This window comes from Ochotona princeps, chromosome 1 (genome assembly GCF_030435755.1).
Source record: "Ochotona princeps isolate mOchPri1 chromosome 1, mOchPri1.hap1, whole genome shotgun sequence".
NCBI classification, from domain to species: domain Eukaryota; kingdom Metazoa; phylum Chordata; class Mammalia; order Lagomorpha; family Ochotonidae; genus Ochotona; species Ochotona princeps.
In genome coordinates this window covers 96,534,348-96,810,734 of record NC_080832.1, presented here as the reverse complement: position 1 = coordinate 96,810,734, position 276,387 = coordinate 96,534,348, and the positions used below count along the sequence as shown (strand labels likewise).

The 276,387-nt window shown below is 43.9% G+C and overlaps 1 protein-coding gene and 1 non-coding gene across 3 annotated transcripts; both read right to left on the bottom strand.

Moving 5' to 3' along the window:
* Positions 1-34,521: 34,521 nt before the first annotated feature.
* ELOVL5 (ELOVL fatty acid elongase 5) lies at positions 34,522-151,954 on the bottom strand. Of its 2 annotated transcripts, XR_009245176.1 has the most exons (9): positions 151,727-151,954; positions 98,935-99,000; positions 96,476-96,663; positions 77,362-77,439; positions 76,326-76,497; positions 73,475-73,599; positions 71,436-71,570; positions 69,274-69,468; positions 34,522-34,585 (listed from the first exon to the last, which is right to left on the bottom strand). XR_009245176.1 is itself a non-coding variant. In XM_058662106.1 (8 exons), exons 2-8 carry the CDS (start codon positions 98,990-98,992, stop codon positions 69,325-69,327), a joined length of 900 nt encoding a protein of 299 aa, XP_058518089.1. In that variant the 5' UTR covers positions 98,993-99,000; positions 151,727-151,948; the 3' UTR covers positions 67,572-69,324. The 2 variants fall into 2 exon arrangements, 1 of the variants encoding a protein (XP_058518089.1); XM_058662106.1 differs by lacking the exon at positions 34,522-34,585 and having other exon boundaries at positions 67,572-69,468; positions 151,727-151,948.
* Positions 151,955-259,600: 107,646 nt separating this feature from the next.
* On the bottom strand, positions 259,601-259,707 carry LOC118758406 (U6 spliceosomal RNA). The gene has a single exon (XR_004995699.2). It is a non-coding gene; the product is annotated as a U6 spliceosomal RNA (small nuclear RNA).
* Positions 259,708-276,387: the final 16,680 nt, after the last annotated feature.

The window sequence follows — 276,387 nt, the reverse complement described above, 5'->3', positions numbered from 1 at the left end:
AAACAGCATCTTAACAGGTGCATCTTATGCCTATCCCCCACTAACTTTTTGAAGACTCACATAAGCATAGATTGCAAAAGTTCCTTGCAGCAAAATAAGCGTATCATTTAATTCCACTTTCCATGAATGTCTTAAAATACAGTTTTGTTTTTGCTGAATGTGGAAACCCTACAATCATCTTAATTGCTCTCATATACTCATATTAACTCTATTTCCTCAGCCTCCTCTGCTTCAAAATCCCCTTGACCAAACCGCAGCTGAGGCTGCAGCCCAACTCTGATAGCTCTGGCCTGCTCTGAGCAGCTGACAGTGGTTGAAGAGCGCCCTCCACTGGACAGGTCTCCTGTTAACTCCTGACTGCAGTCAGCGGAGGGGTCTTGGCCTGGTGATATGCCCCACTTCCATTTCCCTCAGTAACTCACACTCACCCGGTATGCCTGTGCTTCTCCCTTTCGATTTCTTTATTATGTATTTTATTTTGTTTTACTCCGTCTAGAGCTAGGGCTGGACCAGGCTGAAGCTAACTGCTAATCTCCCAGGAGCACTAGCAGGAACTGGAGAAGAAGCTGAGCAGTCAGGACCAGAACCAGCATCCTGATTTGAGATGTGGCACTGCAAGCAGTGGCAGTTTAGCCCTGTGTGCCACCATGCTGGATCTCTTCACATTTTCTTAACCTTCTCCTTCAGGTTTGGCCTCGGGTTCCTCCTCCACTGCGGACACTGGAATCCTCGGGAGAATTTCCACTCCCCTCCCTACCACACATATCCAACTTATTCATCCCATCCACGTTAACTTTCTGTCTCTCACAGGGAATGACTTACCATGACCCTGGACCAAATCCAGTCCCTGCCCACTTTTGCATCAAAAGAAAATATTTTATAAAATTCTATCACTGGGTGCTGCTAATTCGAACTGTTGTGACCCACAGCCTCACCCGTTCCTTTGTGTGCCATTGCCGGCTGCTGCAGTCACGACAGTGTCATTGCTATGGAAACCATGTGACCTGCATCCACCAAGACAGGTGCCGCAGGGCCTATTGCTGTTCAGCCCACAGAGTATCTATGCTCCACTCCAAGGCCACAGAATCCTACCCCCTTCCCTCTCCGCTAAGATACTGCCCTCCCTGCACAGTCTCAACAGATCAATCCTCTGAGCATACCATCATAACTCCAGTGGAGGGCGCCAGTGCGGATGCCATATCTAGGGTCCATCCCAGTCCTGACTGCTCTGCTTCTGACCCAGCGTACTGCTAATATGCCTGGGAAAGCAGAGGAAGACGGCCCGAGCGCTTGGGTCCCCGTCATGTACTTGGGACACCTGGTTGGAGTTCCCTACTCCTGGCTTCTGCTTATTCTAGGCATGGCTATGGCAGCCATTTGGGAAGTAAACCAGCAGACCGAAGGTCTTTCTTCATCCCACTTGCTCTGCCTTTCAGACATATAAATTTCTTTTTTTATGATGTGAATTGTAATGTAATTATTTATTTGTTTTAAAGATGCATTCGTTCGTTCATTTAATTTGAAAGGTAGGTGTACAGAAAGAAGGAAAAACAGAAAGACCTTCCATCTACTGGTTTATATCCCAAGCAGCCACATTAACTAGAGCTGAGCTGATCCGAAGCCAGGAGCCAGAAGCTTCTTCTGGGTCTCCCACATGTGTGCAGGGTCCCGAGGACATGGGCCGTCCTCCACTGTTTCCCAGGCCACAAGCAGGAAGATGGATGGGAACTGGAGCAGCTGGGACATGAACCAACACCCATATAGATGCTGGCCTTTACAAGTGGAGGATTAACCTATTGAGCCACAGCACTGGCCCACAAATAAATAAATCTTAAATAAATGAAGCCTTTTATTTTAGCTCTCTTTAGCCACTATTCATCAGTACTCTTCTTTGCAGCAAAAATCCCCCAATCCCTCCAAGTCTCTCCTTCACCATCTCCTACAAGTCTAAGAAATCGTGCACATCCAATTCACTAACTCCCTATTTCCTCTCTTTATTTCGCCTAGTCTCCTGGCTTTGTTCTACTTTTCCTGCTTTTATCACCAGAGCACCCCAGGCTTATTCTCACAGACTGTCTCCCCGCTCTTGCACTGCACCCTCCAAGCCCATCTCTCAAAACCTGAATCCAAGCTCTTCTCCATCCCTGTGTCCCTAGCCAATTGTACCAAGCAACCTCATCCTTCATTTCAAGTCCAAGTCCTTGCAGTCATCTTTGCCACTTGCTTTCTCCCCGCGGCACTACCTGGAGTCTCCTGGGAAATCCTATGGGTTGTCTGTCCACACTTTCTGCAGGCAGTGGCCATTTCTCACCAGGCCTCACTCCCCTGCACGCCCACCTAACACACCTTGTCTCCTCTGTACCAGCAGCCAGAGAAATCCTTTCACATAGAAGTCAGAGCACAGGACCACACAATGGCTGCCTTATTGCTTCCAGAAGGAGGAAGTCTGCCCCCTCCTAGGGGCCTGGCTGCTTGTACTTGGATCCCCTCAACTTGATGGCCATGTGACTGACCTTGCTGTTGTCCTTGAGTGTCTGCCCAGATGTGACCTTCTCACCCCCTACCCTCTGGGGCCTCTGGGCCGCTTTGACATGGCTTCTGCTTGCCATCGCTCTATCAACTCCTGACCCATGCTTGCTGTACACTTAGATATGCAGTTATAAGAGATTGCCACCATCAGGCAATTTATTTTCTTCTGTTTTGTTCACCCAGATGATTTTGACCCAAGAGCTCAAAACTAAACAGTCCCCGAGAAATATCTGTTGAGTGAGTGAGCAAATGACTTGGCCTTGGTGCTGTAATTTCTCAGTTGCCTTCAGTATTATGTGGAATCTTCATTTTACCTAGAAAGACAGCAACCTTTACAAAGCCTAAGGAAACTGCATAAGTCACACAGACCATTCAGCTGGCAAATGACATGGGCATTCTGGGTGTCCAGAGATTAGCTCGTTTATTCATTTGCTGATTGATCAACTCTGCTGTTAGCCAACACTTTGATCTCCTGAAAATGATAACTCAGCAAAGAATGTGGAAGCATAATTTAGGACAAAAGAAACAGGCTGGGCTTGTCCCCATGTGGGGACACAGTGGAAATCTGGGTGCTGGCCTGGGGATCCCAGGCTTTCCACTCAATGCTGGCAGGATGTTTTCCCTGCTGTTCCTACCAGACTACTGCTGGCGACCATCCACCCAGGTGTCCATTAGCTTAGATCCATAGGGGCTGACTCCTCACCACCAACCTCAGCTCACTGCGTGTCCTGTTTCCGCAGCACGTGCTCTAGTGAAACTGAGTTGAGAGTAAACTGTCCTTCAGCCTCAGCTCAGTCCCCAGCCAATGGTTTACAAGAGCAATGAAAGCCAAGGACGGGGAGCAGCCCAGGAAACAGGTGTCACAGGAGACACACATGAAAGAAAAGAGAAGCTGCCTTGGAGTTACTGTTCTTCTCTTTGAGGCTGTGGAGACAGATATGAAAGTGGGGGCTCCCAGGGTGGTGTAGGGGTTCACCCCGGTCAGGATGCGCTTGGTCTCCAGCTTAAGCTGCTCTGCTCTGTGGACAGTCTCATTCCTGCCTCTTGCTCCAGCTTCCGCCTTTTCTGTTTTCCTCTTGATTTCATTCTGGTTTTCCAATGTTGCTAAAATTCGGTTTATTAAAAGGTCACACGGAGTAAAATGTATCTTTCCCAGGTGTGAAGGTCTAAGGATTTTGACAAATGTATACAGTCCAATAACCACCCAAATACAGAACCTTTCTGTCACCACCAAATGCCTAAGCCTCTTTGGGGCCAAGCCCATTGGACAGCCTGGGTTCAAATCCTTGCCACTACTTTTGATAATGTGCTGCAGGAAAATGACGTGACTCTGCTGCCTACCAGCTTCTGCTTCTTTTTTTTTTTTTTAAAGATTTATTCATTTTATTACAAAGTCAGATATACAGAGAGGAGAAGAGACAGAGAGGAAGATCTTCCGTCCGATGATTCACTCCCCAAGTGAGCCGCAACGGTCGATGCTGCGCCGATCTGAAGCCGGAAACCTGGGTGCAGGGTCCCAAAGCTTTGGGCTGTCCTCGACTGCTTTCCCAGGCCACAAGCAGGGAGCTGGATGGGAAGTGGAGCTGCTAGGATTAGACCCAGCGCCATATGGGATCCCGGGGCGTTCAAGGCGAGGACTTTAGCTGCTATGCCACGCCGCAGGGGCCCCAGCTTCTGCTTCTTAACAGTGGAACTGAGCATCGACACTAACACGTGGGGCTGCTGTGAAGTGTCATCACCAGCATCATCTTCACTGTGTACAGCTGGTGGTCTGTACAGCACAAGCTGTCAGATTGGCTGCCACTGGCTCCAACACTGGAGCAGTTGAGGCTTGCTTCAAGTCTAGAAAAGGCAGGCGTCAGTGGACAGTGGTTTTCTGTAGTTGATAGGATTTTGGCGTACCAAAAATGGACTGGTCCAGATCCCTGCCTTCCAGGAGGTAATAAAGTACTCTCATCTTATGAAAGAGCTAACAATGCCCCTCTGGGGCTGGTCCACATAAGAGAGGTTAAGTTCATATGCGGGGTGGGGGTGGAAGACGTAATGGGAAATGACAAATGCTAGAGGATGACATACCACAGCTAAAAAGTACTGAACAAAAAAAATAACAGGTGTCCTGCTACCAAATATGGAGCCCTTCCCTTTGCATCCATCTTCCACTGGAATTAGTGATGGCAGCTGTAGCAATCCATAAAGACTAACTTAAAAAGGAAAAGCAAGATTTTCCAGGCACCTGCTCATGCAGAAGCTTTGTTTTTTCTGTCAGCTGGTCTCTGATAAACTTTTCCAATAAAAGAAAGGGGAAATAATGCATGCTTTTCCCTACATCGCTATCCCTACGAGTAGGAGTGGGACTGTAGTCGGACCATTCTACAGTCAAGTGATCCAAGCTTGGACTTGGTCCCTCTCTGTGGGGCCAGAGTTGTTAGGATGCCCTAATATTGTCTTCAGGAAGACACCTGCTCATCCAAATATACACCACCCCCTGCAAAGGTTTGCGCAAACAATCTCCCACCCACACCATCCCTGAACTTGCAGTACAACTTGGAATCAGCAAAGTGATTATCTCTAGGACCACTTCATCAAAGTGCAAATGACTTGCCAAGAAGTATGACTCACTGCCTTCAATCACTGTGATTAAAACTAGGGAGGAAAGGTGCTTAACACTTGCTAATCATTCTTTTAGCAGAAGATCCCACCCCTTAACAAGTGACAGTCTCAAACTCTGACTAAAGATACAGTGTTATGTTTGTTGCTTTATTCGTAGTTAGTTTCTATTTGTGGTAAATGCCTTTTCATTTTATGGAGCCACAAAAATTTTCCTTTCACAACGCCTTCAACTTCTTAAAGGGCACACATTTTACAAAAAGTATAAGTCAATAATAACACAGTGATACAATCAGCCTCCACCTCCACATCTGTGGGTTATACATTTGCAAGTTCAATCAGCCTTCAAAAACTTTCCAGAAAGTTTCAAAAAGCAAAACTTTAATGTCTCTGTGGCCAAGAATGACACTGAATCTACGCAGATGGAGTGATGTGTAGACACACCCTGATGTAACGGCCTGCCCTTTCACATGCCCTCAACCTCTTAGAACCCCTGTCAGGGGAAGGGTTATTAGCAAAACTTTGTGGATTCTTTCCTCAGTTTAGTATAGAATTAAAACAGCTGGGAATTGATTGCAGACAGAGAAGTTTTATTGGTGCAGTAACCAGGTGAACGTGGAAAGGGAAAGGAAAAGGAAGGGGAAAGCTCCTCCTGGGAGACAGCGGGAGGTGGGGTGTCTCCTAAGAGAGAGACACCAAAGGTTTTACAAGGATTTTTTATTTTTATTTTTAAGATTTATTTATTCACTTTTATTGCAAAGACATATTTACAGAGAGAAGGAGAGATGGTAGGAAAGATCTTTCATCTGTTGGTTCACACTCCAAATGGCCACAACGGCTGAAGCTGAGCTGATCTGAAGTCAGGAGCCAGGAGCTTCTTCCGGGTCTTCCATGTGGATGTTGGGTCCCAAGGACTTGGGCCATCCTCTGCTGTCTTTCCAGGATCGCAAGTGGAGAAGCCGGGTCATGAACTGGCACCCCTATGGGATGCTGGTGTTTGCAGGCAGAGGATTAGTCAGTTGAGTCATTTCATGGGTCCCAGTATCTCGTGTTTTTAAAGATTCCCTGGGCTCCTCCTTATCTGGGTAGCAACCTGCAGAAGACCTTCCACACTGGTAACCTCTAATCAATTAGGAAATGGCTGGGCAATTTCTGTGTTGCCCACTTGCAGGTGTTATTGGGTTACTAACAAGTGACAGGTTTCCCAACAGTTACCTGCAAGCATGAATCAGTGAGATGGTGGCCCAAGGAGAAGGTTTGCCCCTGGAACTCACACAAGATTTTAGCAGGCCTGGATGGTCTTAGAAATTACTAGGCAATGGCTAAAATTGGGAAGGTTATTTATAAGCAATTGAACTAGCAACAGCTTGGGTTAACTTGTAAAACTAACTTTGGGTGGAAAGCATTGTAGCACAGCAAGGTAAATCCACTGCTTAGGAGGACTATATACTGCATCCGAGTGCCTGGACTCAAGGCTTGACTCTACTTCTAATCCGGCTTCCTGCTGATGTGCATGGGTGGTAGCAAATAATGGTCCAAATACTTGGACTCCTGCTGCTTTGTGCAAGACCTAAATGAGTTCCTGGGTTTTGGCTTTAGGCTGTGAAACATAAACCAAAAAATCCTCCACCTCTTGCTTAGCAAGTATCCCATGGCTGCCTGACATATTAACAATCAAGTCATAATAGTTCTTTATCTTCCTGTTGCATAGTAACTTGCAGTCCTACATTACTTTTGCATATATATATATATATCATAACTGCTGAGCTGCCTTTCCAGGGTATCTGACCCAACTGCACAGATCTGGCTGAGCCAGCGCTGCAACTGGAATCTGCACAGATCAATTCAGCCTGACCACCAACCAACCAGTTACTTCATGTTTCATGACCATGTCACTGATACACCTCCAATGACATTTCAGTAGCCATCTTTGAATGCAGAATGGATATAAAGAATTTTTTTTAAGATTTATTTTTTATTTGAAAGCCAGATTTACAGAGGAAAAGAGATGCAAAGAGAAAGATCTTCCATCTGCTGGTTCACTCCCCAAGTGGCCACATGGCAGGAGCTTAGTTAATCAGAAGGCAGGAGTCAGGAGTTTTTTCCAGGTCTCCCACATGGGTACAGGGTCCCAAGGCTTTGGGCTGTCCTCTACTGATTTCCCAGGTCACAAGCAGGGAGAAAGTTGGGAAGTGAAGCAGCTGGGACACAAACTGGCACACAAATGGGATTCCAGTGCATGTATGGTGAGGATTTAGCCATTGAGCCATCACACAGGACCCCAAGACCTAATTTGTTAAAGCACTTGCCCAAACGACTCTCTCCTCATCTCTTCATACCTATTACGTTCTGTTGCTTCATTTCATTCAGTTCTACCCTGATTAGTCTAACTCCATAAATTCACAAATTCCTCTATGGGGAGATTGATTTGGACCTCAATGTGACTTGCTCCTTCTTCCTATAGGCCTATATAAATAATAAATGTTCTCAGAAGGTAAGTCCTTTTTTTACAGTAATATGTGTATGTGAACAGGAGGACCTGCCCAATAACCTGGTCCAATCCTTGGGTGTTGTGGTACTTGCAGATTGAATCAACAGATGGAAGATGTCTGTCTCTTGTCTGTCTCTGTCACTATGCCATTTAACTACCTAAGTAAATAAATAAAATAAATTTATTAAATTTAAACTATAAAGCAATGTAACCAATTCAGAGAAAGTTTGGGAAACAAAGAAGGAGAAAAAAGCATAGTCAGATCCTTCCACTCACATATGCTCCATTCACACTGGAAGACAGTGCTGTGGAAAGACTCTAGAAATACGACCCTGGGTGTAAGATAAGGCTGGTGTGTTTAACAGGTAAAAAGGTAATTAATTAGAAGGTGACTGCCAGGGGCTGGTACAATTACTCAATGGCAAAATCCTTAACTTGCAATCTCCCGGATCCCATATGGGTGCCAGTTTGTGTCCCAGCTGCTCCACTTCTCATCCAGCTCCCTGCTTGTGGCCTGGGAAAGCAGTAGAGGATGACTCAAAACCTTGAGACCCTGTACCCGAGTGGGAGACCTGAAAAAGGATATTGGCCTCAGATCAGCTTAACTCCACTGGTTGTGGCCACTTGGGGAGGGAGTGAACCCGTGGACAGCAGATCCTTATCTTTATATCTCCTTTTCTCTGTATATTTGCCTTTCCAATAAAAATTAAACAAATTCTAACAAAAAAGGTGACTGCCCAGCAGTTGAGCCCCTTATCAAGGGTCTGCACCCAAAGATGGAAGGATGTGCAAACTGTGAATGCAGGTAAAAGAACATCAACAGCATCATTTTCTAAATTTGTTAGCTGGCTATTCTCCCCATGCAAGCACCAAGAGATCCCATGGAAGCACTGGTTCATGTCCTGGCTGCCCTGCTTCCCATCCATTTCTCTGCTTATGGCCTGGGAAACCAGTGGAGAATGCCCCAAAACCTTGAAACCCTGCACCCATGTAGGAGACTTGGAAGATGCTCCTGGCTGCTGGCTCTCTTCAGATCAGCTCATCTCTGGCCATCATGGCCATTTGGGGAATGAACAAGTGGATGGAAGATCTTTCTTTCTGTCTCTCCTGGTCTCTGTAAAACTGCCTTTCTGATAAAAATACTTAAAAAAAAACTAAAAAATTAGGACCATGGAAGATGAGGACCAAGCAAAATGCTTAGGAGCCTAGAGAGGACAGCAAAACACTGAATATTCTCTTCCAGGCAAAGGAGCTCCCAGACTGGAAGATTCTTGGGGTAGGATTTGGAGTCCTACACTGTGGTTGATGCCTTTGAAGTCTTAGCATCAGCAGAACAATTGTTGACCTGCTGCAAGAATTCACAGAATCTCATATGACTTGCAAGTGTCTGTTAAAGAGATTGGATTGGAATTTGAAAGTTGCTTAATGAATGTGGAATCAGAACATGGAGTTGTATTGTATATCAGATGTTGTCGAAATAGGACAACATGGTAAAAGACGAACTTGTAATCTAATAGAAGATGCAACAAAATAAGTAAATAAGACTTTTTCAGAAGGTGGCACAGGAGGAACAAGATTGTGTGTGTATGTGTGTGTGAGAGAGAGAGAATGCACACTTGTGGGTGACTGGGAAAGTCCTCTCTGAGGAGATTTGGTCTGATGCTGTGGTGTAAGTATCCCATACAGGTACTGGTTCAAGTCCCAGCTGCTCCACTTCCAATTAAGCTTCCTGCTAAGTCATCTGGGAGGGCAATGTAAGACAGCCTTTGGGGAAGATCTGGAAGGGGTTCCTGGTTCCTGGCTTTGGAATGACCCAGCTCCCACCATTGCAGCAATTTGGTGAGGGAACCAGAGGGTGGAAGAACTCTCTCCCCTTCTCCCTCTGTAATTCTGGCTTTCAAATAACAAATAAATAAATAATAGGAAGATGAAGAAGAGCAAGAGCAAGAAAAGGAAGAGTTAATACCTGAACGGTGTATTGGTTCCAGAAGAGATCTCAAGGAAAGCTTTCACAACACTAGGCAATGTTGAAGCAGGGCCAACTGAAGGGGGCTTTTAGGTAAGGAAGTAGGAGAGACCAGTGGGGTTGAGCCAAGTCGTTTGGCAAGATTTTCCTCCCGTTCTGCCGTCATTTTCTCTTCACTCTGGGCGTCATTACCTTCTCATGGCAGACATACTGCACATGCATTGAAATGTCACACAGTACCCTTTAAATAGTACAGTTATTGTTAATAAAAATATTCTTAATGTTTTAGAAAGTAAATAAATTTAAAATTTAAAAAATCCTACAGCTTAACAAGTGAGGAGCGGAAGAGGAACTACAATGGAATTCACCTGAGTGTTCAACTGAGGATGGTGAGCCATCTTCAGGCTTTGGACACCCTGAACTGAAAGCCCCACTGAACCACACACTGTCCCCGTGGCCTTGGTCAAGCTGTTGAGCATCCCATGCACGTGTAAAGCAGGGGGACTTCTGGGTAACTAATACTGATGGGCTTTTTGTTAAAGATATCTTTTATTTATTTGAAAGGTAGAGTTGCAGGTAAAGGTCCTCTGGTTTACTCCCCAAGGGTTCACAATGATCAGGGCTGGCCAAGAGCCTAGAACTCTACCTGGGACCCAAGCACTTGGGCCATCTTCTGCTTCTTTCCCACACACATTAGTAAGGAGCTGGATTGGAAGTGGAACCATTGAAACTGGAACCAGTAGAGCACTTGTGGGATGCTGGAGTTTCAGGCAGCCTAAACTGTTAAACCCCAGCTCACAGAGTTTTTATGAAGGTGACATGATAGGGTGTGGGTAAAGCACAGGGCGGAGGTATATGGTCATTTCTCCGTAAGTATTAGATGTTGGCACCACTGTGTCCATCTTCATGACAGCCCTTGTCCACTGAATGAGTTTCCCTCTCCCAAACTGCCCTTGGATAAACACTGCCAATCTGGGGGCTTGGATGACTTTCTCCACGTTAAGAAATAACCAATTACAAATTCGCAAACTATGGCTCCTGAGCCTAACTTCTCCAGACGTCCTTTTTGTAAACTTAATGGTGTTACTAATTTACAAATGATTGGGGAAAAAACAAAATAACAAAAACTGAAATAAGAATATTTCTTAGCACATAAAAAAATAGAAGAAATGCACATTTCAGTGTCTGTAAAAAAAGTTTCCCTGGCTCACAGCCATGTCTCCTTTGTGTGTTGCTACTCCGCCTTCTTTCTCACTCCAGAAACACGGCCAGAGAGTTTCAATGAAAACCATATGACCCACAAAGCATAAAATATTTACTTCTTGCCCCTTCACCAAAAAAAAGTTCTACTGCTTTAATATATCATATTTGTTTGGAATGTGGTTTGGAGACAACTAAGTTAATGAGCGCTTGAATTTCTTTCTAAGTAAAAGGATATAACTCCCTTAAACAGGTTATTAAAAGAATTAAAAATTCTTGTTCTGGGGGTAGGCAATTGTTCTAATGGTTAAGATGCTTGTGTCCCATATCAGAGTTAACGAGTTTAATACACAGGTCTGACTCTTGACTCCAAGTCCAATTAAGGCAGAGTCTGAAAAATAGTAGTGGTGGCTTAATTAAATGGGTTTCTGTCACCCGTGTGGGAGACGTGGGTACAGTTCTCTGTTCCTGGATTTGGCTTGGCCCAGCCCCTGCTGCTACAGGCATTTGGAGCATGAGCTAATAGATGGAAGATCTCTCTCACTTTCACTCTTTGGCTCTCTCTGCTTCCCAAATAGATTATATATTCACATTTATTTGTTCTACAGCCTGAGTATCCATTGTTTTGAAAATGACGAAGGACCCAACAATAGCTCAGTCCTGGCTTGTACCCACCAGGATCCTATATTGGCACTGGTTTGAATGCGCCTGCCTCACTTCCCATTCAGCTCCCTGTCTGTGGCCTGGGAAAGTAGTGGAGGATGGTCCAAAGCCTTGGGACCCTGCACCTGTGTGGGAGACCTTAAGATTGGCTCAGCTCCAGCTATTGTAGCCATTTAAGGAGTGAACAAGCGGACAGGAGATCTTTCTCTCTCTCTCCTTCTCTCTGTAAATCTGCCTTTCCAGCAATTTAAGAAAAGAATAATCTTTAGAAAATGATGGTGTTTTTCTGAGTGTACTGATTTCTTATTTTAAAAGATTGTGTATTTATTTAAAAGGCAAATACACGGGGAGAGAAAGAGAAAGAGATATCGATCTTCCATCTGCTGGTTTAGTCGCCACAATGGATGCAAAGTGATGAAATGATGAAAGTGTTCTGTATTAGCAAGTTTCGCACTTGTCTCTATTTGCATAGTCTTTGCACTCTAGGCACCAGCCTAGCACCTGAAATAAGCAAGTTGCTGCTTCCTTTTTCCAGGACCAGCCTCCACCCTTCAATGTCTCTCTCTCAACTCTCAATATATTGCTGCGAGTTTGTTTATAAAACGCCTGTCCTCAGTCCCCCACCCTCTCATGGGTGGACAGCTTTTTCCAGGTTTCAGGCCCTTACTGCAGGTGAGCTGGTTGGCTGGGCAGACACCCAGCAAAGCCCAAGGGGCAGAGTACTGCTCTGTGCTTTTGGGAGAATGACCAACTGGCCTTCTTGTTCAGGTGGAGGATAATTATTATTTTTGTTCCATGGACACCTGTTCAATGCCAAATATTTATCTTGGGCTTGCCCATGGCCAGGTGGGTTCATCCCTTCTCCCATTTCCTTCAGGTGGAGTCCTGGGCTGCTGGGTCTGATGACTGCACCATGTGTCTGCTGGTGGATTGTCAGGAATAGGAAGTAGAGTACGTGCTTAGAGTGAGGGAGGCATCAAACACCTAGGGGAGAAAGTTTGGGGTTCGTGACAGGTGAGAACCAGCCAGGACCTGAAAGATAGGGAGTGTGGGGAGCTACACACACACAGTTCTGGAGTGAGCAATGTTACTCCCAATTGAATACCTTCCCACATCATCCCACAGGCCCCGCAATGATCCTAGAAAGGAAGAAGAAAGAAAGGAAGAGGAGTCTGCTCTGTGGATGGGAGAGGCACAGGTGATCAAATGTTCCAGTATGCAGGAGGTTGCTGGAGTCAGAACCAATTACTGCTTCCCTGCTCTCTGTGAGAGGCTGGTGGGCTCTTGTCCTTGACTAACGAGCCTGTGTGCTGGCCTCAGAGGAGCCTGCCAGGGCCCCCTGATTCTCCAGTCATTGTGTGTTCGTCCCCTCCATAGAACCCTGGACACCCTCAACTTGTCCTGTGCCCAGCTGCTGGTTGTTGTCCATGCCTGGGCAAAGACACAAGCATCCTTGTTGCACCGTACACCACAGAAACCCGACAGGCAGGTGCGGAGATACTGGGCAGCTGGTTGATGAGGGTGGGCACCCTCCCCTCCTTACTCTTCCCAACCCCTCCCCTCCTTACCCCTCCCACGGGGATAACTGCCCATCCTCCATGCACCATAGCCTGTAGGTTATTGCTTTCAAATTTTTGCAGGCTTTGAGTCTGGAATATTTTTCCGCTTGAGATTTATTGTTTACTTGAAAGGCAGAGTCAGAGAGAAAGAGAGGGAGAGAGAGAGAGAGAGAGAGAGAGAGAGAGAGAGAGAGAAAGGCAGAAGAAGAGAGAGTACCCATCAAGCTAGGGTTAAGCAAAGCCTAAACCAGAAGCCGGGAACTTCATCTTGGTCTCCCATGTGGGTGGAAGGGACCTAAATACTTGGGCCATCATTTGTTGGCTTTCCAGATAAACAAGCAGCAAGCTAGATTAGAAGTGGAGTGCTCCCATCTTGAGTTAGACACTCTGATGCACAGGATATAGAAACACCATATAGTGGCTAAAGCTGCTGTGCCCCATGCCTGCCTCTTGCTGGCTTTCCAGAATGAAGCCAATAAAGTGAAAAATAGAAATCAGGAAGTCTGGGCCTGGCACAGTAGCCTAGTGGCTTAAGTCCTTGCCTTGCATGCACCAGGATCCAAAATGGTCACTGGTTCATATCCCAGCTGCTCCACTTCCCTTCCAGCTCCCTGTTTGTGGCCTGCGAAAACAGTCAAGGATGGGCCAAAGCCTTGTGAACCTGCACCTGTGTGGGAGACCCAGAAGAAGCTTCTGGCTCCTGGTTCTTGGCTTCTGGCTTCAGATCAGCTCACCTCTGGCCATTGCAGACACTTGGGAAGTGAACCAGTGGATGGAAGATCTTTCTCTCTGTCTCTCTGTCTCTCCTTCTCTCTGTAAATCTGCCTTTCCAATAAAAAACAATAAATACAGGCCCGGCACGGTGGCCTAGTGGCTAAAGTCCTCACCTTGAAAGCATCAGGATCCCATATAGGTGTCGGTTCTAATCCTGGCAGCCCATCCAGCTCCCTGCTTGTGGCCTGGGAAAGCAGTGAAGTTCGGCCCAAAGCATTGGGACCCTGTACCCGTGTGGAACACCTAGAAGTTCCTGGATCCTGGCTTTGGATTGGCATAGCACCGCGCACTCCCCAAGTGCGGTCACTTGGGGAGTGAACCATCGGATGGAAGATCTTCCTGTCTGTCTCTCCTCCTCTCTGTATATCTGACTTTGCGATAAAAATAAAATAAATCTTAAAAATAAAGATCAGGAATTCTGATTGTCTGAAAGTAAATGCTTGAAAATTTGGAAAATAACTATCAAATGAAAGGAGGATGGGCAGCAATTGGCAAGGCCAGGCAATCTAATGATTTTTCTGAGCAGGTTAAATATTGTTAAGTGTTCCATACTAAATACAGAATAGCACAGTGTTGATGAGTGACTGGTTGGCTAGTTCTAACGAAAAACCCCTAGTGTGGGATCATGAGTCAAGTCTCATTTTGGTTTTTTGTTTTGTTTTGTTTTTTTGTTTTTAAGATTTTATTTTTACTGGAAAGTCAGACATACAGAGAGAAGGAAAGACAGAGAGAAAGATCTTCGTCCGCTGATTCACTCCCAATCCAAAGCCAGGAACCAGGAGCCCAGAGCCTCGTCTGCGTCTCCCATGCAGGTGCAGGGTCCCAAGGAGCTGGGCCATCCTTTACCACCCTTCCAGGCCACAAGCATGGAGCTGGTTGGGAAGCGGGGCCGCCGGGACTAGAACCTGCACCCATATGGAATCCTGGCGCGTGCAAGGCGAGGACTTCAGCTGCTAGGCCACCTGCCAGGCCCTTAAGTCTCGTTTTGACTGATATGTTCATTATGGATTCAGTGAAGTCCTGAAAGGGTCACTTTAATTTCCATATATGATGACCTGGAGCATCTCTGATCTGGGTAGTTCAAGTCTCATTCCAGAAAGTTCAGTCAGTGATGAGCACACTTAAACAATTCTAGCAATTAGCTGTCAAAAGGTTTCACAAAGGTCTCTGAGCAAAAAATATAATCATCTAAAAATAAAGATGCACTGCTATCAAGAAAACAAAGCACTTTCTATGCTAAACAACCAAATGTCCATGTCTCATCAAACTCCATGTGTTCATCCCCAATCCCCAACACCATGATGCAATGGTCTAACACACTTCTTGTACAGTTTCACTTTGATCATTTTCGGTTACCACAATTAACTAGGATCTGAAAATATTCAATGAAAACTCCACGCATACATACTTAAGAAGGTTGCTTTTTTTTTTCTTTTTTTATAAGCCAACACGTCAAAGGGCGAAGCACATCTGAGGACCCTCGCTTGGACCCCACCAGTGCCTCCAGGCAACAGAAGGCAGAGAGAGTGGAGATCCAGCCGGCTTCCACACCCCTGGCCTTTCCCACCACACAGAGGCAGGGGAAAGAGGAACCAGGAGCCCGCAATGCCATGAATGGCTGTCCCTTGTCTGTAGCAGCTTAGTCCCAGCCCAGGAGAGCACCACATCACCACATCAGTCAAGACTTTTTTTTTTAAAGACTCATTTCATTTTTATTTGAAAGGCTGAGTTGCAAAGAGAGAAGGAGAGACAGAGCTTTCACTAACCGGGGTACTCCCCAAATGCCACAATAGCTGGAGCTAGGTCAATCCAAAGAAAGAAACCAGGAGCTTCTTCTGGGTCTCCCACATGAATGCAGGGACACAGGGACTTGGGCTATCCTCTGCTGCTCTCCCAGGCATGTTGATAGGAAACAGGATCAGAAGTGGAGCAGTGGGGACTTGAACCATATGGGAAGATGGCCATGGAAATGGAGGCTTAACCCGCTATACCACTGCACTAGCCCCTAAATTTATGTTTCAGATTCTATTTACCATCCTGCTTCATCCTGCCCAGGTCAGGGATCTGTCGTTGGTTCTGTGTATCCATGCTCTATATGCTATCTGCCCATGAGACAGTGGCTGTCTTGGTTATCAGATTGACCGACATGATATATATTCCAGTGCTTGTATATGGAATGCAGAACCACCTGTAGTTTCCTGACTCCCCTGTGTTTCTTGGAGCATATTCCCCCATGGATAAGGGAGGGATGCCTGTATCAGGCATCCCTTTGAGAGCCGAAAAGGTTATGAAGAGTCACAAGGTCACAGCCTTCATGAATGTGGTCAGTACATTCCCTGGAGAGCCCTCCACCCCTTCTACATGTAGGACCACAGCAAGAAGAGGGTCCTCCATGAACCAGGAAACGACCCCTCACCAGACACTAGATATGCCAGTGGTTGCTCTTGAACTTTCCAGATTCCAGAACAGTGCAAGATACATTTCTGTTGTTTGTAAGTCACTGTGTCAGTGGCATTCTGTTATGGCAAACCAAGCAGGCTAAGGCATTTGATAGAATCTTATGTATCACATCGTAGCTATCATATTTGAAAATGCAGCTGAAGTCTATTAGAGGTGAACAGACTCTTCTCATTTTAAAATAACAGAAAGGGGCCAGATATTTAGCCTAGCAGTTAGGATGCCAATTAAGATACATATGTCTCATATAAGAGTGCCTCAGATTGACAACCAGCTCTAGTTTCGGACTCCAGCCTCATGCTAGTGTGGACCCTTGGAGACAGTAGTGACAGCTCAGGTAGCCGGGTCCCTGTTACACACCTGACAAACCTGGATTGAGTGCCTTTGGCTTCGGCCTGGCTCAGTACTGGCCATTGTAAGCAGTGGAAGGGAGCATTCTTTCTGTGCCTCAAATTTTAAAAATAAATAAAAAGAAGGAGGACAGAAATCACATGGGTTACAAAACATGAGAACACTGTGAGGAATGAAGTGCATCTTAGTGAAGCCAAACACAAGGTAGCCTTCTTGAAAGACTTGTGCACACTCTAGCTTGACTCAACAAAGCCTTTCATGTCTCTATTGGGCCCTCTCCCATGTGTCACCCATGTCCCACACATGTCTGCTGATGTGCCTGTCTCCCTTGGCAGAGGGCAATATCAAGGTCTTACATGTGTTACATTTCCTAATCGCTAGCCTCCTGCCTGAAGCCCAGAAGGCATTCAGAACCAGACATTTACCTATGGAAGTAAGTGAGCAATGTTGCAAGTGGCCAGTCGGGGGCCCAGCGCAGTGGCCTGGTGGCTGAGGTCCTTGCCTTGCAAGTGCCAGAATCCCATATGGGCACCGGTTCATGTCCCAGCTGCTCCACTTCCCTTCCAACTCCCTGCTTGTAGCCTGGGAAAGGAGTGGAGAATAGCCTAAAGCCTTGGGAGCCTGCACCTGTGTGGGAGACTCAGAAGAAGCTTCTGGCTCCTGGCTTTGGGTTGGCTTAGCTCCAACCATTGCACCCACTTGGGGAGTGAATCATTGGATGGAAGGTCCTTCTGTCTGTCTCTGCTTCTCTCTGTAACTCTGAATTTCCAATTAAAAAAAAAGAGAGGAAGGGAGGAAGAAAGGAAGGAAAGGAGAGAGGAAGGAAGGAAGGAGGGAAGAAGGAGGGAAGGAGGAAGAAAGAGGGGGAAGGAAGAAAAAAAGAAAGAGGAAGGGAAGGAGGGAAGAAGGGAGGGAGGGAGGGAGGGAGGAAGGAAGAGCGAGAGAGAAAAATGAAAGAAGGATGAGAGAGAAAAAGAAAAGCTAATTGGGACACAGGAGCCTTCAGCTTCTCTCGGCCTTCATCTTCTTATGCCCTAAAAAATGAGAACGATATTTTGTGAGAAAGATACTTCCTCTCATTATGTTTGTGTTTTAGCTGTTTTGGGGGGAGAAGTGTTTCTAGTGTAGGAAAGCTAAACCACTTGAAGTTTTCCAATACCAGGGAAATATAAGACTGCAGGCCAAATGTTTAGTTCATCCCTGCAGTGGTGTTTGCAAAAGGAGCAAAATGGACTCCCACATTTTGGACAGTAAAACTATTGTGAGTCATTTTTGGAGAACCTAATAACTCCTGCAATACATGCTAGGGGCAGGGTAGCAAGAGGAAGCCCAGGGCCTCAGTGATGTACAACCCAGTAGACACACCAATGAAGAAGCTTTCTGGTAACCTGCACAGCCAAGAGAAACGGGAGAAGGTGACCTGGGGGAGGGTTCCCCTCTGGCCTGCCAGGGGAGGTTTCTTCAGCTGAGAGGAGACGTTGGGTAATAACTCATGAAAAGAAGCTTTCTGGAGGACACAGCAGTGCCACCTCCCCCAGGGAATTCGAGGGACAGTTAGCTCCCCAGGTGACTGGACGCTACTGCCCAAATGGAACAAGGAGGGGGTGAGGATTGCACTCACATAGCAAGGACAAACCAAAGGTCATGCTAAGGGTTTGCACGCCACCCAACACAAAGCTGGAAGCTGCTAGAGGGATGGAGGTGTGTAGTCAGTCTGTTTTTCTTTGAAAACTCAAGAGGAGTAGTTTCTAAGGGAAACGAAATTACTATTTTTTAAAGATTTATTTATGTGCTGGAAAGGCAGAGCAACAGAGAGGTAGGGAGAGAGATCTGCTCGCTTATTCAGCCCGACCCAGCTCAATTTGGGGAATGGTCCACCAGCCGGGAGAGTTCTGGCTGGCTGGCTCTGGCTCTCCGATAAATAAATAAGCGTGTAAATCAGAATGCACAGAAGCACATAATCCTAACAGAAGCGCCTTCCCATTCCAAGGTCCTGCTTCAGTCTTTCCCTTTTTATTATGGCTCCGTGGGGTAGCACGGTTGTGCTGCTATTCTTGTGGTGGCCCTACCTCTCCACAATGCTCCACTGCAGGGGGACACCTGTGCCTAAGGCTCCTTCAGTCAGGATAAGAATCCCACCAAATGTCTGACGGTAAAAGAAAACACATAGTCAGTGGGACACTTTATCAGATTGTCTTCTGAATCAGGAACGAATAATCCCTACCCATGCTCATATTCTTGTTGACTCACATCTTCAAAATAGGTGGGTCGGCACCCACCGGCCAGCTCCCTGCCCAGTAGCTCCTGCTAGGCAAGTCTTTGAGCTTTCCAGAGAGCCATATTTATTAGTCTCAACTCTAGCCAGCCCAGGGCATCTCAATGACTATCCCTGAATAAGGATGATCTAGCTTAGCCGACCAAAATCCTGCAATTATGTCCCCTAGCCTTGCTCTCCAGTGGTGGCTAATCTTTAGGCCTTGATGATATGAGTTTAAAATATTTTTATACCTGATAGAATTTCACTTTCTACAGCTCATTGCTCTATTGCTTGCTCCAACTGCAAGAGGTATACCTAGCTTAAAGAAAATGAGTTGCCTGCCAGCAAGCATGGATCTGTGGAGCTGCCTGCATGCAGGCTGGGCTAACTTATTCTCATACCCTCTCTACTCTACTACATCCCTTCATTTCCTATACACTGAAATGCATAGCCACTGCACTTGGGAATATCTTTGGACAAATTCTTGAACAAAGCTCTCTTAAGAAATTCTAACAAAAATGACATAATTTTACCTTCTTTTTCCCTGTACATAGGGGGCTTTCATTCAACATGATGAAAATTGCTCCCTTGCTGGGGCTGGCATTTTAATGTAAGTAGGTAAAGCTCCACTTCTAATCCAGCCCCCTGCTAGTGGCCTGGAAAAAAACAGTGGAAGATGGCCTAATCGCTTGGGTCCCTGTCACTCAACTGGGAGACCTGGATGAAGCTCCCAGCTTCAGCCACACCCAGCCCTGGCAATTACAGCTTTTTGGGGACTACACTAGTAGGTGGAAGCTCTCTTTCTTACTCTGACTGTCTCTCCCTCCTTTTGAAACTCTGCTTTTCAAAACAAATAATTAAATATTTGTTTTTTTAAAATATTTATTTATTTTTATTGGAAAGGCAGATTACAGAGGGGAGGAGAGACAGAAAGATCTTCCATCCTCTGGTTCACTCCCCAAGTAGCCGCAACGCCCGGAGCTGAGCTGGTCTGAAGTCAGAGACCAGGAGCTTCTTCTGGATCTCCCACTTGGGCATAGGATCCCAAGGCTCTGGGCCATCCTTGACTGTTTTCTCAGGCCACAAACAGAGAGCTGTAGCCACTGAGGCACTACACCAGGCCCCAATAATTAAATATCTTAAAATAAATCACTCTCTTGTAAAGTAAAAATTTGGTGCAGCAATTAAATTGCTGCACAGGAAGCTCATATTCTGTATCAGAATGGGTTCAAGTTTTGGCTTCACTCTCAATTCCAACTCTCTGTTATTGTGCACCCTGGATAGTCAGCACATGATGTCTCAGGTACTTGGGTGCCTCTCATCCATGTAGGAAACCTAGATTGATCTTTGGAGTCCCTACTTCAGTTTCACCCAGCTCTGGCTGCTGTGGGAGTTTGGAGAGCGAACTAGTGAATAAGAAATCATTTTCTGTCTTTTTCTGTCTTTCTGTCTCTGCTTTTCAAATGTACAAAATAATTTAAAAGTTACATGCTCCCTTTCCACCAGCCAAGAGACAGTACTACGACAAATGAAAATTGATCTACCATATATGAGCCAACTATCCTACTTCTGGGAATATATCCAAAGGAAATGAAATCTGCATATGTGAAAGCGACCCAAAATCCTATATTTACAGCAGCACAATCTACAATAGCAAATACATGGAAACAATCCAAATGCCCATGAACAGGAATTGATAAAGAAACGGTGGCACATCTCCTGCATGGAATATTACTCAACCATTAAGAAGAATGAAATCCTATCATTTGCAACAAAATGTTCCCAACTAAAGATCATTATGCTCAGTGAAATCAGCCAATCCCACAGCCACTCCCCAGCCTACTTGACCTGCTGCCTGGGGATGTGATTTCTTCTGCATGCCCTTCTGCTCCTGTTGTGTGTCCCCTGTGAGGTCATGGAGCCGAAGAGGCTCCTGCTGGAGCTGGTAATACATAGAGTGAGTTTTCAGCCACCAAAACAGAGCTAACCAAGCTCTTTTTAATTAAGTATGCAGTGTCAGGTGTTTTGTAACAGGACCAAAACAGACTAATACACTCGGATAATTGCAAGAAAGGGACTGAAACTCAGATAGCCAAAGTCCAACCAAAATGTCATTTACCTGTTAGGGTGAAAGGTAAGTATTTGTATACAATCATGGAATCATTGGTTTTCACTCACTTAGAGCACTGAGAACGCTTGCCCAAAAATCACACGGGGATTAGAACAGACATAAATATGTAGAGAAAGACTTGTTTCTCGTTGTCGTGTAGCCTGAAAGATAATGTCAGGGTACCTAAGAAAGTGTAATTAAAACATTAAATAAAGCACCTTGAAGTAGAAAAGACACATCTCATGGGAATTCCTCATGGGCAGTGACACAAAGGACTGAACTGTCTCTAAAACCTAGGAGTTGGAGATGCTGAAAAGACGCGTAAGCCAGAGTTATCTAACATTTTTACTAAGTGGGGCAGAGTGGGCAACTGAAATCCAGCCGATGATCTTATGGCAGGACAATAAGCAATGGGAGAAGCAAGCATTTCTGTAAGGAAAAAGAACTTGCCTTGTACTCACATAACACTAAAAAAATACGTGAATATTTGAAAAAGTAACCAGTAGTGAAACAAAAAATTACAGTAAGTCTTGCAAGTTGTTGAGACAGAAAAAAGAGAATGAAGAGTAACTTATTAAAATCTGAAAAATGGCAAAAGGAAAGGAAAAAAAGGCAATGAATAGCAAATGTAATGATGAAGGAATGGAGTTAGAAGGCCAAATTTTTATACAAGTGAAAGAAATTTTCCTGCTAACAAATTCTAAAGGAGTGTATAAAGAAAATAACCTCTGGATGTATATTACTTATATGAAAGACATTTATAGCAAGTTTTAAGCTAGAATACTAGTAAATGATTTGAAGGAAAGAAAGCAATGTACTAAAGCAATACAAATACAAACAAAAGGAAAACTGTGAAGTTCACAAAGGTGTTATAGTAGCCTAACAGGTGCATACCTAATAGGTGTATGCATCAAAGCACATGACACTACATGTAAGGAAAGGAATTGTTATAAAATCTTATGATCTTAAAAGTTATCATTAGTGAGTGATTTTGTTATATGTAAGATTGAAGTATATGTCTTTCAGAATCAAAGGTCCAAGAATAGGTAAGTACATGGGGAGATGAAATGATGCTGAATAATAACTTGAAGTTAGTATAGATGATCTTTATATCCTTCAAGTAAGGTTTTTTCCTCCCAACATATCCACAGTTATTTATAAAATTGTTTTGGTATGTAATCTATATAATCCCAGAGAAAAATCCTTAACAAAATCTTAAGATCTTGCAATTTTAGGATTATTTTAAATAAGGGCTGATGTCGTGGCACAGTAGGTAAAGCCTTTACCTACAGTGCAGGGAGCCCACTTAGACAGTGGTCCAAATCTGAACTCGCTCCCCGCTAATGCACCTAGGAAAGTAGTAGAGGATGGATGAGCCAGGTCTTTGGACTCCTGCACCCTCATGGAAGAAGATGCTCTTGGCTCCTGGCCTCTGCCTGGCCCATCCTTGGCAGCTATCTGGGTGGCATAACGACAGATGAAGATCTCTTTCTCCCCGCCCCCTGGAACTCTGCCTTTAAAATAAACAATAATTAAATCTTTTTAAAAAATAATTTAACACAAAAATGTTGAAGAAGTTTTGATTATTATACAATAAAAATAGATGTTAAGTAATAAAAAGGTAACTAAATATTGTAAGTATGTGTAAATTCAATCAAAACAAAAGGAGACTTCATGTAAAAGAGAGAGAAAACAGTGACAGCTGCATTACAAGGAAGTTTTACAGCCATGTACACATTAATGTCCAATGAACAAAGTCTAGGAGCTAGCATTGTGACGCAAGGGGCGATGCTGGCATCTGCTTCTGATCCATCTTCCTGCTCATATTCCTGGAAAAACAGCAAAAGATGGTCTAAGCACTTGAGCCTCAACCTGGAGTTCCTAGCTCCTGGCTCTGACCTGACCCCAGTCCCAGCTGTTGCAGCCGTTCCAGGAAATGAGCCAAGGGACTGAAAACTTCTCTGTTTCTCCTTCTCTCTGTGTAGCTCTGCCCTTCAAAATAAATAAATCTTAAAATAAGAACAGAAAGAAAGGGTCCAGGATTTTATAGAAAAGTAAATTAAAAAAACAAGCAGACTACAATGTTACTAATAAAAATTTGACATTCATCTTAATAAATTAGGAAAATATCACAAATATTCTTTTAAAGCGATATGAACAGTGAAGCAATAAAGGCTGGAAGTGATTAAATATAAAGAAAAGGAAATCTGTAGGTTGACTCTTTGAAAAGATAAATAAAAGAGAGAAACTTCTTCTGAGCCATGCTAATGTTTTTTTTTTTTTTTAAACCGGTTGGGGGGCAGGAAACGAAATGACACCCAAAAAGTTAGCATGAGACAGAACATAGAACTCAGTGCAGACGCTGACCCGACGGAGTCACAGCAGCTGTCATGGTCACGGCCATGGAGGCTAGTGAGACCCAGAAGAAGATAAATGTCAAACTCTGCTCCAAGGAGACAGAAAACAAGCTAATCAATTACCAGGAAGGAGACTGGAAAGGAATTTAGACATTTAATATGGAAAAAAAAAACTTCTTTATTACCTTTAAAGCAGCACAGTTCCAGGATTAGCCAAATACTGCAGATCACAAAACCCTTCATCCACTTACCAAGCAGCACGACCTTAGTAGCAAAACCTAACGAAGACACAGAGAACTACAGACCAATCCCAACCTGCAAGTATGAATCCAAGAGCCCAAAGCATTACCACATGCAGGCCAGTTGCAAAAGGCAAACACCATCTGACCATTTAAAGTGTAACCTTGGCCTCTAAGGATGTATGGTGTTAGGAAATTGTCATCAAAAAAACATTATATCAATGACTAAAGGAGACAAATATCTTAACTACAGAACAGATGATAAAAAGCCCTGATAAGCCCAGCTATCAGGCATAATTTTTTTAAATCCAAGTCAATCAGAAAATACTGGGAGAATTTTTCCAATCCCCTCTGGGGCTAGAATACAGCACCAATCCTGTTATATTTCATTCCGCTTGGGTAAGCTATAATTCACAAAAACTGGGTCTCAGGAGGGATTTCCTAATAAGTATTAGGACATGACTTGGGTACATACCAAGGACAACAGTATAGTGATTTTGAAAAAATTAGGGTTTGGAACATGGGCAGAAATTCCAAAGCATTTTTTTCCCCTCTGGGGAAGCTCTTTAGACAGCGAGTTATGCAACCTGTGTAATCACTCAGGGCTACCCAGGGGTGCTTCAAAAAGTCTATGTTAAAAGAAAAATAAACTGCTTGGCTTGCCTGCCTCCCATTTAAGGGCACACGGGTTTGAATGGACATCCTGGAAGGCAGTAGGTGAAGTCAGGTACGTGGGTATCTGGGTAGTGAATCAGCAGGAATAGAAGGTTCTTCTGTCCCTGTTTCTGTTGCTGCTTCTCAAATTGATAAATAAATACAAGCAGTTAATTTAAAAGTCTATGGGGCCCGGCGGCGTGGCCTAGTGGCTAAAGTCCTCGCCTTGAAAGCCCCGGGATCCCATATGGGCGACAGTTCTAATCCCGGCAACTCCACTTCCCATCCAGCTCCCTGCTTGTGGCCTGGGAAAGCAGTTGAGGACGGCCCAAAGCTTTGGGACCCTGCACCCGCATGGGAGACCTGGAAGAGGTCCCTGGTTCCCGGCATCGGATCAGCGTGCACCGGCCGTTGCGGCTCACTTGGGGACTGAATCATTGGACGGATCTTCCTCTTTGTCTCTCCTCCTCTCTGCATAGCTGACTTTGTAATAAAATAAATAAAATCTTTTAAAAAAGAAATTTAAAAGTCTAGAGAGAGCCGGGTGTGATAGCCTAGTGGCTACATCCTTGCCTTGCAGCCACTGGGATCCTATGTGGTCGTCAATTCATATCCCAGCTGCTCCAGTTCCCATCCAGCACCCTGTTATGGCCTGGGAAAGCAATGAAGGATGGCACAGAGCCTTGGGACCCTGCACATGCAAAGGAGACCTGGAAGAACCTCCTGGCTCCTGGCTTCAGACTGGCTCAGCTCTGGCCCTTGTGGCTCACTTGGGGACTGAATCATTGGACGGATCTTCCTCTCTGTCTCTCCTCCTCTCTGTATATCTGACTTTGTAACAAAATAAATAAATCTTTTAAAAAAAGTTTCTTGTTTGGTTGAATGGTTCACTGCTATTATTTTAAAATTTCTAATCATTTTGAGGCAAAGCACTCTGCATTTTTATTCTGTACTGAACTCTGCAAACTACACAATTTGTCCAACAGAGAGTTTAGCATTCAGACATTTTACTGCCTAGAGCAGATGCATTTTGATACATTTTAGGGTTCTTGAGTCAAATAAACAAAGCAATATAGATTTGTTGGTGGTCACACTCAAGAATGAAGTAGGTGAGGGTGGATGTGCAGGTAAGTTCAGTGTCTCTAGGCATTGTTGTACTTGGGTCTGCGTAGAAGCAGGTGCTCCTCAGGCCAGCCCTGCATTGTAGTGAGTGGAGCTGTCATATGCAGCAGCAGAATCCCTTATGTGAGCCCCAGATACTCCATTTTGGATCCAGCTTCCTATGAATGCACGTGGGAAAGCAGTCAAGGATAGCACCAGCCTGTGGACCCTGCATCCACATGGGAGCCCTGGAAGAAGCTCCTGGCTTATTCCTTCAGACTGGCCCTGCTCTGGCCATCATGGTCATTTGGGGCGTGAACCAGCAAATGAAAGACCCCCCGCTCTCTTTCTCTTTCTTATTCTTTCTCTATAACTCTGACTTTCAAATAAGTAAATAAATCTTAAGAAAAAAGAAATAGGTCCCCTTAATTTCACAATGCAAATCAAAACAACAGCTTTTAAATACAGGTACTCCTGAATATTATTCAGCCTTTAAAAGGAAGATAGTCCTGGGGGCAGCATTGTGCCACAGCAAGCTAAGCCGTCAGCTGAGATGCCAGCATCCCATATAGGCACTAGTTTGATTCCCAGCTGTTCTATTTATGAGCCACTTCCCTGTCAGTTTGCCTAGGAAAGAAGCAAAAGATGATATATATATTAATATATAATATATTAATATATAATAATATAATATATAATATATAATATATTAATATATAATATATAATATATAATACATTGTTATATATAATATTATATATTATATAATATTATATATTATATATATTATATATATAAAATATACACACACAATATTGTATCTATACAATATTATATATAATTTTTATAGCCTATATATACACTTGTAAACTCAGACTTTCTGGTACCTGTTCAGGCCCTTGGCACCCATCCCTTCACCTCTGCTTGCCATCTACCTACTCCCAAAGCCCAGCAGCAGTGAGACACCATGTTATATCATGTTATATCAAATGGAATACTTGAACTGCTGCTGCTACTGAATCCCCTGATCAAAACACCTGCTTCCCTTCATAAAGTCACATTTGCTAGCCAGGCCATTTCTCTCCATTCTTCTCAGGACAGGCACTTAACAAGAGAAAATATACAACTTCCATGTTCACAACAACCACTTCTATCTTCTGCACACATACTGTGCCTGGTATCTTATTTTTAATGTCATGACAACTCCACTAGAAAGGAAGTGTTAGCCTTATGTCCCACATGTATAACCTAAGGCTCTGAAAATTTAAGAACTTGACCATTACACATTACCACAAGTGACAGAGCCAGGATGTGCCTCTGGAGAAGAAAGGGAAATCATCATATTCACTCCAAACCATTGAGAAAGGTCTAGGACCCGGCGCGATAGCTTAGCAGCTAAACTCCTCACCTTGAACACCCCGGGATCCCATACGAGCACCGGTTCCAATCCCAGCAGCTCCACTTCCCATTCAGCTCCCTGCTTGAGGCCTGGAAGGGTGGTCAAGGATGACCCAAAGCCTTGGGATTCTGCACCCATGTGGGAGACCCGGAAGAAGCTCCTGGCTCCTGGCTTCGGATCAGTGCAGTTCCAGCAGTTGCAGCCACTTGGGGAGTGAACCAGCAGATGAAGATCTTCCCTGTCTCTCCTCTCTGTAGATCTGCCTTTCCAATAAAAGTAATTTTTTTTTAAAAAAAAAGAAAGGTCTAACTTCTTAGGTCACCTCTGTAGTGGTGGGAAGACATAACAGGCTTTCCTGAAATGAAAAAATCCACTTTTGAATGGAATTCACCTATTTATAAATAGAACATGTTTTGCATAGAGGTCTTCATCATGAGTCAGCAGGTACAAACTCCTGTGGGTACACGCAGTCTACCAGTTAGGCTGGTTAAGACACCTGTGTCCTGCATCAGAGTGCCAAGCTTTCATTTCTGGTGCTAGTCTCCTGCCAGTGGGTGCCCTGGGATGCAGTGATGATGATCCAAGTACCTGGGTTCCTGCCACCCACACTGGACACCTGGATTGAATTCCTGAATCCTGGGTCCAGTTGTTGCAATCATTTTGGAAGTAAACCAGTTGGTAAGAACTGATGAAATTTCTCTGTCTCTCAAATTGAAAAAAGTAAAATAAAAAGTGTGAGTCCTACTTCCAATATGGGTAACAACCTGGGGACAAGTGACTTTGCTATTGACAATTTTAAGTGCTCTTCTTTGTAATACAGGGTTCCAAAATATTTGTTTGAGGAAAAATCTAGAGAAGGAGTGTTTCTTTTGGGGGGGAGGGGTTGGCATGGCATCAGCCATGGAGTGAGCAATAAGATTTAAAACATTTGCAGTGCGTGTTGAAATGGTTTCCTGTTGAACAGAGTGGCAAGCTTCTTAGGAAATGGGATCTTCAGCAAGGGCCTGTTTTGTATAGAGGGCACAGAAAATGGAATTGGTTGCAGACATACATTCCAGCACCTTGGCAATCTTCTGTTCCACTTGTTCCTCCCAGAGCAACTGACACCGCAAAATGGCGAAGGGATGCAGCCAGGGGCAGGCTACGCACGATGACACCCTCGCTGTGTCTGTGTCCTTCTCGTTGTGGACAGCAACGAGAATGCGGAGGTCAGAGGTGCTGCTACCATGACGTGCTTGCCACCAGGCTCACCTGATATTTGTTCTCCAATGTCCTCGATTCTCCCCACATTTGCCGAGCTGGCTCCCATTTTAGGACTGTGCCAGGATTTAAACTGGGAACGTCAGCTGCAGAGGACAAAGCAGCCAGGCTAATAAGCTCTCCAATTCTGCTTCTCGCGGATGGCTTCGGTTGTGAAGGAGAAGGCGTTATTTTTAGAATTCCTTACTGGCTCTTGCCCTGCATGTTTAACTCCTTCTGGTCTCCCGCTCATCCTTAACCCATGTTTCCCCTCAGTCACTCCTGTGGAAGTGGCACACTTGCCACCTGCCACAAGACCTGCCAACCTACCACAAGGCCAGGTATTTTAAAAAAACATATCCAAGAATTTGCCTCCACCTCAGCCCTTGCCCTCCGGTCTGCTGCCATTAACCCACCCACACTCAGTTTCCAGGTTAGCTAGGAGGTGAGAGCACCCTGCAATGAGCCTTAACAAATGCTTAAAGAGCAGTTTAACCCTTCTCTTATCTATAAAGTGTGACTTCGTTGGATCTTCAAACTGAGTGCCAGCATTCCATTTCAACATTCATTTTGTTTTTATTGGAAAGGTAGAGTTACAGAGAGAAGGAGAGACAGAGAAAGAAACCTCCCATCTGGTAGTTCACTTCCCAAATGGCCACAAAGGCCAGAGCTGGGTTGATTCACAGCAGGAGCAAGAAGCTTCCTGTGGGTCTCCCACATTTGTACAGGGACCTAAGGACTTGGGCATCCTCTGTTGCTTTCTCGGGGCACAAGCAGGGATCTGGGTCAGAGGTGGAGCAGCTGGGGTTCAATTGGCACTCTATGTGGGCTGCTGGCACCTCTGGCAGAGTTAAGCCTACTGTGTCACCACCTACTATGTCACCACCTACTATGTCACCACACTCTCATTCCTTTTCTTATATCACAAAGTAACAGTCTGTAGTAAGAGGACAAGGGAAACACACAGCCAAGCGTTTGGGGTTTTTAAGATCTTCCTGGGCTTTTTGTTTTTTTAAGATTTATTTTTCTTATTGGAAGTCAGATATACAGAGAGGAAGAGAGACAGAGAGGAAGATCTTCCATCTGATGATTTACTTCCCAAGCGGCCGTAATAGCCGGAAGCCAGGAGCCAGGAACTCTTCCGGGTCTCCCATGTGGGTGTAGGTTCCCAAGGCTTTGGACTGTCTTCAACTGCTTTCCCAGGCCACAGGCAGGGAGCTGGATGGGAAGTGGGGCTGCTGGGATTAGAACCAGTGCCCATATGGCATCCTGGCAGGTGCAAGGTGAGGAGTTTAGCCGCTAGGCTACTGCTCTGGGCCCCTTTCTGGACTTTAACAGAATGAAGAGAGACACTGCTAACTCACAAATCTACAAGTAGAGATGTTAACTTCATCCTGGGGCTTATTAAAGGAAATTATTCTTGACTAATCTTAAAATTAGAGGGGGCTCAAGGTAGATTGGATGAAAGTATTAAAATGCAATCTCAGGGGCCAGTGTCATGGTACCATGGGTTAAGCCACAGCTGCAGGGCTAGATTTCCATAGGAGTACCGCTGTGGATGCGGGAGGCAGCAGGTGATTGCCTCGGGACTTGGGACCTGGATGGAGTTCCAGCTCCTGGATTTGGGTCTGGCACAGCGCTGGAAGTTGTGGCAGTTTGAGGAAGGTCCCGTGGTTGGAAGATCTCTGTCTCTCCCCGCTCTCTCTGTCACTCTGCCTTCAAACAAATCTTTAAAAATGTGTACAGTTGTACAGGAGGAATCAATTCTAATGTCTGTAGCACACTAGGGAGGCCATGGTTCACAACCACTTGTAACATATTTCATAAAGCTCTGAAAGAGAAGGGTTTGAAGCTCCTCAACACAAATAAACAATAAATGCTTAAGAAGACAGAAATGCTAATCACCCTGATTTGATCAGTATACATTGCATACTTAATGTTGAATTATCACATGGTACCCCATAAATATGTATACCTATTATATAAAATTTTTAAGTAAAAAAAACCACACGGGGAACAAATTATTTTCTTCACTGAGTTTAAAACCTGTGAACATTTTTCTGATAAATTATCTTAAAAGAGAAATACACAGAAATATTTAGAGAATTTTGAGCCTAAAAAAATAGAGCCTATTTTATGGGGTCTGTAAATAGCTCCCAATGTTAACCTACCTGATTCAATGTATCATTTCTGTGTTTAAGAATGTTAAATATGGAGACCTGCACAATATCCTAGTGGCTAAAGAATCCTTGCCTTGTGCGCGCAAGGATCCCATATGGGTGCCGGTTCCAATCCCGGTAGCCCTGCTTCCCATCCAGCTGCCTGCTTGAGCCCTGGGAAAGCAGACGAGGATGGCCCAAAGTCTTGGGAACCTGCACCTGAGTGGGAGATCTGGAAGAAGCTCCTGGCTTCAGATCAGCTCAGTTCCAGCTGTTGCAGCCACTTGGGAAATGAATCATTGGGTGGAAGATCTTTCTCTCTGTCTCTCCTCCTCTCTGTATATCTGCCTTTCCAACAAAAATAAATAAATCTTTTTTTTTTTTAAGAAAAAAATGTTGAGTATGGTGCAGACATTATCTTAGCGCATGAATATGAGTTGCAGCTTGAGATTCCTGTATCCAATCTTGAGGAGTAATGTTCTAATCCCAGTTGCTCTGCTTATGATCCAGCTTCTTACTGATGTGTTGGGAGGCAGCAGCGAATGGCTCATGTAAGTGAGGCTCTTCTTGGATCTCGGCTTCAGCCTGGTTTGGCTCTGACTGTTGTAATCATTTGAGGAAAACCCTGAGATTGAAGATCTCTGTCTCTCTGCCTTAAGCATAGAATGAAAATCAGTTAAAACTGAAAGAAGATGTGAGTATGGTGGCCAATAAAGGAGAGATGAAAGATTTGATAATGAATACAAGACCTTAATAACCACAGGACTGCATTGGGGTATGGTAGGTTAAGGTGCTGCCTGCAGTGCTGGCATCCCATGTGGGATTAACTGCTGGCTGTTCCACTTGCTTTCTTTTTTTTTTTAAAGATTGATTTCTTGTTATTGGAAAGTCAGATTGACAGAGAGGAGGAACAACAGAGAGGAAGACCTTCCACCCTATGATTCACTCCCCAAGAGGAAGCAACAGCTAGAGCTGAGACGATCTAAAGCCAGGAGCCAGGAGCCAGGAGGTTCTTCCAGGTCTCCCACACAGGTGCAGGATCCCAATGCTTTGGACCATCGTCTACTGCTTTCCTAGGCCACAAACAAGGAGCTTTAAGGGAAGCAGAGCAGCCCGGATACAAACCAGCGTCCATATGGGATTCCAGCAGATGCAAGGTGAGGACTTTAGCTACTAAGCCATTGTGCCAGGTCCTGGCTGTTCCACTTCCAATCCAGTTCCACTTCCAATCCAGTTCCAGTTTATATATAAACTCAGTGGATCTGAAATTCTAATGAAAAATGCATATATTTGGTGGAAATGCCTTAATTGTGTGGTGTTTTTAATGCTGGATTGAGTTTTGCTATGAAAATTTATGAGATGATAGTAATTAAAATTTTAGATGTGAATATCTTAAATTCTCTAGAGCTATTTTTAAATTTTCATGTAGTTTACTTGAAAGGCAGAGAGGGAATTTCCCATGTGCTAGTTCACCCTCTTCATGCCCGCAACACCCACAGCTGGGCCAGCCTGAAACCAGGAGCCATGCATTCCATCTGGCTCTTCCCTGCAGGTGGCAGCAACCCAACCACACAAGCCATTATCTGCTGTTGCCTAGGATGAGCACTAGCAGGAAGCTGGGGTTGGGAGTGGAGCTGGGTTCAAATCCAAGCACTTGCTTATGTGGTATGAGCACCCCAGAGGACATTTTAAATTTTGTGCCAAACACTTGTCTTGTAAAGCGGTTTGAGACAAAATATGCATCTGACAAAGAATCTTACTGTTTATTTGCTTCAACATTCCAAGTATCTCAGGAGGAATTTCTGAGTTTCTCTGGTATGGGGTTCATGCAAATGATTGGCACCTAAAAGATAAAAAGCATAATTTCCGGGCCCAGCATGACAGCATTGCAATTAAGGTCCTCACCTTGAACGCGCCAGGATCCCATATGGGCGCCAGTTCTAATCCCGGCATCCCCGCTTCCCATCCAGCTCCCTGCTTGTGACCTGGGAAAGCAGTCGAGGACAGCCCAAAGCCTTGGGACCCTGCATGCGCGTGGGAGACCCAGAAGAAGCTCCTGACTCCTGGTTTCGGATCGGCTCAGCTCCAGCTGTTGCAGCCACTTGGGGAGTGAACCATTGAATGGAAGATCTTCCTCTCTGTCTCTCCTCTCTATATATCTGCCTTTCCAACAAAAACAAATAAATCTTAAAAAAAGAAAAAGAACATAGTTTCCAACTCTGAAGCACAGATGACTTTAGGTAGAGGCAGAAATGTTTGGAAGATAGGGGCAAAGGGCATGACTGATTCCCCATGGTCACCAAAATGTTTCTCAGGCTTTTGAAGGTCACATGTTGACATGGTAGTTCTTAAGACTATCATGCAAAAAAAGTTTAAAGAAAGCCAATGTGAAACACCCCAGTGAAGTATCAATCATATTAAAATGGTAATCCACATTTGCCATCTCTTTATTTGCTGTCTTCCCGACTTGGCACTTCAGCTCAGATGCAGAGAAGGAAATGCTCATGGAGGATCTTAATGGGCTATGTGAGAGAGGAGGCTGTTGCAATAAAGAATGACAGTATGCACTGGTTCTTTAGTCTTAAATACTTCCCATAATCTTTTACTAAGCTAAAGGCTTGTCCAAACAAGATTAAATGTACACATGCAGAGGAAGAGCTGCCTCATTCCTCCAGAAAATCCCAAATCAATCCCTGTGCTTGAAATTATTCCTTCGGTCACTCCCACTGCTCTCAAGGTTTAGTCTGATCCTCCAGGCAAACTGATACAGCTGTCTGTGAACTATTCTTCCACTCCGCCCCCAAGTAGCTCCACATTCCACTTTATTCAGAAGGCACCTCCTTCGGAAAACTTTCAAGGGCCATCTCTTTTACCTGAGTCAGGATCCGTGTCTCACCAGAGTCTTGTTGGGCATGCTATTCATGTACCTGGTACCATAGGACACCCAGTGCAAACCCTGTGTCTTTTCCTGGTTTCTGTTTCTTTTATCACAGCACAAAACCTTTCACATAGCAAGTGTTCAGTACATCTTGTGTGAATGGATGGTTTAATCAGCTGTTTTTTAATGGCTTTATTTATTTATATTGGAAAAGCAGATTTACAGAGAGAAGGGGAGAAAGAGAGAAAGATTATCCAGCCGTTGGCTCACTCCACAAGAGGTTGCAACACCTGAAGCTGAGCCGATCCAAAGCCAAGAGCCAGGAGCTTCTTCCAGGTCTCCCATGTAGGCATAGCATTGCAAGGCTTGGGGCCATCCTGTACTGCTTTTCTAGACAACAAGCAGGGAGCTGGATGGGAAGTGGAGCATCCGGAACACAAACTGGAGCCCAGATGAGATCCTAGTGCATGCAGTGCGAGGATTTAGCCACTGAGCCATTGTGCCAGGCCCTCAGGGTTAGTTTTTAATCTTGCTTTTGGACCACTTTAGCTTACTTGTGTGCCAGAGTGGGTTGGAACAAATGACTCTCACATTACTTGCTTGACTAAGCACATTTTCCTGGGCATGATTGATTTACTGAAAATCAATAGGAGAAGAAGATGGTTACTGAACAGATTGCCAGTTTGGATTCTGATCATTTGCCCTAAATCATTTACTTAACTTAGGAGTGCTCAGAATGATTTTTCTGAGTATAACAATAAAGCAGTTGATCAGAAATAGTAAAAATCATATTTGCTGTGGATATATGCTAAATATCTCATTTTCTATTGCAAGTGCTAAACTGCAACTCCCACATTTACCTACTGCCCTGCTCCACACACACACACACACACACACACACACACACACACACACATACACATCTAGAGCTAGCTCACCAGCTTTAGTCTTTGTCACGGTCTTTTGGACACATTCCATCAGTTATCATATTTTCAAAGTTGTCATGAGTTTTGGAAAGGAAAGCTATGGAAAATGGCAACAGAGGCCCACTGAGCACCTGAGGCACCTGAGGCTCCTTTGAGCTCTGCAAAACAAACCTGGAACCTAAGAGCGAAAACCACCCTAGAAGCGAGGCTGCTGGGAAACTGCCCTTGACCAAGTTACGAGGAGCTGTGTTGGGTAAATTCAGTCCTCTGAGTCAGCTGGGAGGGAGAACACATTTATTGTAGAAAGATCCTCTCTGGGAGCTCATTGCACCCCCTTGGAAGCAATGAGTCCAGTGAAATTTTATCCTGGAAAGTAGAAGACCCTAATTTCTGTTGTCAAGGGAAAATAATTACTCTGATAATTTCTTAGGTAATTTATCAGAGAGTAATAAAAGCGGTGAAAATGTTAACTAGAATCCTAGCCTGTTTTAATAATAAAAAAAGTTCTAAGAATGGAGCTTAAAAATCTAATTAGTGTTCAATGGCTCAATATCAAACATAATTAGTAATTTCAGATAGGCATAAGGAACTTTAGAATACATTACCTAAAGTAATTCTGTGATTCAGAAAAGCAGTTCTCAGGTTTGGCATAGAATCTGCTCCCACAAACTGCAATGAGAAAGAGCATGGAGTATGAGTCTTATGACTCGGTTTGAGTCTCCATTTTGTCTTTGTGACTTTACCTGTCACTTCAACATGAACTGCATTTTCCGCCTCTACAAACAATTAGGTAATCCCATAATCAGACCATGGGTTTGAGTCCTGGGTGCTCTGGTTCTGTCCAGCTCCCTGCTAATCTGCTTGGGAAAGCAACAGAGGATGAATCAAGCGCTTGGACTTCTGGCATCCACGTAGACCAGTTGGAGTTCTGGGCTCCTGACTTTGGCCTGGACCAGCCCCTGGCCACTGTGGCCATCTGGAAAGTGAACCAGCAGATAAAACAAATTTCTCTCTCCACCTCTCTGTGTTTGTGTTGTTTTTGTGTGCTACTATCTCATTCAAATAAATAAATACATATTTTTTAAAATGTGTCCTTTACTGGGGACATATTCCAAGATTCGCAATGGATACCTGAAACCAAGGATAACAGAGAACTCTGTATATACTATGATTTTGCCAACATACATAAATTTACAATGTTTAATCTGCAAATTAGACATTGTACCAGAAGAATAGCAACTGCTAATAAAATAAACAATTATAATAATAAGCAGGTGGTAGCAAGTTATTTGAAACATGAATTGGTTTTAGAATTTTCTACTTAGTATTTTTGAACCATGATTACTCATACTTAACTGAAACTATAGAGAAATCACAAATTAAAGGGAAAGTGCTGTAAGCATGAGTGTGTATTATCTTCCCATTTACCTGGGTTGCATACTTGAGAGTGGCTTGTATAGGCAGTTGTGTTTCAGACTATCTCCTCTTGTGACATTGCAAGCAGGTATCTGCCATCATCTGAAGGCTTGGTTAGGACTGGTGGATCTGCTTCCAAAGTAGTTCATGCACATGGCTGACAAATTGAGCCTGGCTGTGGTAGTTCCTCTTTCTCCTTTCCATAGGGGGTTTTACACAAAACTTCTTGAGCATCTTCTGTTTTTTAAAATACAGGTTTTATTATTATTAGTTAGGTGTGGTAGGCCCAACAGATTAAGAGATGACTGCCAATGAAAAGAGTTTTTATACTCAAAGATCCTACTAGGAAGGAGCATGCTACATCATAGGAGACCAAGAGGAAGCAACAGGGAGGGTCAGGAGGCAGATGGCCAGGGGGAAACAAAAGAGCATTTATTGTGGTGTCCGTAGAAAGGCCTGAGTGAGGGAGTGGTAATCAGGCTTACCATTGGCTGGTTTGAACGATCTCAGCAGGCTCAGGGCAAAGGGCTGTCCCCAGTTGTCTAGGACTTGTTCCCAGGGTGCCTAGGGCAGATAGTGTTGGTGAGGAATGCAGCCTCTGGATTGATTGGTTTACATTTGGAAAGTGTATTCGCAGAATTATTGTCCACTATTTCCAGGGACTGGCCAGCCATAAAAGGAGCACTCTCCAGGGTCTACAAGACCTCCAATGTGAGAGCATCAAGTGAAAAATATAAGACGCAACTACTACATCCTAGTGATCTGGTGCTGGCTTTGCTGAGAGTAAGAAATCCAAGAGAGCAGGAAAGGAGCAGCAATTATGACCAGGAGCCAGCACTGTGGTTCCTCCACCTTCAAAGGTTGGCATTCCATATAGGCTCTGGTTCATGTCCTGGCTGCTCCACTTCCCACCCAGCTCCCTGTTTGTGGACTGGAAGAGCAGTCGAGGATGGCCCAAGTCTTTCAGATCCTGTACCACGTGGGAGATCCAGAAGATGCTGCTGGCTTTGGATCAGCTCAGCTCTGCCATTGTGGCCATTTGGGGAGTGAAGCAGTAGAAAGATCTTTCTCTCTGTCTCCCCTTCTCTCTATAAATCTGCTTTTCAAATGAAAATGAATACATGTTTTATAAAAAAAAAAAAGAAGTAGAAAAAGAAGAAGCCACACATCACCCCCTTTGTGTTGCATTATACAAACTAACCCTCATTCAACCTCACAGGAAACTACATAACATGTGGATACCAGGAAGTGAGGTTCACTGGGGGCTGTCCTGGAGGTGGTAAACTCCATTTAGTCAATTCCTTAACCTCCACATACCAGTTTCTTTGCCTGAAAGACGGCAATACTATTGGGATAGGCAGAGACGATATTCTGTTTCAGGCAACAGAAAATGCCTCTGGCCAGCGAGGTAAAGAATAACTTAAGGAGAGAATTTTAGACAGGTCACGCAACAGAGAGGAAGGCATCTAATCAGGTGCATAGGCTGTGCAGAAACCAGGGGAAGTCAGGGAGCAAGGTCAAAGCCACAGGATAGGTCTGGTAGGAAAATTGGTATTGACATTACCTTCACCGGGTAGCAGGTGTTGTTGCCAGAGTTCAACGCTCAGCATCCCCAAGATGGGGTACCTGTCAGCATCTCTGGTTTCTTTTTTTTTTATTATTATTTTTAATTCATTAATTACATTGTATTATGTGACACAGTTTCATAGGTACTTGGGTTCTCCCACCATGGTGGATTCCTCCACTTTGTTGCATAACCACAGCTCAAGTTCAGTTGAGATTCCCCCATTGCAAGCGTATACCAAACATAGAGTCCAGCATCTTATTGTCCAGTCAAGTTCAACGGCTTCTTAGGTATACCCTCTCTGGTCTGAAGACAGAACCAGCAGAGTATCATCCCAGTCAATTGAAAGCTCCAACATACCATCAGCAAAAATTTACATCATTATGGAATTAATTGACATAGTAATGAGTAACCAATATGTTAAAAGTAAATGTGAGTTCCTAGCCACCTTCTGTGACCACCTCACTTACATTTCAATTTTAGTTTGTACACAACATATAACATTCATAACATAACATGTTATACATAACATCATATCATCTTAAATTAAGGCAAACATGTGGTATTTAACCTTTGGGGATTGGCTCATTTCCCTTAGCATTATGGTTTCCAGTTTGGCCCATTTGGCCACAAAGAACTGCATTTTGTTTTTTTTAATAGCTGAGTAGTATTCCATGGAGTAGATGAACCATAGCTTTCTTATCCAATCCTCTGTTGATGGGCATTTTGGCTGCTTCCATGTTTTTGCAATTACTGATTGTGCTGCTATGAACATAGGAGTGCACAACATCTCTGGTTTCTGAGGGTTCCTCAGAACCTAGGAACCTGGGAGGAGGGCCAGGGCCATTATGCTTCCAAGTGGCCAACAAATGTCCAGTTCATGAAGTGGCCTTCTGGGACTCCCAGGAGGTTTAAAGTGTGGGAGCACTTTGGAAAATGGAGCATGCTTATTAACTGCTGGCTAATTCAGAGAAGGGAGAAAAGTCATCTGGGGATGGAATAGTTTGGAGCTTGCATGTATGGAATGAGACCCTCCTACAACCCGAAGCAGCCTCATAACATTGCCAGACAGTGTGGTCATTTGTAATTACATCCTCTCTCCACTGTTCTGTATGCACATACAAACTCCTAGAGTGCCAAGATGTAGTCGTCTTATCTTTACACTGATCTAGTTGCTTTGAAACCAGAATTGGATTTAAGAAAATACTACTCACATGGGATTAACTAAGAGAAACTAAAGGGAAGCCTTCCTATAAACATAACAGTGAAGGTACCCAAACTGAGCGAGGATTAACCATACCCTCTGAGGGTGGCAGTTCGCACTTGTGCCATTATTACCATCACTTCTATGCCAGTCTGAGTTGCAAAGGCACAACAAACCACTTCTTCCATGAGGAACCATACTTTGCTAGCTGTGGCCATGGACCTGGCTGCTCAAACTCAACTACTTTTTTAAAAAAAAACTTTTAAAATTTTCATATTTTTATTTTTACTGGAGAGACAGGGAAGGAGAAATATGGAGATAGCGTTATTTTCCACCTTTTGGTTTTCTCTCCAAGTGTTGGCCACATCTGGGACTAAGACAGACTAAAGCCAGGAGTCTGGAACTTAGGTTTGAAATTATTTATTCATTTGATTATTTGATAGGCAGGAAGAAAAAGAGCTCCCTCTGGCTATTTCACTCCCTGAAATGGCCAGGACTGGACCAGAGTCAAATCTTGGAGAGAGAAACTCTATCTAGGTCTCCAGTGAAGGTGGCAAGGATGCAGTAACGTAAGCCTTCGCACTGCCTTCCAGAGTGCTCATTAGCAGGGAGCTGGAGGCAGGATCTGGTGCAGATGTGAAACTCAGATACTCCAACCTGTGATGCAGGTGTCTTTGCTGGTATCTTAGCAGTTGGGATAAATGCCCACCCCTACCCTGGGTTTAAATTCACTTAAGTTTGACAGGTATGACCTAGGTCCTGAGACTTAAGAGTATATTTGGGGCCCGGCGGCGTGGCCTAGTGGCTAAAGTCCTCGCCTTGAAAGCCCCGGGATCCCATATGGGCGCCGGTTCTAATCCCGGCAGCTCCACTTCCCATTCAGCTCCCTGCTTGTGGCCTGAGAAAGCAGTTGAGGACGGCCCAAAGCTTTGGGACACTGCACCCGCGTGGGAGACCTGGAAGAGGTTCCTGGTTCCCGGCTTCAGATTGGCGCGCACTGGCCCGTTGTGACTCACTTGGGGAGTGAAACATCGGATGGAAGATCTTCCTCTCTGTCTCTCCTCCTCTCTGTATATCCGGCTTTCCAATAATAATAAATCTTTAAAAAAAAATAAATAAAAGAATATATTTGAAGACCATCAAAGGGCCTGGTGAAACATAATTACTGCATTTCATCCCCAGAGTTCAAGTTAAATCAGTCTGGGCCAGAGCCAGTGAGTATGTACTTCCAGTAAGTTCCTAGGTGGTGCTGGGGCTTTTGGTCTGGGGGCCACAGATTGAGATCCACTGTTTTTTGGTGACTTGATACTATTGCTAACCTGCTTTGTAAAATCCTTATACCCGACTCAGTCATTGTCTTCTGTAAAGAAAGCCAAGACAATGCCACAGAGAAAAATTATACAGTGCTCAAAAACAGTGGAACATTATCTCAGAAAGATATTTGGCTATACAAACAAAACCCTGGCCTCAGGAACTTGATTGCAAAACTGCTTATTTTTTTCAAACTTTCAGAAAGCCTAGAAGCTATCCTAAGATGTGCAAATGGTCCCACTTCACCAGGGCCCCCAGCTGTTGCCAACTTTGTGCTCTGCCAATCTTGGTATTTGGCCTTTGCCCTACTGGTCAAAAGAAGGCCTCCGTCCTCTGGGCAGGAAGATGCGAGATGAAGACATGCATGCATAAACTGTTCTGAAAGCTTCTCCACAGACTTCTGCTCCTATCGCATTGGCCAGAGCTACGTCACTTGGCCACACCTAACCTCAAGGGAGCCTGCGAAATGGAGTACTTTTAGCTTCTCAATTCTCTTAAAATTGACAACCTAACTAAATAGGTTCTGTTAATCAGGAAGAGGGAGAAAGAGAGAGAATGACTGATAATGGCTCCATGTCAGCACTCACCTACTCCACTTCCAGAGGATTCCATACTGCATAATCAGTGCTAAACCAACCATACAGCCTTTCTTCTGCCTCTTCATGAGCAAAATCTGGCTTAGTACCTGTTTCATTACTGCAAGATTCTAACATGTTTTATTAAGTGTGAGTATGTAACAATTACCCAAGAGAGGAACAGTCACGCTGCACTCCCCAAGCTTATCTGACCACAGAAACAGATTAACTGTCTTCCTAGAGTTCCTCCCTGGACTATTTCAGGAAGCCTCAGCATAGACCATGTCATCTCAAGGAATATTCTCAGAACACACACATGTGGCGTTCTTCTTGGTTTTTTGCAAAACAGAAGGTGATGAGAAAAGGAGTAGCTGGTGGTGAGGACCTGGATGTGGCACCTGTCTCTGTCCTCTCTCTAGTGACTGTGTGAACTTAACAGGCCAGTTGACTTCTGTGGAATGTCCTATTCTTATTTACAAAATGAAATCTGTAGGCACACACCAAGGCATACAGCAGCAAGCCCAAATCCTACAACTTCTCAGCTCCTAGGAAAATCAAGAAGGGATTCCTGGATAGATACTTGCTAATGGGAGATGAGGGGAATGAGAAAGGTTAAGATGAAACAGGAATCATTTCTAGGGAGAAAATGCCTTCATGAATACAGAGTGAAAAACATGGATTCCATTCATTTCTCCTGTGCTGTAATAAATGCCCACAAATGGGGTGACTTAAAAGGAGACAATGACAAATGAACTATTTCAAGAGATCCAACCCGGGTCTCATTGGTAGCAGATCAGGATGCCACTGTCCTGAGGACGCCAGAGGAAAACTCCAGGCCTCTCCAGCTTCCAAAAATTTCCCACAGTCCCGGGACTGCTTCCTGTCACCACAGCCAGAAATGTTGCATGTCTCTGGCCTGTCTGCGACCATCACATCCAGCTCACTGAGACATCTGGGAGTCAGGGATCCAAGTGAAGGGCATGTAACCAGGATCTCTTGGGCTGGGCTCTTGGGCATCTGGGTCAGCTAATTTGTTGTGCGGGCAATGGAGGAAGGCTAGCCGCATCCTTGGATTCTCCTCATCAGATATCAACAGCAACCCTTCCCCAGGTAGCTACAACTAAACATGTCCCCAGGCACTGTTGGGAGAGGATTGAGAACCACTGGGAAAGCAGCAGAAGGTGGTCCAAGTTCTTGGGTCCCCTGCTGCCCTTGGGGGAGACCTGGGAAAAGCTGTTCTAAGACTTGAAGGACCAGGCAAGGGGAAGCAGCAAACCAGAGAGTGGCGCCTGTGAGCCGGGAGTCTCTGAGCAAGGAAACACGCTTTGTGTGTTGTGTGGCTTTCTGCTAGGGCTGGCAGGCCAGCAAGGAGACACCTGGAGTGTTCCAGCTGGTTTGCATATTGGACTCTCACTTAGCCCAGGCAGGCTCTAGGTCAGGAGAACTCAAGTGTAATTTGTTCAGGATTGCACTCTGGCCATTGTCCATTTGTTATGTAAGCCTTGGTCTTAGAAGGTGATTTGCCAGGCAGGTGACATGCTCATTTGCAATATAAACAGCTTGGGACCTATTATCTTACAGGGCACTTTCAGTCCATTTAGGTTAACTGTCAGTCCTCCTGGCTTTTGATTTGTAGAGGAGGGAGGAAAGAAAGACAGTGGAGACACCTGGGTATAAGCTAGGCCACCTGTAGCAACGCAGATTTTGTGTGTGTGAATTAAAACAGGAGCACCCTTTGGGGAATGAATGAAAAAAGAGTATGCAGGGCTAGAACAGATGATGCCTTCTGCCCAGCCGTGGCAGGGAGCACGGCACTGCATGTTAGCCCCACACTGTCCATTGAGTCCCTGCAGAGTCCCCTGGGGTCTTGTCCACATGCTGTATCTTACATGACACATGAGGCAGAGATTTATAACTCTTGAGAAGCAAGTGCAGAACACGGTAGCCCCAGGGTACGAGAGCTTCCAGTATTTATCTTCAGAAAAAATATTTATTTCAATTTATCTGAAAGGCAGAGGGAAAGACAAGAGACCAACAGAAAAGAGATCTTCCATGTGCTGGTCCATTCCCCAGATGACTGTAACAGCCAGGGCTGCACTGAGCCAAAACGAGGACCCTGAAACTTGATTTGGGTCTCCCCCACATGGGTGACATGGACCCAAGTACTTAAATCATCACCTACTGCCTCCCAGGTGAGCATTAGCAAGTGACTGATATTGGACTCAAACCCAGACACTCTAAATAGCATCTCTACCACTGTACTGGCACTGTACCAAGTTGCAATTGTAATATTTGATGAACACATGATTTTAAAAAATGACAGAAGATTCTGAAGGAATTAATGGAAAGTGAGTGGAGTATATTTTATGGGAAGAAAAAACAAAGAGACAGCCAGGAGAGGCAGGACCTTGTCGCCTCTGTTCAGCTTGTTGGACAAACCTGTTCATTTCTATGTTTAGGATCCAGGCAGTGAGAGCAGGTGCAGAGATGAGAAAGAAGCACGTGCATCTAAGTGACCTCCAAAAGCTCTCCTAAGTCTCAAGCACTGATGCCTCCAGCTGCTCGGTGCCCTCATTCAGAGATGCCATTCCCTAAGGTACCTATACCTGCTGTGTGAATTCTTCTGCCCTGGCCATGGCAGAAAGAACAACTTGGATGACCCCGAATGATTAGAAATGCTAACCTGCTTCCTAGATGGGTCAGATTTCACCTGCCATGGGAAAGAGGAGGAGACCCTAGGGTCAAGAAAACGTTCATTATGCACAACTGTCTGCATGTCACAGATAGGGACCCTGCATCGCACGCAGATTGGGCCCTCCCATTTGCAAAGCTGGTGGGCAAGAGAGGAGAAATGGCAGTCTGGACCTCCACGTCTGATGTTCTAGCTTTGTCCTTGCCTTGCCCTTTGGACACTAAATCTTCCTAGCAATAAAACTGGCCGGAAATGAAATTTGAGTTTATTTGACTTCATATTGGTAAATATAACAAGAAATGATTAGGCTTCATTACTGCACACCTACTGCTCTGCTGCTGGGAATGAGTAATATAATGTAGATACACATAACTTGCAGGATGCATATTTATCCATTACACAAATGCTTCTGGCTTTCACTCCAGGCAAATCACTAATCATCTTGTTATAATCAATATTTTCACATACTTCATGTTCTACTGACAGCCATGGCAAACTAGGTTACCTTTCTTGAATCTTGTTTTCTAAAATTTCAATTTAGGAAAGTAGGTGTTTGGCACAGCAGTTAAGATGTTTCTTAGGTCACCCCTATGTCCACAGTAGACTGCCTGAGATCAAACCCCAACTCTACTCCTGGTTATAGCTTCTTGTAAAAAGAGAGCAGGCAATGAGTCAAGTACTTGGGTTCCTGCTGCCTACATGGGAGAGATAGCATGGATTTAGTTCCTGGCTCCTGGCTTCTGGCTTTGGCCTGGCCCAGCCCCTGTTGTTGGTTGCAGCTGGGGAGTGAACCAATGGAAGACCTCTCTCTCTTTCTCTTTTCCTGCTGCTCTGCACTTCAAATACTTATCTATTTTGAAGTATATTTGAAGCTTTTCTTTTTTAAAAGAGAGTAGCAAGAACCATTTTGAACATTGTGCTAAACCATGAGTAGCCCAGGATCATGAATTAGAGGTTAAGCAGGGAACAGCACCTATTGCATTCAGGTCCCGGCAGGGGACGGCTTGGATTGCTCATTGTCTCTGCTGCTCTGGTGAGCTCCAGCTGCCTCCACCTTCCTCATTCCCCAAAGCAGTGGCTGTGTCTGATATCAGCAAGAGACGATCTATAGACCTCTGCGATGTTCGCTGTGGTTGCCTTATATTTCGAAAACAGTAATAGATGCAGTGGTTGCTGGATTGCTTGTGTGTTATCGTGATAGTCAGGATTACAGGTTACACTGACCCAGAGCTGGGTGCAAGGGCCAGAGACCTTCTAAAGTGAGCAGTCGGAGCCCCTCCTGCCTTGCCCAGGGTCAATATTGCATTACCTGCTAAGTAATTATGCAAGTTTGACATGGTGGGATAAACAATGGTTCCCAAAATTATATATATCCACATCCTAACCCCTGAAGTGTGTGTACAGAGCCTTCCTTTGGATGAAGGGTCATTCAGGTGTCTTAGATTAGGCACCTTTAGAAAGATAATTCTCCATGATCTAGGTGGGTCCTAAATCCCAAGACAAATGTTTGTGAATAGACAGAGGAGAGACAGAGCAGGGAAAGGAGGAGGCTGAGAACAACAGTCGCATGGTGACAGCCATCGCGTACCAGAGAGGTGAGCAAGGAACCCAAGTTTCAAAAGGCCCGTAACTTTCGTCAATGCTTAAATTTTGGACACCTGCCTTCCAGAACTGTGCCTGAAGAGATTTGTTGCTTTAAGTTTGTTTTAATTTGCGATGGTAACCCTTGAAAACCAGGACTCATTAGGGACAATTACTACTAATGACGAACATTAACTAGGTCCGATTCTGAGTCAGGTATTCTGGTAAACTCCCTTTCAAGCATCATCTCATTTAAACATCACAACAGTTTCACAAACAGGTGCCATCATGAACTCCAACTGGCAGGCGAGGAGACCACAGGTACTAATCAGGCTTGCATCATTCTGCCAAGTCCCTGAGAGATGCTGCTTGTGAAGAAAGAGGTTACTCTGACTCTGTTTTGGAAGATCACGATGTAAAAGCAGGTGGTCCCATCTGATGAGAGTGATGGATGGCAACAGTAGTGTGTGTGGCAAGCTGGAAAGCAGGGAGAGGCTGGGCCCCAATCAGGCTGACCCAACCAACCTCCATGAGAGAATTATCTTCTGTGGACACACAACTCAGACACCTAAGGACCTCCCACTAGGCCCACCGGCTAGACACTGTAATTTGATCAAGGTACTGTCTCAATACCACTAATTTATGATTTAAGGATTCAACATCTGCAAGACCTAGGGAGCCAAGCACTGAGGTTGCAGTTTCAAAGTCAGATGGCCAGGAAATGTCCAAGCTATGTCACTGTGGCATAGAAGGTAAAGCCACTGCCTGTGGTGCTGGCAGCCCTTATGGGTGCTGGGTCATGTTCCAGCTGCTCTAGCTTTGATCTAGTTCCCTGATGATGGCCTGGGCAAAGCAGTGGAATATGGGCCACATACTTGGGCTGCTAGTTCCTATTTGCAGCCATCTGGAGAGTGAGACAGAATACAGAAGATCTCTCTGTGTCTGTCTCTCCCTCTAAGCTAACTCTTTCATATAAATAAGTACATCTTTAACAAAGTGTTCAACCAGGAATTTGAACCCAGGTCTGACTCACCCTAAAGCCAGGAAATCAGCAGCTTCTTCTCATGTGGGTGCAAGGGCCCAAGCTATCAGATCATCTTCCTCTGCTCGTTTCCAGGGACATTAGCAAGTAGCTGGATCAGAAGTGGAGCAGCCAGGACTTGAACCAGTGCCCATATTGGATGCTAGCAATGCAGCTTAATGTGCTATGCCACAGCACTGGCCCTCCACCCCTACCAAAGATCAATATTCCACACATATTTCAGCCTCATCCTGCTGTCAGACAAAAACCCTCCATTGCTAGCTCAATAGTACACATTCTTTGCCCTTGTATTTAAAAAGGTGCTTAATTCTTTGAGTGTGCTATACCCAACCCTCAGTTCTTTACAAACGCTTTAGAGGTCAGACTGCTCTCCTGGCTCAGGCAAGCAGGGAGACGACTGGCAATGAAGACATATTTGAGTGCAGCTCAGTCACGCATAGGTCTGTGCAGCTACTCAGTTCCTGGGTCGTTTGGGTTTATTTGTAGATGTGGCCAAGATGAATCAGAAATCTGGGGGAACCATGTGTCCTTGGAGAAGGACAATCATCAGGATGGATTGTTTCTTTTTGCTGACTTCAAATTCGTGTGAAGACTATCTCATTGTCCCAAGAGAAACAAAATTTGCTTTCTTAAGACCTAAAATATGTTCTCTGAACTCACTATCAGGACACCAATCCCAGCCCGGGTGATAGCTTTAGAGTAAGCATTTCTTTCCTGCTCTAATTCAGTTCTGTCTTTTGGGTGCTAGAAGGAATTTTTTCCATTTACAAGTTGAAAGACTCTGTGTGTGTGCGTGTGTGTAAATCTAGATCGGGTGGTTACATTTATTTATTTATTTATTTATTTTACCACATTTTCAAGCAAAACTTGTTCCATTTTACAGGTGGAACCAGTGAGTCTGGATGAAGCTAAAGGAGTATCTCCAAGACGATTCCAACCAGACTAATTACCAGTGCCATGCTTGTCATCACAAGAGACATTCCCTTCAGTGGAAACAAGGGCTGTTATGCAATGAGTTCTGAGGCTAATTTTAAAGCTAATCATGATCCCTCCTGTCGCTCTGACCCAAATACATAGGAGACAGAAACCCAAAGTTGTACACAAACAAAGCAAAATCAGTCCAGAGACCGTACGGTAGTGGTTTGGCTGATTGTGAGAGCAGAGCCCTCATTTTAGCCATGGCCCTGGGAGGCTGGGCAGGAAAGTGCCCAAGTCCCGAGTCAGCCTGGGTCTGCCTGACCATTGGCCTGGTCTTCTTCTATACCCAGATTTGCAGGGCAGTAGGGATGCCAATCTAAGTAAGTACTCTCCCAAAGATGCTTTGCGCTGTGCTCACATACCACAGCCAATAGCATTTTGGTGGCAGCATCAAGAGCACCCCAATGGCAGGGGACACATACTGGATGGCAGGGGACACATACTGGATGGCTGAGGGCCCTTCAGTGTCTCAGGGCTCAGCAGTGTTAGCGCAGACACAGCCAGCCTACACAAAAGGAAGCCCTGCTCCCTGTTTCATTTTTCTGAACCTCTTCATTCTGTCCCAAGACTACTTTTCACTATCACAAGGGCCATCTGGAGCTTTCCTCCTCTCTCATTTCTCCAGACCCAATCCTGTTGCCAAGAAATCATTTGACAAATTCATCACTGTGAATGGACCACATAGAGTTATCTTCTGCAAGCACCTGCCTGGGGAGCCCGAGAACAGATAATGTGGGTTTCTGAGCAAATTTGGGAATCAGGGAAAGCAGGCCCTGCAGTAGGAGGCAGGGAGTCACTGCACTAGGTGTACAGGTGTCTTCCAGAAAGGAAAGCATTACTAAGGGATCCAGCGGCCATGGAAAAAAAATAGCCAAAAGGTTAATAGTAGATCATCTTAGATCAAAAGCTCAAGCTCGGAGTTATCTACCTTGTCCCTCATGTAAGACAGTTAAAAAAAAGTAAGGTGGAGGACAGCATTGTGGTGCAGCAAGGTCAACTGTCATTTACAACACCAGGATCCTCTGTGAGAGCACCAGTTTGAATTCTGGAACTCTGTTTCCCATCCAGCTCTCTGCCTAAACACCTGGGAATGCAGGCAAGGGCAGCTCAAGTGCTTCGGTCCCTGTCATCACATGGGAGATTTGGCTGGAGTTCCATGTTTCCAGCTTCAGTTTGGCCCATTTGGGGAATGAACCAGCAGATGGAAGGTCTATATAAACTCATGTATTTAGACTTGTATTCATTCATAAGCAAACATAATTATTATGCTTTGGATTTCAAAGATATAGCTGGGGACAAGAGACATGGAACTTTCAGGTTTAAGTGAGGCTAACAGTGAGAAAATACTTTCATGGGGCTCTGCGTGCTCTGAAACAACAAACAAGGAGAAAAGAGTGCTGGAGCTGCATGAGGCAGTTAGGAGGCTTCCTTCGGGGGGACACTAGATTTGACAAATTCAAGTACGGGACACGATTAATATGTATTTTGGATACGAGTGCTTTTTCAGCATATGCATGTCCCAAGAAATATTTGGGACATACAAGTACTAGTAAATGCCTCCTTGTTGAGCTGACACTCAATGATATCCAGATGCTCCAAATTTTATGTTATAATTCTAAGGGAGTATACCATGAGAGGAAACAGGGGTGGGGTACCAAGATTCCCAAGTGAAGCTTCTCCATGAACAATTGTTCAGGAAGAAGTCTCACCTCGCTGGCATGAAGAGAGCAGGAGGGACGGGGTGGGATGGCCCAGTGGAGGTAGCAGGAGCCAGATCATATGACCAGTGTTAATGAGTTTGCACCTAGCATAAATCAGAGTGGGTGAGGGTGGGTTGGGCTTTGCCGCAACATCAGCTGGCAGATGCTGACACTTGGGGGCTAATTCTGTCAAGTTAAACTGCAGAACCACCTGGAAAGTACATGATACAGGCGTGGACCCAGGATGGAAATAGTGATCACCTCCCTCTTGGGTTACTACTCCCACTGGAGAGCATGAAAACCAGGACAGGGGAAGAGCATGGCTGGACAGAATGGCACCCACCAGCATGTGCGTGGGCTAGATAGTGGGGCTGGTTGGGCTGAACTAGGCTTCAATGCCCATTGACATGTAGGAGAGCTGAATGGCATGTGGGACAGACTGGACCAGTCTGCTGTACATACTGGCAAGCATGGGAACCAGGGCAGGGGGCAGACCTGATGGGGGTTAATGTGGGTTGCTCTGACTAGGCTGCAGCTCCCACTGGTTTGTGTGAGGGTCAAGTGTGTGGTGGGCAGATTAGGCTGGACTGCAACACCCATTGGTTCGTGTGGAAGACAGGGCTGGAAACAGAACTGACCCAGCAGTTGCAACCACCAGCATATGCATAAGCTGATTGGGGCAACGGACTGTGCTGGACCCTGTACTAGCAAGCACACACAAGAATCTGGTCTGGGATCACCTCACACAAAGTTTCTTTGGGGATCTCCCCAATCAAACTGCTGGACTCAGAACCCCAATCATGAAGAGAAGTATAGGTTCCATGGTCTGACCATGGAGTGCAAGTGTCAAAGCTGAGCCTCCTCAGAGGCTCAGAGTAAGCCGTAGACAGCATATCCAGGTGCACATGGAGGATAAGGCAGTCCTTTGGAACTTGCAGAGGGCACCTGGTACCACAACATAGAATGGAGGACAGAACAAATCAATCAACTACCCCAGTCTTGTGTTGACAGTGAAAATCTGGGCAAACAGAGATTCTAAGGTGGACTATGTCAGCCAGTGGATTCTGAATAATTTCATTATTATTGGAATGGTGAGATTGGTAGCAATTCAGAACTGTTGAATTAACAAAACTACTCGAGCAGGACCCTCAGAGCATGCCCCACATGGGGGACCTAGGATGGGTGGGTGGCTGGGTGGGGATTCTCCCTTTATCTCCCCCTTTATCCCAGATACAGAAAAAGAAAAGTTTGCACCTTATTCAGCTCTTTGGAGAGCTCAATGTTGCAAATTATTCATTTCTATGAATCTTCAGTTTGGTGTTTTATTTTCCAAGGAGACTTCTCTAACACTGCTTATTTAAGACCAGACATTAGGATCCAAGAGGGTAGGCGCACCATGCACTAAGGAAAAGTGCTGACGTTTCTCCTCTCCGTCCACTCCATTTACTATTGTCTTCAGTTCTCCTAACATCATTTCACCAGACCAGACATGCACAGAAACTGCTTCTAGGAGACACCCAGGGACTTACATTCTTAATAGTGGGTTGATGAGATGAGGACATGTTTTGAAATAAGTGGAGAACATGCAGTACAAGGCAAGGAAGGATGAGAAAAGAATAAAACAGGGAACTTTGACAGTTCTATATCAGGCCCTGACAGTGTGGCCAGTTTGTCTATCTGGCATCCTGAGAGTGACAGCGTTTGCAAAGAGGAACTCAAATCAATGCGTTGTGTCAGGATGGCCATCTCTTGGGAGAGAGATTCATTCAGAACCAGGCTGGCTAGGAACTGATGCTGCCAGATGGTGGAACAGTCAAAACACTGAGCTGTAACAGCCACACTATGTTGCAGGAAAGCCCAGGGATGCACACACACACACACACACACACACACACAGTCTTGGTTGTATTTCTGTGAGAATGGTCCTGTTCTAGTTTCCTTGCAATGTGAAATTTTTCAGACCCAACAGTCATCTTGTTAGGTAAACAGAAAAGGGGCCCTGCTCTCCCACTTTGCAGATAAGGACTCTGATGGAGAGTTGACTTGGCCAGGTTGTAAGAACAATAAGAGGCAGAGCATGCACTTGACCTCTGAACTGAGTCTCCTCTGAAACACTGAGGTATCCATTTAGAGGAAGCATATTGAATAATTTGGGTAGCATTGCAGTTGTCGCAACGGCTCCCTGCAAAATTTAAATGTTTTCATCTATAAAGCCAAGATTTTGAAGCCAAGAACAGTATCTATAAAGGGAAAGAGCTTTTGTCCTATTTGAAAAAAAATCCATTTCAGAAAACATTCATCACTAGGTGATGATCTGATTTTTTTTTCAAAATACAACAAAGTAGGACTCCCCATCACACAGAAGATAGCAGAGAAATATTAAAAAAGCTAGAGGCCAGCACTGTGACACGGCAAGGTTAAGCCACTGCCTGTGACACTGTCATCCTCTAACAGAGCACTGGTCTGAGGCTTTGGCTGCTCTGCTTCCAATCCAGCTCTCTGCTAATATGCCCGAGAAAGCAGCAGGTCCAAGCATGTAGGCCCCCGTAACCCACATGGTAGATGGTCGGAGTTGCAGACTCCTAGCTCCTGCTGGTCCAACCCGAGCCACTGTGTGCATTTGTTGAGAAAATCAGCAGACTATTTTGTTCTTCCTTTGCTCTCTATAACACTGCCGCCTTTCAAACAAAACAAAAATCCACTTTGAAATATTTAAAAGGTGGGCCTGGCGGTGTGGCCTAGTGGCTAAAGTCCTCACCTTGAACGCACCAGGTTCCCATATGGGCGCTGGTTCTAATCCCAGCAGCTCCACTTCCCATCCAGCTCCCTGGTTGTGGCCTGGGAAAGCAGTCGAGGATGGCCCAAAGCCTTGGGACCCTGTACCCGTGTGGGAGACCTAGAGGAAGCTCCTGGATCCTGGCTCCAGATCGGCACAACACTGGCCGTTGCGCTCACTTGGGGAGTGAGTTGTCGGATGGAGGATCTTCCTCTCTGTCTCTCCTCCTCTCTATATCTCTGGCTTTGTAATGAAGAATAAATAAATCTTAAAAAAAAAAAAAGAGAAATATTTAAAAGGTTAGAAAAAACACCAAGAGGATTTTAAAAATTTTCCATCACCCTCCCACCTAGGTATGCTTTCTTCCTCTTTTTTCTTTATGCACAGGTAAGGATATTTCAAAAATTCATAGAAATGGAATTAAAAGATAAGTCTATTTTAGTGTAAAACTATGTAAAATCAATGCTAGCTTGTAAACTTGGATAATCAGTTTTATTTTTTAGTTTTTAGTTTTGTAAACATTTACTTATTTTTTTTTATTGGAAAGGCAGATCACACATATGGAGAGAAGAAGACATACAGAAAGATTTTCTCATCCACTGGTTCACTCCCCCACATGGCCAGAGCTGAGCCGATCCAAAGCCAGCAGCCAGGAGCTTCTTCCAGGTCTCCCACATGGGTGCAGGGTCCTAAGGCTTTGGGTCATTCACTACTGCTTTCCAAGCTACATGCAGAGAGAACTAGAAGGGAAGTGGAACAGCTGGGATATGAACGGGCGTCTGTATGGAATCCCAACATTTGCAAAGTAGGAATTTTAACCACTATGCCATTGCACCAGGCCCTAGTTTTTATTTTTAAAGGGTTATTTGAATGACAGAGCAAGAGAGAAGAATGCAGACATATATATTTTTTGAAAGATTTATTTTATTTTTTTTATTGGAAAGTCAGACATACAGATAGGAGAGACAGAGAGGAAGATCTTCTGTCTGTTGATTCACTCCCCAAGCAGCCGCAACGGCTGGAGCTGCACCAATCTGAAGCCAGGAGCCTGGAGCTTCTTCTGGGTTTCCAAGGCTTGGGGCCGTCCTCAACTGCTTTCCCAGGCCACAAGCAGGAAGCTGGATGGGAAGTAGGACTGCTGGGATTAGAACCGGGATCCGAAAGGGAATCAAAATGGCGGAATAGGAGAAACAATGCAGAAACCCAGGAGATCTACCTAACGGGCAAGTGGAAGTTAAGACAGATTTCTCTTTTGGATCACAGATAGAATTCAGCTGTTCAGAAGGATGAGTGTGAGGTAATCTAGATCCAGTCCTTTAAAATTGATTTGTGAAGTAACTGAGATGTCCATATATTTCAGAAATTAAAATGGTGTGGAAAGACAAAAAAAAAAAAAAAAAAAATAGAACCGGGATCCTGGCACGTGCAAGGTGAGGGCTTTAGCCACTAGGCTACCATGCCATGTCGACATACACATTTTTCCAACACAACAATTTGATCAGCAGTAACCAAAAGGTGGAAAGAATTGTATGTCACAGATGATTTTAAACAAATTATCATTTATCCAGTTACAGAAATACCACTCAGCCATAAAACTATTAGTATATCCAACACTGATGAATCCCAAAATCATTATGAATGAAACAAGTCCAAAAAAAAGGAGCTCATAATGCATGATTCTATTTGTTAAAATTCTAGAAAATACAAATGATGCTTTTTGACAGGTGGTGGATCAGTGGCTAGCTGGGGACGGGATTGTGGGATGACAGAATGTTGTAATTCTCAGAGGAGTTAGAAGGAAGCATTAGGAAACCCTTGGAAGCTGCTTTTATTATGTTTTTTTAAGTGTTTTATTAATTTGAAAGGCAGAATTGCAGACAGATTGGGAGAGTGAGACAGAGATCTTTCACCCATTGGTCCACTCCCCTGGGGGCCACACACTGGCCAGCACGGGCCAGGCCAAAGCCAGCAGCTAGATGCTTCATCTGTGTCTGTCTCCCTTGTGGATGGCAGGGACCCAAATATCTGGGCCATTTTCTTTCACTTTTCTGAGGATATTACCAGGGAGCTAGACTGAACTGGTGCCCATATGCAACTCCTGCATCAAAAGGCATTGCCAGCGCATGGCCTTATCAGTTTTGAAAATTAGAAAGGGGTGGGGGACAGCGTGGTACAGAGCAGGCTAACCCTCTACCTTGTGATGCCCAGCATCCACACAAGCACCAGTTCATGTCTCAACTGCTTCATTTCTAATCCAGCTCTCTGCTCGTGGCCTGGGAAAGCAGTGGAGTATGCAGACAAACCAAAGTTCTTGGGTTCTGCACCAACAAGGGAGACTCAGAACAGCTCCAGGCTCAAGGCTTCAGATCAGCCCAGCTCTTGCCACTGCAGTCATTTGGAGAGTGAATGAGCAAATGTAAGACATTCTCCATGCTTCCTCTCTCTCCTGCAATATCAGCATCCAAATGGGCACCAGGTTGGGTCCCTGCTGTTGGCCTGGAAAGAGTGGGAGCCCTGAAACAAGCAGCCACCCGGGGAGTGAACCAGCGGATGGGAAGCCTCTCTGTCCATCATGACCCTTTCAAATAAATGTTTTTTTTTTTTAATTAGGAAAAATATAGTATAAACCGGTAGATAAAACTAGGACTTTCATTTAATTGCTCCAGAACCTTCTCCCATCATTAGCTTTTCTACAAAGCATGTCTGATCATAGCATGCTGCCTAACCTATGAAGGACACAACTGTTTACAAAATCTGCAGATATTTTGATGTTCTTCCTCAAACTCCACAGCAGCTCACAAACCTACAAGTGAATGAGCTGCTCATGCTTGAAGATGGAGGATTAGTCTGCTTAGCCATGGCACCAGCCCCAAGTACTTCCCTTTTTAAAAAAAGAAAAAAATTTGGGCCCGGCATGGCAGTGTGGTGGCTGAAGTCCTCACCTTGCATGCACCAGTATCACACACTGGTGCCAATTTGTATCCCGGCTGCTCTACCTCCCTTACAGCTCCCTGCTTAGGGTTTGGGAAAGCAGAATATAGCCCAAAGCCTTGGGGCTCTGCACCCATGTGCGAGACCCGGAAGAAGCTCCTGGCTCCTGGCTTGGGACCAGCTCAGTTCCAGCCATTGTGGCCACTTGAGGAGTGAACCAGTGGATGGAAGATCTTTCTCTCTGTCTCGTCTCTTTGTAAGTCTGATTTCGCAATAAAAAAAAAAACTTTTAAAAAACTGTATGCAGTGCTACAGTGAGCATCCACAATTTTATAAAATCTAGCAATGTACTCAAGAGATTTGTCTGGGCCTTGGCTTTAGAAAAACTGAAGGTGAGAAAAAAGCATGGAAACTCGATGGGAGCTCAAGGTTTATTCGCCTTTTGGAGAAGGAAAAGAAACGAGGTTGCCGACTTCCACCGTCTCTGGTGAGGGTCATTTCTTCTCCCTGTGCTCTTACTTCTGTTTCCTCTAACTTGGCTCTTGTGTTATGTGTCCTGTGCAGTTCCTTCTCTTTCTCCCACTCTTAACGCCGCCTTCAACAATTCTCTTATCTCAGCCCTCTTCATCACCTTGCAAGCCACCTTACTCATCTTGCCAGAATGTTTTCTGTTTTCTCAGCATCTAGGATGCTACTTCTAAGGGCACCAAATGAGAGCTTTGTCACAGTATTTGAGTTTGTATCCACGAAGTGCTTGTCTTCCCTGTAGAGCCATGCCCACAATCCAGCTATACCAGATCTTAATAAGCGATCATGAACTTGAAGCTCATTAACAGTGATGTGACATACGAATTTATTACTATCTGCTTGTTGATTCTAGAAACAACCAGACAAATAGGGTTGATCAGGATTCCTACATTATAATCCGAGAAACACATAAAGACAGGTGAACACATCAAAGGCCGGAGGGACTCTCCACCTTCCGGGAGGAAAAAAGTCTCATTTGTTGTGTTCTAAAAATAGCTTCCAACATTGGCTTTCACCTTCACAATTATTTCTGTCTTCAGTCTAAAGCTGAATGGCACAGAACAGCAGAATTTATGCAAGTTCACTGGAGAACAGAAGGCTCATTAATTCTGAACACTGGTGGGATCTGACTTTCTTCATCATATGCTCCATTCCAACAGATACTGTGATCTACTTTTCTCAGACGATTAAGCTGTCCTGCTGACAACTGCAGGCCTGTGTGAAACACGATGACCTTCACATGTGACACAAGGACACGGCTCCCAGAGTATGGGTGACCAATCATCCCAGGTTCAATCACTCACTAATTAATTTATTCAAATATGTAGGGGTTTCCTTTTGTGCCAGGCAAAAAAAAAAGGCCCTTTTAGTCCTCTAGGAGGGTGACAAATAGATACATATGTAACACAATGTGTGATAGCCCATACAACAGAAAATAGCGACAGTAAGGGTAGGTCTTCTGAAACACATCTGAGACATGTCTATAACTTGACTTTGCCATGATGTTGGGTTCTTGGCAAGTCCTGGAAGAGGAGTGACCGTGCTTATCACAGATATCTCATTTCAGGATGAGATCCATCCTTCCTTCCTTCCTTCCTTCCTTCCTTCCTTCCTTCCTTCCTTCCTTCCTCTCTCTCTCTCTCTCTCTCTCTCTCTCTCTCTCTTTCTTTCTTTCTTTCTTTCTTTCTTTCTTTCTTTCTTTCTCAGCTCTGACAGTACGCTGATTGTCCCCAACTGGTTTCTGGAAATGGAATTGGGAGGACCTGTTTGCCTGGTTCTATTGTTCGCTACCTGGTGGGATGCAGCTCTTACTGACAGGATAATTTAACATGCATGTTTAAACTGGGTAAATGCTCCATGCTACTACAGTTGATTGGATCATCTGTGTTGCGCCCTGGTGTAGGCTTGGCTGATTCACTGGCCGGTGAATAAAGACTCCTGAGCTTCTAAGAGTATGCCTCTGACTCACTTCTGGGATAGAGTTGGTTGGAAATGAAAATTCTGCAGAGAAAAATAAAACCAAAAGAACAGTATTGGCGGGGGCAGGTTGGAGTGTGCTGTTTTGTATCTGGTGGTTAGCCAGGTGGCCTTAAGGAAGGGATAAGCTTTGCAAATACTGGGAGTAGCTGACCTAACACCTTAAGATAGAAGCAGCTGCTCTGAAGAACCAGCCAAGGTGAGTAGTGCTGGATGTGGTGAGTCAGGGAAAGAGTTCAGACTGGCCAAGGTCAGTTCTCAGAGAGCTGGGACTCCTGTCCTGTCCTGGAATGAGCCTGAGCATTTTAACTCACTGTGATGCAAATACTTGGAGGTGGCCCCAGGTGGAAGGGATCTTACTCCTGCTCTAACGACCTACCCAAGGAATTTACTACCAATTCCCACTGTCCTGACCCCTTAATAATCACCTTGGGTTGCCAGTAAGTGGGAAACATTTAGGGATTCTAGGAAGACCCACTGGGTCCCCACGCCTGAAGGTTTTGCCACCATTCTAGTGAGCAGTTGTGATAGCCTGCATCTAGTGAGAGCTTTTGGGATTTTGAACAAAATCAGACTTCATTCCCATTGTGTCACCAGCAGGTTTTCATGATGCCATGTGGGCTTTAACTTACACATGAAGCATTACTGCTCCCAGGCTGCCCTGCAGAGCACGGGAATATTCATTTACATTTTCTCCAACCCAAGAGAACTATGCTAAGGCTTAGAAGCTAGGTCCCTTGACAAGGTCATGAGGTTATTTAGCCAGCCATGGCAGGACTTGGACACTTAGGTCTAACTGCCTGAAAATCCTGTTCTTCCCATTGCACAACAGGTTAATACTAACCAAATGTAGTCTCCTGTATTTCTAGGTACTGTGTCTGTGGGTTATGAATTCAGGCATGGATTGGCAATATTTTTAAAACATTTTCCTCTGTTCTGAACATGTAGATTGTTTTGTCTTCCCTAAACAATATAGCTTGTCAAGGATTTTCATAGCATTTACATTGTATTATTTCTTACTATAAGCAATGTTTACACAAATTAAAGTATATGGAGGGTATAAGTAGGTTATACGCAAATCTTATGCCCTTATAAGTAAGGGACTTGAGCATTGGTGAGTTTTTGTGTCCGCAGGCATCCTAGAACCAATTCTCAGTGGACACTCAGAGGACACCTGTACTTTTATCTCTTCATAAACATATGCATCGAACCTCTGCTATGTGTATACTGCTGGACAACACCAAAGATGCAGAGACAAAACAGACAGTTCCTGCTCTCAAGTGTCTAGGAATGGAGTGGTTAGCTAGAATCTATACGGTAGCTCCCAGCATGGAGTGAGATTTTTAAGGTGTAGGCACTCCACTCTCCCCACACACGCACTATTTTATGCTTGCTGAAATGGAAGCTTATCTTCTTTTTCTCACTGAATAATTTTTGTCAGCAGCCAAGCAGGACATGATGTGGTTGTCATCATCTGTGTATCTGCCACTGCCACGCGTGGAAACTGTCTGCTGATCCACATGTCTCCAACTGACATTGGTTTCATTGTTCAGTTGGATTTCACAGAAATCCAACTTGGGTCCTTGCTTGCAACTTAAAAAAAAAATCTTCAAAAGAGCTGGCATTGTGCACCAGCGAGTTAAGCCACAGCCTTCAATGCTGGCACCCCACAAAAGCATTGGTTTCAGTCCCAGCTGCTGCACTGCTGATCAAAAGCCTGTCAATGTGTCTGGGAGAGCAGTAGAAGGTGGCCCTAGTTCTTGGGCCTCTGAACCCAAGTGGGATCCCTGGATAGAGTTCCAGGTGTTTTGGCTGGTCCTGTTGTGGCTATCGGAGGAGTGAAGTAGTGGACAGAAGATCACTCTCACTCTTAACTCTACCTTTAAAACAAGTAATAAATAAATCTTTCAAAATCTTCAAAGTATCACACTATGATGCAGGACTTAGAAGAAAGATCATCAGTGTGAAAGACTGCCCATTACGTGGCAGCGAGAAAAATCAAGGCAGCATGAGTGGCCAAGGCTCCACAAGTGTCCGAGCCCAGGACAGGACTGACTCATGCTTCATGAAGATCTAATATTCAGGGGAAGAGAAGACAGCTCTGTCACAGTGTCCAGGAAGCTTTCTGGAGATGCAAAACTTTACTACTTTATAAAGTTCTTGTATTTTGTTTACAAAGAAATGACTGGGACCCAGCGTGGTGATCTAGTGGCTAACGTCCTTGCCTTGAATGCGCTGGGATCCCATACGGGTGCCTGTTCTAATCCCGGCAGCTCCACTTCCCATCCAGCTCACTGCTTGTGGCCTGGGAAAGCAGTCCAGGACGGCCCAAACAATTGGGACCCTGCATCCACGTGGAAGACATGGAGGAAATTCCTGGCTCCTGGCTCAGCTACAGCCTTTGCGATTGCTCAGCTACAGCCTTTGCGATTGCTTGGGGAGTGAATTATCAGATGGAAGATCTTCCTCTCTATCTCTCTTCCTCTCTGTATATCTGACTTTGCAATAAAAAATAAAAAATAAATCTTTAAAAAAACAGATTTATACATAAATACATACATATATTCATAAGATATATCAAGTAAACCTATCTAAATATGAACTATCAATATATAAACATATGGTTTATAATATTATAAACTACCCATTTAAGAATATACATAAAGCTCTCCTTTTTTTTTAAAGATTTATTTATTTTTATTACAAAGTCAGATATACAGAGAGGAGGAGAGACAGAGAGGAAGATCTTCTGTCTGATGATTCACTCCCCAAGTGACCGCAACGGCCAGTGCTGCGCCAATCCGAGGTCAGGAACCAGGAACCTCTTTCAGGTCTCCCACACGGGTGCAGGGTCCCAAAGCATTGGGCCGTCCTCAACTGCTTTCCCAGGCCACAGGCAGGGAGCTGGATGGGAAGTGGAGCTGCCGGGATTAGAACCGGCGCCCATATGGGATCCCGGGGCACTCAAGGCAAGGACTTTTAGCCACTAGGCCATGTCGCCGGGCCCCTTGAAATGTATTTTAAAAAGGGAGTTTTATGGGGCCCAGCGGTGTGGTCTAGCAGCTAAAGTCCTTGCCTTGAACGCCTGGGAAAGCAGCTAAGGACAGCCCAAAGCTTTAGGACCCTGCACCCGTGTGGGAGACCTGGAAGAGGTTCCTGGTTCCTGACTTCAGATCGGTGCAGTACCTGCCGTTGCGACTCACTTGGGGAGTGAGTTGTCAGATGGAGGATCTTCCTCTCTGTCTCTCCTCCTCTCTGTATATCTGACTTTGTAATAAAAATTAATACATCTTTAACAAGAAAAAATACACTTCAAATTCTTTTCTAAAAACTTTGTGGTTTTAGAGCAAAGGGGTGAAAGAGTGATAGAAAGCAAGGAAGAAAAAGCTACCAGCCACTGTTTCACTCCCCAAATGTCCACAACAGCAGGGACTGGGCCAGTGGGCCAATGCCTGAAGCCAGGAACACAATCTGTCTCTCTCATGGATGGTGGGAACCCAATTACTTCAGCCATCACTGCTGTGTCCCAGGGTCTGCACTGAGGAGTCCAGAGCTGCAGGGGAGAACTGAGTCCATTTCTCCAACAGGAGATACAGGGATCTAAGCTGCTGCTGTTAATACCAGATCCTTGAAAATGATTTGTACACGTGCCTAAGGGATTATTCTCAGCATCAGTATCTATTTCCTTCAGAACAGTTGCCATAATTGGAAATGATCTTATTTGTCTGTCTTTGTCTTTCCTCAAAAATGAGATTATCTTTTCATTTATGCTTCTCCAGCAACGGGAAAGACGCCTAGAGCAGAGTGAGCACTTGGTAAACATGGTTGTAAAACTGCAAGCAGAGGTGGGAGGAGACGTCAGGATTCTGAGATGTTACAGACTCATCCATGGCTAAAATGACTTCTGTTTCTCTTTAGTGTCTTGGGTGAGCTTAGACTCAGAAGTTTTATAGAAAGGTTGAAAAAGCAAGCACTTGGTAGTTGTACTAGCAACCAGCCTTTTAAAACGCAGAATCATAGGGGCTGGTGCTGTGGCATAGCAAGGCTAAGCCTCTGCCTGTGATGTTGGTATCCCATATGGGCACTGGTTCCAGTCCCAGCGGCTCCACTTATGGTCCAGGTCCCTGCTTATGGCCTGGAAAGCCAATGGCGGCTGTGCCCCTGCACTCAATGTAGGAGATCTGGATTAAGCTCCTGTCTCCTGGCTTCAGACCAGCCCAGCTCTGGCTGCTGCAATAACTTGAAGAGTGAACCAGTGGATGGAAGATACCTATTTCTCTTTCTCTCTATGTAACTCTGCCTTCCAAATAAAAACAAATAAATCTTTAAAAATAGAGAGAATTATGATAACATGATTTTTATTTTCCTGGAAAACAAAGATGTTCATTTACTCAACAGCATCACAGAGTGAGGGGAATAGTGAGATAAACATGAAAGTCCTTAGATATTTTATAGCTTAATAAAATGAGGAATTTCACAATTGAGGGATTCCTTTAAATTTTCACTCTTGAAATAAAAACCCTCGTTAGAAAATATGGACTTTTCCCATGACATAAGAATCACTGGAATGTCTCTTAAGGCTATGAGAGGATGCATGCAAACACAGCTGTAATCACAAAAGGAGAACCTTGAACCGTGAACTTGAACAGCTGGCATGCACACTGGCATGGGATATCCTGTCTGAACTTGGCCATCGCATTCAACTCGGGCAGTCCTTTATCTTCTCTGGGTTATACCTCACATACAATAGACACACTAGCTCCCTTCTAGAACACTTTCAAAACCCACAGTCGCCCAGGCTGCGAGGTGGACGGCCTCTGAGGGCACTGTTCTATTTAACAGAGCCCTTAAGAAAAAGTTCTGACTCTTGAGTGATACTCCTCCAGGGCTTTTACTATCTGTTTTCAACATCCAGATTCTGTCTTTGCTCTGCCTTCCTCCTCCCCTGCTTCTTCAGGATCCCCATGATAAGTATTTCCATCTCCTTCTAGGATATGATTCATGCTCACTCAGAGCTTGCAACACTGGAGAGGCTGCTGAATCCCCTGACCTCATTTAATACAAGGTCACATATGAATCATCTCCAGCCAACCCTGCCCTGCATTAGGGCATGCAGTAAAAGACAGAAAGTTCTTTCTTAATTTAATAGTCTCCAAATGCAAAGGACTGACCCGAAAGTCAAATAACAGTCAACAGATTAAGTACAGACATGACAGCACTCCCTTGCTTCGGTCTTTTGGTTATTCATGTCCAAGGCCACGTTCCCAAGAAGTTATGAGACACGCGGGAAGACCTTACAGCTCAAAGTCCCACAGAGCCCAACAGGTTTTCTGTGTTCAGGATTTTTGAATTACCTAGTATTCAAAATCTAACCTGACAGGGCCTGGTCTTGTGGCAAATCTGGCTAGGTAAGCTGCCACTTGTGATACCATATCACAGTGTGGGTTTGAGTCCCAGCTGCTCCACTTCTGATCCAGCTCCCTGCTAACACACCTGGGAAAGCAGTGCAGAACAGCCCAAGTGCTTAGGTTTCTGCCAACTATGTGGAAGCTATGGACGGGGTTCCTGGATCCTGGCTTCAGCCTGGCCCAAGCCCAGCCACTGCAGCCCTTTGGGGAGTGAAACAGCAGGTGCAGGATTTCTGCCTCACCTTTACTACCACTCTGAATTTCAAATAAACAAAATAAATTCTTTTAAAGACTTTTTTGTTTGTTTGGAAAGGCATACTTAGAGAGAATGAGAGACAACGATCTTCCAGACACTGGCTCACTCCCCAAATGGCTGCAACGGCTGGAGCTGAGCTGATCTGGAGCCAGGAGCTAGGAGCTTCTTCCAGTCTCCCACATGAGTACAGGATCCCAAGGCTTTGAGCTGTTCTCTACTGCTTTCCCAGACCACAAGTATGAGCTGGAGGGGAAGTAGAGCAGCCAGGACAGACCGGTGCCCACATGAGATCCTGACATGCTCAAGGTGAGGATTTTAGCCACGGAGCCATTGTGTTGAGCCCATAATAATTTTTTTTTAAAGTAAAACCCAACCTGATGCCTGAAAACCCAACCTGATGCCTGAAAAGTCAGAGTTCTGAAAATGAAAAGAGCTAGAAGCACATTGGGGCTATGTTAAGAGTTCTACTCTGGACTCACTTCAAGAAGGGCCTGGGACACACATACAACTCCTTTGTTTGCAACTGGGAAACTCAGAGAGTCACGTGTGCCACAGCTGCATGCCAGGCAGTGCTGCCACAGATAACTCTCAAAAACGATTTATTTGAAAGAGATGGGGCGCAGGGGTAGGACACAGCTTCCAGCTGGGGCGGCGCCAGGCCAAAGGCAGGAGCTTCATCTGGATCTCCCAAGGTGTCAGGGCTTCAAGCACGTGGGTCATCTTCCATCGCTTCCCTAGGTGAATTAACAGGGAGCATAACTCTTAAGTGGAGCAGCTGGAACTTGGACCTGGCGCCCAAATAGGATGCAGGCACTGCAGGCAGTGGTTTACCCTGATGTACCAAAGAGCTGACCCCACAGATGCCTACTGAGTGGCTATTTTTGATCAAGCAATTCTCATATTAACATTTTGTGAGTTAACTAAATTGAAACCATCCAAATTCCCTATTGTTTGAGAAATGTGAGTTCTCTCTTTAAGAGCAAGTATCAGGTTAATACAAGGAAAATACTACGTTGAGCAACACAAGTTTAAATTTGATGCCTTCTTCCTTCTTACCTACTTGGTAATAAACTATTCTTGCTAATAAAGGACAGTAATTGCAAAGCTGAGCTGCAAGCTTGTATTTCGTTTTTATATTTCACCTCGGTCACCTGAGCTTGGCACCAGAAATCTCTCGTACAGTTGAGGAAACTGAGGCTCAGAAAAGCAAGGGAGCCTGCTTCTAAGTCCCCATGGTGGCAAATGGCAAAGCCTTTAATCTTCCGGTACACAGCAAGCATGGATCTCCGCTGGCACAAACAGGCATGCTCTGTGTGCTGCACGGTATGTGCCCTTTAGCACCTAGTTCTAACACAAGGGCACAATTGAGGGCTTAATTTGGAGCTGTCACTGTATCCCTTCCCCCATGCCCTTTAAGAAAGCAGCTCTGTTTGCTTTGCTTTGGCTCCTGGCTATTCCCTAGGAAGGGCAGGGTATAACTCCTGGTCTTGGCTGAAATACATGTAACCCAGCCTTCCTAGGCAGAGAGCCCAAGCTGCCCACAAACGGCAGCACAAGGAGCAGGCAGGTGCAGCCTGCCCAACCCCTGGCTAGGTGGTCATCCCTGAGGACGGAGAACCACAGCTGAGCCTGATTCACAAGGAGGCAGGGGAAGCAGTTGGTGGGAATGTGCTGCTGAGGCTTCACTACAGACAGGCACCTGTTCAACTGGGAACATCAAGTGGAAGGCACAGAACCTGCTCAAAAGCACAAGCTTGCTTGAGTATTGCCAAATCCATCAACCAAACACGATCTGCATCTATGCTCACTGTGTAGGGCCTTATTTATTTCTTGACATAATCGCCTAAGAATGTTTTGTTTAACAGCCAACTTCCACATTCCATATACAATCCATTCTGTCAAGTTCCTGTTTTCAGTTTTCAAATGTCATTGCTTTGAATAGAAAGAATATTTCTGACAAAGGGCTAAGGTCTCCTTTGAATCGGCCCTATCTGGCAGAATGAGTCTCAGTTCTCGTGACCACCACCTCCCCAACCTTCCCCAGCCCTGGCTGGTAGGAGCAGCATGGGAGGGCAGGAGGGCAGCCAGGCAGGCTGCAGTAGACACAGCTCAGTGACTCTGTGTGGCATAATTAGTGCTTTCTCCTGGGAGCTCTGAACAAGCTTCTACACATCTCATCAATGAGAACATGCAAATTCCACTTGCTTCCCACTTTACCTCTATTTTAAAAACAAGCAACTTCACCCACACACTCATTAATTCTGTGAGAGGTGTTGTGTCTGTCTCATCCCTCCACACATTTGCTCGTGTTGCTGATGTGCCCTGGGTAGGGAGTCAGGGAGGGACAAAGGAGCCGATAGCTTTTCCACTTTTTCCCACACACCTGGGGACACTTTCCCACAATGCTGCCTCCCCTCCTGCAGTGCTGTGCCTCAGCCCACCTCCAGCTTCTGCCTCCCAACAGCCAAAGCCTGTGGCCTCACGGAGTGTCTCTTCATGGTCTGAGCTAGAGAATTCTCTCTCCCAGTAGTTAGTCAATGATTATTTCAAGCCCCCCTGCGCTGAATGCATCAATTTGCATGTCTATTTGATCCCAATTTAGCAAGGGCCCTGACCCAGACTAAAGTCATTGTCAGAGATCCCCTCTGTTTCTCAGCCCGAGTTGAGTCTTCTATACAAAGCACTCTTCCAGTACACGTTTTGTGAAGATCTGGTCATCAACACAGTAATATAAACAAGCAGCAGAAGGGCCCTTGAGCAGAGTTCATGTTGTTTGAGAAAGAAAACTTACTGCTAGTCAGAGGATCTGACCTCTGCCACTACTCTCACAATTTCGCCGGATCCCACACTGCTTATTCCTACAATTTGCACCCTGAACTTCTTCTATGACCTTAGAACAAGAATCAAGCCCAGACATCATATGCAAACTATGCCAGCAGTATTTCTTGGCATAATCAATGATGAATGTCTTCTTTACAAGCCAACTTCCATGTTCCACCCATTACCCATTTTCTTCAGGTTCCTGTTTTGAAAATTGACCCACGGGGCTCAGCATAATAGCCTAGAGACTAAATCCTCACCCTGCATCTCTCTCTCTCTTTCTCTCCTTCTCTCTCCGTAAATTTGACTTTCCAATAAAAACAAATAAATCTTTAAAAAAAATTGGCACGCCTGGCGGCGTGGCCTAGCAGCTAAAGTCCTTGCTTTGAACGCGCCCGGGATCCCATATGGATGCCGGTTCTAATCCCAGCAGCTCCACTTCCCATCCAGTTCCCTGCTTGTGGTCTGGGAAAGCAGTCGAGGACGGCCCAATGCTTTGCGATCCTGCACCTGCGTGGGAGACCTGGAGGAAGTTCCTGGATCCTGGCTTCGGATCAGCTCAGCTAAAGCTGTTGCGGTTGCTTGGGGAGTGAATCATCAGACAGGAAGATCTTTGTCTCTGTCTCTCTTCCTCTCTGTATATCTGACTTTGCAATAAAAAATACAAAAAAAATTTTTTTAAAAATTGGCCCAGGAACTTTATCCCTTCAGGCGAATGCCATCAACACACTGGAAAAAGAGATGATGATGCTCATGAAGATGTCTAGGATGACAAACGAACGGGATGAGCAGCCAGACACTGGCACGGTGCTCACGAGCACAGAGCAGACCAAGAAGCCACGGCTTCACTCCTGTATTCTCCACCAAGGTCAGTAATCTCCAAAGTAAATAGAGAAAAATCTCATTAGGTTTGGAGTCTCAGCCTGGGAAAGGGACAGTAGGAGGAGACGATGTACTGCAGGTCCTAATTCCATGCACGGGACTGTCAAACTGCTCAAAGGATGGGGGAGAAATCATGCACAGAGAACCACAATCTTGAGCACTGCTGCCTCATTTTCCAAAAGAGCACACAAAGCAGATTCTAGAAACCCTGAGATGGTGACTTTAACAGAAAACCCTGGAAAAAACTGAGAACAATATGAGAATTCTTCAAAATGTACTTTGGGTCCCCCGCGGCAGCCTAACGGCTAAAGTCCTCACCTTACACATGCCAGGATCCCATTATGGGTGCAGGTTCTAATCCCAGCAGCCCCACTTCCCATCCAGCTCCCTGCTTGTGGCCTAGGAAAGCAGTCAAGGATGGCCCAAACCGTTGGAACCCTGCACGCATGTGGGAGACCCAGAAGAGACTCCGGGCTCCTGGTTTCAGATCAGTGCAGCTCTAGCTGTTCCAGCTGTTTGGGGAGTGAATCATCGGACAGAAGATCTTCTGTCTCCTCCTCCTCTGTATGCCTGACTTTCCAATAAAAAAAATAAAATAAATCTTTAAAAAAAATGTACTTGAAAAATAGTGGAATGAGAAGATGTTTACTTTGGTGTAGCATATTTTCATAGTACACACTTTCCCACAAACTTTTTAAGGTTCCCTCATGTAGATGGCGGACACTTGGACTCCTGAGATCACCAATATCACCTCGGAGTCCAGAACACGCCATACCAACTTCCCTTTTTTGATATGATTACTGGAGCAGCCAACCATGAAAATTAACTGCAAAACAATAGCTTATAATAAAAACACTAGGGTAGGCTGGGATCACTCACTCAGTGCTAGATGTGGCTCCAAAAGCTTATTCCAAACAATGATCTTTTTAATCTTAGTGACAATCCTGTAATAGGAACTAACACCATTCCCATTTGGTAGATGAGAAAACTGGGACAGAGCTAAAGCAGTCTGCCCAAGATTCATACAGGTAGAATTCCAATACAGGCAACGTGATGCCAAGTCCAGCTTCCCTCATTAAAAGCTGGAAATGGCAATCCTTTTTCCCATTCAATTCCGTGAATGCATCTTTCAGCACAGGAAAGGGAAGAGCATTGGAACGCAGCCAGCCTTGCTCTGTGCTCTCACCCACTCACCCCTACGAGGGGAGGAGAGAGACTGTTGAAAACTCAGAGATTCAACTGGGCTAACTTTCTTGGTCTGGGAAGGTCCCTGTTGTAGAAGGTTGCCCTTGCAAGGCAAATCTGTGCTTTAAAGTGGGAAAATCCTGAAGCTGATATTCCATATTATACCAGTCCACTGCCAGGCCAGCAAGCAAAACAATAATGGGTGCAACTGCCAGCCCTACTGGGTTGTTAGTAGATGGATCAGCTAGCATCATCAGACAGCTGGACTGTGGTCTTGGCTTTACCAATTCATTCTTTTCTACAGAAGATATGCTATTTTGATAGTCATTAATGTTATTTTTAATTTGTTCTAGTGTTAGGGGGAAAAGATAGGGATGTTATTAACACTAATCCAGCAATCCACCTGTAATCTTAGTATGATATCAAAATCTGGGACTCTGCACCAGTGCGCGAGACCTCAGAAGAAGCTCCTAGCTCCTGGCTTCAGTTTGGCTCAGCTCTAGCCATTGCGGCCTTTTAGGGAGTAAACCGGCAGACAGAAGGTCTTTCTGTCTCTCCTCTCTCTGTATAGCTGTCTTTCAAATAAAAATAAACAAACACTAAAAAATACTAAATGCAGTTGCAGGGCTCACTTTATTGTAACATTGGCAATTTGAAGGTACCTACAAGCCAAGTACAAGCCTACCCTAGGGATTATACAGCAGGAAAAGAATGGAGGGAAGGCAGGACCATTCAAACCATTCCTCCCCTGTGGACATGGATGGACCTGTGACGTCACGCAGGCGGGGAGGGGGAGGTTGGTAGAGGCCAAGGACCTGGGGTTTGAAACTGTTATTGGCAAAGAAAGCAGTAGAGCTTTGGGGGCAAAGAGAGATTTTATCATTTCAGAAAAATATGGCCAGAGGACTTATGCCTCCAAAATGCTGTGCTGGAATACAACCAAACCCATTCACCTACCTAGGTCCATGGCTGCTTTCACACGCAACAATAACTGTGGCAGAGGCTATATGGTTCGCAAAGCCTGAGATATTTTCTATTTTGCTCTTTAAAAAAATTGCCAGGAAATAACTTTTAACAGCCTAGGGGTTAGGAGGGAGGGCGGGGGTCAATGGAAGGAAGCACACAGTGTGGCTCTGGGGCCAGCTGAAGAAGGCCTAGGGGAAAGAATGGGGGTACAGTTACCACTGAGACTTCTTGCGCAGGTTCCCTGCTATGCCGACGGAGTAACCACCAAAGGGCATGACTCCCTTCTCTGGGTCAGCTGGAGAGGTAGACTTTCCCCTAGTCTTCAAGAACCCACAGCAGATAAAAAACGTGAAACACAAGCACAGGTAATCCAAAATGTTTTAATGATTAAATGTTTAGACATTATTTAACAGTGTGGGTATATCCAGATGAGCTAAGCACACTTTGACAGCACACTAATCGAATGTTACAGTTTCTGTATTGAAATATGTAAAGACACCTGCAAACTAGTACCTAGGAATGGAGACACACTTTTACAAATATACACGTTCTAGATTTGATAAGGTAAATGTAAACAGATGCTGTGACTCCGTCCAAACAGAAAACCCACAAGACTAAGACGGGAACCCATCGGCTCCCTAGAATATGAATGTGCAAAATTAAAGCATGGTAAACTGATATTTACATAAATATCAAACCAACAATTAGTTTTATACATTGTCAATGACCTTCTAAGACATGTCATGAGTGGTTCAGTGGATGGTTTTGTTTTCAATGGAGAAGGTTCTCAGAGGCTAAATTCCAACACTTTAAAATGACACATTAATAGTCCTTATCTGTTCAACCGCTGCCTCCAGTGTGTAAGACATGATTTTACAAGAAGCAGTATATTACTTGAAACAAGCAGTTCTAACAAGTTTTTAGAGTCTAAGCAGAAAAAAAAATTCATAGAGGCTATTAGATTTACAACAAACAAGCTATCGCCATCCAATTTCCCAGTTCTCTCATGCCGTAGCTATCTGTTTCATTTTATATTTTTTCTTTAAGGTCATTTCTTCCTGCTGTGAAAATTTTGGTAAACTAGGCACATTTTAAAAAGAAAGCTTCTGTCAAAACAGATAACAGTACAGAAATCAACCCGAATCTGGACCCTGGCGACCAGTTCCCTACTGCGCGTCTGTGAGACTATGTCAGAGCACACACTCAGTCACCTCTCTCTTGAAAAGAACACATCCTCTCGCACACAGGTGGAAAGCACAACAAACTTGATTTCCCATATAAAAACACCCAGTAATTCAGAAATGAACAACGGCCTACTCATCCTACACACTTCTGACAATCTTGAGGATAAAGAATATATATTTAAGTTTCATCAAGACTGCTTTAGAGCCCCAGGCCCCCAATTTTTGTACATTATTAATAGTGGCACTCAAACTATAAAAAATAAGATCTGTTAGAAAGTTAAACAGACAATAGGCTCCACTAGATTTGAGCCTGCCTTGATTCAAAGCCAATACTACAAAACTGGAGGTGCCGTTACAGACTTCACATCTCTTAAGTCACTTGAAATTACAGGTCACATATTACTTTAATAAATTACGGTCTTTGATTTTTTTTTTCCTAAACAGAGTTATTACAAATACAAACTTAAAACATATCCTAATTTAAACTAATAAGCTTTGGGCCCTGCTTTTCAAATTTTAAGGCATGTGTGTTTTTCTACTGTAACAACATTGTACAAATTTACAATCACATGCATGATCTACAGTTAAAAAAAAAAGTTTGGATTACAGTGTTTTTAAATTGTGAATCACAATTCCAGCACCTATCATGTTATAACTAATAAGGCAACAGCAGTGTCATATACTACAATAATATTCCCTTTTCCACAGTCTAGCGCGGGGGTCAATGAGAGCCCAGAAATGTTAAGAAATCTTACACCTACTTGGATAATTTGTCTAGTTTGTCTAGGGGTTCTGAACTGATGAAAGAGTTCCTACATGAATCACACTATTGTAGGCCGGACTAGTTACAGCAGCTGTTAACAGCAGCGGCACACAACTCACACTGTGTTTACAATCGGGTCACGTGGTCTGCAGTGACTCTGTCGCTCCGTTTCAATCCTTCCGTTGCTTCCGTGGCTTGACACTGTTCTCCAGGGCAGAGAAGCTGCTGGTGTGTCCATTCACAGCAGTTGCAGACCCATTCTGGTGGTCCTTGAGGTGCTCTTTTCTCCGGGATGCCCCCTTCTTATTGTAAGTCTGAAACATATAAGGGTGGGGGCAAAGCCACGTGACCACAGGGCTGTCTTCCATATGGACAACCTTACTGGGAATAGCATTCCTAAGTCAGGCCTGCTTTCCTTTTATGACCAAATGTTGTTGATAACTTATTCCTGGAGCAAAGAACCATGACTTTTTTTTTTTTTTCGCCACTGGCTTCCCTGACTCTTCCATTTACTGAATCACAGGCGGCCAAAAGAAACACTATTCAAAAGGTTACGTTACGGCAGGCAATCAGTGCAGAGATTAATGCATAGTGGCCTGGGACAGCCTCATCCTGTAGTGGCTGAATTCCAGGGTGGGAGTTTGTTCCCCTCCAGCTTCCTGCTAAGGCACATTCTGAGAAACAGCAGTGGTTGGGGTCCCTCTCACCACTGTGGTAGCCCTGGACTGAATTTTTGGTTCTTGGCTTTGGCCTGGCCCAGCCTTGGCTATTCTGGTCATCCGAAGAGTGAACTAGTAAATGAAAGATCTCTTCCTTTCTCTCTTTTTAAAGAAACAACATCTATATCCCTTACCTATCTTCAACGTGTTCGATTTTCTCCAACATCTACTGCAGGTCTCATAGACACAGAGCTATACTGCAATAAGCAGCTAGGATAAATGTGATTTCATCTGTGGGTCTTAGCAGAACACCACTTGTACCTGGTATACATTCCAAAGTAGTATGAAACTACTCCGCTCACCAGGACAAGGAATCAAGTTGAACTCCATCCGTTGCAAAGATGCACAGTGCTCCATACACTGGCCTTCCTGCCTCAGGACCCACGGACCCTGTCCTTGCTCCTGACCTCCTAGATCTCACTCAAATCAGTGGCCAGCATCCCTGCCAGGCACCAGCTACAAACACAGAAACACATGCGGTTCAGGGCAACAAGTGGTAAAGGAAGCCGGAGATACTGAAGAGTGGTTGGGCACTACCAGATTATCTGTCCTAACCAGACTGTTCTGGAAATGAACTCCAATCATCACATCATGTGCTTAGGGATGCAATAAATCTCTAAACCAACAGTGGGTGGATAAGGAGAAGGGGTAAAAAGGCAGATTTCATCTTCTTTTAAATATCCATTTTCAATTTGAAAGGCAGAGAGATCTTCCTGTCTACCAGTTCACTTCTGCAGGGGCCCAGGACTAACACAGAATAATGCTAAGAGCCCGGAATTCAATCCCTTCACGGAGAGAAGGGACTCAAGTACTTGAGCCATGTCCTTGCCTCCCAGCGTGTGCATTACTAGCAAGCTGGATCAGAGGCAGAGCCAGGACTCAACTGGGTACTCCAATATGGGATGTGGGCATCTCAGATGGATCTTTTATTTTTTAAAGATTTATCTATTTTTATTGGAAACACAGATTTACAGAGCAAAAAGCACAGGAAGATCTTCCATTCACTGGTTCTTTCCCCAAATGGCCGCCAACAGCTACAGCTGAGTTAATCTGAAGCCAGGAGCTTCTTCTGGGTCTTCCACGTGGAAGCAGCGGCCCAAGGCTTTGGGCCACCTTCTACTGCTTTCCTAGGTTCAAGCAGGGAGTTAGAAGGGAAATGGAGCAGCCAGGACATGAGTCAGCGCCAATATGGGATCCCGGCCTTGCAGGTACAGCATTACCCAGCTATTGCGCTGGCCGCATCTCAGGTGCATCTTAACCACTGAGCCAAACATCTGCCCCCAGATATACCTGAAGACTGAACTGGAGATTTCTTTTGAAATTTTATTTGGCTGTGATGTTTAGGGTAGCGAGTCTGAGAAAATTCTGATTGGAAAATACCTCTGGCATGGTCAGTAGTAAGCAACATACAAGCCCTACTGCAGAGTTCTCTATCTCCCATGTGTACCTCCACACCCTCACCCAGGACCCACAACAGCACCAAGCACCCAGAGGGGTGCCTCACATCCTTGAAAAATGTGAGGACAAGGGTCTCTGTCAGAAAAGATAAAAGTGAGGCTTACCTGAATGTAGAAATTTGTGAAGAGGGTAATCAGAGAAATCATGTATCCAATCTGGAAATACAACCAACCAAGAGGGAACGTGCACGGCCATATGACTCCACAGCTGGTCTGGATGATTGTCAGCACAAACTGAAGCTGCGCGAGAGAAGGGACCGACCCAGTGGTGACGAGCAAGCTCGCGCCACACTGCTTGCCTGCACCCCCACGTCTCTGCATTCACACCTGCCGGCTTTTCTGTGGGCACCGCAGTCACTTCACAAACACATCCTAAGTGTGTCTCATACACTTGTATATTCTCTATCTCCCACTTGTATATTCTCTATCTCCCCCTTTAACCTACTTAAACCACATTCACTAAAACCCAAGGATATAGCAGAGGTAGATGCAAGAGTCTACTTTAAAAACTGTTTAATGAGAGGAAGGCAGGGTAAGCGGGGTATTTAACAAGCTGTTGACACTGAACTCTCTTCCTCCTCCTCCTCATCGTGTACCCTTTAGCTTGGTAAAGGCTGATGGACAGATTTAGACCTATACTGGCAAACAATACAAAGTCTATAAATGATTTCTGCCAAGTTGTCCTTGAGCAGCATATGAGCTGCTTGCAGAACCACTGAGGTGTCAGGACAAGGTGTGGCTACCGGGGAGTGCATTACTAGTGAGAATGACAGAGCACAGCATTCCACTCCCAGTCTCCAGCAGCTTCCAATGTTTCCATACAGAAAAGGGCACATTTTATTCATTTTATTCCCCTTCTCTTTTTTAAGATGAGCACTCTGGGTTGAGAAAAAAAAAAAAACTAGGAGTGGTGCATACAACGAACCTAGACAAACTGGCAGTCTTCTGCCTCAAAGTACAACCCCTAATGGGCGATCAATTTTCCATGCCTGTTCTTTGAAATCCTCCTTCTGCAGGAGCCACACTGTGTGGCTACCAATTGATCTTCACTTCCTTTCTCTTCAAGTATAACAAGAAAGTTAAAGAACAATTAGCCTTCTTCTTAAGGGGTGAGAGAAACTCAACAAGCTGCAGAGCAGCGCTGGCAGAGGTGATAATAAAACCTCAAACACAGAAGCATCTCAGAAGAGTCTCGCAAGAATTTTTTCCCCTACATTGTCATTTTTAAAAGAAAAAAAATAGCAATTGACTTTTAGGGATGTGAATCAGCTTAATTTGCTAAGGAAAGCACGTTAAAACAAGACAAGGGCTGGGGGTTAATGTCTATATTTCTCAGCTAGCTTTGGCCCAGCACCTCAATGTACTCGACTACAAAACGGGGATAGTAATATGAAATAAGGCAGTTGGAACATTCCACATAAAATCACTTGCTTAGCATGAGGACTTGACATGCAGTAACCATTTAACATAGGCTAGTGTGTGCCACTGGTAATAGTATTAATAATTAGTCTACGAAAGAATTTGTGAGAGAGGAGTGTGGGTCCGTAAGACAGTGACAACTGGGAAGAGCTTAAGCAAGCATGGTGTGAAATAAGCATCAAGTGTTAACAGCTGCTGTCCTGGCCCCAGCAGGGTGAGCCATGGGCTAAGGGCTGTCATCAGAGGCAGAGCAGGCGCTGCTCTCACTGACACCTGCTTCAGCAAATCCCTTTGCTGCATCATCAGCTGCAAGCTCCCGACTCCTATTACTCCACAGCCGCTCCTGAATCCAGAGTGTGGGAACACGGTCACACACACACACACAGTCACACACACAGTCACACACACACACACACACACACACACACACACACACACACACACACACACACACACACACACACACACACACACACACACACAGAGGCAGGAATGAAACCTGCACGTGGGAGTTAATTCCAGTCCTCATGCTATATCCAGCCATGGGCACAGTTGCTTCACCAATGAAAAGCCAGAAAAGTTTCAATCTGCCTACTTCATGCACTTAACTGGATCAAATGAGAACCGGGGCAAAGAGGGTCTCAGATGCACTTAAGCAGTAAAGCCAGGAAGAGGGCTGGGTCCATCAGGGAAGCAGCCCTGGTGAAGCGGGCCCAGTCACTCACCAGCTGCCCCTGAGTGATGTACTTCTTCCACCAGAGATACGGACGCATGGATGGCACGGATGACAGACCATAGTACGAGTACATGAGGACATGGATGAAGCTGTTAAGTGTGGCACCAAAATAAGCTGCAGGAACAGAGAAGATTTGGAAAAGAACATGCATCAGAATTTTACATATAACACACAAAAAAAAATTTTTTGCTTTAAAAAAACACAAATGAGGGCTGGTGCTATGGTATAAAGGACTAACCTTCTGCCTGTGACACAGGCATCCTACATAGATACTGGTCTGAATCTCAGTTATTCCAGATCTGATCCAACTCTCTGCTAAAGGAAAGCAGAGGAAGGCAGCCCAAATGCTTCAGCCCTTGCACCCATTGGGAGAACTGGATGAAGCTCCTGCTTCCTGCCTTTGGACCAACCCAACTCCAGCTGTTGCTGCCATTTTGAGAGTGAACCAGAGAATGGAAGACTCTTCCTCTCTTTCTTTCTCACTCTGTAATTCTGCCTTTCAAATAAAAATTAATCTGTTTTTAAAAAATGTATGGGGCCCGGCAAGGTGGCCTAGTGGCTAAAGTCCTCGCCTTGAAAGCCCCGGGATCCCATATGGGCGCCGGTTCTAATCCCGGCAGCTCCATTTCCCATCCAGCTCCCTGCTTATGGCCTGGGAAAGCAGTCGAGGACGGCCCAATGCATTGGGACCCTGTACCCATGTGGGAGACCCGGAAGAGGTTCCTGGTTCCCGGCTTCGGATCAGCGCGCACCGGCCCATTGCGGCTCACTTGGGGAGTGAATCATCGGATGGAAGATCTTCCTCTCTGTCTCTCCTCCTCTGTGTATATCTGGCTGTAATAAAAAAAAAATCTTAGAAAGTCAGATATATAGAGAGGAAGAGAGACAGAGACAAAGATCTTCTGTCCAATGATTCACTCCCCAAGTGAGCCGCAACGGCCGGTGCTGCGCCAATCCGAAGCCAGGAGCCTACTCCAGGTCTCCCACACGGGTGCAAGGTCCCAATGCATTGGGCCGTCCTCAACTGCTTTCCCAGGCCACAAGCAGGGAGCTGGATGGGAAGTGGAGCTGCCGGGATTAGAACCGGCGCCCATATGGGATCCCGGGGCATTCAAGGCGAGGACTTTAGCCGCTAGGCCACACCGCTGGGCCCTGTATATCTGACTTTCCAATAAAAATAAGTAAATCTTTTTTAAAAAATGTATGTAACTGACATTGCAAGTTGAGCCACTGCTTAGATGCCAGCACCCAGTATCACAGTGCTGGTTTGAGTGCCAGCTGCACTATTTCCAATTTGGCTTCCTGTTAATGTGTCTGGGAAGGCACTGGATGATGACCAAGTACCTGGGCCCCTATTATCCATGTGGAAGGCCTGGATGGAGTTCTGGGCTTCTGGCTTCAGCCTGACCCAACCAGGCCATTATGGTCATTTGGGGAGTAAGCTAAGTAGCTAGAGGGTGTCTTTCTCTCTTTTTCAAATAATGAAATAAACAAATCAATCCCCTGAGATTATTTATTTTTTAATTACAAAGGCAGAGACAGAGATCTTTCATCTGCTGGTTCACCCACCAAATGATGTGACTGAACCAGGCTGAAGTCAGGAGACTGAATCCAATCTAGGTCTCCCATGTGGGTGGCAGTGACCCAAGGACTGGGGCTATTACCACGGCCTCCCAGAGTACTTATCAGCAGGGCGCCTGAGCTGGAAGCAGAGCCACAACTCACACCTAGCAAGGCTGGATGTAGCAGGCAGGCGTCCTGAGTAGTGTCTTCATCACTCTGCCAAATGCCCACCCCAAGGGTCTCTCGGAATCAGAAAAAGATGTTCTGTTTTTGTACAGAGGCTGACAAATACTGCAGCTGCAAGCACTGCATGGCTGCACAAGGAGAAGCCAGCTTCTACTTAGGCAGGCAGCTAGCCACAGGATGCAGTTCAGCATGGAAATCAGCTGGAACTGCCAGGTGGGCATACGGCATGAGCCATGATGCCACCTGCCAGACTCTGAGTAACTCCCAGTGGCAGCTGCTTGTCTTTACATACTCAACTGCCTCAGCTGTGCTCCCCTGCAGGCTGAGGAAGATGGCCAGTGGGCAGCGTGCTCAAAGCTGGCGGTTTCTGCACGTTAGCTGGGGTTGGGAGAGGCCTCTGTAGTCACCTGTTGTTGTTCTCCAGGCCTGCAGTGCTGAGGTCACAGTGTTTTATTAATAGAGCCTAGTCCCTCAAGGATAAAAGATCCATCTTGTCACATGATTTTCAATTTCCCGTAGAACCACACATTCTTTTTTTAGGCTCTGTCTTCCTCCCTGACAGTAATCAACCAAACAAAGCTCTTGCGCCTCTCCCTCTGCAGTTGGAAGTGCACAGGTCTGACGTCAAGGGAACAGGCTTTCATTCTGACAGTTCCTGGCCCCACGCCCTTGGACAAGTTGTATTCAGTTGTGCTAGTTACAGTTTGTCATTCTGTAAGTTCTCTGAAAATTTAAAGCACTCCTCAAAAATTTCTTCTGGAATATTAGGTTACTTCACTCACAGGAGAATTTAGAAAGAATCAGCAATCGTTGCCCCCAGTGGTGGAATATGCAATATCTATTTCTCAGTCCTACCTTGACTGATTTATCTTTCTTAAAATCTTGCTCATCGGGCAAAGCATGCTTACTCAACCAGAGAAAGGTCTTGCCTGCACAGACCACACAAACTCTCATTAAAAGCAATCTAGATATAGAGTTCAAATGCATGACTACATTTGAATCTACAGAGGGCACCTTTTCTGAAAGCCTTGGTGGCAACTTTGCACCTTGGCTCACATCTGTTCCTGAAGCCCCTTTCCTGCAGTACTCACAATGGCCACAGGGAACCCAGTTCATCACAAACCACCAGATGTTCAGCATGGAGGCATGGTGGTAGACATGCAGCACGGTGATCTGGTGGTTGTTCTTGCGCAGGATGAAGAAGAAGGTGTCCATGAACTCTATGAGTTTGGAGAAGTAGTACCACCAGAGGACACGGATAATCTAAGAGGAAAAGGGTCACAGGATTTTAGGCTCACCCCAAGGTCACTGCAGATCATCAGAGCTGCCACACTGGCACCCCAGAATCTAGTGCCAGCTTGCAGAAGCCCAGGTACCTTCCCGCCTTCTAATCCCTGAGCGAGGGTACCTCTGGTCACTCTGTGAGTGTCTCTGACCAAAGCACACTATAGGGTGGGCTAGAACACTTGAAATGACAAAGACCCCATGGTACCTTGAAAGACTAACAAAAATAGGTTTACAACCTTGAAGCTAGCATGGTTTACAACCTTGAAGCTAGCATGCTGCCTCTGCAGGCAGTCTGCAAAGCTACTGGTAACAGAAAAACTACATGAAAGATACACTTGATGCCAGGTGACCTGAAGCACATTAGAAAATTATATTAAAAAAACACAAACTCCCAGTGTCAGGACCCTGCCCAGCTAAATATGCCAAACAGGTACTCTAAGAAAATGACTGTACAGGTGAAGGTGAGACTATTAAAAGGGTTTAAGTAAAAATTGCATCCCATCTTTAACATCACTGTTCAAGAGGGTATTACGTGAATGTCTTAAAAATTCAAATGACTATTCTGAGCCCATTTATAGAAACAAACATCAATATTTGCAAATGCATACTTTTCTTCCCTCTCAATTACTCACATGAATTTATTTTTACAAAGTAGGAAGCTTTAGTTTCCATTTTGTGCATTTCACATTCTTCAAATTTCCCTGCTGCCTTTTCTTATGTTTTTTTAAGTGTCCACAGGAATTGCCTGGGCAGTGAGGTTATGCTCCATTTTGCCTTTTGTACAATTTATTTTACAAACCACATCCATCATAACATTTTCCCCCAAGAGAGAGCCAGTACCTTCATGTCCGATTCTCCTGCACTGCGTGTGCCCTGACAGAAGAAGTTGTATTGGCCTTCCCATACTCCCGTCACTAACTGTAAAAAACAAAAAAAAGGAAGAAGCTGATCATCAACCACACAGCTGTCAGTGACAGCCCAGCTCTGTTCAACTCCCTTCGCCTCAGGACTACAACAATGCACCCAGGGCTCTGCCAGACCAAGCTCGTTTTAAGGAAAAACATACATGCGGGGATGCAGGACCAAAGAAGTCACCACACATAGGGCTTCACGTCCACAAGAAGTAGGCCCATCTGCAGAATGAGCGCAATGCAGGCCTACCGTCACTCCCAGGCTGCTGCCTTCACAGACCCTCCTTTCCCATGCCACCTCCGAGACGTCACAGGTTCATCACTCCCTTGGACCAACCTAATGACATGGCTGCGTCTGGTACCCCTCAGCCTTGCGTCACTCTCCTTATTAGCCCTCCTCAAACTTGAGAGGACAGCAGCAGAATCACTTACAGGGAAAGCTATGGCCAGGCCAACGTGCGGTGGGGGTGGAATCAGCGGACTGGGTTTCCAAGCCAGGGTCACAGGTTCCCCAGGGATGCCCACACTACTGATCTGGGAACTGCACTCTGAGAAATGGCACTATGGGTCAAGAGGTCTTGTGTTTCACCTCCGCCTTCTTCACAAGTTCTTGTGGCCAAGTTGTCCTATGACCTGTGAATTTGGCTTCTGCACATAGGAAATCAAGCACAGTCCTCAGAATTCACCCAGAACACAGGAGGCTCTGTGGTGTCACAGAAAGGACCAGAACTGGGATGCAAGGTCTACATCATAGCTGTACAAGCATCACCAGCTTGTGGGGAGCCTCAGTTTCCTCATCAACACACGAGATGAACGCCCCAAAAGAGACTTCAGGACCTCCTGTAAGAAACCTTCTCTGGATACAGTTTTCCTAGACCACCCTATGCATCTGCACACTGTCCATCCATGGAGTTCTAGACATTTACAAGGTGCTACTTTTCTCCACTAAAACGATGGCTGTGTCCCTTCAACTTCCTCCTGAAACCTGGGCAACCTTGACTTTCCCTGGTGATGAAGTACCAGCAGGGGAGAATTGGAGGTGGCCTGTCTTCTGCCTGATCTCATCCTAGAACCTGGCACAAGAAACCAGACCCTGGTTCTCAAAGCTTCTCCTCCCTCCAGTAGTACTGGCATTGCACAGGAACTGACAAGAAACACCAACTCCTGCAGCCCACACAGCAGCTTTAGAAGCTAAAACAGGGAGGGTAACCAAACTAGGGCCTCACTAACTCACACATCCCTTTGAGAATCTACTGCTGTAGCTTCAGAGTATGATCTCTAACCAGCAGCACATACGGGCACCACCCAGGAACTAGGTAGTAACTCAGTGTTGAGGCCTCGACCCGTAATCTGAATTAAGGGTTCTAGGGCATGAAGACCAGCGGTGTGTTTTAACAGGCGAATGTAATGTGACCCTGGCTTGGAAACCACTACCTAAAGGCCATGGTCCCCATTCAAGCTGCCTAACAAAATCACCTGGAGACTTTAGTTACCAATGCCTGGTCTCACCCCAGACTCCTAAAAACCAGAATCTTGAGGGGAGTCTTACCTTAAGAGAAGTACAATGTGTAACTAGAATTGGTAACCACTGGCTCCACACAGGGGAACTTTGGGAAAGAGATGGTTCCCCCCCAACCTCCGTATCCCGCATAGCTCTTTAGGAAGGTGGATCTAACTCAAAATTTAGAGATGACTGCAACACTTTCTAGTGCCCTTGAAGACAGGCATTTAGCTTGGTGAACAACATGAATTCCCTCCAGGAAATAGCAGGTTCTGAATACATCTTGTGTTTCCATACAGCCTGACCACAAGAATAAACACCAGCAGTGGGTGTAGCCATTGCACTTACACTAAACACTTAAGCCAGCTTAGTAATGGATTTTTCTCTCACTAACTTCCTTTTGTTGTTATCCTTCTGTTTAGCCATCTTCTAATCATAAAAGGGCAGTTAAATCAGGATTGGATTTGAACTGTAATACTGCAACAAGGTGGAGGAATCCACCATGGGGGGAGAGCATGGGGGGAATCCCAGAGCCTGTGAAACTGTGTCATAAAATGAAATGAAATTTAAAAAAGAGACAGTGGTAACATGATTTTATGGGCAAGGAACAGAGTGCTGTGAGAGAGAAGCATCACTGTGCTGGGGACTAGAAGCTCTAAGTGGGAGGCCAAGCTCCTGCTGTGAGCTGGCTGACTCCCTGGGGCTTCTGCTGTTTCTACTGTGAAGACATGAGAATGGACTAAATTATCTCTGATGGTTTGCTCTGATTTTCTAGGTTAACAATTTAAAAACCAGACCACCAACATCTCTACGCAGTCACAGGGTAATCTGTAAGGAGTTCCAGCCTTAACACCATTCTCTAAAGTCATGGCCCATTAATGCAGTCATGAGCACAACTATCAGAAGCTCCTCAAATCAAACTGCAAAGTCTGAGCCCCAAGCACAGCAGGAGCAAGGCAGGGGTGTCCTCAGGAGACCTGAGGTGAAGAGGAAAGCACTGCCTCAGCAAAGTGTTCTTTTACTCTTTCTCCCAAACCCTGGAAGAAATCAATGAACTGACTTTCCACTGGATAAACGACTTTGTGAAATTGTCACATGGGTCCACCACAAATGAGAAATAAAAGACAATGCAGGGCCCGGCAAGGTGGCCTAGCGGCTAAAGTCCTCACCTTGAAAGCCCCGGGATCCCATATGGGCGCTGGTTCTAATCCCGGCAGCTCCACTTCCCATCCAGCTCCCTGCTTGTGGCCTGGGAAAGCAGTCAAGGACGGCCCAAAGCTTTGGGACCCTGAACCCGCATGGGAGACCCGGAAGAGGTTCCTGGTCCCGGCACCGGATTGGCGCACTTGGGGAGTGAAACATCGGATGGAAGATCTTCCTCTCTGTCTCTCCTCCTCTCTGTATATCCGGCTTTTCAATAATAATAAAAAAAAAAATCTTTAAAAAAAAAAGACAATGCAATGAAGTTTTTCAGAAGTTTGCATGATTTTAAAGATATACCTTTTACTTAAACTAATAGGCTTATTTGACAAAGCTATTATTACTTTCATTAAGTATGATTTTTAAATTTTACTGTGTCTTGTATTCCGGGAAGTACTACCATCGCTTTTTTTCCAGCTGCTATTTTAGTTGATGGCATCCAGATCTGCGTTGTTTTCACTTTGCTAATTTAGAAACAGGATGGCTGGTATATGTATACATGTGTAAAGGGCTCTTCAAAATTTCCGTGGAAAATTAGTATTATAAGAAAAAACCCAAACTACACATGATTTAAATTTTTTTCTAAAAAAAATGCTTCACGCTAACTTGAACAGGATCCAGTTTGAGGCACTAAGAAAAAAAAGACATCTTTGGAAAAAAAAGTCCCTACCGGAACAAATTCTGATAAAGCTGAAGCAAGAACAAGCATCAAATCTGTGGTTAAAGCCTGGGGTGGAGGAATAGTAAAATTACCCACGTTTATGAGAAGTTCACGGTGACAAAGAAGGGAGAGAATAATCCTGAAGACAAAACCTGCAATGGTAGGCCATCCATAGGAATTTGTAAAAATAAATAATAAAATATAAAATAAAATAAAAATTAACCTTGATAACACCCTTAATGAAGAACACTAACAAAAAGGACACTAACAAAAGCCTATACCTGGACATGTGCAAAGTGATTGAAAAATTACCCTGGAACAAACTTCCAAAGCTGACAGCAGATGACAAGGGCAGCGTTTCAATGGGAATTTTAAGCAAGTGGGATCAAGCTCCTGAACTGTTACTTTAAAGTGTTACTTTACCAGTATGATCCCGAAGACAAAGCACAATCCAAGCAGTAGCTACCAGATCCAGAGCGTGGAAGCAGGCTGATCCAATCAACAGACAACATGGCATGGCAACAGTTTTAGGGACACTCAATGACTTTTTTGTTATTGATTTTTCTTTTTTGTATTTTAAAGATCTATTTATTTTTATTTCAGAAGCACATTTTTACAGAGAAGGGTCTTCATCCACTGGTTCAGTCCTCAAATGGCTACAATGACCAGAAATGAGCTGATCCAAAGCCAGGAGTTTCTTCCAGCTCTCCTATATGAGTACAGAGGCCCAAGGACCTGAACCATCCTCCGCTGCCTGTCCAGGGCCATAACCTGCATCCATCCAGCATGTCAGTGCTTACAGGTGGTAGATTAGCATACTACACCACTGCATCTGCTTATTGATTTTCTACATCACCAAAGGATGATAATTTCTGCTCATCAGAAAAGTGTGTTGAGGTAGTGAGTCGAACTTTAGTGGGAACATGCACCAGGAAGCTTCACTGCAGTCCTTCTCTAGCACAACAATGCTTTTTCTCATTCCATTTATCAGATAAGCATGACATGGCAAGAAATGCAATGGGAAATCAGTAGGCATTCTTCTTATAGTCCTGATTTAAATACTTCTATTTCTGTTTGTTTCCTGAAGTCTTTAAAGGACAACCATTTTTGTTCAATTCATGTAAAAAGGACTGCATTAAAATGGTTAAATTTCCAATACCTCTAGTTCTTTAAGGAATAGATAACTACTTGGCATCACCACTTAGAAAAGTGTCTGGCACTCCCTGCAGGTGAGTGCAAGAACCACGACAGGCAGCAGCCCAGGCCAGGCCAAGGAATGGTACCCACCAGCATACATTTGGCACAGGTCGAGGGCGAACCAGGCTGAACCAGTTCGCATCACCCACTGGTGAATCTGAGCACAAGAATATAGTGTGGGTCAGGCCAGATTCGGTCACAAAACATACCAGTACACATTACGGCTGGGACTGGGTGTCGACTTGTCTGGGCTAGGCTGTAAAGCCCATCAGCATGAGCTGGAATTGGGGGTGGGCCAGGCCAGGCCAGGCTACAGCATCAAGTGGCAAATGCCGAGGCGAGGAGGGCCATGCCAGACAGAGCTACAGCACCCAACCAGCACATGCTGAGAACTGGGGGTGTGGTGGGGGGAGGTGGGGGTCAAAGCTGGTAGAGGGAATGTGGAGGACTCCCCTGCTGGAACAAAACTCCCACTGGAGAGCGTGAGTTGAGATGGGGCAGACCAGACCAAGCAGGGCTACAAAACTTGAGGGCCTCATGTGAGCTAAGAAAAGCCAGGCTGAGTTGATTGTTCTGACTAGTGCAAGTATTAAGTCAGAGTGGGTGAGAGTTGGTAGAGCTTTGCTGCAGCATAATATGGCAGATGCTGGCACTGTCAAGTTAAACCACAGAACCACCTGGAAAGTGCATGATCTGGGGGTGGAAATAGGCCCAGAAGGGAAACAGTGAGCACCTCCCTCTTGGGTTACTACTCCCACTGGAGAGCATGAAAACCAGGAAAGGAGCAGACCTAGCTGGACAGAATGGCACCCATCAGCAGGTGCCTGGGTTGGATAGTGGGGCTGGTTGGGCTGAACTAGGCTTCAATGCCCACTGACATGTAGGAGAGCTGAATGGCATGTGGGATAGACTGGATCAGTCTGGTACACATACGGCAAGCATGGGAACCAGGGCAAGGGTTAGGCCTGATGGGGGTTAATGTGGGTTGCTCTGACTAGGCTGCAGCTCCCACTGGTTTGTGTGAGGGCAAAGTATGTGGTGGGAAGATTAGGCTGGACTGCAACACCCATTGGTTCATGTGGAAGACAGGACTGGAAACAGAACTGACCCAGCAGTTGCAACCACCAGCATATGCATAAGCTGATTGGGGCAACGGACTGTGCTGGACCCTGTACTGGCAAGCACACACAAGAATCAGGTGTGACACAAAGAGGGACTCCAGTGTGGATGTGGCATCCCAAGAGGGCACTTAGATGAAGTTTCTGGGGATCCCCGCAACTGAATTGCTGGACTCAGAACCCCAACCATGAAGAGAAGTATAGGTTCCATGGTCTGACCATGGAGTGCAAGTGTCAAAGCTGAGCCTCCTCAGAGGCTCAGACAAAGCAGTGGACAGCATATCCAGGTGCACATGGAGGATACGGCAGTCCATTGGAGTCTGCAGAGAACACTTGGTACCACAAGATAGAATGGATGACAGAACAAATCAATCAGCTACAGGGTGAAAAAATGATCTTCATCAATACTCATACCAGGCACGCAAACTCTCAAATATCCTTGGCTTCTAAAGGGTTGGAATAATTGAGTACATGGAGACCAAGGACCTGAGATGAAGCTTCTTCGCCTAGGACCTTCATCAAACATCTATAAAACAGGTTACTTTTAGAGCACTCTGCTCTCTCCACTCCTACCCAAGGAACACAGCTTGTCCAGTAGGCAGTAGACTCACGGGGCAAAGGATTGACCTTCATTCTAGCTCCAATAGGAGTACATCAGACGAGAACATGTTCTACTCCAAGCCACCTGAGTGACTGTGTCTTTTAGAGCTTAGGCTTGGCTTCTCTCCAGAAAGATGCTTTGCTAAACTCCCCAGAAATCCATCAGGCTGCACGTAAGCAGATAGCACGGGCTGAGGCAGAGGAGGCTGGACAGGCCAAAGCACTCAAAGTACAGGCAGTTGACTGCTGTGTGCTTCTGGGAATCAGCTCAAAGAGGGCATGACCGTATGTACTACACACACACACACACACACACACACACACACACACACAATGAGGCTGCAACAAAAAAACAGCTTGCCACTACCCACACAGTTCCCCATACCACCAACTACTCAGGAACAAACAAGGGAACACTATTTACATTGCTTTTTCCAACTAACCAAGATACACTTAGTACCACTGCAAAACCATATGTGCTTTCTCCTTCCTTGGAGTAAAGCAAATCTTATTTAGGCCAGGGCTGTGTGAAGAACTATAATTGAAACATAGCTAGAAGTTTTCCTTCCTCTTTAGGAGACAAATTCAATAACCAATGGTGTTTTCACGCATCTTTTCATTGAAAAAAGAATATATGGGTAGGCCTCACAGCTGGATCCGAATGACGCAATTCACGGGGTGTATCATTTTTAATGGTCAGAGTTGCCTTCTCCCATCTAACAACACATTTTGCCACAAGTGAGGTGTAACCTTTAGCATGATAAGCATTTCCGTAGTACGTTTTGGACTGCTACCAAAGCATCTCTGGAAGCAAGTTCACTTGAAACACAAAAAGCAAGCAGAAAATCGTCCTGGTAGCCTGCATCTGCTTCTCATTCCAAAATGTCCGAGGAGCAGCAAGTTAGCACGTTTCTGAAGGAGATGACTGCTCTCTGCTCTCTGCTCTCTGAACGTGTTTCTTACTCCCCACAAGCATAGACTGAAAGGTAATGAAAACAAAGCCCATCTACACTTCAACTCAAAAGGCTCACAGCACCCAAGGCAATTAAAAAAAAATGCATTTATCTGAGATACAAGAGTGACACAGAGATAGAGCTTAGAGCTTGCTTCCATCTGCTAGCTCACTACTCAACTGGCCCTAACAGAAGGGCTTGGGATTGGAGCCAGGAGCCAGAAATTCCATTCTGGCATCCACATAGCTGGGAAGAACTTAAGTACTTCAGCCATCATCTGCAGCTTCCCGGGTACATAAGCAAAGAACCAGAGAGGAAGCAGAGCAGTTGGAAAAGGAAATGACACCCTAGCGTGGGACCGAGGTGTCACAAGTGGTGGCTTAACACAACATCTGCCTTCTAAGGCACTTCTCAAAGTAACACCACTAAAAGGATACACAATCAACACTTTTCATAGCTTTGTTTTTATCAGAATCCCTAAATGTAAGTATTTTTTTCAGCTCTGGCAGAAGTACATGTTTTTATTTTTTATTTTTTATCAAGAGAGGCACAGAGAGAAAGTGAGAACAAGAGAGCATGCATGTACTCCCCCCACAGCCATTGGTTGGGTCAAGACAGGAGTCAGAAACTGAACCCAATCTCCCACATCAGTGGCAGGAGTCCCTAGTACTTCAGCCATCACTGCTGCCTCCCAGGATCTGCATTTGTACAAAGCTTGCTAGAGTCAGAGCTGGAGACAACCATCAAACTAGGTACTGAAATGGGATGTAAGCACCTTAAGGGCCAAGTCATCTGCCTACTCTGAAATGCATGTTTTTAATAAGGAGACAGAAATGGAGAAGAGGACTTGAGTGCCCTAAGGTCACACAGCTTAATGGGACTAGCACTCAGAAATCTTCATGCAATCCAGACACACCTACAGCATTAAGTGATCAGAAGCTCCTCTGACCTTCCTTGGCTGTTTTTCACCCATTGTTGAGAGCAGAGTGGGATTATTCTGTCCATTAAGAATTCTGTGCAAAAGTGTGGACCTTTGGTTGTATCTTTTATTTTCAGCAGATGTTTGGCTTAAAATTAACTGCGACTATTCCAAAATTATAGCACTTATTTCCTTAGCTGTGCAATTTCGGCAGTGCCATTATGGAACAGAGTTAAGTCAAAGCATGTGGCTTTGAATTTCAAACCTTTCAAGGCCACAGTATAAGGCTGTCCATTACGCAATGTCACACCCATGACCTCCAAAAGCACGTTCCTTCCTCTCCTCATGACCAGGAACACCCTTAGGTTATAGCTCAAGTCTTAAGGACAGATCCTATACACTTGAGAAGTCTTGAGAACAAAACACAAAGAAACAGCTTGTCCTCAGTCCAACCTGAAAGAGGAATGTTTGGCACTTTCCTGGAACTTCAGGTCCCACTCTCCATGCTTAGCAGCCCTTTTCTCTCCCTCCTCAGGCCACCAGAACTTTCCCTTAGCCAAAAGGGAATAGATATAGAGCAATGAACATTGAATAAGTCTGCCCAGAATCTGGCACCATCTTTGCTCTGATTCTAGCCCAATATTTGTTCTTTTGGTTTCCATTACCTGCAGATCAGTAACATGGCTGAAGTGGTGTTTGTCCCCACCCCGCCCCACCCCTGAGCCCCAGTCTCCAAACAGGCTTTGCATTAAGTTAAACAAAGGCCTTCAGTGAAGTGTCCTGGTGTGGCAGCGAAGGGCAGGTCAGCTGGGGCTGCTAGAGGGCCACACACTCTGCTGTACCAGCTGCAAAGCCAAGCGACCCAACGTTGCAAAGCTGGTGTACAGGCGTGAGGCTCGGCTCTGGGCTGAGCCCAGAGCTTCCTCTCTCTTTCCAGGAGTGTGGGTGAGCAGGGCAGACGTGAAAGGTGTTTCAATTGCATCCTTCTCTCTCTTTTGCTCACTTTGAGGCATCATTCCTCTGACCAGACACACTGGGAGTAGCCAAGTAACCCTTTCCTTGTCTCAAGCCCAGAGAATTGAAGGCCAGAAATTTCCCTAGTTAGGGAACTGAGCATGTTTTAGGCAACAGATTCTCCCCTCTTTATTTATGACTTTCAATTGAGATTTCAACTTCTCTGTACCTCTGTTAAATGGGGAAGTGAAGATTAAATGGGGTGGGGGGAAGGCAAGTGTCTTTTTTCAGAGGATTTTGGTAAACAAAGTAATTTTTTAAATAAAACTTAATAATCGATTGCCAGTGAGCCTAAGTGTTTTTCCAAACCTATTTTCCCACAATGACGTATCTATTTTGGGCAAGCCTGAAGGGAAAGAAAAACAAGGAGGCAGTTTAGAATGCAGTGTTTCCAAAGCAACTGCTCTTGTGCCTCCTGTGAGAGGACTTGCAAAGCCAGGGCCTAGGGGGTTTGGGGGGGGGAGGGGTGGCGCAGGGCAGGTGCTGGGCCAGAGGCTCCTACAGCCTCACAATCATTAAGAGGTTAGAAAAGCACAAACACAACAGCCAGCCCGTCAAGTGTTCAAGTCCTTTCATCTTTCCAATAATGAAACATCAGGAACTTTGGTTCAAAAGAGGATTCAGGGAAAAAAATAACTGACTTCTGGTTCTGGTAATGAGGCAGGCTGCACAAAGGCAAAACCAGCTCCCCAACACCAACACAGAAATGCTGCAGAAAACACAGCAGACAACACCACCACTACGGCCACCACCACTGCTGACTATGTAGAAGGGCAACGTCGCTTCCTTCTCCCAGATAGTATTCTTCAGAAAAGAGGAAGCCAGTTTACAAACACATTTGTTCAAAATCTTTAATTTGGGGAAAAGTCATTTACTCCAGCAATACCAGTTTGAGAGGCCTGCATAGGACATTTATCAAACTTTTGCTTTTCTATATTAAAGAAATTTAAATTTAGACCGAATTATTTCACATGCATGACCTTCCCAGTATAGCTGCAGGCACACTTTAAATAAAGTAATTCTGAAAATGTTTGAGATTGTTCGATGTTTTAACTTTATAGAATAATAATAATAATAAAACCACAACAAGAAATGGGGAACCTTTGATAATAAAAGATACGCTGTTATACTAAAACTCAAACAGATGCATGAAATAGCATAATATGCAAATCTGAACAACCACACAGCAGCAAACTACAAGAATGCAAACATCTTTGAGTACTTAGAAAGAGAAAGATTACCTACATATAACAAAAAGGAAACTGCAGCAGACTTATCTCAAATAAATCCTCAAAGTACTGAGGGAAAAAAAATACCTGTTACTCTAGAATTGTATGCCCCACTAAAATATTTTTCAAGCATAAAGGCAAATAAAATGGTGCCCAAAGACTTAGATGTTTACCTCTCAGAGAAAAAAACCATTTTTCAGAAGAAAACAACTGAAACTCCAACTCAACGAATGGATTTCAGAAAACAGTGAGTGTAAAAATTCAATTTTGCAACTGATTGTAATGACGACAATTATTTAGGACCTTGAAAAAAAAAAGTGGAACTAAACACCTGATTATAACAACACAGACGTGAGGGGAACAAACCTGAAAATTAATTACCTAAATCTTGCTTACATTTTGGGAAGAAAGCAGAAATACTCACCAACTTTGGATATATGTTAAAGTTGGCTGGGTATCCAATCAACAGAGTGAATAACTTTTAAATCAAATGAAAAAAATGATAAAGATAAAATGAAAAAATAACTCCACAGAAAGCAGCAAAAAGAGGGAAAAGAGACAAGGAAAACACATACACAAAAAAAGTGAGAAAAGTCACTACAAAGTAATTATCATGTTAGATGAAAATGGATTGAAATACAGAACATTTGAGATGAAATGAATGAAAAGGTGGCTGAAAAAGCTATTTGAAAAAGTATAAATGGTTTGCTATTTATGTGAACTTAAAGTCTCAGGAAATAGTATGTATTGTTAAGTAAACTCATATACATAGAAAACTAAAGAAACATACACAGAAAAAACAGGAACTTCAGAAGAAAACCTGTAAAGAGGTTGTATTTTAGAAACATTTTTGTAATATTTTTGTATCTATGCAAAACAAACTTACTATAAGAGATAAACATTTGTTAGGTACACAAATATAATTTTTATAATTTTTACTTTATATATTTGAAAACAGTTCCAAAATCGCAACTTAAAAACTGCAAAGAGGAAGAAAGTAGTAAGTCTGAACATCTATGCCAAGCCAGATCCATCTAACCCTCAAATTACATTTTGCATGTTTCAAATATGTGAGTCATAATTCTCTCACACTACTCACACCACACAGTTCTGACTTAAGAGGGAGAAAAACACACACACACTAAAAAAAAAAATCTCGTTATCTTGTATAATCGCGTTATCTTGTTAGTGACTTATCTCTTTGATTGCTAAATAACAGACAATCATGGCTCTGGCATTTGCTTTCTTCCTTTCCCAATACTCAGGATACATCTGCTGAAGTCATCAGCCACAATGACAACGACAACAAGAAACCATGTCATGATCTTGTGCTGGACCTCCTGACCTGGAGTCAGGTGGGGTGAGGGACAGGGTATTAAGGAATACGCCCCGGGGGGCATTTCCATCAAAGGGAACCTGTCAGTTTCCTAGGGCACTGTAGAAGCCAAGGAGGTAAAGGGAAAAAAACAAACAAAAAACACTACTAGATCAGACAGTTTCACAGGGCAACTGGCTCCTCTGTGGAGACCCCTGAAGTGGGATGGAGGCTGCCATACCCAGGTGGAGGCCTGGTGCAGGTGGAGAGCCCGGAGAGCTGGTCAGAATTACCAGGCTAACAAGCCCAGCTCTTCTAGCGAAAGCAGCTAGCAGTCCTTTACGGTACAGCGTCCCTGGAAGGGTTCAAAGCCATGAGCACTGGGCAACACTGACCCTGCTCACCCTCCAGCTGCTGCTGAGTCCAAGGATCAGTGTGTGGAGGCACAGGCTGATCAGCAGGGATGTTCCCTTTTGGACTGCTGACAAAAAAGACACAATTAGTCTCTGGCTAGGGTCTGAGAGGGAGAGAGCAAAGGCATCAAAGTGGTTTCACATCAGGACACAGCAGCTGCCTTCGGGGACTACTGTATAATACTCCAATGGACAGCCGAAGTGGCTCTGACGGGTCAGTGGAGATGGGGGTTCAGCTCAGGACGTAGATACCACAGAAAGAGGGAAAGGCGGTCTGGCACCAGGCAGGCAGAGATCTCAACTTAGTCTCAAGGTAAAGAGGGAAGATGTGGGAATAACTGGAAAAAGTGGCTGAGCTTACCATTTGGATAAAATATGCCCATTTAAAATCTCAGGTGTGGGAGGAAAGTACTGGAGCTTGTTCTGCTGCTATGACGGCCCACCTTTTTAAGGCTGAACAAAAATGTGAACAACTTGCAGTTTTACTTTTGAAACTTTGTTTATGAGTGTGATGCTACACAATATCTAATTAATAAAAGCAAACAGGTTTGCCATGAAGTTCTAAACTTTCAAACGAAAATATATCACTATTCAAATACACTTAAAATTGGTAATATCCCATCGTTTTCCAGGAAATACACACTATCTTAATGAACTCTGTCACATGGCGAGCAAGTTTATCACTTACAGGGTGATAAACGGTCAGGGAAAAGCAGCAGCAAATAGCCCTGGTGCTGGGGCCCTGCATCCAGGTGGGAGACCCAGAAGTTGCTCACTTTGGAAATCCAGCCACCGCAACCTTTTGGGGAATGACACAATAGATGAAAGACCTCTGTCTCCATTTGTATAATTGCCTTTCAAATGAATAAATTAAATAAGAGCTTTCAAAAAAAAAAAAAAAAAGTAACATTTCTGGGAGAATCAAGATGGCGGAATAGGGTAAGGACACATTTAAACGGACGGAAAAATATTTAATCAGGATGAAGCAGAGAGGACATATTTCAGGAAATAGGAAAGGACAGAACAACAGCAGAGGGGTACCTGGAGACTGACCGACACAGGAAAGCAGCGGGCACAGCAGTGTGGTGTTGCAGTGACTGATACTCCAGCACGGCAATCTGAACTCCACCAGCAGCCAGAACTCCACCAGCAGCCAGAACTCCACCAGCAACCAGGTGGGAAGGGACTTTCACTGGGAGCTCGGGAGGTAAACCCAGACAAAGACCAGTCCTTCCTGCTGATCCGTTTGATTTGACCAGGAGCAGAGCAGCAGATCTCAGACGGGCAGTGCGAGAACAGAGTGGATTTCACAGCCCAGTCAGCCCCCTAGAGCTAAATTGAGCACCATTTTGTGTAAGGGGGAAAGGAGAAGGGAAAGGACTGAGCATGCGCTGAGCTGGGAGTGATCTCATTTCTGACTTGGTGAACTGCAACGACGTGGTATTCTACAGGTTCCATCCAGAGCAGGGCTGGGTAGCCCTCAGATCTGACGGCCAGCAGATCAAGAACTGTAGTGGTGGGGCGTCAGGCGCCATTTTGTACACTGTGGCAATAGCTTTAGGACTGCAGGGACAACAGTGAACTGTGCATGTGCTGAGCTCGCGAGAACTTGCTGACATCAGTGGATTGCGCCAGAACCGCAGGAAAATAATACCGACAGTGGCATCGTACCGGCCAAAATAGGTCCTTCTGGCACCCAGACCTAGCATCCAACAGGTTCCTTCAAGATCAGTGCCACCAACAACCTAATTATAGAGGACACCTGGAGTCTCTAATCCTGGGACCTGCTCCAACCAGAAGTAGGAGAAAGGTTGCAGAGACAACAGTGGAGCTTCAGCACAGTATCACAGGAGGAGGAGAGTGATGAGCCAAGAGCTGGGGCTGTGGAGATCATGGTGGAAATCTGACATAAGAACCCAGACCTGGAACTCGTTGGAGGTTGTGGCACAAGTGGCTGCAAGGAAAAAGTTGTGTATCAACCGCAATAAGCAACAGCTTAGAAATCTGCCCCAAGGAGAAGACTCTGCTAATCAGAAGTACAATGATCAAGAGCAAAAGAAGAGACAGAGGCACAATGAATATTACTGAAAACTCCCCTGCAAAGGAGCAAAACCCTATGCCAACCTCAGAGTTAACTGAGAAAGACATCGAGAACATGGGGCACACAGAATCCATAAGACTCATTTTAAAGATTCTGATCAACAATGAGAAGCTCATGCAAGAGTTCAAAGAATTTAAGGAAGCAACAAAGCAAATCAAGGCTGGTATATCAGAAATTAAGAACACAGTAGAGCAAATTAAAAGTACAGTGGAGAGTCTCCAAAATAGAATGAAGCAAGCAGAACAAAGAATCTCAGGATTGGAAGATATTTCCTGTCACCAGGGGGAAGCAAACAAAAAGCTAGAAGCAGAGCTGGATCAGGCCAAAAAAATTATTTAAGACTTGAAAGACACTATTAAGAGGCCAAATATAAGAGTTATGGGAGTCCCAGAAGGTGCAGAAAGAGAAGCTGAGTTTGCAAATGTATTTAATGAAATAATAAAGGAAAATTTCTCTAATCTGGAGAAAGAATTGGGAAACAAGATCCAGGAGGGGCACAGAACTCCCAACAGGCTTGATCAAAAGTGATCTTCACCACGACATATGATCATCAAGCTCTCTTCAACTGAACATAAGGAAAAGATCCTTAAATGTGCACGTGAAAAAAAATCAATTGACATATAAAGGAATGCCAATTAAGCTCACAGGAGATCTCACAGGAAACCCTACAGGCAAGAAGAGAATGGAGTGATGTATTCCAGATTCTAAAAGAAAAAAATTGTCGGTCCAGGATAACATATCCAGCAAAGCTTTCCTCTGTCTTTGAAAATGAAATAAAATTCTTCCACAGTAAAGAAAAGCTAAAAGAATTTGCCTCTTCCAAACCTGCCCTACAAATGATACTTCAAGATGTTCTCTTGACAGAAGAGGAAGAGCACCTACCAAAACCAAAGGCAAGCGGGAAGAACATCCCAGTAAAATGACAACAGAAGACTAAACCAATGAACAACCCATTCCTAAAATGATGGGACCAAAGTAACACCCATGTATATTAAACTCTGAATGTAAATGGCTTAAGCCCAATCAAACGCCATAGATTAGTAGACTGGATTAAAAAACAAAACCCATCTGTTTATTGTCTGGAGGAGACACACTTCAACAAAGATCAGTGGAAACTATATCGCAAGGGTGTTGTTGTTTTCTGTTGGTTTCATCTCTTCAAAACAGTTTCTTCTGATTAAATCATTCAATGACTCGTAGATCATGCAGTGGCATCATTTTCTTCAAGAAGGTTCTTGATTTTCATTTCTTCAGCTACACATTGGTCATTTAATAGCATGTTATTTAACTTTTTGGTGTTGTTAATTTCGTTTTTCTCCCGGATGTTGATTTTGTTTTGTGGTTCTTCATTTAAGGGGATGTACAGTAGCTGTGTAATGGAGTCTGTCACATCTAGTAACATGTTATTTAACTTCAGGGCATTGTAAATTTCTATTTTTTTTTCTATTGTTGATTTTGTGTCATGACTTTTCATTTAAGGGGATGTACAGTAGTTGTGTAATGGAGACTGTCATATCTAGTAACATGTCATTTAACTTCAGGACATTGTAAATTTCTATTTTTCTTTCTATTGTTGATTTTGTACCATGACTTTTCATTTAAGGGGATGTACAGTAGCTGTGAAATGGAGACTAACATCCAGATGTGAGGATGCAGTGTGGTATGCATTTCTGTTTCCAGACAAAGATGGACTTACAATGAAACTGTTTACTGTATCTTGACAATAGGATTCTGGACTCTCTGCCATTGTCCATGCCCACAATGATGGATATATGACTGAGTATGAAGAACTATACTTTAGTAATGATATAGAGGAACTAGGTGGGGGGGGAGGGAATTGGGGAGGGGATAAGGGAATATGGAGCTGTATCATAAAATGATAGCGATAATAATAAAATATATTAAAAAAGTAACATTTCCTATTTCCTTTTAGCTTTTTTCCTTCCAACCGTAAAAACTGAATAAATCCATACTGTTTGCATTTTTTATTAAAATTTTACCTTTATTGAAAAGAAGATACACAGAGAGGAGGAGAAACAGAGAGGAAGATCTTCCATCTGTTGATTCACTCGCTAAACAGCAGCAACAGCCTGCGCTGAGCTGATACGAAGCCAGGGGTCAGGAGCCTCTTCAGGTCTCCTACATGGGTGCAAGAATCCAAGGCTTTGGGTTTTCCTCGACTGCTTTCCCAGGCCGCAAGCAGGGAGCTGGATAGGAAGCAGGGCCACTGGGATAACAAGTGGCACCCATATGGGATCCCGGCGCATGTAAGATGAGGACTTTAGCCACTAGGCTACGACACCAGGCCCCTGCTGCTTGCATTTTAAACTTGGCTTCACAGTTTTAAAACTAGAATTTTCTTCTAGCACAAAGTGTCAGCGACTTCTCTTTCATTTCCTCCTTATGTCTTCTTCCAAGAATTCTTGTTTCTTTTAAGTTACATGTATTTTACATATATGAACCCAGAACTTGCCAAGGCAGATGGAAATTGATGCCACAGAACTAAACAAACAAAAACACCAATCACTGCTTCTTTAAAAAGGCTTTGCAGTGCAGATATTACAAATAAGCAGGAAAAGACAGAAAATCCTGAACCTGCAGGATTGGTTGTGGCTACAGGGAATTGCTTCAATACACAGAACATTTCTTAGAATAAAGGGTCCAACTGGGCTGCACAATTTCTTCTGTCCTTTCTGCTGTTAAACTGTGACTGACCTTCTGTTCCTTACTGTTTATTATGGGAGGAATGCTTCCTACAAGAAGAAAAACCTGCAGCTAAAGTGAAACTCAAAACTTGACAAAGGATACACTACAACAGTATTACTGTTGGGATTCTGCAAGCATGGGAAGACAGCAGACAAAAATGTAGCATAAAGAATGTCACCCTCAAATCTAGGGTCTATTTTCAATTCAGGAATATCTAAAGAGGATGTAACTCTTACAGACCAGTTAATTTAAGGAGCCACTGCCTAGCAGTCTCTTGCTCCTCCAGGTATTCTAAATTGTGAGTTTAAAAAGTCTGATTTTCCTCCTACATATCTGTGCTTAAGACACTGTTTCAATTCTTCTATTGTTCTCATCAAGATGTCAGAGGAAAATCGGCACTTGCTATTACAGTATGTTCAGAATCCCCCAGTCCTCTCAGATACACACAGGAGCAATTTCAACAGCAATGATCTTCCCAGGGAAGCCCCCACTGACAAGGTTAAATGATGAAGTTACAGATGTCATCTCTGCTGCTGGAGAAACACATAGGCAGATGCTTGAGCTCACAATGATTTAATCATCTTAAAATATTTTTCTGTGGAATACTGCTGTGTAAAAAAAGAAGCAGTATAAAAACTATTTTAAAGTAAAGGCTCTAGCTCTATTGTCTATCCATTATGAAGAGGAGAGAGTTCGACTGGAAAAACCTGACAGCTGGCTGAGCCCTGAGTGCTGGGTCCAGTGCTGACCCGGCCTAGCAGCCACTCCTGCCACTCTGCTCTGAGCCTCCAGTCCTGCAATCTCTATCCTGGAGGATAACTGCACTGCTTTCATTCTGGAATAAGACGCAAAAAAAAACAAAACAGGGAGTTGTAAGCATTTCCTGGAGTATTAACACAAAACAACGCTACTAGCATTTACGATCCAGCCATAAGAGCTACACCTTGGGCCCGGCGGCGTGGCCTAGCGGCTGAAGTCCTCGCCTTGAACACACCAGGATCCCATATGGGCACCGGTTCTAATCCCGGCAGCTCCACTTCCCAAACAGCTCCCCGCTTGTGGCCTGGGAAAGCAGGTCACAAGCAGGTCCTGCACCCGCGTGGGAGACCTGGAGGAGGCTGCAGGTTCCCAGCTTCGGATAGGCGCAGCACCGGCCATTGTGGTCACTTGGGGAGTGAATCAACAGATGGAAGATCTTCCTCTCTGTCTCTCCTCCTCTATATATATCCACCTTTCCAATTAAAAAAAAACAAAACAATAAAATCTAAAAAAAAAAAAAAAAAGAGCTAGACCTTAGCTTATGATTAGAGGAATCAGCAGAGAAATGATCAAACACAGCATTTCCCCTGCCATCTGCCCACATACCACCATACACAGCCTGAAGCTGATGGGGAACTCAGGGTATCTCTAAACACCACTTTTAAGATTTATACTAGCTCTCATCCCCTAATCCTCCTCTTTGCTACTACTTGGAGAATCAAAGTCATGACTTAATTCTCTCCTTCTGAATCATTTGCTTCTGAGATCAGCAAATCTGACATTCACATTCTAGTAATGTACTAGAAGCAATAGGGTCTACAGAAACACAGACCATTCAGAATCTAATACAGCGCGTACTCTCCATTCACCCTTAGTTCTCAAAAAGTAACTTGTGAGATATGCCAAGTTTTCAGCTCAGGACAAAACAGACTTGCCACAAAATGTACCAAACACAAGTACCCAAGTACCCCTGCCCCCATGTCAAACGAACAGAGAGCCTTGACTAAATGCTTTATGATAAAATGCTCACGCATCTGTTCTCCCCACTCATTTTCCACTCTCTTGCTTGTGTGACAGAATAGTCTGGGCTATTATTCTAATTGTGAACGTCACCCATCACATACATAACAGAAGAATCCATGGCAGAGGTTTCTGTTTTAGATATCTGAGAAAACAGTTGTGCACTCTGCCCTGGCATTTCAAACATTAATTTTAAAAAGAGCACTCAAAATGCACTCACATATTTGCTCACATGCTTGCCCTCCCGCCATAAGCAGCTGCCTTCTCTCACTTAGCAGTACAAAGCAGGGCAGACAGCTGATCCAATGCAGAGCAGCCCTGTCAAGTGTTCACCTACCTCATAGAACATATAGAGAGACAGCAACGTGAGTCCAAGGTTATATACCACTAAGACGCCCCGACAAGAGAAGGGCTGTCTGTTCTTCATGTATTTGGGTCCCAGCCACACAATTAGTAAATATATGATAGAGCAGATCAATGTGGGTAGGTAATTGTCCAGAAGGAACCATCCTTTTACTCTAGTATCTGAAAAGCAATGCAAGAAAAATGCTTAGAGATTAATAAGGTAGAGATGATGATAAGCAAAGTGCATTTTAAACATTTCTCCAACCATGATTTTATAGCCACTTAACATTAATGTCCCAACAAAGCAACATCAGTGAAACTACTTGTCACACAATCTGAATAGCAATATATATTCTTCATGGTTTTTGCTAAGTAAAATAATTATAGCAAAAATATCATTTCCAAAGAGTTAAAAAAAAAATAAAGGAGGGTAGGATTGTGGCATAGCACATTGTCTCCTACAATGCTGGCATTCCTGATGGGTGCCAGTTCAAGTCCCAGCTTCTCCACTTCCAATCCAGCTCCAGGCTAATGCACCTGGGAAAGCAGCAGACAATCCAAGTCCCTGTACCCATGTGGGAGATCTGGAAGACGTTTCTGGCTCCTCGTGTTGGCCTGGCCCAGCTCTGACAATTGAGACCATTTGAGAGAGTAAATTAGCAGGTGTAGGATCTCTTTCTCTCTGTTTTGGTAACTTTACCTTCCTAAATAAATAAAATAAGTAAATATCTTCCAAAAAAGAAAAACAACAAGAAAGCTAAATTTCCCATTAACTGATTTTATTAACTAGATCTGCTGTGTTAGACTCATGGAACTAGAAACCTAAGGAATGCCAGCTGTCAATTTGGATGCCCTAAAGTCTCAGGTACCCATCAGAAGTCTGCCCAGCAGATGCAGACACCAAGAAAAAATGTGCCATTGAACCAAGTCAATGAAACTGCCACCTCACTAGAAAGGTAGCATATGCTGTGTTATCTGGTCAACAGCAGACGGGACAAGGACTAGAAAACAAAGAAGATGAAGCAATTATGCTCAATCACAGAACGGAGTACTTAAGAACTGTGGAACAAGGAGTAGGCCTAAGGCAGAAGACTTGCCCCGACCAAGGGACCTGCCAGTGCAGGACACACGCCCCACCCCTGCCTTGCCCTGCCTTTGGTTCTTTATCCAGCAGGGAAAGGAAGCAGAGGCTCAAATAGCCACCAGCCATTGGGAGCAGACAGTCAACCCCAACTCTTGGATAGAGTCAACTCTGAAAGCCAGATTCCTTGATGCTCTATCTTCCCAGTGAGATTCAGCTTCATCCTTGGATCTGATCCCCCAGGAGCTGCCTTTGCACCACATGTCTCTTTGCGTTCTGTTAGGACCACCTCCCCAAACCTGTGTTTTTTCCACTTCACCTCCCAGCCAAGGCCCTTCCACCACAAAGCCCAGATACTGCATCTCTGAAGGAGCAGCAGTCACTGATAAGGACAATGCTTCCCCTTCTTTGATCCTCCTTGCTATCCACTTTTCTCCCTGATCTCACAATGTGTCTGCTTAGAGACGCAGAAATAAGAGAGAAAGAGAGAGAGAGAGAGATTTGTTGGTTCCCTCCTCCAAAAGTGCTGCAACAGTCAGGGTTGGGCCAGGGGGAAGTCAAGAGCCAGACACACCTCTGAGTCTCCATGTGGGTGCAGGGGCTCAAACACTTGGGTCCTTCTCCACTGCTTTCCCAGGGAAATGGAAAATGGATTTAGCATGGAGATGGATCGCAAGTGGAACAACCAGCACTGTAGGCAGCAGCTTAACTGTGTCAGCCTCCTAGTTTCTTTTCTTACAATTCATTTAAAAATGAGTGAGAGAAACATCCTTTCAACTGTTCAAAAATCATCTGCAGCTTTCCTGTAAGTGTGTGAACCTATTTCTTTATAGGTAGGACATTAAAAGGCATTACAGGTGACATTAAAGAAGCGATATAGAGCTGATTTACTTTCTAAAAGATTATAAAAGATTCAGAGACATGGTAGCTGAGTTCAGATGCAAATATTTCCCCAGTGACATGACACAAAGTGAAACGATGCAAAAACTCCTACAGTTCTAACGGGAAATTTTAACTCCTATGGCAACGGTGCATTTTGAAAACAGATTCTGTTCAGAGATTCACAAGAACTGAGAAAAGCATCAGGCTGGCAATGGCAAGGTAAGTGTCGCAGCATCATCTGACCTCCAGGTGAAGTCAGCAGAGGGCCACACACAGCAGCTGGGTCTCTGCCCCAACAGCCAAGAGACACAGACAACTTCAGTGACTATCAGGACTTTGCCAGGCCCCTTGGAATCTGGGAGACAGTTTGCTTTTACCATAGACAATGCTAACCTTTTCTAGAATCTCCTCATGCAATATTTACAAGTGGCTATAATGAAGATGGGACAGGAGGGCTGCAGAAGGTAATTAAACCAAAACCACCTTACCTCGGGGACCTAGCAATGCCTTGAAATAGGTACTAAGTGATGCATCAAAATGTTCCATTTTTAAACCTATTAGGGGGAAAAAAAAGACATTGATTAGTGTCCACATAAATGGCTTTTTATAAGCAATTTTTCCATAAAAGAACAAAAAGTTCTTTTCAAAAATGCTAAAGTTAAGTTCTTTAGGTCAAAAATTTAACTCCTAAGGAAAAATGCAATGCCAGATTCATTTTATGAATGAAGTGCCAGTTTTCTGTGCTTTTTGAGGGGATCCATAAAAACTCTCTGGGTGAAACTAAAATCTCAGTGAGGTGGAGTGGAGCTACATTGAAAAGTGCAGACTTCCAGGAGGTGGTCTTGTCAGATCAGAACTGAGACCTGTGAGATAACAAGACAGTGAGAGGCGGAGCAGGATACAAGGCAACAACCATTTTTCTCTGCAAGTAACTTTTCTTTCTTGTTTTGAAATACTTAAGTGCTTACAAACTATCAAGTATTAAAAATGCAAAAATAAAGAAAATGTATAAATGTTGTCACTCTCACCCACCCATAATCCATCAACTCCCCAATCAGAAGGAATCCACTGGTTATTGGGTATACTTCCAGAAATGTTCTAACCTCTTTTGAGCACCTAGGAGGTCACACTAAATGGGTGTTCTTACAACTGTGGGCTGTAATCGATTAACAGATACACAAAGTCAGAGTCCTTTGTCCTTAGTTTGAATGAATAAATATCGTTTAATCAAACTCAGTTTTTCTGCATCATATTTATGACTATGATGCACCAATGTTGTGATATAAAATGTATTTTTACTGTGGAGGTCAAGGTAAAATGAAAAACCTAGAAAATATTGTTCTATGTAGAAATTAATTACTACATTTTCATTTCATGAAATGTCCTAGAGAAACTAATCATAAATTTATCCCTATCTGTCCTTTAACATCCCAGCATCCCCCTCTATGTAAAACAGGAATTACAAGAGGAGGTTGGAAACTTTCAAATGCCACAGCCTAGATTTCTATACAGTAAAGTAAGGAGGCATATAACTCCAACTTTTCTGGCTATTTCTCTTACAGAAGTTAACTACCAATACAACAACTTCCAAGAGCAAAGGCAAGGCTGCTTTTATTCACAAAGTAGTCATTTAGCAATGCCTCTCTCTTCCTTGGCTCACCACATTGAGATATACATATTCCTTGGCAATGTCAGGATGAATTACTTTATTCATGAAATTATCTAGTAGCTCTCAGTAGTTACGGTTAAACCAATCCAGCCATGATGTGGGGGAGAGATACTACATCAACAGATCCTTCAAAGCAGGAGCTACCAACATTCTGTCCCCAAAGCGTTGTTGTCCAAGGAGGACCTTGGAAGGGTACTGGCTCCCCTCAGTCCACAGCAGTACCAGGAAGACACCAGTCCCCACATGCTCAAGTGCCAAAAACTACATCAGCTACCTCTGCCCCTTCTCAGTCACAGAACCTCGGCAATGAGAAAAAACAAACGTATTTTACTTGAAAGGCAGATACAGAGCTCTCAAAAAAAGGCCACAAGACCTAGGGCTGGCCCAAGATAAACGTACAAATTAGTAGGGACCCAACTATTAACTTGAGCATTCTCCAGATGACTTTTAGGGTGCACATTAGCAGGAAGCTAGAATCTGAAGGAGAGCTGGGACTTCAATCCAGGCACTCTGATAAGTGATGTTGGTATTCCAGTTGGCTTCTCAACCTCTATACCATGAATACCACCTTCAACACACACAGTTTCCTTAACATATTGAGCTGCTCTCCAGATCAGTCTCCTTCTGAGCCCTTTTCTTCCCCATATTCAACCTTTTCAGGAGACAGAAATCCCTGAAAATTCTAACAGGTTTAGCTTTGAATCCATCAAAGACAAATCCTCTTAATAGGTAAAACGATCTCATATTAAATGAGGGCTCAAGCTGGACATTAGGAAGCCAGTCCCTCACCAATGCCCTCAATCTGCTACCAAAGGTAGCAGCATCCCTATCCAAGCAACTCATTTGTGTTGCTTCTTGGCCTTTTGGCTAAGATCCAGTGTTGACAATTCATTTGCTAAAAGTCATCTAGAAAGGTACTGTGGTGCAGTGAGCTAAGCGGCTGCCTGTGATACCAACATCCCACGAGTGATAGCTCAAGTCTTGGCTATTCCACATCTGATCCAGCTCATTGCTAACACCTAGCAAAGCAGCTGAAGACGGCTGAAGTACTTGGGCCCCTGTCAGTCTTGTGGGAAACTCAGGTAGACTTTCCAGCTCTTGGTTTCAGCCTGGACCATCCCACCCATGCAGCCATCTGGAGAGTGAACCAGTAGATAGAAGGTATCTCCCTTCCTCCCTCTTTGTTTCTCCACCTCTCAGATAGACAAGTAAATCTTAAAAAAAAAAAAAAAAAAAAAAAAAAAAAAATCTAGAAAATTCATGTTAAATCATGAAATACAAATCACAATGACACAATGAAACTTTATGATACATTCTGAGCCATGGATATATGGAAGTCCCAGGATTCCCTGCACCTCCCTGGATGTATCCCTAGAAGCCAATCAAAAGCAAGGGAAGAGAAACAGGTTACAATGGCCATGACTGCTAAACTGAGTAAGAGATAGACAAGCTGCTCACTGGGAATCGATCTACCTTCTTTAAATCTAGATCTTACCACCTGATGAGGGAATTCTAACCTATTAACAGGTTCCATTAAATGTACAATGATCAGATATTAAGCATGAGGAGCTTTTAAAAAAATAGAGAGGCAAAACTTTAGCTGGCCCATAATCAAGCAACTCCATGCTGAATTTGTAAGACAATTACACTCTGAAATCCATTTTCCCTCTCTAGCAGTATGACCTTGCAGAAGTTATGTAACCTGCTATCTGTAAAATGGGGGAAATACCAAAGAAATAGTCTCTAAGTTTAGGAAGATAAATTATTTAAGACACTTAGAGCAGTACCTGGCATACAGCAAGCTCTCAATGACTTTGGTTCCTCATGGCTGCCACAGGATCAACAACATGAATGCTGCAATCACACCTGGCTGTCCACTAAATGCCAACGGTAATCTCCCATTGTGACAATTCACAGGATCCACTTTTAAGTCCTAAAACACCCATGGGAGAGAATAACAAAAGCTGTGCTTTTGTGTGTTTGGGGGGCAGGGGTTATACCATCTTGAGAGGAATCAATATCTCAACAGAAAAGCCAGGGCCAAGTGAATTGACTCATTAAATACACAAATAGCAAGTACATACTGTTGACTAGAGGGAATAAACAAAGTAGCACACTTGGCAACCTGTAACAGGTGACACATTCATCACAGAGATGCACCAGGTACAATAAACCCAAAGTAAAATCCAGGATGGAAACGAGCAGATACCAACACAAGCTACACATACTCAGTTAATACAATGATGTAAAAATAAAATTCAAAGAACAGGATTCTGGGAATTAACTCAAAAACAATAAGGCAATCAGTTATTCCATTCTTTAACTAAGAGGCCTTTCAGAAGGTGGTTACCAGTTTTGGTTTCTCTACAAGGAAAGCTGGAAACAGGAGTGAAGAAATGTTTCAAAATGACAGAATACCCACTGGTGGGGTGGGGGTAAGGCCAGATGGCAGTATAGTAGCAGACATGGAAAGGGGGAAGGAAAAGGGGGAAGAGATCCAGGAATTGCTATAAAGGACCTATTATTACAAGAACAGCCTAGGACAGAATCCAATTAGGGAATCTAGGGTAAAGCAGCTTAGTAAAAATTCCAGTCCAAGAGCAGTGAACCCAGCAGCATGTGGACCCTGTGGAATCTCATATTGGGAGATGTGGAGAACCCTGTTACCTGTCATCTGCACTGGACAATCAAAGTCTACATCCAGCCCGAGGTGAAGCCCGAGGAGGCTGGGAGGCACAGAGACAGCCTCTCATCTTTATACTGCCAGGGCACACACGAGAGCCGACTACTCAAAGCAGGTGCCTGGGTTCTCAGACAGCATTTTCTTCTGAGCTTGAGAACTCTTCTCAATCAAACTCGGGAACATACTGAACTCAGCATTTTCTCTACATGAACAAATTCAGGAAATAGCAACAGGCTCTCATCACAAAGTCCTGACTCTTGGATCCCAAGGCCACTGACAAGCCACTGCTGGCCTGGACACTGACATAGCACCTATTTCCTCCCCTCCCCTACCAAACTCACAGCTGGACACCTGCAACCATCTTCGAAGACAAAGTTTTTCTTTTATCACTTACGTTACTGAAAGACACCTTTCACCTTTGCTAGAGATTTCTCTCTATCGTGTACTCAGGACAAGATCCCAGTTCTGTCTAGCCAGCCACATAGGGAGTATTCCTTAAGGTGGCTTTCACCTTTTATTCCCTTTCAGACAAAGGGAATAAATCAACACTCCAGGCTAGAGATAAAGACCATATGCATATACAGGGTGACTTTAAAAAGTTTACATACAAATGAAATGAAAGGGTAACCTGATTTTGGTGTAAAAAAAAAAAAAAAAAAAAAGAACTGAAATCACACACAGAACTTTTTCATAAGATGTCCATCAGCTTTCCGAATATTCCTAGTATGGTAATCCCTCCTTATCCAGTGTCACTTTATGTAGAATTAGTTATTCACAGTCAACTGCAATTCAAAATAAATGCAAAGTTTCAGAAGTAAACTCCCGTGTTACAAACGGTATGCCCTTCTGATGACCTTGATGAAATCTCCCACCTTCCCCCTTCATCCACCCTGCACATACAAGGTATCTTTGTCCAGTGTATCCATGCTGTACACGCTACCTGCCCAACAGTCGCTCAGCAGCCATCCTGGCTATCCGACTGACTGGCACAGTGAAACCTTAATGCCTGTATTCAAATAACCCTTATCTTTATTTTGACCACGACACATGAGGGTATCGACACTAGCAATTCATATTTACCAAAGAAAAGTTATAGAGTCCTTCTACTAAGTGAAAGCATAAATACGTATAAGGGTCTCTCACAAGGTTTATGACAAATGAAACTTTTATTGATTTTCATTTTATGTGAAAGGGAGAGACCATTTATCTGTAGGCTGTCCTGCTCAAATGCCAGCAACAGCCAGGGCTGGGCCAGAATGAAGCCAGAAGCCCAGAGCACAATCTGAGTTGCAAACATGGGTGACAAGAGACCCAAGTACTTGAGCCATCATGTGCTGCCTCCCAGACTGTATGTTAGCAGGAAGCTAGATCACAAGCAGAGTGTCCAGGACTAAAGCCAGGCTCTCTGATCTGCGCTGAGTGCATCCAAAGTAGTAACTTAACTGCTGCCCCTGGAAAACAAAACTCAAGGATAAAACTTCTGGTGCAAAAATATTTTGAAATCTGTGTATACAAGGGGCCTTCAAAAAGTTCATGGGAGGACTAGGCACTGAACTCGGTGGTTAAGATGCTCATGGCCCACAATGTTCAACACTCAGCTCTTGTGCAGTTTCCTGCAAATGGGCAATCCAGGGAGGCAGCAGGAATGGCCCAAGGGAAGGGTGTACTATCCACATGGAAGACAACCCGGACTGAATCCTTGTGCCTGGCTCTGGGCTTCTGGCCCAGGGCCATTCTGAGGCATCTGGGAGTAAATTAACAGACACAAAATTTCTCTCTCTGCCTCTCAAATAAACAACTTTTTAAAAATTATGGTAAAAAAATACACACAGATAAACTACTTTTACACTTAAGAAGTCTTATGTTTTATTTTCATTTTCCACAAACAATCTGAAGTACTGCCATATGCATAGTAAAACACAGAGTATAAATAGGGTTTGGTGTTATCTGTGAGTTCATACTCCTCTGGGTCATGGATAAGGGGGACTACTGTATTAATTACATACAGAACCATTCCTATTTTATACATGAAATCGCATTAGCAAAAAAAAAAAAGCAAGGAAAAGAAGGTGGAATCATGAAGTGCATGTTGGGGGTGGGGGGGTCATTTCAAAAAACCTCATCAGAGAAAGCTGTCCTGAGAAGGTGACAACACAGCTGAAACATGAGTGATGAGAGCAAGTCACATGTCTGTCAAGACCAGGAGCATTCCGCACACAGGGACAGGTGGACATTGTGGCCCTAAGGAGTACTTAGCCAGGAAATGGAAAGCAATGCAGGGGGCCTTCTCTGCTCCTTTCCTGGCCTAGTGCCCAAGTCTTGCTCAGTGGTGGACAGAGGTCAATCGCATCATAGCACACCTTGCAGTGAGCATGTGGCCCATGAGCTGGGCACAGAAGAGGGTGCCAGTTCTTAACTGCTCACACCGTGTGCCTCCCTCACCTCTTGGTGACAGAATGCTTTGCCAGTAGCGTGCCCTTTTCATTCTTATCTCCCTTGCTGAGTTTCATCTGCTATGCCACATGAACAGTACAAAAGATCCCAGCCAATGATCTCTTCATTGCCAACCTGGGCTAGGCTGCTCCATTGGATAAACTGGGCACTTGCTGAGTTGCCTGTGGGCCGAGCTATATTCTCTTGTACTTATCTAAAGTAAATGGGATGCACATGGCTCTGTAAAACCCTTGACACTTTGCTGGATGATCCAGAATTATGGGAACAGCATGACCCAATATGCACAGATCCCCACTCACCTTGCCAGGACTGCAGCCTGCCTGACTGCTGTCGTTTCCCATTTTGCAAGCTGTGTGGGCCAGAGACATCACTTCTCAATAACCCCAGTCACACTCCAGGCAGCCTGAGTAAGCAGAACCAAGTGTGAACACAGCTTCTCTGTGAAACTGTACCTAGTCCTTGAGTCCTAAATGCAGCATTTAGAATAAGCAACTCTTTGGTCCTGCTGGCTCCCCATACAATACTAGAGAAAGAGACATGGCTAAAGATGGCCAGCACCTCACAGGAATCAGACCACGCTGACCATCAGGCCAAAACATCAGTTCCCAACCTCTGACCCAGAATTATTAACCTTCACTCAATCTACCCAAAGTTACGATTACAACAGGGAGTGTAACAGGATCTGTTAAAATAAATAAATATCAATAACAACAAAACCTCTTACATCTACAATAGTACCCCAAGACTTTTCAATAGCTCAAGAGCCACAGACCAAAAATAACTGACAAAGGACAAGTAAATTAGCAGTTTAAAAATCTCCAGTTTTCATGCATACTTTCCCAAAGATAACCTTAATAGAAAACCAACACTCATTATGGAATGTTGTAGTGTTTTTGACAGCCTTGCAAGTGGTATATATCATTTTCAGTTGTCTCACTGTGCAAAACTGATGGGGCTCTGGTCATTCTCTTTACAAAATGGCTCCTCCTTAAAGAGACAGCTGAAAGGGATGTGCTAGTGCAAGAGAGGCAACTACATCCTGTGCTGAATCACCCTAGCACGCATCAGCTCTGAGACCCCAGACAAATTCTGCCATTTGCGCTAAGTGCTTCACAATTTTAAGGCTTGAATTCCAAAAATCAGGGGTGCCACAGCACAAAACACAGGAACCTGGAAACACCCCCAGGAACAAAACACAAAAGGGCAAAAACCAAATCCCCTAAAAAGGGCCCTGCTATATGGAAAATCTATCTGTGCACTCCTTGGCACAGGAGTGGCGTGTGCTCATGTGAGTCACATGTGGGAGATCAAACAAACACTGAGGCTCGTTTGGAATTAACACCCAACAGTCATTGAAAAGTCTGTCTAGAACACAAGACAGGGAGTTGACCAAAAGCAGTCTCCTCCCAGCCCCTTTCTTTTCTTTTTTTTTTTTTTTAAGATTTTATTATTATTGGAAAGCCGGATATACAGAGAGGAGGAGAGACAGAGAGGAAGATCTTCCATCCAATGTTTCACTCCCCAAGTGAGCCACAACGGGCCAGTGCGCGCCAATCCGATGCCGGGAACCAGGAACCTCTTCCTGGTCTCCCACGCGGGTGCAGGGTCCCAAGACATTGGGCCGTCCTCAACTGCTTTCCCAGGCCACAAGCAGGGAGCTGGATGGGAAGTGGAGCTGCCGGGATTAGAACCGGCGCCCATATGGGATCCCGGGGCGTTCAAGGCGAGGACTTTAGCCACTAGGCCATGCCGCCAGGCCCGAGCCCCTTTCTATTTGGCTCCCATAGAGGACCACGCAGAACACTAGGTACACAGTGGGCATGGCAACCATAGAAAAAGGCTGCCATACCTCTCTCAGTCTGAGTACAAAAAGTATACTCTTGACTATTTCTATCTGGGGCAGGAGAGAGCAGAAAGCTGCCCAGCAAATAAAGCATACTGGATCTTTGGGCAAATGTGTTTTTTTTTTTCCTTTTACCAGCTAGCTAGCTCTTCAGGTGAAAGGCAGAGTCACAGAGAGAGAGAGAAATCATCCATCCACTAGCTCACTCCTGAACTGGCTCTAATCACTGGGGCTGGGCCAAGCCACAGCCAAGGAGCCAGGGAATCCATCCAGGTCTCCCGTGCAGGTGGCATAGGCCCAGGCAAAGGGACCATCACCAGCTGCTCCTCCCAGGTATATCAGCAAGGAGCTGGATCACAAGTGGCTTAAACTGGGCCACTTCAAATATCAGTATGCCATATGGGGGGTGGTTCAAGTTCAGACCGCTCCACTTCTGACAGAGTGCCCTGCTAATGGCCTGGGGAAAGCTGCAGAGGCTGGCCTAAGTGCTTAGGAAACTCTTCTCTCTTGGCTTACGCTTGTCTCAACCCTGGCCAATGTGGTCCCTTGCGGAATGAACAAGCAGATAGAAGCTCTTTCTCCCTCTAACTCTGATTTTCAAATAAACCTTAAAGGGATCAATACATCAAGATTTTAAAAGTATGTACCAAAGAGAGTTGTCCAAAACCACATATCAAAGAGCCCAGAGCTAGCCTACTGGTTGAATAATGGTGTTTTAGAGCTGCAGAATTGAGCTTTAGTTGCTCTGGCTGCTAAAGTGATGCAGTCAGGCAGCAGTCAGCTTGCTTTGAAAACTCCCTTTCACACCGAGTCAGTCAGCCAGATTCCTTTATTAAAAATACGGTCCAAGTTTAACTGCTGCCTGGTACAACCTTCTTACTGTATCCTCTTTCATTGTCAGAGTTCACTTAAAAATGAACTAATTGCGTTGAGCTTACATGCACATAAACATCAACAGGTCAAACTGAAATCCTACCACTTTTCCCTTTTCTCACAGCCATCCTTCCTTTGATCAGTCAATCTGTTCTCAAGCAGGCATAGGAATATTCTTCCAGCTGGCTGCCAACTACCCCAGACCACAACACAATTAAACATTGCTTTAATTTTGTAGTTACAACACCATCTCTTGCATTTCAAAAAAGCTTTTTCTAGACTGGGAAGCTGATTCCCAAATGAAAGGAGAAAATACACTTCGTTCAGAAATGTTAGTACACAAGAGGCCACGAGAGAAAGAATACCAAAGCACTCGCCAGCTTCCATGGGTGGATGTACACTACACTGCAGCTCTGGAGTAAACCTTGGCCTCAGAAGAAACACCTGCCACATCAACCCTGATCGCTCTGACTACATGCTGCCATTTGGGACTGCTTACTCTCTGTTCCAGGGACATAGCAATCTCTTGCTGATATCCCAATAAAGTCATTTTTCCTGATTTACAGCACAGGGAGAAAAAGAACCCAACTCTATTCAAGGTCGCAGGTTAAACAATCACAAAGCCAGAGCAGTGACATGTTGCAGAAAGCACTGATCCAGGCTAGCTCCATCGCTAAGGAAGGCTGAACCATGGCTCATGGAAGAGTAGACAATCTGGGAGAGATTCAACTGCTGCACCAATCAGTATTTCCTCACACATAAATAAGAGAGGCCGGGATGAAGTGGGAGCATCCCTCTGCAGCTCCTTGGGTGCCCCATTAATTAAAAGCACTGTGCCAAACACTGCTGGGGGACATTCCTGTAAGGCAGTGAAAGGTCTCCCTGTGGCTTTCTTCTGAAATGGATCATCTGTGACTCATCTGCTTACTTCCTCTCCCTTGTCTTTCACACCCCTTCCTTTCTCCAAAGCTCAGAACACCCTTAGCAAACCAGCCCCTGAGGCCTCGGGCTAACTACCCCCACTCCCCATGGCCTCCTGCAGGCTTGCTATCTGCATGGCACACAGAGGCTTCTACTTCTAAGGAATTGAAGGTTTCAAAATGATCAGAAGTGCTGCAACCCAAACTCGGTAAGGGCAGGGTACTGCAATGTGTTCTAAGTGCAATCATTACCTCTTAGTACTAATGTAAATGAGGCACTACACCTGCTACTACACAATGAAAAGGAAACATAACAGTTTCCTAAAATCTGGACTGCATCCTAGTCACCAAGGGCACTGCCTCGGGAAATTCCTCAGTGATTGTGACCTGGAATGCTAATATAGCAGTGCAAGGGGAATAAGACATTATCTTGGAATTTTGTTCCAGTAGGACTCTTCAGTCACAGCTAAAGAACAGAATGTACTGTCAAGTTCAAAGTTCTCCCTCCAGCTCTCAGCAGGGATTAGCCATTAGGACAAGGACTCCCCTCACCATTTCACTGAACAAACCTGCACTGGGAGAGGGGTTTGCTAGCAGAGAAAATCCCTCTGGGCAGTCTGACTGTTGTAAAGGTACCTGCTTCATTTTCATTTGAAATCAGAACAAGAACTGGGTTCATTTCTGCTTGGGTAAAGCACAGATTGTTGTTTGGAAAAATAACTCACACGCAAGATGTTCCTTGCTGGTAGGGAAAGCCAAGGTGCTGCCCAAAGCACTTTGCTGACAGGGAACAGTTAAGGCAAGCAGGGAAGCAAGGTAAATGATCCACTGAGTGTGGGGACAGCTTACCTTGTGACTGCTTTTATTTCTGTGTTCCCAATGGTTCTCAAAGTCACCACTCTTCACACTACCACCGATTTGAAAAGCAGTTGACTCCATGAGTTCACAATTACTTAATGAATGTCTACTGCATGCCATGCAGGATACTAAGTTAGGAAAGTCACACACACACACACACACACACACTCTCTCTCTCTCTTTCAGCTCTTTTGAAACAAAACAGTAAACAGCATGCACGAACACTTGTGGGTCCATCTCTCAGTCAGTAGTGCTTAGGAGCACACGCTCAGGGACTAGCCTGCCTTGGTTCAAATCCTTGCTCCAGCATTTACTGTGTAACCTCAGATGTTACCAATTTTGTGCCTGAGTTTTCCAATTTGTAAAAGGAGGGTAATTACAGTACTTTCCTCTTACTATTAATACAGGTAGAATACTCAGAAGAATACATGGTAAACACTTTAGTATTGCAAAATGTATTATCACCCCCACTGCAAAAACATTTGGCACTGATCAATGTCACAATCTATGCTCAGACAGCTTTGCTAAGCTGCCAACTGGAATTCTGGGCAAGGTGCTCAGGCAGTGAAGCCTACCTGCAACAGTATCTCACAGCCCTGTGAGTCTCTGCTTGGGATAGAAACACATGCCACAACACAGTACCTGTGACTTTCTGGATCTGTAGGAGATTCTGGACAAATTCCTTTGGCACGTTAAGAGGATGCTGGAAGAGCAGCCTAGTGTCTATCCCATCCTTAGCACAGAGCAGAAGCAAATCTGGTTTGTCCTTTTTGTACTCCCAGCAATTACCATATAGTAGATGCCCAATAAATTTGTTAACTGAAGAGCAGGCTGAGTGTACAAAGTTTGAGTGGAGCCAAAATTTGGACCTAAGTCTCCTACCTGATGTTTGAGCACTCCTGTAATACCCCAGGTAACCTTTCAAGGTATGTATTGTTAATAGGGTTTCAGGGCCAGCACTGTGGCATAGTGAGTCAGGCCGCTGACTGCACAGTTAGCATCCCATATAGGTACCAGTTCAAGACTCAGTTGCATTCCACTTCACTCCAACTCCCTGATAATGAGCCCAGGAAAGTAGTGGAAGATGGCCCAAGGACTAGAGCTCCTGTATCCATCTGGGAGACCCAGAAGTAGTTCCTGGCTCCTGATTCTGGCCTAGCACAGCCCCAGTTGTTGCAGCCACTTGGGGAGTGAAGCAGCGAAAGCAAGACCCTTTTCTCTTTGTATTTTTCCCCTCTCTGACTCTACCTTTCAAATAAATAAAATAAATCTAATAAAAAAAAAAGATGGTGACTATACTATGTTGCTAGAATTCATACAGATTTATCTAAGAGAACATGATAAAGATTAATTGTCGCCGTCCTGCAGCAACACTAAATGACGAGGAATATTCTTGGAGGTCCGGGAAAAACTGGCAAAAGCGGCTGCGTTTAAAACCCTTCTTCGCTGCTCCTGTCCCCGTCCTAAGCTTTCCTACCCGCTTCTTCGCCACCCTTCTTCCCGTTTTCCACCACCCTTCTTCCCAATTCTTCCCGTTTCTGTATTCCCCCCATTCCCCACGTAAGAGCCTCCAGAATGTCACGAACCAAAAGACTTTATTGCCAAAAGCGAGCTGCTTAAATATAGTTCTTCCGCCAATCACTTCTGCACGTGGTCCACTGGGTGCTATCTGATAGGCCAGCAATCGCAGCGAGGGAGAATTAGCCTATCCTTGTGACTCCCTGCCTGCCCAACTGGCGGGACAAGTCCCGCCTCCTGGCACTCGCCGCCATCTTGAAGCCCCTCATCCATGTGGGGTCGGCCGCTCCCCACAATTAATGTAATTTTAGACAATAGTGTCCAAAGGAGAAAAAAAAAAAAACCCACAAGCTAAATCTAGCTGTGCATCTTAGAATGTTTAGTAATCTAGGTGCTAGAACTCTCTAGTAGGGAAGAAAAATGGAACTCATTTCCAAACACCCATTACCACTTCAACTGTATCTCAATCAGGGATCAAAGGACAGTCTTTTAAAGCACTGTGATTATTAGCTTTAGTGTGTCACCTCTTTCAGCGTCACAACACCTGCCAGGGCCCAAACACATCAGGGGCAGAACCTCTGCAGTCCTAATTTGCATCTCAAAAAAGCACAGACCTGAGCCTGACTGCTGGAGGAAACAGAAGGAATGAATGAAGGAATAAACACCCTTACAGATTTCATATCTGTGGGTTCTCTCTGTTCTAAACTGAGTCACTTTCTGTTCCATGAGCTTCACGACCGGGACTACATGATCTCAAGCTTCACTCCAAAGGCTTTGGGATCCATGGAAGGCAGCTTTGGAGATGGACTAAAGGATCCATATCCCTTTTTCCTGATAGCCACACCTGTATGCAGTGCCCTCTCCCCTCCCCCCAGCCAGGGTCACACGGAAACAGAACACAAAAAGGGATGGTATGTTGCCTCCGAGGAGAGGCTGTGGCCTCCATGTGCGTCAGTGGCCTGTTTCTGCTTCTCAGATCACCTGCTCTGGGGCACGTCCGCTTTCAGGTTGTGAGTGATCCTGCAAGGAGGTCAGCGTGAAAAGACACTAAGGCCCTCTTCCAAAGAGCACCGCCTGAAATTAGCACATCCTGTGGCCTCACTCCTTTTCAATGTCAAGGACCCTGAGCCAGGACCACCCAGCCTTTTGGGGTTCTGATCCTTAGAAACTGAAGTAATAAAGGTCGGTATTCACAACACTAAATTTTGGAGTAATCTGTTACTCAGAAGCTGACAAAAGGATTAGAAATTGTTTTTTAAGATTTATCTATTTTTTTGGGCCCGGCAAGGTGGCCTAGTGGCTAAAGTCCTTACCTTGAACGCCCCGGGATCCCATATGGGCACCGGTTCTAATCCCGGCAGCTCCACTTCCCATCCAGTTCCCTGCTTGTGGCCTGGGAAAGCAGTTGAGGACGGCCCAATGCATTGGGACCCTGCACCCGCGTGGGAGACCCGAAAGAGGTTCCAGGTTCCCTGCATCGGATTGGCGCGCACTGGCCCGTTGTGGCTCACTTGGGGAGTGAATCATCGGACAGAAGATCTTCCTCTCTGTTTCTCCTCCTCTGTGTATATCTGGTTGTAATAAAATGAATAAATCTTTAAAAAAAAAAAGATTTATCTATTTTTTATTGCAAAGTCAGATATACAGAGAGGAGGAGAGACAGAGATGAAGATCTTCCATCCGATGATTCATTCCCCAAGCGGCCACAATGGCCAAAGCTGAGCCAATCCGAAGCCGGGAACCTGGAACCTCTTTCAGGTCTCCCACGTGGGTACAGGGTCTCAAGGCTTTGGGCCACCCTCAACTGCTTTCCCAGGCCACAAACAGGGAGCTGGATGGGAAGTGGAGCTGCCGGGATTAGAACCGGCAACCATATGGGATCCTGGGCGTGCAAGTGAAGACTTTAACCACTACACCATCATACCGGGCCCAGGATAAGGCTATTCACCTGCCATGCAGAATTATCCACTTTTAAAAGTTAGCCCGCTGTTAAAGTACTTAATTTTTAGTTCCTCCTATGGTTCCCTTGTCCAGATCAGAGCAAACGATCTCACCGACTGTTTACAATCCACAGATCAGATATGCTCTATCCCTGTTGGGAAGAGGTTCTGAAAAGTCGGCACTCCTTTCTCCCTTGCTGGCCTTCCTTTGGGTTTCTACAAATAAGAAAGGCAACGATTATAAGCATGGCTTAATGAAAAGAGAAAAGCTATCAATTGATCTAACCTGAACTTGGAAGAGAAACGAAAGGCTTGCTATCTGAAGTATAAAGTTTGGCAATGAAAATGATACATTTTATTAGTGGTCTGAGACAATGGTTTTAACATAACATCTATTGTGCTTTCCAAATATTCAATAAGGAATTAGCCACAGTTTTTACATGAGGAAACTAAAGTTCTAGGCTACAGATCCCACCAGTGTACATGAGGGTAAAGTGTATAGTGAGCAGGGCTGGGCTGGGCCATAGCATCCATTGGTTTATATAAGATACAGAACTGACCCAGTCATTGCAGCTACCAGTGTGTACATAGGTTGATGTGGGTGAAGCACAGAGCCAAATCCCATACTGGCAAACACACGAGTCAGATCTGGGATAACTTCAGATTAGGTTTCTTTGGGGATCCCCTCAACTGACCTGCTGGATGGAAACTCCAACCATGGGGAGACTCACCGGATCTGTGGCTTGATCAGGAAGTGCATAGGTCAGAGCTGGGCCTCCTCAATGGCTTAGACAGAGCAGTAGATGGCATGCCCAGATGTACGTGGAGGATATGGTAGGCCATTGGGGCCTGCAAAAGACATCTAGTACCACAGCAGAGGAAGGAGGGCAGAACAAATCGGTCAACTACCCCAGCCAAGTGTTGACAGCAAATATCTGGGGGAATGGAGACTCTAAGGTTGACTATGGCAGGGTCCGGAGGCTTTGGGGCATTCCCTTCACTGCTTTTCCAGGCCACAAGCAGGGATCTGGATGGGAAGTGGAGCAGCCAGGGCAAAAACCGATGCCCATGTGGGATCCTGGTGCTTGTAAGGTGAGGATTTAGCCATTAAGCCATTGCGCCAGGCCCAGGCTTTATTCTTAATACCCCAAACTGGGAATAATCAAGATGCTCTTCAATGAGGATGTGGCTAAACAATCTATGGTACTTCCATAACACAGGGACTTTTTTTGTATCACTCAGAAAAAAACAAAACAAAACCAAACAAACAAAACCAACCAACCAAGCAAACAGAGCTATTAGGGTGCTAGCATTGTGGTACAGCAGGTCAGTACTGGCACCCGTTGAACGCAGTGTTGAGTCTTAGCTACTCCACTTTTGATCTAGCTTCTTGCTAATGTACCCGAGAAGTTACTAGAAGATGGCCCAAGTGCTTGACCCCCTACCACTCAGATAGCAGACCAGAATGGAATGCCTGACTCCTGGCTTAGACTTGGCTGTTGTGAACCATTCAGAGAGCAAACCAGCACATGGAAAAGCTTTCCTTCTCCCTGTCTCTTCCCCTCAAATAAATAAATAAACCTTAAAAAGAAAGAAAAAAAAAAAAAGGACTATTGCAAGCAAGCGTTTATCCTAATGGTTAAGATACCTGTCACAGATATGTGTTATATATATAATATCTGAGTTTGCTGCCCAGCTCTGGCTTTGACCCCAGCTTCTTGGGAATGCAATCCCGGAGAGGCAGCAGTGATGAATCAAGTTCATTGTGTCCCTGCTATCCACATGAAAGACCTGGATCATATTCCCAGATCCTGTTTTCTGTCTTGGCTAACACCCAGATGTTCACTCCCCAGGCATTTGGAGAATGAACCAGCAGCTGGCAGCTCTTGCCTCTCACAACTTTAAAGAACACGCAACAACCTGGATGAACCCCTAGAGCATTAGGTGAGTAAGAAATGCTTGTTTATTTATACAACATTTTAAAATGATATTTTAAAAATACAGACCAGAAAAGAGTTGCTTCCCAACAGCCAGAAAGATGGTATGAAGGCAGGAGGAAGAAAGGACACAGCTTTAAAGGGACAGAATGCAGTAACAAGAACGTTCTATATCTGCATTCATCAATGTCAGCATCCTGCTTTGGGTGCTGTGCTGCAGTTCTGCAGGATAAACAGTACTCAGGACCTCTATATTTCGTAACAAAATACTTCTAACAATTTGAGAGGCAGAGAGAAGGAGACAAACACGCATCCACACATCCAGAGGGAGAGAAAGAAGAAAGCATCAGAAATTCATTCGGGTCTCTTGCATGGGTGGCAGGGAACCCAGTTACACAACTCATCACTGCAGCCTCCCAGATCCACATTAGCAGGAAGTGGGAGCTGGGAAATCGATGTGGGGTGCAAACCAAGACCCTCTTATATGATACAGGCACCTTAACTGTATCTTAACTACCACCACAACAAAAGCTCATATCGTTACTCTCAACCTACAATTATCTCAGCTTTTATTTTCTAAACCCACAATAAGGAGGAAAACAAATCAACAAGCAAGATTAACCTATTTTTTTCTCATGTCAACCAACCTCCCCCAACCTTATGGTGACTTTTTGGGCATATATGATTACACTGGTTTGTGCAGGAAATGGATAGTGTGCATTCACAGAACCTTGGGCCCTTCCTTAAACACTGGTATTTTAGATTCTTTTTTTTTTTAATTGGAAAGTCAGGTTTACAGAGAAGGAGAGACAGAGAGAAAGATCTTCCATCTGCTGGTTCACTCCCCAAATGGCCACAACAGCAGAGCTGAGCTGATCCAAAGCCAGGAGCCTCTTTATGGTCTTCCACGCAGGTGCAGGGTCCCAAGGCTTTGGGCCATCCTCGACTACTTTTCCAGGACACACAATTAGGGAGCTGGAAGGGAAGTGAAGCAGCCAGGACATTAACAGGTATCCACTTGGGATCGTGGCGCATGAAAGGCAAGGAATGGGCCCGGCGGCATGGCCTAGCGGCTAAAGTCCTCGCCTTGAACGCCCCGGGATCCCATATGGGTGCCAGTTCTAATCCCGGCAGCTCCACTTCCCATCCAGCACCCTGCTTGTGGCCTGGGAAAGCAGTTGAGGACGGCTCAATGCACTGGGACTCTGCACCCACGTGGGAGACCTGGAAGAGGTTCCTGGTTCCCAGCATCGGATTGGCGCGCACTGGCCCGTTGTGGCTCACTTGGGGAGTAGAACATCGGATGGAAGATCTTCCTCTCTGTCTCTCCTCCTCTCTGCATATCTGACTTTGTAATAAAATAAATAAATCTTTAAAAGAAAAAAAAGAAAGGCAAGGACTTTTAGCCATTAGGCGATCATGCTGGGCCCAAACACCAGCTTTTTAATTATTCATTTTCCCAGCAGTTAGACTTTGCTTCCCAGGAAACACTTACTTATTCAGACTGTTGTGGTGATGAAGACAATATTTTAATGAGCCTAATGTTCTGATTCACTTTAAAGGTCACACATCTGATACAGAGGTCAGTTTTCAAAGGGTAAAATCATCATGAAATACTAACTATAACCCCCCTAGATAAAAAAAAGACTGGATAATTCACTGGCATCTTCTTGGTCACCAAGTGCTTCTGAGAAAGAACTGTTAATGCCTTATCCTACTTTACAGTATGTACACAAACAGGCACAGATAACTCAGATAAATCTATTATGACCCTGCAGCTTCACAAAAGTCCCCGCAAACAGTCCCTTCCATACCATCTTCCTTTCTCATATGTAGAATAGACATGAAAGTGTCATCAGTAATTTCAGACTGTCAGATTCTAGAATTTTTGACATTAAAAAAAAAAAACTTACTGCATTACAAAAACTGTCTTCTCCTTTCTGGATCATTTTGTTACTCCACTGAAACACACAAAGGGGGCACAGAGGCACTTTCACCTTGTGCCAGGCCACAGTCCGTGAGTGCAGTGTGGGGTTGAACAAGGTGTTGGAATGCCACTTGCACTGCCCAGGGAGAGCCCTTGGACACCCACAGCACTATTGGAGGAGTCTGAGACGACTTCTATAACCCTCTCTGGAAAGTCTCCAGCAAGATTAGATCTCTTCTTGGCAATGCTTTTCAGCAAGTGCAACTTTGCACAAACATGCCACCGTGTTTAAAACTCCCTTGACAACAATTAACAGTGAAACATTGAGAATGAAGCCCAAAGGTGATGACAGTTTGATGGAACTACAAGGATTTCAGTTGGTCAGAGTAATGTAACTGAATATTCTGACTGGCTAATAAGATTTTTCCTTCATTTCACTTCCCCAACTACCAACATTCAACTCTAAGCTGTAATTAAAGCCATTTTGCTATAACAAAATGAAGAGAAACTAGTGATGGAATTAAAATGAATTCAATAGGTGTCCAACACTGCCAGCACATCAAGAGAATGACACCAACCACTCCAAAAGTGGAAATCAAAGAGCAAATGACTGAAAAATACCTGTTTTGGTAAGGAAGCTATAAAAATTCCTTCACTCATTTCACCCAATCTCCCAACTGTTTCAGCCATTCATTCGCATATCAGTTACCCACTCTTTGGAAAATAATTTTCTACACTAGTAATATTAGTAGTGTAGACTGTCCCAGTTGTGAAAATTTGATTAAAGCAATGGTCCTCTGCCTTATCTTTAAATGACAGTTTGGATAAAACCAACTGCCAAGTCTCCAGCATAAGAATTCCTGCTGTCAGCGGATGACAAATTTCCAAACATAACTACTAGATTCAAAATAAAGTGGCACCAATAGACCTACAGATTCCTAGTGTGTCTACGAGCAAACCTAAACAGTAACATCTACATCTTGTGTTATAGTCAACTGGGTTCTGACACTGTAATGATCTTGAGCAAGCTGCTAAACCTACTTCTTAATCTATGAACATGAGAGTAATAATGGTTACACTGCAGAGGGCTGCTGTGAGGATTAAATGAAGGCACTTGGCACAATGTATAAGCATCTTGATTCATGGCAGCTATTTTTATTATCATCAGCAAACATTCATCAAACATACATACACATACTTAACACCCTGGCATAGTCACAGGGGGACTCAAATCTAGCCCCCTAAGATTATAAATTTGTCTCCAGAGAGATCAGCAGGAGTGTGACACCATGATGTATACTTTTCTGGTTTTCAGCTGCAGTTCCAAGCTCAACTCGTGTTACTCCCTAAATGACAACAACATATTTGGCCTTCTGTCCTTGGTTCCAACAACAGCTTCAGAACAGCACTGGCATAACTAAGGTGACAGACTTTTCCTACATGTTAGAGCACTTCAGCTCCCAGAGGCAGATCTTAAAAAGCGGAATCTCCTCTCTCTGACCTTCTCCTGTCCTTTACTCACCTGCTCCTTCTTTTACCCTAGGAAGGTCACAGAAACTAGTTTTCCAATCCCTCATCTTTCTAACTTGGAGGTGGCTATACGACATCAGAGCAAGGCTCTGCTGTTTAATCACATTTCTAAGTAGTTGTCCAGGCTTTAATCAGGTCTATGCAATGAAGTCGCCATTAAAAAAAAAAAAAAAGAAAAGAAAAAAATGACAAGCAGACAGCTGAACATGTGGACTGTTGCAGGAAGGTGAACAGGAACTCAGCCATGAGCTGCGACGGTGTCATGTCTCAACTCTGCTGGACCCTTCCAGATTCTGTCCCAACCTCTTCATCAGTCTGCTTATTTATCCTCTAAAACATCCTTTTAATGATCCAGTAAATTTTACTTACGTCCCCAAGTTCTGTGAGCCCCAGAAGAAAGTGTCACAATTATGCTGAAATGGAGGGTTCCCTGCTGGTATCCTCTGTAAAAACTGACTGTTCACTGTTAGGGAGAAATGCCCACACCAGGATCACAGAAGTGGCCTCTATTGTGAGTAAATAGGAAGAATTGGGTTTGTTTCTCATAATATTCCCAGAGGAACAGAGAAATGGAGATCCACTCTAATGAAAGAAATGGAGATGCCATGATAAAGTGTGTGCAGGGGAAATGAGGGGGATAAAGAGAGCAGTCAATTCCACATGGGACCAGCAAGTTGAATGAGGCTTTGCAAGGTTAAGATCTGTCAGCAGGGGCATATGGCAGACAGCAAAGTGGGGAGAAGAGCGAAAAACCACACTAGAAGAGGTAATTACAGACCTCAGTGTTTGATTTGCAATGGGGATGGTGGAGGATGGTGGAGGATGGTGGAGGATGGTGGAGGATGGTGGAGGATGGTGGAGGATGGTGGAGGATGGTGGAGGATGGGGGAGGATGGGGGAGGATGGGGGAGGATGGGAGAGGATGGGGGGAGCAAAGGCTAGAGAGAAGATCAGATCAGCATTAGGGCAGTTAGCAAACTACTGAAGAGTGCACAGGAGAGAGAGGGAAACTATCAAGGCCAGGGAGAAAAATGCAGGGACTCACAAAGAGACATGCAAGTACAGAGGTGAGGGAAAGGGAGCCATCCGGGGTCTGGTTTCTTACTCTGTACCCACAGTGGGTGCCAGCAACAGTTCAGGCAATGCAGGGGCAGGTGGGCCTGAGGAAAGGAGCATGTATGGAAAGTGATGCTCATCTAGAAATGGACTGCTTCACCACTAATTTTATTTACTGTAAGTAAACTATACAGTTTCATATTGAGTTAGGAGGCACGCCACATATTTTGAATTAGTGGAGTGCGAATCAGTGAAAACCTTGTACTGACATGTTTTCTAACAGGACAAAACCTAGAAGATGAACTGTGTGCTGAGTACATAATGTTCGATCTCATAGATTCAACCTTGAACAGAGAGAGAAGACACCCGACATCTGTCTAAGGACACACGCACAGAGGCATCGGACCAGGGCTCCCCTCAGAAAACAGGCACTCCATGCACATTTTCCTTAACACTTCAACTTATCTCCAGATTATTTACAATGCCTAACACAATGTAAATGTTGACATATATAGTTGTTATACAATACAAAGTATGGTAAAGAAAAACAAGGTACTGAAGAACCTAGATGTTTTCTGCTTTTGTGATTCTGCCTTGCTTGCTTAGCTGGGGGCTATGTGAACTAAGAGGCCTGACAGTCTACAGGACACCCAGCAGGTCACGTAGGTAGATCACTCCCCAGGAAGGAGGTACCTGGTGTTTGATAAGATCCACCGCCCTATAGCTCATTAGTTTGTACTTTTTGAAAGTTGCTTCCTTCAAACCCATCAATAGAAGCCTGCTAAATCATGACTGTATAATTAATAGCCTGAAATGTATAAGAACCCTGTGCTGTTCAAACTAGGGGCTCGCTCGCTCTCCTTTTTTGTCCTCCCTGCTGATCCTGCAGCAGCTTTGGCTGCAGCTGCCCCTTCCCCTCCAGCCCTGCTGGGCTGGGGTGGGTGGTGGCTGGGAGATCTAGGCTAACCTGAATAAACCACCTTTATGCCTTAGCACCGACTTCAGACTTGATAATTTTCTAGGGATTTCAAAATCTGGCACAACAGTATATGCTCAGTATAGATAATTTTTCAAATATTTTCAACCCAAGGATGTGGAATACAAAGATCTATTTCTTGTCCCGAGAAGACATTAAGCCAGTTATGCTCTACCATGAATTACACACATCAGTGGGGCTGAATTATTTAGCAAATAGCTATTTCCTTCACTAAATGGTCTAATGACTGACTGCTCAAGGAAGCTTTCCGAAGTGTCATCTCTCAACACATTACATTCAAACTTCACCAGCAGAGGCTGATAATCACTTAGAATCTACACCAGCCCACCACTTCAAAGGATGTTTCTTTTATTTTCATGTACTTTTGTTTTGAAGATCATAAACACAATAACAGGAACTAGCACGTGGTTCCCACTGAGAAAAGAGTTAGACTAAGATTTTTCAAAAAGCTGTTTTGTTTTATAATGTATGTTATTCTGGTATTCATGTACATGTTTATGTAGCAAGCTATGTAGTATACTTTAATTGAGTTATAGATGAAAGTGTTCATAAATGAGAACTGCTAAGCTGAATTTTATGATTTAAACAGATCTCTGAGATTGAGTCACAGAAAAACACCTCAGAGCTTCTTAAAATGCTTGAGGAATGACTTTGAGTATATTCCATTAGATTCTATGTAGAAAAGAAATGGAGATATATAGATAACAGATTCTTAACTGCCCTGGACATTAGGAAAGAGTTTTAGAAACTTACAAATGGGACCTGAAAGTGCCCTGATATCCTCTTACAGGGGTCACAATGGTCTTTCACCTCAGGGACGAGGAGGGGATCCCATGGCAGAGCAGGGTAAGAGGTGTGTGCTCCTGGTTCCATTGAGACCCCCGGAGGTCTCCCAACTGCTCTTCATTGCAGAAGTAAACGGACACTTTGCCAAGGATCATCAGAAAGGATGCCCAAGGCCATGTCCCAACTACCAAGGAGGTCATTGGAGATCTGACTGTCCTCGAAGGCCAAGTACTTCAGGTCAGTCATTTCCCATTGGATCTCCCACAGGGGACAGAAGCAGCCCAGGAGCCTGCACAGGCTCAAGGCCATCCACGGACTTCAGTGACACCTCGGAACAGCACCCAAGAGCCCCGGGTGGTTCTCATAGTGGAAGGGAAAACTGTAAGTTTCCATCTGGACACTGCCTTCTCTGTCCTAGCTAGCTTGGGCTTCTTTCCCTCTAACAGTGACCATGAGGGTCTCTCAGGAGCCCCAATTAGTTTAGGTGACAGACTAATCTAGAAGCTCAGAAAAGAAGCTTTTCTAGGAAAAAGTTAACTGCTCAGCCTGTATCACTGACCAGGCTCCCGACAGGGCATGTATGCCTTCTCCCTCTTCAGTTTTTACTAGACATCACTGGTTAGGACACGCTCACTATTCTGAGGCAGGGTTCATGTCTTCCTCATGTACCAAATTACTGGAGATTTCTCTGTTCATCTATTTAAGACTCTTCTGTTCTCCAATTGTCAATATGAGGCTTGTTATAACTATAGGACTAGTTCATTGCTTGCCTTTGCCCCAATGTGTGAAGTTTTGTGAATTCTTACCAGAATGCCATAAACTGCTGGGTTATTGTAACTCACAACTAGTTTAATCTTTTGCTATCTATGCTATGATCCAGATAAGTATGGTAATGAAATGTTTTCAGGGTTGTGCTTTATGTTCTAGGTTCAGTGTCTCCTGACACTCTTAGGTTTTCCAGCAACTGGTAAAGTACAATTGTTATTTTAAAAATCCAACGCACGTATCTTTTCAATCTAGATATAAAACAAATGTAGCCATTTTCAAAAGTCAAGTAAGTTTAAATCTTAATTCAGCATTTTCAATGCTTGACGAAACTGTAACTCCATGGAATCTTAACATTTACATGCTCTGTATGGGTTCATGTCCTAATGCCACATGTTAATCCTTTCACTGGTTCTGTGTCTTCTAATGGACCTAGATAACAATTTCATATAGCTCAAAAGGTTTTATGTGTTCTATTAGTTCATTAAGTTTAACTGTTTCAAAACATGAGCTTTAAAAGAATTAACTCAGTTAAATCTAGTTCATAGCCTTAAACTAAACTGCTCAAGTCCAATGTTTGACAAATCTAAGTTCTAAAACTCAAGTATTCAAATTGGTGTTTCCCGCTGATCCCATTACACACTAGGTTGGGAAAGATTATAACTGTATTTCTTTTGTCATCTAGACTTCAACAAGAAGGAACACTCGGAGCCCAAACAACCTGCCAGGCAACTCTAACGACTTCTGCCAGGCACCTCTGAAGACTTCTGTGCTCTACTGGGGACCCTTAGACCGACCCCAGAGGAATACCCAACTGCTGCCTTTGAACTATGACCCAGTCAGCAGGAAGCCCCTAAGAGCAGCTAGGGTTACTTCTTATGGGGGTGGAATGAGAGAGGAGTTAGGGTAGAAGGCAGTTAGGATATTCTGGGTCCCCAAGTCATCATTTTTTCTCAAATATAAAGGGGTATTTTCCCAGAGCACATCTCTTCCAACAGACAAGGGTGACATTAGCATATCAATTCCCCACCTGAAGTATCAGCCATTATCTCCGGCCACTGTGTGGGAGGGCCTCAGGCTGGTCTCCTTATCATTGAAAAGGGGACTGGAAGTAGTACTCATATTCCCAAGGCCAGGAATGTCCAATGTCTGACACCTGTCTGGTCTTTTGCCCCAAAGCCAGACACCGGCGGGGGGGGGGGGGGGGGGGGGGGGGACGACAGGAAATTCCTTTTGTCCTTGGAAAACCCCTTTTGAAATAAACGTTTTAAAGGTGCTTTCTGGGACCGGCGGCATGGCATTGCAGCTAAAGTCCTCGCCTTGAACGCACCAGGATCCCATATGGGCGCCGGTTCTAATCCCAGCAGCTCCACTTCCCATCCAGCTCCCTGCTTGTGGCCTGGAAAAGCAGTCCAGGACGGCCCAAAGCTTTGGGACCCTGCACCCGCGTGGGAGACCCGGAAGAGGTTCCTGGTTCCCAGCTTCGGATCAGCCGTTGCGGCTCACTTGGGGAGTGAATCATCGGATGGAAGATCTTCCTCTCTGTATATATGACTTTGTAATAAAATAAAATAAATCTTTAAAAACATATTGTGACCTTTAAAAAGAATTAAAAAAAAAAAAAAAAGGTGCTCTCCCCACCATTAATACTGGTCTCTTATTCCACTTTTCCTCCTGCCACTATGGCAGAGGGGAACGGTCCTTTCTATCTCAGAGCCCCCTCCGGTAACTAGGAGGGGAGCCTCGTTTCTCAACTTTCCTAATCTTGCTTTAAAACTAAACTGTGTCGGGCCTGGTGGTGTGGCCCAGCGGCTAAAGTCCTCACCTTGAACGCCCTGGGATCCCATATGGGTGCCGGTTCTAATCCCGGCAGCTCCACTTCCCAATCAGCTCCCTGCTTGTGGCCTGGGAAAGCAATCGAGGATGGCCCAAAGCTTTATGACCCTGCACCAGCATGGGAGACCCGGAGGAGGTTCCTGGCTCCTGGCTTCAGATCGGCGCAGCACCGGCCGTGGCAGTCACTTGGGGAGTGAATCATTGGACGGAGGATCTTCCTCTCTCTCCTCCTCTCTGTATATCTGACTTTGTGATAAAATAAATAAATCTTTAAAAAAAGAAAAAACTAACTAAACTGTGTCCGCACAAAAATTCTTCTTTCCTGCAAGACAAAAATTGAGGATGCTGCCGTATTCGAGGTCGTATTCGGGGTCAAAAACCCTATACCACCACTATATACCAGTCTTTGTGCCAGGTATTTTCAGAGATAATCTTATTTAGTCATCATGCTGGCCTATCACATATGTTCCCTGAGAGATTTGTTTAAGTCGGGTAGCAAGGTGACACGGACAGAGGCTGACTGACTTAGCAGCCTGTTCCTTTAACCACTGCACACACCACTTTCCTCTGTTAACAAGACTTTTTTTAAAAACGAAATCCTTAAAGTAGAGAAAAGATGTTTCAAAAAGTAGAAAAAGCAACCAAGAGTATAGCAAAAGTCATATTATTCCTTCTACTATGCAGCTAATTAAAAAGGCACAGAAAAATGTTATTAAAAGTTAAAAACTTCTGGGCCCAGTGGTGTGGCCTAGTAGCTAAAGCCCTCACCTTGAACGCACCAGGATTCCATATGGGCACCGGTTCTAATCTGGCAGCTCCACTTCCCACCCAGCTCCCTGCCTGTGGCCTGGGAAAGCAGTCGAGGACGGCCCAATGCTTTGGGACCCTGCACCCACGTGGGAGACATGGAAGAGATTCCTGGTTCCCAGCTTCGGATCGGCACAGCACCAGCCGTTGAGGTCACTTGGGGAGTGAATCATCGGGTGGAAGATCTTCCTCTCTGTCTCTTCTCCTCTCTGTATGTCTGACTTTGTAATAAAAATAAATAAATCTTTAAAAAAAAAAAACTTTAAAACTTCTGAGATACATGCATACAAGCAAGAAGACTTCAAAGAAATGATGGAAAATGTGTGATACAAAATTAATCATGGACTTTCAAACTTTTTTGAAACCGAGTCAAACTATCTTTCAAGCCATTTTTTCATGAACTTTCTGAAGTATCAGCATGTTTACAAGTGGAGTGACCTGCTCAAAGAGAACCTCTGAGAGCCTCCATCTCCTCACCCAGACCACTTCCGTCAAATGAGCAGAATACCAATGACTTATGAAATGAGCAGAATATCAATGACTTAATCACATGAGATGGGTCATGTGCAGCATTTAGCAGGGAGCTGTGCTAGTATTACATCATAAATAGGAATAAAACATTTATTTTTAAGAAAGTACATATAATATTAAATTTAACATTAAAATAATTGAGTTTTGAACATTTAAACACTTCTAACTATGATGTAATGTTCCCAAGTTACCGCTATTCTTAATTCTGCCACAAATCTTTGCACATAAAACTTCAGCTGTATATTCAATTATTTCCATAAGTGAAATTTTCAGAAATCGTCAAATAAAGTCAAAGGATTTTAACATACACTGCAAAATTCCTCTCCAAAACATGTGTACCTAGAGACCTATACATCAGCAAAGTTGAGAAGCAGTAGTCTACAGAACTGCACCATGGACAGAGCTGGGTAATTTTTTTTCTAAAGATTATTTTTTTAATTGAAAGATTCAGCGATAAAAGCAGAGACAGAGAAAGAGCTTCCATTCATTGGTTCACTCCTCAGTGACTGGAGCTGAGCCAGTCTGAAGCCAGGAGCTTCTTGCAGATCTCCCACGTGGGTGTAGGGTCCCAAGACTTTGGACCATTCTCTACTGCTTTCCCAGGTCATAAGCAGGGAGCCAGATGGGAAGTGAGGCAGCTAGGACAGGAACCGGTGGCCATACGGGATCCTGGTGCATACAAGGTGAGGACTTTAGCCACTAGGCTACTGTGCTGGGCCCCTAGAGTAGACTAAACTTAATTCATGTCTGCCAGAAAAAAACAACAAGAACCTGTTGACAGCCTTGACCCACCAGTGAGTCCCAAGCAGTAAGCCAAGGTTTTGTGAGAAACACCATCGGACACACCTAACACCAAGATGATGGTAGACAAAACAGAATGTCAACAAGCTAAGGTATACAACTGGTCACAGTGCTTTTGTGGCACACACTTGATTTGTGTTTTTTTTTCCCCATTCAAATGAATCATCAGTTAGACTCTGGTATCCTGGAGACAGCACACATATTTTCAAGCAGAAACGACTTGCAAGCAAACGTTATGAAAACCTGACTCCAGGGAGGCTGTGACAGAAAAAGTCTCAAACAGAAACTTTTGGTTGGGGTGCCCAGCAGGGTAACACAACATGGCATGGGAACTGTGTTTGTTTGTGTGTACATTGCTAGTCACTTTTCTATAGTTCCAAAGGGTGGTACGTTTTTCTCATTGCCCCTTAAAGCATGCAATTTTCGCAGCAAATAAGAAAATAAATGGCAGATCAATTTCTATCTATGGATATTAACTTATTTAAAAAACACAGGTTAGACACAGTTAAAAGAATTGGAGGGGCAAGAATTCAGAGACTATGGCAATGAACTTTCGACAACTACAGAGTCCTAGACCGGAAGCAGAAAAACAAGCAGGCATTCACAAACAAAAATCAGGAGTTCTGCAAAATTAATCACGAGGGAGGCAGAACTCTAGGCAAACACTGGGGTACAGCGCAGAGGAGTCCCTCCTCTCCTTCAGGCACTGGGGTGTAAGTTAGCTACCCAAGAGGCCGCGGAGCTTTTGTTAACACTGAAAACATTGTTCCTGGAAGAAGACACTCGGTGAAAGGTCAGCTAGACTCCCAGGCTCTGCCCCACCCTCAGGCCCGCTCTAATACACACAGCCTGCTTTCCTGGTAAGTCCTTTCAGGAAGATGGTTCACAAATAATCCCCCAACGTGTGCTACACCTCCCAATTAACTTTTTTTTTTTTAAAGAGTTAATATTTTTATTAGAAAGACAGATTTATAGAGAGAAGGACAGAGAGAAAGGTCTTCCATCTGCTGGTGCACTCCCCAAGCATACACAGCAGCCAGAACTGAGCCAATCCGAAGCCAGGCTCCAGGTGCTTGCTCCAGGTGCTTCTTCCGGGGCTTCCATGCACGTGCAGGGTCTCAAGGCTTGGGGCTATCCTCTGCTGCTTTCCCAGTCATAAGCAGGGAGCCAGACAGGAGTGGAGCAGCCATGACCTAAACCAGCACCCCTATGGGATCACAGTACTTGAAGGGGGAGATTAAGCCAAATAAACCATGGCACCACCTCCCCCTCATTAATTTATTACTGGCCAACTTCATATGTGCTGTGTTAAGAGATCTAAACAAGGACAAGACAATTTCTAGAAAAATAAATCAAAGGAAATCACTTAGACATTACTCTTCAGCTCAAAATGCAAAATCCGGGCCCTGCGGCGTGGCCTAGTGGCTAAAGTCCTCGCCTTGAACACACCAGGATCCCATATAGGCACCGGTTCTAATCCCGGCAGCTCCACTTCCCATTCAGCTCCCTGCTTGTGGCCTGGGAAAGCAGTCCAGGACGGCCCAAAGCTTTGGGACTCTGCACCTGCGTGGGAGACCTGGAAGAGATTCCTGGTTCCCGGCTTCGGATCAGCACAGCACCAGCTGTTGCGGTCACTTGGGGAGTGAATCATCGGATGGAAGATCTTCCTCTGTCTCTCCTCCTCTCTGTATATCCCGCTTTCCAATAATAATAAATAAGTCTTTAAAAAAAATAAAATCTAACCTAAGATTCTCATTACTCTATCTTAAGCCAAATGTTTACTTACATCCAAATATCATTTCCTAAAAAGTATGCATTTGGGGCCAGCGTTGCTGTGCAGCAAGTTAAGCCTGTGATACTAGCACCCCATAAGGGTGTTGGTTCACGTGCTGGCTGTTCCACTCCTGATCAGCTTTTGGGTAATAAGCTGGGAAAAGCAGAGGAAGATGGCCCAAGTTCTTGGGGTTCTGCCCACCACTTGGGAGACCTGAATGAATCTCCTGAGAACTTGCTTCAGCCTGGCCCAGCCTGGGTCACAGCATCCATGTTAGAAGAAATAGATGGAAGATCTGGCACTCTCTCTTCCAAATAAATATCAAAAAAGACACTCTAGTGCCCTCATTTTTGTCCCATAGTAATTCATGAAGGTGATGTGCCATCTATAGATATTTACACCTGCCAACTATTAACAGCATGTTTCTGTATGGAGTAGGCCTGAAAGAGTTCACAGATTCCCAGCACAACTGGGACATTAACAAGCACACCAGCACCCATGCAAGCCAAAGGAGGCAGGGCTGTGGTGAGTAGTGAGAGCCAGGGTACTGCTGCTTTAATGCTGGAGAGTGGGCACAGAACAAGGAGTGGGGAAAAGAAGCTGCTCCCCAAGAATGGAGATGGGGGTTGGCTGTATACACACGCCAGGGGATCTGAAACACTGGGGGGACCTGACAAATGGTTTGCCTTCTACTTTCCAACTTCAATTAGCAGCCAAACAATTGGCTGGCATGCATTAACACTCTGCCTCAATAGAAAACCAAGTGAATAAAGAGTTAAAATGCATTAAAACATGTGTGCCTACTATAAATATGTGTCCTATGAATTAATTCTAAAGCAGGGCATCAGGAAGATGTTATACAAGCGGTATCTGGCCAGGCTGTGAAGGATCTGACCTGGTGAACAGGCAAGCAGGCTGAACATTGTTGGGAATCTCAGGAGTTGAAGGCACAGCATCAAGAGACATGAGAGGGAGACACAAACGATATGGTTGTCAGAAGAGCAGGGTAATTCCACTTTGTGGGTCCACTTCTCACTTGCTCCACCACCCTAGCTCATGTTGACTCTAGGCTGGCTCTGAGTCAATCCAATCCACCCTCATAGTACACTAGAAAATTCTTTCTAATCCTCCCAAACTTATGGCTGCCTGAAGCCTTGATCCCATTTCTCTTTGAACACACCATCCCACCCCTCCTCAGAGGGCCAAATTTGCTTTCCCAGCCCTACATCCACACTTGCTCCTGCTCACTGTTCCCCACCACATCTGTTCCCCTCCACTTTCTCCAGTGTTTCCATTACTCAGACAAAAAAATGCCCTTGCCTGCCTACCTTGAAGCCCACTCACTTGCTGCAGGTCTGTACTGGACGCCCATGCTCACAGAGGGCCAGCTCCCAGGATGACCTCCCTTACTCTTCCCCAACAAGCATGGGGGCTGGATCAGGTCTCTCCACCAACATGCTAATCTAACCCAACCACACATTATTCATTATGTGATTACCATCTAAGTCCTTGAGGGCACAGGCCAGGCCTGTCTGGGGGCTCATTACTGATCTGTGGGGTGAGCAGTGTGCCCAATCATGCAGCTAGAAAGCATACAGAATATAAAACCAGGAAGATGCAGAAGTCCTTTACTCTGCAGGCACTGGCAAGAAGACAGCTGGGTTCTGCCTGCTGTGGCCTTGCCCCAGGTATCAGCAAAATGGCTGACTAAGCTTTCACAGGCTTTGTCAGAGAAACAAGCAGCTCAAGGTTGGCTTTCCATTATCCTGCTACCAACTGAGCAGGACCCCTCAGAGCAGGAGTGCTGCACCACTTTCACACAGCAAAGGTTATGTAGCCACAACATCATTTGGCTCCTTAGAAACACAGACTGTCCACCTACTTATTGCACCTGCCTGCTTCAAGAATTCATTCCATTCCTATTCTACCTTTTACCTTCAACTGCCTCTTCTCCATGGGATCCTATTTTCTGTTGACAAATCAGCTCCAGCAACACCAGTCTAAAAATCATTCTCTGAACAATGCTTTCCCCTTGAATTTCATCTAGAATAATCTACAGATCTTATTTAAAAAAAAAAAAACAGCCAGTATCAACAGCTTCCTTTAGAATTTGCTATACACCTCTTGGTTCTATTTCCAGGATTAAGGCTAAGTAAGTGAGAGTCAAATTTACCTGTTATGACACATCCGAGACTGACACAGTATTAAAACAACACTCTCATTAAAATGAATGGATGAGCCTGCAAGAAGCACTGAGGTCAGGAATGTGCCAGGGATGTGTCATTAAAAAGAAGCTGCCAGAGACAACCAGCAAATATTTGCAATCTACTCATCCAACAAGGGATTAATATCAAGAATACATAAGGAACACAAAAAAGTTTAATAGCAAAAAAAAAGTTATGAAAAAGATGGACAAATGATCTGAGCAGATTTTCTCAAAATCGTGGAGTAAGTATATAAAAAACACGTTCAACATCATGAATCACCAGGGAAATGCAGCTCAGAAACACAATGAAGTATCATTTTATCCCACTCACAACAGCTATTATCAAAAAGAAAGGATATTGCAATTGGGGAGAAAGAGATGGCTTTAAACTCTATTGGAGGAAAACAGTATGTATGCCCCCCCCCCAAAAAAAACACCAGAACAATTATCTAGCAATCCCAACACTGGATTAAGTACTCAAAGGAATTAAAATCAGTCGGGAAAAAAAAATCAGTCTGTAGAAGAGACATCTTCAAGTACAAGTTTATTGCAGCACTATTCATGATAGCCACAATAAGGAACAGACCAGAACGTCCAACAACAGACAAATGGATTTAAAAGAGATTCAGTCATCAAAAACAATGAAATCTTGTCATCTGCAGCAATGTGGATGGCACTGGAGGATGCTATTTTATGTGAAATAAGCCTGACACAGGCTATCAGATACGGTATATTCTCTCTCCTATATGGAAGCCAAGGTAAGTTGATCTCACAGAAAGAGCAGGAGCATGGTCACTGGAGACTGGAAAGGGGAGGGGTTGGGGAGAAAAGGAGGGTGGGTAACAGGTACCAGAAAGCAGGAAGAGTAAGTATGGTATAGGAGACTGACTAATTGACAATTTAGTTAGTACACATTACAAAACAACTTGGAGAGAGGCGTTTCAAGCTCTCAGTTTAATGCTAATTACCCTGATCTGATCATCACACATTGGATATGTCTGCCAAATCATCACACCATACTCCATAAACATGTACAACTATCATGGGTCAAAACTTCTAAAGAAGCAGTCAGGTAACTTTGGCGTTACACACAACGACAGACACAGGTCATACCTGACTATTTAACTAATTGAAATTAAAAAAATCGAAAATTCAGTTCCTCAGGTATATCAACCATTTTTAAGTATGCATTAACTACATGTAGCTAGTGACTACCTCAGTGCAAAACATATCCCATACATAAAAATCTCAGCTTAAAATGTTAAAATGCAGCAGCAGCCTGACTACCAGTACTTAATTAAGTAAGCACAGAACCTGGTTATAAGCATCCCAAGAATTCCCTACAACAAAATCAAAAGAGGCTAACGCTCTATGAACCAGTACTCAGAGTACACTTAACAGGATTCAACATTAACAAAAAAGCCAGAGGGATCTTTCTGCAAAACATGGAATTAAAATCAAATGGTTACATAAGACAAGGTGGAGATGTGGGACATGACACAGCAAGTCTTATTTAAACAAGGCTTTAGCCAAAAAATAAAAAAAAAAGACAGTAAACAATACTGAACAAAGCGTAATTTTAAAAAAGAAAGCCTTACTTATTTGAGAGGCAAACAGAGTTCCCATCTGCTGATTCGTACTCCAAATGTCTGTAACCAGGGTTGAGCTTAGAAGAGGAAAGTTCCAGGTCTCCCACGTGGGTGGCAGGGACGCAACTACTTGACCCCTCACTGCTGTCTCCCCAGGTCTGTATGAGAGGAGTCAAGGGTCCAAGATGAGTAGCAAACTTGTATACTATACTATGGGAATGAGTGTCATAACCATCAGGCTAGCCCTCCTCCTTGAAACTAGCTATTTTAACAACTATTCCAAGAGATAGTCAACCTGAAGGCCCAAATATTATAACACATACACAACAATAAGACAATTATCCAAAAAGCTAATGCTACAGACCTCAGCCCATTCATCTACTCTTCTCCACTTTGGGTTTTTATTTTTAATACATTTAATTAGTAACTTAAAATTTTTTAAAAACTAACCACTACAGTGCTCCAAGTAGAGTACACACCCAAGCAACTGGAGTTATGAGGCATGAATTTACTGTTATTATGCCTAAACAGGAAACCCAGAAACATTTATCTGCTAAAGACTAAAGTCAGTTCAGTCAATGACATTCAAATGTTAATGTGATACACATGATCTTGCATCATGAATCAAGAAATTAGGAGGAAATGGCCACCAAAGAAGAGTTTTTAAAAAAAAAAATCACTCAGCAAAGCAAAAGGCTGACCCTTTAAAGACACACAAAAAAGGATAGTTTCATATAGTTAATCTAATAGTCTAGTCACCCCTTCATTGGAAGTTACAGAGAGAAAGAGATACAGAGAGAGAAAAATATTCCATCCACTGGTTGGTTCACCTCCAAATGGTCACAACAGCCAGAGCTGAGCCATCCTAAAGCCAGGAGCCAGGAGCTTCTTCCGGGTCTCCCATGCAGGTGCAGGGTTCCAAGGCTTTGGGCCATCCTGTACTGCTTTCCCTGGCCAAAAGCAGGGAGGTAGATACGAAGTGGAGCAATCAGGACATGAACTGGTACCTATATGGGACCCCAGCACTTGCAACGGAAGGATTAGCTAATTGTGTCATCGTGCAGGGCCTGATAAAAGCTATCTTATTAAGGTATTACTTTATATATATAATCCTATTAAGGTAGTACTTTCTCCTCCTCCTTTTGTGTTACTACCAAGTTTTCCGAGGCTACATAATGTAAGATATTTCAACAGCTTGGCTACAGAGGTGGGTAAGAAGATACAGCTGTATTTATTAGGCCAGAGACCTAAAAGACTGGCAAGAAGGTCAAACGCTACCTATTAGCACTAAATTATTTCATTTTGGAAAGTATACACTTCATAAACAAATAAGTTATGCTATCATATAATAGTTATTATTTAAACAATAATTACTTGGAAATTTTATTTGAAAATAATTTTTAAAATAATTTTAAAATAAAACTCCATTAAGGTAAACATCAGCAAGCATCTCTGAGGTTTTTGTTAACTTTTGAAAGTACAAGTTTCAGACAAATGCTTTGACAGTTGTGCTAGAACTGTGTTCAGAAGTTTTTCCCCTTTCTTTTAGGTTTATTTTTAAAAAGGCATGCATTGAGCTTCTCAGCTTAAAAGCAAATATCCCTTATGTGAGTATTTCAAGAAAACAGAAAATTAAAAGTTAAGTGTATTTTGGTGCAAAAAAAGGTGAAACTTTATGAAGGATCTTTTCAGAAAGTTCACATAAAATATAAACTTTTATTAAAAAGCATGTTTTTCAAACTTCCTATCCTTATATTAATTTTCCCAAAAACTTTTGAAATATCACCTCATCACACCTCAAAATAAAAAACAATTTTTATACTCAATGTCCAGAGTTAATTTAGAGTACACAGATTTTATACAATGAACAAAGCCTTTGTTTTATTAAAATAGGCATTCTGAAACTGTGCTAACACACAATAATTCTCATTAACAGTTACCTGTGAAATAAGTTCTTTCGGGCTCTCTACTAACTTATCAAATTATAGGTAGTGTGGCAATAAGTGAAATTTAACCCAACCAAGAGCTGCTTTTCATGTTATGATATGGGCAAAAAAAATGAGTGTTGGGTTAGCTCAAGAATTATACTAACCTCTGGTCCCAATGAGGAAACTCCTTTTGGTAATTAATTCACTGCAGACCCAAATTTTAAATCACAAATAATAAGAGAAGCCAAATTTCCTGTGACTAAGTCACATTAGACACTAATGTAAGTGACATGTGTTTAATTATTAACCTTCCTTAAGCACTTAAGTATTTGTAGACACACATATGAATACAGGGGCTAGAGTGGTGGTAGAGGCAATGAATGAGAAAAATTACAACACACTGCCTTGAAAGTCAGAATCTGAGAGTGCCATTTTACTTTGCCAAGCAGCTTTCCCTTCATGGTCTGGAAGCGCATTCCTTCACCAACAGACTAACCCCAGTAAGAAAGGAGGTCCCATGTTAGAGTCCATCTTCCCGTGACACCCCCAAGTGTAACCAAGACATCCAATGCCCTTCCACGAAGAGCTCAGAGCAGTCATCACATTACTATCACAAGAGCAGAACACCTTCAGGTTTCTCCAACCACAGGTTTTCTGTTTGCTCTCTTAGTTTGGAAAACATTACCAAGAGAAGCCTGAAAGACGGGGAGATTGCCTCATACAGGAAAACAATCCAAACAGGGGAAAAAAACAACTGACTACAGTGGCCAGCACAGCTCCAAGTCAACACTGAGGAACTGAAGAACATGATGCTGCACTCAGCTGACGCCTTCAGGATCTCTGCATGGCTCTGTGCTCCGTGAACAACAACATGGCAACTTAGCACACATACTTCTGACTTCAGCCAATCAGAGCTCCAACAGAAGGGAGAACAGAAAATTTGACTGGGCAACGTTTAATGAATGGAAGGTCTTACTCCAGTATTACTTCCCCTTTTGGAGAATGAAATATAAGTTAACAGCAACTATAATTAAACTAGCGGTTTATAGAAGTCATTATTTTATTAGCCATGCCTCATATCTTTATGAGATTTCCAATGTTTAGATTACATTCCAGGGCTGGCACTGTAGTACAACGGGTTAAGCCATAGTCTATGACACAAGCGTTCCATGTGGCTATCACTTCTAGTCCCTGCCTGCTTCCTGCTAATGCATGTAGGACTGCAGCGGAGGATGGCCCAAACGCTTGGGCCCCTGCCACACACTTAGGAAACCGCAACTGGACCCCTGGGCTCCTGGTTCTGGCCTCACTCAGTCCTGGTGGCTGCAGCCATTTGGGAATAAACTTGTACATGGGTTCTACATAATTGTTCTAACATGGTCTCTCTCCCATTTCTCAGGAAATGGGCTGTACTTTTAACCACTACAGCCAAGTTGATTCTAAATTTCTGCACCCAGAAGTTTCAGTTTTTTGTTACAATGCGGAGTACTACAGACTCAGAGGCAGGCCTCAGAAAGCAAAACCTCTCCTGCAATCTCTGACCTCCTTCCACTTGCTCCCTCCTCTCCTCCAACAAAGCCACAGAAACTGCAATTTCTCTTGCCCGCTGCAGGCCACGGAAACTAAAACTGGACCCTAATCTCCCGATTTTGTCTCTGTCTCGCAGTCAGTCATAAAGCAATTCTCTGATAGCAGGACTAGGCTTTCCATTTCAGAAGGGGTCTTACCCACATCCTGGAGGAAGCAGTGCTTCCTGGAGTAGGCAAGAAGATTCCAAACAAATAGGCCCTGCTGGGTTCTCACCCCAGCGACTCCTTAGGGCCCATCTTGCCCAATCACATTTCTCCATGGTTGTTCACGCCTCAGTAAGCCTCCCTAAAACCCCTAAAACAAGGTTCAGCCAGTGTCTCGACAACTGAACAGAGGCTCACTGCAAGGTGAACAACAAGCAGACCTCCCGCCATGTATCTCTTCAGATCTGTTCAATGTGTCCTTTAACTCTCCTTTATAATCATCCAGTAAAACTGAATGGCAACACTGACAGAACTCAAGCAAGCAGACTGGCAGCTTACAGTAGGAGCAGGCTCGGAGGCGGAGCCCCTGCGCCACGTGCTCTGACCTGACCTCCAGGCAGAGTGCACAAACTGAGTTGGATTACTGGATGTCCAGCTGGCATCTGCTGCAGAAGTGACTCTTCCCTCATACACCTGCAGTCTGTGTAGTGAGTGCAAGAGGACAGACCGAATTTCGATCTGTTTTTCCTTCTCTATCTGCAGGGAAGGTGACCTGGTGTATCTGTTGTAAGGGTTACTGGGTTTCTCACCAGAGAAATCTATAGGGTATAAGTAAGTCATGTTCAATGACACCCATTGCGCATTCCAATCCCAGCCTCAAGGATCTGTTGCCAACTGTTCTTCTCCCACACACAGGATATATCTGAACTCTAAACTCAACAAGCCAACCACTGAATCCATTCCCATTCTCTCTAATTTCTGATTCTACTCTTTCTGTTGCCAGCCCCAGAACTGCCCAATGAATTCTGCCCTGAGAGCAGGCTGGACTCCCCCACTCTGGAGAGCACACCCCCACCCCTGGGCCCCAGGTCTGCCCGTGAGCCTGCAGTCTTTGTCACCTATTCCTGATACACCATCGTTTTCAATCTTGGCCTGATCACTTCTTATCCAGAACACTTCCATGGCCCCCAGAAACCCCTCCCATTCAATTCACCTAAAAACAAATCAGGGCCCGGTGCGGTAGTCTAGTGGCTAAAGTCCTCGCCTTGCAGGCACCAGGATCCCATATGGTGGCCAGTTCTAATCCCGGCAGCTCCACTTCCCATCCAGCTCCCTGCTTGTGGCCTGGGAAAGCAGTCCAGGACAGCCCAAAGCTTTGGGACCCTGCACCTGCGTGGGAGACCCGGAAGAGGTTCCAGGTTCCCAGCTTCGGATCAGCACAGCTCCAGCTGTTGCGGCTCACTTGGGGAGTGAATCATTGGATGGAAGATCTTCCTCTCTGTCTCTCCTCCTCTCTGTATATCTGACTTTGCAATAAAAATAAAATGAATCTTTTTAAAAAGTCAACCTAGCAGATTAATCTCTTTTTTTTTCAAAGATTTATTTTTATTTGAAAGGTGGATATACGGAGAGGAGGAGAGACAGAGAGAAAGATCCTCCGTCCAATGAATCACTCCCCAAGTGACCGCAATGGCCGGTACTGCGCTGATCCAAAACCGGGAGCCAGGAGCTCTTCCAGGTCTCCCATGTGGGTGCAGACTTCCAAGGCCTTGGGCCATCCTCAACTGCTTTCCCAGGCCACAAGCAGGGAGCTGGATGGGAAGCAGGGCCTCTGGGATTAGAACCGGCACCCATATGGGATCCCGGGCTTGCAAGGCGAGGTACTTTAACCACTACACTATTGCACCGGTCCCGCAGATTAATCTCTTAATGCACAGCTCCACATTCACTCTACAAACAAATACTGACCAACACTGTACTCATTTCCTATGGCTATTAAAGCAAATCAGACCAGTGGCTTAGAACACAAGCTTGTCTTACAGGTCAGAAGGCCAAAAATGGCCTGCACCGCGCTAAATTAACTAAGGTGTCTCCAGGGTTACACTGCTTTCTGGAAGCTCTCACAGAAAATCCTGTTCTTTCCCTTTTTCAGTTTCCAGAGGCTGCAGCATGCACTGCTTGGTCCTCAATGCCTTCCTCATTTTCAAGGTCAGCAGCACTATACTGGGACGAGTCTCCTCCCAGTGTCGTTTTTCTGTTTCTCTTCTACTTCCCAAAGCCATGCAGAAGGATGCTTGTGGTATTCTGGGCCCAACAAGATAAACCAGAGTACTGTCCAGCAACCTGAATTCCCCCTGCCTATTTTCCCAGAGTCATGAGTGCTGAGCAAGAGCACGTGGCTGGAGTGGGAGGAGCAGCACTAAGGACTACTACTTACTTACTGAGACGAAAGTGAAACAAAATGAAGACTTTGCTGTTGAGATCAAGCTAGCCCTTCACCAAATGTTAACTGATTAAATAATTAAAACACACATCATCCTACTGAGAGCCCTCTGTAATTTCAACACACTTCTGAGACATTATAGTGGCTTTTTTTTACAATATCACATACCATACTCCAAACATATAACTAAGGAGCACCAAAAACATCTGGGCTTCTCCCCTACACACCCACTTTCACATATTTTTCCAAATTACTCATCTTCTAAGACCCACATCAAATGTCACCTACCTTCCACCTAATTCTTCCTGACAGAGTAAGGTCGGACTTCTCCAAAATGCTTACAATTCTTCCCTCCCCCCCCCCAAAGGAGCATATTCAACAGCAACAAAAAGGAAACAGTATAGATTCAGGTTCTACAGGCAGCTGTGTGACCCAAGGCAAAGCACTTGAACTCTTAAGCTTGGTTTCATCACTTCTGCTCTACGGACTTCTCCATTTCTGCTGCCTGAAGCTGGGGTCTTACGTACAGTGAGGCAGAAGGAACTTAGAGCGGTTCCATCAGATCTGGATTACCTTTCATGGGCAAGACATTTCTTCTTTGTTTTGAAATCCCCATATTGAAGACATTAATATTTTGGGAACCCATGCAGCTGAATTTTACTTCAGCATAATCATTTGGCACTATCAATAAATTATGTTGGCTCAAGTACATACCTCATCTTTTCTACTGAATTAAAATCTATGCCTCTAACTGGACTGCTCAACGTGTCTCCATAAGATCCATCTTTCACATCAGAACATGATGCACTGGGGCCCGGCGGCATGGCCTAGCGGCTAAAGTCCTCGCCTTGAACGCACCAGGATCCCATATGGGCGCTGGTTCTAATCCCGGCAGCTCCACTTCCCATCCAGCTCCCTGCTTGTGGCCTGGGAAAGCAGTTGAGGACGGCCCAATGCACTGGGACACTGCACCCGCGTGGGAGACCTGGAAGAGGTCCCAGGTTCCCGGCATCGGATTGGCGCGCACTGGCCCGTTGCGGCTCACTTGGGGAGTGAATCATCGGACAGAAGATCTTCCTCTCTGTCTCTCCTCCTCTCTGTATATCTGGCTGTAATAAAATGAATAAATCTTTAAAAAAAAAAAAAAAAAGAACATGATGCACTGAAATGTTCAATGGCGACTATGAGTTATCAAAGAACTAATGACCACAAGGTAGTCAACTAAACAGGCTCTGTCCAACCTGCATGGTCTACTTTAGCCTGAACTCCATGCTACTGCGAAACAAAATCAAGTTTAAAAAGACTGCAATATGGGCCTGGCGGTGTGGCCTAGCTGCTAAAGTCCTCACCTTGAAAGCCCCGGGATCCCATATGGGCGCCGGTTCTAATCCCGGCAGCTACACTTCCCATTCAGCACCCTGCTTGTGGCCTGGGAAAGCAGTTGAGGACGGCCCAATGCACTGGGACACTGCACCTGCGTGGGAGACCAGGAAGAGGTTCCTGGTTCCCAGCTTCAGATCAGTATGCACCGACCGTTGCGGCTCACTTGGGGAGTGAATCATCGGACAGAGGATCTTCCTCTCTGTCTCTTCTCCTCTCCATTTATCTGACTTTGTAATAAAATAAATAAATCTTTGAAAAAAAGAAAGACTGCAATATTATCATGGATCCAGCTCTCTGTTAATGGCCAGTGAAAAACAGCACAGCATGGCTCAAGACCTTGGGCCCTGCACTGACACAGCAGTCCTGGAGGAAGCTCCAGGCGCCTGGCCTTGGGTCAGCACAGCTCTGGCCATTGCAGCCACCTGGAGAGTGAACAAGTGAGTTTTGAAGATCTCTCACTCTGCCTTTCCTTCTCTCTGTAACACTGCCTTTCAAATAAAAACAAAATACATCTTTAAAAAACACGTAATCATAGAAGAGTTAGGTAAACACACTAGAGTCTTATTTCTTTTATGCACATAGTCTCCCTGAAAGTTTAACAAAGTAGCATGCAAATGAGCAAGGCCCTTTAAAATAACAGCACCTGGAAGTCTAGTTTCACAGGTGGAATGTCTGGCAATTTGCACGGTTTGTTGTTTCACTCCCTCGGCCTGGGAAATCCTGTGCCCAGGTGGGCTCCTCACTGCTGAAGTGTTGCCAGCCTTCAGAGGCATGTTCAGCCTCACACAGCCACTACCAGCACAGGTTATAGAACAGTCTAAGTGAAAGGCCCTATGTGTTTAAGATACATTTCTTCAAATAATAACTAGATACACTGCCTGCCCGACAACCACTAAGTACTGGAATACAGAGCGAAGCATGCTGCAGTCATGAAGTTACATAAATCCAGCCCCTGCTGAGTGGAGATGGGAACAGGCGGTGCACATCTGGGTGCTGCAAACCTGGCGTGCTCTGGGTGAAAGGTGCTGGCAAGCAAGAAACACGACATGACACTGGATCAAGGGTATAAACGAAGCTTTCAGACAGGATTATAAAAACCCTGTAAATATTCCAAAACACCACTCTGTTAACAGAGCAGGGACAGGAACACAAAGACAGAAAGGTATGAGGGAGAAGTGACAGTAATCTAGGATGCATGGCAGTATTTCATGGAAAAATTAAAGTGAAAGCTTATTTTGGAACAAAAAATGCAGAATCCTTGCATATGTTCCCAAAGATGCATTCCTGCTAACTTTCTGAAGTATGGACTTGAAAACTTTTTGCACCAAAAGGTATGTTTTTCACTGCTGTTAAAGACTTTTACTTAGCTTATTCCAAAGGCAGAGAAACAGAGAGAAGACGCCAGTCATCTCACACCCACTAGTTCACTCCCTGCATGTTCCCAACAGCCCTGACTAGGTCCAAGTTGAAGACAGGTGGCTAAGATGTAATGTGTCTCCCACTTGGGTGGCAGAGATTCAACCAGCTGAGCCACCAATTGCTCCTTCCAGGGAATGCACAGACAGGAACCAAGAGGCCGGCTGAGATGCACACCAATACACTCTGAAACGGAATGTGAGTATCCCAAATAGTGGCTTAATCCACTATGCCACAATACCCTCTCCCACCAAACATCTTTCAAGTTCAAGTTTTCCAAAAACTTTTTAAAGCAAGAACATCCTACAAAGGCTGGAACACTGGCAGAGTAGTGGCTCAGAAGGACAGAGAAATGTGAACCTGAGAATACATGATGACTGCCAGGAGCAGGGCAGAAGGTGGGTGATAAGAGAAAGGGACCTAGATGGCTTGGACAAACGGATGGATCATGTTGGTCGATAGAACAGGTTAGTAAGGGCATCCATACCAACCGAGCTGATGAGGTGCAGAACAAAGGAGTCGGTTAGAAACATTTGATGGACAATGGATGGACAGGTGGAGTCCATGGGGGCAAGCAACCACCCAGTGAGTAATTATCTTGAACTGTGGGAGGCTCTTGCACATATGCCAGTCACTTTTCTCAAAAAGGATGAAGAATTTTGTACCACTGCTCAATGCAAAGCACCTCCCACACTGTCAGATCAGTCACAGCCAACTTCCTTTCAGGTTACTGAGCCCTTTTCAAACCCTGTCATTCCTTGCAGAGGAAACCAAAGGGAGCTGGTCTGAAAATGAAGTCACCCCAGGATGTACAGCATTTCCTAGGGGCTCCGAGATATCATCTTTCGTGGGCTTCTGGGAGTGCTCCCACCTATTTCACAGAGCAAGCACCTGCTTGCAAGAAGCATACCTGCAGAACAGACAAACAAGGGCCAAGGCAGATACTGCACATAAAGACACTAGGCATGCCATTCACTGCTTCCTTCAAGGTCTGCTTTTTCAGTCCTATTCTAAACATATAAAACAACAGCCTGCGATTACAAATAGCTGGAAGACACATACTCAAGAGGCTCTGAAGTAACATCTTCTGTGGGCAGCCACTTGTAATTCTTATCTGATTGCATTCATTTAACTGAGTTACTTGAGTATTCTAAATAAATTACCATGTTCTCTGAGCTAATTTGTACTAAACACACAAAGGCAATGCTACAGCCCAAGCTGAGCATAAACAACTGATACAGTAACCCTCAAACAGAAAATGTCTTCAAAAATTTTAATTCAAACCCATGTAACATAAATAAGGCATGGAAAATGAAAACATGTTTCTTTTTAAAACCTCAATCTAAACACCCACAATTTATAACTGCTGTTTGAGTGTGGGAGTGAGAGAGAGGGAAAAGGCAGAGTTAAAATGTGTAAAAAGATGGGGAGAAAGCTTCTTATGATGTGCTAATTTTTTATTTATTTATTTATTTTTTTTTTTAAGATTTATTTTTATTGGAAAGGCAGACTTACAGAGAGGAGAGACAGAAAGGAAGATCTTCCATCCATTGATTTACTCCCCAAGTGGCCACAACGGCCAGAGCTAAGCTGATTCGAAGCCAGGAGCCAGGTGCCAGGAACCTCCTCCAAGTCTCCCACATGGGCACAGGGTCGATCCCAAGGCTTTGGGCTATTCTCCACTGCCCTCCCAGGCCAAAGGCAGGGAGCTGGATGGGAAGTAGAGCAGCCAGGACACAAACCAGCACCCATATGGGATCCCGGTGCATACAAGGTGAGGACTTTAGCCACGAGGCTATTGCACCAGGCCCCACGATGTGTTAATTTTTTAAAAAGCAAATACAAGTAATCATAGATTCACCTCCTTTCTGTATGACTGTCTAAAGCAAGCAACTGTCTCATTGCCTAATCAGGTTCCATGTAAGTATACAAGCTATCTTGTGAATTCAATTAGCTACCTCTAGTTATCACATTTAGTGACCCAAGCCGAGCAAGAAAACTCAGTTCCAAAAGGGCCTAAGAACCCTCAGAGAACTGAAGGTGATGCGTGACCTGTCTACACCCTACACAGAGATGCCCAGCACAGGACCTGTACAGAACAGTCTACTTGGGGTCTTCAGAATACACATGATTCCCATCTTCACCCAACAGATCCTAGGCAAATCGGAGGAGGCTCCCTAGAGAATTTAGGTGCCCTTTCTTCCCAGTACATATTTCTCAGGTCCTCCAAACCTTGTACATACAGGTGGTGCTGCAGTCAGGGAAGAATAAAGGCCAGAGGCTCTTCCCCAAGCACAATAGGCCTTTTAAACACCAATTTCTCACCCTGAAGACTTATAGAACACCCCTGTTTATACTTTTGATTACTCTCCCCCCCACAAAAAAAGGAAGCTTTAGTTCAGAACTTCTAAAAAAGAGGTAAGAGCCATCCTTTCAAGACCTGATCATAAATGTCATTTCCTGTGAGTTTTGTCTAACATGCTGCTTAGTTCTGCCTAGAGGAGCCCTACACTGGCTTTACCATCAGCCACCCAGAATGAGATAAATAAGAAATTCAAATTTTCTTTTCCTCTGATTTCTGAATGTCAGGCTGTACATGCAAATGACTATGCAGGTCTGATGAGCCTGCCACACGCAGGGTGGATAAACAGAGACTCAATTTCAGCTTCCCTGGGTGTGGATCCTGGCTGGTCCAGCCACTCAGAGCGGAAGAGCTTCAGACTGTTCAGCTATAAGACTGAGTACCTATCTCAAGAGGCTTCCTGAGGCCAAGATGATTTCATGTCTGTCAAGCACTTCAGCCAAGTGCCTAGGATGTGGTCTGCAGCTACAGTCAGTGTCCACACAACAGCCTTGTCTTTTTCACAACGGGAAGTTTTCTACCACCCAGTTGATGCACAGGTCATTCTTCTCTAGGATATTTGCCCCATGAACTCCCAACCTTCTGATATTAAAAACAATGCCTTCATAAGCAGCCTATGTTACAAAGGGAATCTTCTTACCACATGAACCAAATTAAGTGACCACCCCACTTAACTTTCACTTACACTACTAACGGTCTCTACATCCTTCAGCGCAGACACAGGAACTTTCACCTCCAAGTTCTAAATAGAATCTGAGAGTTGTAAGCAGGTGCTTAAGCCCTGAAGGCCCTAAGCAACATGGCCAAGAACCCACACAGGTGTGCTGTGGCTGCCAAGCCAAAAGGCATCGTCTTCAAACCACTTCCTACAGTCTTCCTCACACAAAAGCAGCAAGGCAGATTCTTTCACTTCGCATCAAATCTGTAACAGACATAGCATTCAGAAATTTTCAGAAGCAATTTCAAATTTTCACAGAGGTGCCTATCAACTACCAAACATGGCAGATGGAGGTGTCAACAACTTCTGCAAACCTGAATGCAATTTATTTCTTCTGCCAAAAACTGAAGCAGAGGGACCCTGAATACCACCCCTAGAGACACACATCACATTGCCAAATTCCCAGGGAAGCAAATGAATAATTATTGAACCTGGTATCATGAGAACCATTCTTTGGGGAAAATAGAAATTCACAACAGGTCACCTTGCCAGAACCTTTGCTGTGCGCCAAGACAAAGGGAAACAAGCAATCTGGGTCCTAGAAACTCAGAAACAGCACATCAGCACCTGCACGCGCAACGCTCCAGCAGGGCTTCCGTGAGGGTTTGTAAGGACGGCTTCTGGGGCCAACACAGCAGCAATGGGACCCACAAGCAAAGAAGGTTAATAGCATTAGCAGGAGGGTTAACAAAGTTGTAAGGGATTTTCAAAAGTTCATGGAAAGTGTAATTAAAAGATCAGTCTATTCGATACAAAAGAAGAAAGAATCCCTGAATTCAGACATAGCTTTCTCATACTACACATTTCTGTGAACTTGAACATCTGTGTATAACTCTAAGAATTATAGCTAACAATCACAAGAAACTGCTTGCTATCCCAATCGGAAAAAGTGTAACAGTCTCAGTATCATCACTAAATCTGTTTTTTAAGTTTTCTTACTTACAGTTCCCGGAAAAAGGGCCACACTGTGCCAAGCAAGGCCACACTGGGGAAGTACTAGGGTCAGTAAGGGGCCAGAAGGAGAGCAGGAGTGAAAGTGGATCGGTCCCTAAGGAACACTTCCAATGCTGGCACTAGACATCATGAGGCCACAGTCACCACCTCTCTCCCCGAGCCCGAAATCTAAAGAACTGAAAGAAAAACTTTTGGAGTGCCTGTCAGCAAGACAGCAACAGATACAGAAGCCTAACTCAAGTCATGAGGAACAGTAAGATGCATTCTTGCCTCAATGCAATTCCAAGTATACCTCAAAAGAACTGGCAAGGGAGGGGGAGAAGAAGAGTGGGAACTTTTTTTTTCCTAAAATTTACCAAAGAGGAATATTTTAAATCCAGACCACACACTTTTAAAAGCCAATGCCCACAAGCTAACTAAAAATGTTCTCATGGAAGAAACACGCCATGGCAGCTCCCAAGGGATCCAGAAGGTTTGGCAGTGACAACATTTATGACTGGAAATGTGGGCTGGAAGCTGGGTGTTCCTCTCAGAGAATATTGGAATTAAATCAGGTTGTGCTTTTGAATTAGATAAGCACATCAGAAAGTTGTATTTATTTTTACTCAAAAGGCAGATTTCAGAGAGAATGAGAAAGAAGGTTTTCTATCTGCTGATTCACTCTCCAAATGGTTGCAACAGCCAGAGCTTAACTGGCTGAAGTCGGAAGCCTGGAGCTTCTTCTGAATCTCTCACGCAGGTGCAGGGTCCCAAGGACTTGAGCCATACACTGCTTCTTTTCCAGGTCATAAGCAGGGAGCTGCACTGAAAGCGGAGTAGCCAGGATACAACTGTCATACACACAGGATGCCGGCGACACATGGCACATTGGCCTGCTGCGACGCTGTACCAGCCCCAGCTTGGTTTTTTCGAACAATTCATTCTGCTAGGACAGAATATCTTAAAAAGAACAGCAGTGGCAGTTTGCTTCGACAATTTTCAATTTCCAACACTGAATTTGACACTGACCTTACTAGGCCCAAACAATTTCAACCTTGTATTTTCTATTACTGGCCAAACAGAAACCAAGAACTTATCCTTGGCAAAAGTGGGGGGAAAAAAAGAAATCTTCCCTTTTAAAAGAGACACAGAAAGAGAGAGAGAGAGAGAGAGACGTCGATGCTCAGATTTGGTTTGCTTATGGTTAGTAGTAAGTTAGTATTAAAAACCACGCAGCCAGGTCCCTTTACAAGAATAGCATCCTCCTGAAGCAGCCGCACCTTCTAGTCTTCTCCCATTACTTTCATTTTTATAAACAGACAATTGCATATGTATTACTGTGATCCAGTAGCATGAGCCTGCGCATATTTAATACCTACTTTGAGAGCCAAGGTATCCTTCCTGATGGAAAGAACCCAGGGGCTTTGGTCATTACTCAAAGCTCTGCGAGCAGCCAGCTTCATGAGCTCTCAAAATACTGGGGTTTTTCTTCTCCCACCAATGAAACTTCACTAAAAGATGTACACACATCCTGATTTCAGTGATAGTAAAATACAGAGAAGTGATTAGCTGTTATGCTACATCTCTACCCAGCTGTTAAAAGTGTGTGTGTGTGTGTGTGTGTGTGTGTATATATATACACTTTTTTTTTTATTACAAAGTCAGATATAGAGAGGAGAGATAGAGGGGAAGATCTTCCATCTGATCATTCACTCCCCAAGTGAGCGCAATGGTCGGTGCTGCGCCGATCCGAAGCTGGGAGCCAGGAACTTCCTTCCGGGTCTCTCACGCGGGTGCAGGGTCCCAAGGGTTTGGGCCATCCTTGACTGCTTTCCCAGGCCACAAGCAGGGAGCTGGATGGGAAGTGGAGCTGCATGTTTATACATATATAAACTTGTTAAAAGTATAAACTTGTTAAAAGTAAACCTGCCTGGACTTGCAGGACAACTAAAGCAACAGCCAAGACAGAGTCAGGCCATGAAGAAGAGAAATTCGGACTAGAGAAAAAGATACAGCTTCTTCTAGGCATCTGCCAGAGCTGTCAGGTGACTTCTATCTAGTTATAAAGCTCCCCCACTCCTTGCAATACTATGTTTCTTCCATCACTTAGTCTTAGAGTATCCTTTCTTTCAATCAGTTCTACAATCTACTGGCTTTCAGGTTCTACTCTGCACATACCCTCCTACGTTTTGCTCTCTCCTGTCCATATGCCTGGTTAGGGCTCCAGGTCTTCCCAAAACACCTCTAATAGCCTCCTAGCCCCTATCCACACCAAGCATCTTACACATTCTGACAAGACTCCGGTTTCCCGAGCACAGCACTCTGTGTCGCACCCTTCCAGTTCAAAGGCTTAGCAGTATTCTGTTACCCAACACCTCAGGAGAGTGAGCAGGCTAGGGTTTCAAGACAATCAGGGCTGGAACGCTCTATGACCTTGGGCAAGTATCTAAGCTTCTTGGAGTTTACATTTCCTCACCTGTAGAAATACTTCAGTAGCAATAATGGAGATGAATTTCCACTATGTTCAATGTAGGTTCTGACACAGAACAACAGCTCCATTAAAAGCTTCCCATTATTAGCACAACTTCCACCCTCTCTATCAGCTTCATTCAACTGGGCTACTTTCTTTCTGCCCAATGATTCTGCCCTTGTTCTCCAAAAACTCCCTCTGATTTTAAATGCGAGTTTTCCTTTAAATGTTGCGCAAACAAAACCCTCCATGAAAAAGAAGGCTGAAGTCAAGTGTTGATTCAATTGTGCCCCATTTGAGCTAGTCATCTGTTCGGTGCTGACATTCTGGAGGTCCATGCAGCAGTCATTGCAGCTGACCTGCTACTGCTCAAGCTCACCCACCCTGAAGGCAATTTTCCACTATCATTGCTTCAGGCAAATAAGGCTGAGTTTAAAAAGTAGTGGAAGGGGGCCCAGCCTCAAAACCTAGCAGCTAAAGTCCTCGCCTTGAATGCACCAGGATCCCATATGGGTGCTGGTTCTAATTCCGGCAGCTCCACTTCCCATCCAGCTCCCTGCTTGTGGCCTGGGAAAGCAGTCAAGAATGGCCCAAAGCTTTGGGACCCTGCACCCACATGGGAGACCTGGAGGAAGTTCCTGGATCCTGGCTTCAGACTGGTGCAGCTCCAGCCATTGTGGTCTCTTGGGGAGTGAATCATCAGATGGAAGATCTTCCTCTCTGTCTCTCCTCCTCTCTGTATATCTGCTTTTCCAATAAAAATAAGATAAATTGGGCCCGGCGGCGTGGCCTAGCGGCTAAAGTCCTTGCCTTGAACACACCGGGATCCCATATGGGCGCCGGTTCTAATCCCAGCAGCTCCACTTCCCATCCAGCTCCCTGCCTGTGGCCTGGGAAAGCAGTCAAGGACGGCCCAAAGCTTTGGGACCCTGCACCCACATGGGAGACCTGGAGGAAGTTCCTGGATCCTGGCTTCAGACTGGTGCAGCTCCAGCCATTGTGGTCTCTTGGGGAGTGAATCATCAGATGGAAGATCTTCCTCTCTGTCTCTCCTCCTCTCTGTATATCTGCTTTTCCAATAAAAATAAGATAAATTGGGCCCGGCGGCGTGGCCTAGCGGCTAAAGTCCTTGCCTTGAACACACCGGGATCCCATATGGGCGCCGGTTCTAATCCCGGCAGCTCCACTTCCCATCCAGCTCCCTGCCTGTGGCCTGGGAAAGCAGTTGAGGACGGCCCAAAGCTTTGGGACCCTGCACCCGCGTGGGAGACCTGGAAGAGGTTCCTGGCTCCCAGCTTCAGATCGGCATAGCATCGACCACTGCGCTCACTTGGGGAGTGAATCATCGGACAGAAGATCTTCCTCTCTGTCTCTCCTCCTCTCTGTATATCTGACTTTCCAATAAAAATAAATAAAATATTTTAAAAATAAAAGTAAAATAAATCTTAAAAGAAAAAGCAGTGGAAAAGAAGGTCTCCACGTGGAAGTATTGGGGACAGGGATGTCCAGACAATTCCTGGCAGTCATCTTGCAAATGCAGCCTAAGGACAATGGACACTGGGAGCACTTCTGAGAAGTGGAATAAAAGCCTTGCCCCTGAGCATTGTTCAAGACAGGTACACACAGATACGCCAATCTGAGTTAGGTTTTCTGTTTCTTGTGCCAAAAGCATGCTTACTCATTCAGCAGTGCCAGGAACTTGCATAAATAGACACCACTGCCATAAAATTTCCCCAGAAGTGGGCAGACAGGTGTCCCAGAAACCTAACTCTGTTTTGATCCAAGATGGAAAATGACTTTGGAATGTCCAGAATGGTATCAATTCATCTTTATACCTAACCTATGACCCATTCACACATTACATACACACCCAAACTGACAAGTCAATGGATTAGTAAAAAGAATGAGTGCATACAAAAAAAAGGGAACAGACTTAAGGCAAACGTGAGATAACAAAGTAAGTTTGTATGGTTGATCAGGGCACAAGGTTAGATTATTAAGTTATGGAGTAAACAGATTAAACATGTAGCACAAACCCACATGAACAAGTGACCTATCCCTATGAGGACAAAGGACCAGGAAATCTGCAATAGGCAGAGCCACGCAGAATCATTTGAAAGCTTGTGGAAGGCACAAATCATCAAAAAGCTATGAAAAAATTTTGGTACCAAACAAATACATCATCTCCTTTTGTTTCTTCATGAGTTTTGTTTTGTTTTGTTTTGTTTTCATGGAATTTGGGCCAGTCACTTCACATCTACAGGTCTTTGTTCCCAAGTCTTCTTTTTTTTTTTTTAAGCAGGGTAGAAAACGTCTCACAAGGATGTTAAAAGGATTATGTATAGACAGCAGCTGTACCTGTAGATTCCCCACCATATGCTGCTGGCTGACAAATGCAAGCAACTTCATGCTTACTCATTGGGAGGATGATGCCACTGATGGCAAACACATGGGAAGGCACAGAGAGGAAACCCCAAAACATCAGAAAACAACTTAAGGGGGTACAGTAAATAAGTAGATGAAAAAGAGACAGAAGTGTCGACGTGTGTGCTCCAGTATCCACAAGGCACCAAAGTTAGCCTAAAGGAAAGTAAACAGTTGTTGTGCCATGAGTTTGTGTAATTCAAGATGGAAATAAGACAACCAAGGTGGGACACTCACCTCTGGAAGCCGGACAAGTCAGAGGTTATGTGGAGAGCAAAAGAGAAGGGAGTGTGAAAAAGACGCTTACCAACCACACACTCAAGGCAGAGGTCTCTAAGCACGAGGGAGCTATGCTGATGGCAGAAAAAGAGAAGGCAGTCCTCATCAAGTCAGGGTTTGGCAGAGCCACGCTGGGCTCTTCCTTCTGTATCATCTCCTGAAACTCTCAGGGGGCAGCCATGTTCACAGAATTGCTGGCAGTCATGTTATGAAACCAGCCCCAGGACCACCAACATCTGGAAGGGCTTCTGAGACAGCAACCTGGAAACCATTTCTAATGCGAGTTCAGGGGATGGCTGATGTTAGGAGATACTTGTAACTATGACCATAGAAATCAAACGGGGTTTCTCCTTGCCCTCCTCAACACAGTTCTGGCTTACGCTGGACAAAACCAAGCTTCTGCAATAATCTACAACGCTTTCCCTTTTGTCTCCAGTACAAACGAAAGAGAAATGAAAATGCAAAAAGAAAAAACAGTATAGTAAAAGTTCCTGACAGTGAGAAGTTGTAATCTGGGGTTAGAAATTTCAAAGGGGAAATGAGCACCATCTCTCTTGCAAGTGTAGAGCTTTCCTGCAGAAACCCAGCTGGACTAGGAAAGCTACTCAACCTGACTCCAACACAGCCGGCAAAGCTCAAGTGTTGGTCCCCAGCCATCTAATGCTGGACAGACAACCGGCTGGCTGGCTGTAGATTCTGCATCAAACTCAGCTGCTTCCTAAGATGTGCAAGCAAAGCAAGTGCAGACCAACAGGTTACCTGCCAAGTGGTTGAGGAAAGGAGTTTCAAAACCTACGAAGTGACGTTAGCTCTTCCGCGCCACTCAAGGAAGCACTTCCTGCCAAGGTCCCGCTATTTTAAATAACTAAATAAGTAATAACGCTGCTCACTCCCCCACAATTCCCCAGCAGCAGCTCTTCGTTTCACAGTCCAGCTAGTAAGTCAAGCACAGGATTCTCCCAAGCCGGATGCGCGTCGCCTCCACCCCTGCTTTCCCTCTCTCTAACTCCCCTCCCTCTCCACAGCCTTTTGCAAAAATCCAGCCAAACACATTCTCCAGACTATCAGTCAAGGAAGAAGGAGGTGGTCTGAACTCAAAATCGTGAGCAAAGATAAGTACTAATTGGGAGAACAAGGAACGGGGTGTAAGGCAGGTCGGAAAGAAAAACTGGTGCTCCGGGCTTTGCCCTCTGCGCCTCGAGGTTGGGGGCAGGGCAGTCTTCCTGGCGCGGAAACACTGAAAGGGCACTTTTTTTTACAACTCAAAAGACAACGCGTCCCGCAGCTCGCCTGGCCCAGGGCCGCCCCTAGCGCCGCACCTCCCTCCGCTCCCGCGCCCAGACTTCCTAAAAGGGCCGCCGGGTCTCCCTCCAGTCCCCGCCCTCTGGGTTTCCCACCGGCCTCAAACCTCCCCGAATACTCAGGGCTGCGGTTATCTGTTTTTAATAAGGGGCTGACCTTGTCCTTCAAGAGGTAGAGACAAGGTCCTGAAGGTTAACGGAGGTGGAGAGAAAGAGGCAAGACCGGGGTGCCGGGTGCCTACCCAACCCACACCCTGCAAAAGGTCCTCAACTCGCCCAGGTCTCGTCCTCCTCGCCCGCTAAAGGGCGGGTTCAGGGCGCTCCCCTGCTAGAACCTCCCACCCCGAGAGTTCATCCCTCAGCTCCGATCTGGAGTACAGCGTCAAGTCCTCGCGGCGTCTGTCGGCTGGCGACAAAGTACCCACGCGCGGCTGGCACCGGCCGAACAGGTGCCACAGCATCGCGGGCAAAGTCCCCAGGCGCCCTCTCCGGCCTCGGCGCCCCTGCGCCCGCTGTCCGCGCCCAGGGACCGGGCTGTCCTCGCGCCCGCTGTCCGCGCCCAGGGACCGGGCTGTCCTCGCGCCCGCTGTTCGCGCCCAGGGACCGGGCTGTCCTCGCGCCCGCTGTCCGCGCCCAGGGACCCGGCAGGCGGCCGCGGGGCGGAGCGCGCACCGGCCACGCCGGCAGCCCTCGGTCCGCAGCCGAGACGGGACCTAACGGCGGCTCTCCTCCCGCGCCCCGGCCGCCAGAACGTGGGTGTCATGGCGAGCGGCGGCCCCGGCCGAAGTTTCCTGGAGCTGCCGGCTTACCTCCTGGCCCCGAGGCAGCGGCGGCGCAGAGAAGCGGCGAGGCGGCGCGGAGCGGAGCGCCCGTGGCCGACGGCAGCCCGACGAGGATGTCGGAGGGAGGCGCCGGGACCGAGGATCCGCCGCGATGGGAAGAGGAAGGCGCCGGGCATCTACAATCGGAGCGTGGGCTGACCGTGACGTCACAATGGCGCGGCCAGCCAATCCGGGCGCGAAGGATTCATCAAGCGCTATGATGTCATGCGGCGCCACAGCCAATCGCGGGGCGGTGGAACTTTCGTGATTGTAAATTCCAGGACCCGATGCTGTGGGGAGCCGAGGCCGGGGTTGGTCCCCGTGGGTTCACGTGTCTCGGGGTGATTTTATCCCGCTTCCTTCCTCACAAGCCTGCGAGGAACGAAGAGCCTGCAAAATGGGGGCGGTGAAGTTCCCCCAGCCCTGAGCTCGGTTGCTTCTGATCCACCGGTGGCAGGTGTCCCTGGCCGCCTCTTGTAGGTCTTCGGTTTTAGCTGAAAGGGTTATAAGTTAATGGAAAACTCTGAAGGGAAGGTCAGCCCCTTGAGAGAGCAACATAAACAACAAAAGCCACTCCAAACTGTATTTGGAACCTCGACTCCCTTGTTACCATGTTGTTTTTCCTGGGAAATTCTCACTACCAACTCCATTTCAGTTCCAGAAATTATTCCATAGACTTGTCAAAGGAGAAAACGTAGTAGAGTGAGCAATGTCTTTTCAAAAAGGCAAATTCTGCGTTTAAGACAAAAGAGGCTCAGGTGGCAAGCACCAGGGTCTCGCTGTTCGTCATTGATGTTTGGATAATGCAAGGCCCTCATCCCACCCTGCTAAGTTTTCCCTGTCTCAAGCTTCAGAAATGTAGCCTTTGTTCTGATGTCCTTCCTGCTCTATTTCTATTACCCAGTGTCCCAACCATTTAGTGTCAGCACATTCTTTCTTGTGTTTGCAATATACTTATCATATACCCATTGTGTCCCTGTCCCGGGGCACTGATAATTTACATTTTCCTATTCTTTCTCCAACCAGAAACTCAGGATTCCTGAGACTTATCTCTCTATCTATCCATCTACATATATATGACATATATGCATATGTCATTGGAAGGAAGTCCCCCGGTCAGCAGTAGCTCCTAGTACACCCTGGAGTACACTAACTATTGGCCACACTAGAAATCAGTCCAGACTTCTGCCTCATTGCGTTCGTGGGCCAAGCAGCAAGGAAACTCATCAAGCTGGCATGACTTCCCAGCTTCACTGTTGGCTTTTTTTTTTTTTTCAAATAAAAGAATGCCTAGGAGTCCATGCCAGATATACTAACAGTTCCAGAAAGATCTTATGCAGCATCAGAGCTAGATTCCTAGCCAGCCAGAATCCAGAAGACATGAAAGCCATTCCCACCCCATTAACTCACCTGATAACGAATCCAAACAAAACCCTGTAACTCTCCCACTTCTCCATATCCTCCATGTGGGATTCCCACAAGACAGGCTTTTTTTGTTACTTTCATTAAAGCTATTTTCTTCTTCTCTCTACCTCCTCCTCTTCATTTATTTCTTAATTCTGTAGCGTTCTACCTTTTGCTTTTAGGTTCCATCATTGGCTCAAATCTCCACATACTCCTAAGTGTGTGAGGAAGTAAGCTGATGTAGTATTGCTTTTGAGAAAACAGTCTTGGGGGCATTCATTTTATTGTGATAACAGCTGCAGTTGAGTTTAGAAATACAATTGGAAGTGTCGTTAGAATGCATTAATTAATGAAACAGTTGATTAGGGGATATTTGCATGACATTTGCTTTGGGTATTTCAAAGTTGATTAAAATATTGATCAAGAATAAACTATTTTACATAGGCAAGACACCATCTCTGTTACTTTTTTTTTCTCCCTCTGTTGTTACTTTTTTCTTTTCTCCCGGTTTTTATTTCCTGTTCCATTGCTGCCCTAAATTTGTTTTGGCTTGGGCTATCTTTACTGGAGGAAGACGGAGATTAACTGCAGTTTCCTTCCCCCCCCAGCAGATCTTGGGCATCAGCTCTCTGTGGCCATTGTTACTTTGCTCCTCCTCCTCTTCCTTCTAGTTCACAATATGTACTGTTGCGTGTCTTTTCTTTTTCTTAAACGCTTATTTTATTTTTATTGGAAAGTCAGATATGCAGAGAGGAGGAGAGACAGAGAGGAAGATCATCTGTCCGATGATTCACTCCCCAAGCGACAGCAACGGCTGGTGCTGCGCCGATCTGAAACCAGGAGCGCAGAGCCTGCTCTGGGTCTCCCACGTGGGTGCAGGGTTCCAAAGGTTTGGGCTGTCCTGGACTGCTTTCCCAGGCCACAAGCAAGGAGCTGGATGGGAAGGGGGAAGTGGGGATGCTGGGATTAGAACCAGCGCCCATATGGGATCCTGGCACATGCAGGGCGAGGACTTTAGCCACTAGGCTAATGTGCTAGGCCCCTGTTGTACATCTTGATTCCTGTCCTTGAGTGTTCATCTTGGTGAATGTGAACTTCTTGTAGGCACTACCCCTGCTTGATGTACCATGTTGTTTTCCCAATGCCTAACAGAATTTCCTGGCATGTCTGATGCTCTTTAATATCTGCTGAAGTAATGAACAGTTGGATTCCTGGGTTATCTAAGCCTTTTCCTTCATACAACTGTTTATGCTCTTCACTGCTCTAAATGGGAGCGAAGGAAGATGAGCAAGATCTTCACTTTCTACCTACATCTTCTTTCACGCCTTTGCATTCTGTGTTTACATTGCTGACTCCCAGTGTATTTCTGGAGGCCATGCTTTCCTCTTGGGACACTAACTGCCTTTTAATGGCTTTCGCTCTTGGGAGTGTATCAAATTAAGCATGATCCAGAACTAACTGACTTGCTCCCAAACTTGATGCTACTATGATCTTTCCCCAGATGTGCAAATGACAAATACACTAATCCAATTTCTTGGGTCAACTGTCTGAGAGATGGATTCGTTTTTGTTTTTGTTTTAGATCACCCCCCTGATTTCCAAAAAATCAGCAAAACCCTAATCTGTGACCTTCAAAATTTATCCAGAATGCTTATTTTTCATCAAATTCACCACAACCACCCACTCAGTGGCTACCAGTTGTTGCCTCAAACTTTGGAATAGCCTCCTCTGTCCATTTTCTGCGATGTGAGAAAATACCTGAGACTAGTTGATTTACAAAGAGCATAGGTTTCTTTAGCTCACAGCTTTGGAGGCTGGAAGTCCAAGACTGGACATATTGTGAGCCAGCTTTTTACTGCATGCATCACAATGTGGCAGAAAAACAGGAGGGCTGACGAGAAAGTGTGGAAGAGAGACAAGGCAAAGGAATTGGACCTACTCTTGCAAGAAAGGCATTAAGGTCCGTCTTCAGATGCTAACCTACCCCTGAAAGGTTCCTCTGGCAACACTAGCAGGATGACAATCAAATTACAACCTGAGTTCTGGAGGGGACAAATTTTCCTAAGATATTTTTAGTAGTGATAGGGCCCGGTGGCGTGGCCTAGCGGCTAAAAGTCCTCGCCTTGAACGCGCCAGGATTCCATATGGGCGCCAGTTCTAATCCCGGCAGCTCCACTTCCCATCCAGCTCCCTGCTTGTGGCCTGGGAAAGCAGTCGAGGACAGCCCAAAGCTTTGGGACCCTGCACCCGCGTGGGAGACCCGGAAGAGGTTCCAGGTTCCCAGCTTCGGATCAGCACAGCTCCAGCCATTGCGGCTCACTTGGGGAGTGAATCATCGGACAGAAGATCTTCCTCTCTGTCTCTCCTCCTCTCTGAATATCTGACTTTGTAATAAAAATAAATAAATCTTAGAAACAAAATAAGAAGTTAGTGATAAGTGAAATTGAAAGTTTATTTTGGTAAAAAAAAAAAATCTTGACACATCTGTACTGAGGGATATTGAAACTATAGCACCTCCTAGCTGAATGTTGGCTTCTGCCTTGCCTCCTACAGCCTAGGCCCACTGGCAGTCAAAGGGATCCTTCTCCCACCAAAGCCAAATCATGGCACGCATCTGCTTAACACCATCTGTCAACTTCACATCCCACAATGGCCTACAAGATCCTTCATAATTTAGCACCTGGCCATTTCTCTGACCTTTTAAAGCTGCCCCCCCCCACACACACAGCAATCTCCCCTTATTTCTTGAACACTGGACTGCCTCAAGGACATTATACTTCCTAGTCCCTCAGACCTGGAGTGACCTAACCCAGAAGCTTTCAGGGTTTCCCCTTGTTTCATGCTGTTCTCTACATAAATACCGTCTTGGAGAGTTTTCTTTGACCATTCTTGAGATACACGCCTCCCTTCCTGTTTTCCACAGAGAGCCCTTTCACTCTGCTTAAGTTTGCTGCTGAGCTGTGACCGTTGCCTAATTTATAAGTCCATGGAAAATTTGTATTATGGAAAAACTGTGGAAGGGTTTCACTATTTTTGCAATAAACCAAACATTGTTACGTTTTCCCACCAACGTTTGAAGTCCTCTTGCATCGCAGATTTTCATTTCTCGTCCCCTGCCCCCAGGAAGCATGCTGAGAGCACAGACTCTGTTCCAATCACTGTCCTTCCAGCCCTGAGAACATGGCCTGGCACTGGTCAAAGTTAAATATTTGTTGAATAGATAGTGAAGAACCTAGGTGTTCTCTGCTTTTGTGATTTCTGCCTTGCTTGCTTGGCTGGAGGCTATGTGAACTCTAGGTATGACAGTCTATGTGACACCCAGCAGGACACCTGGCAGATCACGTAGGCAGACCACTCCCCAGGAAGGAGGTACCTGGTATCAGATAAGACTCACTACTCTATAGCTCATCAGTTTGTATTTTTTGAAAGTTGCATGCTTCAAACCCACCAACTTGCTCTTTTTGAAAGTTAACAGTTAAACTGACCAATCATGACTGTATAATTAATAGCCTGCAATGTATAAGAACCCTGTGCTGTTCAACCTGGACTCTCTTTTTTCCACTCTGCTGTTTCTGCTGCAGCCTTGGCTGCAGCTGCCCCTCCCCCTCCAGCCCTGCTGGGCTGGGGGGTGGGGGTGGCTGGGAGTCCTTGGGAGACCTAGGTTAACCTGAATAAACTGCCGTTTTTGCGTTAGCTCTGACTTCAGACTCAATGATTTTCTGGGGATCTCAAAATCCAGCACAATAATAGCAAATGAGTGAACAGAAAATTCAAGTGCAAATTAGAAAAATATGCTTTTTTAGGAACCATTTGACCAAAACTTATAATGTCAACTATAATAATTTGGAAAGTATTACCTACAGGTATTACTTTTGTGTTTGCCCTTCCATCTTCTTGAAGTGGTAAAAGCCAAAAAATTAACATGTACCAAAAACGTTAAGCTTTTTACAATGCTGTAAGTAAAGACTGTAGCAAGAGTTAATAATGAAAAAGAAACATTAAGTTCTAAGTTGCATGGATTTGAGCTATCTTATTCCATGAGTGTAACAGTTGTCTTGAATACCTAGGGCTTTCTCTTGAAATACAAGCTGTTATGATATTTATTTCGATGACAAATAGAAGTTGGTGCCAATCCTTTCCCTTTGATTTACTACACTTGATCTTAGCCAAAAGGCCCAAGCGATCCCCTTTGATTTACTTACACATTCCTGAGATCTTTCCCAGGAAGCTCTTGTTTTATTCTTTCAACACAAAATAAGATAAGACTGTGGAGCCCCTGAAGACTTAAGTAGCATACCCCAAGGCTACAAAGGCAATTAGTACAGAATGAAGATTTGAATTATAGTCTGCTGTCAACTTGCTCAAATGCTAAGCTATGCTGAAGTTTTTAAAACAGAACAGACTCTCGACATTGCTGTAGTCATCATTTTAATAATTATTCCCTTCTATCACCTATTAACAAGCTAAAGATTTCTAAGACATACACAAAAACAGACAATAACTAAACTCTTAACCAGACACCGTGTACCTCTGGCAAAAAGGAGTGTTGTGCCGGATCTTTAGATCCCCAGAAAATCATCGAGTCTCAAGTCAGCGTCAAGGCATAAAGGGCAGTTTATTCAGGTTAACCTAGGTCTCCCAGCCCCTCTCCACCCCACCCACCCCAGCCCAGCAGGGCTGGAGGGGGAGGGTCCGCTGCAGCCAAGGCTGCTGCAGGAACAGCAGGGCAGAAAAAAGCTAGAGAGCCCAGGTTGAACAACACAGGGTTCTTATACATTTCTGGCTATTAATTATAGAGTCATGATTAAGCAGGCTTCTATTGGTGGGTTTGAAGCAAGCAACTTTCAAAAAGTACAAACTAATGAGCTATAGGGCGATGGATCTTATCAAACACCAGGTACCTCCTTCCTGAGGAGTGGTCTGCCTACATGACCTGCTGGGTGTCCTGTAGACTGTCAGGTCTAGAGTCCACCCAGCCCCCAGCCAAGCAATTAAGGCAGAACCACAAAAGACAGAACATATCTAGGTTCTGCAGGAGCAACATAGTTTGTTTTGCTAAGGAGCATGCTTAGGGTCAGTAGTATGTCTGAACACGTTCTATAAGATGTTGAAAATGATCAGACAATACAGGATATGCTTTGTCCTAATGTTAACATTTGTGAAATCAGTTCTCAAAAAGAAATTAACCCAAAGTGACTCATTCCAGATTATGTGTTATTTATCTGCATGAAATAAACTTTATTTTTGTGTACCTGCGGCATTAGACATGCCTTTACATATCAAAAAATAGGAATACCATTTTTCTTCCAAGAGTAAATGTGACTTCTTAAGGCTCAAATTCCATTATTTTTGAAAATCGTTTTGCATTTGATTGTAAAGTACTAGCCCCCAACAAATCCATGTTTTATCTTTACGTCAGTTAAAATAGTCAGTAGCATTGTCTTGAAATTTGAGAGGTTAAAGGATACGCTGCCTCTTCCTAGGTCTGTGGCTGCACTAAGATGGAGCAACGAGATCTACATTATCTCAGGGCTATTGAAACCACTCAAGTAATACCCTCAGAGTCCTCTTCCCCACATCGGGGTCTCTCAGGCATCATCAAAGGACTATCCCACATCTCTGGGTGCTGATGTAGTTTGATAGCAAGGAGCAAGCCCCTTCTCTGTGGACACAGGAGAAAAAAAAGACTGAAATATGTGTTCCACCCACCTTCCTCCACACCTGGCCCTCTTCCCATAAGAGGCTCACATGGGCATACATCCTTCTCAACCATGTAAACAATATTAAAATTTGAAAAATAGAAATAAAACTTAAAAATTATATGTTGCTCTGTATAAAATTTTTAAAAATATTTATGTAACCTGAAAGAGTTACAGAGAAATAGGGAGAAACCAAGAGAGCTTCCATCCTCTGGTTCACTCTCCAAATGGCAACAGCAGCCAAAGCTGAGCTGATCAGAAGCCAGGAGCTTCTTCCCGGTCTCCCAAATGAGTACAGGGACCCACGGACTTGAGCCAGCCTACACTACGTTCCCAAGCCATAAGCAGGGAGCTGGATCAGAAGAGAAGGAGCCACTACTTGAACCAGGGACCAAAAGGGATGCCAGCGCTGCAGGCAGAGGATTAGCTTGCTATGCCACTACACTGGTACCAAATGTATTTCTATGGCATGAACTCAGTTATAAAAATTTAGAGTTGTCAAACGCATTGTGTATGAATATATTGCAGCAACTCTAGCCTGCTAAACATCTGCAAATGGCAGAGTACCGTATGTTATTATCTTTATTCCTGTTGATACTAAAATGAACTTGACCTACATTGAATCTTTTCTCTTGGTTCTCCTCCCACTTTTTACTTCCTTGCATGTGACCTAGAACAAACTGTTTCTGTCCTCCTGTCTCCTTCGTAAGAACACTCTGTGAAGGCTTTTGTTTCACAGCTTGATACTGATTGCTTATACCCATCTTATATCTCCACCATGGCACTGTGCTGGGGACATGGTAAATATTCCATAAAGTTTATTGAACTGGACTTGCCAAAGGCTATTTACCTTCTGCGTGATAAAGTCTGCTAAGAAAACACTGCATGCTGTTCCAGCATATGCAAGGATTTTGCAAGTCACATATTTAGATCATCAGTACACTGTGTGTGCCATGGTGATCTGGCAATCAACTTTGGACATGTAGCTCAGAAACCCTTGACACCTCATACCCATGCCCATGAGCTGAACATAGTAACTGGCTTCCAAACAAATGGAAGACCACTTTTAGATTAGGTTAGAAAAGATCTTTTTCTATCCATTTGGCATTCTCTCTACAGCTTCTTGTCTAACAAGGTGCCATATTGGAGTTGACCACATGGTAGGTAACATCCTCCTGCCAGTGGGCAGCCAGGAATTGAGGGCCTCAATCCTATAGTCCTGGGAGGAGCTGTATCCTTGGGGCAAACGCAAGCATGACCGCAGAAGTGGACACTTCCCAGCAGAGCCCTGGATGTGTGAAACCCCATGACACCTTGACCATGGTGTGTGTGACACCCTAAAGCACTGAGCCAGCCAAACAATGTTCTTGTCACTTATTAGCAGAAACTCTGAGATTAAAAACAAAAGATAAAATAAGTCAAGCTGATAAGTTTTGGAATAAAATATTATATAGGAATAGATAACATTAAAACTTTGGGGGCTGGTAGCATGGCGCAGTGGATGAAACTGTTCTCCGTGATGCCACAAGTGCCACTGGAGACCTGGCTGCTTTGTTTCTGATTCAACTCTTTGCTAACAGGCCTGCAAAAGCAGCTGAAAATGGCCCAAGTGCTTGGGTCCCTGCCACTTATGTGGGAGACCAGGATGCTGCAGTTCCTGATGCCTCACTTAGGCCTGGCCCAGTCCTGAGTGTTGTGGTTATTTAGGGGATGAACTCGTGAATGGAAAATCTCTGTTTTTCTCCCTGTCTCTAAATCTACCTTTCAAATAAGGAAATTTGCTTAAAAGAACCTTACAAAAAAGAATCAGAGGCAGAAAAATTGAGGTTTATATTACCTGTCAGAACAATCAGCGATATTGATAGTGATGCCAGCATGTGCTTACCTGGAGTATTTTTCTGATATCATAAGATTATCACATTGGTTGCCAAAGTTCATAAGGAAGAGAAATTGAGTAAGGCCATCCACTTTGAAAACTAGTTAATAAGCTCCTTCTTCACTGGTCACAGAACTTGCCGAGAAGGGACCTGCATTTCCCAATCCATGTTTCCCAACACTGGTAAACTTTTTCTTAGCTGTGGGGAATGATCAGGTACCTCAATTTTTCATTTATTAATTTGAATTAAGGCATTTCCAGTTACTGTTATAACACAAACACAAGCATTACAGGGAAAGAATGACTCACTATATACGCATTCACTAATAGGCAGGTACAACTAGTTTATTGGATCAGCCAACTTAGAAGTAGGCTGTAGGAAACCTGGACAACTGGGTTTTGTTTAATAATCCAGAACAGTTCCCCAAGGAGGAAGGATAAAACAAGCCATGGTGAATGTAAGGGACAAGCACAAAAGGAGACGAAGCATTTTCAGGAAACATTCATGAATGCCATTTTCATTTTAAAAATTACCCTCAGTAGCTAGTGGAAATCCGGCAGTAGGATGCTAAGTACTTAGGACTGTTCTCAGGGGACCTGCTTTGTGCCAAGGATTAGGATAATAAAACTACAACACCGTGGTAAAAGTTGACGAGCCTTAGGAAATTTTAAAAAAAAAAGTTCTTTGCAAGTTCAGACGTGGGAGAGAGGAAGCTAAAAGGCTGTCAGGGCCCTCCCTGATGCCTGCAAGTCAGCTCCTTGCCCTCCTCCTCTGGCTGAGCTCAAGCGAGGGCCTCTTCCTGAAGACTCCAGCTCTTAGCTCACAGCAACTGTGCTTTCACTCCCTGCCGTCCCTAAAGGGCTTCTGGCTGGGAGACCCCAGTCTCCCACCCTCGGTAGTTCGGGGGTGGGTGGGGGTCGGGCATACAGGATGGAGCCCACAGGGCCCAGGAAGCAGCTGGGCTTGCGCACACGGAGGTGAACCGCAGCTGCGCCAGGGGTGAACCAGGCCGTCACAGGGAGCGAGTGACTTCCCTTGGCACCCGGGCGCCCTCAGCACCCGAGCCCTCCCCGGCACCCCACCCACGCTCCCACCTCCGCGCCGGGACCGTTACCCGCCCCTCCCCGGCGGTCACCCCATTCATCCCGCGGCCGCACGCACCAATCACCGCGCACCAACGGCGCGGCATCTGGCGATGGGGCGGTGCTCCGCCCGGCGCGCTTGCTCGCCCCTCCGCGGCCCGCGGGTTATTCCCGGGCAGCGACCTGACCGCGTCCCCGCGCTGACCCTGCCGAGAGACGTGGGAGTGAAGGAGCGGTGCGTCCCTCCCGTGCAAGGCTGAGCTCCCCAGGAGGACGCAGGCCTGGAGGGACGCGGGAAGGAGACTGAAACGCGATCATGAGTCCCCGGGGGTCCCAAACGCCTCTTAGACCCGAACCCAGGCCGTCCCCGAGGGAAGCTGGGGCTGCCCGGGAGCGGAGACCCCACTGCGAGGAAGTTAGCGGGGCAGGAGAAAGAGGCCGCAAGAAAAAGAGGGGAAAGGAGGCCCTGTGGGCAGCTGGTGCTCCGGAGGGCGTCTGGAGAGAAGCCTGAAATGGTTACTAGTCTTCACATCCGCTGGAGCCTGGCCGGACGCACTGGATTAACCCTTGCCAGGCTGCCGGCCAGGGGTAGCATGAAACAGTGACTGATAGGGGCTGCTGTTGAAGCTAAATGATAAGTACGTACACATCTGTTTTACGTGTCTGGGACATTGGGACTGTTTCTCCTGATGTCTTTCATAAACGGGCTGTTATTATTTTTCTACTGAGCTATTTTCAGGGAAATCTGACTCACCAGAGAGAATAAGGGAAAAAAAGCCTTATAGCCTTGTGTGTGTGTTTCTGTTGACACCGAGGTCATGCACTTCCCCTCCCCCACTCACGCAATCCTTAGAAACCCTAAAAGCCTTTTCGTCATCCACGTTAGATTTTCGCTGCTGTAGTCAAGCCTCCTGGCCTTTCTGAAGGAGAGATAATTACCGCCAGTGTTTTGATGTGTAAACAGGCTTAGAGATTGCTTGCTGCCAAGGTCACAGTGCCTCTGCTAGGAGCCCACACTCTGAGGCAGATGGTGACCTTCCAATAACTGGGAGAAGGGGAAGAAGGAATCCCCTAGGCGGAGTCGGCACACCTAACAGGCAAGCCTCCTTCAGCATTTCTTGAGAACCCTGTCAGGTCCCCAGTCTGCATGTCAGACCTGTGGAGGGGAGGACAAGCGTACCTTCAGGCCAGCACAACGGCTGAGTGGAGAAATCCTCACCCTGCACATCCCAGGATTCCACGTGGGTTCCCACTGCTCCACTTCCCATCCAGTTCCCTGCTTGTGGCCTGGGAAGGCAGTGGAGAACGGCTCAAAGCTTCGGCACCCTGCACCTGTATGGGAGACCCAGAAGAAGCTCCTGGTTCCTGGCTTGGGATTGGTTCAGCTCCTTTGGTTGCGGCCACTTGGGGAGTGAATCGGTGGACAGAAGCTCTTCATATTTCCTTTGCTCTATAAATCTGATCTGCCTTTTCTGTAAAAATAAATCTGGGGAAAAAAAGTTCCTTCAGGTCCTGAAATTTCACCAATGGGTTGAGGCTTTTGTAATCCTAGCCTGACCTACCTAGAACAAAACCCCCTTGGATGGTTAGTCTTACCAGCCCAGATGATGGAGGGCTTTGTGGGCAAGGAGAGGACAGAACAGTTTGATTAAAGAAGACTTCATGAGGTCACAAGACGCGTGGGGTGGGGGGTGCGGGGAGTAGCCAACTGTGAGTAATACTTTTAATCTAGCTTTCAAAATTTTTTGCAAATTTTTATTAAAGGGAGAGACAGATACCTTCTATCTGCTGGTTTATTCCCCCCGTGCTAGAATTGGAGCAGTTGTAAACTGGGAACCCAACATGCAATCCCAGTCTGCTGCTTGGGTAGCAGGGACCCAGCTACTGCAGCTTTAGCTAACATAGCTCGACAGACTGGCTGAGTGTATCTGCTGCAGGTTCCCCCGCATAAGCACATAAAGGTGAAGGAGAATTTTTCCTGCTCCCTGGGAGAGGACAGCTGGACAAGAGGTGTCTGGGTCATGCTTGTGCTTTTCCAGGCCACAAGCAGGCAGCTGGAAGGGAAGTGGAGCAGCCAGGATATAAACCGGCACGCATATGAAATCCCGGGCATGCAAGGCGAGGATTTTAGCCACTAGACAACTTTACCGGGCCCATCCAAAATCTTTTTTTTTTAAGATGTATTTGTTTTTATTGGGAAGTCAGATATACAGAAAGGATGAGAGACAGAGAGGAAGATCTTCCATTCATTGATTCCACTCCTCAAGCGGCCACAATGGCCAGAGCTTCGCTGATCCAAAGCCAGGAGCCCGGAACCTCCTCCAGTTCTTCCACATGGGTGAGCAGGGTCCTAAGGGCTGACTGCTTCCCCGGGCTGCAAGCAGGAAGCTGGATGAGAAGCAGAGCCACAGGGACTAGAACCAGCGCCCATAAGGGATCCTGGCGAGTGCAAGGCAAGGACCCTAGCCACTAGGCTACCGCACAAGCCCCCCATCCAAATTCTTTATGTGTCCCTCTGTACCACTCTCTACACTTGTGCCACACTGTTCATCTCTGTTCCTCAGAGGGAAAATAGTTTCTTGCCCCAGGCCTATTACACACACAGTCCCCTCTGGTCCCTTCACCACCCTGTGCCTTTCTGGCTCATATGTCTTTTTTGTTAGCTTCAGTTTCAACCCTGGGGAACCTTCCCTTTCACACAAGATCTACCATGATAAGTCACATTTGCTTCTTTACTTGGTTTTCCCCAATGTACCTGTCAACATTTGTAAGATATTGGTCTTTTGTGATGATTAATTGCCTTGTTTACATGTGCTTGCCCTGTCATCATGCCCCTTTCCCCCTTGGGGTTCATCCTATTTTATGGTGTGGAGCATATTTATGCATTTGCCTTTATTTATGTCTGCTAGCTCCACCTGCTTGGGGCTTTAGGCAGGCATGATTTGGTTTCCCACAATATGTAGTGCTTAGCACAGTGATTAACACATAGTCAGTGCGCAATAAATATTCCCCAAATTCATGTTCAGGATCACTTGGCCTAGGGTGTATGCTCAGAAGTAGTGGGAGAAAGGCTGAGCAAGAGGCTAGAGCCACACTGTGAGGCCAAAGAAAGGTGTTTCTGTTCCCTTACACCTGTACTAGCCCATCCAGAAGCCCTAGGCAACGTGGTGAGTGAACACTTACAATGTGGCTGAAGAATTCAATTTAACATTTCATTTAATATTAATTGAGTAAATGTTCTAAGATATGTTTAGAACAATGTAGGTATGGGGATTTTTTTCAACCATACATTTCATGAAATCAAAATATAGATCAAGTTATTTCTGATAAAGATTAAAAAACCTAAATTGAGCTATACTATAAATACATAGGCTTTTTGAGAACTTATAAAAAATGTAAAATATCTCATAATTTTTGTTTCATCCTAAACACGTATTTAAAGGCCAGTGCGCACACACAATATCCACAACACACACACACACACACACACACACACACACTTTCAGAGAAAGGAGAGACTTGATGTAATGTTGGCATCTGAGAGGTAGGTCTGGTGGTATTTAGATCACTGGGATTGTGCTCTAGTTGGTGCATCTCACATGAAGTTTGATAACTCAAGTTCAACTTCTGCCTTGATGCTCTCTCTCTGCTGCCTGGCTCATCATGTGGTCACTGGTCCACACCTACCATGGCGAGCATCCACACTCGCTGACCTACTGTGCTACCTGGCCTTTCCTGCCAGCTGCCGTCAACTTCTTCCTCAAGAAGCTCCTCTCAGGTACAGAAACAAAAGGATGCGTGTTGTATGATTCTGCTTATGTGAAGTGCCCAGAATAAACCAATTAATAGAAAGGGAAAGTAAAGCAGTGGTTTTGATGTGTAGTGGATTAACCTTATACTTAGAACATCCATGTCCTGTGTCTGAGAGCTTGGTCCAAGAGTTTTATCTTTTATGTAAAGCATTTGAAAGATTGGCTATCATGGCTGCCAAATAACTCAGCAATAGAAACTGCTCCAAAATGGCATTATCAAACAATTTAAAATTGTTGCTCTTAAAAAAGAAAAGATGTGAAGCCGGGCAATTATGCCATTCCATATAGATGCTGGGTTGGGCCGCAGGGTACACCACTTCCAATCCAACTCCCTGTTAATGTGTCTGGATAAGCAACAAAAGATGACCCCAAGTCCTTGGGCCTTACATCCATGTGGGAGACCTAGAAGAAATTCTGGAATCCTGGCTGTGACCTGGCCCAGCCCTGTTTAGGGAGTGACCCAGCAGACAGAAGATCTCTCTTTGTGTCTTCTTATTCTCTGTAACTCTGCCTTTAAAGTAAATAAAACAAATCTTAAAAGCACCACCAACAATAAAGTATGTTTTTATTTATTTGGAAGTCAAAATGTCAGGGAGCGACAGAAATATCTTTCGTCAGCTGATTCACTCCACAAATGGCTGTGACAACCAGGGCTGGGTAGCACCAAAGTCAAGAACTTTTATTATTATTATTGTTGTTGTTTATTTGTTTGTTTATATGAAAGGCAGAATTAGAGGTAGAAACAGGCGAACAAAACAGAGATCTTCCATTACTGCTGCATTTCCCAAATACTCAAAACAGCCTGCAGCTGGGCCAGTCCAAAGTCTGTAGCTAAGAACTCTATCCAATTCTCCCATAGAGGTCCTAGGAATCCAGTACTTGGACCATCATTGTCTGCCTCCCAGGAGCATCAGCAGAAAGCTGGATTAGAAGTGCAAAGTTACAGGGCCCGGCGACGTGGCCTAGCGGCTAAAGTCCTCGCCTTGAACGCACCAGGATCCCATATGGGCGCCAGTTCTAACCCCAGCAGCTCCACTTCCCATCCAGCTCCCTGTTTGTGGCCTGGGAAAGCAGTCAAGGACGGCCCAAAGCTTTGGGACCCTGCACCCGCGTGGGAGACCTGGAGGAAGTTCCTGGCTTTGGGTCCGGTGCAGCACCAGCCGTTGCGGCTCACTTGGGGAGTGAATCATCAGACGGAAGATCTTCCTCTCTGTCTCTCCTCCTCTCTTGTATATCTGACTTTGTAATGAAAATAAAATAAATCTTTTTTTTTTTTTTTTAATTATTTATTATTTAACTTCAGTAATTACATTGTATTATGTGACACAGTTACATAGATACTTGGGTTCTCCCCACCCCTCCCCAAACCCTCCCACCATGGTGGATTCCTCCACCTTATTGCATAACCACAGCTCAAGTTCAGTTGAGATTTCCCCATTGCAAGCGTATACCAAACATAGAGTCCAGCATCTTATTGTCCCGTCAAGTTCAACGGTTTCTTAGGTATACCCTCTCTGGTCTGATGACAGAGCCAGCAGAGTATCATCCCAGTCAATTGAAAGCTCCAACATACCATCAGCAAAAATTTACATCATTATGGAATTAATTGACATAGTAATGAGTAACCAATATGTTAAAAGTAAATGCGGGTTCCCAGCCACCTTCTGTGACCACCTCACCTATACTTCAATTTTAGTTTATACACAACATATAACATTCAAAACATAACATGTTATACATAACATCATATCATCTTAAATTAAGGCAAAAAAATAAATCTTAAAAAAAAAAAAAAAGAAGTGCGAAGTTACTCTGCCATCCTGGCATGTGTGGAAGCCCTTTGGGAAAAGAACTAAAAAGCAGATGCTTCTGCAAGGTTGTGGTGCAAGGCAATTTTGCTGCCTGTAAGGGGGACCTGGGAACCAAAGGGAGCACACGGCACTTTTTCAAATGGAACCTGATTACACTTGAGATGAAACTGAATTCTATTTGGATGAGAACTGTGCTTTCATATACAAAGCAAAGAACAACACAGAGATTCCTGGTGGTAATCCCATCCAAACCATAGTGATCTGGGGAAAGCAAGCTTGTGTGGCGTGGTTCATGCTAATTTCAAAGCAACCTGGCCTGCAAAGGTCACTATGCTATATCTCATAGATTTTAACTAGTAAAAGATAAAGTATATTTATTCTCCTGGAAGAAGAGGTCCAAAGTGGCAGTTAATTTGCTGCAGCACAACACTCACCTCAGCTTAGTTTTCTTTTGTTATTTGATTTTGTTTTCGTTTCTTAAGATTCTTGTACAGTTTAAGATTAGGTCCTAATCTGACCATGCTAATATCTTCCAAAAGCTAGTTCCTGCAGCCATCTGTTTACAGAGTTGTTTCGGACCTGGAGTAGGGGAAGCATATATTCAATACCATCCACATTCCTTTATCCATCCCTAGGTAATAGTGCTTCTGATGGGACTATGTAGCTTATTCTGTGTTGCTCTGATCATAGCCAGAAGTGTGTATTATGTTTCTAGATATTACAAGTAATCAAGTTCTCAAGTAAATTGTTCCTTTCTTTCAGTTCTGAGAAGAAAGGTATTTCTATGCCTCACTATATCCAAGGCATTCGGAAGCTTCGTTTGCTCTTGGCAAAAGAGAAATTACAGGTAGCTATTGAAAAACCGAAAAGGTCCACATTGACCTGACTCTCTCAGGTAAAGAGGTTTAACTTAACCGGGTAATGATTTCAGCATCTAATACTTGCCGGTTTATGAAGTTGCCCAGGAAAATGAACAAGGCCTGGGGAAGAAATGCTCACTAGTTTTTGATTGCCCAGATTAACTATTAAGATCTGCCCCCAAAAGGAAACTCTTACAAATAAGTATTTTGCAAATTACAAAGCTTCATAATTCATATTTTTTTAAAGCTTTGGGGGAGCCAGGGAGGAGGCAGATCAGATTTACAGAGAGAAGGAGAAGCAGAGAGAAAGATCTTCTGTCATCTGCTTCACTTCCCAAATGGCTGCAACGGTAGGAGATGAGCTAATCCAAAACTGGGTCTCCCACATGGGTGCAGGATCCCAAAAGTTTGGAACATCTTTTACTGCTTTCCCAGGCCACAAGCAGGAAGCTGGATGTGTAGTGGGGCAGCCAGGACATAAACCGGCACCCATATGGGATCCAGGCATGTGCAAGGTGAGGATTTAGCCACTGAGCTATTGAGCCAGGCACTTGATTAATTTCTTCTTACACATTTTCAAAGAATCCATCTCAGTTAAATGCGCTAAAGAATTAAAAGATAGCAAAGCCTTTTTGTTTAGGAATACCTAGGTCCTACAGATGGCAAATTCTTTAATCCTTTGGATGTTTCTAGAAGAACTACAATGGTATTATGACATGTAATACAATTATACTGTCTATACCCTACATTGACATAGGGTGGACATTTCTGAGTTTTAAATTTGTGGTAGTGGGGCTGGCGGTAGTTGTGCATGCTAAGCTTCTGCCTGCTCATCAGCATCCACTATGGCTGCTGTTTCAAGTCCTGGGTGTTCCACTTCCAATCTGGCACCCTGCTTATGGCCTGGGAAGGCAACAAAGGCTGGCATGATTCCTTGTGGGAGACTAGGAACAAGCTCCTGGCTCCTGGCTCCAGATTGGTTCAACTTCGGCTGTTGAGGTCATTTGGAGAGTCAACCAGTCGATGGAAGATCTCCTCTCTCTCTCTGTGTCTCTCCTCCTCTCTCTGTAACTCTGCCTTTCCAACAGAAAGAAACAGACCTTTAAATTCATAGTATTAATTTTGTAGTTGTTTTTGGATTTTACCTAAGAAATATTAATTATGGTGCTCTATCATGCAGAGTTCCTTGTCTGATTTTCTAAGGTGAAGTTTTACTCACTAACGTGAACTCGAAGCCTTTATGCCAGTGGGGGAAACCACAACCATTGGCTGCTCGATTTGCTCCAGTGATCATAAAATCACAATCCACCAATAGCATAGAGAGAACAAAAACTTGTACAGGGCCCGGCGACGTGGCCTAGCGGCTAAAGTCCTCGCCTTGAACGCACCAGGATCCCATATGGGCGCCAGTTCTAATCCCGGCAGCTCCACTTCCCATCCAGCTCCCTGCTTGTGGCCTGGGAAAGCAGTCAAGGACGGCCCAAAGCTTTGGGACCCTGCACCCGCGTGGGAGACCTGGAAGAGGTTCCTGGTTCCTGGCTTTGGATAGGCGCAGCACCGGCCGTTGTGGCTCACTTGGGGAGTGAATCATCGGACGGAAGATCTTCCTCTCTGTCTCTCCTTCTCTCTGTATATCTGACTTTGTAATAAAATAAAAAAAAAACTTGTACAAATTTTAACTTATGTAAGTAGCATAGATATATAACTCTTGGAACAAAAAGAAGATAGTAATTCTTTGTATTTTAGATTAACAAAGTATTTTATAAAATCTATTTTCTATCTTGAGTGTCTAGTAAAGACACACTCTTTATGCATTTGTGTACTTCTGTTCCCTCTTTTTAAAACTTGAGTTATTTATGGTATTTTCCATTTTGCTTCATCATGTTTTTCAAAATTTATTCATTTATCGTTGATGATTTTTACATAGTTGATTAGGGTGAGTAGGGTTAAGGGCTACAGGAATCATCAATTCCACATTCTCTTTTTTTTCCTTCCCGTAGCTGGAGGAAAGAGAAGAGAAGGAGAGCAGTCACACCTAGCACCTGGGATGGAGGGCAGCCACCTGACACCATCCCAGGGTCCCCCATGTGGGGCATGCTTTGATGGACCTGCTCATGAGCTTTCGATAGTTCCACAGTTCTGAATTCCTGCCTATCTCACCACTCCAAGCATGACAAAATGTCTCTAGAATCCACTGGCTGACACGGTCCACCTCAGAGTTTCCATTTGCCCAGTCATTCACTGCCAACATTTGGCTGGGGTAGTTGATTTGTTCTGTCCTTCATCCTCTGCTGTGGTACCAGCTGTTCTCTGCAGACTCCAATGTACTGCCACAATCCTCCATGTGGACCTGGATATGCTGTCCACTGCTTTGTCTAAGCCACTGAGGAGGCCCAGCTCTGACACATGCACTCCATGGTCAGACCATGGAACCTGCAGTTCTCTCCATGGTTGGGGTTCTGAGTTCAACAATTCAGTTGGGGAGATCCCCATAGAAACTTCATCTGAGGTGATCCCTGACCTAATTCTTGTGTGTGCTTGCCAACACAGGGTCCAGTACAGTCTGTCGCCTCAGTCAGCTTATACACACACTGGTGGTTGCAATTGCTGGGTCAGTTCTATCTCCAGCCCTGTCTTCTATGCAAATCAATGAGTGTTGGAGTACAGCTTGATGCTGCACACTGGACCTTCACGCAAACCAATGGGAGTTGTAGCCTATTCGAAGTGACCCGCAATAAACCCCACCAGACCCACCTCCTGCCCTGGTTTCTGTGCTTCCTTGTATGTACAGCAGACTGGTCTAGTCTGTCCCACATCCCACTCATCTCTTGGACATGTCAATGGGCATTGAAGCCTAGTTCAACCCAACCAGCCCCACTATCCAGCCCTTATACCTGCTGGTGGGTGCCACTCTCTGTCTCGCTATGCCTGCCCCTAGTCCTGATTTTCATGCTCACCAGACTGAGTGGCAACCTAAGAGAGAGGTGCCCACTGTTTCCCTGCTGGGCCTACTCGCACTCCCAGATCTTGTACTTTCCAGGTGATTCTGTAGTTTAACTTGACAAAATTTGCCTTCTGTGCCAGTTGATGAGGCAGCAAAGCCCAACCAACCCACACTCACTCTGACTTATGTATGCACCAGTAGGAATGGTCAACCCAGCTTGGCTTTCCTCTAATCCAGCCCACATAGGGCCAACGGGTGTTGTATCCCTGCCCAGCCTGGTGCTGCCCTCATCCCAACTCATGTTCTCTAGTGGGACTGGTGGTCCAGCAGAAGAGCCCTCCACATCACCGCTACCATCTTCACCTCCTCCTCACTTGGGCCTCACAAGTGCTAGTTAGGTGCTATGGCTCAGTCTGGCATGACCCACCTTGCCTTGGCATTTGCCAGAGGGTGTTGGCAACTGGCCCTACTCAGTCAGCTCCCATCCCTGGCTCAAGCAGACTGGCAGGTGTGATAGCCTAGCCCAGCATGACCTGTGCTCCAGTCTGGTTTCTGCACTTGCCAGTAAACTATGGTTTGCTTGGCCCTGCCTGATCCACCCACTTCCAAACGAACCCACACATTAGCCAACAGTTGGAGCTACCTTTCCCAGCTTACCTGACTCCCAGGCCTGGACCACGTGCTCACCAAATTCCCAAATTCACACACACACACACACACACACACACACACACACTGGAGTCACCCAAGCAGTGGGTGAATCCTGGGTCTGTCCCTACTCAGCCCATTCCCAGACCCAGATGCCAGTGGGTGCTAGGCCCTTGCTAGGGATAGCTGCTCTTCCATCTTGGCCTAGTATAAGCTGGTGAATGTTGCAGCTCAGTCCACTCCACACCCTGTTTTAGGATGCACATGTGGGTGCTGCAGCCTGACCTGCCCAGACTATTCTCGGTCCCTGTAACCATGAATGTTGGCAGGTTCCATGGTCACACCTAGCTCAGCCCATCACCACCCCAACTCTTGAGCTAACCAGCAGGACTTGCATTTCCACAGGGTTTGGCTGTTATATTCCTCACCGAATCTATGCCCGGACCTGGTTCTCTCACATGCTGGTTAGTGTCATTGCCCTGCCTACTGTGACCTGTCACCATTCTGACATTCAGTCAGGTACTGGGATCTAATCCTGGTAGACAAGCCCCAACTCCAACTTTTGTGTGGACTGGCATATGGTGGTCAGCAATGCTCCATGTTAACAAGTCCACTTCCTGATTCCTATTTGGGCTGGTGCATGAGTTTGGCCTGTAAAGATCTTCCAGTCTCTCCCGTCCAAATCACTGGGTCTCAGTCCCCTCACTTACCTGCAAGTACAATTGTCTTGTTTTTTAGTGTCCCTCAGGATTCATTCCTAACCTATACGTATTGTTGCCTTATACATGAATGTCACTAGACAGTAATTCCAAACCCCCAAGACCCAAGAGCTCCGTGCTGGGCAGTCAATGGGCAAGGACTTGCCCACTGCCTGGCAGGTTTGGATGGGGAACTAGGATCCCCGGCAGGAAGCCTGTCTCTGCACGGGTTCTCCCAACCACAGCCAGGTGGCTGAGAGATTCAGTCATCTGCACCTCTGAGCAGACTTACCTGAACTTTACTTACCAACATGGCGGTGGTGGGTGGAGCCACGATCCTGAGCATGCCCAGAGCCGTCCAAATCTACCCGCAGCATTATTATACTGGCAGAGGAAATTCTCAGACCTCGGGCTGGGACAGACCCAGGATTCACCCACTGCTTGGCAGCAGTGGACTGGTAGCTAGGATCCCCAGAAGGAAGCCTAGCTTGGCATGGGTTCTCCCAACCACAGCCACATGGCTGGGAGATTCAGTCACTTGCAACTCTGAGTAGACTGACTTGGACTCCGCCCCTCTACATCATATTTTTAAAATTGTCTGTTAAGTGTTGGTACCACAGATGTTGCTTTGGTCATGAGTACTCACTGAAAATTTCTAGACCTGAACCAAATCTACCAGACACACACACACACACACACTGGAGTCAGACTCAAGAACTACTCTCAAAAATGCTTTCTTTTCCTGTGGGTTTTTTTTTTTTTCCACTCAGCATCAAGGACAGGAGGAACCGTGGGAGCTCCTATAACCTTAAGTTGAAAATCACCATTTTCTGCTTTTGTAGATGATTTTGCAATAAACCCTGCTGTGAGCATGTTTTACCTTCTTAATATAATCACCTTAGGTTTTGCAATGTCAAATACTTTAACAGATTATGTAGAAATGTTTATCTACTTTCCTGACTTTTTAAGAAAAATCTTGATTGGTCAACAGATGTTTTCAACTACAAACGTGATTCTAGTTACCTTATAAGTTGTAAATGTGATACAAGCAACGATTTAAAATATTTAAGTTCAGGAATGTTAATAAAGAAAGAACAGATTCTCCTGTTCTCTACCTGGTGGAGTAGTCGGAGTAGAGCAGGTGGCTGTGGCTTTGCTGTGTAGGTCTGCAGCCATTCTTGAGCAGCTGATTGGTGCGAAGTGTACGAGCTCATGCAGCGAATGCTTTCTCTGCATAGAGGGCCATGACATGGTCATCAACTCTCGAGGTTGTGAGGAAGCCAGGCTCAGGCCTGCCAGACAGTTTGCCCAAAGCAGCTCTTAGCTGTCTGGATGTGGCTTTCTGCTTATGTCATATTCTAGCATTTATTTTTTTAGTGGGGAGATTTTCCAGAGAACTTTCGTTCTTTTAAGAGTTAAACAACTAGAGTCCCATCAGTAAAAAAACAAAACAACAAAGCAGGCTAATTAGCAGCAATTTTTTACAAACTTCTGTGCCAGGTAACATAGGAAATAGAGTTGACAAAGGTATAGGCCCAGGTTTCTGTGCTTTGAAAAACGATATTTATTTGTTTAAAACTCAAAAAGGAGGAGAGAAGGATAGAAACAGAGCTCTTTCATCTACTGGTTCACTCCCCAAATGGCTACAGTGGTCGGCAGGGAAGCCAGATCAAAGCCAGGAACCTGGGACTCCCTCCAGGTCTCTCATATGAGTTCATGGGCCCAAGCAGTTGACTTCCACTGGTTGCTTTCCCAGTTGCATTAGTATGGGGCTGGATTGGAAGCAGTAGGCAGGAATTGAACCAGTGCTCCCTATGGGATGGTGGTCTTGCTAATGGCCATAATGTTGGCCCCTCTGGGCACTTTCACCTGGGAAATGTACACTATGTATTTCAAGCAAGACAAGACTAGGGATTACAGAGGATTTTCTCTGTTCTTTGACAGTTGGGGAAAATGAACCCAGACATCACAGATTCCCCATGAGTTCTTACAAATAATCCTGTTGTGCTGGTTCCCTGCCTGGAGCTTCAAGGGCAGGACATGGCTTCCTGAGCTGTTCTGTGTTTGGCCCCTGTGGCCATGCACTGCCAGGTGCAGAGAGAGCGCATATGAAAACCATCTTAAACTCAATTCTCAATCTCTTCCTAAAGGAATATAGACTTCATGGTATTTTCCTTTACGTAGCAGTATTTATTTAGTTTCTACTATATAACCAGGCATTTTTCCAGACATTGAAGAGATCAGGGAACAAAACACACAGAACTCGCTGTGCTTCCTGGAACTCAAGTACACACTGTAGGAATGATGTTAAGAATGACTTTAGTTGTAGTTTCTGTTCTTCTATACTCATACTGCTGAAGAGACAAAAGACCTCTACCTCCTTTTTATCTCTTTCTGCTAATCTTGATTAGACAAATCTAAGTTGTTTTGTTTTTTTTTAATTGGAGGAAAGGTATTGGCAGAGACAGAATGATTATGAAAGTGGGTCTAGTGTCGGGAGTTAGTCAGTGACCCATGTGGCCGGAGTTCCATTAGCTGAAGACAAGATCTGAGAGTTGGTTTGAAATCAGAGTTGAGGTTTTTAGGAGAAACTCCTTATATCTGGGATTTTTTTTTTTAGACTTTAGATTTTTTTTTTTTTTTTTTTTTGAGAAAGCACAATGACAGAGGTGAGAAAGACGCACCAGACAGAGTAAGACAATTCAGAGAGTCTGATACAGTATTTGTTATGAAGTACCAGGTCAATAGCAGAACAGCAGAGATGAAAGAGGGAAGAGATACTGCAGGTGCAGAAACAGCAGAGCTCAGGGGCTGATGGGATCAAGGAGAAAAGTCTTTTAAGTGCGAATTTATAAGTCTTTTAGAAAATTATGTGAAAGGAAGAGAGGTAAAGGAGAGAGAGAGAATCTTTCAGCAGGGTCCAGATCAAGATGAAACCAGGAGCAGGAAATTCAACCCAGTTCTACGTGATGGCAGAGACCCAACCTTTTGAGCCATCGTCTGTTGCTCTCTAAGATATGCATTAGTTAAAAACTGTATTCAGAAGCAGAGACAGAACTCAAACCTGGGTGCTGCAGTATGGAATGCAGATAACACAAGTGGTAACTAAGCTGCCAAATGCCTTCTCCAAAAAGAAAATTCTTGAACGGAATTAAGAGATGTCTGGGGTGTTAGTGATGACATTAGTCATTACAAATACACTATAATAAGGAAGCTTTTGATTGATGGATGCAAGCGGTATAATGAACACAATCTGGACATTTTGTACTAATTATCTAGGACAACATAATTCACATCATTTATATCTAGTGATCACATTCAATTCAGCTCAACACATTTTCAGCGTTCCTCCCACTTTCTGAGTGTTAGAGATTGTATAAGACAAGTAAGACAAATCCTGTCTTAAATAACTTTTAAATGTTGGAAGAAGTAAATAAAAGGCAAAATAAGATGTTTAATAGGAGGGGTGAAGAAACCATCAGGATCCAAAGAGGATAGTTCTCTAAGTGCAAAGTGTAACGGTTAAAAGAAGATAGGATAGAAAAACAACTTTTTAATTGACAGCATTTTCTTCTAAATATACCTATCAAATGACCGAATTCAGAAACATCTAATAAAAATGAATTCAGTGTACACTCAAGCATGGTGGATATACCAGTGAAATTCCAAGTGAATTCCTTCTAGGGAATAGTACAAGATGTGTGAGTGAAAAATCCAGACCTATAAGCACCTAAGAAAAAGAGATACCAAGAGATAATTCAGCTTACTCTAGACCATACTTACAGATTCAAGCAGGGCACACTTTGACAATCTCTTGGTTCTGTTCCTGAATTGGTTGAAATGCCACAACCTTGTCCTTTAGTGGGCTAGTGACTTCCCAGGCAGCTCAGCTAATAATTGCAACTTCTTGACGTGCGGTAGCAAACCCTGTAAGCACTTGGCCCAACCTCTTTTGAAACTTGTGGGTTTTCCGGTATTATTTTCCTGAGGGTGTTTGGTAAAACAAATAGGGATTTCCTCCCATACCACCAGATAGGAGATAGCCAAGTTGTATCTGCACACTGGTTGGTAGCCTATATACTGGTGATAGCTAGGTTTACCTATACCGTCCATTTGCATGAATGTCTGTCCTAGTTGAATCTGAAATAGTGAGTTTTTGTGCTTTTCCTTAAAAACATCGACTGTTGCCTTAAAGGAGTCAAGCATTCCAGAATGAATGCCAATTATCACATCAGCCCCTGGTCTTTCTGATCAGCAAGGTAAATTTCACTCCACACAGTAGTGCCCTGTTTTCCCATTCTTTTTCTGTAGCTTCCCCGTTTCTTTCAGTAATAATAAATTGTGGCCTACCTTGGAGCTTTCTGTCTTCCACGTCTAGTATCAGAGGTTAGAAATCCTGCTCCTGGTTCCAGGGGCTCTTTGGTTGTGGACCATAAACTTTGTCTTACCTTAGTAACTGTGAAACTATGTTTAATCATTACAAAGTTGCCTTCCAATTTCATATTGATCATTAATTGCAGACTGGAGAGGCTCAGGAGATGTGGGTGTGTGTCCTTTCAGCCCAGCCAGCCAGTCATCTTCAGTGTGAGGACTGTCTGACTACCACACGGGAATGGCCTGTGTTCTCCTGACATTTGTCTCAGGAGCAGAAGGCTTGGTGGAGCTATCCTGGAAGATGTCCCCAGCATGTCAGCCCCAGCCCCAGCCCACACGGAGAAGCCAGAGGCGGATGCAGCAAAGAATTGCACCCTCTTAAGCAGGAAGCTGTGATATTCAGTCTATTTCCAAATCAGCTCAATTTTAGCTATTTTCATTGAAAGCCTGGTCAGTTTAAAAAAAAAAAAAGACCCCTTTGGGGGTTTCTGTTTCATAAAACTAATAGAAATTCACTGTAGAAAATATGTAAATACTAAAGCTTAAAGAGAATAACCAAAGCTGCTCAACATATTGTAACTCAATAGTAAGGACTTATATTATTGCTTCTTTTTCCTTTGTAATTTCTAAAACACAATTTGGACATATATATCTTAACATACCTATATTATTAATTTTTCACATTTACTTTTCTTAACAAACTGTGGGTTTTTTGGCTTTTTTTTGGTATTTGAACAGCAAGTCTTCTGCACTCTGGTTACCTCTGATGCTGCCTTACTTCCCTCCGTTACACATTTACCTGACACAAGACCTTTGTGTCTGGGTGTCTAGGACATTTGACTGTATTTCATTTACATAGCAAGTCTCTGGAGGTTGGGAGGACAATTAGACCATTTTTCCATTTTTAATTAGAATATCATGGGTTTTTTTCTTCGTAAAGATTTATTTTTATTTGAAAGGCAGATTTCTACAGTGAGAAGAAGATACCCAGAGAGAGGTCTTTTTTTCTGCCATTTTTTTTAAGATTTGTTTATTTTTATTGGAAAGTCAGATATACAGACATAAGAAGATACAAAGAGGAAGATCTTCCATTCATTGAATCACTCCCCAAGTGGTCGCAATGGTTGGAGCTGCGCCAATCCGAAGCCACAAGCCCAGAGTCTCTTCCTGGTCTCGCACACAGGTGCGGGGTCTCAAGGCTTCGGACTGTCCTCAACTGCTTTCTCAGGCCACAAGCAGAAAGTTGGATTTGAAGGAGAGCCACCGGGATTAGAACTGGCACCCATATGGGATCCCCAGCATTTAATGTGAGGACTTTAGCCTCTAGGGTACCACGCAGGCCCTTTTCTGCTAGTTTACTCTCCAAATGACCACAACAGCCATAGCTGAGCTGACCCGAAACCAAGAGTCAGAAGCCTCTTCTGGGTCTTCTGTATGGGTGCAGGGGCCCGAGTACTTCAGTTATTCTTTGTTGCTTTCTCAGGCCATAAACAGGTAGCTGGAGTGTAATGTTAGGTCCAAAAAATCCCCAGACTGTGGACAGACTAGTTCCACATGCAACAATGCAAAAGCAAAGAAACTTTATTGCTAGCTTGAGCTAGTGTCCACAGTCTGGAGATCTTTTGGACCTAACAGTAAGTGGAGCCATGGGGACATAGACACCCACATGGTATACGGTGCTTGCAGGCAGAACACACTATGTCACTGTGCCAGCCCTGTAATATCTTACATTTTTGTTTTAACAGCTTAATATATAATCTGGTTACACTTACGCAAGGAAAAGTAGACCAGCAACAATCTTACCTTGTTTCAGGAGTTGCTAGTTTCATTAGAGTCTTGCATATAATATGGGACCATTCAATTAAACATGCTCATGTAATGGTCTTACTGCCCTTGAAAATGACTTTCAGGGAATTACCAGTCGCTGCAACCATACTTGAAAAAGTTGATGACCTTATGGTTTTTATAGTTTATTGTTGGCTGCGACTCTTAATTGAGACTAGTGTGTTTAAGAAGTTGGAAATGAAGAGAGAATACTGGTCTTCATTTCCTCCACATTTTATGGGGAGTGAAGGGGTGATTTTCATCTAGAAACCTCAGTGGAAGTCAGACCTAGAACTTTAATTGTCTACTTTGTTTCCAGAAATCCTAAGTAAGTGAACATTATAATGGGCTCTTAAAAGTTTCAACTCTAAAGAAATAATATTCCCAAACTTCAGTGGAATCTCTGTGGAACTCAGTGGAATTAACTATGCAAGGGGGAGGTGGGTCAATAATAACTATCTTAAGATTCAGATTATGTTGCAATTTTGTTTCTGTCCCTTAAAGAACAGCCTGACTGACAGAACCTGACTGTGGTGTCACCTGCATTGTCAGGTCAATACTCCATTTCAAGTCAATTGTCAATTGCGGGCATCATGTACTTTTATGATCAATTTAGACATAAAAGTTTGCATTTTATAAAATGATTTTTCTTGCTTTAACTTCATTTGTTTGGCTGTGTAGCCTTGGCTCAAAATTACTTATTTTGGACAGAGGAAGATGTTACAACAGACCAAAATAAATATCAATATTCCCTAAATTTGTAAGCATTGTTAGCCCAAATGCTCTGTAGAGGTTGTGATCCACTCCTTGAGATAAGGATAATCATTGTGGGTTAGAGGCTAAGGGCAGAAAGCTTTTCAGTGTGGAAGCACCTAAAGCATGTGGCCTGCAGAGCCTTTTGCCTTAGTTTTGTAATAGAATGGAAAATAACCACCCAGCAATAATAGCCACGTTGATTGAACATGCTCAACACACTGGCCACTGGGTCTACCATTTTGATGTGTCATTTTCATCACAGCCTTATGAGGCAGTTAGTGTGATCATTTCCATTTTGTAGGCCACAGAGAGGTAAATGACTTCCAAGGTCATGGGGCCAGTCACAGCAGAGGCAAAACTTGAACTTGAGTCCACTTGATGACAAGCAGATATTGTAGGAGTTAAGCTTTGTGCATTACTGGTCAGTGACTAGCCCTTATATACTGGCACATCAAGACCAGGCTCTTTCACCCTGGTTAGGTTGATTCATTAAGCAACATTGATGACAAGTTCAAATAAAAGCTATGAGCCTTCTCCTATCTTCACTCTGTTTTCTTCTCAAATCAGGAATTTTCCAGCATAAAATTGCAAAACTGATCTGCCATTTTTGTCGTTAGAAGTACATGTTTTTTTTTCTGGCATTTAAACAATTATATTATAGAAAGTCTCATTTATATTTAACACTCTTTTTTTTTTAAAGATTTTATTATTATTGGAAAGCCGGATATACAGAGGAGGAGAGACAGAGAGGAAGATCTTCTGTCTGATGCTTCACTCCCCAAGTGAGCCGCAACGGGCCGGTGCGCGCCGATCCGAAGCCAGGAACCAAGAACCTCTTCCAGGTCTCCCACGTGGGTGCAGGGTCCCAAATCTTTGGGCCATCCTTGACTGCTTTCCCAGGCCACAAGCAGGGAGCTGGATGGGAAGTGGAGCTGCCGGGATTAGAACCGGCGCCCAAATGGGATCCTGGGGCGTTCAAGGCAAGAACTTGAGCCGCTAGGCCACGCCGCCGGGCCCTATATTTAACACTCTTGTCAAAATATTAGCAAAATAGAATAAGGACTATATGAAAACTCTAATGGGATTTGAAATATTCTTAAGTAGAATCTAGCAGCATATTACACCAGAGGCAGGTTCTTTGCAGAAATGTAAAAAAAATTTTTAAAGAGATTAATATTGTACAGCTAGCCATATGAGTGGATTCAGAAATCTATCATAGTCATCCAAACTTGTGGTAAAAAAATAGATTTCACAAAATTTAATATATATTTCGATAAAAGCTTTTACAGATGTAGATAATATCCTTTGTTGACAAAGACGTGTATAATTTAAAGAAAATTCTATTGTCACATTTAATAATAAAGCACAATAACACCATTTCTTCTATGAGAATTAATACAAAAAAAACCAAGGATGCGTTTCCTTCCACCTGTAGTGAACTTAGTTCCAAATATAGTACTCAAAGTGACCCAGTTCCTAGCACAAAATAAAAGCTCAATTGTTTGAGGGCTTTTTTTAATGACAGAAGAAAAGTATTAGGTATGATGCCACTAGATGACATTGGATAATAATAATCACTACTAATTTTGTTGGCAATTATAATGATATTGTTATAAGCCTTATAGTCAAGTCTATTGTTTTTCTGGAAAACTAAATGGGACATTTAATATATGAAAACTTACACACCTCATTACCAATCTTTTTGTGGGAAAGCAAGTTTTATTTCAAAGTAACCTGAAAAAAGTCCAGCCGGTGGGAGTACATTTATCCTAGTAGGAGGGAACATACAATCGCATGTCCATTTGGGAGGGCTAGAGGTAAGAATCTCACCAATTCCTGCTCATCACCCAACACTCAGCTGAAGTTTCTTAGGCAGAAACAACAATGTGGCTTTGAAGATACTCACTGTATGTTACTCACACATGCTCTCATTTCAGGAGAGGACGCCTGGGTCAGTCCGTGGAGGGGTCTGTTTAATGATTAAAATAAATATTTACATTCAGGTTTTGAGCAGTTGAGTTGGTGAAGATCTGGTCTCCATTTTGTAGCAAGTGAATTACATTCAGTTTCTCTTCACAACAGTGCACTAGAAGATTATTCTTTAAGATTTTGCTAAAGATTTATTTTATTTTTTATTGGAAAGTCAGATGTACAGAGAGAAGAGACAGGAAGATCTTCTGTCCAATGAATCACTCCTCAAGTGACTGTAATGGCTGGAACTGTGCCGATCCGAAGCCTGGAGCCTCTTCTGGGTCTCCAATGCGGGTGCAGGGTCCCAACGCTGTGGGCCATCTTTGAGTGCTTTCCCAGGTCACAAGCAAGGACCTGGATGGGAAGGGGGGCTGCAGGGACCAGAACTGGCACCCATACAGGATCCAGGCACGTGCAAAGGTGGGGACAATAGCCACTAGGCTACCACGCTGGGCCCTAGTTCATTCTGCTTTTAAGGTACTGGGTAGGCATCTGCAACAGTACCTAAATGAGATTTCTGTGTAGGCATGCTGGTACTAAACACACTCATTTGCCCTGACCTTGTTCTGATGCACCATGACGCAGTGGATGGACCAGTCATTCTGTTCTGGAAACTTTTGGATTGATTCTTGATTGACTTCAGTACCGCCCTGAGCCAGTCTGTTGACTTAGACATCCTGGGGAGCCTGACCAGGTTCCCTCCATGATTGGTTGAATGAATCAATGAAAGGATGCAATTAGGAGATACGCCTTATAGAACAGAGGAGTCAACGTTATCATTATTTGCAGGGGAAAAAAAGAGCTTTATTCCAGGACACTCAATTAAAAATGACTAGAAATAATAGAAACCTTTAGAATAATTGATATATAAAAACACAGTCAACCTACAAAGAGTTGTAGAAGGAAAGATTCCTTTTTAAAAAAGATTTATTTTATTTTCTTACTGCAAAGTCAGATATAGAGAGAGGAGGAGAGACAGAGTGGAAGATCCTCGATCCGATGATTCACTCCCCAAGTGACCACAACGGCCAGTGCTGCGCTGATCCAAAGCCAGGAGCCAGGAACTTCCTTCTAGGTCTCCCACGCGGGTGCAGGGTCCCAAGGCTTTGGGCTGTCCTCAACTGCTTTCCCAGGCCACAAGCAGGGAGCTGGATGGGAAGTGGAGCTGCCAGGATTAGAACTGGTGCCCATATGGGATCCAGGCATGTTAAAGGTGAGGACTTCAGCCGCTAGGCCACTGTGCCGGGCCTGAAAGATTTCTTTTAAGCTAATCACAAAACTAACAACCAGAAATACATCTGCAGTATATGAGGAAAATCCTAAAATTTTGCTGATGCTATTAAAAGTACATGCTGTTCTTTCCACAATTGTCATAGCAGCAATTTTAAATGAATCTACATATAAGTATGGTGCCAATAAAAATGTCAGTGGGAGATTTCAAAACCACTCGATTTATAAAAGAGTTTGATAGTAATCAGTGATGATGAGTGATGTAGAAATAGTACCCACTGTGGGGAAAGGTTAGTTACATTAAAAACACACAGAAGAGTGATTTGGTAGCAAATGCTTATCAAAAACAAAAGTTGGCCCATGTTGTATTTTAAGAAACTCGCCATCCAGGAATTTCACAAAGTGTGCTCAATGAGGTATACAATAACACATGCATTCGTAAGGAAAGGTATAAGCATACAAGCCTTTTAATATAATTGACTAAGTAATAACCAGTATTTGTTACACTTTAATGAAAAAGAGCTATTCACGTTTGTCACACACAGGAGCTTATCTATTTCAGGGCATATTTCCTGAAAAACAGCTTGCAGGACAGTTGTCTTATCTATTAGCTATTTTTGAAAAACACCTATTACAGTGTTTTATTTCAAAAGCATTCATTTCTCCTTTTCTTTAAAAGTTATTTGACAGAGAGAGGGTGAGTTCCCCTCTCCTGGCTCACATTATACTCATCTGCATCGGTTGGGGTTGATCAGGTAGAAATCAGGAACCTAGAACTTAATTCAGGTTTCCCACATTGGGGTCAGAAACCCAACTATTTGAGCTATCCCTGCTGCCTCCCAGGATGCGTGTTGGTGGACAGCTGGACTAAGGAACAAACCTGAGACTCAAACCCAGGGATTCTGATACATGACGCAGGCATTCTAAGAGGCAGTGTAACTGGAGCCAAATGCCCAGGCCTGTTTCTCCTTTAAAGGCATGTCTGAGCTCTGAGCTCTAGAAAACAATAGCAGAATGCTGATATTTCATTTAGATGGGTGATAATCCAAGGACTTGAGGATAAAAAATAAAGAGAAAGTAGGCAAGGGAAACTGTGAAGCAATGCAATTTTTCTTGCTGGCTATTCTTTCACAGCAAACTACAAACTCAACAGGCAGCAGCAAGGGCCTTCTCACCGCATATGCAGCCTTTCTCTGCAGAATTTACATGAAGAAAGAACTATGTCTTTGGGCCTTGAAGAGAGAAAAGCAGAAAATTTCTGCTAAATTTCTGACAATTTTTGAGAAAGAATTTTGTTCCAGACTCCCACTTGTCTCTTATTTCTCATTTATCAAGGTTTAACCCTTGTGATGCCCTACGGGGTTGTGACGTGGGGTTCTGCAGCAGCCCTTCAAAAACCAAATCCTGTACTCCAGAGTGTGGTGCCTCCATTTTAAAATGGAAGCCAACCTGGTGTGGTTTGGATCTAGAGAAAGGAGGAGGTCATTAACAGGCCCTGGGAAGGTGTTAGAGGACCATTCCTTAGGCACCATGCCTTGCTCTTGACAGCAGCCAGCAGAGTGACAATCTCAGCAGTGGCTCCATAGGTGAATGACTCTAAGAAATAATCTCTTCACTTAGAAACCCTTGTAGAATGGCTAAATCCTCGCCTTCCAAACACCAGGATCCCATATGGGCACCAATGTTCATGTCCCAGCTGCTCCACTTCCCATCCATCTTCCTGCTTGCGTCCTGGGAAAGCAGTAGAGGATGGCTCAAAGCTTTGGGAACTTGAACCCACGTGGGAGACCCAGAAGAAGCTCTTGTCTTCAGATTGGCTCAGTTCTGGCTGTTGTGGCCATTTGGGGAGTAAATTCTGGGAGATTTGTTGACCTGTGAGCTGCAGGCAGATGCCGTTTGCTTCCTGTTTGCAAGAGTGAAAAGGGGAATAATCTCTCTGGATAAATTATGGAGTATTCAGGAGTGAGCATTGTGGTGCTGGGGATTTAACTGCTGCTTAACTCACTTAAGGTGCCTGAAATCTGATTTCACCACCACTTCCCATCCAACTTCATGCTAATTCACATCCTAGAAAGTAGCAGGCTATGGCTCTAGGTCCCTGCCACTTCTAAGAGAGTTCTGGATGGAATTTCAGCCTGGCACAGCGCTGACTATTGCAGGCATTTGGGAAATGAACCAACAAATGCAATCTATCCATTTCTATGTTTGTATGTATATACGCATAACTTATCTATCTATCTATCTATCTATCTATCTATCTATCTATCTATCATCTATCTATCCCTCTCTGCTAATGTGTTTCTTTTTTTTTAAAGATTTATTTATTTTTACTGGAAATATGGATATATAGAGAGGAGAGACAGAGAGGAAGATCTTCCATCCGATGATTCACTCTCCAAGTGACCACAACGGCCGGTGCTGCGCTGATCCGAAGCCAGGAGCCAGGAATCTCTTCCGGGTCTCCCACGTGGGTGCAGGGTCCCAAGGCATTGGGCCGTCCTCTACTGCTTTCCCAGGTCACAAGCAGGGAGTTGGATGGGAAGTGGAGCTGCCGGGATTAGAACCAGCGCCCATATGGGATCCAGGTGTGTTGAAAGCGAGGACTTAAGCCACTAGGCCATGCCGCCGGGCCCTAATGTCTTTCAAACAAATAAAATTTAAGCACAAACAAGATAATGCTACTCAATGTTTGAAAATAAATGAGATGTCTGTTCTAATACACAGATATGTGTAACACTACGTGCTGGTGTATGTATGTTATGGTTCTAGATGTGAAGGAATATCTGTATGTTTTTAACATGCTTCACAAGTGTTTAGTACAAGGACTTTGTAAAAGTACAGAAGAACTTGTGAGATAAGTACTGACTGTGATCAGACTGGAAAAACTCTAGGTTTTTATTTTCAGTAAGATTTATTCTGCACATTTGAAAGGCAGAGTGACAGAGAAGGGGAGAGACAGTGAGAAATTGAGACCTTCCATCTGCTGCTTCACTCCCCCAGGATCCCAAAAATCAGGGCTGTGCCAGGTAGAAGCCGGGAACCAGGAACTCCATGCTTATCTCCAATGTGGGCGTCAGGGACCCAAGCACCAGGGTCATCCTCTACTGTCTTTCCAGGCACATTAGCAAGAAACTGAATCAGAAGCAGACAATCTGGGACTTGAATCAAAGCTCCAATGTGAAAGGCTAATGTTGACAGCAGCAATTTAACTGCTAAGCCAAGACTCTGTTACAAGCAAACTAAGGAGGATGCAAAAAACAAGTAAACAAAAATGCCCCAAGTAACAATAGCTCAAAATCCAGAAGAGTGGAAAACAAACAAACAAAAAATTAAGTGGCCTCCACTCTACCTCGAAAATAACTTAGATCCTTTGGGCTGCATGTTGAGCTGCCCAGATCTGCTAACTCAGTGTTTCTAAACTCCCTGTTTGCCTTCACCTCTGGTTTCCTGCTCAGAAGTGGCTCTGAAGAGTCTCTGGTTGAGAAAGATTTGCAGAGGCTCATACTGGGGAACAGGTGAGTCTCTATCACTGTATTGGACAAGATGCTACTGTAAGTCAGCATGACTACCCTTAAGAGATGCTGCGATGTTGCCTTGGTGGCAGACATTCTTACCACCTGGGTTGTGAAAGTGCATTCCTCCCTTTTTGCTCACCTTCCTGCTGTACTAAACTTGCTTGTTGCTGAAGCCATATACCATCACAGCCTTGGTTTCCATCTCTAATAAGACTGTGACTGGTTGGATGTGTTTGTGTGCTTCCTAAACTAAAAATTAGGGCACTTCAGTAAGTTCATGGAAAAGTAGAAGTAAAAGATGAACATATTTCAATGCAAGAAATTTGAAATTCATGTACAGTTTTTTCAAAGTATGCATTTTCAATGAACTTTCCAAAGACCCTTAATATGCACTCCTTGTTGCTTTCTCAAAATTTCTCTTTTTTGAAAGGCTTTCTTGATCCAGTTGCCTCAAAGTCTCTGCCCTCCTTTCTCTCAGTGGGTTGTAGAAGTTCTGCTTACATCTGTTGTATGTAAGTTCCATCACTGTCAAGCTGCTTGCTGGCTCTGCTCCACTCTATCCCTTTTGGGTGACAGCTAACTAGTGTCAAAGAGGCGCAAAACTGAACATTACTTCAAAATACAGACATAGATATTACTGCAATAACAGAGTCCAATGTGAACTGAAGTCAGCTTCGGTTAGTATAGAGATGACCAGGTGTTTTAAGTCTGTTCAAGTACAGACTCCATTCTTGATTCCAACTTCCTGCTAACGCATGCCCTGGAGGCAGCAGGTGATGGCTCAAGTAGTTGGGTCCCCGCCAATCATGTAAAAGTCCTTGTTACTGGCTTCTGACTTCAGCCTGACTCACCCCAGCATTTGTGGGTATTTGGGAAGTGAATTGATACATAGAAAAATGTGTGTGTGTGTATTTCTATCTGCCTTATAAATAAAATCAGGTAATACAAAGGGAAATTTAGGAAGAGGTTGAGAGGAGATTCACTAGAGTTACGGAAGTGATAAATTATTAGGAAAAAAATGTAGACAAGTTATCCATGTGAAACTCACTTGGTACTTATCAGAGTCCTACTCTCCCACAGAGATTGGAACACTGGGACTCTGTTATTAGATATCGGCTAAAACAGTGAATTCTTTTCGGCAATTTTGAATTTTCCTGGGAAGACACTTGTGAGAGAATTAAGGTTATTATAGGGATGCAACCTTGAGCAACAAGAAACTCTGTTGGTGTTTGCTCAGATCTTTTTATAGGTCAAGATTGGGGAATAGTCAAGAAGAAGATTCACTAGAAAAGTTTGACTAAAGTTTGGTCAAAGGAAAAATATTGTTAATAGGTCAAGAAAATCAGGACAATGTGGCGATATCCACTCGATCTCCAAAGTGATGGGGGAGCGAGACACAGGAGGGTTTTAATTGCACCACCTGCTGAAAAGACTGCCAAATTCCAGCCAACAAAACACAGTGTGTTTTTGTTATGTGTGTGACTACAATATAAACCAAAAAGTTATTTACTTCATGTATATCTGGTCCCTCAGACTGACAATTAATGGTGCAAGGTGTATTTCAAGTATATTTCCTATTTTTGACAAATCCTCAATGCAGAAAAAAAAGGTAACGCAGACTGTATTGTTAAGACATTGCTCTCCTTGAACTACACACATGCAATCTTTTCTTTTAAATATCTAGCTTTATCCTCCAAAAAGAGTTCAATTTATTCTGCCAGCCTTTATTTTCATTTTGAAAATATGCTTGGTGTCTTTCTTTCTGTTTTTCTTTCTTTCTTCTTTCTTTTTTTTTTTTTTTTTTTTTTGCCTTGCTGATGAACACATGAGCTCTTTCCAGTTCAGGTTACTGTGATCAAAGTAGCTGTGAGCATTGTTAAACAACATCTTCTTAGAACTAACACTCTAATTCCTTTTTTCTTTTTCTTTTTTTAAAAAGATTTATTTATTTTATTACAGAGTCAGATATACAGAGAGGAGGAGAGACAGAGAGGAAGATCTTCTGTCCGATGATTCACTCCCCAAGTGAACCACAACGGCCGGTGCTACGCCGATCTGAAGCCAGGAACCTGGAACCTCCTCCGGTCTCCCACGCAAGTACAGGGTCCCAATGCATTAGGCCGTCCTCAACTGCTTTCCCAGGCCACAAGCAGGGAGCTGGATGGGAAGTGGAGCTGCTGGGATCAGAACTGGCGCCCATATGGGATCCTGGCACGTTCAAGGCGAGGACTTTAGCCGCTAGGCCATGCCGCCGGGCCCTGCTCTAATTTCTTTTAGATAAACACCAGAATTGGAATCGCTGAGTCACAGGCGAGATTGAATTCTTTAAGAAAATGTCGAGCCATTTTCTGAAGCAGTTATATATCATTTTACATTCCTGCAGGGAGTGATGAAAGTTCTGTTTGCTTCACATCCTTTCTAACATTTTGTGTTTTTCATCTTTTAAAATTTTAGTAACTCTGGTGATTTGGAAATGACATCTGACTATGGTTCGGATTTGGATTTCCTTTGACTAACAATCGTGAATACCTTTCATGTGCTTATTATTGGACATTCATGTATCTTCTCTTTGGAGTGTTCGGGCAAGTCTTTTTGCCTTTTTTGAAGCTGAGTTGTCTTTTGTGATTACATGATAGGAATGTAAAAACATTAATATTTCAGTTAAAGATTCTGTTCAAGTTTATGTGTTATGAATACTTCTTCCTGGGCCTTATCTTATTTTTCAATTTAATGATATCTTTTCACAAGCAAGAATTTTTAATTTTAATAAGGTCCCAAATTATTTCCCTTCATAGTTAATACTTTCTGTTCCCTCTAAAAAATTTATTACTTATCAGAGTGGCACGGTGGCCCTGCGACTAAAGTGCTTGTCTTGGACGCACCAGGATCCCATACGGGCGCCTGTTCTAACCCCAGCGGCAGCTCCACTACTCACCCAGCTCCCTGCTTGTGGCCTGGGAAAGCAGTCCAAGAAGACCCAAAGCCTTGGGATCCTGCACTTGCATGGGAGACCGGAGGAAGTTCCAGGTTCCTGGCTTCGGATCGGCGCAGCACCGGCCGTTGCAGTCACTTGGGGAGTGAATCATCGGATGGAAGATCTTCCTTTCTGTCTCTCCTCCTCTCTCCTTCCTTTCTGTCTCTGACTTTGTCATAAAAATAAATAAATATTTAAAATATTTATTACTTATTTAAAAAGATACTCTTTAAAAACTTTTTTTTAATTGAAAAGGCAGATTTAGAGTTACAAAAAAAGGAGAGACAGAGAAAGATCTTTCATCCACCGATTCACTCCCCAAATGGCTTTACTAGCCCGAGTTGAGCTAATTGCAAGTTGAGAGCCTAGGAATTCTTTTAGGTCTCTCATGTGAGTGCAGCAGCCCAAGGACCTGGGCCACCCTCTGTTGCTTTCCCAGGACATAGCAGGGAGCTGGATTGGCAGTGGAGTATCCATGACTTGAACTGGTGCCCATAGAGGCTGCTGGTACCTGTAGGCAGAGGCTTAGTTTGCTATGCCACCACTCCTGCTCCATTCAAAAGATAATCTTTTATATCTTATTCCAGAAGCTTTTAAAAAATGTTCATTTACTTATTTAAAGACTTCTATATTGAGCTGCTTTCGATGTTAAGTTCCAAGACTAAATAAACTTGGATAAACGTTAGTTTTTGCTCCAATATGAAATTTAATCCTCTCTGTGGTTTCAGTGATGAAGCAGAAGGAAGGAAATGCAGGCCTGGGAGTACTGGCAAAGATCGTGGCGTGCAGACCAAAGCTGCTGCAGAGCCTGAGCTTTGTCAATGACTCAAAGTAGGCTGGAGACTCCCTATTTCTCCATGAAGTGTGTCAAAGTGACCCACAGGTCACCTTACAGGGTAGCCATTGTCTCATGACACCAGCATGATGAGGTGAAAAGTTGTGAAAACCATTTCAGCATCCCTCCCCGTCCCTGTTCAAAGGTTAGTAAAAATGGAAGTGTTGGAAATTGATTTAAAAATTATAAAGAGGAGTTTTTAAAATAAACGTTTGAAGCATCCTTTTTACTAGCTGTTTTCTTCTTCTCTTTTTAAAAGGTTTATTTATTTTCATTGGAAAGGCAGATGTTTTACACAGAGAAGGAGAGACAGAGAGAAAGATCTTCTATCCACAGCAACAGCTGGAGCTGAACTGATACGAAGCAGGAGCCAGGCGCCAAGAACCAGGAGCCTCTTCCGGGTCTCCCACACGGGTGCAGGGTCCCAAGGCTTTGGGCTGTCCTCGACTGCCTTCCCAGACTGCAAGCAGATACTTGCTCTCTTTTTAAAACTTGTTATTGTTTCCTTGCAACATATTTCTAGATGTTTATGCAGCTAACTGATGCCATAATTGTTTTTCAAAAGGGGAAAAAATTCAGAAAGATAATTGAGAAAGTTATTTTTTCCAGTCTCAATAATTTTCTGCAATCTAACAGCAGTCTTTCATACTTACAGATGACATGATTTTACTACCTAAAACTGTAGCACAGTTTGGCCAATGTTTTTCCCATTGTTTGAAGCAATCTCTTCACTTGGCATAACACAATACTTATTGCAAAATCAGTTAAGATACAGATCACGTGATTAAAGCTCTCCTGCTGTTACCAATAGCTTATTTTTGTTCTCTTACTGGACTGACATTTCACTTCAAGCAGCTGTGTAATTAAAAACACTTCCTATATTTGACCAGTCCTTCTATTAAAATAATGCTAACATCGGCTGCAATAGGAGCAATACTTAGCTCTTTAAACTGTATTTGTAATTCCTATATCAGATTCAAAGTGTGTGGTTGAGGGCACCAGGCTGGCTCCATACCACAGCTCTGGGAATTCAGTCTTCCTATGTTGTCATCCTGACAGTCCCAAATACTGTCTGTTTTTGTGTAGTTGAAGCTGGTTGTGAACAAATCTGAGACCCAGCTTGCGAGAAGTGATAGCGTAGAGAAATGCACACGAATTACTTTAAGGTACAGTTTTGAAGGTACACAAATCACTTCCGGGGAACAGTAGCTGCAGGTGAGGTTGGGAAATAGTCTAGCTGAGCAGTGATGTTCCAGTTGCAACTAATCACCACGGAAGAGGAGAATGAAAGTCAGTAGGTAATTATCAGACTTTATGGTGTTATCTAAGCACTTTGAAAATTCAGCAGAGATTTTAAAGGGCAAATTAGAATCTGTTTGAACTTTCAATTTGCAGTACTCCTGAACATGAATAATGCAATTATCATATATAAACATATATATCTATAAAAGTCTTTCCTATGTAGCTTATACAAAATGTAGGCATATGTGTTTGAAGCAAAAATAGGTTTTTTTGAAGGAATTTCAAAATATGAACCTCAGAACAAGAATAATATTTACATTAAATTAAGAAAGAACAACAAAATGAAGAAAAGAACAGAATGTTCACAAATTAGATTGCATCATACAGTACTGAATCTTCAGTAACATTGGCATGCCACAGAATCAATTAAGGCTTTCCCAAATTCACCTCAATGATGTAAGAATCTAAAAACTTACTTAATGTTTAGAACTTTATATCTTTGCTTTTATAAAAAAAATGGAATCGATGCATTTTTGGTTATAATACATTTTCTGTGAACACATTGAAGAGCCCTTATGTACATGGATGGCAGCATTTTTTGTGCCAAATTAAATATTTTTAATTCCATTTTCTGCAATTTTTTTCTAATTGGAAAGGCAGATACACAGGAGGAGAGACAGAGAGGAAGATCTTACGTCCGATGGTTCACTCCCCAAGTGACCGCAACAGCCAGTGCTGTGCCTATCCGAAGCCAGGAGCCAGGAGCTCTTCCGGGTCTCCCACACAGGTGCAGGGTCCCAGGACTTTGGGCCATCTTGACTGCTTTCCCAGGCCACAAGCAGGGAGCTGGATGGGAAGCAGGACCACCGGAATTGGAGCCAGCACCCATATGGGATCCTGGCGCGTGCAAGGCTAGGACCTTAACCACCACACTATTGCTCTGGGCCCTGCAAATTTTTTGAAATACCCTCATATTGCTAAATGTGACTGTATCTTGCCTGTCCAACTTATATCTTGTGTAATTCCTCACTCACTTCTCATTCTTCCACTTGACTTTCATTATCATTGATGGTGTTTTTCCAGTTACATAGTTTTTTTTCCTTCTAATATTCCATTTTAGCCTCCCCCAATTTTTATCGAAAAGACATAGTTTTGACCCTTGGTAGACTGAGTTAACCATGACTATGTGGCCAGGTTGTAGCAAATGCCTGAACAGTGATAAATGCTCACTAAATCCTCACTGAATAAAGAAATGGTTGAGGTATGTCGCTGCAAAAATTAAAAGAAAAACAAGAAGGAAAGGAAGGGTGGGTGTGAAAGAAAGGGAGGGAGAGGAGGAAGTACCATTATATTCTTAAATTTCTATATATGAAATATGTTCTCTTTATATAATTTTTTAATTTTAAAAAGAAATAAAATAAATAAGCCTAGAATATGTAAATCATTCCCTATGTTATCTCCTAAAGTTTAATCACATGTCATAAATGTTTATTTTATCTGGGCTTGGTTGAGGTCAGAGATTATTTTATTTGAACCTAAGCACACTTTATTGTTTAGAATAGCTTTGCATACAAGCATGTATATATGCTTTTCTTATCTTGTAGTGCTAATTAAGGAATGATAAGTATTTCAAGATTGTGAATATGAACAATTTGAAGATAGACTTTTGAAAGGAGAGCAAAACAGGGATATGAATCATCATTCCTTACTTCCAGTACTCTTTAACAGTAGCCATTCAAGAGAATGTCTTTGAAGAACTGGCTTGCTCTGCAAATACCAGGTTCTGTCATTCACCTCATTCTTGCTACTCTAAAAATAAGTTTTAGGTTTTCATTTGAGAAGCAGAGAGAGAGAGAGAGAGAGAGAGAGAGCGCTCCCATCTTCTGGTTCATTCCCCACCACCCCCTCCCGCTCACCACAAGTACCTGGCACTGAAGCCAAAAGCCATGAAGACAACCCAGGTCTCTGTGCAGGGTGGTAGGAACACATCACTTGAGTCTACATGGCTGCTTCCCAGGCTCAGCACTGACAGGTGGCTGCAGCCGGGAACTGGAACTGATGCCAGGCATTCTGAAATCTTAACCGCTAGGCTAAAAACCCTTTCCTTCTAATGTGTCTTGTCTCAGGAGACAACCTTCTGTCAAATAATTTCCAGGGAATCCAGACAAATGACATGTGGATTCTTCCACCCTCCTCCCAAAACATATCCATTTGGGCACAAACGAAATCATGTTAAGATGAATAGCAAGCAGAACCTTCAATGGAGAAGGAAGGTATAAGCTGAAGATCAAAGAAAACTGATGTCACATAACTTTACATTTCAGTCTTTACTTTTCATTTGGCAAACTAAATTATGCTCATGTATTAAATAGCACTCAATATTGGCAACTCTCATCTCTCAGAGCAACTCCCTCCGATGTCTCAGATCTAACACATCTAAAACAGAGGCCATAATTTTTTACCCCTCAAACCCCTGAGAAGTGTAACTCCTAATTTCAATATCTTGATATCATTAAGTCAGCATTGGCTTTACTTTTGCAAGTCTGTTGAAGAGTTGGCACAGTGTTGTAGAAAGGTAGTCCTCTGCCCAAGGTACCAGCATCCCATATGGGTGCCAGGTTTGAGTTCCGGCTACTCCATTTCCAGACCAGCTGTTTGATTATGGCCTGAGAAAGCAGCAAAGGATGGCCCAAATTCTTGGACCCCTGCACCCATGTGGGAGACCCAAAAGAAGCTCCTGGGTCCCAACTTTGGATCAGTCCAGCCCTGGCTGTTGCAATCATTTGGGGGAATGAATCAGCAGATGAAAAATTTCTCTATCTCTCCCACTCTCTCTGTGACTCTGACTTTAAAGTAAGATAAATAGATCTTAAACCAAAACAAGTCTGTTGAGTTGACATCTAAAAATTTCCCATCTTTTCTTCTCATCTTCTTTTCTGTTCCTCCTGCATTCATTTAGAATTTCATTATCTAGTTGTAATATTTTGCTCATGGACATGTACACTTGATTCTCATCTTTCCCATTTTATTCACCCATTCAAAACAAACATATTTGATGCTTGAAAAATGTCAAAAGTATGTTAGGTACTAGGTATATCAAGAGAACTAGCACTTAGTCCTGGGCCTCAAAGAGCTCTTAGTTTAATGCAGGTAGATACACAAAGAAAATAATTTGATAATTGTTATGATTGAAATATACTAGGATATTGTGTCACTGAGATGGGCACAGAACTCAACTTAGTGTGTGTGTGTGTGTGTTTAGATTAAAGAAGACTTCACAAAACAAAATAAAAAATAAAACAAATAAAAAATAAAAATAAAAATAAAAATAAAAATAAAAAACAGCAAAACAAAAACAAAAAACAAACAAACAAACAAAAGACTTCATTAAAATGATTTCTTGCCTGGCATTTAGAATAGGAGACATGTGTAAATGAAATTTGAAGATTGACAATATTTCAGGCAGGGAACAACACTAGAAAAAATGCACTATCAAGAGACAATATATTACATGGGTAGACAAATATTTTTATATTGTTAACATGTAAAATGCTTGAGAGTTGAGACTGTGTATGTAGGAAATGCTTGACCATGGAGAGCCATTCATGTACCCAGTTGAGTTTAAACAATCTAAAAGTTAAAGGGAATCCATGGATGGCTCTAGGAAAGGGAGGGACATGGCTTCCTTACATCTTAGGAACATTATTCTGATAGTAATGTGGATACCGAATTCAGTACTTATCATTTCATTAAGAATCCAACTTTATTGAGATGAACTATGTGCCCAGTGTTATTGTGTAGATAATGTAACCAATACACAGCTCAATCCCAAATGGTAGTTCTTAATGTTGCCTGTGCTCTGAACTCATCAGAAGCCACAGAAAATCCTGTTATCTAGCGCCCATCCTAGATGTTACCAGGCAGGCCTGGCAGGTTCTTTCATTTTAATATAGAAATAAAAAGCCGGGAACCAGTTGCAGACAGAAAAGTTTATTTGCGAAGGGACCAGATGAGCAGGAAAAAAGAGGAAAGGGGCAAGCACCTCCCAAGAAAAAGCCAGGAGGTGGGGTGCCTCTTGAAATCAGAGCAGGAGAGACGCCAAAGGTTTGAGGAAGGGTCTTGGGGTTTTAAGCCTTTCCTGACCCCTCCTTGTTGGCAGGAACCTCCAGGTAAAGATTTCCCATTGGTGGTCTTTTAACCAATTAGGAAATGGGCGGGCAATGCTTGTGTCACCTGTGCTCAAGACCTTAGCGGGCCTGGATGGTCTCACCAGACAAAACAGAATCCTCGAGGCAGTATTTGGATAGAGAAAGTCTTATTTTTTTAAAAGAGGAATTTCATTTATTTTAAAGATAAAATAACAGAGAAACAAAGAGAAAAAGCTCTGCCATCTACTGGTTCAGTCCCCAGATGACTGGCATGACTGGGGTAGGGAAAGGCTGAAGCAAAGTGTCTGGAACTTCTTCTGTGTCTCCCACATGGATGAACACAAGTACTTAGATCACCTTACATGAGCAGGAAGCTGGAACTTGAATTAGCACTTTGCTGTGGGATGCCAGCATTTCAGGAAGGCTTAACCTGTCTACCACAAGGCCCGTTCCCAGAGTCTTATTTTAAGCCTTTCTTAAAAAAATAAATTTTAAAAGATTTGTTTTATTTATTTGAAAGGCAGAGTTTTATATATAGAGAGGGAGAGCTAGAGGCCTTCCATCTGCTAGCTCACTTGCCAGTTTGCACAACAGCTTTAGTTGGGCCAGGCTGAAGCCAGGAACCAGGATTTAAACCTTTTTTTTTTTTTTTCAAATATAGAAGTTCAAGTAAATACAAAAGAAATGAAAATAGTGTAGTGATCTCTCCTTTGTGGGTTAATCATCTAGACTCAACAATGATCAGACCATGAGTGGTCTGATTTCTTATAAGACTATATTCTACTATGGGATGAGCTGGCTGAAAATTCAAGAAGTAATTCATCTTAGCCTTGATTACCTTAATATGCACCTTTAACAAATTGTTTCTATGCAATATATTTACCTTTTGTTTTTAAACGACCTATTTATATTTTAATTGGAAAGTCAGATTTTACAGAGAGAAGAGATAGAAAGATCCTCCATCCGATCTGAAGCCAGGAGCCAGGAGACACAGGGTCCCAAGGCCTTGGAACATCCTCTACTGCTTTCCCAGGCCAGAAGGAGGGAGCTGGATGGGAAGCAGGGCTGCCAGGATTTGAACTGGAGCCCATATTGGGATCGCGACATGTGCAAGGCAAGGACTTTAGCCGCTAGGCTACTGCACTGGGTCCCAGACACACAATATCTTTACCTTAAACAACACATAAGATCCTTAATTTTATTAAATATCCAATCAGTTACTGCATTTCTTAAACTATTTTTTTTAATTGGAAAGGCAGATTTACAGAGAGGAGAAGAGATACAGAATAAGATCTTCCATTTGCTGGTTCACTCCCCAAATGGCCACAACAGCTGAAGCTGAGCTGATCCGAAGCCAGGAGCCAGGAGCTTCTTCCAGGTCTCCCACATGGGTACAAGGTCCCAAGGCTTTGGATCATCCTACACTTCTTTCCCAGGCCAAAAGCAGAGAGCCAGAAGCAAACTGGAGCAGCCAGGATATGAACTGGCACCCATATGGGATCCCCAGCATTCAATGAGAGAACTTTAGTCACTACGTACCGTGCCAGGCCCAAATTAACAAATATTTTCTAACAGGCTAACACACAAGGAGAGACTTGACAGAGTGAGCTCTGAGCCACTATCTCACTTTCCAAATCCTCACAGTGGCCAGGATTGGACCTAACCAGAATTCAGTGTTCACCGAAGCTGGCAAGAATCCCATCACCTGAGCCACCACCACCTCTGCCCAGGCTCTGTGCTGTCAGGAAGCTGGAATGAGATGTCAGAGATAGGTGTGCAACTCCAGCCCTGCAGGGTGGGATATGGGCACAGTAACTGCTCGGCCCAACATTTACCCCAGTCCTTACCTTTTCCTGCCATTATCACAAGTTCTTTGAAGGACTCTAGTAAACTTGCAGATAAAGTAAATTAATGATTAATATGGTAAGGAACTGAGATCTTCAGTAAAAGAAAAAATATGTTACCATACAGTCTTCTGAGTAAGAAAATCTGTTTTACCGTAAATTTGAACTGGTAGTGGCAGAATGAAATCCTAATATGATTTCCCCTTTAAAGCATAAGCCTTTCCTAACTCTGCTCGTAGCAGAGGTCAAAACTGAATAACCAGCTGGGGAGCAATGAGCACCATTAAGTTCAGGCTGTGGCTTCTACGCATCCTGTATCAATGCAAAATACCAAAGATCCTGAAGGAAGCAGATGGCCAGGTCTACAGCAGGAGATATGAGAGGAGTGTGGCATTTTCTCACCTTTCCTGTATAAACTGTAACTGCAGAAATACAAGGAGTAGACGAAGGAGAGTATGGAAAAGTTTCCATCTAATAAATGAGAAAGTGATAGCAGAATGAAGCTATCACCATTTTGCAACTGTTACTAAAGCAATACATTTACACAAAATATGCGGATAGGCTCATTTCTTTCGTTTTGCCTATTTTAGTATTTTATTCTAAAGGTGGAGGGAATTTGAGTTCAGGATCTTCCTGGGCCCAGGCTCTGGGATGGTCTGTGTCTTGTCCCTGGCATCCCTTTAGCTTGAGCACTAAGCAGCCTGGCACACATTCTTCAGTATGCTGGGCTAGGTCAGCTTCCGCTGAAATGGATTGACCTTTATCTGGGAAACTCCTGCCAGGTCCTTAATAACACAGGAATTGTTTTACAGGAAATCCTACCCTGGGGTTTCCTGTTTTTGAGGACTTCATGAGGCTCCTCTGAGCAGTAAGTGATTAGTTATCAGTCACCCTGAGAGGATTTGTCCTTCCCCCAACTGGGACTTTGATCCTTGATCAGCCCATTACCTTCCACAAGGGTTTGGTGACTGCCTGGCCACAGGCCCAGCACAGTGCACTAGCAAACTGTGAAAACTGGCAACTAACCAACTAGTGGACCAATGAGGCCTGAAGGCACAAGACTCATTAGAAAAAGCTAAAGGACATAGGACTGGTCTCCCACTCCTCATTCTAAGTGGAGCTGAACACCAGACACTTCTTCTTCCTCGTGCTTGAGGGGCATTGAAGCAACGATGCCACCGCTGTGTTCAGGACTTACTGCTGTGGCACCTCTTAGTCTCTGATCCTATCCTGTCAGATCAGTTTCCAGTTGGGGAAACCATCCCTCTGTCTTACAGTGTTGGTTCCAGCCTTGTAGTTAGCTATTTTTGATAACATGCTGGAGGTTACATTTTCCATTGAAGACTTAGCATCAAGAAGATTCCATGCCTGGCTGTGGCATCAGCACACAGGTGGGTGGTGGGTGTATGGGTATTCCACCTTAAGTACAAGGCCATCATGGTTTCCAAGCAGTTTTAGAGCAGGATCACTTCTTTTCTGAGGGACTAGCCTACAGAAATCAGTCTTGGGCAAGTTAATTCTTTCATATCTGGATAATTCAGTTGCTTGCAAACCTTTACTGTTGGAAATAATGTAACAGCAAGTAGACTTGTGTCACCTCCTTTTGGAAATTCACCACCAAATGTTTGAAATGGAGTCCAGAGAGTGGGATTGCTACACCAAAGCCATGTGTAAAATATCTGCTTGTTGCCCAATTGCTTCTTTAGGGCTTGTGCTATTTCATCAAAATCCTTGAGAAGTTCTCTGAGTGATTCTACTCTGTAGCCACTATTGAGAAATATTGGCTGAGAATAAATTTTCTCTCTTTCTAAGATTTATTTATTTTTTTATTGGAAAGCCAGATATACAGAGAGAAGGAGAGACAGAGAGAAAGATCTTCCATCCACTGGCTCATTCCCCAAGTGGCCACAATGACCAGAGCTGAGCCCATCTGAAGCCAGGCACCAGAAACCAGGAGCTTCTTCTGGATCTTCCATGTGGGTACACGGTCCCAAGGCTTTGGGCCATCCTCTACTGCTTTCCCAGGCCACAAGCAAGAAGCTGGATGGGAAGTAGAGCAGCCAGGACGTGAACCTGCACCCATATGGGATCCCAGCACATGCAAACTGAGGACTTCAGCCACTATGCTCTTACTGGGCTCCAAACATTTCTTGAATCATCTAAAAATGACTTGTATTTTCCTGTTCCTTCGTAAGCATCTAATTATGTCTTTAGTTTAAAAAAGTAAAATCTCACCAAAACATTAACACTGCCATAGTAGGCCATTAAATCCTGGCAGAAGGTGACAGAGTACCCTAAAGCCACGTAACAGTTTCATCAATACCATCTCATTTGATTCCTAAGGTATTTCAATGAAATAAAGAAACTAATGTCATCATGTCCATGTTAGAGCTTGAGAGCATCAAATGGGACCAAGGAACTACACTGAAGAACTTCTTATCCTGGAGTCCATGGGAAGGCCTGAGAGTCGGCGGTTCTAAGCCTGCTGAAATTAGGTATAATAACTGAGTGTATTGTGCTGGTGGTGGCAGTGGTAGGGGATTTTTGCATGGCTTTCATCGGGTACTCACGGGGGTTTATTGCCCCAAACAAGCAAAATAGAGACAACATGGATTTAAATTCAGAGGAAAATCGAATCAAGCGTTTTCTGTTTGCGTGATTGAATGTAAGGGAGATTGGGCAGCAGTGGCTGTAGCTATGCTTCTCAGCCAAGTTGATGAGCTGATATGGCCTTTCTTGGTCCAAGACATACTCCCTCTATAAGAGTTAGGGATAGTAAGACCTAAAAACAGGCTCACAAACTCCTGCCCAAGTCCAAAAGCAATGCAGGCCCTCCCTTTTTGACTCGCACAAGGTTCAAACATCTTGGGTCCAAACGATGTTGGTGGGATGAAGCATCTAGTTCTCCACACATCCTATCCCTTCTTGCAGTTGCAGAAGCTCAAGGTTCCTGCCACACACTAGGCCAGTTTGTCCTGCGATCCCTTCTTCCTGGAGAGTTCTGCCCTCAGATGTTCCCATCATCCGGATGAAAGCTCAAATGTCACCTCTCCCTGAGAGGCTTTCCTTGGCCACTCTAGCTTACTGACGTCCAAGGACGTAATTCTATCAGTTACAAATGTGAGTCACTCTGCCATGGTAAATGTTCTGATAACAATATTTAAAAAAAAGAAACAAATTAGCACAAAATGAAACAAGTGAAATTGTGCTTACTAATACATTTTACTTAGAAATGTAAAAAAATTTCCAACAAATAAACACTATAAAAATTACAGTTGAGATATTTTGCATACTTTTTTGCAGAAATTTTCCCATGTATATTTTAAATTTTAATTATTTATTTGAAAAGAAGAGGGGGAGAGGAGGGAAGAAGGGCGGGAGGGTGGGAGAGAGAAGAGAGATAGAGAGACAGAGAGAAAGTGAGTGTTTCTCATGCAATGGTTCATTCCCTAACTGCCTGAAGCAGTTGGGGCTAAGCCAAAGCCAGGAGCCTGGAGTTTCAATCCAGACCTCCCATCTGGGTGGGAAGGAACGAAGTACTTGAGCTATAAGACACTGACTCCTAAGGTGCTCATTAGTAAGAAGCTGAACTTGGAAACAGAAGCGGGCCGTGAAACTAGGCACCCTGATATGAAATACAGGCATTCCAAGTAATGTCTCAACTCTGCCACATGCCCATTCCTACTGTATTTTTTTAAATGCTTAAGCAAATTGAAGAATAAAAACCATGCTTATATATCAATATGTACAGAGAAAACATTTGATAAATTAGAGCATTCTTTCACATTAAAAACCTTAAGTAAATTGAGTACAAAAGGAATATTCCTTAACATGTGATCAAGGTGATGTATGACAAACCCACAGCCAGCATCATACTGAATGGGAACAAGTTGGAAGTGTTTCTACTAAGATCTGGAGCCAGAGAATCATGTCCACGTTCACCATTGTTATTCAAAATAGTTCTGGAAGTTCTAGTCAGAACCATGAAGCAAGCAAAAGAAGTATACAAATTAGAAGGGAGAAAGGCAAATTATCCCTGTTTGTAAACAACATGATCCTATACACAGGGAAACTGAAAGACTCCACTGAGAGATTATTGGAATTTATAAGAGAGTTTGGTAAAGTTGCAGGATACAAAATCAATACAGAAAAATCAGCCTTTGTAGACATAATAATATGATTGCGAAGGAACTTGTAATATAGTGCCATTTATGATTGCAACAAAAAATGTAAACACCTTGGAATAAATCTAAGATTATGAAAGATCTCTATAACAAAAATCATAAAATATTAAAGAAATAAAAGGAGACACAAAAAATGGAGGAATCTGCCATGTTCATGTACTGGAGGAATTAATGTCAAAATTTCCATTCTACCCAAAACAATTTATAAATTCTTTTTTTTTAAGTGATTTTTGGGCTCAGCTTGGTAATTTAGTGGCTCAAGTTCTCACCTTGCAAGTGCTGGGATCCCATATGGTTCCTGGTTCATGTCCCAGCAGCCCCACTTCCTATCCAGCTTTCTGCTTATGTCCGAGAAAGCAGTCAAGGATGACCCAAAGCCTTGGGATCCTGCACCTATGAGGGAAAACCAGAAGAAGCTCCTGGCTCCTGGCTTCGGATCAGCTCAGCTCCGGCCATTGTGACCACTTGGAGAGTGAGCCAGCAGATGAAAGATCTTTCTCTCTGTCTCTCTTTCTCTCTGTGTATCTGCCTTTCCAATAAAAATAAATAAATCTTTAACACAAAAATGTGATTTTTTAAAATTATATTTATATATATGAAAGGCAGAGTTACAGAGAAAGGAAGAGAAACATAGAATCTTCCATCTGCTGGTTCACCATCCCCCAAAATGGCCCCACCAACCAAGGCTGGGCCAGGCCGAGGCTAGCAGCCTGATCTCCCAAGTGGTTGCAGGGACCCAAGAACCTGGAGTATGTTTTGCTGCTTTTCCAGGCACACTGGCAAGCAGCTGGATTAGAAGTGGAACAGGCAGAAGTCTGAGGCAGAAAGCAGGCCTGTGAGACGGAGAGCAGTCTTGCACTTGGGCCACGCAGAGGGCGGCTTGTATGAAGGCCCTGCAGGAGCCTGCTCTGACACACAGCCATTATGCATGGTTGGTTGAGATAACATGATGACTAAACAGATAAGGAATACGAGAACTGTAACAGTTCAGAAATTTCCAAAACTGTGACACATCAAGGGTAGGCTGACTGACGCATATTCTCTTTTCTATCTCTGTTTGCTTGCTCCTGAGCGAGGCTCAACCTTTTGGGAGTGATCTTGGCTAATGTTCTCTGAAGTAAAGGTTCTTCCTTTTCCACAAGCGACTAACAGCTGTCTTGTGGTTATATTTCCACAACAACTCATGCCAGCACCCATATGTGTTGCCAGTGTTGCAAGTGGAAGTTTAGCATAACATGTTACAGTGCTGACTCACAATTTACAGATTTAGTGTAATCCTAATAAAAATGCCCTCAACATTCTCCTAAGATATAGAAAAAAATAATACTAACATTCATGTGGAAACAAGAGAATCCAGTTAGCTAAGGCAATCTTTTAAAAAAACCAAAGACAAAGCCAGAGACATCACAATACCAGAGTTAAGAACATATTATTGGGCACGATACCAGAGTTAAGAACATATTATTGGGCAGTAAAAGATCTTGGTACTGATAAAAAACAGACATGTAGACCCAATGGAATAGAATGGAAACCCTGGAAATCAATACATTCATATACAACCAATTAATCTTTGACAAATGAGCTCAAATCAGTCCCTGGAAAGAGGACAGTCTCTTGAACAAATGATGCTGGAAAACTGGATCTCTACATATGGAGATACAAAACAAGACCCCCTACCTTACAACTTCTGATACTATCAAATTACTAGAGAAAAATATTGGGAGAACCCTGTAATACACTGGTGAGGCAGAGACTTTGAAAAGTCCACAGAAACATAGGCAATTAAAGCAAAAATAGATAAATGAGATTGTACCAAGCTAAGAAGCTTCCGCGCTACAAAGAAAATCCTCAAAAATTTGAAGTGACAACTAACTAAATGGGAGAAAATATTAGTCAACTGAACTAGCATGATGGCTCAATGGCTAAATCTTTGTCTTATATGTGCCAGGATCCCATATGGGCACTAGTTCATGTTCCAGCTGTTCCACTTCATTCCAGCTCTCTGCTTGTGGCCTGGGAAAGCAGTATAGGGTGGCCCAAAGCCTTGGGCACCTGCAGAAACACAGGAGACCTGTGATGCAGTTAAGATATGGTTACGCCACTGAGTCCTTGCATCTAGGTTAACAGCCTCAGCCTCAGGAAGATAAATGAACAGCAAGAAACAGGTCTTACCACCCAGTCAGCCAGGTCCATATTATCAATCCTGGAGATCAATGAGATGACAGGTGCTGCTGCCAACTGACTCTCCTCTCACCTGATGGCTGATGTCAGCTCTGGCATCAGTTACCCGGGTCACTGTTGTATTTTTCAGGCCAGAAACCAACATCAATATGAAAGGCTGTGGTAAGAGTGGAATAGAACCTCCATCCATTAGAGAGAAAGAGGTCAGCTGTCTAAAAGGGGGATTATAGTAGAGGCTGTTGCACAGGCACCAACAATCTGTTGGCAGGCCCCCAGAGCTGCAAAACCATGCAGAGGCCAGGTATGTTGTGCCAGTGCTTTAGGGATGGACCATGGGAATATCAGGAAAGCCTGCAGAAAGGGTGCTGGGGACTCTAGCAGATGTTAAATCTTCACTTTCTAAAATTAATTTCTAAAATAGATATTTATTTACTTATTTCCTTTTGCTATTTTCTCCTATTTAGTATGTATTCAGAATTTGGAAGATCCTGCCACTCCACATTTGAAATACACCCAACAACCTCTCTCATAATAAGAGACCTATTTTCCCCCCTATCAGATTGGCAAATACTGGAAAGTCAACAGACCATTGATAGTGATGCTAAAGTTAGTTACTCTGATGCATTGGTGATTTGAGTGTGAATTGGAACAATTCCTCCAGTGAGATAAAGAGTGTACAATTCAACAGTAGAAAAATATTACCTGTGATCTAGTAATTTCATTTCTATTATACAATGTTAACATATGTACAAAATATCCTACGTAGATACTTACAATGGAGTATTTTCAGCCCTTAAAAAGGAAAGAGAACTGATAAACGCTACATTGTAGATAAATTTGGCTGCATAGAATAAGTGAAAAATCACAAATGACTTACAAATAAGTGGTTAGATATAATAAGTTGGTAATCAGAACAAATACTGTATTCCTCCACTTAGAAGAAGCAGCTAAGTTTAAAGAGACAGAAAACAAAATGCTAGTTACAAGGGCAAAGAAGGGAGAATGGGAAAATATTGCTTCATGGGTACAGAGTTTCTGCTTGGGATGATGAAACAGTTGGAGATTGATAGTTGATATGGTTGCATAAAGGTATGAACATGTTTAGTGTCACTGAACTCTATGCTTAGACAAGATTAAAACATGTAAATTTTACAATAAGAACAATCATATGTGCAAGGTTATTACATTAAAACACATATTTACATTAAGAAGTTTGGAAGTGAGATTAATATAGCACAGGACTGGTTACATATCAATTATAGTTTATTAATAACAATTCTATTTAATTATTTAATAAGAAAATTCTTTATATATTGAGATATGCATTGGGTATTGTATATCCTGCTTTCAAAACTCACCATTTACCATCTCTGTCTTCTGGGATCCCTGGAAGGTCACCCAGGAATCTTTAGGGGACAGGTCATCACCACAGTAGGGTTCTTAGGAATGAATGAGGTGTTCAGATTTATAGGATCCTATTTGATTTGATAACTAAAACGATTCTAGGAAAGGTAATAAAAACATGCCCTACTTTCTTGTCCAGTTCCTAAGACTTAAGATGATGCCCAATCTTGAAGTTTCCTGATTAGGGAGCAAGTAGGTGCTACGGAAGGAGGAATCTGCAGTCTTTACTACTGCTTCCTTGGAGTACATGGGAAAGTTTTTTTTTTTCTTTAAGATTTATCTATTTTACAATGAAAAACAGTGACAGTATCTCATTCCAGTTTAAGAATTAGGCACATTGGGCCCGGCGGCGTGGCCTAGCAGCTAAAGTCCTCGCCTTCAACGCCCCGGGATCCCATATGGGCGCCGGTTCTTATCCCGGCAGCTCCACTTCCCATCCAGCTCCCTGCTTGTGGCCTGGGGAGGCAGTCGAGGACAGCCCAAGGCTTTGGGACCCTGCACCCGCGTGGGAGACCTGGAAGAGGTTCCTGGTTCCTGGCATCGGATCGGCGCGCACCGGCCCGTTGCAGCTCACTTGGGGAGTGAAACATCGGACGGAAGATCTTCCTCTCTGTCTCTCCTCCTCTGTGTATAAGCGGCTTTCCAATAATAATAATAATAATAAAAAAGAATTAGGCACATTAAACTATCCAATCAGTAAGAGCCACATCCCACCCTAGTAATGAACAACAGAACCAAACAAACAGGTCCTCCTGATTCCACGTACAGAAACCAATTTGGGACAATCAGCTTATTGCCTGAGTTGTAAAAGAAAACCAAGATCTCATCCTGGAATGAGATACCATCTGTGAAAAGCAATGTCACTCCCGTTTCAGGACTTGCCAAGAACCCAAGGTTATGGCAAAGTCAGGTTACAGAAATGTTGCAGAGATGTCTCAGAAGACCTGCCCTTACTGTCGCCATTTTTTATTGTCTGGCCTGTCACATGGGAACTGCACCATCCTGACCTCCCCCCCGAGATAGTAAACCAAAAGCAGCACAATCTTTCTGGGGGTAATTACAAATATTAAAGACCTCATCAAAGATTTAGACATGAGAGGCCAGTGTGATGGCTTAGTCAGCTAAACTTCTGCCTGTGACGCCAGCATCCTATATGGGTGCCAGTTTGAGTCCTGGCTGTTCCTCTTCCAACCCAGCTCTCTGCTTGTGCCCTGGGACATAAAGCTGGACATTCCTACCAAATCTGAATGGATCTGAATGGATGGTGCAAAAGCCAGGGGTTCTTTGGGGGTGATTACAGACCGTTACAAACTTACTCAGAAGGCTACATTAGCTCAGCCCTTCTGGACACCGCACCTTCACTAGCATGTAACCTCATTCTCCATAGCCTTATTAGCATGGTTAGTTTCATTGACTGGTATCAACAAAGATAATAAAAATTAGTTTGCCTTGACAAAATAGGCGAGGTAATATATTTATTGATCTACTTCAGTGCCATGTCACAGCAAGGTCCAGAGAGAACTCAATTGTCTTGATGTCTTACAGATCATCATATTGATCTACTATATTTTTAAAAAAATGAATGGAAAGAAGCCAGTCCCCTAGATTCCACCATGAAACACACCCTATCGATACATGGAAAATAAGTCTGGTAAGGGGCTAGCCCTAGTGGAAATGTTTCTGTTATCAACTGGTCGTCTATGGTATGTTCGCATAACCATTCTAAAAAGTGTGATAAATTGTTCAGCTTTGTATCTGGTACCATGAACAAAGAGGCTCAATATTTGAAAGGCCTCTTAATCTTCCAGGCCCTGACTCACATATTGGGTTAATTCTGAGTGCTGCCCAACGGAAAAAAATGCCCAGCTAGTCAAGGGTGTTGTTCAGAATGCTCTGCCATGTGGCACTTGCGGAAGATCTGCTGACCTTGGAAGTATCTATGGACAGAGATGCTGCATGGAGCCTTTGATAAGGATTGAGCCTTTGGTAAGACTCCATTACAAAAACCAAGTCCAGACTCCTAAAGTTTCAGAATAAGCCTGTGATTTCTGGAGAGGTATTTTCTGTTTGAATATCAGCTGCTGGCTTACTATTAGGTCCTTGTAAAGACTAAATAGATGTCTGATTATGTGGTACTAATTACCTCTGTATTCCAAATTATTCACCATGATCCAAATGTTGTTTGTCCCACAAAATCCTGATATAGACATGGATGGCAGGAACGATGTTAAATGGAAATGGAATATCCAAGGCTAGGCTGAGGAGGTCTGCAAGGCACATATAACTGCACAATCGTGTGACACCCGAGCATCCTGGAACCTGAGTTAGAGAACTGCTGTCCCCCATCCAACCTACAGTCAGACCACTTGGAAATTGCATCTGAATAGTTAACAGGTTACTTATCTAGCTGTCTGGGTTAACATGTGGGCCTTTATAGTTTGCTGACACCAGCAGAACTAGAAGTTGCTCTATTTCAGTCTCATTTAGAGATGATCCAGGAAATGTAATAAAAGGAAATTTTTCCACTGGGCAGAAATTTTGGTGACACATTTGACTGTTCATTTTTCATGGAAGGAGAAATGGCTTAATGTGTGAATCAAAATGGTGACTAATGCACTGGCTCATTTGTCAAGGAAAGAAAAGACTAGAAGATCAGAGACAAAAAAATCCTGGAGACAGAACATATAGATCAAATGGATACAGAATGCACAAATGCCTTCAGCCCATGTGAATGCTGACCCAAAGTCATGCATTACAGAGGAGTTTCTCAGTAATGAGAAGAACAAGCTGACTCGTATGTGTCCCAACAGCCTCTCTCCCCAGTCATTCTGCTGCTTATTAAACAAGAGAATGTATAACATGATCCTGGCAGCAAACAGAGGCTGTGGACTTCCCTTTACACAGGTGATCTGGCCAACCCCACAGCATAAGGAATTGAAGTGATCAATGGCAGAGGCCAAACATGATCTCACAATGTGACACTGCTTTCTGTAGCAAACACCAAGGCAAGTTGAGTACATCAGAAACCTTTTCTCATGGATGAGGCCACAATTTGCTCTGAATGAATCACATATTCATGATACGGACTTGTTTTCCTTTATCGCAGTGATTTCATCAGCATTTGTCAGCTAAAGGTTTTATCTTTTGTCATGGTGTCTTACTCAGCATTTGCCCTGTCTAGGCACACATTTAATGGTAAAGATGAACAGCAATGGGTCCATGGTCTCAGAATTTTCTGGTTTTCCTACATGGCCCATCACCTAGAGGCAGCTAACTTGACAGATAGTGCAGATCTCTACTAGAGTTGAGGGCCTTTTCCAAATGATGCAATGTATGCTTTAATCCAGGACCACTCCTAATGCGGCATCTGCCTTGTGGTCAGGATCCAAGGGTGCAAGAATCCAAGAGGAGAGATGGGAATGGCTTCTCTATCATTATTCCTTAAGTTCTCTTTCAGCTTTTTTCTTTAAAAATATTCTTTAACTATTAGGATTTGATTTTTAAATGATTTATCATCCTCTATGTAAAAGGGACTGACTGGGAGGGAGAGACATAATATCCATTAGTTTACTTCCCAAATACCTGCAATAGCTGAGGCTGAGCCAGGTTGAAGCCAAGAGCCCTGAACTGTCTGTGAACAACAAGAGCCCCAAGTACTTGAGCCACTCTCTGCTGCTTCCGGGGTTGTATTAGCAGGACACTAGATTGGAGCAAAGTGTTCAGGACCTGAATGGGCACTTCAGTATGGGATGTGGTTGTCGCAAGCAGTGATATAACCTACTGCACCAAGGCAGGGTTGGCAGGAGGCAGTGACGTAGGAGAAACAAAATACTCCATTTGCTAGTAGTGTGGTGAAAGCTGAAGCCAGGAATTCAATCCAGGTCTCCCATGGGAATGACAGGAACCCAGTTACTTCAGCCATCATTGCTGCCTTCCAGGATGTGCTTTAATAGGAAGTTGGTTCTCGGTGCTTACAAGGCAAGGATTTAGCTGCTGAGTCATCATGCCAGGCCCAAAACTGTGCAACTCTTACAGAAAAGAGTATTGCAGCCCTTTGAAAAAAATTGCAAATAGAATAGTGATCTCATATTTAAGTATATACCACCTCAAATTTAAAGCAGGGTCTTGAAGAAATATTTGTACATCCAATTAATGGCAGTGTTGTCCATAGGAATTAAGAAGAAATCCCAATGTGATAGAATAAAAATAATGCATGTTCATATGTATATGCATATACAACGTGTATGTAAACATACAATTCAGATAAGTATACATACACTGGAATATTATTTAGACTTCAAAAGGAAGGGAATCTTGTTACTTGCTACAAAATAGTGGAAACGTGAGAATATTTTGCAAAGTGGAATACTGATTCTCCTTGCCCAGACTAGTCAAATTCACAGTGATGGAAGACAGAATGGGGTGGCCAGGGGCTAAGGGCGGGGGAAATGGAGAATGGCTGCTCAGATGGGTATAGAGTTCCAGTTTTGCAAGTTTTAAACTTGCAAAAGTCTGCAAATCTGTTACATAATAACACCTACCATTGCTGAACTCTACACTTCAAAATGAAGATGGTAAAGATTGTGCTATCTTTAAATCACAATTTAAAAAGCAAACTGGGAACTTGAATTTTGGCTAAACAGGTAAACCACCACCTGCAACACTGGCAGCCCAAATGGGCACCTGCTCGTATCCCAGCTGCTCCGCATCTGATCCAGCTTCCTACTAATAGCCTGGAAGAAATAGTATAAGATGGCTCAAGTATTTGGGCCCCTGGAACCCATATGGGAGATCCAGATGAAACTCCTGGCTTTTGGTTTCGACCTGGTCCTACCATTGAGGCCATCATGGGGAGTGAACTAACTGATGGAAAAGCCCTCTCCTGTCTCTGTCTCTCCCTGTCTCTTTGTGACTGCCTTTCAAAGCAATCACATCTTTAAAAAAATTCCAAATGAACCATATCAAATGTAACCTGATCAAGGAGTCTTACTTCATCATGTTGTTAGGGTCCCCCCACATCCCAAGCGGAGAGATCACACAGGCATGAGAGTCCTTGCAGTGGCATTTTGGGATTCTGACTTCCACACACTAAGATTCAATTTACTTTCTTCAGAAATATGTGCTGTCCAGGTTTTACTTCCAGCTATAAGCTCTGGAGGTTCTGTGTTATTAGAGATAGCATTTCCTCCTTGTACAATATTCAAGGATGCCTGTTTGAGCAGAATTTGGTGCAAACTTCAGGAGCAGAATGACTTCTTATTTATGTTATGTTCCCTGTCTCCTTCCAGACACAGAGCGATATCTCATGTGTTGGCTCATTCCACAGATGACTGTAATAGCTGGGATGGGATGAGTTTGAAGCCAGGAGGCTGAAACTGTCTGAGTCTGCCAGCCAGGTAACAAAGACCCAACTACTTGAGTCATCTGTTGCTGCCTACTAGGGTGCTCATTAACAGGAAGCTGGATCAGAAGCAGAGGAACTGAGATCAGATCTAGGCATCTCAATACAGGCTAAGAATATCCCAGGTAATGGGATAGTCCCAAAATTCTAGCCCCTGTGGAATGTACTTTATGTTTAGGCAAACTTCTGTGGCATCACTGGGTTTTCAGTCTTATTGGATCACCTAAGGCTGTGTAGGAAAACTCTATTTGTGACTCAGAAATATTTCCTTAAACTTTAGGTTTAAGGTCTTGGTGTAATAGCTTAACTGGCTAATCCTCCACCTCCAAGTACTGGGCACTGGTTTGTGTCCTGCCTGCTCCACTTCCCATACATTCCATGCCTGTGGCCTGGGAAAACAGTGGAGTACACTCCAAAGCCTTGGGATCCTGCACCCATGTGAGACCCAGAAGAAGCTCCTGGCTCCTGGCTTTGGTTCAGCTCCAGCCACTGCAGCCACCTGGGGAGTGAACCAGCAGATGAAAGCTAATTCTCTCTGTCTCTCTTTCTCTCTGTAAAACTTGACTTTCTAATAACAATAAAATAAATCTTAAAAAAGAGTTTTGAGCACACATTGATAAAACAGACAGGTGAACACTTGTAATTATTGTTTATTTTATTTTAACTTTGTCCCAGATCTCAAGGATTAAATAATATCCATGGGAAGCTTGAACGTGAATTATATGGTACATAAGAAAATGTTCTTTCAGAGTTATAAACTTGAGAAGATTGCAAATGCAATCTTTTATTGAGCCAAAATGCACAAATGAAGTCATTAACAAAAGATTCACAGATGGAGATTTAATTTAATCATAGTATATAAAGTATAATCTAGCTACAATAAACATAGGAGTTAAATTCAATTTATTTTGTCTGGAATTCCAAAAGCAAAGAAATAATCTACACACAAACACATACACACACAACTTCTAAATCATGGAAAATGGAATTAAAAGATATATTTTTGGGGGGATGGCATAATGACTCAACTGGCTAATCCTCCACCTGAAAGCCCTGGCATGCCATATGGGTGCTGGCTCATCTCTCAGCTGCTCCACTTCCCATTCATCTTCCTGTACATGGCCTGGAAAAGCAGTAGAAGACGGCTCAAGTTCTTGGGACTCTGCACCCATATGAGAGATACCGATGGGGCTCCTGGCTTCTGGCTCCGGGTCAGCTCAACTCTGGCTGTTGCAGCCATTTGGGGAGTGAACATCAGGTGGATGATCACTTTCTATCTTTCCTTTTCTCTGTAAAATCTGCCTTTCCAATAAGTAATGATTCATTTTTAAAAATAGATACTTTGGACCCGGCACGATAGCGTAGTGGTTAAAGTCCTCGCCTTGCACACGCTGGGATCCCATGTGGGTGCCGGTTCCAATCCCGGCGGCCCCACTTCCCACCCAGCTCCCTGCTTGAGGCCTGGGAAAGTAGTGAAAGATGCCCCAAAGCTTTGGGACCCTGCACCCGCGTGGGAGACCCGGAAGAGCTCCTGACTCCTGGCTTCGGATTGGCTCAGCTCCAGCCGTTGCGGCCGCTTGGGGAGTGAATCATCGGATGGAAGATCTTTCTCTCCGTCTCTCCTTCTCTCTGTATATCCGCCTTTCCAATAAAATAAATGAATAAATCTAAAATACATACTTTGAACTTTGTGTTTCCTTTATATTATAATATGCATGTTGTGTTAAGGTGCATTTTTCATTCATTTTAAGACTGCATGGATTTCAAAGTTCCACACCAAACGAAACTTACATTTTAATTCCATTTTCAGCGAACTCTTGGAAATATCTCATATATAGCACACATCGAGAAGGAGGTCCTGCCACAGCTTTTTCCTTCCAATTGAAAACATGAACTTTAGCTCAAGAGTGTGCAAATTCCTTCCGTTTCTCCGCTCTCAGTTTCTCTTTCCCAGTGTCTTCATTTTTAGAATCAAATGACTGACCTTGCTGTTGCAGGAAGGAAGATGAGTATCTCTTGTTTAATGATTGAATGATTAACCTGTTAGATGACCCTGATTTTCATGCACCTAATGCTCTCAAGATTTCTCAGGGAGTCTCAAGTGCCATTTTTCTCAGCTAACCAAAGTCCAAAGAGATTGTGTCTTGGCCACTTACCTGTCCAGCTAGTGAATAACAAAGCAGAGTAGCTGAGCTAGAAAATGGAGATAATGCATCTTTCCCGACATGACACTTTCAGTTTTTTCAGGAGCACTCAGAGATTGGCCACAGAGAACATAACCCAGTTTCAGAGCTATTTTTGCAAGTAACCACTTCAGCATTTTGAAGTGGTCCATGGATTGGTGCCCTCAGCAGTCAATGAGCACCGTCTTTTCACACTGAGAAACAGAAAGAAGTGAATGTCAAGTCCTAACTCAGCGTAGTTGTGGCAGCTGTTGACATGAGCTTCTCCAGGATCAACGAGCTGCCACCATAATGAACCAGACTGTATGTTCTGTGGAAGTGGACATTACAGGATTAAGTTCTGTTCTACTCCAAGCTGTTCTGATCGGCCTCTCAATTTTTCCTCAAATCCTTCTGTCCTGAGCACTATCTTCATTGTGTTGTCTGACTTCTGTTCTACAGGCTTTGAATTTGTATCTTCTTCCTGATCCACTACTCTGGGCTTTGCTGTTTCACTGAGCTAGTGTTGGAACCTGAGTATTCATACTGGAATCCAAGAGCTCGCGCAAGTGGGAGAGACAGACCTGGGACCCTGGGTTTTAATCTTGTAAATTACTCTTAGTTGCACTTGCCTTCTGTCCCAAGTCTTGTTAGTGGTGGTGGTGGAAGGCGTTGCTCCATGGCATTCTGACACCTTCCAAACGTCTGTTTCAGAATAGTGGAAAAACAAATGGCTTTGGAAGCCATCGCTAATAAGGCTGAGAAATTCCTCTATTTTCAGACATTCTAGGACACCATGATCTTCCTCCTCTCTCTAGAGATTGTATTCCAAAATGAAGACAAGGTTGCCCTCTCTCTGGAGAGAAGGCTGGGCAGTCACCTTTAGCCATACAGATTTACTTTTGCCTCATTTGGGGATTTCTCTCCTGGGTACCCTGGGTAACAACTCACTGTGTCATTCTATGAGAAATGGGGCTTTGAGATTTGACACGAGACACCTCTCTGATTTGGTTGTGATTAATAAACAGCCTTTATCTGTGATCCAAAGTTTGTAGGTGCTGTCAGTGTATGTCCATAAAACTGTGGCAGGCTCTTTTGCTAACTTGCAAAGAAGGTGACATCTTCCATCCAGAAATCTCCAAGTTAACAGTTTCCTTCTGTCTTCCAACAGGATGCCAACTCGGGAATAGAAAGATGTAATGAATAAAATACTGACTTGTGTAAAAGAAAAAAATTCAGGATGCAGCCCAGAATCTGAAATTGTGGATGTGGTAGGTGGGAAGGGCAGTCACATTTAATCCTGGAACATTCTTATCATTTTACACTAGAACCTGCTTATCACTCAACTCTTTGCGGTTCTCAATGTGTCTAATAAGAGCTTTCAAGAGGAATAACATCCCTGCAGTAAATGTGAAAAAGAAATAAATAAGAATAAGAGATTTCCACTTCAAGTACAGAAGAAAGATGTTTACTTTGTCAAACAAGTTAGGCAAGACACCACTGCTGTGGGGGTGATCGCTCAGATAGTGTGAGGCTGAGCTGAGCCAACCAATGACAGAAAGGCAAATAAATGCAAGCAGTAGCCTACTGTGATTATATGCCTCATTGTTTATAACATAATACACAAGCTAGGAAATATTTTTCTTTTTTCTTGGAATAAAAGCATACAAAAGTCTCTTGAGAGAGTGGAAGGTATTTTCATAGAGATGCTTTTAACACCATGAAGTTGAGCTTGTGAGTCTGATTAGGGTAATCAAAACAAAAATACTCCCAGTTTCTTGCTTAAGAAGCACTCACGCATCTTTTGTAACTTTGCAAAATAAGTTAGAACTTCTACTTTCCTTTGAGGCTTGGTGCTTCAGGATTAAGCAATAATTGACAAAACATAGTTTTGAAAGCCATCTACCTACTTGTGTTTGTTGCTATATCCATGGAGAACAAAAGCATAGTTAATAGGTTGTAGAATCCTCAGCTCAGAGCAACAAGAAAAAATGTTTGAAACAAGAACAACCCGCTGTTGTGTTTGGATATTTTTATGTAGCCATGGGCAGTAAGACTTTTGCATGCAATACAAGCACTGAACAGATCTTAGAGAGGAGGGTGACCTTGAAGACCACACGAAGGGTGTAGCGTCCCCTGGGGCCTGCCCAGCATGCAGCCGGCCTGCAGACGATCTGCCCCCATCAGCCAGTAGGAGCTGCACTTGGGAGAATATCATCACTTAGCCAGCAAGAAGCTACAGAAGAATTGTCGAATGCTTTTGTTTTTGTTTTGTAATTCTGAAGCCAGCACGTCCAAGCTGATAGTGGTCTGTTTTTCCACAGGGCTGGCGTCATGGCCAGGAGCACTGGCTCTGCTGTCAATCAGACCTTGGATTTTAATCTTGGCTCCGACTTGACCTTGCCTGAATTATATTTGACCTCTCTGAGTCCTCAGTTTCTTGTCTGTAAAGGGCATGTATTAAGAATCTACTTAGGCCACTAGGCCTACTAGTAGTACATGTAGGAGCCTGGACTGGGAATGCCTCAAAGTTTTTTTTAGGGGGATTCCCCTGAACAAAATGGAGGAATCAAAGCATTAATCAAAAAAAGATGGAAAATGGAGTAGATGAATCAACCACCTCAGCTTTATGCTTGCAGCGGAAAACTGGACAAGGGGAAACCCTAAGATGGACTATGTCAATCAGTGGACTCTGCACCAGCCTCATCATACCTGGACTGTTGCTGATGATATGTTGGAGCTTCTAATTGATCGAGGTGACGCTCTGCTGGCTCTGCCTACAAACCTGAGAGGGCCTCCCTAAGAGGCCGTTGAACTTGAACTGGACAAGTGGGATGCCGGACTCTGCATGGTGTAAACTTTTAATTAGGGAATCTCAACGGAACTTGAGCTGTGGTTATGCATCAAGGTGAAGGAATTCATGATGGGGGAAGGGTTTGGGGTGAAGGGGGGGGGGAATTCCAGTACCTATGAAATTGTGTCATGTAATGCAATGTAATTAATGAATAAATGAATATTAAAGAAAAAAAAAAAAGAATCTACTTAGGGGTTGCACTGTGGCTCAATAGCCTTGGAATCCAATATGAGCACTGGCTCAGGTCCCAGCTGCTCCACTTCCCATCCAGCTCCCTGCTTGTGGCCTGGGAAAGCAGACGAGGACGGCCCAATGCATTGGGACCCTGCACTCGTGTGGGAGACCTGGAGGAAGCTCCTGCCTCTTGGCTTTGGATTGGCTTAGTTATGGCCGTTATGGCCTCTTGGGGAGTGAGCCAGCAGATGGAAGATCTTTCTCTGTGTCCCTCCTTCTCTCTGCAACTCTGCCCTCCAATAAAAATGCATCCTTTAAGAAAGGAAAAAGAAAGAATGAATCTATTTATAGGGAACAAATGAGGTGGTAAACACAAAGCTCTGTCCGTAGTGCTTGATATGCAGTTGGCTTGAGATGAGTGATCAAGAGTATTCCCACTGGGCCCAGCGCAGTAGCCTAATGGTTAAATCCTTGCTTTGCATGCCCCAGGATCCCATATAGGTACCAGTTCGTATTCTGGTTGCTCTGAGCTGAGGAAAATATTCCTGAAACACCATTTTCACTTAGTCCTCTCAACAACCTTGTAAAATAAATGCTATCTTATGTGAACATAAGATAAACACTTTATTCGTAGAGTAATGAAGTCTCAAGATGGGCAAAAATTAGTTCAAGATTATTCAAATTGTACCAGGCAAAACCAGGGTTTATTTAAATCGCTCTAAATTTGTTTTCTTTATTTTTCAAATTATAATATCACTCCTTTCTCCCTGCTGTCCTTCATGCTATTATATTCTTGGAGTAAAATCATACCTTTATTTGTTATGAACCATTAATCACTTATAAGTCATTAATTATGACTGTATATAGTTATTTTTTAAATTCGGTGGTAGGCTACAAAGGGCTTGTGGATTACAAAAACATATTTATACCATCTTTTATAGTCACTTATGTAGTCATCCTTACTGCTGGTTTTAATTTCTTGGTGAGGAATCAAGTTACTGTCCAGTGTTTTTTTAACTCACATGAAAGACGCTAAGATTTTTTGTATGACAAGTCTGCTAGCTCACAGCTAGGACTTAACCAAGATCTTTCAAGTTCAAGACTATTTTTTATTCAGGGACAGTGAAAGCTCATGAGACTGTCTTCCTAGGGTTGAATTTCATTTCATCATTCTCAACGTTGGTCCAGCCAGAATTTCTCCATATTCTCCCCAATATTATCATCCTGATTGTTACAGAAGCTTAACCAACAAGTGAGTTGCTCCATTTCCTTGAGTTCATTTTGCCCATTATCACACTACTGTATGTGAACAAGTAATGGTTAACTGAAGGTGAGATGCTCAATGGGGTGGGAGAGGTGAGTATTGAAAGATCTGATGCAAGTCCAGTTCATGAATGCATAATCTAATCAAAATTTTAATTGTAAGAGAAGTAGTGTGGGATTATTGCATAAAATTAGGACAAAAAATGCTGAAAGAAAAAATAGGCAATAACAAATAATCACTTTTAATAATTGGCGTATGTTAACCCACTTCTCATCTCTTTGCATGTATCCAAATATGGAGATACAACTCTATAAAAATAGGCTCTAACAATATACATTTTAAAAAAGTATTAAATTTATCCTTATTTGAACTTAGTAGAAGAAAAGCAAGTTAAGTTAGCAGAATTCTTCAATCACAAATAATGTTTCAAATTTTTACACTACCAGGCAGCTTTAATAACATAACATTAAAATTTCAATTATTCTTTCCTTTAAAAATGACAATGCTTGAATTTAAGCCATTTATGGATCCACTGTTCTGAAAACAAATAATTTGACTGTTCTTATTACCATGCCCCTGCCATGCCATATTTCTAATAAACTGAGTATTAGTTTTATATTAGCAAGGTTCATAGTTTTACTTTGTCGTATAACTCTCGTTCTTACAGTGTTGCTTTTCTGTAAGCCATTGAGAGAGGCTTAATGATCAATTTTTCATTTTTTGGTTCTTTCACTTATCTCTCAAATGAATTTTGTTGTTGGATTTTTTTTCCCAAGAATTCATAAGCACTAATTTTATGAGCTGTTACTCATTTTAGAGTCTGTTTCTCACCTTATTTTTAATGTACAAGTAGTTCAACACAAAACTGCTTTTTCTTTTCTCAGAGCTTATAAACAGAGCTCCATTGTTTCAGGACATTAACTGTTGCTGCAGAAGAGTTTATGGCCAATCTGTTTCTGCACGCCTTATCCAGCCTTAGCGAACATGTGCGCAGTTGCTTCTTTTGTATGGCTGTCCTTGAAAATTTTGTTTTATTTCAGGATTTATCAAGGCATTAAATATTTTTATTAGGTCTTCCTGGGAATTTCTTTTCTAGTGTTTTTAAGTTCTCACTCCCTTCCTGTAAATATTTTTTATTGATTTGTTTATCTGCTTATTTATCTACTTACTCATTTAGAAGGCAGAAGGGCATGGAGAGACTCTTCCAGCCTCTGGCTGGCTCTGCAAATGCCCACCCCCACCAGGACTGGAGAGACTGAAGCCAGGAACCCGAAGCTCCATCTGGATCTTACAAATAAGGAGCTCAAATACTCATTCCATCACTTGCTTCCTTCTGAGGCACAGCACAAGCTGGACAGGAGGTAGAGTATCGGTTCAAGACCTGGCACCCTGATATGGCATGCAGATGTCCCAAGTGGCAACTAACTCTGGGTGCCACAACACTCATCCAAAGTCTTCTCTTTTTGTTAGAGTGTTAGTACCTTTACTATTACTGTTCACTGGTTTTCTTTAAGAATAGCAAGCTATTGGTAATAGTAAAACTACTTTTCGTATCTCCTTGTATTCCTTATTAGAAATCATCTAGGGCCCTGTGTAGTAACCTAGCGGCTAAAGTCCTCCCCTTGAACACGCCAGAATCCTATACAGCCGCCGGTTCTAATCCCGGCAGCTCCGCTTGCCATCCAGCTCCCTGTGTGTGGCCTGGGAAAGCAGTCGAGGATGGCCCAAAACCTTGGGTCCCTGAACCTGCATGGGAGACCCAAGTGAAACTCCAGGCTCCTGGCTTTGGACCAGCACAGCTTGACTGTTGCAGTTACTTGGGGAGTGAACCATCGGACGGAAGATATTTGTCTCTCCTCCTCTCTGTATATCTGACTTTGCAATAAAAAATAAATAAATCTTAAAAAAATCATCTAATAATTTTCACTTTTCCCCAATTCATTCTGCAATGTCCCATTTGGAATATTTACCTATACTTACTTATTTGTACCATATATATGTTATTCTTGGTTGTTTCTTTTTTTATAAATTTTTCTTATCTTTGATGAAAGGTGTGTACCCATATTGACCACCACATATGAGAAAGAGACCTGTAATCCTATATTTACAGCAGCACAATCTGCAATAGCAAAAACACAGAAACAATTCAGATGCCCACTCAAAAGATGAGTGGTTAAAGAAACCATGGAGCATCTATTCTATGGAATACTACTCAGCCACCATGAAGAAGAATGAAATCTTAACATTTGCAACAAAATGTTCTCAACTAGAGACCGTGATGCTCAGGGAAACAAGCCAATTCCAAAAGGACAAATGATATGTGTGCTCTTGGTATAAGGCATCTTCACATGAAACGTGAGACCAATAGCTCTTTCAGTACTGTTTTTGCTTTGTTTCAGGGGGTGTTGATATTTTTATTATTTTTTTTTCTGATTGATTTCTTCACTGACTCATAGGTCACACAATAGCATCATTTGCTTCATGAAAGCCTTTGATTTTCATTTCTTTAGAGACACATTGGTCATTTAGTAGCATGTTATTTAACTTCATGTTGCTATAAATTTTCCATTTTTTTCCTGTTATTAAGCATTTATTTTTTTGAATGGAGGAAAGTAGAAGGATCGAATATATTTTCGCTTCCTTAGAAGTCTGACTAGTAATAACCAAAATGTGTAAAGAATTCAGTTGTATGTCGACAGATGACTAACAAATTATGATTTATACATTCAAAGAAATACGTTCAGCCGTAAAACTGTTAATACATACATCATAGATGAATCTCAGAATCATTATACTGAGTGAAAGAAATTTAAACAAAGCTGTTAACATTGTATAATTTTATTTATGCAAAATTCTATAAAATGCAAACTAAACTTTATCAATGGGAAGCAGATCAGGGGCTCCCTGGGGGTGATATTGTTGGATGACAGGATGTAATTTCTCAGGGAATTATATGGGAAAATTAGCAAACTTTTGGGGGAACTGGCTTTGTTTATCATTTTTAAGAAAGATTTACTTCACTTGTTTGAAAGGTAGAGTTATAGAGGAGGAGAGAGAGACACAGGGAGAAGTCTTCCATTTGCTCTTTTACTTCCCAGATAACTGCAATAGCCAGTGCTGGGCCAGGTTAACACCAGGAGCCAGGAACCTCATCAGGGTCTCCCATTCAGGCCATTTTCTGTTGCTTTTCTCAAGCCACTAGCAAGGAGTTGGATCAAAAGTGGAACATGGAACAGCAAGGATTTGAGCCAGAGCCCATATGGGATGCCAGGGTCGCAGGCAGTAGCTTTACTATTGTGCCACAACACGAGTCCCTATTTACTATCTCAATTGTGGTGGATAGTTCTAGTGTGATACCTGTGTCAAAGTCTACAAAATAATGAAGTTTGTTATATGTAGTTTATTTTACGTCAGTTACACTTTAATAAAGCTAATTTTAAAACTGCTAAAATTGTTTTTTGAGGGACAGAGAGACAGGACAAGGGACAGAGAAATCTCCCATTTACTACTAAAAGTTCTCAGATGACACAACAGCTGGGACTGGGTGAGGCCAAAATTGAGAGCCAGGCACTTGATCCAGGGCCTTTCAAAGGAGTGGCAGAGACTCAACCATTTGCTGCCTTCCAGGGTACACATTAGCAAGAAGTTGAAATGAGCAGTGTGACATTTGATTTTTTTTTTTTTTTTGGTCAATTTTATCAGTCCTTTTGTTGATTGTTTTTGAGTTTTGTCTCACAGCTTTTCACATTCTGGGTTACTCAAGAATTCTCTTTTGATTCTTATAGCACAGGTATTAATATGTTTTCTGTTATAACAAGATATCTGAGGCCAGGACTAAAGAAACAAAATTTGTTTAGCTCACAATTTGTGAGTGCTGAAAATTCAAGATCAGGCAGCTGTCTGTCCAGGGCCTGGTGAGGGCTCCCTGGGCTGTGTCACTACAGGGTCAAGAGCATCATGATGGGAGTGTGCTTAAGAGGGACACAAGAGGGAAGTTCTGTGGTAAGGTGTGAACTTCTACTGCTTTCCTAGGCTCAGTAACAGGGAGCTGGACCACAAGCAGAGCAGCTGGGACTCAAACCAGTGCTCATAAAGGATGCTGGCACTACAAATGGTGCCTTAGCCCACTTCACCACCATGCCAGCCATCTGTCTTGCTCATTTTAAACACATCCTGGGCCCAGTGTGATAGTTCAATGGCTAAATCCTCACCTTGCAAGTGCCAGGATCCTTTATTGGCATCATGACTGTTCCACTTCCTAGTCAGCTGTGGCCTAGGAAAGCAGTAGAAGATGGCCCAAAGCTTTGGGACTCTGCATCCATGTGGGAGATCTGGAAGAAACTTCTGGTACCTGGCTTTGGACTGGCTCAGCTCCGGCCATTGCAGCCATTTGGGGGTGACCAAACAGATGGAAAGTTTCTTTCTGTCTCTCCTCTCTGTTAATTTGTCTTTCCAATAAAAATAAATAAATCTTTAAAGAAAAAAGCAGGAAGGATATATCTCCCATCTGCTCCAATAGTAGGGGCTGGGCAAGGCTGAAGCCAGGATCCAGGAACTCCATGCAGTTGTCTCCTGTAGATGGCAGAGGCCCAAGTGCTAAAGTCATCATCTGCCACTATCCAGACACATTAGCAGGAAGCTGGATAGGAAGCAGCGTGGGCCAAGACCTGAATCGGCCTCTGATATGGATGCATGTGTTCTAGGGTGTCGTTTAACTTGCTACACCACAATACCCATTCTCCACCTTCATCTTTACTAAGTACAGGAGAAGGCTTGGGGCAGGTATTTAACTTAGCATTTAGGATTCCCACATGCCACATCAGAGTCCCTGGGTTTGATTCCAAACTCGGGCTACCAACTCCAGCTTTTTGCTAACACAAAACTTGGGAGACAGCAGTGGTAACTCAACTAGTTGGGTCTCTCATTCATGTGGAAAACTGGATTGAGTTCATGGCTCTCAGTTTCCTTTTCAGTGTAGCGCTGGCCATGGTGGGCATTTGGGAGTGAGGCAGGAGACCAAACCTCTCTCTCCATGTCTCTGTTTCTGTCCTTCTACCATTCGCACAGACAAATCCTTTTCAAAAAGAGAAGACCTTATTTGTGGAGATTTCAGAGTATGTCTGAATGCTCATGGGAGTGAGCTATTGGAGAGGAAGCTGAACATTTAGGAGTGAAAGCCCTGAGATTGAGAGGGAGCACAGAAACTAGAACACTGTAATAACAGATAATAAATACTGACATTAAGAAGACTTATCATACACCACATGGTGTTCTAAATGCCTTACGTAAGTAATTTCATCCTCTGAGTAAAGATCCTTTTCCACTTAAAACAGCACTTGCTTGGGAAATACCAAAGCCAAGGCTCTATTTGACCACTACTGTCGGTAACCAACTGCAGTTGAAAACTGGGAACTCTACATGAACCTGTGTGACAGATCCTCACTGAATCTCCCTGAAGAGTCCTTCCTGCCCAGGGAGAAATGGAACTCCTGTGGATGTATGGACTCATTCTGCCCAACCCAGAGTACAAATTATTCATTTAAAAATTTTTTTAATTTAATTTTTTTCATGATAATTACATAGTTGATCAGAATGGAAAGGATCGGGGGTTAGAGATAAATGGGTAAAATTAGTATTTCCAAATTTGCTGTTTCTTCTTGTTTCTGGGGGAAGAGGAGAGATAAAGGGGGAAGCCACACCCAGCTTCCGTAATGTCCCAGTGCCCAGGGCTGGGGACTGCCACCTGATATCCACCCAAGACTTCCCAGTCTCCAAAACTGTGAGCAATGAATTTCTATTTCCTGTATGTGCCTGGTTGGTGGTATACTGTTACAGCAATAAGAAATGGACGGAGAAAATGCATATGGATGCAACAGGGTTTAAATTTCATGGTGAGAAGAGAGATGATTCCTAGTTTCTTGTTGAAACAGTACATCATGATGAATACAAAGAAACAGTCTATTAAAGCTGCTATGACAAAAAAGCCATAGACTGGGTAGCTTAAACAACCATTTCTTTTTCATAGTTGAGAAGACTGTAAGTTCAAGATCGAGAAGCCAGCAAACTGTCTGATGAGGACTTACTTTCTAGTTCATGGACAGTCATCTTCATAAGATGTCCCTGGCATGGCAGGACTGAGGGAGTTCCTGGAAACCCTTCTCTCCCAGGAGTTGGTGTCCCACTTACTTGCCAGATGACAATGCCATTTGTCTGTTCCTATCCCAATCACCCTCCAATATGCTTTCATGTGCACCTGCTTACAAGTTACATTGTGAGCTTACACATCTGGACTTGATTTCTGGGAGCTTCTCTCACTTTACATACGCTGGGATCCCATATGGGCGCCAGTTCCTGTCCTGGCTGCTCTACTTCCTGTCTTGCTCCCTGCTTATGACCTGGGAAAGCAGTAGATGATAGCCCAAAGCTTTAGGACCCTGCACCCATGTGGGAGACCCCGGAAGAAGCTCCTGGCTTCTGGCTTCAGACCAGCTCAACTCTGGCCATTTGAGCCATTTGGAGAATGAATCAGCAGATGAAAGATCTTTCTCTCTGTCTCTCCTTTTCTGTGTAAATCTTCCTTTCCTATAAAAATAAAGACTTTTTTAAGTGATTAGGTTTATATTTTTGAAAAAAGAATATAGATAAACTAGATACAAGGTATAAAAAAAGTTGAGACATTACAAACTTGTTAAGCCTCAGTCTTTTACTATATAAGTATGTGTGTGTACACACACACACACACACACACATAAACACACACACACACACAATTGATTTATTTGACTTGAAAGTCAGAAGTGCAGAAAGAGGGAGAGACACAGAGACATCTTCCACTGGCTGGTTCACTCCCCATATAGCCGTGACTGCCAGAACTGGTCCTGTCCAAAGCTGGGCGCCCAAAGCTTGTTCTGGGCCTTCCACATGCACACAGGGCTCAAGGACTTGGGTCATCTCTGCTGCTTTTCCAGACCATTAGAAGGATGAGCAAGGGAGCAGCCAGGACACTAATGGAAACCCAAGTGGGATACCAATACCTCCAGCAGGGGATTAGCCTACTAAGGCACCATGCCAATTCCCCGTTAAAAATTCAGCAAAAACTGATTACAGAGTAGGGACTGGCTGAAAAACTGCTTTCTGTAAAGCCATTCACACAAAGATAAGGAGCATGATTTTGCCTTTCAGCTTAGCTTGAAAGTGACTGGTTACTGGTCATCATGTGAGCTAAGTGCTCATGAAATGCTTGCTAAATGAATTAATAAAAGCAAAAGAAATATTTTAGAATCTTTGTCATTCTCCTTACCCACAACACTTTCCCTTTCTAACACAAGTACTATCTAATACAAGTATCATCTTAGTATGGCTGTTCCTATTTTCCCATGAAATCCTATGTAATTTCTGCCTAACATTAACTTTCACCTTTCAGATATCCATGGAACCAAGAGCTGAGTCTATACCAATAGCCAAATCTACTAAACTGTGACTGCAGAAATTCACTCATATTTCTTTGAACATTCACTGCTTACTTTTTCTACTCTATGTTTAAAACCTAAATCTCTTTTCTCTCCAGTGAATATTGTAAACCATGGCTTATATTATTCAGCCCAAAACTTCTAAGTTTTTTAAAGGGCTAGTAGCAGATTATGAATTCTTCAAATAGGTAAAATTCTAAATCATACTTTTAATAGTATCAAATCTAATGGTTTAATCTCCTAAGGCGTTGTTAAATGTTATCAGTTCTCTACATGACTCTGAAGGTGAAGTACATATTTACTTCATAAATAATGAATGCCAATCTTGGAGTTGAGTCTTGCAGACAAGCACCAAAATTATGGCATGGATAATAGATGAATTTGTTTTTTTTTTTTTTTCGATTATCCATAGTTTTCTGGTACAAGCTTGAGTATCAATTTTGTATTTTTATTACTGGTCTAATTATAACCTGGAGGCTTAAAAGATAATTTTATGACTCTTCCAGATTGCAGTCCCATTATCAGCCTGTGTTTAACTGTGAACTTGAAAGAATTCTTGTTGAGCCTTACAACAATTTGATTTGCTCATAGAAACTCAATTTTGAATTAAGAGACATTTAATAACTCTGCTCTAAGGATTCTGAGTCCATTTATTTTCATGGACCTAAGCACCTTTCCACGCATCAACCTGAACAATCCTTTTGTAACTTAAATCACACAGTGCCATTCTTCTGTTGAAAAAGCTGTAATAGCTTTCCACCCTTTCCCCCCTTACTTCTGTAGTATCCTCAGGAAAAAAAAAAAAAAACTACTTGCAAGGCAGACACATTAAGAGAGAGAGAGAATTTCCATGTTCTGATTCATTCCTGAAATATTCACAACAACCATGGCTAGGCCAGACAGAAGCCAGGAGCTGGCATTTGGTTCAGGCCTCCCACGTGAGTGGCAGGGACCCAACTCTTGCCACTTCTCAGGATGCACATTACCACGAAGCTGGAATCAGGAGTGGAGTTGTAAATTGACTCCAGGAACTCCAAAGTGGAACCAGGAGTCTGAACCAGCTCGCTGACACTAAGCAAAGATCAAATACCTTCCCCCTCCTAAATCAATGTCTGGCAAATCTAGAGTCCTTGCTCTGCCCTACAAAGTGCAACTGAATCTGGTCCCTGCCTCGCTGGATGCTTATCATCTCCTGCCTTCCCCACTCTTCTGAACTTGCTATATCCATACAAGATTTATTTCAGGGCCCTGCGGCGTGGCCTAGCGGCTAAAGTCCTCGCCTTCAACGCCCCGGGATCCCATATGGGTGCCGGTTCTAATCCCGGCAGCTCCACTTCCCATCCAGCTCCCTGCTTGTGGCCTGGGAAAGCAGCCAAGGATGGCCCAGGGACTTGGGACCCTGCACCCATGTGGGAGACCCGGAAGGAAGTTCCTGGTTCCCGGCTTGGGATCGGCGCAGTACCTGCTGTTGTGGTCACTTGGGGAGTGAATCATCGGACGGAAGATCTTTCTCACTGTCTCTCCTCCTCTCTGTATATCTGACTTTGTAATTTTTATTTTTGCATAAAAAAAAGATTTATTTCAGTTCTTTGGACTTGTCAGCCTTATGTGTATAAGTGTTACACACATAAGCGTAAGTGAACACTTAGCGTAAGTGTTTTAACCCTTCCCACTGTCTGCAGCTTCTCTTGGCAGCCTTTTTCTTTTTACAGTGAGTACAAAGACTTGGCAGCTTGCTTGACCAGCTTTGAAAGAGCAGAGTGGCCATGTGGCTGGAGCAGTGAGCAGTGGGGAAAGGGGAGGGATACAGCTGGAGCACAACTTAGAGGAATGGTTGAGCAGGGCTGTTCAGTAATGACAAGGACTTTCGATTTTACTCTGGATGAGCAGAGAAACCATGAAAGAATTTAAAGAATGAAACTATCTATTGACTTCATTATGTGGGAAATGTCAATGAAATAGAGTAGAAGCCAGGAGACCAGGTAATCAGGTTATACGAGAGGCAATGAGTCTTGGACAAAAGCGGCAGTTTTCCAATCTTTTTTTAATGTATTTATTTAAAAGGCAAGATGTCAGAGAGACAGAAAGAGAGAGAAGTTTTCCAACCATTGGTTTGTTATCCAGTTGGTCACAACAGGCAGGGTTGGGCTGGGTTAAAGCTCATTTTATACGGTCTATAAAAACCCATTCTCCACATTTTCCATTGTAATCAAATTCCATTCAGGCACATGGCTGCCCACTCCATTTCCAAGATTCCTTGTGATCAGATTCAGTTAATTGTGACCATGTGGAAGCAGAGTGAAAGTCATGTGCCCCTTGTGGGCTGGCATTTTCAGACAGTAGCATGTCTTCCATAAAAGACTGTCTCACTCCCCTCACAAGTGCAGGTGAGGGCAGTGCACCAAGAGAGGGTGCAGGGACCACTGGAGCAAAGGTGCTGTCAACCTACTATACTGAACTCAGACTGTAACGTGAGAAACAAGCCACTGATTTAGATCCCTGTAATAACGGCTTTTCTTTATTCTTGCCAATGCATTTATCAAGTTCCTTCACTACTTTGAGTATCATTTTCTTTATCTGTAAAGTAGCAATAATACTATTACATCCTCTGTAAGGTTATAGTGATAAATGCATGATAATCCAATTAAGGTGCTTAGTACAGTGCCTTTTACATGGTGTATTATAATGATAATAATAATAGTTAAGTCAATATTTAGTTTGGAAAAGGGATATCTGGCCTTTAAGGCAAGTGGAGTTAGAGAACTAATAGAAAGAGCTACAAAATTGCTGAGTTAGAACTAGTATTCATATTTTTAAAATGTTCTGCAGATAACACTGATGAGTACCTTGGATTGGGTAATACATACTTTACATCTGCTGCGTATGTCACACAGAGTTCTATTAACTTAATATTGTTTTTGAAATGTGAGTTTGGAATTCCTAATATTCCCATGAGTACTAGGAAGGGGGTGATAATAGGCTAAATCAGCCACATTCAATGACACAATTTTCCGTGAACACTAATGTAAAACACACACACACATACAGCATACATAAGCAAAAAGAAGACTGCTCCTACAAACAGTAAGCACAGCTTAGGACTTGAGCTTTTTTGCTTTTCTGAGATTGGAGGTAAGAGAGATCTAAGTCTTAAAAATTTTTCCAAACTCAACCCAGCCCATTTGGGAGCCGGATAAAACCTCAGAGGTTAACCTAAGAGAACACCCAGCAGGGCTGGCGTAACTGCTAACTCTAGCACTAGAATCAGCGGACTCAACAAAGCTGGGGAGTCTGTCCTTAATCAAGCTGGAATTCTGGAAAGGAGACAAACGTGTCCAGAGTCCTCAGATTATAAACAGAGTAAATGGAAGTTTTTTCTTGAGGACAGCATGCCCCAGGCAAGGTTCCAGGATTTCTAGGGATAAAGATCGGCCAAACACAGCTCATTCAAATCAACCAACAGGTTAGCATCACATTGTAAACAGTGATGGGCATTGGATACTAGAGTTATATTTCAAACAACTCTGCATAAGACTTTGTTTTTGTTTTGTTTTTAATTTTTTAAATGTTTTCTTTTTTTGAAGATTAGGGTGCAAACGGTCAAGGGCTACAGGAAAGTGGGTGAGACACCCTTTTTATTTTCTCTCTATCTTTTTATTCTTCAAACATCTAGGGGAAAGGGAGATACAGCGGAAGAAGCCACATATAGCCTCCCAACTGCTTCCATATCCTGGGATGCAGGACAGACATCTAATGTCATCCCAGGGTCCCTAATGTGGGGTATGCTAGAAAAATCATGACCAAGAAGTTTTGATAGTTCCACAGTTCTGAATTACTGCTGATCTCAACATTCCAAGTATGATGAAATCTCTCCAGAATCCATTGGTTGACATAGTTCACCTTAGAGTCCATTTGCACATATATTCACTGCCAACATTTGGCTGGGGTAGTTGATTTGTTCTGTCCTTCATCCTCTGCTGTGGTACCAGCTGTTCTCTGCAGACTCCAATGCACTGACACAATCCTCCATGTGGACCTGGATATGCTGTCCACTGCTTCGTCTAAGCCACTGAGGAGGCCCAGCTCTGACACATGCACTCCATGGTCAGACCATGCAGACCTGCAATTCTCTCCATGGTTGGGGTTCTGAGACCAGCAAATTTAGTTGGGGATCCCCACAAAAACTTCATCTGAGGTGATCCCAGACCTGATTCTTGTGTGTGCTTGCCAACACAGGGTCCAGTACAGTCTGTCGCCTCAGTCAGATTATACACACACTGGTGGTTGCAATTGCTGGGTCAGTTCTATCTCCAGCCCTATCTCTATGCAAATCAATGAGTGTTGGAGTGCAGCTTGATCCTACCCACTGCATACTGAGCCTTCACACAAACCAATGGGAGTTGTAGCATAGTCGGAGCGACCTGCAATAACCGCCACCAGGCCCACCTCCTGCCCTGGTTTCTGTGCTTCCTAGTATGTACAGCCGACTGGTCTAGTCTGTCCCACATCCCATTCAGCTCTCACAGATGCCAATAGGCACTAAAGCTTAGTTCAACCCAACCAGCCCACTATCCAGCCCTATATACCTGTTGGCAGGTGCCATTCTCTGTTTAGCCATGCCTACTCCAGTCATGGTTCTCATGCTCACCAGTGGAAGTAGTAACCCAAAAGGGAGATGCCCACTGTCTCCCTATGGGCCCACTCCCAATCCTGGATCTTGTACTCTCCAGGTGGTTCTGCAGTTTAACGTGACAGAATTAGCCCCCTGTGCCACTATCTGCCAGCTGATGCTGCGGCAAAGCCCAACCAACCCACACTCACTCTGGCTTGTATATACACAAGTCAGAACAGTCAAACTAGCCTGGCTTTTCCCTGGTTGAGCTCATATAAGGCCAACGGGTGTTGTAGCCCTGCCCAGCCTAGTCTGCCCCGATCCCAGCTCTCAAATTCTCCAGTGGAAGTGGTGGTCCAGCAGAAGAGCCCAACGTGGCCTCCCTGCCAGGGTTACCCCTGCCTCCATGGGTCTCACATGTGCTGGTAGGGTGCTACGGTCCACTCTACCATGGCCCATCTCACCTTGGCATTTGTCGGTAGGTGCTGTAGCCTGGCCTTGCCCAGCCCACCCCCAATAACAACTCACGCTGGTGGGGGCTACAGCCTAGCCTTGCCTTGCCTAGCCAGCCACCAGTCCTGGCCCTCAAGTGAACTGGCTTGTGTTGTGGCCAAACCCAGCCCGAATGACTCTCCATTCTGGTGCTTGGATTCACCAGCAGGTGATATAAACTGGCCCAGCCTGGTTCATCCCCAATCTCTGCCAAATATGTGCCAGTGGATACCATTCCCTGGTCTGGTCTGGCTTACTTGCTATCATGTTTCTTATGCTCACCTGCAGGGACTGTGTCCCAACAGAGGAGTTGCCCAAGCTCCTCCATCAGAACCTCTCCCAGTGCCAGATCTTGCACCCATTGGTGGGTCCATGGGCCAGCCCTACTTAGTCTACCTCCTGTCCTAGCAGGAACAGTAGCCTTTCCTGACTGGCCTTCACCCATTCAGGTTTTTACTGATAGGCACTACAGCCCAGTCAAGCCTGGTCCACACCCAGACACAGCTTACACATGGCTCAGCAGGGGCAGAGACCTAGCCTAGCCCATTGTATACCTATGCTTGTTTTCATGAGCACCAGTGGGTGCTATAATCTGGACCAGTCTGGCGCACCCCAGATCCAGTCCACACTTGTACACGGGATATTGCAGACATGTCCAGACTAGACAACAGCCCCCACTCTGACCTTTGCTCTCACCAGGGGAACCACAACCCAGCCAGGGTGTTCCCTTAGTTCCCTAACCAGGGTGTTCCCAACCACAGATCTTGCCCATGCCAGTGGTTTCTCTGACCCTGCTTTGCATTGACCAACCCACAGATTAGCCAACAGATGGAGCTACCTTGCCCAGCTTGCCCAACTCCCAGGCCTGGACCACGTGCTCACCGGTGGGAGCTATGACCCACTAGGGGAGTTTCCCAAGTTCCCCCACTTGGCTCACTCCCAAACCCAAATCTTATGCATGCCAGGGAATGCTAGGCCCTTGCTAGAGATAGCCTGCTCTTCCATCGTGGCCTAGCATGAGCTGGTGAATGTTGTGGCCCAGCCTGCCACACCCTGTTTTAGGATGTACATGTGGGTGTTGTAGCCTGGACCTGCCCAGACTATTCTCAGTCCCTGTACCCATGAGTGTTGGCGGTTTCCATGGTCTCACTTAGCCCAGCCCATCACCACCCAAACTCTTAAGCTAATCAGTGGGACTTGCATTTCCAAAGGATTGGGCCCACTTATCTCCCACAGAATCTACCCCTGGACCTGGTTCTCTCACCTACTGGTTAGTGTCATTGCCCTGCCTAATGTGACCCACCGCCTGTTTTGACGTTCAGTCAGGTACTGGGATCTAGTCCTGCTAGACAGGACCCCAGCACTAGCCTTGTGTGGGCTGGCATGTTGCAGTCTGTGATGCTCTGTACTAACAAGCCCATCTCAGGACTCCCATATGGACTGGTGAATCAGTGTCACCCCATACAGATTTTCAGGTGTCTCCACTCCAAAATACCAGGTCTCAGTCCCTTTTCTTACTAGCAAGTACAGTGGCCCTGTCATTGAATGTCCCTCAGGATTCATATCTCACTTACAGGTACGGTATCCTTATCCATGGATGTCCTTAGGCAGTAAATTCAGACTCCCAAATCCACAGAGCTTGTGGGCAGGTGGTCAGCAGCTGAAGTCTGATACCAGTAGGTGCTTTGGCTACCCGCGCAAGATGTCACTGGCTGCTTTTTTTCTTCTTCTTTTTTTAAACTTCTTCTTATTATTATCATTTTACGATACAGTTCCATAGGCCCTGGGATTTCCCTTATTCCCTCCTCTATTCCCTCGCACCTCACTGAGTTCCCTTATATCATTACCATAGTATAGTTCCCCATACACAGTCATAAGTCCATCATTGTGGGCATAGACAATGGCAGAGTCCAGCATCCTATTGTCAACATACATTTAACAGTTTCACTGGGAGTCCACCTTTGTCTGGAAGGAGAAATGCATACTACATTACATCCTCACATCTGGATATGATGGTCTCCATTACACAGTTACTATACATCCCCTTAATGAAAAGCCACAAAACAAAATCAACATCAGGAAGAAAAAAAATTACAATGCCATAAAGTTAAATAACATGCTACTGAATAACTAATGTGTTGCTGAAGAAATGAAAAAGAAAATCAAGAACCATCTTGAAGAAAATAATGCTTTTGTATGATCTATGAGTCATTAAAGAATTTAATCAGAAGAAAGTGTTTTGAAGAGATGAAACTAACAAAAACAAAATCAAAATCCATGATACAGTTTCTGCTGATCTTTGTTGGTGAAGTATGTCTCCTGTAGGCAAATGGGGGTTTGTTTTTTAATCCAGTAATTGATTCTGTCATTTTAGCAGTGGGTTGTTCATTGATTTAGAGTTCTGTTGTTATTTTACTGGGATGTTCTTTGCATTTGTCTTTGTTTTTGTTGGGTGCTATTTCTTTTCTCTGGAAAGAGAATATCTTTTTTTTTAGATTTATTTATTTTATTACAAAGTCAGATATACAGAGAGGAGGAGAGACAGAGAGGAAAATCTTCTGTCTGATGATTCACTCCCCAAGTGAGTGCAACGGCCAGTGCTGCGCCTATCCATAAGCCAGGAACCAGGAACCTCTTCCAGGTCTCCCACGCGGGTGCAGGGTCACAAGGCATCGGTCTGTCCTGGACTGCTTTCCCAGGCCACAAGCAGGGAGCTGGATGGGAAGTGGAGCTGCCGGGATTAGAACCGGCGACCATATGGGATCCCGGGGCGTTCAAGACGATGACTTTAGCTGCTAGGCCACACTGCCAGGCCCTGAAATATGTTTAAGTATCGTTTATAGGGCAGGTTTGGAAGAGGTATATTCTTTTCACTTTTCTTAACTGTGGAAGAATTCTATTTCATTTTCAAAGACAGAGGAAAGCTTTGCTGGGTACATTATCCTGGACCAACAATTTTTTGCTTTTAGAATCTAGGATATGTCACTCTGTTCTATTCTGGCCTATAGAATTTCCTGTGAGAGGTCTCTGTGTAAGTTTAATAGGCATTTCTTTATATGTCAGTTGGTTTTTTTCACTTGCACATTTAAGAATCTTTTCCTTATGTTTAATTGAAGACAGCTTGATGATCATGTGTCTTGGTGAAGATCGCTTTTGATCAGGCCTGTTGGGAGTTCTGTGCCCCTCCTGGATGTTGTTACCCAAATCTTTCTCTAAATTAGGAAAAATTTCCCTTATTATTTAATTAACTACATTTTTAAACCCAGCTTCTCTTTCTGCACCATCTGGGACTCCCATAACTCTTACGGCCTTTAAGTAGTGTCTTTCATTTCTTGAATACTTTTTTTGGCCTGATCCAGCTCTGCTTCCAGCTTTTTGTTTGTTTCCCCTTGGTGACAGGAAAATATCTTCCAATTTTGAGATTTTTTCTTCTGCCTCCTTCATTCTATTTTGGAGACTCTCCACTATACTTTTAATTTGCTTCACTGTATTCTTCATTTCTGATGTATCAGCTTTCAATTGATTTATTTCCAGTGCGACATATTCCTTGAATTTCTCAATTGAATGCCTGCTTTGTGTGCTTCTCGTTGTTGATAAGATACTTTTTAACAAGTGTTTTGAATTCTGTGTCCCCCGTATTCTCGATGTCTTCCTCAGTTAACTCTGAAGTTGGCAAAGGGTTTTGCTCCTTTGCAGGGGAGTCTTCAGTAATATTCATTGTGCCTTTGTCTCTTCCTTTGCTCTTGGTCATTGTACTTCTGGTTAGCAGAGTCTTCTCCTTGGGGCAGGATTCTAAGCTGTGTCATCACAGGTCAACAGTCCGATTTTACTTATTGCCATTGGTACATGGCTCTTTGTTTGCAGTAACTTGTGCCACTTCCTCCAGCGAGTTTCAAGTCTGGGTTCTTATGTTAGATTTCCACCATGATCTCTGTAACCCCAGCTCCTGGCTCACCAGTCTCCACCTCCTGTTATACCGTACCAAGGCTGCACCGTTGTCTGTACAAACCTTTTCCCTCTTCCAGTTAGAGCAGGTCCCAGGATTAGGGTGTCCTACAATAGGTTGTTGGTGGTGTTGATCTTGCCAGAACCTGTTGGCCGTTAGGTCTGAGGTCCACACAGATCTATTCTGATCCGTACGAAGCCATAGTCAGAATTATTTTCCTATGGGACTAGTGCAATGCACTGAGCTCAGTGAGTTCTTGCTGAGCTCAGAGCATGCACAGCTCAATGTTGTCCCTGCAGTCTTAAATTCTTTGCCACACTGAAAGAAATGGCGCCTGATGTGGCACTACTAGAGTTTTGATCTGCAGGCCATCAGGTCTGAGGGCTACCTGGACCTGTTTTGGGTGGAACCTTGTTGCTGGTGGAGTTTTGGTTGCTGATAGAGTTCAGATCGCCGTTCGCTGAATGCCACTGGGGTATCAGTCACTGCAACACCATACTATTGTTTTCGCTGCTTTCTTGTGTCTGTCAGTCTCCAGGTACACTTCTACTGTTGTTCTGTCCGCTCCTATTTCCTGGAATGTGCCTTCTCTGCCTCACACTGGCTTATATTTTCTCGTTTGTTTAAACGTGTCCTTACCCTATTCCTCCGTCTTGATTCTTGCTGGCTGCTTTTTAAGCAGTGGGGCTGGCCACGCCCCCAGCCATCAGTCAAAAGTAACTGATGAAGTGGATGTGTTCCCATCCACATGCCTAGTCCAAGCAAGATGGAATCAGCTGCTTTTTAAGTAGTCAGGCCAGACTGTGCCCTGTGTCCGTCAGCCAAAGATGGCTGATGGAATAGAGGTTCCTGTCCACATGTCTAGCCCTGCATAAGGTGTTTGAAAATTCTGTTGAGAGAGATTTCACATATTATATGGCATACCCGCTTAAAAGACACATCTCGAATGGCTTTTAGTAAATTCACAGTATGTGCAGCTATCAGCAGAGTTAATTTTAGGACATTTTCCTCATCTTAACTCCATACCCTCCAAATGTCACCACCAGCACCATGTCCCATGCTGTGCTCTTCTAGAGCGGAGCACTTAAGAATCTAGATTCTACTTAATAGATTGCTCTATTCTGACGTTTTAGATTAATGGAATCATATGGTCTTTTGTGATTGACTTCTTTCATCAGTGTTTTCTTTCTTTCTTTCTTTCTTTTTTTTTTAAAGATTTTATTATTATTGGAAAGCCGGATATACAGGGAGGAGGAGAGACAGAGAGGAAGATCTTCCATCCGATGTTTCACTCCCCAAGTGAGCCGCAACAGGCCGGTACCCGCCGATCCAATGCCGGGAGCCAGGAACCTCTTCCGGGTCTCCCACGCGGATGCAGGGTCCCAAAGCTTTGGGCCGTCCTTAGCTGCTTTCCCAGGCCACAAGCAGGGAGCTGGATGGGAAGTGGAGCAGCCGGGATTAGAACCGGCGTCCATATGGGATCCCGGGGCTTTCAAGGCGAGGACTTTAGCCGCTAGGCCACACCGCCGCCGGGCCCTCATCAGTGTTTTCAAAGTTCACCATGTGATTGGATATATCAGTAGTTCATTTGTTTTTATGGCTATTCACTCCTCCATTGTATGAATATACCATATTTTGCATATTTATCTGTTCACTGATTAATATTTGGGTGTTTTTCACCTTTGGGCTGCTATGGATATACTATTGTAAGTATTTACAGGCTTTTACATATATGTAATTTTCACTTGGGGGGCTCACACTTAGGAGGATTACTGGGTCCCTTGACAAGCCTATGTTTAGTCATTTGAGGAAGTATCAGGCTGTTTTCCAAAGCGGATTTCACTAGTGCACATTTCCACCAGCAATTAATGGGGGTTCTGACTTCCACATATCCTTCACAACACTGTTACCTGATTTTTTTTTAATTCCAATTATGTTGGTGGACATGAAATGATATATTATTGTGGTTTTGATTTTTATTTAGATCCTTTGTGTTTCAGAATTGAATATCTCCTTGTTTTTACTTGAAAGAGAAAGTGACTAAGAGAAGGAAAGAGAGAGAGGGAGGGACGGGAGCAGCAAGAGAATTCTTCCATCTACTATTTATTTCCCCCTGGATGGATGCATAGGTCAGATCTGGGCAAAGCTGCAGCTAGGAGCCAAAAGCTCCAGGCTGGCCCTACACCAGTGGCAGGGCCCAAGCACTTGGCCTACCATCATCTGCTTTCCCAGGCACATTAGCAGGAAGCTGGATTGCAAGCAAAATAGCTGGAACTTGAACCAGAATTCCAACGTGGGTTGCCAGTGACATGGCCAGCAGTTTAACCAGTTCTGTCATATTATTTACCTCCATTTGTGTATTTTAACTAAGATGTTTATCTTCTCATTATTGAGTTGCAAGAGTTCTTTATATATTCTAAATGTAAGCCCCTTACATTTATATATATAATTTATACCTTATGACTTGTGGGTTCCCAAGATTTTACAAATGGTATCTTCTGGGGGCACAAAAGGTTTTGTTTCTTTGTTGTTTATCTGAAAGGCAGGATTAAAGAAAAAGAAATGCAGAGACAGAGAGAGGTACCCTCCATCCACTGGTTCACTCCCCAAATGGATGCAATGACATGGACAGAACCCAGGAACTGCTTCCAGGTTTCCCATGTGAGTGAAAGAACTCAAGCACCCAGACTATTCTCTGCTGCTTTCCCAGGCACATTAACAGGAAGCTGAATGGTAAGTGAAAGAGCTGACACCTAAACCACCAGCAATGTTGGTATTGCAGGTAGCCGCTTTACCTGCTACACCACAGTGCCAGCTCCCACATAAAGCTAATTTCAATGTATCTATTTTTATATTTGGTAGCGTATGCTTTTAGCATCAAGTCTAGACGTCCTTTGGTAAATCTAAAGTCTTGAAGATTTACTCACTCATTACTTTCAAGAGTTTTCAGGTTTTGTTCTTAATCAGGCCTTTGATCCTGACTAAATTAATTTTTGTGTATAGTATGAGGTAACATTTTAAATTCACAGATTTTCATGTGAGTATCTGGTTTTTCTGGAACCATTTGTTTCAAAGAGCCATCTTTCCCCCTATTAAGTGATCTTGGCATATTAATTGTTGCATCTTTTAAATAGTGGATTGAACACAGCTCAATAAAGAAATGATGAACTACAAGCAGAGACAAAAATTGCAAAATGGGAAAGAGGTTAAAATAATAGAGGCTAGAGTGAGATAATCAACACACAGTGAATGATTATCCCACTATTTGAAGAGACTGTGGCTAAGGGAAGTTTTCCACAAGTGGTATAAGACTGGAATGGAAGGTTAGGAAAAGTTTTCTATCCAAAAATGCAGATCAGGTGAGCCTCATGTGTAGCACAATAAAGTCTATAATACCAAGCGGGCTGGAAAGTAGTAGTTTCCTATAAAGATGCTTCATAAATGTAATGGAAAAGTGGAATTAAAAGGTAAGTTTATTTTGATACAAAATAGTTCTGAAACTTATGCATAACTCTTTCAGAGTTTGTATTGTCACGGAGCTTTTGGAAGTTCTCCTGTGTTTCCATTAAGCTACACAGTACAGGAAGAACACTTTCCTGCCACCTGTGAATACGTTTTTGAAAAGTGTAGAGTCCAAAAATAGGCAAACGCAGATGGGATTCACAATATGCTTACTGATTTAGTCACCACAACTATTTTATTGATTTTGATGATTCTGGAAAAATAAGCGGAAGAGAAAGCTTGCAGGAACAATACTAGTGCCAGGCTAACATCGAGAAGGCCAGGGTTCCAGCTTCAGTTGGATCTCTTCTGGCAATAAGATCTCGAGTTTACCTTCCTCAAACACATTTCTTTTGTATAACGAAAATATCAAGAATATTTGTTAGTACTTGCTATGTTCCATGTACTACTCCAAGAACTTTATTAGTTCCTAAAACAAGCCAAAGTCTCTGTTATCATTCCCACTTTATTTTTTCAAGCTTTTTTAAAAAAAAGATTTATTTATTTTTATGGGAAAGTCAGATACATAGAGAGGAGGAGAGACGGAAAGGAAGATTTTCCGTCTGGTGGTTCACTCCCCAAGTGACCGCAACGGCCAGTGCTGCGCCGATCCAAAGCCAGGAGCCAGGAACCTCCTCCAGGTCTCCCACACGGATGCAGACTTCCAAGGCTTTGGGGCCATCCTCGACTGCTTTCCCAGGCCACAGGCAGGGAGCTGGATGGGAAGTGGAGCCGCTGTGATTAGACCTGGTGCCCATACGGGATCCCGGCGCGTTCAAGGTGAGGACTCTTGCTGCTAGGAGACTGCACCAGGCCCATCATTCCCACTTCAAAGAAAAGGAAACAAAGACAAAGAACAATATACTGACTTATCTAAGAACCACGGTTTTTCAAGCCGCTCCCCTAAGAGCTGAAATCAGGCTCTGCACTTTAACTACTCTGTCACCTGATGTGCTCAACATCATTCTCCATTCTTCTCTGTAGCTGGGAGAGATGATCCATATGGGCATCCCTCCTAGCTTTGAATTGGGCTCCAGCAATGACAAGAGATTAGAAAGTGAAGAAGAAAGGGAGAAGAAAGAGGTTGGCTTCTTTCTTCTTTTGGCTGGCACCCTGAAAGGCACCGTAGATTAGCTAAAGCCTTTGATTAGAGATGATGTCTTTTGCTGGGTGCCCTCACACAACAGTTAATCTATTGGGCTTCTAGAAATTGCTCTTCCCCCAACTCCCTTCTCACTTAAGAAGTGCAAGAAATCTTCACCTCTGTAAGTCTGGGATTCTGCACTGTCCCTTGCTGCTAGGAGCCTTATTCATTACACTGCAATGTATAGCACTGTACACGTTGCATTGTACCAGAGGAGGTTGATTTGTAGTCAATTCCAATTGTGGTAATGGCAATTCTGCTGAATAAAAGCTACTAACTGGGCCTCTTAGAAAGAAGACATCCAGAACATTTGGCAGCTGACAGATCTAGCACTCAGACACTAGACAAAGAGGAGAGGGTGGTGAAAGGATGCTTCATTTCATTTCCTGAACAAAATTTGTAGACTTTCCAAACTTCTAAGCCTACTCTACCAAGGACACTAATATGTTTTGAAAATAACACATACTCTTCCTTATGCCTGAAATATATATATATATATATATGTATATATATATATATATATATACACATATATATATATATTTTGGCCAGGAGAATACCTTGTGATGTACTTAGGGAAGCCTGCCCTGGAGCACACGCCTCATTCCAGCAAGGATAGATGAATATTTTCATTAAATACACTGTTAGCTTTTTAAAATCCTTGTTCACAATACTCAACTGGATTTATAATTATGCATCTGGTGATAATTTGATTCGTGTCTCCCTACTCACTAGATAGACAATTCTAGAAGGCATGGAGTTGCTTCTGGCTTTATTCAAAATTAAATTCCATGACTGGGCACAGTGACGCCAGTAAGCACTGAAAAACGCTGGTCAACCGTATCACACAGATGTATGAGTAAGCATCACAAGGCAAGAAAGGTAAGAGAATGCTGTTTCATGGATCCAAGAGCATGCAAGTAAAACAGCACCAAGTTTCTGCCTGGGGCCTTACAAATGTGTTGAAATGATTATGGATAAAGTAGTTTTCTTTTCCTCAGGAAAGTAGTAGAATATTCTCAGAAATTACTGGAATGATATCAGTACTGATATATGAAAGAATATATCATAGATCAACAGAAAGTTGCATTCCCATCTTGAGAAGAAAGGGTTAGGGAGGGCTGTGAAGGAACGAGGATAGTTTACTTAAAACTCACCATTGGGCCCAGCATGTTGTCTAGAAGAAAGACCAGGGGAGAATGGACCATGTGAACTTTGTCTTGGGGGTCCTGGGATTCAGAAAACTTCAGATACACAAAAATAATGTGTAAGAAACTCCATAACCCATTTAGAGGAAAAACAAGATAGCACCAATAATTTCCCTGGTACCTACTTGCAGTAATGACTCTTTTTTTAAAATTTATATTTCATGTTACTACCCATCAAACCATTTGGATTACATATCTCACCAGGCAAGGGAAATTTAGGTCAAAAAGATTATGTCTTTGGGGACTGGCATTGTGGCATATTTGATGAAGATGCCCTGCAATGCTTTTTGCAATGCAAAGGCATCCCAGTCAACTATTTGTATCGCAGCTGTCCACCTTTGACCCAATTACCTGCTAATGGCCTGGGAAGAGCAGTGGAAAATGGCATAAGTGTCTGGGCCCTCAACACTCATATGGGAAGCCCAGATGAACTCCTGACTCTAGGCTTAGGCCTGGCCCAGCCCTAGCACTGAGACCTAGCACCATGGCAGCCATTTGTGGAGTGAACCAACGGATGGAAGATCATCCCTTCTTTTACCGTAGCTTTTTCAAATCACAAAAAACCATGGTGTCTTTGAATTGATCACTGATTTTGATGATGATTTTATTCTCTCTTCTCCAATGAAAGTGATATTTTAGAATAGAATATGGTGTCTTATAGAACTGAAGTTTTTCAGGTTATTTCTTAACATTGATAGCATATCTGTCATAAACCATTATGATAAATCCATTGCCTGACTCATTTGGATCTAGAGCTTATGTTTTTGTAGCTTGCATTTTTGCATACAAATATTCTGTATTTTTATATGGTCTGCATTTTCTATTTAGGTGACAGAGTAGAAAAAAACAAAACTTTACTGAAATGTAAATGACAGTGAATTACTGGCGAGCCTAGACTGAGGTGAACTTTGTCAGCCAGTGTCTTGGAGAGATTTCATCATACTTGGAATGTTGAAATCGGCAGTAATTCGGAACTCTTGAACTATCGAAAGCTCGTGAGCAGGTCCCTTAAAGCATGCCCCACGTGGGGGATTCCCTCAGATACAGGAAGGAAAAAGAGAGAATGTGAAATTCGTGATGTCGCCCACCTTCCTGTAGCCCTAGACTCTTTGCATCCTAATCAACTAAGTAAAAATCATTAAAAATCATCAGCTATTATAAAATCACCCATATAATCAGCTATGTAAAAATCATCAAAAAGAAATGTAAGTTGTTTATTTGAATCAGATGATGCATCATAGAAAAATCCACACATAAATAACAGTTGCGTTTCTAAGTGTAATTGCAAGGTTTTTTATTGAATTACATAGGGAACTGATCAAACTAACCTCAAATATCGTTTTCTTTTGACTAGTTTGTGTGGACAATTATAAATAGATCTGTAGATCTGCCTACAGGGCTACAAGCCAAAAATCTTTACACATATAAAGGGACTGCTGTTCTTTGTGAATAGGCGATTATTAAATGGTGCTTCTGAAGCTAGAAGCTGAATAAAGCAGCCTGCCAATACCTAATCTAATACTGATTTGATTCTGATAAAATTGATTTGATAACCATTTCACTCAAAATGGCTTATCTACTTTATACTTCATGTATGTACTTATTTACAATGTAAAATTTCATTGGTAGCATTGATGAGCTTTTTATTCATTAGAATTCATAATGCTGAGAAATGTGGTAACATTTCACTGTAAAAGTTGTTTGTACTGTTAAAAAAAACTATTCTGTTTATAACTGCAATACTCACTGGAGAATGTGTAATAATAAGTGAGTATTGGTTAAAAGATGCAAGAAAAGTAGCCAAAATCTTACCATGTAACGACAACCAGGGTTAGACTCTGTCCAAATGTGTGACTCATAGCCCTTTCTAAGCTAATAAGTGTAGGTATATAGCACCATTTTTTTCCTACATGTTTTAAGTTTTTTATATTAATTATTTTGCATTATTTGACAGTTTCATAAGCTCTGAGATTCCCCCCACTCCTCCCCATGCCCCACCCCACAGTGGACCCCCCCACCCCAGTCTCGCCACTCCCAGCTTGATGAGGTCGTTGCAGAGTTCACTGGTTGACACTGTCCATCATAGAGTCTTCATTCGCCCATTTTTCACTGCCAACATATATCTGAGATGGTTGATCGACCCGCTCTGTCCTCTGTCTTTTCTTGGCTAGGGTTCTGAGTCCAGCTGTTGATCGCCTCAATCAGCTTGTAGTTGCAGATCCTGGGCTGGTTCTGTTTTCAGACTTGAGTTGCACTGGAACCAGTGGGTGTTGCAGACCAGGTTGGTTCTGCCCAGCACGCACTCGGCACTTGCATCAGCCAGTGGGGGCTGCAGCCTAGTCGGGGCGACCTACAATGATCCCCACCAGGCCCGTCCCCTATCCTGGTTTACCTGTGTGCATAGCAGACTAGTCCAGTCTGTCCCACATCCCGTTTAACTCTTGTATTTGTCCCTGGGTTTTAAAGCTTAGTTCTAACCCACCAACTCAGCCATCCAGCCCCCACAGATGTTGTTGAGTTCTTTTCTGTCTAACCACCCCGGGCCCCTTCCGTGTTATCATGTCCTCCCGCAGGAGTAGTGATCCAGGAGGGGGGAACCCATTGTTTCCCTCCTGGATCTCTCTCTGTCCTGGTTTATGCACTCTTCGGGTGGTTCTGCAATTCGACTTAACAGAATTGGCCCCCAGAGCCATCATCTGCCAGCTGGTGTTGCGTCTAAGTCCTTATTTATCCATCCATCCTAATTTATGCTTGCCCCAGCAGGGGATAATTTGCTCTACCTGGCTTTTCCCTGGCCTAGTTCCCATGCGGCGCTCAGGTGTTGTAGCCCTGCTTAGTGTGGTCTGTCCCCAACCCAGCCCACGCTCTCCAGTAGGGGTAGCTGTCTGGCCAGGGGACCAGCCCCTAAATCCCCATGCTGGTTCTGCCCTTCCCAGTTCTCACATGTGCTGGTTGGGCGCTGCATTCAAATCCAGTACCGGCAACCTCGCCCTGGCATTCCACATTGTACGCTGGTTTTGTCGCGACCAAAACCGACCCAGCCCACACTCTCTTCTGGTGCCTGGATTAGCCAGTGGATGACATGCACTGACCCAGCCTGGTCTGCCCCCGTCCGTGCCAAATGCATGCCCGTGGGGAATTTTCCGTGGCCTATTCTGGGCTGTTTCCTATCGCACTTCTTGCGTTAACCTGGAGGGTCTGTAACTTACCAGAGGAGTTGCCCAGGCACCTCCCTCTGAGCCTCTCCCATTGCCAAGTTATGCGCATACCAGGGGGTTTTTGAGCCAACTCTTCTCAGTTCACCTCCTGTCCAAGCAGGAACAGTGGCTTAACCTGGTTGGCTTTCACCCCATTCTGATTCTTGTTATAGGATGTCCCAGCCCAGCCATGTCTCTTCCACACCCACACACAGTTCACAAGTGGCTCAGTAGGGGTTTGAGACCCAGCCCAGCCAGCCTCATGTCTACTTTGGCCATCCAGGACACCAGACGGTGTTGGGGTCCAGCACAGTCCGGTATAGCACCATTTTAATTGCTACTGTTGACATCATCAGTTCCTAAAGCCAATTTTCAGAACCAACCTGTGTAATTCAAGTTCCTAGAAAAAGAACCCAGAACATGGAACAAGTGCTGTTTTATTCGAGAGGAAAGATGTGTGAAATCCTTAGGAAACAAGAGTGAAGGAAAAGATATATGAAGTAGGGAGGGATAGGAAGCAATGCCATGTGGTGCACCATGCTTCATGGTGAAACTCTCAATGACAAAGCCTGTACCTTAGCAGGTGCAACTGTCTAATAAAGCAGGATGTGCCAGAAAGATGAGTACCTGGAGAAATCACATCTCAGAACAGTCTTTCGGAGGGTAGAAAGGGCACATACTTAGCTATTGACCCTCTTTTCCTCTCTTTCATCGTCACACTCACAATCACTTAGCATCCTAGATGGTCATTTGCCAAACCAGAGTCCTTGTGCTGCAATGAGATCCTCCATCTGAATTTGGAAGTGATGAAAGAACCAGCGACTTTGTTTATGTAGTTATTGGCCTATGGGTCTCCACAAGGTGAGTATAGTCATAGATTAAGTAAAGCAAAGTGGATCAGGATCAAAGAGGGGGAGCTGTAAAGGAAAATAAGCTATTACAAACCTTCAACAAATTCTTGGAAAGTGTGCATTGTGAAAAATCTAGGCATGCATTGATTTCAAATATTTTTTTGCACCAAAGTAAGTCTATCGTTTCATATCAGCTTTTTATGAATTTATAAAGCCCCTTTTACATTCTAGAAAAACGATTACATTATTTTCTGTAATAAATAAGGCTACAATGGAAATCTTTTTGCATACAATTTGTGCCCTTATCTGTCTTTTTTTTTTTTAAGGAATGAATTCTCAGGATATGTGATGTTGATCAAAGACTACAATTAATGCAACTTGGATATATTGGAAAAATTGCCTTCCAGAAAGGTTACATATGGTTTGATTCTATTCCAATGGATGCAAATATATTTATTTCTCCGTCAAATTACCTATATTGTAGTTTCAATAGGTCAGCATTTGTGAGAGTACATTGTAGTAACTAATCATGCAAAATGCAGTGGATAATAAATTTATTCTTCACAGCTGCACATTGATTTACTGCATTTGTTCTCAGGACTCATATTAATGGAGAAGCCATCCCAGAATGATGGCAGAGAGCGCTAATGGAATTCCAAGAATGACTTTGAAATGAAGACTAGAATACGGGGAAACAAATAAAAACTGCAGTGTACATCTCAACTGCTTTATGAAAGAAGGAGCCCTAATGAAGCTCTTAAATATAAACTGACAATAAGATACTAGATTCTCTACAATTTCCCATGCCTACAAAGTCATGACACATGTAAACAGCAGAACGTTCGAACTACGACTGCAGCTGAAGAACTATATTAGTGTGAAATACAGGGGAAAAGTGGGGGAAGAAGCGGTGGGTAAAGAGGGATGAGGCAGTTATATACTTAAAGCTATATAATGGAAAATAAGTAAAAAGCAAAATAAAAAAGAATGAGTCACACCAGACTCATAATGGAAAATAATAATAATAAATGCAAAATAAAATAAAAAAGAATGACAAAGTTTTTATGCAGAAGTGGCACACACACACACACACACTCTTACTCCTAGGTCACTGGTCACTGAGATTAGAAGTAATGTTTTTGCTTTTCATTTTCTCTATTCTCTAAATCTCTCTGAAATCAGTAATTGCTCATTCACTCCTATTAATCTTTTCTATAAGAAACCAATTTTTAAAAGATTTATTTTAGTTTTATTGGAAAGTCAGATATACAGAAGAGGAAAGACAGAGAGGAAGATCTTCTGTCCATTGATTCACTCCCCAAGTAGCTGCAACAACTGGAGCTGTGCCCAGTTAGAAGCCAGGAGCATGGAGCCTCTTCTGGGCCTCCCACGTGGGTGCAGGGTCCCAAGGTTTTGGGCCATCTTCAACTGCTTTCCCAGGCCACAAGCAGGGGATTGGATGGGAAATGGGACCACCAGGATTAGAACTGGTGACCATATGGGATCCCATTGTGTGCAAGCTGAGGACTTTAGTCACTAGACTACCACGCCAAGCCCAAGAAACCAATTTTGAAAAATCATCCACAGAAGAAGGAAGCAACTACCAATGTACGAGAACCTTTGTTTCTTTCATGGCTTACCACCACAGCTTTGTCCTTTTCTTACCATCGTCCCTCAGGACCAGGAAGAGAGCGTTTTCTCTAGTTCCTCTTCCTGTTTACCAAGGATCTTTGGGTCAAGTGCTGTCCGTTGATCTGTTTCTTGGTTTGTTCCCTAAATCTGTAATCTCATGGTAAGCAATTGTTGATAATTCCAGCAGTGTTTCCACATGCCTTTTATTTTGCTAGTATTTGAGAAAGTTTTTATCCTGAAATTTTGCTTCTTTACATATAAAGTGGATGCCTTTTTATGTTATTCAACAAGCATGCATTTATTTATGATGAGTCTCTTTGCTAGTGTTGGGATTATTAGGATCAATAAAGATTTGATTCTACCCCAGAGGATCTCATAGTCTTCATGAATAGTTTAAACAACCAGGGCTGATGTTATGGCTCAGCAGGCTAAGCCACACATGTGATACCAGCATCCCATCTTAGAGCATCAGGTGGGGGTCCCAGCTGCTTTGTTTCCCACCTAGCTCCTTGCTAAAGTGCCTGGGAAAGCAAAAGAAGATAGCCCAAGGACTTGTGCACCTGTTATCCTTGTGGGGACCTGGATGTAGCTCTCTACTTTTGGCTTCAGTCTGACTCGGCTCTGGACCTTGCATCTGTGGGAATTGAACCAGTTGATGGAAGAGCTGTCTCTTTCTCTCTACCATGCTGTTTTTCAAATAAACAAATATGTAAACAAATATAAATAACCTATTTGTGCTCAGTTTCTTTATGTAAAGTAACAATATTACTCGTTTCTTGGGATTGCTTGTAAAATACTTAGAAGAGTGCCCACCAGAAGAATAATTTCATAAAACTTTATTATAACACTATTATTATGTTTATGCCTTCTAATTATGAGAATGTACTCCAGCTGTAGGCAACTGTTAGGTGTTACACTTCTGAGAGAAACGCAGCTGGTGGGCATTCTGGGCCAGTTAATCCCAAATTTGTGTTAACTATACCAGTGTGCCAGCATAGCTGTCTATTTTTTTTTTTTAAGATTTATTCATTTTTGTTACAGCCAGATATACACAGAGGAGGAGAGACAGAGAGCAAGATCTTCCTTCGGATGTTTCACTCCCCAGTGGGCCGGTGCGCGCCGATCTGATGCCGGGAACCTGGAACCTCTTCTGGGTCTCCCATGCGGGTGCAGTGTCCCAATGCATTGGGCCGTCCTCAACTGCTTTCCCAGGCCACAAGCAGGGAGCTGGATGGGAAGTGGAGCTGCCGGGATCAGAACCGGCGCCCATATGGGATTCCAGGGCTTTCAAAGCAAGGACTTTAGCAGCTAGGCCACGCCGCCGGGCCCAGTTGTCCATTTTTTTTAAGAGATGCCAGCATGTGACAGAGTCTGGGGACCCAGGTGTGAGCATACGTGGGCCCCCGGCAGGTGCGCAGGCTCCCAGGCCAGCATGACACACTACTTGAGGACTGGGATTGGAGGTCTGCATGCGCCTGTGTATGGGGGCCTGTGGATTACTCAAGGAAGGGGGTATAGGGATGTGTGGGAGACAGGACAGCTGAGAGAGAATATGACAGTGAGACATGACTTCTGGGGACTTCTACATATCAGGCACTTGCAGGTAAAAAAGGGGCTGAGACCAGGTGGTTTGGAGGAAGGAATCTGGAGGACCTTTCTGGGTCAGACCAATGCACTCACCCACATGGGAGACCTAAGCGGAGCTTGTTAGCATTGATCATCACCCACTAGTGTACATGAAAGCTGGGGCTGGCGGGGAGCAGGCCTGCCTGGCAGAGTTCAGGCACAGTACCCACCACTGAGTGTTGGAACAGGGATGGTTCATGTTAGGCTGAACCATGACATGAACTAGTATGCAAGAGAACCAGGTCTAGGGGTAGATTCTGTGTGAGATATGTGGGCTCACCCCTGTGGAACTGACATGCTCACTGGTTTGCTTGAGAGCTGTGGGTGGTGACAGGCTGCAGTAGGCATAACCATGGAACTCCCCAACACCCATGGGTTCTGGGGTTGGGATCAGGCTAGACTGGTTCAGGCTGTAGTACCTGCAGGTGTACCCAAGAATTGGGTAAGGGGCAGGCTGGGCGACTACATCCATCAGCATACACAAAGACCAAAACAAAGTGGCAAACTATACTGGGTAGGGGCCTAGCACCCACCATCCTCATAAGATCTGACAGCAGGCATAGTCTGGAAACTGGGGGAACCCCTCTGGTGGGTTGTAGCTCCTGCTGGTGAGCATGAGAGTCAGGGCTGGGTGTGGGCCAGACTAGGCAAGGGTGCTCTACTTGTCTTCAGGTGTGTGGCCTGGCTTAGCGGGTAGACTGGGTAAGGCCAGGCCAAAACATACCACACTGGCAATCACAGAAGCCAAATAGGATGCAGTTCATGCAGGGCTAGGCTATCACACCCACCGGTTTGCATGAGAGCCTGCAGGCTGGGCAGGGCTAGGCTGCAGCACCCACCACTGAGAGTTGAGATGAGGGCTGGGCGGGCTGGGCCAGGTCAGGCTGCAGCATCCAATGACAAGGGACAAGATGGGGTTATGCCTTGCCAGACTGGGTCAGAGCAACCACCGGCATGCTTAAGATCTGTGGTTGACAGCAGACTTGGTCTGGGAGCTAAGGAGATGCCTCTGCTGGTTACTGTTCCCATTGCTGAGTGCAAGAGCTGGGAATGGTGTTGAATCTATCTGAGCATGGCTACAACCAACCTCAGCATGTGTATGGGCTGGATCTGGGGATGTGCCAGACTGGGTAGGCTGTAGTACCCACTGACACTCCCAAGAGCCAGAGTGGGTGTGGGATGGCCTGAGCTAGGTCACGGCACCTGCTCATCCATTTTAGCGGAGTGTGCCAGGATGACAAGGGAGCAGCACCCATCAGCACATGTGTTTACCAGATTGTGGGGCAGAGTGAGCTTAGCTAAGCTGTAACACCCATACGTGTATACCAGAGCCCAATTGTGATGTGGTACAGAGTGGATTAGTCTGCTGTAATACCAGTATGCATAGGAACTGGGGCTGGGGTGGATCTGGTGGGAGTTATTCGAGGTTGCCCCAACTAGGCTGTAGTTCCCGCTGATGCCTGCAAGGGCCAGGTTTGTGGCACACTGGGTTTGGCTGGGCATCAATGTCCATCAGTTTCCATAGGACATGGGGCTAGGGATGAAACTCATCATGCCACTGCAATCAGAGTGTGTGCATAGGCTGATACGGAAGATGGATTGACATGGACACTGTACTGTTTGGTATATGCAAGAATCAGGTCTGGGGTCACCCCAGGTAAGGTTTCTTGGGGGGAAACCTAACTGAACCACTGGACTCAAAACTCCAGGCACAAGGCAAATCATAGAATTTGTGGTCCAACATTGGAATGCATGTTTTGGGACTGTGCCTCTTTGATTACTGATACCTATGTAGCTGACGGTATGCCTAGATGCATAAAGGGGGCATGATGGCCAGCTCATTTGGGTACACAAAGGATGTCAAATGCATGTTAGAAGATGGAGAGCAGAACAGGTTAAATAACTCTTCTGACCAAGATTTTGTAGCAAGTATCTAGGTGACTGGATGCACTAGCATGGAATTAGTGAGACAATTGCGCCTTGGGATGGATTTTCTCAAACTTGGAGCAGTGAAACCAACAGTATCAGAACTCTCAAAACTACTCAAGCAATACCACTGGAACATTCCTCACATTGGGGTTTCTTTTTTTAAGATTTATTTTATTTTTGTATTGAAAAGGCAGATTTATAGAGAGAATGAGAGACAGATAGAAAGATCTTCTATCAACTGGCTCACTTCCCATGTGGCCACAATGTACAGAGCTGAGCCAATCCAAAGTCAGGAACCAGGAGCTTCTTCCAGGTCTTCCAATGCAGGTACATGATCTCATGTTTTCCCAGGCCACAAGCAGGGAGCTGGATTTTGGAGCAGCCAGGACATGAACCTGCACTTATATGAACCGGCCCATGCAAGGCAAGGATTTAGCCACTAAGCTATCATGCCAGGCTCCACATCAGGGTTTCTTAGAGGACATCAAGCAGATAGCCCATCCCCAGGTACTGATGTAATTTGGTAGCTGGGAGCAGCTCCCCTCTTTCCTTCACCCCCACTTGCATATGAGAGAAAAGGGAAGAAAAGGGAAATTGGAAGCATTTGCCCCACCTGTCTTCCCTCATACCTCAACTCCCCCACTCTATTCTATGGTCCTCATGGACCTACACTCCTATCAACTATGTGAACAACATAAGAAAAAAAAATTAAATTAAAAAATAAAAAGAAGGTGCATTGCAGATTAGCACTCCCTAAAGCATCTTCATAGAAATATAGGTCACAGACCCGGCACCATAGCATAGCGGTTTAAGTTCTCACCTTGAATGTGCCGGGATCCCATGTGGGCACTGGTTCTACTCCCAACAGCCTGCTTCCCATTCAGCTCCCTGCCTGTGGCCTAGGAATGCAGTCGAAGATGGCCTAAAGCTTTGGGACCCTGCACCCATGTGAGAGACCTGGAGGAAGCTCTTGGCTCCTGGCTTCGGATTGGCTCAGCTCCAGCTGTTGCAGCCGCTTAGGGAGTGAACCATTGGACAGAAGATCTTCCTTTCTGTCTCTCCTTCTCTCTGTATAGCTGCCTTTGCAATAAAAATAAATAAATCTTAAAAGAAAAAAGAAAAAAAAAGAAAACTATAGGTCCCCAGGGGTGGCTTGTCAATGAGAGAAGGCTTTAGGAGAGATTGCATTAAGATTCATATTAAGCATAGAGCTCTATTTGCAAATCTATCCCTGGAAACCACAGGGGAGAAATTATGTCATAGAACTATCTACAAATGTACTTCAAAAAGTTCTTAGAAATGGAGTTAAAAGATAAATTCATTGTGGGGTCAAAAAATGGAAATATACACATCATTTTCTCTTAACACATATTTTCCATGAAATTTTTGAAGGCCTCTATTTTCAAACTTTTTGCACCAAAATAAAATTGTTTGAAGTCCATTTTCCAAACTTCTTTGAAGTGCCTTCATTTTTCCATACCGTCTGTAGTTACCACGTTGGAACACCAGAAACCAAGAGTATTGGCAACAGACATTTGATTCTAGATAAATACAACACACATAAACTAATGGAAGGCATTTCAGTTCAGGTGGTAGATTAAATGTAAACATTTATCTGCTCTTCCTCCTGAGATTCTAACAAAGTTCTTGTAGAGATTTCTTAAAGTTATTTTAATTTTTTTTCTAAATTATTTATTTGAAAAGCACAGTTATAGAGAGAGTGAAACACAAAGAGAAAGATCCCCAAATGGCTGCAAAGGCTGGAGCTGGGTCAGGCCTTTGAAGCACATTAGAATGGAGCTGAATTCAAAATGGAATAGCCAGGACTAGAACCCACACTCACATGGGATGCTAATGTCACAGGCAGTGGTTTGACTAGCTATAGCACAGCTCCTGTCCCAAACATACTTTTTCAAAAGTATAAACTTTTAACAATGCAAGAATATTTAACCATTTCAAGAAAATCAGACACTAAAATAAGTACACCAAAAATCTGACCTATGCAGTCAACTTCCAGATGGAAAAATCCTGGAGCCATGGTAGATAAATATATGTGGGACTGACTGAAGATTCTGACGCAGATTTCACAGCTCCCCGTGCCCACTATTTCTCATCAACATCAAAGGCAGCTTGGTCCTTTTGCTTTGTTTTAAAGTTTACAATTTCATTTTGAATGTTGTTTACATAGTTAAGAGGGATGCATGCCCTTGTGGGCCTCTCATTAGGGTGGGAAGGGTTAAGGCATGGAGGAAAGCAGGTGGGACAAATATATCTGAGACATTGTTGGCTTCATACACCAGGGTTGAGAAAATCTTCCCAACATTTATTGGTTGACCAAGTCTGCCTCAGAATGCCTCCATTAAACCAGTCACTTGCAGCAAAGCTTGGCCAGCAGAGTGTCCAACCTGTTGTGCTTTCCATCCTGTGATGAGACACTCGATGTCTTCCACTGGCCCAGTTGAGCTAAAAGTGAAGACCTTTTTCTCAGCGGTAGGCAACTGCCCAGGATACCTTGTACCTAGGCAAGTATTACACAGCTGGGAGAAAAGCAGCCAATAGCTAGTAGCTATTCTGTGTTGTGTGTGCCAGCATAGTTGCGTATTCTACTTTTTTTCTTTTTTTTAAGAGAACACTGGGTTGGAATACACCACAACAGCCCCCAGCGAGGGGAGAGGGGAAGCTCCAGGGAAGGAGGTCTGGGGATGTGTTAGAGTGGGAGCAGCTGAGGGCACGATTGACAGGGTTGGTCATAATGACATTTGGGAGCTAACAGGGATCAGGCCACTGTACTCACAGTCATTGAATAAATCCTCATTCTGCCATTAGCCTGTTCCAAGCTCTCACCCACTCCCTCCAAAGCCAAACCAATGAGAGTTGGCTGTTTCACTCCTCCCTACTCTGTAGACAAAAGGACTCTGGACTGGGACAGGAACCCATATTCCAGGGGACAAAGTGCAGCCTGGCTGTCCTAACAACTGCAGAGCCTTAGCCACATCATATCCTTTCTGTGCCCCAACAGATAACAGATCTGTTAGATAACAGACCATATGTAGACCAGAGAAACCCAGAACATTATCAAATACAGTGAAAATAAAATCAATAAATCACACAGAATATGTGAGAATGAATTGGATATCTGGACAGAGATTCCAAGCATTAGCAAGGTGAAAATAGCAGACTGGAAATTTTACAAGACTGGTGCATATATGCATACATATATCTCTAGGTATATACACATATGTGTGTATATATATATATATATATATATATATATATATATATATATATTAGGCAATGACAAAACCCAACTCATAAAAAAAAATAACTAAATATTCCCGTCTTGTATTTACCATGAGATTGCTAACCTGGTAGAACAAAGTTAGAAATTAGTGAGTGTATTAATGAAACTGTAATTTGTGATAGAATCCATGGAGCACACATTCCATAAATGATGTGCCAAATAGCCACGCATGTAGATAAAAATAATATCCTTCAGCATAAAACATATAAAATACTATATGGTTTAAGGAGTTAAACATAAAAAGGTAAGAAGTTAAAATAAAGAATAATTTTTATAAATGTACTATATAAATTTTTTATGAAAACAAAAATCTAAAACCTCTTCAAAGGAAAAGATGCATAAGATTTGGATATCTAAAAATGCATGAACATTGAGAATGTGCTTATGTTAAAAAAAAGTTGAAGACATACTGTTCTAGCAGGAAAATCATGAAGGAATTAATATTTAGTATCTGGCAGTCAGGACAAAATTTTGCCACAAGAGAAAAGCATGTTGAGAGGCAGAAAGCAGAGACAGACTACAGCATTTTACCTGAGAGCTGTCCCAGCGGGGCAGGAGAAGCAAGTGAAGCTCATCCTGCCCATTCCCAAGTCACAACTTCAGAAAAGACATCACATCAGCTCAGCTGAGTGAACAATACAAGCTGAGCACTCTGGCTTTACTCCATACATAGGTCTTGGAGAAGGCAGCTATGCAGTGCTTGTGTGCCAACATCGTGGTGTTTGGTAAGGCTAGGAAAGAGAAAGCTAGGTAGGGAGCAGAGTGTTTCTGAGTTATGCTGAACTGAGAGCCAAGGATCTTGCTACAAGGATAAGGAATGGGCTCTGGGATCTGCACCAGCCCAAGTATTGATGATCTAGGTCAGGATGCTGCAGACTCAGCAGGGATCAGAGGGTGCCAAGGGCAGTGGTGTGAGGAAGTTGCTGTGACTCTTACCCAGCCAAAAAGGAGAACTTGGTCACCAACTCTAGATGCTCCCAGAATCTATGTGGCCCAGCATGCTAGCCCAGTGGATAAATCCTCACCTTGAACACCAGGATCCCATATGTGCATTGATTCATATCCCAGCTGCTCCACTTCCCTTCCAGCTCCCAATTGTGGCCTGGGAAAGCAGTAAAGGACAGCCCAAAGCATTGAGACCATGCACCTGCATTGGGAGACCTGGATAAAGCTCCTGGCTCCTGACTCCTGGTTTTGGAATGGCTCAGCTCTGGCTGTTGGCAGCTACTTGGGGAGTAAACCAGTGGATGGAAGATCTTTCTCTTTGTTTCTTCTTCTCTCTGTACATCTACTTTTCCAATTATATAGATATATATACACACACACACACACACACACACACACATAATCTATGTGGCCTGAATGTGGCCAACTGTCACACGGAGTTCCTGGCCAGCTTTCTGCTGATGGCACTTGTGAGGATCGAGGATCCTAGAGTTCACTTTCCCTTCCACAGAGTCCCTTCACTCTGTTCCCTCAACTCTTGGCTAGCCTTCCCTTCCATTAACCTAATCCCATCTTGGGAGCAGTAGCAGTGAAGGTGGATCTAGTGATGGAGAAATGTACACAGTGGAATCGACTAAACAATTATCCCCCGAGAGAGAGCATTACCCAAAGGGACTGCTAAAATTATTAAATCTGGCTAAGAAGCAAACTGGTTTGACATTCATTTAGTTGTTTCTTCTCTTTATTAGGTGGGACTCATATAATAATGGAGAATGATAAATACATATATTGACATATTCTCTCTGGACTTCAGTAACAGACTAGAAAAATTTCCAAAAACACTTAACAGAAACTAATGTTCTTAAGAAAAAGATATAACAGTGGAAAAATAGGCAAAAGATTGGAATAGGCACCCCACAGATGATAATAAAATGAGCCATAGCTACATGGAAAGATGCTCAATGTCTCTGGAGAAACTATAGTCAAGCAATAATGAGCTTTTTTCCCTCTCGTAAACAAGAAGTACTGTTACATATTTTCTAACATAGAGGTTTTCTAGCAATACCTACAATGGATCGAATGACTCCTGATTGAGAATCTACATACACTCCATTATTTAAGGACATCAGCAAAGTCTAGCAGAATGTGCTCTCATTCTCAGGATCTCAGGAGCTGCAGAATCTGATGTCGACTCTGACATTGGGGTAGACTTTCAGTGTCTTATTCTCCATCTCAAACGCAAGAAGGACAAAACCTACTTTTTCCATGTCTCACTGAAATGTGATCAAGATTAATGGCCTGGCATAAAAAATGTTCCCAGCACCTTGAAACACTGAAATTAGTCAGTGCTACAATAGTCAGTGCCCCAATCTATAAATCTGGTAAAAAAAAAAATCAGTCTAATTCACTTAACTCAGGAAAACCTAAATCCATAACATTTTAGAAGTGGATGCTAGAAATGTCCAATTCAGTATTTTTCAAAATGCTCCTTAGATTGATAGCATTGTTGAATAGAGGGAATTGTTCGAATTTTGGAGTGCATAGATTTAGAAGCTGTGTAAGTATTAACTCGAGAGGCACAGTTATTTCACTTGTCTCACACACGGACATTTATTTTTCTCACCCTGCGGCTACACTCTAATTATTGGATTTGTGTAAGCTCCATTAAAACATCACAAAATGCTCCGTTGCTTCAATTTTTAAGCTTTAAATGCATAATACACTTTTTTCCCTAGTGTAAATGCCTTAGAGTGTTTTAGGAACACTTACATCTGTAATCAACAAAAAATAATTTGCAAGCCTTGGAGGGTTTTTTTTTTTCCTGCTAATGAACCATGTTCTTCTTGGTCCAAATTGTGTTGAATAAGTTAAATTGAATTACATTGACTACATGAAACAAATTTAAGCATAGGAAATGCATGCTGAAATATATGTATTAGAAAATAAAAGAAAAAAACCTCAGAGCTCACCTAGAATCCATCCTAGAGGGTGGAGCCTCTGTTCTACTGCCCCCAGTAATAACAGGTGTAAAAATACCACCTGTGTAATGAGTACTCGCTATGTGACAAGTGCTAACCTTCATTTACTCATTTCACCCTCATTCTATTTCCATTTTGTAAATGAGCATCCGAGGCTTGGAGAGGCCGTGTAATTTACCAAAGGCTTCACCAGTGCTGAAATCTCTCTCTGGTCTTTTGCTACTTCCTTCCTGTAACCTGGGAGCTGCACTTTGATCTCTTACTTCCTAAAAGTATTTGACCACTTCTGATAAGGTTGCCTTCCACATAGGTTGAAAGTGAATCATGAAAGTGCCTTTTAACAGTGTTACTTCTGTGCTTGAGACCCATGGAAATGTCTTATTGCCAAGTTCTCAAAGTGTGGTCTCCAGCCCAGCAAGGTGAGCATCACCTGGGAGATGTTAGAAATGCTTACTCCTGGGCCCAATCACTTCAGGCTTAACCACTTCAGGCTTACCAAATCAGAAACTGAGGGCGGGACTCAGCAACCTAGGGGCCAAAATGCTTCTGGGCGATTCTGATGCTGCTTATCCAATCAACACCTTTAGATGGCGCTGGAGACACCGTGATCTGACCAACACCCTCCTTGCTGCCTTACCTTGTTGCTCACTGCCTCGCCCACCAAAGTACATATAGATCCCTTCCACATGCCATAGCTGTGTCCTGTCCAAGACCAGAGTCCCCCGATGTTAGGCACAAGAACTTTGTCGTGAGAATGGCTGGCGGTCACAGCCACCCATGTCATTTCCTAGCAGCTGTGCTCTCAGTCAAGTTGCCAGGTCACTCTAAGCCTTACTGCCTCCATACACAAGATGGAGCTTGAGGCAGTAATAATACCTACTTCGTTCATTATGAGAAAAACACTTAGAGTGGTGTCTGGCAGAGATACATTGGCCATTCAGTAGCATGGCATTTAACTTGATGGCATTGTAACTTTTTTTTTTTTACTTTATTCTTTTTCATTTTGTTTTATGGCTTTTCATTTAGGGCAATGTATAGTAACTGTGTAATAGCATCTGTCACATCCAGATGTTAAAATACAATGCACTATGCATCTCTACTTCCAAATCAAAGATGGGCTCCCAATGAAACTGTGAAATATATCTTGACTATAGAATGCTGGACTGTCTGCCGTTGTCCATGCCTGAAATGCCAGGATGCAACTAAATAGCAGCATGATGGACTTATGACTGCTTCTGAAGGGCTATACTATTGTAATAATATAGGGGAAATCAGTTGGAGAGGGGGTAAGGAGATCCAAGAACCTATGGAACTGTATCATAAAATTAAAAATAATACTAAAAAAATACTAAAAGAATGGTGTCTGACACATAGCTGGTGCTCTAGAAATAACTATGGTGTTTGCTTGCTGTGTTGGTTTTCTGAGACTATCATGTTACCACAGACTTAGTGGCTTATAAATCAGAGATGTGTCCCTCATGGTTCTGGCAGCCAAAAGTTCAATGTAAGTTCCACTGATCTGCACTCTCCCCTCCGTTACCAGTGGCTTCTGGGGGCAGACAGCATTCCTGGGCTGACAATTGCTTTGAGCTAATTGCCTCTGTTCTCGAATCAGCTTTTCCTCCATGTGTGTCTAATCACCATCCCTTCGCGTTTAAAAGGACACTTGTGATTGGCTTAGGGTTCACTTGCACACTCTTAATCTCATCACACCTGCAAAGACCATTTTTCCAGACATTTGCAACTTTCAGGGATTAGGACTTGGTCTCCTTGGAAAGCCTACGCAGCCTACTGCTCATAAATTATCTGGCCTGCCTGTATTTTTCTATTCTGTTTCTTTCTCTCAGACTTAGTTTGCCTCCTTGAAGCTTTCTCTTACTCAATGCCAGATTGAATTCAGCTCCTCTGTGCCCCCATAATTTTTTGAACATAGACCTGTCATTGTGTTTTTTTTAAAATACACTATTCTGCTAAGATCTATTTACTTATGTTAAACTCAGAGTTATAGACAGAGAGAGCACTTATACCCACTGATTCATTCCCCAGCTGCCTGCAGATGTCTGGGACTTAGCCAGATGGAAGCCATGAGATTCTTCCAGGTCTTCCACAAGGAAGGCAGGGACCCAAGAACTTGAGCTGTCCTCTACTGCTTTCCCAGGCCATTAGCAGGTAGCTGGATTGGAAGTGAAGCAACTGGGACGTGAACAGTTGCTCATTTGGGATGATGGGTTGCTGCTTGACCAACTATTCCACAACACTGAACCTCAGCAGACAATTTAGAGTGGTTTCAGAAAAATTACCTAGAAAGCACAGAGAGTCATGGGGGCCTCTGCCCATCGCTACCCTTACCCACCACTTAGAGCTTCTTCATTTGTCGCAGTGAATGAGCCAGCACTGATTCCTTACTAACAAGAAGCTCATAGTATACATTAGTGCCTGCTCTTTTTTGTATAGTTGTAGGGGCTTTGACAAACGCGTGAGTTACTGCAGCCATCATTACCTTGTCACACAATTTCAAGGTCCTAAAAATGTCCTTGGCCCCAGTGTCTCATGCTGTTATCTGGCAAAGCCAGCAGGCCCTTGCTGCTCACTGCTGGTCAACTGCTCAGCAGACAGGAAAGTTGGTGAGAGGCAAGAGGCAAGTGACTGACAAGCAGTGATCCTGGGGATAGAAAACTGCTCTTCTCCTCACCCCCAAAAAGACAGCAAAAGGGGGTTCTAAAGGGAAGGAGTAACTCCCGATGGAGGCCAGACATAGGTAATTCAGCAGATTTTCAGGCTCTGTCCTGATGGTCTCGTGGCACCTTCTTGCTGGAGCTCAGCTGCCCGCAGTAGACTGCCGCCTGCCCTCTCTGCAGCTGGCCGGGAGATCAGCCTTTGCAAATCATTTCGTTTCTCTAGGTTCCTGAAATTCCCGTGCAAACATTGTTAGTCACTGGACCCAGGTGGTAATTCTCACTGCCAGCAGCTGCTCCTGGCCAGACAAAAAAATCAAAAGGGAAGGGAGGAAGCCTTCGTGTTAGTTGCAGTTCCACCTTCCAGCAACTGTGGAGCAGTTTACTGTTTTCATAATTTTACCCTTTTCCAGAACAGTTGGAATCAAGTAGCTTGTGGCATCTTTGACTTGGAAATATACAATTAATTTTCTCCACATCTTTATACGGCTTGATATAGCTGATTTCATTTCAGGGTTCCATAATACACCATTATCTGAAGTTCTATAGTTTATTTCTACCTCCACCTACTGAAGGGCATTTGTGCTTCCAAGTTTTGACAATTATGATTAAAGATCCACATGCAAATTTTTGTACCAACATAGTTTTTGATTGCTTTGGATAAATAACAAGGGGGTGTAGTTGCTAGATCATCTAGTAAGCATTTATTAAACTTTCCATAAAAAAACAGCAAGAAATCTTCCAAATTACTTGTACCATTTTGCACATCCACCATCAGCAAAAAATGAGAGATCCTGTTCCCCCACATCCTTGTCAGCATTCAATATTGAAAAGGTGTAACTGGTTAAAGTTTAGGCAAACTAGAACTCTTCCATCCCCGCAAAATAGTTGCTATCTCTTTGTCGATTTGATATGCTCACCTTCCCTGGATGCATTTGGGAACAGGGCACATGCTCAAACCCCAGCCTCTATTTGCAGGTCTACTTGGAGTACCACTCCCGGCCTTATAAAAAGAGGCGGAAGTTGCATGCTGATTTTCCACTGCAGAACGCCCTTGCATGCTTTTATGTGGAGAGTAGCCTCTCAGGAACCTCTCTCATTAGCTGGCTCTCCACTCTTAGAAGGACCTTATCAACACAGGTATTGTTTTTATTTACTTATTTTTTTCTCTGTGTCTCATATGTGTGCAACTCTTTGGCCTACACCTGTTGGTTGTTTCTCAGTATGAGAAGACCTGCACCTGTGTCTGAATGGTGTTTCTTCCGCCACTGCTAAGTAACTGTTACTCTTATTTGCCCATCTTACCCTCCTCTGCTTGGTATTTCTATCTATGTGAGAGACAAGAACCTGCTTCAAAAACTAATTTATTCATTGCCCACATCGATATTGTGTACGGGATTGCAGCTGTCCTGGTGAGTTTGTGGCAGCCTCTCGTTGTTGCTCTAATTCGTACTTGCCTGGAGATGTGTGATGTTGAACTTCTTCTTACAAGTCTACTTGCCATCTGTGTATTTCCTGTGCCGGAGAGTCTGTTCTGATTTAATTGCGTTACTTTATTGCTGAGCTGTAATAATTTTTTGTATGTACCGAGTACATGTTCATCAGACATATGTTTTGCATGTGTTTTCTACGAGTCTTTGTCTTGCTCTCCACAGTGTCTGCTGGAGAGCAGGTTTTTATATTTTTAACAAGGTTCTGCTTACCATTTTTTCCTTCATAGATCATGCTTTTGCTGGTCTTTTTAAAAAGTCGTTACTAAACCAAAGGTTTTCTAGATTTCTCTAAAGTTATCTAGGTAAATATATCAGTAATTCTATGGATAAGAATTAATTTATGTGGGTTTATCACCTCCATGGTCTGTTTGAAGTTTTACAGTTTTGTGTTTTACATGTCGACCTCTGGTTCATTTGGGGTTATATGCTAATCTTCCATTGTGCTTGCTTTTGCCTCACCTGTACTTACTTACTTCTCAATGTTAAGCAGACCTCAAAAAAAAGAAAAAGTGGGTGAGCATCCATTATCCAGTCCAGCAACTCAGTTCATTTTTGCCTTTTAAAACTTTTTATGTTTTTAACTTCAGATTTCATTTATTTTTAGATAACTTTAAAAAAATATCAGTTTGCCACTGTTTTCCTTTTCATGTTTATTTTATAGCTTTAAAAATTTACGAAATTTTGAACATTTAAAACTACAAAATGCTTCATGAATTTTTGTATCATCCTTGAACAGGGGCAATGCTAATCTTCTCTGTATAACTCTGATTTTAGTATCTGTGCAGCTGCAGCTAGCACAGCTCAACCAATTTTAAACGCATCAGGAATCTAACTGTGAAGGACTTTTGGCTTGGCCCTCTGCTTGACTGCTTCCAGAAACAGAGACCAGCTGCTTCCGTGGCCTGCCCAGGACCTGCGGAGTAAAGCAGTGTCAACAATGCAGTCCGGCTAAAAAACCTAAGAATAGACTAAGCTTTTATTTCCATTGGAGCTGAATTTACTTCCAGTGGCAACCTACAAAAGAATGCCCTGTGGCTTAGGGTCATGGTGAGGTTGAGGAGTCAAAAAGTTACAATGTCATGTGGCCATTCTTCCATTAATTCAGTATGAGTCACAGTTTCCTGGGGGAAAAAAATTCATCTTTCTATTTATATGCTTATGGATTTAGAAATAAAAACAAGTATAAGAATCTATAGAATTTTTTCTATGTCGGAAGCAAAGAAGTATATTAATCCTAACTTCCTTTCCCATGGAGAAACATAACAAAATGTGCAGATGTTGTTAGTACAGTGATTGTGCAATATAATTTGACTGCAACAACCTCAGTTCAAACAGTTACAAATTTCAAGTAAGTGTGATTTAACATAAACCTTTAAAAAAGTTTTATGTGAAGAAATTCAGAAAAAATTCAAGAAAATTATTTGTTGCTTCCTTTTAGAAGATGTCTTAAGAATAGGCTTTATTTGGGCCAAAGACCCACTAAACCAATACCACTTTAGTTACAGACTCTCCCTAAGAGTAAAAGCCTTGAGCTTTAGTGTAAGTTGACCACTGTAACTTAATTATAATGCAGCAGTTGTTGTTTAGTCCCAATGTCATATTTATAATAGTAATGTATAGCCTTTACACACACACACACACACACACACACACAAAATTGGTGGGTTATTTGTGGTTGGTGAACTATCTGATGTTTTGGTAAAAGCCCAAACAAGGCAGGATTAATGGTAATGGCCGATTTTGCATGGGCAGTGCTTGGGACCATAGGAATGAGAAATAGGCTACCTTTGACTACAACTTGCTAATAGCCCCTCCAGCCTTCAGCATGCCCAAAAGTTGAGTACCAGTTCTTTTCTGGGTAAATAGTGGCTCACAGTTTCTTAATCTAGGTTCTATCCTACTAGTATTGAAATTTGGAGCCTCGTTCTACCTCAATAGCACACTGATGAGTTCTAGTAACAGCCATTAAAAAATGCTTACAAAATGGAAACAGAATTTTGCTTTCTTGAGAAAACATGAGGAAGATGGCAAACAATTATAAATATTGTTAATTGACTTTCTTGTAACTCCTAATGTGTCTTTTACATCCAATCCAAAACTGCCTGCTAGGTAGGTTAGAATCTGTTTCTATTTGCTTGATTGACTGAAGTAGCCCTTTCTCAGTTCTTCTTTGCACTATATAAGGGTAGTTAGAAGGATGGGTCTCAAAGGGCACACTGGTGATGTCTAGCGTATTTGGATGGTATGTTTTAATGTTCAGATAATAAGATCTGCAGTGAAAGATCTCAGAGGGATGTCAGTAGACATGGAAAAATGATGTTGAAATATATTGCCTTGCTTACACATCAAGGCAAGCTAGTAATCAGAGCACAGGTTTGCAGGCAATTTTTAGAGAGGAAAAAAGATAAGTGCATTTTAAACTGTGACTAGACTATCTTGATACCAACCCCCACACATATACACATAAATATAACAAAAACAAGAGTTGCGAATGTAATACCATTTAAAACTAGTATACTGGAATATTTTCTCTGTTCTATTTCCTGATATATTAGATCTAGTTGTAAACTGTGGAATTGCTTGACTAGTGGTCATGATTTGCAATATGGAGGTAGGGAAGGAGTTGGAGACTAAGATGCTGACTGTGTGAAAGGCAGCTCCAGATTGGCTGCAAACACAGTTCCTCTGTCTGCAAAACCAGGAAAATGCTGCTCTGTAGGGTTGTATTGGTAGCATATGGAAGAAGATGGGTCTGGGTATCTTGATTTTGCACAACCTATGGGGAGATGCATCTGCTATGAGACAGTACCCAGGTAAATTCCCTACAGCGAGAGTACCCCTGAGACCCATAGCCAGAGAAAGCTATACTAATTCCAGACATGCTACACAGTAGAAAAGGCTTCTGCTGTGTTTCCTGGATGGGAAAAGGGTGGTACAGGAATCACTGGGTGAATCAGCCTGCAGGTGTTGAACTTCCATTATTTGCATCTGGACAAGGGTAAAACAGGAGGGAGTTTTGGGGAAGGGCAACAGCGTAAGGACCAGCACAGGTCTCATGTTATGGAGAGCTAAGTGTGAAGATTATAAGTAGCTTATCAGGATATGTTATGAAAATATGTATCCTGGAATTTCCAAAATGATTCTGCTTTCAGGCACTTTTACAATTTTCAGTAAAAGCCAATTGTTAATGTAGAGGTAAACATGGCTATATTTTCATATCTCACAGGAATAGGCTTATAAATCTTGAAGTAACGTCCTTTAAGGGTCATGTGCCTTTTGTTCTGTTCAGGTTAAGTGAGCCTAAGTGTGTAGAGAAGGAGCGAGGGGGGAGAAAGACAGTGAGCACCGCCATATGAGGTCAATAAGGAATGAGTTTTTCTGGGGGATCATCCTCTGTCTGCAATCACCAGCAACCTGCTTGTGGCTTGAGAAAGCAGTAGAGGATTGCCCAAAGCCTTAGGACCCTGCACCCACAGGGGAAACCTGGAAGAAGCTCCTGGCTTCTGGCTTCGGAGTGGCTCAGTTCCAGCTGTTGTTGTGAACCAGTGGATGGGAGATCTTTCTCTCTGTCTCTCCTTCTCCGTATAAAACATCTACCTTTCCAATAAAAATAAATCTTTAAAAATGAGTGGCTTTTCCTGGGAAATAGAACAAGCCTACCCTGCTGGGAAGAGTTGTTACTGGCCACTCACTGTTAATGCATAGGAGAAAAACAGCAGCATTGAATGGGTTAGGGGAAATGAAAAGTCTATTTATCTGTATTGCTGGACTGAAACACAGCTTTTGAACTAAGGATTACATAGCATTTCTGCCAAGCCAGCCTCTCTGTTATTTAATGGGCCCTTCATACATTGTCTTCCCATTGCATGAAAACTACTATCTGGCAGACCATTCTCTGCTATTTCTTGCAGCAGTATCATTGCCTTGTCTCTTATCCTCCCCCACCCCATTCTCTTTTAGAGCCCTTACTCTTTTATCTCAGCATTTCTCTTTGCTCTAATTAGATGTGAATTCAAATCCTGGCTTCAACTAGTTGTGTGACTTGTGCACATCTCTTTGTCATTCTCTGGGGCAAGTATGTGCTAGTGACCAACCTTCTAAAACTATCATTAAGGATGACATGCGGCCATGCATCAACACATTGTGGTCTTCCAAAGAGTTCCCTAAATGGGCCTTTCATTTCCTTTCCAGCACCACCTATTTCTCTTTCCTACTCACTGCTATCACCTAGGAGAGCCTTCTCCAGAAATCAATGAATAAAAGTGCACAAGCTGCCAACCTCCCCTCTCAGCAGATCTTGGTTCCTTCATTGAATAAAGAAGGCTCCTAGGCAGGCAAGCTTGGCCCTGCACCTGGACCGGGTCTTTCAGAGGAGAGACATTTTTTCTCTTGCTAAAAGCTCTGCTAAAGTGGTTTCCCCACCATCCCCACTGTCTGCTTTTCTCTTTTGGATGATTGTTCTGACCCAGAACATTCCTCTCTCGGCCCTCTTGCCTGTTACCCACCCTGGGCTTTGGTTTCTGTGGTTTGCTGAGTTTAGAGCCCTGACTTTTTCTTTGAAAGCCCACAATGCGAACTTGACTGGACAATAAGATGCTGGACTCTATGTTTGGTATATGCTTGCAATGGGGGAATCTCAACTGAACTTGAGCTGTGGTTATGCAACAAGGTGGAGGAATCCACCATGGTGGGAGGGTTTGGGGAGGGGTGGGAGAACCCAAGTATCTATGTAACTGTGTCACATAATACAATGTAATTAATGAAGTTAAATAATAAATAATTAAAAAAAAAAAAGACCCCTTTCCCCAGGACTCTTCCTCTATCCCTGACTCGTACTGTCCTCTCCCGGGCTGTAATCCCCTGTGACCCACCAAATATGGTTCATGAGATTTGATTGCCTTTGAACCCTCAGTTGTGTGTCTAGCTCTTGTGTGATGGTCTTCTCCCAGAAAGTAATAAAGGCAGGTGACAGTTATCTCTTAGCTTGGTCAAGACTTGAGACCCGCAGTTCCTTAGAGTTGAGAGATTCTATTTCCCTCATCTTTAAACATCGCTCCATGAGTCTTCTGGCCATTCTCAGTAGGAACTAAGTAACTGTTGAAGGGAACTGATTTCCCCTTATTTTAGAGGAAGCAAGAAGAGAGCAGGTCCTGAGAGTTGTCAGGGAAAACTAAATGCCAATTAAATACAAATTTCAGATAAGGATAAGCAATAAGTAATTTTAAAGTATAAATATGTCCCAAATATTGCATGGAATTACTTATCCTGAAAGTTATTTATGGTTTCTTTAAAATCCAAAATCTAATTAGTTGCCCTGTGTTTTTCTTTGCTAATTCTGGCCAATCTACATAGGATTGTAAAGAAAAAGAGTACGGATTATACCATAATCATTTCAGAGATTCTATATAGAAAGAGTATACAAGGCAATGCATTTTTTTGAAATTCTTGAGAGAATGGCCCTGACCTTCATCTCTGACTCTGTTCATTGCTGGCACTCGTGTCTTCAGCAGTAGGGCCATCATTCACCAGACTCAAACACAGGTTGCTGTTCCCTAAAGAAGCCCTCCAGGTAGCTCCAAAGCCTGTCCTACACCTGCCCTCCTCAGAGTCCTCGAAGCCAGGGCAGTGTATCAAACACAAGGAATCATTTTTCTAGAGAAAGATGCTAGGTTCACATAAATAACATATCAAGCTGTTGATGCTTTTTCTTATATGAATAATCAGTTGCATGCTCTATGTCACTTTCCTGTCTCTATGTACATGTCAAGTTAATCAAACAGCTTTCTCCCACAGCTGTTCCTTTCCCTCAGACAATATTCTTTTCTAATTGCCTCAACCTGAATAACCACCCTTTGACATACATGTCCTCTGCTGTTTAACACCTTTATGTGTCTCACCAAAAGGGGTTAAAAAATTTCAGTGTAGTCAATAAACCCTAGTTCTAAAAAATGTTCTCACCATTTCACATTCCCAGAAATGAGATGAACACACACTCACAAAAATTAGAATAAAAACATTGAAGTATATAAAATATTAAGTTATCAAACGAGAAGCCGTTGCAGCTCCCTTCTGATTGCTCCAAGCTCAGTCCTTCCCTGTGAATCTACGTCTATATGATGTCTGAAACAGGTTCATGGAAAGTAATTATTGTGAAAAACTTAAACATGGACTTTAAAGTATTATTGCACCAAAGAAAACTTTTTTGAAGTGCCTTGTAGGAGTGAGTGCTTATGACTCTGATAAGGCCCACACTACTCTCTGCTTTCTGAAGAGCTGTCTCGGTGGGATTTGACCATGTTCCACCAAAGCATCCCATGGGCGGCAAGAGTGTGTACTCTGCTTGTTCTCATTCAGTGTGAGGGCAGATGGCTTCTTTGTTTTTATCTTTACCTTGATTGAAATAAAATAAGTAACCCAGAATAACCCCCTCTTTGTTAAGCCAGCCATTGTCCTAGTCTTCTGTTTTGTTGGAGTCTGCTTCAATTTGGAATCATATGGGCTGTGGAAGGCACAGTTCCCCTGAACTCCATCACGTTTGTTTTTTGCTTTGAATCATTCAATGGTAACTGTTTATTTCAAAGGTCACCAATGAGGAAGATGGCCAAATGGAAATACTTCTGAAAGTGAAAGGAAATGTTGCTACTAATTACAGTAGGACAATAGACCTAGATCAAGAACCTTCCCTCTGGGCAGATACTGGCTCAATGTTGCTACTTGGGGCACTTACAGCCCATATCAGAGTACCTGGTTCAAGTTTGCACCACCTTGTTTCTAATTCAGCTTCCTGCTGTTGCACAGCCTGGGTGGCAACACAGCACAACTCAAGTGCTTGGAGATTTTGGACGCATTATAGTTTCCTGGCTTCAGCCTTGCTAAGTCCTGGATGTTATTGGGATTTGGGTAATGAACCAGTAGATGGAAGATCTCTGTCTCTCTGCATCACTCTCTTTTGTCTTTCAAATAAGAGGAAAGCAAGAAGAATAATCTTTCATCTGATGAGTTAAAACACCTCTCCCTAGTCTCTTTCTTGACCTTGGATGGCACTAGTTATGACTGCTTTCTGGAAGCTTTTCTTCCACTGATCTCCTTTAACGCAACTCTGTTTGATCTCTCCTTTGTCAGACCTTCTTGGCTGGATAGTTTTCTCTTTGTTGGAAAAGTTTTCAGATTGATTGCTTGACTCTTCTGATTGCTTGACTCTTCTGATTGCTTGACTGTCCAGACCTTCCCCCCACCAGAAATCCTTTTTTATTTGCTATTTATAGTAAACTTTACTTTCAGTGATATTTCATTTAACATGATTTCCAAGTGGGTCTGTGTTGTAAGATAAGTAAAAGATCATGTGTGCTAAATCTTATCAGAAGGATTTCCTCATCCTGTTAGTCTAAGTAGGGATTGGGAATCCAGGACCCCCAGTGTTGACACTTAGCATTTCACACTGAGCTATAAAACCAACACACGAGAAGCAAATTGAGAGACATCTGTTATCCCCATGGCTGTAGCTCTCCTTGATTCATGACCCCAAGTATCTAATGCCATCCCTAACATCTAGTTTACAGTTGGTTCTCATTAATCAAACTGCTTGCTAGATGTTACATATTAATATCTGACTGAGATTCTAGGAGTCACCGTTCACAGTGTAATTGACATGAATGATGCTCCCTGAGTTTGTGCAGTGAGATACAGCTGTCGCTATCCAAACACCATCCCCCTGCCACTGTCACCCCTTTTGTCCCTTGCCACAAGCCGGATCACTCCAGTGTTTCCAAGTCTCTCAGGGGCCCATGATCTGTTCTGCCACCATACCTGGCAGTACTGGTCTGTGGATTGCCTTTCTTTCCTTTTACAGTTATCATCTCTTATATCTGATTTTTGACATAAATGCACCAATTCTGCCTGCATGATCAGTCATAAATTTCTCCACTCCCTTTGATTTTTCACTGTCTCCAACATAATTTAGGTTTTGCAGTGAGAGTTGCAAAACAAGGCAGGAGGGTCTCCACAATGCCTATGTTCCTGAGAAGAGGAGGAGGAAGAAGACTTAGGAAACATTGGGTTTGGCTTTCAGGAATTCATTGATTGTCTCCAACTGTGCCAGTACAGTATGAGAAAATGTGGAAGGTATGCTGTAGGACCATGGCAGGGCACCAGAACACTGAAGTTCTGGTGTGTTCTCAGCCACCTGTTGCTATCACCTATGTCTGCTGGTCCAGCTCACATTCGTAAAGTGTGACTCAATTCATGCAGAGTGATTCTGTACTGTCTGAGCTGTTAAGAACATGTTTCTTGCATTGTTACATGGCTATTTGGTTGGAGTATCTTCAGTCTTCTCTTTCCTGTAGGAGTAGCTGAGCTCAACTCCCAGCTCTGGTTCCTGATTCCAGCTTCCTGTTAATGTTGAATCTGTGAGACATTGGTAATGGCCCAAGTACCTGGATTCCTGCTGGTACCAACATAGGAGAACTGGACTGAGTTCCTGGCTCCCAGCTTTGTAATCCTGGCCACAGTCAGAATTTGGAGATTGAACTGATGACAGTAGCAGATGGGAGTGCCCCTCTACCACTGTCTTACTTTATTTTTTTAAGATTTATTTTATTTTTGTTGGAAAGGAAGATATACAAAGAAGAAGAGACACAGAGAAAGACCTGCCATCCATTAATTCACTCCCCAAGTGGCTGCTACAACCAGAACTGAGCCAATCTGAAACCACGAGCCAGGAGCTTCTTCTGGGTCTCCCACACAGGTACAGGGTCCCAAGGCTTTGGGCTGTTCTCGACTGCTTTCCCAGGCCACAAGCAGGGAGCTGGATGGGAAGTGGAACAGCCAGAACATGAACTGGGGTCCATATGGGATCCTGTCGCATGCAAAGATTTAGCCACTGAGCCAACACACCAGGCCTTTTAAATAAAGTTTTTTGTTTTTTGTTTTTTTTTTAAGATTTTATTATTACTGAAAAGCTGGATATACAGAGAGGAGGAGAGACAGAGAGGAAGATCTTCCATCCGATGTTTCACTCCCCAAGTGAGCCGCAACGGGCCGGTACGCGCCAAACCGATGCCGGGAACCTGGAACCTCTTCCAGGTCTCCCACGCGGGTGCAGGGTCCCAAAGCTTTGGGCCGTCCTCTCCTGCTTTCCCAGGCCACAAGCAGGGAGCTGGATGGGAAGTGGAGCTGCCGGGATTAGAACCGGCGCCCATATGGGATCCCGGCACGTTCAGGACGAGGACTTTAGCCGCTAGGCCACGCCGCCGGGCCCCCTTAAATAAAGTTTTAAAATGAGAGGTCCTCCCAATAGTGTGGCTGGCTAATCCTCTGCCTTTAAGCACTGGCATCCCATATGGCCACTGGTTGTGATCCCAGCAGCTCCACTTCCCATCCAGCTCGCTGCTTGTGACCTTGGAAACCAGTAGAGGATTGCCCAAAGCCTTGGGACGCTGCACCCATGTGGGAGACTTGGAAGAGGCTCTTGGCTCCCGGTTTCAGATCAGCTCAGCTCTGGCCATTGCAGTCGTTTTGGGGAGTGACTAATTAGATGGAAGATCTGTCTCTGTATGTCTGACTTCCCAATAAAAATAAATAAGTTTTTAAAAATTTTTAAAGCGAAAGCATGAGATTCCTTATTCAAAAAAGATAAATATTTTCCTCTTTTTCCCAAAGTTTTTGTGTTTTAATTTTTATTTATTTGAGAGGTAGAGATAGGCAGTTAAAGAGAGCATCCCAAACCATGGATTTACTTGACTTCCCTCAACAGCTGCCAGGAGCTTGGAACTCTGCCCAATTCTTCAAAATGGGTGGCAAGGACCCAGATACCTGAGCCAAAATCTGCTCCTGAGATAGGATAGAAGCAGGATTCAGAAGATGGAGCCCATTTGAGAGCTCCAGGGGTGGGAGTCTGGTGGGACCCAAGTCATATGGCTTGGGTCCTTGGACCAACCCATGTGGTATGTACTGTATCCACGAGCCCTGGGATTGGGGGGAGGGTCTAGAGGGGCCTGGGTCACCTGGCCCAGGCCCAGGCCCTTGGACCCACCTGTGTGGTAGGTGCCAGGGTTGGGGGGTCTGGAGGGGCCCAGGTCTTCTGGCTCAAGTCCCTGGGCCTGCCTGCACAGTGGGTGCTGGGTCCAAGAGCCCCAGAGATAGGGTATCTGGAGGGCCCCGGATTGTCTGGCCCAAGTTCTTGGGTCTGTATGCGTGGTGGGTGCTAGATCCGTGAGCCTAAGGGGTGGAGGGTCTAGAGGGGCCTGGGTTGCCTGGCCCAGGTCCTAGAGCTCACCTTTGCAGTAGGTGGTGAGTCTGTAAACCCCAAGAGTGGGGGTCCAGTGCGGCTCAGATCACCTGGCCTGAGTTTTTGGGCCCACCAGCACAGAGGGTGGCTAGTCCATGAGCCCCAGGGTCAGAATTCTGGCTGGACATGGGTTGCCTAGCCTGGGGCCATGGACCCACCTCTGAGAACTGGTCCTCCTCAGTGTAAAGATGGAGTGCTGGACAGCAGACCATGGTGCACACAGAGGATATGTTCATGCACTGGGGCCTGCAGAGGACATCTGATACCATACCAGAGAGTGACGAACAGAACATATGGACAACGGACTACCCCAAGCAATGATAGCCAAGTGATGATAGCAAATATCTGGGTGAATGGAGACCCTAAGGATGACTATGTCAGCCAATGGACATTGGAAGGGCTTCCTCATCCATAGATCAGCAAGATCAATAGCATTTCAGAACTACCACATTTACCTGGTCAGAACTCTTACAGCATGCACTGCATTGTGACTCTGGGTTGATATTGAGTGGCCGTTCCCCACCCTCGGTTACTGGGATGGTTGGGAGGCTGGGTGTGGCCTCTTCCTTTATCTCTTCCCTCTCCCCAGAAATGGGAAGAAGAAATAGAAAGCTTGGAAACAATGATCACACTCACTTCTCCCTAACCCTAGATCCTTCACACCCTGATCAACTATGTAAACATCATCTAAAACAGTTTTTTTTTAAGTTTTTAAAGTTTTTTTTTTTATAATCTATTTTATTGTGTTGTTGTTGACAATCTTTTCATAGTTAATTACAGTTAAAGAAAGAAAAAGAAAAAAAAAGGTTCAGGGGTATAGGGAAGTGGGCAATACTATTATGTCCATATTGTTTCCATCTTGTATCTGAGGTAAAGGAGGATATTGAGGGAGAAGCCCCACCTGGTTTCCCGCCCACCCCGAGTCCCGGATGTGGGGCATGCTCTGAGATATGTGCTCGAGTGGTTAAAGTTTTTTTTTTTTTTTAAAGATTCAGCCCCTCTCAACCCTTAGCCCAGGTCCTAACCAATCAAGAACAAGGGTGTCCATACCCTTCCTTCGTAAAGCAGGCCTAAGGTGCCCAATCCAATATGAGCAGTATGTGACTTTACTGGGCTAGTGGGAGCGATACCACCGGATGAACATGTTGTGTACAAGAGAAGTAGTGCCTGCACAGAACACAATGTCAAGTGCAAATCAAGGTGCTGTGCACCAAACAGCCAAGCCAGAATGACAGGCAGGATGTTGTGTGCCAGGGGCATGCAACCCCAACTCCCCATCTCATAAAAACTTCTTCCAGCTCCTCTCATTGGGCCAGTCATGGGATCTCTTCTCACTGTGCTGGCCACCTTGCAGTCTAGAATAAGTCCCAATAAACTGTCTAGACTGCACCTTGGCCTCCTGTGAACTTCTTCTGCAATGGAATCAAGAGCCTGGGTTGATATCATTGCCTCTCAGGGTACCCGGGAGCAGAAAACTGGAATAGGGACAGAGCAGACACTCAAACCCAACTACAATATGAAGAATCACACTATGCCAAATGCCTTCCCTTTACTCTATCTGTCACACTGCTTGCTTGCTTTAAGGGAATTGTCTGTTTAAATCATGCCCCCTCTCCTGGTAACAGTGATTATTCTAGGGTGAGTACAGACATTCACAGCTGCCCAGGATCCTGTCTTAAGATGCAATAAACTGGGCAGGTGCATTTGATCTTAAGTCCACCTGCACCAGCACCCAAGACAGTAGATACAGGGTGGCCAGACAGAGCACATTCCTGAGAATGTCCTAGAAAACAGTGAGGTTGCAGAGGTAATTTCACATGTAAGCCAAGGCTCCAAGGCCCTGTTGCAGATTCCACTGTTCCACCAGACAAATTCAAAGACAACCAGCAGCAGCACAGTACAAAATTCCAAGCCTGGGGCTTCCTTCAGAGCATGGCCCTGTGTGACTGCTTTGACCATAGCCCACAGTCCCTGCCATTAAGTGAGATAATGAGCATGGAAAATGATGGATATTTGGATCTTTCAGATACCAGTAAAAGGAGAGGGATATATATAAAAGAGACAAGGACGGTGAAACAGAGTTTGAGGATCTGTGATTTCAAGGGATCAGGGTGTTGGGGAGGACTTCTTGAGAAAACTGGTTGTGGGGATGATGTGCTGGCCTGGGACAGGTGTACATGTGAAGGTGCCAACCTTGGAGAACATGATCTACAGTTCTTTCACAGGTGCAATGCAAAGAATGAGTGTAGAAGCAAAACAGTGTACATAGCTGTGAGACTTCATCAGAGGCATTGGCTAGAGATCAGCAAAAGTATTTAAGATTCAGTAAGATGGCTTTCTGCCCCTTTGTCTAGAGATGAACAATTATTTATAAGAAAATATTAAGCAAGACACTGAATGCCTGAGTGTGGTGCCTCTACAGAGAATCCGATGCTGTCATTGTTTCCAGAGACCTCACAGTTATGGAAAAGACAGACATAAATACATAATTTAGACAGATGTGATGAATGACTTGGAAAATCACTTTTAGTTAAACCAAGCTTCCTAGAAATACCTTCTTCATAGATTTGCTAACTCTGCTTAAGACAGAAGAAAAATAAAGAAGACTGAAAACAGTGGGGTAGAGTCAGGAAAGACTGCCTCTGCCTACTGCTTTAGTTTCCCTTTGCAGAAGTCCTATGTACCAGGCACTGAGCTGTATTAAAGCGGGCTGGATTTTGCAACTATTAAGGGTATAGATGAAGCTCATAAAACTTCAGGTTACCATGGAGAATCTCTAACTTTGGGGCTCATAAACGAAAAGTCTTCCCAACTGCAAAATTCCTGCTCTCTGAAAACTTAGCAGCCAAGACAAAGCTTTTCCTTAAATAAGCACCTGGTGGATGCCAATGCGGACTGTAACTGATGTTAGGGAATACAAACCTCTGCAGGGGAGCCCACAGGACAGCTCCAGGCTGGGCCCCAAGCCCTTAAGAGAAGCGCAGTGTAATGCAGGGCTTGCTACAAGGAGAAAACCAGAGTTCTGCTTGGTGGTCATCCAGCAATGCTTGCAAAAGGGAATGAGAGCAGCCTGGGTGAGTGGACAGTTTGGGGCAGGGAGCAAATTTCATTTCTTTCGCATGCTAGAGAGTGCAGGGATAGTTCCTGCGCAGACATAGAGGGAGGGAGCTTGCTGATGGTAAGTCCTCTGGGCCATGGTACATTCTGAGCAAGGCTCTGCTTTCAACAGTACCAACTAAACAGCTCACAGGCCTTGTGCAAAATGAAAAAGGCAATCCCCTTGTTCAAAAAGTTAAGGACTCCCAGACAGCAGAAGTATAGCCTTAAAACAAGAGTGAGTCATTTGTGTGTAAGGTCCTGTTGGCTGCACAAGCAGCAGAGTTGTGAAGCTTGCTTTGATTTCAAGGGTGGAGTTTGGGCAAAAGAGTGCAACTTGGCATCCCTGCTTATTTAGCAAGAAGCAATACAATGCACATTCACCTACACACACACACACACACACACAGAGAGAGAGAGAGAGAGAGAGAGAATGTTTCAAAGGTTCACAGAAAATGAAATTAAAAGATAAGTTCATATTGGAGGGGAAAGCACATTTCTGGCAGAGGGAGCAGCAAGGGCATGGCCGAGGGCAGCCTGTGCTGGGAAGTTGCAGAAACAGTGAGGAGCACAGTGTGCTCTGACCTCAGAGTGTTAGGGAATGAGATCTGAGAGTTCATCAGGGCTGAGCCACTGTGACATTTGTAGGCCAGACTAACTAATTTGGGCTTCCAGAGACACAGAGCTCAGTTTTGCAAAATGAGGAGTTTTCCAGCAGATAAGAAGAAAGATACATCCCAGGCAGGGCAAACTGCAAGTGCATGGAGAACATGCGGGTAGCCTCATGACTTAGGGAGTTTCTGAGAGTCTGGATTGGTCAGAGCAAGGGGAGCAGAGCCTGCATGAAAGATTGGAGATGACCTCGACTTGGCTGCTGTGCACCCTGCCACATGGCCAAGCCTCACCCCAACCCCAGGCTCTCCTGGGTAGCAGCAAGCCCAGTGTGCCCGTGGGAGCAGTCAGCTTGGATCCAGAGGATGCAGTGAGTCTGCCCATGGTGTACCTCTTTGGTGGCTGTGATGCATGCTCCCAAGCCAAAGGCCCGAGGAATGCTCACCAGCATGGAGCCCCCGCCCATGTGCAGGGGATGCTGAAGGAAGGAAAGACGACTCATAAACAAGGCAAGAAAATGCTACAGAGTGCTAAGCTCCTTTCAGGAATAAGGCTGGGGCCCATGGGACAGAGCCAGCAACAAGTGCCTCTGTCTCCTCCCAGACCAGGGCCTGTTCTTAAGACTTCAAGCAGTCACGTCTCTGCTGAAGGTTGGGATTGCTGCTTTCCCATCCATCCCCCATAAGAATGCAGAGGCAGGAGTCTTTTAAGTCTGGTGCAGGGAGTCCCAGTTGTGTCCTGTGCTGAGAGTGCCCACAGTGAAATGCTGCCACCACTGTGGCTGATCACTGCCTGTTCCCACATCCATTTGCAGCCCAGAACCTCCACCTGGCTTTGGTCTCAGCAGGGGTGTTGGCGATTGGAGTTTAATGTGCTGCTGCCACACACAGTGTTTGTGGCGGCTGCTCTGGGTACCTTGGAACTTGGTTCTGAAGGGTGGGAGATGGGGAGGGATGGAAAGAAGAAGCAACAGTGCCTCAGCTCTCATTGCTACTGAGAAAAAGAGAGTGGTTGTAGAACATCACTTGGACTGCCTGAAGAAAGTTTCTGCAGTGACGGGAAACACTAGAGCAGGATTGGGTAGTGTTCACCTTACACTGTGGGAATGAAATATTCATTCATATCTTTAACCAAAGTTCATTGATCACCTCCTGTATGTCAGGCTTTGCTCAAAATTCCATGACTATAAGCAAAAAATATGTATATGTCTGCTGTTTCATATTTTAAATATTATGTGGAAAAAGAACAGAATTAAAGGTTGTTGGGAGAGATCCTTCCCCTCCCTTGGTATAACTCAGTAGGGAGTTGCCATCGGATATTCTATGGCAATGGGAAGGTCTCATCGCCTGACTATATCACTCAAGAAGTTCATTTCTGATTGGCCAATCCTTACATTTTCTATTTTCATAATAACATCGATTATGTTATTTTAGGTCTCATCCAATGATCCTATTTTAACTTCACCAATTCTAAGGGTCTATCTCCAAATATAGTTAGATCTTAAGATACTAGGGCTTATAAGAGTACAGATATGAATATTAGATGAACACAGATCAGTCCTTAATACCACTGACCACATTCCTTAAGAATTGTAGGTCCTGGGCCCAGCGCAGTGGCCTAGTGGCTAAAGTCCTCGCCTTGAACATGCCAGGATCCCATATGGGCGCCGGTTTTAATCCTGGCAGTTCCACTTCCCATCCCTTGCTTGTGACCTGGGAAAGCAGTTGAGGATAGCCCAAAGCCTTGGGATCCTGCACCCATGTGGGAGACCTGGAGGAAGTTCCTGGATCCTGGCTTAGCACCGGCCGTTGCGGCTCACTTGGGCATTGATTCATCAGACAGAAGATCTTTCACTCTGTCTCTCCTCCTCTCTGTATATCTGGTTTTCCAATAAAAATAAAAGAAATCTTAAAAAAAAAAAAAAAAAGAATTGTAGGTCCTAGTTAGGAAAAAAAAAGTTCTTTTTCCAGGAAATGCCATGTCACGTTGACCAGCATTCTGCTATTCTACTTACTACTGCGGTATCTCGCAAGCAGGTCCCTAAGAAGCAATATCTCACAGATTGTTGAAAGCCATTACCTGACAAAGCAGGTCCGTGAAAATAAATTTTGGAAGCAAGAAAAGCAGCAGAGCCTCCCAAATTTACTTTCTCAGGGACTGACTTGTTTACACCTCTCAGAAAGCTGCTCTGTAGGAGCTGGAATTGGCACAGTGATTGGGAAGCTCTGCAGACACCACATCCCATGTCGGAGTGTCTGGTGTAAGTCCTGGCTCCTTGCCTTCCTCTCCAGCTTCCTGCTGCCGTGCAGCCCAGCAACCAGCCTGGGGTGGTCAGAGCTCGAGGGTCCTGGAACGCACATTGGAGACCAAGACTGAACTCCAGTGCTTGGCCCAGCACTGATTGTCGCTTGTATTTGGGAGAGTGAACAGTGGATGGAAGAGCTCTCTGACTTGCTGCCTTTCAAATAAAGAAACGAGAAAAAAACTAAAGGGGAAGGGTACTCTGCCAAACAAACTTGGAAAAGCTGATTTGTGGAAAATTTAAGGACTGAAAAAAGTAGAGACATTGTTAGGGGTATGTGTAATTGTTTTTATCTTTTTTTTTTTAAAAGATTTATTCATTTTATTACAGCCAGATATACACAGAGGAGGAGAGACAGAGAGGAAGATCTTCCGTCCGATGATTCACTCCCCAAGTGAGCCGCAACGGGCCGATGCGCGCCGATCCGAAGCCGGGAACCTGGAACCTCTTCTGGGTCTCCCACGCGGGTGCAGTGTCCCAATGCATTGGGCCGTCCTCAACTGCTTTCCCAGGCCACAAGCAGGGAGCTGGATGGGAAGTGGAGCTGCCGGGATTAGAACCGGCGCCCATATGGGATCCTGGGGCTTTCAAGGCGAGGACTTTAGCCGCTAGGCCACTGCCTGGGCCCATGTTTTTATCTTAAAAATAATATTACTCTTGGACCTGAGTTTTTCTGCACAAATTAATGAAAAGATAATTAATATCTTTAGTAGCATTACTTAAGGTGGTATTTTTTTTTTAGATTTTATTTTTATTACAAAGTCAGATATACAGAGAGGAGGAGAGATAGAGACGAAGATCTTCCATCTGATGATTTACTCCCCAAGTGACCGCAATGGCCAGTGCAGTGCGATCCGAAGCCAGGAACCTGGAACTTTCTCCAGGTCTCCCACACGGGTGCAGGATCCCAAAGCATTGGGCCATCCTCGACTGCTTTCCCAGGTCACAAGCAGGGAGCTGGATGGGAAGTGGAGCTGCCGGGATTAGAACTGGCGCCCATATGGGATCCTGGCGTGTTCAAGGTGAGGACTTTAGCTGCTAAGCCACAGCACCGGGCCCAAGATGGTATTTTTTTTAATTCATTTATTTTATTTGAAAGAGTTACAAAGTGAGAGCGAGACATTTACAGAGAAAAGGAGATAGAGGAAGATCTTCCACCCCCTGGTTACTGCCCAAGTGACCA

Bases quoted from the DNA above. Each gene is read 5' to 3' on its own strand.
- ELOVL5 (XM_058662106.1), bottom strand. From the start codon at position 98,992: ATGGAACATTTTGATGCATCACTTAGTACCTATTTCAAGGCATTGCTA. The intron at 77,440-96,475 runs GTAGGTGAACAC...TGTTTTTTACAG, and splicing joins CTCTCTATATGTTCTATGAG to TTAGTGACGGGAGTATGGGA. The intron at 76,498-77,361 runs GTACTGGCTCTC...TTTTCCTCTTAG, and splicing joins CAGGAGAATCGGACATGAAG to ATTATCCGTGTCCTCTGGTG.